Source organism: Pan paniscus, chromosome 7, assembly GCF_029289425.2.
Source record: "Pan paniscus chromosome 7, NHGRI_mPanPan1-v2.0_pri, whole genome shotgun sequence".
Classification (NCBI taxonomy): Eukaryota; Metazoa; Chordata; class Mammalia; order Primates; family Hominidae; genus Pan; species Pan paniscus.
In genome coordinates, this window is record NC_073256.2 from 24,429,815 (window position 1) to 24,718,172 (window position 288,358).

At 46.2% G+C, this 288,358-nt stretch overlaps 2 protein-coding genes and 5 pseudogenes across 2 annotated transcripts; all 7 read left to right on the forward strand.

Annotated features, from left to right (window-relative positions):
• Positions 1–8,697: 8,697 nt before the first annotated feature.
• LOC129395842 (beta-defensin 131A-like) lies at positions 8,698–15,314 on the forward strand. Its single transcript, XM_055107262.2, has 2 exons — positions 8,698–9,126; positions 15,035–15,314. Exons 1-2 carry the CDS (start codon positions 9,069–9,071, stop codon positions 15,187–15,189), a joined length of 213 nt encoding a protein of 70 aa, XP_054963237.1. The 5' UTR covers positions 8,698–9,068; the 3' UTR covers positions 15,190–15,314.
• A 6,690-nt stretch (positions 15,315–22,004) lies between these two features.
• Positions 22,005–24,953, forward strand: LOC129398561 (putative gustatory receptor clone PTE01; annotated as a pseudogene).
• Positions 24,954–55,707: 30,754 nt separating this feature from the next.
• Positions 55,708–63,055, forward strand: LOC117981350 (putative gustatory receptor clone PTE01; annotated as a pseudogene).
• A 29,000-nt stretch (positions 63,056–92,055) lies between these two features.
• Positions 92,056–97,394, forward strand: LOC117981349 (olfactory receptor 51S1-like; annotated as a pseudogene).
• Positions 97,395–115,458: 18,064 nt separating this feature from the next.
• Positions 115,459–220,061, forward strand: LOC117978066 (dapper homolog 3-like; annotated as a pseudogene).
• LOC129398559 (small ribosomal subunit protein eS1-like) lies at positions 149,704–153,122 on the forward strand (annotated as a pseudogene).
• A 34,870-nt stretch (positions 220,062–254,931) lies between the features above and the next one.
• On the forward strand, positions 254,932–270,165 carry LOC100989933 (protein-lysine N-methyltransferase EEF2KMT-like). Its single transcript, XM_063607042.1, has 8 exons — positions 254,932–255,012; positions 255,162–255,224; positions 257,110–257,190; positions 258,797–258,898; positions 260,132–260,265; positions 260,348–261,590; positions 262,939–266,280; positions 268,415–270,165. The coding sequence occupies exons 1-6, from the start codon at positions 254,932–254,934 to the stop codon at positions 260,589–260,591; spliced, it is 705 nt and encodes a 234-aa protein (XP_063463112.1). The 3' UTR covers positions 260,592–261,590; positions 262,939–266,280; positions 268,415–270,165.
• The last annotated feature ends 18,193 nt before the right edge of the window (positions 270,166–288,358 follow it).

The window sequence follows — 288,358 nt, forward strand, 5'->3', positions numbered from 1 at the left end:
CATTTTCTTAATCCAGTCTATCACTGATGGACATTTGGGTTGGTTCCAAGTCTTGCTATTGTGAATAGTGCTGATATAAACATACGTGTGCATCAGCATGGCCTATTTTGCTGTTAATACTTGTGATTGTATTATTAAATTCTCATAGCGAGTTTTTCATATTGATCAGATCAATTTTGTTCTTTCTTAAAAGGGCTATTTTGTCTTTCAACTCATATAATTTTATTAGATTCTTAGATTCCTTGAATTTGGTTTCAACTTTCTCCTGAATCTCGATGATCTTCATTCTTATCCTGATTCTAAATTATATGTCTGTCATTTCAGCCCAGTTAAGAACCATTGGTGGGGAACTACTGGAGTCCCTTGAAAAAGCCAGAGAAGACACTCTGGCTTTTTGAGTTGCCAGAGTTCTTGTGCTGCTTCTTTTTAATCTGTGTAGACTGATGTTTCTTTAATCTTTGGTGTCGCTGTCTGTATTAATCTGTTCTCAAGCTGGTAATAAAGACATACCAGAGACTGTGTAGTTTATAAGGAAAAAGGTTTAATTTGCTCACAATTCCACATTGTTAGGCTGGGGAGGCCTAACTCTCATGGCAAATGAGGAGCAAAATTACGTCTTACATGGTGTCAGGCAAGAAAGCTTCTGCAGGGGAATTCCCATTTATAAAATCATCAGATCTCATGAGAGCTCACTCATGGGGTAACCACCCCCATGATTAAGTTATCTCCATCTGGTCCTGCCCTTGACACATGGGGATTTATTCAAGGTGACATTTGGGTGGGGACACAGAGCCAAACCATATCACTGTCCTTTGGATGCGGTGTTTGCTCTTATATTCTTTGACACATTTGACGGTTTGATTGTGGAATAAGGTGGGTTCCATTGACTGGCTTCATTTCTGGGAAACTTCTGGGGGCCAAGGCTCAGCTCATTACTCCTGGACTGTGTGCCCTAATCCTGGGAAGCTGGTACCAGTCTCCTGGCTTTGTTCTCTTGTCCCTTGAGGTGAGAAACCTGCTGCACTTGACATTGGACATTTTAAGTTCTAACTTAAAGTTCTAACTTAAGTTCTAACCACAAAAGCACAGACAATGCAAGCAAAAGTAGACAAATTCGATTATAATCGAAATAAAAAGCTTATGCACACCAAAGAAAACAATTAAAGAGACAATCTACAGATTGGGAGAAAATATTTTCAAGCCATACATCTGATAAGGGGTTAACAGAGAAAATTTATAAGGAACACAAACAACTCTACAGAAAGAAAACAAATAGACCAATTAAAAAATGGGCACGGGAGGTGAATAGACATTTCTCAAAAGAAGACATATAAATGACCAATAAACTTATGAAAAAGTGTTCAACATCACTAATCATTAGGGAAATGGAAATTAAAACCGGAGTGAGATATCACCTCACACCTGCTAGAATGCCTACTACCGAAAAGAGGAAATGTAACAGGTGTTGGAGAGGATGTGTAGAAAAGGGAACACTTGCACACTGTTGTAAGAATGTAAATTAGTGTAGCCATTATGGAAAACTTATAAGTTTCTCAACAAAAATAAAAATAAAATTACATCTGACCTAGCAATCTCACGGCTGGGTATTTACTGAAAAGACTTGAAATTTGTATATTGAAGAGATGACTGCATTTCCATGTTCATTGCAGCACTTTTTGCAATAGTCAAGTTTTGGAATCAATCTAAGTGTCTATCAACAGATAAATGGATAAAGAAAATATAGTATATATACACAGTAGAATACTATTCTACCTTAAAGAAAAGAAACTTTTTTATTTGCAGCAACAAAGATGGAATTGGAGAATATTATGCTAAGTGAAATAAGCCTGGCACAGAAAGACAAATATTACATGTTTCACTTATTTGTGGAATCTAAAACAATCAAACTCAAATAAGCAGAGAGTAGAACAGTGGTTACCAGAGGCTGGGGATGGTAAAGGGATGAGGATATCGTGGTCAAACAGTACAAAGCCTCAATTGGACAGGAGAATAAGGTTTCTTTAAGATATACTGCACAGCATGGTGAATATAGTAAAAAATGTATTATACATTTCAAAATTGCCAAGAGAATACATTTCAACCATTCTCAAGACAAAAAAATCATGATTTTAGGTGATTGGTGTGTTAATTACCATGATCTAATTATTCCACATAGAATTCATAAATCATAACATCACTTTGTACCCAATAAATAAGACAACTATAATTTATCAATTTATTGTTAGTAATTTGTTAATTAATAAGATAACAGGCAAAAGATTTGAGTACACATTTCACCAAAGAAAGTATGTGAATGGGCATAAACACATGAAAAGATTATCAGAATCGTTAGTCATTAGTGAAATGCAAATTAAAACCACAATGAGAAGCCACTTAACACACACTAGAATAACTATAATAAAAATGACCAGTGATAAAATATGTCCATGAAGATGTGGCTAAATGAGGGCCCTTTACAATGCTGATGGAAATATAAAATAGTATCACCGTTTTGGAAAATAGTTTGGCCTTTTCTTAAAACTGATAAATATGAATATATCATGCAATTTAATGACACTATTCTTAGGTTTCTATCCCATATATTAGTATATGGATAAACAAAATGTACCATATCTATATGGAGAAATAGTATTTCATAATAAAAAAGAACAAATACTAATACATCATACATCATGGATGAACTTCCACAACATTATGCTGCATGAAAAAAGCCAGTGAATGAGTTTACATATAACCCCCACACTCCCAGTCTTCAGAATAAAATGTGGCCCCAGCTGACCGCTTTTGTCTGTTACCTCAACACAGACCTTTAGCCAAAAGCACCCAGTTAAGCCTCATCCCACAGAAACTTGTGATAATCAGTTTGTTGTTTTAAGCCACTACATTTTGGAATACCTTGTTATGCAACAATAACTAATACACTACCCCTCTGAAATTTCTATATTGTGCTTATTCTCTTTCATAAAATGTGTTGAGTAACCACCTAGCTCAATCTGTAATCTCAATTATTCTTACGAAATAGGAATTATCACACTTTGGGAGGCCGAGGCGGGTGGATCATGAGATCAGGAGACCGAGACCATCCTGGCTAACAGGAGGAAACCCCATCTCTACTAAAGAATACCAAAAAAAATTAGCCGGGTGTGGTGGCGGGCGCCTGTAGTCCCAGCTACTCGGGAGGTTGAGGCAGGAGAATGGCGTGAACCTGGGAGGCGGAGCTTGCAGTGAGTCGAGATCGCGCCACTGCACTCCAGCCTGGGTGACAGAGCAAGACTCCGTCTCAAAAAAACAAAAAAAGAAATAGGAATTATCTATTCCTTCAGGATTGTACATAAAATCTTGCTAGTTCTAGCACCTTTTGGATGTAAAAGGATAGAACATTGACCACTTGTAAGTTTGTTTTGGTCAATATTATTCATTTGTATTTTCCTAAAAGTGTCCATTTCATTCACTTATTCAGGATAGACGGTTTAAAGGATTCTGTCATGATATCAAAGCTCTTCTCTATCTGTAGTTTATGTTCCTTTTCTTCCCTGTATTATTATTTTTTCTCTTTTTCTCATGATGTTTTCCTAAGACTCAACTAATATATGAAACTTCCCTTAAACTACCTAGTGGTCTTACTGAATAACTCTACAATGTTTCCTGCTTTGTTTTGTTTCTTATTTATGTGTGATATTATTTTTGTTTATTGCTTCCTATTTTGTTTCAGTTTTTTCTTCTTTTTATTTTGTTATTTATTTCGATTCTTCAGTTGAGCAGTATGCTGCTTTCATATTTTCATGAATTCTAGTAAATGTCTTGAAGACCATAAATGACGGTTTTTGTACCACTTTGGCTGCATTCCACAGGATTTCATTTATAGTGCTTTCCGTTTTTTCAGATCTGATTATTTTGTATTCATTTTTATGTATGCCTTAGCCCAAGTGTTATGTAGGAATGTGTTGTGTTTTAATATCTCTGTGTATGAATCTGGGAATATATCTTATTGTTATTGATTTCTGATATTAGCAACTTGCTGCAGGGAGCATGCCCTTTTCGATATCAATTTTATTTTAGAATTCATTCAATAATCATGGAAAGCCTCTCTGAGATGGTGACACAGGAACAAAGACTGAATGAAATAGGGGGACAGAGTTTCCATAGGAATATTTCAGAAAAGAATAATCCTTGCAATGGTAATAGTAAAAACAGAGGCTATGAGGTAGAAATTAGTTTGAAATGTTTATGGAAGAGCAAGAAAACTAATATGTGTGGAACAGAATGAAAAGAGGGAACAGTAGCAGGAAAAAAAAGATCGGAGAAATATTCAGCAACCAAATCAGGTAGGACATTATGTGCTATGTAAACAGACTGGATTTATTCTATGTAGTTTTTTTAAAAAACGTAATTAGATTTTCAATAAGGAAATAATTTGACGCAATTTGCATTTTAGAAACATATCTCTGGTGTCTGAACATAAATTAGAGTATGCAAAGCTCTCATAGAAACATAGAGACAAGTTAGAGGGCTCTCTCCAGAGACACTAGTGACTTGGACAATGGTGCAATGACAGAAGAAGTGAACAAAGGTTGGATTTAAGACACATTTTAGGCCGGGCCCAGTGGCTCACACCCATAATCCCAGCACTTTGGGAGGCCAAGGCAGGTGGATCATCTGAAGACAGGAGTTTGAGAACAGCTTAACCAACATGGCGAAACTCCATCTCTACAAAAAAAAAAAAAAAAATACAAAAATACAAAAATTAGCTGAGAATTGGTAGCTAGTACCTGTAATCCCAGTTACTCAGGAGGCTGAGACACAAGAATCGCTTGAACCTGGGAAGCAGAGGTTGCAGTGAGCAGAGATCACACCATTGCACTCCAGCCTAGGTGACAGGGTGAAACTCTGTCTCAAAAATTTTTAAAAATAAAAAATAAAAGAGATATTTTAAAGACAGAACTGGGCTTGCTAATGGGTTGTAATTATGAAATGAGAGAATCAAAGGTAAGCTCAGAGTTTGTGTTCGTTTTTGTTTTTTAACCTAAACAACTAGGTACATGAGCCCATCATTGAGAGAACAAGACTAAGGGGAGTGTGAGCATTAACAGAGAAAGTGGTATGAATCAAAAATTCATTTTGGATTTCTTGAGTTGCTTATTAGACATTCAAAATAGATGTCAAGTAAATAGTTGAATTTTTTTATTCTGAAGCTTATAGGGAACATCCAGGCCAGAGCTAATACTTCATTTACACAGAGAGAGACAGCAACCTTGTGCCAATATGCTTCTCATAGCTATGAAGAGAATCTATCTATAGACTTGATCAACTCAAGTGCAGAAAGAGAAAAAAAAAATTGCCTCCTAACAACTGATGGAGTGATTTGACTCATTTCGTTTGACCTTATGTCTATCATTTATTTTTGCCTTATTTTCTATCTTTTTCTCTTATTTTGCTAGTTGAACAAAGTTATTATCCATTTTTTACCTCTACTGGAAACTAGTCTATACTAAGATTCTCCTTTCAATTAACAACGTATTGAACTAAAGGTTTCACTCGCTCCATATAAGTTAAGCACACCTGCAACTCCAGTGCCACTTGGGTCAGGAGACCTAGCCAGAAATTGATTTGGAAATAGTAGAGAAGCCCCTTGGGACAATCTCATAACATTTACATAGTGAAAGTAGAAACACAAAACAATGCCCAACAATGAAAGGGTGATTACATAAATATATTATGAAATATCCATAATATGAAATATTATGCAGAAAGTAAAAATTACTCTTTTGGAGTATTTGAAAATAGTATAGGAAAATATTTACAATAAAGTAATACTTATTAAATAAATAAAGCTATAGGTGAATCACAAGAATAAGAGAGAGAGAAATTTAAGGGAAAGTAAATAAACTAAAATAGTAATGATCGTTTAAGTGATCAAGTAATTTCTTATATCTATTATCATGATAATCTTATTTTTTCCAATTTTACATGAAATAATATTTAGGAATCAATAAAAATAAAATATACATATAGGATATAGGCATATATGTGTTTGTCTACTCTTATACAGAGAAAAACTTGTGAGTGATTTAGCAAAAGTATATTCAATGGAAAGCTGAGGGAAAATGTCAGCCACGTGTGGGGTAAGAAGTGAATGAAAGATAAAATGGAAATGAAGCATAGAGACTATGATTTTCCTGAGGGGGAAAGGGAAAAACTAGGACATTCATTAAAAAAACAAACTAAATACAGGAAAGACAATTTTGTGTTTTGTTTTTAACATGGGAGGAACTTGAGGATATTGAAAGACTTAAAATAAGGAAAACAATGGATTTAGAAAGCTGGAAGCAGCCGGGCACATAGCTCACAGCTGTAATCCCAGCACTTTGGGAGGCAGAGGCAGGCAGATCACTTGAGGCCAAGAGTTCAAGACCAGCCTGGCCGACATGGTGAAACTTCATCTCTACCAAAACTACAAAAATTAGCTGGGTGTGGTGGCACACACCTGTAATCCCAGCTACGTGGGAGGCTGAGGCAGGAGATTCACTTGAACCTGGAGGTGGAGGTTGCAGTGAGCTGAGATCACGCCTCTGCCCTCCAGCCTGGGCAACAGAGTGAGACTCTGTCTCAAATAAATAAATAAATAAGAAAAAGAAAACCGGCATCAACAAGAAGAAAAATAGATAATTAATGCATCAAAGTCCCCAAAGCTGTCAGTACTGCTGAAGGCAGGGAAGGAAATTAAACAAGGAATACTTGATTATAAATTGTTTATTGAAAATCTGGTGCCTTCCTGGAGAGTTATGTGCAATAAAATGCTATAATTTCTAGGTCAAATTTAATTATCTAATGGTAAATTGCCTTCTTCCTTCTTCTACTGTGACAGCTTATATTTGATAGGTTGATAGCTATCTGATTTTCTTCTTGGTGTTCTTTTAAGGAAAGTCATTGGTCAGAGCACTTTATCTTTCTTCGCTGAAGCCCTCTGCAATCTAAGCCATCTTTCAATGCTCATCTGGTACCTACTGGTCCACCCCCAGCATGCAATGAACCTTCGTCTGACCCTTCTTTGATATCCCTGATTGCTAGCCCATGGATTGCACAATGTTCTTGGGCTTCCTGGACAGGATTCCAAGCCTGCCTCCTGGCTCCAAATCTCTTAGGTTGGTGCAAACGTAATTGGGATTTTGGCCATTGAAAGAAATGGCAAAAACCGCAATTACGTTTGCACCAACCTACGTCAGGCTGACAAACAAATGTTCATAGAAAATATCAAGCAGTGAAAATTATGCCCTTAGTGTTCCATAAAGGATTTCAGTTATTTGTTCTCATAAATTGTATTGCTTTGCAGTGTAAACTGTACTTCCAAAGCTTTTCCTCGTGATCAAGAAAGAAATAATTCTCAGAGAGGTGAGAAAAATTAGTAAATTCTGGATCCTTGATCAGAGATGCTAATGATCCTAGGCCATTCTGGCTTCAGTAAATGGAACATTCAGCAATAACCAGCACAATGACCCTAAGATCCCCCTTTGAGTTTCTAGGGTGCTGGCAGAGGCTTGTGTCCAGGCACCGCTGCCCCAGCAACTCAGGAGGAAGGACCTGAATGGAGGTTTAGGTAAAAACATCCCCAGAGCTTTCATGCCCCTCACTGGCCCTTCTTAGGCTAAGACTTGGGAAGTTTGCCTCTCCCAAGACCTCCCCATCCCTGACTCAAGATTTCATTTTCAAAGTCTCTAAAGTCAGGTAGGACCTGCTGAAATAATGTAACCACGTGTTCCATTCACTAACACTCTGAAGTATTATAGAAGTAGCACCAAGAAGAAGCCATGGCAGAAAGAGAACTTCCGTCTTGGTACTGAGAAAAGTTACTTCACCTGTAGTGAGACCATCTAGAAAGGAATGAAGGTCAAGTAAGACCAGGAATGTGCATGTACTTTGCAGTTTCTGAAGTTGATATTCTGCCAGACGTGGTGGCTCACCCCTGTAATCCCAGCACTTCGGGAGGCTGAGGCGGGTGGATCACTTGAGGCCAGGAGTTCGAGACCAGCCTGGCCAACATGGCAAGACCCTATTGCTACTAAAGATATAAAACTTAGCCAGGCATGGAGACGTGTGCCTGTAATCCCAGCTACTCGGGAGGCTGAGGCAGGAGAATCACTTGAAACCGGGAGGCAGAGGTTGCAGTGAGCCAAGATCGCACCACTGCACTCCAGCATGAGCAACAGTGTGAGACCCTGCCTCTAAATAAAAAATAAATAAATAAATAAAGTTTACTCATACCCTCTTTAAGCATTCCCTACGGCACCCAAAGTATTCTGGTGTTTATGTTCATTTCCTTAGTGCCTAAGAAGTAATTTGTGCCTCTTTGCCAGAAATATGCTAGTGTTGCATTGCCATTTCTTTGTATATATTATTTTCTTTCCGAAGTGTATTATAGGTTCCCTAAGGCCCACTCTTCTTTCTTTAATTTCTCTAAAATTACACATAACTGATGTGCAAACAATTTGTGTTAACTTAGATTTCAGTATAAAAATTAGATTATCTCATTCGATCGATTGGACAGAAAGATAATCAAATAAAAGTTTTTCTGTATCTCACTAGTCTGTTTATAATTTCATATTTAATTCCATAGCTTAAGCATGCTAACACACGGTGCCAAAATAGTAATAAATAGGCATGCTGTTGTATTACGTGCTTCTTCCTATTATCAGAAAAATAAAATGAATGCTTTTCCTCTATAACTGCTTCCTTAACTTTTACAGTTCCTCCAGAATGCATAAGACAATGCTGATATTTCAAGTCTCTCTCCTGCCTTTGCCATGGCTGTGCTTTCTACTACCTTTGCAGACATTCTGTTGACCTTTGATAAATGTACTTTAAATGACTGATAGTCGTGATGATTGCATGCTTTCTCCTGATATAAAATCTCCTTGAAACACAGAAATCTTCTTGCTCCTGAAAGGTTCAATAATCACTCAACAACTCACCTCTTCAGAGGACTGAATGTACACAGAAGTCCTCTTCATCTCAGCTACTGATTCCCTCTAACCTGCTTTACCTATTCAAACATGAGGGTCTTGTCTTTTGTCTTTGGAGTCCTTTCCTTGATGTTCACAGTTCCTCCAGGTAAGACAGAAACTTTTTTATTCCAAAGTTCTAAAAATATAAGTAAAAGAAAATGTAAGGTCTTTCAAGAGTCTGAAAATAAATTAGGCACGGGCAGATTTTACTGTACCATGAAGGCTGCTCAGAGGATTGAAGAGTTGATACTAAAGAAATAAATAAGGTGGTTCACTGCAGTGATTTAACCTATGATAAACTCACTTGAGGCCGGGCACAGTGGCTCATGTCTATAATCCCAGCATTTGGGGAGTTTGAGGTGGGTGAGCTCAGGAGTTCTAGACCAGCCCGGTGGGGGCAACAGGGTGAAACCCCATCTCTACAAAAAAAAAAAAATACAAAAACTTAGTCAGGTATAGTGGCGCATGCCTGTGGTTCTGGCTACTCAGGAAACGTAGGCAGGAGGATCGCTTGAGCCTGAGATGTCAAGGCTGCATTCAGCTTAGGTCATGCCACTGCACACCAGCCTGGGCAACAGAGTGAGACCCTGTTTCAAAAAATAATAATAATAGAAAATAAACTTACTTGAGAGTTGTGTTTGATCAAAAGATGGTGAGAGGATGCACACAGAACACAGGAAATTTAAAGAATTGGAAAAATGAAAAGCGAATGATGACTAGAAGAAGGGCTAGAGGTGACGAGGTGGATACTCCACCATAACGCTTGGTTCACAGGATAAATTCACCACTGATCCAGGCAAGGAGCTAGCTTCTGTGTTCCTTTAAAGTTGAAGAAAACTCATATGATATCATTTAATGTATATGGAAATTACTTTTTGTATGGTGAGAGTTAAGATTCCACCTTAATTTTTAACCACATAACTAGCCAATTATATATAAGCATATTTATTAAATAATCAATATGACTTTCCCTAATTAATTTTAAAATTCATCAATACCCCATAATAAAAACATATTAAACTGTGGTTTATACCCGAGATTTAGATTACTGGTTGACTTATTGATCATTTCTGAAGCACATTTTAATACTTCACGATTCAAGATTCCCTCATTTATATAATACTGCATGATTCAAGATTCCCTTATTTATATAATGATAAATAATTATGCCTTTCCTCCATGAATGTTAGTGGGTTTTTTTATATTTTTATTGATACACAATTTACCTAACATTCATTGCCTTAAAGTGTTCTATTCAGTGGTTATCAGTGTATTCTTAAAATTGTGCACCCCTCACCATTATCTAATTCCAGAATATGTTTATAAGCGCAAGAACAAATCTCTCCTCCTCCCAGTCCCTAGCAACCACTGATCTCATTTTTGTCTCTATGTATATTCCTATTCTGGACATTTACTATGAACAGAATAATAAATATGTGATCCTTCATGTCTGCCTTCTTTCATTTAGCATAATGTTTTCAAGATTAATCCATGTTGTGGCATATATTCGTACTTCATTCCTTCATTCATTGGTCATCAGTATATCCCACTTTAAGAATCCACTGATACTTACTAAATGGAACACTCTAAAGGAATGAATTTTATAGTAAATTCTATCTCAATAAAAATATAAAACACCAACATTCATGGAGGAAAAGTATCATTCTGTATAATTATATAAATGATGGAATCTTGAAATACATTTTAAAATATGCTCTGAGGTAATATGCGCCTCAGAAAAGATAAATAAGTCAATTGATAATCTAAATCTCAGGTATAAACCACAGTTTAATATGTATTTATTATAAAGTATTGGTGGATTTTAAAATTAATTTGGGAAAGTTAGATTGATTATCGGTGTTGGTAAAAAAAAAATTTCATCGTATGGATTATTTAGCATATGGTTGCTTATAACAGACTCTAATGATCCATTGTGTTTCTTTTATATCAGTTGTAATGTCTCCTGTTTTATTTCTGATTTTATTTATTTGGCATTCTCTCTTTTGTTCTTGGTTAGTCTAGCTAGCAGTTTATAAAGTCTGTTTATCTCTTCCAAAAGTCAATTTTTTGTTTCATTAATTCTTTGCATTTTTTAAATCTCAAATTCACTTAGTTCTGCTCTGATTTTTATTATTTCTTTCCTTCTCCTAAGTTTGGATTTCATTTTATCTTGTTTTTCTTGTTCCTTGAGGTGCATAGTAGCTTGTTCATAATCTTACTATGTTCTTGCAGTAGGCATTTATTGCTATAAAATTCTCTATTAGCACTGTCTTTGTTGTATTCCATAGGTTTTGATATGTTGTGTTTCCATTTGCATTTATTTCAAGAACATTTGTTATTTTCTTCTTAATTTTCTCATTGACTCAATGGTTGTTCAGAAGCATGTTGTTTAATTTCCGTGTTATCTGTATAGTTTCCAAAGTTCCTCCTAGTATTCATTTCTAGTTCTATTCTATTTTTGTCTAGAATATACTTGATATAATGTTGATTTTTCAAAATTTGTTGAAACTTGTTTTGTGTCTTAACATGTGGTCTAGCCTGGAGAATGTTCTATGTGATGAGGAGAAGAATGTGTACTCCACTGCTATTGCATGAAATATTCTGTAAATGTCTGTTAAGTCTATTTGGTCTGTGGTACAGATTAAATTCAATGATTATTTGTTAGCTTTCTACCTAGATGATCTGTTCAATGCTGAAAGTGGGGTATTGAAGCCCTCAGTTATCATGATGTTGAGGTGTATCTCTCTCTTTAGCTCTAATGACATATTTAATATATCTAAGTATTCCACTAGTGGGTACATATATATACATATTTGGAATTTTTTGTATCCTCTTGTTGAATTGGCCCTTTTATCATTATATGATGGCCTTCTTTGTCCCTTTTTATGTTTTTTCACTTAAAGTCAATTTTGTCCAATATAAATATAGATGTATTAGGCCATTCTTGCATTGCTATAGGGTTATCATAAGAAAGTACCACAGAATGGGTGCCTTAAATAACAAAAGTTCATTTTCTCACAGTTCTGGAAGTTATAAATCTGAGATCAAGATGTCAGCACATTTGGTTTCTCCTGAGGCCTGTCTTGGCTTGCAGCTGCTTGCCTTCTTGCCATGTCCTCTTATGGCATTTTTTCTGCGCACATGCATTCCTGGTGTCTCTTCCTCTTCTAATAAGGACATCAGCCATATTGCACGAGGGCCATACGCTGAGAGTCTCATTTTAGCTTTATCACTCCTTAAAAAAAAAAAAAAAAAACTTATCTTCAAATATGATTACATTCTGAGATACTGAAGATTGGGTCTTCAACATACAAATTTTGGAGGAACAATTGTTAGCCCATAATGATGAATTCATCAATAGACTGATATGATCAAGGAAAGAATCAGTGAGCTTAAAGAAGTTTAAATAGCAACTTCCAAAACTTAAAAGCAAAGAAAAAAGAATTAAAAAGAACAGAATATTTAATAAGCGTAGGCCAATTACAAAAGGAACAATATATGTGTAATGAAGTATCAGGAGGAGGAGAAAGAAAGGAATAGAAGAAATATTTGAAGAAATTCTGATTGAAATTTTCCCAGAATTGAAAATAAACAAAATGTACATATCTAGGAAGCTGAGAGAATACCATGCAAGATAAATACAAAAAATTTAAACATAGGCATATTATATTGAAACTGCCAAAAATCAAAGACAAAAAAAAATCTTAAAAGAAGCCAGGAGGGGAAAAAATCTTTTTCTATGGACAACCAAGGATAAGATTACATCAGACTTCTCTAAAACCACATAAGCAAAAAGAGAGGAAAGTGAAATATTTAAAATGTTAAAAAAGAGAAAAAAAACACTATCTTAAAACTCTCTACTTAGCAATATTATCTTTTTTTTTTTAGACAGAGTCTCACTTTGTCACCCAGGCTGGAGTGCAGTGACAGTGACCTTGGCTCACTGCAGCCTCTGCCTCCTGGGTCCAAGCAATCTCGTGCCTCAGCCAGCCACCACCACGCCTGGCTAATTTTGTATTTTTAGTAGAGACTGGGTTTCGCTAGGTTGGCCAGGCTGGTCTCGAACTCCTGACCTCAGGTGATCCGCCCGCCTTGGCCTCCCAAAGTGCCAGGATTAAAGGTGCAGGCCATCGCACCCAACCTACCCTTTAAATTAAGGTAAAAATCCATAATTTCCTTAGGTAAACAAAAATAGAGTTTGTCACCAGTAGTCCTACCTTACAATAAAAGTAAAAAGAAATTCTTCACTCATACTCAATGGTGAAAAACTACAAGCTTTTCTTCTAAGATCAGGAACAAGGCAAAAGTTCCCCTTCTTGCCACATTTATTTAACATGATACGAAAAGTTCTAGCAAGAACAATTAGGCAAGAAAAGGAAATAAATGGCATCCAAACTGTTGAGGGGTGGGAATGAGTAAAATTATCTATTTCCAAATGACATTTTTTTTGTAAAAAACCCTAAACTTCACTCCCCCAAAATTATTACAACTAATAACAAATTCAGTAAAGTTTCAGGATAGAAAATCAACATACAAATATCAGTTGTGTTTCTATAGCACTAACAACAAGCAACTGGAAAGCAAGTAAAGAAAATCCCATTCATAATAGCAAGAAAAAGATAAAATACTTAAGAATAAACTTAACCAAAAAGATGAAAGACTGGTACATTAAAAATTGCAGACATTCATGAAAGAAATTAAAGAAGACACAAATCAGTGGAAAGATATCCTATGTTCATGAATTGGAAGACATAATAATATCAAAATATCCATACTATTCAAAGCAATTTATAGATTATATACAATCCCTATCAAAATCCTAATGGCACTCTTGACAGAAATAGGAACAAGAATCTTAAAATTCATATAAAACCACAAAGGACCCAGAAGAGTCAAAACAATGAGCAAGAAAAACAAAGCTAGGGGCATCACATTTTCTAATTTCAAAACGTATTATAAAGATAGAGTAATCAAAACTGTGTGCTACTGGCATAAAGACAGACATATAGGCCACTGGAAGAGAATAGAGTGCCCAGAAATCAACCGACACTTATACAGTCAACTGGCCTTCAACAAACATGCGAAGAATATATAATGGGGAAAAGACGGTTTCTTCAATACATGGTACTGAGAAAACTGAATATTCACATGCAAAAGAATAAAATTGGGCCTGTATCTTATACTACACACAAAAAGCAACTCAAAATGAACTACACATTTAAACATAATTACCTGAGACTGTAAAACTTGTAGAGGAAAACATAAGGAGAAACTTTCATGATGTTGGTCATGGCAATTATTTTAACTTATAAATTGTAACAAAAGGATTTGGGAAGGACTGGTAGGTTTAAAGGGAATATTTATGGGAGATTATGGGTTATAGGCTCCTGTGCATATCTCAGTAACTTCCTCAGTAAAGGAGACATGGCCTTGAGGCCGAATACGCTGGGAAGCTGGAACTAAGACTCAACTCCTTCTGACCCCTTCTCTCAATTAAGGATTCTTTTTTCTCATTTCACCAAGAACAGAGAAGCAACCAAAGATAGCTTTTCCACTTTCCCACCACCATATCTCTTCACATAGTTTTATCGTTATCCATAATCTACCTTCTCTTCACTCTCTCATTCAAGGCCAACCCCTCCACTTACACTAGATTCCATCCCCAATGACTTTTTCAAGAATTTAACTCCAGAAGTTAAACATTATTTCCTGCATTATGAATCTCTACACCACCCCCAAGCAGGATAATTCATTTTAGGTAGAAATATGTGGTAATAGTTCTCATTGAAAATTCTATACATTTCCAGCTACTGCCTCATTTACTACTCTCTTTACAGAAGAAAGCATCGTTTGTCTTGATTCAGCATCTCCACTTTTTCTCTTGCATTCTTTTGCTGTTGTTTTGTTTTTCTGGGAAAGTTCTTTAATGTTTTTAATTTATTATAAAACATTTCAGACTTTAAAAATAAAAAGTAAGTATATTGTGTCATATAATTTGTCTTCTCCTCTTAAAGCCGGAAGCTTCATTTCTAATGATGAATGTCCTTCAGAATATTATCATTGCAGACTGAAGTGCAATGCTGATGAACATGCAATTAGACACTGTGCTGACTTCAGCATCTGCTGCAAACTGAAGATCATTGAAATTGACGGACAAAAGAAGTGGTGAAAATGCTAACTCCATCTTCTTCAGACTCCAGGAGCAAACACATGTCTTAAACTCTCTTATCTATGAATAATTAACATGATGGATGAAAATTATTATAATTGCATGTTTAGATGGTCAGGTGAAAATGAATATAAATTTTTTAAATGCTTACACTCTATTTTCATTTGTGCATTTTAACATTTACTCCCTTAATTTACATCCACAGCCACATTGTTGTTTCACCCATAGTACTATATCTGATGTGGGGAGTAAGAGCCAACCCCTTTTGCCCCCTGGCTCTGAGGAACACCATCGCAGTTGGGTAAGGCACCCACGGCGATGCCGTGAGTAACAGCCAGCCCTTCTTGCGCCCCTGGCTCTTAGGACCCCCATCGCACGGGGGTGAGGCGCCCTCCGCGATGCGGGGAGTAAGAGCCAGCCCCTCTTGCCCCCCTGGCTCTTAGGACCCCCATCGCACGGGGGTGAGGCGCCCACCGCGATGCGGGGAGTAAGAGCCAGTCCCTCTTGCCCCCCTGGTTTTTAGGATCCCCGGTGGCCTCACAGCCTGTTTATCATATTGTGAGTAATATCATCTCCGCTCTGGAGATTATGAACTGTTTCACAAACCGGTGTACACCCTGGGTATACAGAGATTGTACAGCCGTCTGTATTGGGAGTCATATCATCCTCTTCCTCCCTGAATATTAAGAACAGTATCACAGGGGTGTTTCTACTCCCTGGGATATCGGGTGTCATATCCTCCTCTCCCATGTTGCAATTAGAAACAATATCATTGGGGGTGTGTCCACCTTCTGTGATATTGAAAGTAATATCATACTCTTCCCTCCAGGATCATGGGAACAACATCCTTGGTGGTGTCCATGTTCTGCCACATATGTAGTCCTATCACCCACTCCGCCTTGGAATGTTATTAAGGACCATCTCACACAGGGGTGTACACTTCCTGCGATGTTGGGAGTAATAGCATTGTCTTCTTCCGTGAATATTAGGAGCAAAATCACCAGGTGGATGCACACCCAGTGCTATATTGGGAGAAACATCATACTCCACCCCCTGGAGATTATATTCTGATCAATATCACCGGCTCTGTGTACACCTACTGCGATATTGAACGTAATATCATGCTCTCTCCCTCCCTGGACATTAGGAGCAATATCACAGGTGGGTGTACACCCACTGAGGTATTAGGGCATAATATTAGTATGAATTATACCTCATTTATTATTAACATCAATATGAATGACGGATATTAATATTAATATTAAGAAATAATTGCTAATAAATAGTTTTCAGACTATTAATATTAATATGAATTATTAGAAGTTAATATTACTGTTTTCTAATGAATAAGATCAATATCAGTTATTAATATCCGGCATCATTAATCATTAATATTAATCATGTATTGTTATGGTTAGTATAACTATTTAACATTAATTATCATTATTATCGGTATTGATTTTAAAAATTATATTATGGGTTATTAGTATTGATAATTATTAATAATTGAGATTATTAATTGCGGTAAGTCGCATTGCGCCATTCCACCCCTCCCTCGGCAGCTCGTTTACGACCCAAAAAAGCTACACAAATGCCCCTGAGAGAGCAGCGGTAGACTGGGATAGATGAGGATGGGCACGTGGTGGAGAGGCGTGTTTTTGGGTACCAGCCCTTCACCTGCGTCGACCTTCTCAACTGGAAAAACAATACACTGCCCTATACCGAAAAGCCACAAGCCCTAATAGATTTGCTCCAAACTGTTATCCAGACCCACAACCACACCTGGGCTGATTGGCACCAGTTGCGCATGTTCCTCTTTAACAGCGAAGAAAGGCGGAGAGTCCTCCAAGCAGCAACTAAGTGGCTAGAGGAACATGCACCAGCTGATTATCAAAACCCCCAAGAGTATGGAAGGACCCAGTTGCCAGGAACGGACCCCCACTTGGACCCACATGAAAGAGAGGATATGCAAAGGCTAAACCGAGACAGGGAAACTCTCTTGGAAGGATTAATGAGGGGAGCTCAGAAGGCCACAAACGTTAACAAGGTCTCTGAGGTCATTCAGGGAAAAGAAGAAAGTCCAGCACAATCCTATGAGAGAGAATTGTGGGAAGCCTATCGTATGTATACTCCCTTTGATCCCGATAGCCCTGAAAATCAGCGCATGATTCCCATGGCTTTAGTCCATCAAAGCGCAGAAGACATGAGAAGAAAACTGCAGAAGCAGGCTGGGCTTGCAGGGATGAATCCATCCCAATTACTAGAAATAGCTAGCCAGGTGTTTGTAAACAGGGATGCAGTAAGCTGTAAGGAAAACGGCAAAGAGAACGGAGGTCAAGCCCGGCGACACGCCGACCTGTGTGTCAGATGCAGCAATCAGAGGGCTCCCCTCCCAAAGAGGCAAGGGAAGGGGGCCCCTGGGAAAGAAACTCACCTTGGCTGTAAGAGTTTGCAGCGTAACCAGTGTGCTTATTGTAAAGAAATAGGACAGTAGAAGAACAAATACCCTCAGCTCAAAAGAAAACAAGGTGACTCAGAGCAGGAGACCCCAGACAAGGAGGAAGGGGCCCTGCTGAACCTGGCAGAAGGCTTCTTGGACTGAGGGAGACCGGGCTCAAGCCTCCCAAAGAGCCTCTGGTCAGAATGACGGTCGGGGGTGGAGACATTCACTTTCTTGTAGATAGCGGTGCCGAACATTCGCTAGTAACCGCCCCGGTCGCCCCCTTATCCAAAAAGACTATTGACATCATCGGAGCCACGGGGGTTTCAGCAAAGCAAGCTTTCTGCTTGCGTTGGACTTGTAGTGTAGGAGGACATAAAGTCATTCATCAGTTTTGGTACATGCCTGACTGTCCCTTGACCTTTTCAGGAAGGGACTTGCTCAGCAAGCTGAAAGCCACTATCTCTTTGACAGAGCACGGCTCTTCGCTGCTAAAGTTACCCTGAACGGGAGTCATTATGACCCTTATTGTCCCCGAGATGAGGAATGGAGACTTTTCTTAACTGAGCCAGGCCAAGAGAGAAGAACAGCTCTGGCTAGCCAGTGGCCAAGAGTACGGGGAGAAGACAACCCTCCAGGATTGGCCAGTTAAGAATGGGGCCCTGCCAGTGAGGCAAAAACAGGAGCCGGTCCCCAGAGAAGCCCTTCAAGGTATCCAGGTCGGTCTCAAGCACGTAAGAACTTTTGGAATGATTGTTCCTTGTCTGTCTCCATGGAACACTCCCCTCCTGCCTGTTCCCAAGCCACGGACCAAGGACTACTGGCCGGTACAGGATTTGCGCTTGCTTCATCAAGCTACACTGACTTTACTTCCAACAGTACCTAACCCGTCCACATTGTTGTGGTTGCCGCCAGCTGAGGACAGCTGGTTCACCTGCTTGGACCTGAAAGACGCTTTCTTTCCTATCAGATTAGCCCCTGAGAGACAGAAGCTGTTTGCCTTTCAGCGGGCAGATCCGGAGTCAGGTGTCACTACTCAGTACACTTGGACCGGGCTTCCCCAAGGGTTCAAGAACTCCCCCAACATCTTCGGGGAGGCGTGGGATCGAGGCCTCCAGAAGTTTTCCAGCAGAGACCTAGGCTGCGTGCTGCTCCAGTAGGTTGATGACCTTCTGCTGGGACACCACACGGCAGTCGGGTGTGCCAAGGGAACAGATGCCCTACACCGGCACCTGGAGGACTGTGGGTAGAAGGTGTCCAAGAAGAAAGCTCAGATCTGCTGACAGCAGGTACGTTACTTGGGATTGACTATCCGCCAGGGGTCAGAACTCAGCCCGGGATCAGCCGGGATCAGAAAGAAAGCAGGTCATTTGCCATCTAGCGGAGCCTAAGATCTGAAGGCAGGTGAGAGAATTCTTAGGAGCTGTGGGGTTTTGTAGACTGTGGATCCCAAACTTTGCAGTATTAGCCAAGCCTTTGTATGCAGTCACAAAGGGGGTGGGGACAGGGAACCTTTGGAATGCGGATCCCAACAACAGCAAGTCTTTCATGAGTTAAAGGAAAAACTTCTGGCAGCCCCAGCCCTGGGGCTACCTGATCTGACAAAGCCTTTAACATTATATGCATAAGAGAGAAAAGATGGCAGCTGGACTTTGAACCCAAACTGTGGGGCCCCGGCCGAGGCCGGTGGCCTACCTCTCTCAACAACTAGACGGGGTTTCTAAAGGATGCCCCCCCTGTTAGAGGGCCTTGGCAGCAACTGCTCTGCTAGTACAAGAAGCAAATAAGCTGACTCTTGGGCAAAGCCTGAACATAAATGCCTCCCGTGCTGTGGTGACTTTAATGAGTACTAAAGGACATCATTTGCTAACGAATGCCAGACTCACCAAGTACCAAACTTTGCTCTGTAAAAATCCCCGTATAACCACTAAAGTTTGTAACACCCTACACCCCGCCACATTGCTGCCGGTATCAGAGAGCTCTGTCGAGCCTGATTGTGTAGAAATGTTGTACTCAATTGACTCTAGCAGGCCTGACCTCCGGGACCAGGCTTGGGCATCAGTAGACTGGGAACCATACGTGGATGGGAGTAGCTTCTTCAACCCCCAAGGAGACAGAGGTGCAGGGTATGCAGTGATAACCCTGGAAACTGTTGTTGAAGCCAGATCACTGCCCCAGGCCACATCAGCCCAGAAAGCTGAACTCATTGCTTTCATTGGGGCCTTAGAACTCAGTGAGGGTGAGACTGTCAACATTTACACTGATTCTCCGTATGTCTTTTTAACCCTTCAAGTGCATGGAGCGTGATAGAAAGAAAAGGACCTTTTGAACTCTGGGGGAAAAGACAGAAAATATCAACAAGAAATCTTTCAATGATTAGAAGCAGTATGGAAACCCCACAAGGTGGAAGTTAGGCATTGCAGAGGACACCAGCGAGCTTCCATCTTGCTGGATTTGGGGAATTCCTGCGCTGACTCAGAGGCTTGAAAAGCAGCATCTGTCCCTGTCTGGGCATCAGTGCACTCTCAAGCACCTGATCTTGGATCTGCTTTTTCTAAAGAAGAAAAGGACTTTCTCCAGGTAGAGGGAAGGACAAGTGATGGAGGAAGGATGGATTCACGTACCACTTGGGAGAGCAGCTGTGCCACAGCTGCTAGGAGCTGCAGTTATACTGGCTGTGCAAGAAACCACCCATCAAGGTCAGGAGTCACTGGAAAAGTTGTTAGGCCGGTATTGCTACATCTCGCCTTTGTCAGCCCTTGCCAAAACGGTGAGGCAGCGGTGTGTTACTTGCCGACAGCATGATGCGAGGCAAGGTCTAGCCGTTCCGCCCGGCATAGGAGCTTATGGAGCAGCCCCCTTTGAAGGTCTCCAGGTGGACTTCACAGAGATGTCAAAGTGTGGAGGTAACAAGGATGTACTAGTTCCTGGGCGTACCTACTCTGGGTGGGTGGAGGCCTATCCAACACGAACTGAGAAAGCTCATGAAGTAACCCCTGTGCTTCTTCATGATCTGATTCCTAGATTTCAACGGCCTTTAGGGATTGGCTCAGACAACGGGCCTGCGTTTTTGGCTGCCTTGATACAGAAGACGGCAAAGGTATTGGGGATCACACGGAAACTGCATGCTGCCTCCCGGCCTCAGAGTTCCGGAAAGGTGGAGCGGATGAATCGGACTATCAAAAATAGTACGATTGTCTTCCCCGCTGGATATTTAAAACAACACAGCAAGGGGCGTCAAACCAAATGCTAAATTTGAGGGAATGTTATCCTCTCCCCCACTCCCCCGGCCCTGGATATTAGAGACAATAACACAGGGGTGATGTACACCCACTGCTTTATTGGGAGTAATATCATCCTCTCCCTTCTTGGATATTAGGAACAATATCACACTGTGCGTGTAAGCCTGTCGCGAAATTCAATGGAATGTCATCCTGCGCCTCCCTGGATATGACGAACAATATCACGGGGGATGTACAACTTCTGAGATATTGGGAGTGATATCATCCTCTCCCCTCTGGAAGTTAGGGACAATATCACAGGGGTAGTGTACACCCTCTGGGATGTTGGGACTAATATCATCCTCCCGCCCACTGGATATTAAAAACCATAGCACAAGGGGCGTGTACACACACTTCGATATCGGTATGAATACCATCCTCTCCCTCTTTGGATATGCGGTGCCATATTTCAGGTGGGGTTTACACCACCTGCAATATTGGAAGTAATATGATTTTCTCCCCCCCTGGATATCAGAAACAATATCACAGGGCGTTGTGAACAACCCCTGAGATATTTGGAGTAATATCATCGTCTCCCCTCACGATTATTAAGAACAATATCGTAGGGGTGGGGGATGTACACCCACTTTCATATTTGATATCATCCTCTTCCCCCCTGGATATTAGGAACAATATCAGGAAGGGTTGTACAGACCCTGCAACCTTTGCTGTCATGGAATTATCTCTCCCCTAGATAATAGGAAAAAATGTCCCTGGGGATGTGAACAGCCCTGCGATATTGAGAGTAGTATCATCCTCTGCCCCGTTGCATATTGGGAACAACATCACGGGTGGGGTGTCCTGCCTCTGTGATATTGGGAGTAAAATTTTCCTCTCTTCCCCTGGACATTAGGAAGGGTATCAGAGGGGGAGGGTGTACATTCCCTGCGATATTCAATGTAATTTTATCCTCTCCCTCCCAGGGTATTCAGAACAATATTACAGGAGGGGTGTACACCCTCTGCGATATTGAGAGTCATATCATCCTCTTTCGCTCTGGATGTTACGAACAATATGATAGGGTTGTGTACACCCCCTGCGATATTGGGAGTAAGATCATCCTCTCCCCCCAGGAAATGACTAACAAGGTCACGGGGGGGTGTACTCCCCCTGCGATATTGGGAGTAATGTCGTCCTCCCCAACCCTGGATGTTAGCAATGAGATCACAGAGGGGCTGTACACACCCTGCGACATTGGAAGTAACATGATCCTCTCCCCACCTGGATACTGGGAAAGATACCACAGCGCGGGTATACGTTTCCTACACTGGTGGGAGTAATATCATTCTTTTCCTTTCTGGATATTAGGAAGAATATCACAGGGGTGCTGTACAATTACTTCCATATTGGGAGTAATATCATCCTCTATTTTCCTGGATATTGGGCACAAAAACACAAAAGGGTGTACAACCCCTGCGATATTGGGAGTAATAGCATACTCTCCTTCCCTGCATGTTAGAAAACAATATCATCAGGGCTGAACACCCCCCGCGATAATGGGAGTCATGGTTACTCTTTCACAGGCCATTTGGAACCATATCACAGGGGGTGTTTACAAACAGGGGTGGTGTACACCCCCTGTGAAATTGGGAGTAACATCATTCTCTCCACCTCCAGATACTAAGAACAATATCCCGGCGGGAGGTGGTACAGCCCCAGTGATATTGCGAATAATGTCATCCTCTCCTTCCCTGGATATTAGGAACAATATCACAGGCGGGTGTACACCTTCTGTGATATTGGAAGCAATATCATCCTCTCACCCGCGGGATATTAGAAAAAAATCACTCACGGTGTACACCCACTGTGATATGAGGAGTAATATCTTCCTAGGGTATTACGAATAATTTCACAGTCCGTACACACATGGTGTACACTCACTGTGATATTAGGAGTAATATCTACCTGCTAGATAACAAATAACATAGCAGGGTGTACACCCACTTTGATATTAGCTGTAATATTTTTCTAAGTTGTTACAAATAAGATCACATGGTGTACCAACATGGTGTACACTCACTGTGATATCAGGAGTCGTATCTCTGTGATATATTATGAATAATATCACAGGGTGCACACCCACTGTATTATTAGGAGTAAGATCTCTGTAGGATATTACAATTAAGATCACAGGGTGTAGAGCCACCGTGATATTAGGAGCAATATCTTTCTAGGATATTACAAATAATATCACAGGGTGTACGCCCACTCTACTGTCAGGAGCAATATCACCCTAGGATATCAAAAATCCCATCACAGGGTGTCCAATTTCCGCCTTCCAGGTTCTAAGGGATTCTCCAGCTTCAGCATCCCGAGTAGCTAGGGTTACCCGCCACCACGCCCGGCTATTTTTTTTTTTTTTTTTTTTCACTGGAGATGGGGTTTCACCACGTTGGCCAGGCTGGTCTGGAACTCCTAACCTCCGGTGATCCATCAGCCTCGGCCACCCAAAGTGCTGGGATTACAGGTGTGAGCCATGGTGCTGGGCCAAGAGTTATAGATTTTATTCATTTGGAAACACAGCTCCCATTTTTGAGTGTGCGTGTCCTTTTATGAAGAAATGATGTCAGAAAACCGAAAGATGATAACAAATATGAAAACTAACAGGCATGTGAAAAGGTCTTCCGATTGAGAATTATAAGGTTCGATTTCGTTTCCAGATAATGGGGTCCTAGCCTTTGTGTCGTCCTTTTACATATTCTACATCAATGGAAGTTGTAGCACCGTGTCAGAATAAAGTAGAGTGTATTTCACGGTTTCTTAATTTCTTTCAATTAGACTGAGATCTTTTTCTGAAAGAGAGAAGGACATTGTCATTGCATTGTATTTTTTCTGAAAAGAGTAGGCCATATTTTACTGAGATCACGGATTTGTTATATATGACGTTTTGGTCTTCTAATATTCTCCAGTGGATATTCTCTAAAGTAGTATGTACAGAAAGCCTTGAATAGCAAAAACGTAAATCACGTAATAATTCTGAGATTTTGGAATTGTCACAACTGAGAATCATTGCTGGCGGTGTATGGCCCACAAATGTGAAGATGTTCCTTGTGAATTGCTTGCATCTAGCATTAAGGGCTCGTTTTTATCTTTTATTTTTCCAATCCTCTTTCCTTCTCAAGGTGTCCAAGACACACAGGGCCACGGAATCTCACAGGTGTCTGAGAATTCCTCCTCCTGGGACTCTCAGAGGATCCAGAACTGCAGCCAGTCCTCGCTTTGCTGTCCCTGTCCCTGTCCATGTATCTGGTCACGGTGCTGAGGAACCTGCTAAGCATCCCGACTGTCAGCTCTGACTCCCCCCTCCACACCCCCACGTAACTCTTCCTCTCCAACCTGTGCTGGGCTGACATGGGTTTCACCTCGGCCACGGTTCCCAAGATGATTGTGGACATGCAGTCACATAGCAAAGTCATCTCTCATGCGGGCTGCCTGACACAGATGTATTTCTTGGTCATTTTTGCATGTATAGAAGGCATGCTCCTGACATTGATGGCCTATGACTGCTTTGTAGCCATCTGTCGCCCTCTGCACTATCCAGTCATCGTGAATCCTCACCTCTGTGTCTTCTTCATTTTGGTGTCCTTTTTCCTTAGCCTGTTGGATTCCCAGCTGCATAGTTGGATTGGGTTACAATTCACCATTATCAAGACTGTGGAAATCTCTCATTTTGTCTGTGACCCCTCTCAACTTCTCAAACTTGCTTGTTCTGACAGCGTCATCAATAGCATTTTCATATATTTCGATAGTACTATGTTTGGTTTTCTTCCCATTTCAGGGATCCTTTTGTCTTACTATAAAATTGTCCCCTCCATTCTAAGGATTTCATCGTCAGATGGGAAGTATAAAGCTTTCTTCACCTGTGGCTCTCACCTAGCAGTTGTTTGCTGATTTTATGGAACAGGCATTGGCGTGTACCTGGCTTCAGCTGTGTCACCACCCCCCAGGAATGGTGTGGTGGCGTCAGTGATGTAGGCTGTGGTCACCCCCATGCTGAACCTTTTCATCTACAGCCTGAGAAACAGGGACATACAAAGTGCCCTGCGGAGGCTGCGCAGCAGAATAGTGGAATCTCATGATCTGTTCCATCCTTTTTCTTGTGTGGGTGAGAAAGGGCAACCACATTAAATCTCTACATCTGCAAATCCTGCCCCTTAGTCACATTATTTTTGTGGCTTGATGGATTTTATTCCTTTCTGCATTTCCTTTGTGAATATTGCTTTCTTCGTTATGCCTTTAACTGGAATGGGTGAGGATTCTGGGATCCTTGGTTTAGCAGAAACCTCATGACAGAATCCTCTATACCTAGGCGGCCTCTATTACTTTCTGAGCAATAACACTGTCATCCAGGTGGAATCACTACCATCTTTTTATATACACGAAGTCCTCACTTCGTTTTGGAATTCCCTGAAAACTGACTTTATGGAAACAATGTACAGGAGGTCCTCCAACAGCATTGGCTGTTCAAAGTCGTGTAGTTATACTGTGGAAGAAACATAAGTGGTTTCACTATACATAATTTTGCTTCAAGGTGAAGTTTCCAAGAGACTTTCAAAGATGTTAAGTGAGGACATACTGTATATCAAATTCATGTCCTCTTCCACAGTTCATGTGGAATTTCTTTATAAACTGCTTCCAGAGAATCTATTTAGGCAGGTTCTGTGTAGAGATCCATGTCGCCGTTCCTCAATCTTGGCTTTGAGTCAAATCACCTGGGGAGCTTAGAAATGATGAGGCCTGGGTCTCAATACCTGAAATTCTCATTTCCTTGCATCTGTGTGAGTATGTGGATTTTTTTTTTTTTTAAAGCACCAGAGGTGATTCCAATGATGAAGTTTTTAGAGGCATCAAGCTCCAATGAGTAAGAACAGAAATTAATTGTAATATGATTTCTTCAATTATTATCTTCAAATGCATTGTCCATCAACACCATACAAATGTTCATTATGCTGTTTTTTCTTACCATTTCGCATTTTCAATTTATTTACTTTCCTTTTTTTTGAGTCAGAGTTTCACTCTTGTTGCCCAGGCTGAAGTTCAATGGCACGGTCTCGGCTCACTGCAACCTCTGCCTCCCGTATTCAAGAAATTCTCCTGACTCAGCCTTCCAAGGAGCGGGGATTACAGGCATGCGCTACCATTCCTAATTTTTTTTTTTTTTTTTGTATTGTTAATAGAGACAGTTTTTCTCCATTTTGGTCAGACTTGTCCAGAACTCCCGACCTCAGATGATCCGCCAGCTTCCGCCTCCCAAAGTGCTGGGATTACAGGCATGAGTGACCGTGCCCAGCCACCACTTAGCATTTACATTTTACAATTGTTGAAGTTATAGATTTATACACACATTTATTGCTGCTTTGTATACACTTGCATATACATAAGATGGGAAATAGAAAAGAATAAAATGGGCACAGTATCCCTGAAGTTTCACATTCCGAGACATTTTAAAAATATTTGCTCTTCAGAAATTTGTTTCAATGAAGAAACTGTGGTATACACATCCAATGAAGTATTATTCAGCCTAAAGAGGAAGAAACTCCTCTCCGCTGCCAAAAAAATGGATGTAGGAAGAAAAAAGGAAACCTTGGCCAGGTGTGGTGGCTCAGGCCTGTAATCCCAGCACTCTGGGAGGCCGAGTCGCATGGATCACCTGAGTCCAGGAGTTCGAGACCCGCCTGGCCAACATGGTGAAACCCCATCTCTATGGAAAACACAAACAATGAGCCGGGCGTGGTGACGCTTGCCTCTAGTCTCAGCTACTCGGAGGGCTGAGGCCCAAGAAAAGCTTGAACTCGGGAGGCGGTGCTTGTAGTGAGCCCGGATTGTGCCTGTGTACTCCAACCTGGGCAACAGAAAGAGACTCCATCACACAACTACACACAAAAGGAATCTCAGGAGGGTGGAGAGTATAAAGGTGGCTAGCAGACGCTAGGAAGAAAAGGGGTGGGATGGGGAATGAAGATAAGTGGATAATTAGGTCCCGAAATACAGAAAGATGGAATAAGTGAGTTCTAGTGTTTGATAGTACAGTATGAAACTTTTAGTTCACAAGAATTGCTTGCATATTTCCAGATGCTTTGGTAAGAAACTTCCTAACTTTCTCATTATGATGGTTTTTAAGCTCTTCTCTTTCTGCTCTTGAAATCATGCTGGTTTTTTGTTTTTTGTTTTGAGATGGAGTTGCGCTCTTGTTGCCCAGGCTGGAGTGTCATGGTGCAATCTTGGCTCACCGCAATCTCTGCCTCCTGGGTTCAAGCGATTCTCCTGCCTCCACCTCCCGAGTAGCTGGGATTACAGGCATGCGCCAGCACGCCCAGCTAATGTTGTATTTCTAGTAGAGACGGGGGTTTCTCCCTGTCTGTCAGGCTGGTCTTCAACTCCTCACCTCAGGTGATTCGCCCGCCTCGGCCTCCCAAAGTGCTGGGATTACAAGCCTGAGCGACCGCGACCAGCCCATGCTGTATCCTTATCTGTTGTCTGTTGTTGTTTGTTTGTTTTGGAGCCCAGAAATAACTTCTCACCTATATGTTCACATGATTTTTCACATGAGTGCTAAGAAAGCTCATTGGTGGAAAAGCAGCCTTTTCAAGAAATGATGTTGCAGAAACTTGAGTTCTACATGCAGAAGAATGAAGGTGGACTCTATGTCACACCAGGTGCAAAAATTAACACAAACTGGAACAGAGACCTCACCCCAAGCGCTAAAAGTATGATACACCTAAAAGAAAACACTGGCCACGCTTTCATGACAGCAGATTGGGCAATGTTCCCTGGGATATGACACCAAAAGCATAGGCAACAAAAGAAAATTAGATTCCTTGGATTACATCTAAATGACAGACACTTTTGTGCAGCAAAAAACACTGCAAACTGAGGGAAAAGATTACCCATGGATTAGGAAAAATATTTGCAAAGCATATATCTGAAAACAGGCTGATATCCATCATATGTAAAGAACAGCTAGAACTAAACAACAAGAAACCCAAAGCATCCCATCAACAATGGTCAGAAGACTCGAGTAGACGTGTCCCTAAAGAAGATATCGCAATGGCCAATAAGCATCTAAAATGATGTTCAAAATCACTCATCATAGGGAAGCACAAATCAAACCAAGAATGTGATACCACACATTAGGATGGATATGATAAACAAACAGGCATTGGTGAGACTAGAGGGAAGTAGGAATGCTCGAATCTGATCGGAGGGAATGTAAAACCGTGAAGGAACGGGGAAAATAGTATGGCGTGTACTGGAAAAATTAGAAACAGAATGATCAGATGTTCCCACAGTTGCATTTGTGGGTACCTACCAAAAAGAATTAGAAGCCAGGAGTGGAAGACAGATTTGTGTACACCCATATTCATAGCAGCATTATTCACAACAGCCAAAATGTGGAAGCAACCCAAGGGTTCGTGGACAGATGAATGAAAAAGCACACTGCAGTTCCTTCATACAATGGAAGACTATTCAGCCTTCAAAAGGCAGGCATTTCTGGCCGGTGCGGTGGCTCACGCCTGTAATCGCAGCGTCTTGGAAGACCGAGATGGGCGGATCACCTGAGGTCGGGAATTCAAGACCAGCCTGGCCATCTTGGGGAAACCCTGTCTCTACTTACAATGCAAAAAATGAGACGAGCGTGGTGGCGTGTGCCTATATTCCCAACTACTCGGGAGGCTGAGGCACAAGAATAGCTGGAACCCGGGAGGCGGAGGTTGCAGTGAGCCCAGATTGTGCCACTGCACTCCAGCCTGTGCGACAGAGTGAGACTCCATGGAAACACAAAACAAAACAAGGTCAAACGAACAAACAAAAAACAAAAAAAAAAACCAGACAGGCACTTCTGACGCAGGCCACAACATGGATGAACCTTGAAGACATTATCGTCAGTGAAATAAATAAATCCCAAAAGGATAAACAGGTCCACGTTCAGTGGCTCATCCCTGTAACCCCAGCACTTTGGGAGGTTGAGCCAGGCGGATCACTTCAGGTCAGGAGTTCGAGACCAGCCTGGCCAATATGGTGAAAGCTCGTCTCTATTAAAAATCCAAAAATTAGCTGGGCGTGCTGGCGCACGCCTGTAATCCCAGCTACTCGGGAGACTGAGACACAAGAATCGCTTGAACCTACGATGTGGCGATTGCAGTGAGGTGACATCACGCCACTGCACTCCAGCCTGGGTGACAGAGAAAGACTCTGTCTCCAAAACAAAAAAAAAATAAACACGGTATGATTCCACTTTTCTATGAAGTGTCTAAAGTAGTTAAACTCATAGAGTTGCAAACTAGAAAGGTGGCCCCCAGGGGTGAGCGAGAGAGAGGAATGGAGAGGTTGGTGAATGGGTGGAATTTCCATTTTGAAAGATAAAACTGAGACGATGGCGGTGATGGTTGCTAAACAATGTGAATGTACTTAATGTCATTAAACTTTAAACTGAAAAAGAGTGGAAATTGTAAATGTTTATACTGGCCATTCTATATGAACTAATATATATTTATAATTTTTAATATTTTTACGTGGTATATTTTCCGATAATAAAAGATGAAAATTAAAGCAATTGGACCTTTAAAAAGAAAATAAAGAAGCGAAGAATACACACCAGCTTTCTCCTGATTAGAGGAAGAGCCCCAATGCTTCTATGGACACTCACTTTCCTCTTCTCCTGCTTGCAATATTATGAGGAAATCCTTAGAGGTTGGGGAACTTGGGCGACTTTGGCTAATGAGGAGCTCTGTGCCTTGAGACCCCCATGCCACAGAATGGTAAATAGTCATTCTGTGCCTCCAGCCCTGCAGTGTGAGGTTCCAGTCCTGTGGGCTCCACTCCCGTCACCTGTATCAGGAGACTCACGTCTCACCGTGTCTTCTTGCCAGCCTTGAGGACGGACTCTGAGCCTCCATAGTGCACCACACAGAGAGGACAGTGGACCTGTTCTCCGTGGTCATGGCCCAGCAGAGGGGAAGGGCAGTTCAGTGAGTGTAGGGAAAAGAAAGAGAGATCAGACTCTTACTATGTCTACGTAGAAAGGAAAGACATAAGAGACTCCATTTGGAGAAAGACCTGTACTTTCAACAATTGCTTTGCTGAGATGTTGTTAATCTGTAGCTTTGCCCCAGCCACTTTGACCCAACCTGAAGCTCACAAAAACATGTGTTGCATGAAATCAAGGTTTAAGGGATCTAGGGCTGTGCAGGACGTGCCTTGTTAACAAGCAGTACACTTGGTAAAAGTCATCGCCATTCTCTAGTCTCAATAAACCAGGGGCGCGATACACTGTGGAAAGCCGCAAGGAGCCCTGCCCTTGAAAGCGGCATATTGTCCAAGGTTTCTCCCCATGTGATAGTCTGAAAAGTGGCCTCGTGGGAGGAGAAAGACCTGACTGTCCCCGAGCCCGAGCCCCGTAAAGGGTCTGTGCTGAGGTGGATTAGTCAAAGAGGAAAGCCTCTTGCAGTTGAGAGAGAGGAAGGCCACTGTCTCCCGCCTGCCCCTGGGAACTGAAAGTCTCGGTATAAAACCCGATTGTACATTTGTTCAATTCTGAGACGGGGGAAAAACCGCCCTATAGTGGGAGGTGAGACAGGTTTGCAGCAATGCTGCCTTGTTATTCTTTACTCCACTGAGATGTTTGGGTGGAGAGAAACATAAATCTGACTTACGTACACGTCCAGTCATAGTACCTTCCCGTGAACTTCATTATGACATAGATTCTATTGCTCACATGTTGGTTGCTGACCTTCTCCTTATTATCACCCTCCCCTCCTACTACATTCCTTTTTGCTAAAATAATAAAAATAATAATCAGTAAAAACTGAGGGAACTCAGAGGCCGGTGCAATTGCAGATCCTTGGTATGCTGAATGCCAGTCCCCTGGGCTCACTGTTGTTTATACTTTGTCTCTGTGTCTTATTTCTTTCCTCAGTCTCTCATTCCACCCGACTAGAAATACTCACAGGTGTGGAGGCGCAGGCCACCCATTCAAGTGAGTGCTGAGGGACGGTCGGGAGCCTTGTTTGGTTTCCTCATCCTCAGGACAAACAGGAGAGTGCGGTGGGCAGATGGGAGGAGACCAATGTGCAAACTGTCCGGTCAGCAGACTGTGGAGCTTCTGTTCTTGGTTGTGCTGGGGGTCTCAGAAATCTTATACAAAATTTTGCTCTCCTCCCCCACTGGTTGTCCTTTTCATAGACATCTCACCCATGATAGCAGGGAATCAGTCCCTCTAAACTATTCCCTAACAACAACAAAAAGATTATGAAGGTGATGATGAGGATAAAGAGGATGATGACAGACACCATGGCATCATGAACCCTTACTGAGGGCCTCCTAAAGGCCAGGCTCTGAGCTCTGTGCTCTATGCAGCTTGTTTCATTTCATCTGCATAGTCTCCACATTATTGGTGCACATTTCAGGATGATTTTACAGACTAGAAAAGGAGCAACGCCTTTTCATATAACTCGTACTAGATCATGAAGTCAAAAAGGGTGAAGTCCAATTAGAACCAGGCAATCTAGGTCCAGACACATGGCATTTGGCCAGTCCTCTCCCTTCAACCAACCTGCCCTCTCAAATCCTCGTCACTCAGGCGGATGCCCCTGCTCACTGTGCCCTTCCCTTTGGGGGTTCCTTGGAGACCACAGCTAGACCAATGGGTGCCACAATCACTGTGTCAAGTGTGGAAAGGGCAGCTGAGATCACATCGACGATTCCAGAAAGAATTGGCACAGGATCATTCGGGACGCATCACTCCCTTGCCCTTGTTCCTGGCTTTCCGTACAGCTCTCGACTTCCTCAAAGGAGTCATCAGTTCGGAGTTTGGCTTCCATTCCTATTGAGGAAGCTGGAAAGCGTTTCAAAAATGCTCCTCCGATGTGCCTGTGGTTAAGACCTCTGAGCTCTGCTTAAAACTTTTGGAAGCTGGGAGCGGTGGCTCACGCCTGTAATCCCAGCGCTTTGGGAGGCTGAGGCAGGCGAATCACAAGGTCAGGAATTCGAGACCAGCCTGGCCAACATGGTGAAACTACGTCTCTACTCAAAATAGAAAAAAATGAGCCAGACGTAGTCGGGGGCGCCTGTCATCTCAGCTACTTGGCAGGCTGAGGCAGGAGAATAGCTTGAACCTGGGATGCAGAGGTTGCGGTGAGCCGAGATCACTCCACTGCACTCCAGCCTGGGCAACGGAACGAGACACCATCTCAAAACATCAAAAAGAAAAACAAAAGCCAAAAAAAACCACAACTTTTTGAAAGTTGGAAGACCAGGAAGTATAGTACCCGGGACTTCGAGTCTGGCCATGAATTTTGAATACCACCCTTTCTACTTCTCTGTATGGCAAAGGGTGAGATGTCCATCCTCTGAGACTCAGCACTCTCATCTGACTTGATTTCCAGTTGATCCGATGGAAGTGAGTGATGATTAAGCTGATCGTGGGTGCCCGCTACGTGATCCCTAGGTGACGGATGCGTAAAGTAAAGGCAAAGTGAATTTTAGATACATTCCTTAAGATTTTCAGCTTCAACTCCACACAATTCAACGGAAATATCCCGTGACCTGAAGTTCTGCTTTCCCTGCATTCCAGACATGACATTTTATTTTGTCCTTCTCTCAGTAAGGACTGAGTACTGGGAGAGGAACAAGTGATTCTCTTTGGTTTCTGATTCCCCAGAGCCTATATCGTGCTTGGCACACAGGAGACAGCAAAAGTCAAATATATGTGAAGGATTGAATTGACACTTCCTTGCTTCACCAAAATTGGCTGTCATCAGCGTGACTTTGACTTACTTGATTCTTTTTTTTTTTTTTTTTTTTTTTTTTTAACACGGAGTTTTGCTCTCGTTGCCCAGGCTGGCGTGCAGTGGTGTGATTTCGGCTCACCGTAGTCTCTGCCTCCCAGGTTCAAGCCATTCTCCCGCCTCAGCCTCCCGAGTAGCTGGGACTATAGGTGCGCGCCGCCATACCGGGCAACGTTTTTGTATTTTTAGTAGAAGCGGGGTTTCACCATGTTGGCCAGGATGGTCTTGATCTCCTGACCCCGTGATCCGCCCTCCTCGGCCTCCCAAAGTGCTTGGATTACCGGCGTGAGCCACCGCATCCGGCCAAACTTTCTGATGAAAACTCTAAGTCCACCGAAGCTAAGGACAGGAGTTAGAGCTTCCATGAATTTTAAAACAAGACCCACCGATTTGAGTAAGCAATTACTCTCTCCAAGGAGAAAAGTCCGAAAACACAATGATGAAATCACTAGGACCTAACTGGCATGTAGAACTATTTTCTGCTTATGAGCTATCAACTTTCATTTCATTTCCAGATGGCATGGTCTCAGCTGTTATACAGTGTTTACAAATGTTGTAAATCAAGGGAATTTGTATCAATCTAGTAGAATAAATAAAATATTTGAGTTCTTAATTTCCTTTAATTAGGATAACCTTTTTCTTAAAGTGAAGACAATGGTTTTATTACATCTTTTCCTTCGGAAAAGATAGGCTGTATTTTCTAGCAATTACGAATTTGTTATATATGATGATCTGGTTCTTGGAACGTTCTTGAAGCTAGTGTCTCTAAGGCAGGTGTTTATAGCAAGATGTGAATAACACAGCAATCGATGTTGAAAGCATTATAAGGCAATTGAGTTTGTCAGAACTACAAAATATTGCTGAGTGTGGATTGCTCTGAAATCTGAAAACATTACTTGTGAATTGCTTCTATCCAAAATGCAGACACAATGCTGGGTATTGGTTTACTTGTTTCCGATTTTTCAACCCTCTCTTCCAGGCAAAAGAGGGTTGTATCCAAACGATACAGACCCACAGAGTCGAACAGATGTCTCTATATTCCTCCTCCTCGAACTCTCAGAGGATACTGAACTGCAGCCGGTTGTCGCTGGGCTGTTCCTGTCCATGTGCCTGGTCACGGTGCTGGGGAACCTGCTCATCATCCTGGCCATCAGCCCTGACTCCCACCTCCACACCCCCATGTACTTCTTCCTCTCCAACCTGTCCTTGCCTGACATCGGTTTCACCTCCACCACCGTCCCCAAGATGATAGTGGACATCCAGTCTCACAGCAGAGTCATCTCCTATGCAGGCTGCCTGACTCAGATGTCTCTCTTTGCCATTTTTGGAGGCATGGAAGAGAGACATGCTCCTGAGTGTGATGGCCTATGGCCGGTTTGTAGCCATCTGTCACCCTCCATATAGTTCAGCCATCTTGAACCCATGTTTCTGTGGCTTCGTAAATTTGTTGTCCTTGTTTTTTTTTCTTTTTTTTCCCCCTCAGGCTTTTAGACTCCCAGCTGCACAACTTGATTGCCTTACAAATGACCTGCTTCAAGGATGTGGAAATTCCTAATTTCTTCTGGGAACCTTCTCAACTCCCCCATCTTGCATGTTGTGACACCTTCACCAGGAACATCAACCTGTATTTCCCTGCTGCCGTATTTGGTTTTCTTCCCATCTCGGGGAGCCTTTTCTCTTACTGTAAAATTGTTTCCTCCATTCTGAGGGTTTCCTCATCAGGTGGGAAGTAGAAACCTTCTCCACCTGTGGGTCTCACCTGTCAGTTGTTTGCTGATTTTATGGAAGAGGCGTTGGAGGGTACCTCGGTTCAGATGTGTCATCTTCCCCGAGAAAAGGCGCAGTGGCCTCAGTGATGTACACGGTGGTCACTCCCATGCTGAACGCCTTCATCTACAGCCTGAGAAACAGGGATATTAAAAGTGTCCGGCGGCGGCAGCACGGCTGCACAGTCTCATCTCAATATCTTCTTATCTGTTCCATTCCTTTTGTAGGGTGGGTTAAAGAAGGCAGCAAGGTCAAATAAGAATGATATCACAGGGTGAATACCCACTGTGACATTACGAGTGATACCTCCCTAGGATGTAAAAAATACTGTCACAGAGTACACACACATGGGTTACACCCGCGGTGATATTAGAAGCACTATCTCCCTTAAATATAATGAAAAAATCACAGGGTGTGCACACTGTGTGATATGACGAGTCATATTTACCCTGGATATCACGACTCATATCAAGGGTGTACACACACCGCGTACACGCACTGTAATATCAGGAGTTGCATCTCCCTAGGATATTACGAAGAATATCACAGGGTATACATACACTATGTGTGAACATCCACTGTGATATTTGAAGTCATATCTCTCCATGAGATTACAAATAATATCAAAGTGTGTACACCCCTGTGACATATGAGGAGTAACATCCTTCTAGGGTATTGCAGATAACATCACAAGGTGTACACCTTCTGTGACCTTTTGCACACACTTTGTGCCATTCAAGGAAACATCTCCCTAGGATATTACGAATAATGACACAGGCAGTTGACACACATGCTGTACATCTCCTGTGCCATCAGGAGTAATATTCCCCTAGGATATTATGAATAATATCACAGCAGGTGTACACATATGGTGTTCACCCCATGTGACATTAGGAGGAAAATGCCCCTAGGATATTAGGAATAGTATCACAGGCGTTGAATACGCATGATATACACCCCCGGTGACATTGAAAGTAACATCCCTCTAGGATATTACGAATAATATCACAGGGAGTACACCCCGTGTGACATTAGGAGTAACATCCCCCGAGGATATAACGAATAATATCAGGGGGCATACATACATTGTCACCTTAGTGGTAACATCTCTTTAGGATATTACCAATAATATCACAGGATGTCCACTGACCGTGATATTAGGAGTCCCATTTTCCTAGGATGTTATGGATAATATCACAGGAGGTGTTCACACACAATATGTACACCATGTGTGTACACCCAATGTGATATGTGAAGTCATATGTCCCTAGGATCTTACGAATATTATCAAAGGGTGTACACCCCATGTGACATTTAAAGTAACATCCCTTTTGGATATTCCGAATGCTATCACAGGCTGTGATATTAGGAGTGTGATATTAGCAGTAACCTCTTCCTAGGATAACCCATGTGATATTAGGAGTAGCCCCTTCCTAGGATATTACGAATAACATCACAGGGTGTACAACCCTGTGACTTTAAAAGTAAAACCCCCCTAGAATATTACAATAATATAACAGGGTGTACAACCCCTGTGACATTACGAGTAACATCTCCCTAGGATATTTCAAATGATGTCACTGGGGTCACACCCTCTGTGATATTAGCAGCAACATCTTTCTAGGAGGTTACGAATGATATCACAAGGTGTGCACTCACTGTGATATTAGAAAGAATATCTCCCTATGATATTATGAAAAATAGCACAGGTTGTACCCTCTGTGGGATAGTAGAAGTAATGTTTACCATGGACATTACAAATAATATCACAGAATGTACACACATGGAGTACACCCACTGTGATATTAGGAGTTATATCTCTCTAAGATATTACAAATAATATCCCAGTGGGTGTAGCCCATGTGTGAACACCCACTGTGATCATTAAAGTAATATCTCTCTATAAGATTACAAATAATATCGAAGGCTCTACACCCCCTGTGACATTAGGAGTAACATCCCCCTACAATATTGGGAGCAATATCAAACGGTGTACACCCCTGTAACGTTAGGGGTAACATCCCTCCCAGAATATTACTCATAATATCACAAGGTGTACACACATTGTGACATTAGTAGTAATATCCAGCTAGCGTATTTTCAATAATATCACAGAAGGAGCACACCTGTGACATTAAGAGTGACATCGCCCTAGAATAGTAAGAATACTATCACAGGGTGTACACCTCCTGTGATATTAGGAGAATCATCTCACCAGAATATTACGAATAATGTCACAGGGTGTTATCTTCTGTGACATTAGGAGTATAGACCCCTGGGAAATTATGAATACTATCACAGGGTGTACACCCCTGTGACATTAGGAGTAACATCCTTCTAGAATATCATGAATAATATCACAATGTGTACACCCCCTGTGTCATTAACAGTACAAATCCCCTAGGATATTATGAAATAGAACACAGGGAGCACACACCGAGTGACATTAGAAGTCACATCCCCCAAGGATATAACGAATAATATCAGAGAATGTACATGCATTGGGACATAAGTAGTCACATCTCTTTCGGATAATACGAACAGTATCAAAGGGTGTACACGCATGGTGAAATTAGTAGTGAACTCCCGCTGGGATATTACGAATTTTATGACAGGGTCTACACGCCCTGTGACAATAGTAGTCACGTATTACTAGAATATGACGAAGAATATTAAAGTGTGTACAGGACCTGTGATTTAGGAGGAATATTTCTATAGAAGATTACACGTAATATCACTGGGTGTACACCCCGTGTAACGTTAGGAGTCACATCACACAAAACTATAACGAATACTTTCACAAGGTGAGCAACATCTGTGATAATAAAAGTAACATTTCCCTGGAGTATGAGGATAATATCACAGAGCGTACATCCTCGGTGATATGAGGAGTGACATCTTATGAGGGTAATACGTGTAATTTGACAAGGTGCAAAAACCCTGTGACATAAGGAGTGACATCCCTTCAGGATATTCCGAATCATGCCAAAGGGAAAATACTCCATGTGACAATAAAATCAACCTCCCGTTAGGAGATTAAGAATAATAGCACAATAGGTACACACATTGTGACATTATTATTAACGTTTCGCAAGGGTATTGCGAATAATATCAGAGTGTGTAGAGGCGTGTGACATCAGGATTCACATTTGGCTACAATATCACGAATAATCTCACAGGCTGTATACCCACTGGGATTAAACAGTGGCATCGTGCTAGAATATGGAAAATAATGTCCCAGGGTGTTAACCAAGTGTGGCAGTAGAGGAAATACAGGGGCAGAAAGGGAGGAATATCACCCCCTCTCCCCACCCTGGATATTAGGAGCCAAATCGAAGTGGGGCCAGGGCGCCTACCGGCGGGGGCGGAGTAAAATCACCCGCCTTTCCACCCGGATATGACGTTCCACATCACAGGCAGAAGAGCTCCACCCTCGATGCGGGGAGCAATATCACCCCGCTCTCGCCCCTGCATATGATGACCCACCTCGGATGGGGGCGGACGCCCCCGCGATCCGGGGAGTAACATCAGTCCCCACTCCCCCCATGGATATGACGATACACATTGCAGGGGGGCGGACGACCATCCCAAGCCGGGAGTAATATCACCACCCTCTCCCAACCACGATATGACGATCCAGTTCGAAGGGGGGCGAGGCGCCCCCCGCGATGCGGGGAGTAAAGAGCCAGCCCCTCTCGCCCCCCTGGCTCTTAGGACCCCCATCGCAGGGGGGCGAGGCGCCCCCCGCGATGCGGGGAGTAAAGAGCCAGCCCCTCTCGCCCCCCTGGCTCTTAGGACCCCCATCGCAGGGGGGCGAGGCGCCCCCCGCGATGCGGGGAGTAAAGAGCCAGCCCCTCTCGCCCCCCTGGCTCTTAGGACCCCCATCGCAGGGGGGCGAGGCGCCCCCCGCGATGCGGGGAGTAAAGAGCCAGCCCCTCTCGCCCCCCTGGCTCTTAGGACCCCCATCGCAGGGGGGCGAGGCGCCCCCCGCGATGCGGGGAGTAAAGAGCCAGCCCCTCTCGCCCCCCTGGCTCTTAGGACCCCCATCGCAGGGGGGCGAGGCGCCCCCCGCGATGCGGGGAGTAAAGAGCCAGCCCCTCTCGCCCCCCTGGCTCTTAGGACCCCCATCGCAGGGGGGCGAGGCGCCCCCCGCGATGCGGGGAGTAAAGAGCCAGCCCCTCTCGCCCCCCTGGCTCTTAGGACCCCCATCGCAGGGGGGCGAGGCGCCCCCCGCGATGCGGGGAGTAAAGAGCCAGCCCCTCTCGCCCCCCTGGCTCTTAGGACCCCCATCGCAGGGGGGCGAGGCGCCCCCCGCGATGCGGGGAGTAAAGAGCCAGCCCCTCTCGCCCCCCTGGCTCTTAGGACCCCCATCGCAGGGGGGCGAGGCGCCCCCCGCGATGCGGGGAGTAAAGAGCCAGCCCCTCTCGCCCCCCTGGCTCTTAGGACCCCCATCGCAGGGGGGCGAGGCGCCCCCCGCGATGCGGGGAGTAAAGAGCCAGCCCCTCTCGCCCCCCTGGCTCTTAGGACCCCCATCGCAGGGGGGCGAGGCGCCCCCCGCGATGCGGGGAGTAAAGAGCCAGCCCCTCTCGCCCCCTGGCTCTTAGGACCCCCATCGCAGGGGGGCGAGGCGCCCCCCGCGATGCGGGGAGTAAAGAGCCAGCCCCTCTCGCCCCCCTGGCTCTTAGGACCCCCATCGCAGGGGGGCGAGGCGCCCCCGCGATGCGGGGAGTAAAGAGCCAGCCCCTCTCGCCCCCTGGCTCTTAGGACCCCCATCGCAGGGGGGCGAGGCGCCCCCCGCGATGCGGGGAGTAAAGAGCCAGCCCCTCTCGCCCCCCTGGCTCTTAGGACCCCCATCGCAGGGGGGCGAGGCGCCCCCCGCGATGCGGGGAGTAAAGAGCCAGCCCCTCTCGCCCCCCTGGCTCTTAGGACCCCCATCGCAGGGGGGCGAGGCGCCCCCCGCGATGCGGGGAGTAAAGAGCCAGCCCCTCTCGCCCCCCTGGCTCTTAGGACCCCCATCGCAGGGGGGCGAGGCGCCCCCCGCGATGCGGGGAGTAAAGAGCCAGCCCCTCTCGCCCCCCTGGCTCTTAGGACCCCCATCGCAGGGGGGCGAGGCGCCCCCCGCGATGCGGGGAGTAAAGAGCCAGCCCCTCTCGCCCCCCTGGCTCTTAGGACCCCCATCGCAGGGGGGCGAGGCGCCCCCCGCGATGCGGGGAGTAAAGAGCCAGCCCCTCTCGCCCCCCTGGCTCTTAGGACCCCCATCGCAGGGGGGCGAGGCGCCCCCCGCGATGCGGGGAGTAAAGAGCCAGCCCCTCTCGCCCCCCTGGCTCTTAGGACCCCCATCGCAGGGGGGCGAGGCGCCCCCCGCGATGCGGGGAGTAAAGAGCCAGCCCCTCTCGCCCCCCTGGCTCTTAGGACCCCCATCGCAGGGGGGCGAGGCGCCCCCCGCGATGCGGGGAGTAAAGAGCCAGCCCCTCTCGCCCCCCTGGCTCTTAGGACCCCCATCGCAGGGGGGCGAGGCGCCCCCCGCGATGCGGGGAGTAAAGAGCCAGCCCCTCTCGCCCCCCTGGCTCTTAGGACCCCCATCGCAGGGGGGCGAGGCGCCCCCCGCGATGCGGGGAGTAAAGAGCCAGCCCCTCTCGCCCCCCTGGCTCTTAGGACCCCCATCGCAGGGGGGCGAGGCGCCCCCCGCGATGCGGGGAGTAAAGAGCCAGCCCCTCTCGCCCCCCTGGCTCTTAGGACCCCCATCGCAGGGGGGCGAGGCGCCCCCCGCGATGCGGGGAGTAAAGAGCCAGCCCCTCTCGCCCCCTGGCTCTTAGGACCCCCATCGCAGGGGGGCGAGGCGCCCCCCGCGATGCGGGGAGTAAAGAGCCAGCCCCTCTCGCCCCCCTGGCTCTTAGGACCCCCATCGCAGGGGGGCGAGGCGCCCCCCGCGATGCGGGGAGTAAAGAGCCAGCCCCTCTCGCCCCCCTGGCTCTTAGGACCCCCATCGCAGGGGGGCGAGGCGCCCCCCGCGATGCGGGGAGTAAAGAGCCAGCCCCTCTCGCCCCCCTGGCTCTTAGGACCCCCATCGCAGGGGGCGAGGCGCCCCGCGATGCGGGGAGTAAAGAGCCAGCCCCTCTCGCCCCCTGGCTCTTAGGACCCCCATCGCAGGGGGCGAGGCGCCCCCGCGATGCGGGGAGTAAAGAGCCAGCCCCTCTCGCCCCCCTGGCTCTTAGGACCCCCATCGCAGGGGGCGAGGCGCCCCCCGCGATGCGGGGAGTAAAGAGCCAGCCCCTCTCGCCCCCTGGCTCTTAGGACCCCCATCGCAGGGGGCGAGGCGCCCCCCGCGATGCGGGGAGTAAAGAGCCAGCCCCTCTCGCCCCCTGGCTCTTAGGACCCCCATCGCAGGGGGCGAGGCGCCCCCGCGATGCGGGAGTAAAGAGCCAGCCCCTCTCGCCCCCTGGCTCTTAGGACCCCCATCGCAGGGGGCGAGGCGCCCCCGCGATGCGGGGAGTAAAGAGCCAGCCCCTCTCGCCCCCTGGCTCTTAGGACCCCCATCGCAGGGGGCGAGGCGCCCCCGCGATGCGGAGTAAAGAGCCAGCCCCTCTCGCCCCCTGGCTCTTAGGACCCCCATCGCAGGGGGGCGAGGCGCCCCCCGCGATGCGGGGAGTAAAGAGCCAGCCCCTCTCGCCCCCTGGCTCTTAGGACCCCCCATCGCAGGGGGCGAGGCGCCCCCCGCGATGCGGGGAGTAAAGAGCCAGCCCCTCTCGCCCCCTGGCTCTTAGGACCCCCATCGCAGGGGGCGGGCGCCCCCCGCGATGCGGGGAGTAAAGAGCCAGCCCCTCTCGCCCCCTGGCTCTTAGGACCCCCATCGCAGGGGGGCGAGGCGCCCCCCGCGATGCGGGGAGTAAAGAGCCAGCCCCTCTCGCCCCCTGGCTCTTAGGACCCCCATCGCAGGGGGCGAGGCGCCCCCCGCGATGCGGGGAGTAAAGAGCCAGCCCCTCTCGCCCCCTGGCTCTTAGGACCCCCATCGCAGGGGGGCGAGGCGCCCCCCGCGATGCGGGGAGTAAAGAGCCAGCCCCTCTCGCCCCCTGGCTCTTAGGACCCCCATCGCAGGGGGGCGAGGCGCCCCCGCGATGCGGGGAGTAAAGAGCCAGCCCCTCTCGCCCCCTGGCTCTTAGGACCCCCATCGCAGGGGGGCGAGGCGCCCCCGCGATGCGGGGAGTAAAGAGCCAGCCCCTCTCGCCCCCTGGCTTAGGACCCCCATCGCAGGGGGCGAGGCGCCCCGCGATGCGGGGAGTAAAGAGCCAGCCCCTCTCGCCCCCTGGCTCTTAGGACCCCCATCGCAGGGGGCGAGGCGCCCCCGCGATGCGGGGAGTAAAGAGCCAGCCCCTCTCGCCCCCTGGCTCTTAGGACCCCCATCGCGGGGCGAGGCGCCCCCGCGATGCGGGGAGTAAAGAGCCAGCCCCTCTCGCCCCCTGGCTCTTAGGACCCCCATCGCAGGGGGGCGAGGCGCCCCCGCGATGCGGGGAGTAAAGAGCCAGCCCCTCTCGCCCCCTGGCTCTTAGGACCCCCATCGCAGGGGGCGAGGCGCCCCGCGATGCGGAGTAAAGAGCCAGCCCCTCTCGCCCCCTGGCTCTTAGGACCCCCATCGCAGGGGGCGAGGCGCCCCCCGCGATGCGGGGAGTAAAGAGCCAGCCCCTCTCGCCCCCCTGGCTCTTAGGACCCCCATCGCAGGGGGCGAGGCGCCCCCGCGATGCGGGGAGTAAAGAGCCAGCCCCTCTCGCCCCCTGGCTCTTAGGACCCCCATCGCAGGGGGCGGCGCCCCCGCGATGCGGGGAGTAAAGAGCCAGCCCCTCTCGCCCCCTGGCTCTTGGGACCCCCATCGCAGGGGGCGAGGCGCCCCCGCGATGCGGGGAGTAAAGAGCCAGCCCCTCTCGCCCCCTGGCTCTTAGGACCCCCATCGCAGGGGGCGAGGCGCCCCGCGATGCGGGGAGTAAAGAGCCAGCCCCTCTCGCCCCCTGGCTCTTAGGACCCCCATCGCAGGGGGCGAGGCGCCCCCCGCGATGCGGGGAGTAAAGAGCCAGCCCCTCTCGCCCCCCTGGCTCTTAGGACCCCCATCGCAGGGGGCGAGGCGCCCCCCGCGATGCGGGGAGTAAAGAGCCAGCCCCTCTCGCCCCCTGGCTCTTAGGACCCCCATCGCAGGGGGCGAGGCGCCCCCCGCGATGCGGGGAGTAAAGAGCCAGCCCCTCTCGCCCCCTGGCTCTTAGGACCCCCATCGCAGGGGGCGAGGCGCCCCCGCGATGCGGGGAGTAAAGAGCCAGCCCCTCTCGCCCCCCTGGCTCTTAGGACCCCCATCGCAGGGGGCGAGGCGCCCCCGCGATGCGGGGAGTAAAGAGCCAGCCCCTCTCGCCCCTGGCTCTTAGGACCCCCATCGCAGGGGGCGAGGCGCCCCCGCGATGCGGGGAGTAAAGAGCCAGCCCCTCTCGCCCCCTGGCTCTTAGGACCCCCATCGCAGGGGGCGAGGCGCCCCGCGATGCGGGGAGTAAAGAGCCAGCCCCTCTCGCCCCCTGGCTCTTAGGACCCCCATCGCAGGGGGCGAGGCGCCCGCGATGCGGGGAGTAAAGAGCCAGCCCCTCTCGCCCCCTGGCTCTTAGGACCCCCATCGCAGGGGGGCGAGGCGCCCGCGATGCGGGAGTAAAAGCCAGCCCCTCTCGCCCCCTGGCTCTTAGGACCCCCATCGCAGGGGGCGAGGCGCCCCCGCGATGCGGGGAGTAAAGAGCCAGCCCCTCTCGCCCCCTGGCTCTTAGGACCCCCATCGCAGGGGGGCGAGGCGCCCCCCGCGATGCGGGGAGTAAAGAGCCAGCCCCTCTCGCCCCCTGGCTCTTAGGACCCCCATCGCAGGGGGGCGAGGCGCCCCCGCGATGCGGGGAGTAAAGAGCCAGCCCCTCTCGCCCCCTGGCTCTTAGGACCCCCATCGCAGGGGGGCGAGGCGCCCCCGCGATGCGGGGAGTAAAGAGCCAGCCCCTCTCGCCCCCTGGCTCTTAGGACCCCCATCGCAGGGGGCGAGGCGCCCCCGCGATGCGGGAGTAAAGAGCCAGCCCCTCTCGCCCCCTGGCTCTTAGGACCCCCATCGCAGGGGGGCGAGGCGCCCCCCGCGATGCGGGGAGTAAAGAGCCAGCCCCTCTCGCCCCCTGGCTCTTAGGACCCCCATCGCAGGGGGCGAGGCGCCCCGCGATGCGGGGAGTAAAGAGCCAGCCCCTCTCGCCCCCTGGCTCTTAGGACCCCCATCGCAGGGGGGCGCCCCCGCGATGCGGGGAGTAAAGAGCCAGCCCCTCTCGCCCCCTGGCTCTTAGGACCCCCATCGCAGGGGGGCGAGGCGCCCCCGCGATGCGGGGAGTAAAGAGCCAGCCCCTCTCGCCCCCTGGCTCTTAGGACCCCCATCGCAGGGGGGCGAGGCGCCCCGCGATGCGGGGAGTAAAGAGCCAGCCCCTCTCGCCCCCTGGCTCTAGGACCCCCATCGCAGGGGGGGCGCGCCCCCCGCGATGCGGGGAGTAAAGAGCCAGCCCCTCGCCCCCCTGGCTTTAGGACCCCCATCGCAGGGGGCGAGGCGCCCCCCGCGATGCGGGGAGTAAAGAGCCAGCCCCTCTCGCCCCCCTGGCTCTTAGGACCCCCCATCGCAGGGGGCGAGGCGCCCCGCGATGCGGGGAGTAAAGAGCCAGCCCCTCTCGCCCCCTGGCTCTTAGGACCCCCATCGCAGGGGGCGAGGCGCCCCCGCGATGCGGGGAGTAAAGAGCCAGCCCCTCTCGCCCCCCTGGCTCTTAGGACCCCCATCGCAGGGGGCGAGGCGCCCCCGCGATGCGGGAGTAAAGAGCCAGCCCCTCTCGCCCCCTGGCTTAGGACCCCCATCGCAGGGGGCGAGGGCGCCCCGCGATGCGGGGAAAGAGCCAGCCCCTCTCGCCCCCCGGCTCTTAGGACCCCCATCGCAGGGGGCGAGGCGCCCCCGCGATGCGGGGAGTAAAGAGCCAGCCCCTCTCGCCCCCTGGCTCTTAGGACCCCCATCGCAGGGGGGCGAGGCGCCCCCGCGATGCGGGGAGTAAAGAGCCAGCCCCTCTCGCCCCCTGGCTCTTAGGACCCCCATCGCAGGGGGCGAGGCGCCCCCCGCGATGCGGGGAGTAAAGAGCCAGCCCCTCTCGCCCCCTGGCTCTTGGGACCCCCATCGCAGGGGGCGAGGCGCCCCCGCGATGCGGGGAGTAAAGAGCCAGCCCCTCTCGCCCCCCTGGCTCTTAGGACCCCCATCGCAGGGGGCGAGGCGCCCCCGCGATGCGGGGAGTAAAGAGCCAGCCCCTCTCGCCCCCTGGCTTAGGACCCCCATCGCAGGGGGGCGAGGCGCCCCCGCGATGCGGGGAGTAAAGAGCCAGCCCCTCTCGCCCCCTGGCTCTTAGGACCCCCATCGCAGGGGGCGAGGCGCCCCCGCGATGCGGGGAGTAAAGAGCCAGCCCCTCTCGCCCCCTGGCTCTTAGGACCCCCATCGCAGGGGGCGAGGCGCCCCCGCGATGCGGAGTAAAGAGCCAGCCCCTCTCGCCCCCCTGGCTCTTAGGACCCCCATCGCAGGGGGCGAGGCGCCCCCGCGATGCGGGGAGTAAAGAGCCAGCCCCTCTCGCCCCCTGGCTCTTAGGACCCCCATCGCAGGGGGGCGAGGCGCCCCCCGCGATGCGGGGAGTAAAGAGCCAGCCCCTCTCGCCCCCTGGCTCTTAGGACCCCCATCGCAGGGGGGCGGCGCCCCCGCGATGCGGGGAGTAAAGAGCCAGCCCCTCTCGCCCCCTGGCTCTTAGGACCCCCATCGCAGGGGGCGAGGCGCCCCCGCGATGCGGGGAGTAAAGAGCCAGCCCCTCTCCCCCCTGGCTCTTAGGACCCCCATCGCAGGGGGCGAGGCGCCCCCGCGATGCGGGGAGTAAAGAGCCAGCCCCTCTCGCCCCCCTGGCTCTTAGGACCCCCATCGCAGGGCGAGGCGCCCCCGCGATGCGGGAGTAAAGAGCCAGCCCCTCTCGCCCCCCTGGCTCTTAGGACCCCCATCGCAGGGGGGCGAGGCGCCCCCGCGATGCGGGGAGTAAAGAGCCAGCCCCTCTCGCCCCCCTGGCTCTTAGGACCCCCATCGCAGGGGGCGCGCCCCGCGATGCGGGAGTAAAGAGCCAGCCCCTCTCGCCCCCTGGCTCTTAGGACCCCCATCGCAGGGGGCGAGGCGCCCCCCGCGATGCGGGGAGTAAAGAGCCAGCCCCTCTCGCCCCCCTGGCTCTTAGGACCCCCATCGCAGGGGGCGAGGCGCCCCCCGCGATGCGGGGAGTAAAGAGCCAGCCCCTCTCGCCCCCCTGGCTCTTAGGACCCCCATCGCAGGGGGCGAGGCGCCCCCGCGATGCGGGGAGTAAAGAGCCAGCCCCTCTCGCCCCCCTGGCTCTTAGGACCCCCATCGCAGGGGGGCGAGCGCCCCCGCGATGCGGGGAGTAAAGAGCCAGCCCCTCTCGCCCCCTGGCTCTTAGGACCCCCATCGCAGGGGGCGAGGCGCCCCCCGCGATGCGGGGAGTAAAGAGCCAGCCCCTCTCGCCCCCTGGCTCTTAGGACCCCCATCGCAGGGGGCGAGGCGCCCCCCGCGATGCGGGGAGTAAAGAGCCAGCCCCTCTCGCCCCCTGGCTCTTAGGACCCCCATCGCAGGGGGCGAGGCGCCCCCCGCGATGCGGGGAGTAAAGAGCCAGCCCCTCTCGCCCCCCTGGCTCTTAGGACCCCCATCGCAGGGGGCGAGGCGCCCCCGCGATGCGGGGAGTAAGAGCCAGCCCCTCTCGCCCCCTGGCTCTTAGGACCCCCATCGCAGGGGGCGAGGCGCCCCCGCGATGCGGGGAGTAAAGAGCCAGCCCCTCTCGCCCCCTGGCTCTTAGGACCCCCATCGCAGGGGCGAGGCGCCCCCGCGATGCGGGGAGTAAAGAGCCAGCCCCTCGCCCCCCTGGCTCTTAGGACCCCCATCGCAGGGGGCGAGGCGCCCCGCGATGCGGGGAGTAAAGAGCCAGCCCCCTCCCCCCCTGGCTCTTAGGACCCCCATCGCAGGGGGCGAGGCGCCCCCGCGATGCGGGGAGTAAAGAGCCAGCCCCTCTCGCCCCCTGGCTCTTAGGACCCCCATCGCAGGGGGCGAGGCGCCCCCGCGATGCGGGGAGTAAAGAGCCAGCCCCTCTCGCCCCCTGGCTCTTAGGACCCCCATCGCAGGGGGCGGCGCCCCCCGCGATGCGGGGAGTAAAGAGCCAGCCCCTCTCGCCCCCTGGCTCTTAGGACCCCCATCGCAGGGGGGCGAGGCGCCCCCGCGATGCGGGGAGTAAAGAGCCAGCCCCTCTCGCCCCCTGGCTCTTAGGACCCCCATCGCAGGGGGGCGAGGCGCCCCCCGCGATGCGGGGAGTAAAGAGCCAGCCCCTCTCGCCCCCTGGCTCTTAGGACCCCCATCGCAGGGGGCGAGGCGCCCCCCGCGATGCGGGGAGTAAAGAGCCAGCCCCTCTCGCCCCCCTGGCTCTTAGGACCCCCATCGCAGGGGGGCGAGGCGCCCCCCGCGATGCGGGGAGTAAAGAGCCAGCCCCTCTCGCCCCCCTGGCTCTTAGGACCCCCATCGCAGGGGGGCGAGGCGCCCCCGCGATGCGGGGAGTAAAGAGCCAGCCCCTCTCGCCCCCCTGGCTCTTAGGACCCCCATCGCAGGGGGGCGAGGCGCCCCCCGCGATGCGGGGAGTAAAGAGCCAGCCCCTCTCGCCCCCCTGGCTCTTAGGACCCCCATCGCAGGGGGGCGAGGCGCCCCCCGCGATGCGGGGAGTAAAGAGCCAGCCCCTCTCGCCCCCCTGGCTCTTAGGACCCCCATCGCAGGGGGCGAGGCGCCCCCCGCGATGCGGGGAGTAAAGAGCCAGCCCCTCTCGCCCCCCTGGCTCTTAGGACCCCCATCGCAGGGGGGCGAGGCGCCCCCCGCGATGCGGGGAGTAAAGAGCCAGCCCCTCTCGCCCCCCTGGCTCTTAGGACCCCCATCGCAGGGGGCGAGGCGCCCCCCGCGATGCGGGGAGTAAAGAGCCAGCCCCTCTCGCCCCCCTGGCTCTTAGGACCCCCATCGCAGGGGGCGAGGCGCCCCCGCGATGCGGGGAGTAAAGAGCCAGCCCCTCTCGCCCCCCTGGCTCTTAGGACCCCCATCGCAGGGGGGCGAGGCGCCCCCCGCGATGCGGGGAGTAAAGAGCCAGCCCCTCTCGCCCCCCTGGCTCTTAGGACCCCCATCGCAGGGGGCGAGGCGCCCCCCGCGATGCGGGGAGTAAAGAGCCAGCCCCTCTCGCCCCCTGGCTCTTAGGACCCCCATCGCAGGGGGCGAGGCCCCCGCGATGCGGGGAGTAAAGAGCCAGCCCCTCTCGCCCCCCTGGCTCTTAGGACCCCCATCGCAGGGGGGCGAGGCGCCCCCCGCGATGCGGGGAGTAAAGAGCCAGCCCCTCTCGCCCCCCTGGCTCTTAGGACCCCCATCGCAGGGGGGCGAGGCGCCCCCCGCGATGCGGGGAGTAAAGAGCCAGCCCCTCTCGCCCCCCTGGCTCTTAGGACCCCCATCGCAGGGGGGCGAGGCGCCCCCCGCGATGCGGGGAGTAAAGAGCCAGCCCCTCTCGCCCCCCTGGCTCTTAGGACCCCCATCGCAGGGGGGCGAGGCGCCCCCCGCGATGCGGGGAGTAAAGAGCCAGCCCCTCTCGCCCCCCTGGCTCTTAGGACCCCCATCGCAGGGGGGCGAGGCGCCCCCCGCGATGCGGGGAGTAAAGAGCCAGCCCCTCTCGCCCCCCTGGCTCTTAGGACCCCCATCGCAGGGGGGCGAGGCGCCCCGCGATGCGGGGAGTAAAGAGCCAGCCCCTCTCGCCCCCCTGGCTCTTAGGACCCCCATCGCAGGGGGGCGAGGCGCCCCCCGCGATGCGGGGAGTAAAGAGCCAGCCCCTCTCGCCCCCCTGGCTCTTAGGACCCCCATCGCAGGGGGGCGAGGCGCCCCCCGCGATGCGGGGAGTAAAGAGCCAGCCCCTCTCGCCCCCCTGGCTCTTAGGACCCCCATCGCAGGGGGGCGAGGCGCCCCCCGCGATGCGGGGAGTAAAGAGCCAGCCCCTCTCGCCCCCCTGGCTCTTAGGACCCCCATCGCAGGGGGGCGAGGCGCCCCCCGCGATGCGGGGAGTAAAGAGCCAGCCCCTCTCGCCCCCCTGGCTCTTAGGACCCCCATCGCAGGGGGGCGAGGCGCCCCCCGCGATGCGGGGAGTAAAGAGCCAGCCCCTCTCGCCCCCTGGCTCTTAGGACCCCCATCGCAGGGGGGCGAGGCGCCCCCCGCGATGCGGGGAGTAAAGAGCCAGCCCCTCTCGCCCCCCTGGCTCTTAGGACCCCCATCGCAGGGGGCGAGGCGCCCCCGCGATGCGGGGAGTAAAGAGCCAGCCCCTCTCGCCCCCCTGGCTCTTAGGACCCCCATCGCAGGGGGGCGAGGCGCCCCCCGCGATGCGGGGAGTAAAGAGCCAGCCCCTCGCCCCCCTGGCTCTTAGGACCCCCATCGCAGGGGGGCGAGGCGCCCCCCGCGATGCGGGGAGTAAAGAGCCAGCCCCTCTCGCCCCCCTGGCTCTTAGGACCCCCATCGCAGGGGGGCGAGGCGCCCCCCGCGATGCGGGGAGTAAAGAGCCAGCCCCTCTCGCCCCCCTGGCTCTTAGGACCCCCATCGCAGGGGGGCGAGGCGCCCCCCGCGATGCGGGGAGTAAAGAGCCAGCCCCTCTCGCCCCCCTGGCTCTTAGGACCCCCATCGCAGGGGGGCGAGGCGCCCCCCGCGATGCGGGGAGTAAAGAGCCAGCCCCTCTCGCCCCCCTGGCTCTTAGGATCCGCGGTGGACTCACTGCCTGTTTGTCTTATTGTGGTTAATATCATCTCCCCCTCTGCAGATTATGAGCTGTTTCACAGACCTATGTACACCCTCGGTGTACAGAAGTTGTACACCCGTCTGTTTTGGGAGTCATATCATCCTCTTCCTCCCTGAATATTAGGAACAGTATCACAGGGGTGTTTCTACTCCCTGGAATATCGGGTGTCATGTTCTCGTCTCCCACGTTGCAGTTAGAATCAGTGTCATCGACGGCGTGTCCAACTGCTGTGATATTGCAAGTAATATTATCCTCTCCCCTCCGGGATTATGGGAACAATATCCTTGGGGGTGTCCACTTTCTGCCATATATGTGGTCATATCACTCCCTCCGCCTTGGAATATTTTTAAGGGCCATCTCACACCGTGATGTACACTTCCTGCGATGTTGGTTGTAATAGCATTGTCTTCTTCGGTGAATACTAGGAGCACAATCACCGGGTAGATGCACACCCAGTGCTATATTGGGAGTAACATTATAGTCCACCCCCTGGAGATTATATTCCGATCAATATCACCGGCTCTGTGTACACCTACTGCGATATTGAACTCAATATCATGCTCTCTCCCTCCCTGGACATTAGGAGCAATATCGCAGGTGGGTTTACACCCACTGAGGTATTAGGGCGTAATATTAGTATGAATTATTCCTCACTTATTATTAACATGAATATGAATGACTGATATTAATATTTATATTAAGAAATAATTGCTAATAAAAAGTTTTCAGAATATTAATATTAATTATTAGGATCTAATATTACTGTTTTCTAATAAATAAGTCATTATCAGTTATTAATATCAGGCGTCATTAATCATTAATATTAATTATGTATTGTTATCATTAGTATAACTATTTAACATTAGTAATTATCGCTATTGATTTCAAAAATTATATTATGGGTTATTAATATTGATAATTATTAGTGTCAATTAATAACTGAGATTATTAATTGCGGTAAGTCGCCTTGCACCATTGCACCCCTCCCTCGGCAGCTCGTTTATGACCCTAAATGGGGACACAAATGCCCCTGAGAGAGCAGCGGTAGACTGGGATAGATAAGGATGGTCACTTGGTGGAGAGGCGTGTTTTTCGGTACCAGCTCTTCACCTGAGTCGACCTTCTCAACTGGAGAAACAATACACCGCCCTATACCGAAAAGCCACAAGCTCTAATTGATTTGCTCCAACCTGTTATCCACACCCACAACCCCACCTGGGCTGATTGGCACCAGTTGCTCATGTTCCTCTTTAACAGCGAAGAAAAGCGGAGAGTCCTCCAAGCAGCAACTAAGTGGCTACAGGAACATGCAACCAGCTGATTATCAAAACCCCCAACAGTATGGAAGGACCCAGTTGCCAGGAACCGACCCCCAGTTGGACCCACATGAAAGAGAGGATATGCAAAGGATAAACCGAGACCGGGAAGCTCTCCTGGAAGGATTAATGAGGGGAGCTCAGAAGGCCACAAACGTTAACAAGCTCTCTGAGGTTATTCAGGGAAATGAAGAAATTCCAGCACAATTGTACGAGAGAGAATTGTGGGAGGCCTATTGTATGTATACTCCCTTTGATCCCGATAGCCCTGAAAATCAGCCCGTGATTCCCATGGTTTTAGGCCGTCAAAGAGCAGAAGACAGGAGAAGAAAACTGTGGAAACAGGCTGGGCTTGCGGGGATGAATCCATCCCAATTACTAGAAATAGCTAGCCAGGTGTTTGTAAACAGGGATGCAGTAAGCTGTAAGGAAAACGTCAAAGAGAATGGAGGTCAGGCCCGGCGATACGCCGACCTGTTTGTCAGCTGCAGCAATCAGAGGGGACCCCCAAAGAGGCAAGGGAAGGGGGGCCCTGGGAAAGAAACTCAGCTTGGCTGTCAGAGTTTGCAGCGTATCCAGTGTGCTGATTGTAAAGAAATAGGACAGTGGAAGAACAAATGCCCTGAGCTCAAAAGAAAACAAGGTGACTCAGAGAAGGAGGCCCCGGACAAGGAGGAGGGGGCCCTGTGCAACCTGGCAGAAGGCTTCTTAGACTGAGGGAGACCGGGTTCAAGCGTCCCCATTGAGCCTCTGGTCAGAATGACAGTCGGGGGTGGAGACATTGACTTTCTTGTAGATAGCGGTGCTGAACCTTCGCTAGTAACCGCCCCGGTCGCCCCCTTATCCAAGAAGACTACTGACGTCATCGGAGCCATGGGGGTTTCAGCAAAGCAAGCTTTCTGCTTGCCTCGGACTTGTAGTGTAGGAGGACATAAAGTCATCCATCAGTTTTGGTACATGCCTGACTGTACCTTGATCTTTTCGGGAAGCGACTTGCTCAGCAAGCTGAGAGCCATTATCTCTCTGACAGAGCACGGCTCTTCGCTGCTAATGTTACCCGGAACGGGAGTTACTATGACCCTTATTGTCCCCCGAGATGAGGAATGGAGACTTTTCTTAACTGAGCCAGGCCAAGAGAGAAGACCAGCTCTGGCTAAGCGGTGGCCAAGGGTGCGGCAGAAGACAACCCTCCGGGATTGGCCAGTTAAGACTGGGGCCCAGCCGGTGAGGCTGAAATCAGGAGCCAGTCCCCAGAGAAGCCCTTCAATGTATCCAGGTCCGTCTCAAGCACCTAAGAACTTTTGGAATGATTGTTCCTTGTCTGTCTCCATGAACACTCCCCTCCTGCCTGTTCCCAAGCCACGGACCGAGGACTACCGGCCGGTAGAGGATTGGCGCTTGCTTCATCAAGGTACACTGACTTTACATACAACACTACCTAACCCATCCACATAGTTTGGGTTGCTGCCAGCTGAGGACAGCTGGTTCACCTGCTTGGACCTGAAAGACACTTTATTTCCTATCAGATTAGCCCCTGAGAGGCAGAAGCTGTTTGCCTTTCAGTGGGCAGATCCGGAGTCAGGTGTCACTACTCAGTACACTTGGACCGGGCTTCCCCAAGAGTTCAAGAACTCCCCCAACATCTTCGAGGAGGCGTGGACTCGAGACCTCCAGAAGTTTCCCAGCAGGGACCTAGGCTGCGTGCTGCTCCAGTAGGTTGACGACCTTCTGCTGGGACACCACACGGCAGTCGGGTGTGCCAAGGGAACAGATGCCCTACACCGGCACCTGCAGTACTGTGGGTAGAAGGTGTCCAGGAAGAAAGTTCAGATCTGCTGACAGCAGGTACGTTACTTGGGAATGACTATCCGACAGGGGTCGAAACGCAGCCGGGGATCAGAAAGAAAGCAGGTCATTTGCCATCTAGCGGAGCCTAAGATCTGAAGGCAGGTGAGAGAATTCTTAGCAGCTGTGGGGTTTTGTAGACTGTGGATCCCAAACTTTGCAGTATTAGCCAAGCCTTTGTATGAGGTCACAAAGGGGGCGGGGACCGGGAACCTTTGGAATGCGGATCCCAACAACAGCAAGTCTTTCATGAGTTAAAGAAAAAAGTTCTGGCAGCGCCAGCCCTGGGGCTAGCCGATCTGACAAAGCCTTTTCCATTGTATGCATCAGAGAAAGAAAAGATGGCAGCTGGACTTGAACCCAAACTGGCGGAGGCCGGTGGCCTACCTCTCTAAACAACTAGACGGGGTTTCTGAAGGATGGCCCCCCTGTTGCAAGGCCTTGGCAGGAACTGCCCTGCCAGTACAAGAAGCAAATAAACTGACTCTTGGGCAAAGCCTGAACATAAAGGCGTCCCGTGCTGTGGTGACTTTAATGAACACTAAAGGACATCACTGGCTAACGAATGCCAGACTCACCAAGTACTAAACTGCTCTGCAAAAATCCCCGTACAACCATTGAAGTTTGCAACACCCTACACCCCACCACCTTGCTCCCGGTATCAGAGAGCCCTGTCGAGCCTGATTGTGTAGAAGTGTTGGACTCAATTGACTCTAGCAGACCTGACCTCTGGGACCAGGCTTGGGCATCAGTAGACTGGGAACTATACGTGGATGGGAGCAGCTTCTTCAACCCCCAAGGAGAGAGAGGCGCAGGGTATGCAGTGATAACCCTGGACACTGTTGTTGAAGCCAGATCTTTGCCCCAGGCCACTTCAGCCCAGAAAGCTGAACTCATTGCTTTCATTGGGGCCTTAGAACTCAGTGAGGGTGAGACTGTCAACACTTACACTGATTCTCGGTTTGTCTTTTTAACCCTTCAAGTGCATGGAGCATGATAGAAAGAAAAGGACCTATTGAACTCTGGGGGAAAAGACAGAAAATACCAGCAAGAAATCTTGCAATGATTAGGAGCAGTATGGAAACCCCACAAGGTGGCAGTTATGCATTGCAGAGGACACCAGCGAGCTTCCCTCTTGCTGGGTTTGGGGAATTCCCGCGCTGACTCAGAGGCTTGAAAAGCAGCATCTGCCCCCTTCTGGGCATCAGTGCTCCCTCAAGCACCTGATCTTGGACCTGCTTCTTCTAAAGAAGAAGAGGACTTTCTCCAGGTAGAGGGAAGGACAAGTGATGGAGGAAGGATGGACTCGGTTACCAGATGGTAGAGTAGCTGTGCCACAGCTGCTAGGAGCTGGAGTTGTACTGGCTGTGCAAGAAACCACCCATCGAGGTCAGGAGTCACTGGAAAAGTTGTTAGGCCGGTATTTTTACATCTCGCCTTTGTCAGCCCTTGCCAAAACGGTGAGGCAGCGGTGTGTTACCTGCCGACAGCATGATGTGAGGCAAGGTCCAGCCGTTCCGCCCGGCATATGAGCTTGTGGAGCAGCCCCCTTTGAAGGTCTCCAGGTGGACTTCACAGAGATGTCAAAGTGTGGAGGTAACAAGGATGTACTAGTTCCCGGGCATACCTACTCTGGGTGGGTGGAGGCCTATCCAACACGAACTGAGAAAGCTCGTGAAGTAACCCCTGTGCTTCTTCGTGATCTGATTCCTAGATTTCGACGGTCTTTAGGGATCGGCCCAGACAACGGGCCTCCGTTTTTGGCTGCCTTGGTACAGAAGACGGCAAAGGTATTGGGGATCACACGGAAACTGCATGCGGCCTCCCGGCCTCAGAATTCCGGAAAGGTGGAGAGGATGAATCGGACTATCAAAAATAGTACTATTGTCTTCCCCGATGGATATTTAAAACAAAACCACATGGGGCGTCAAACCACCTGCTAAATTTGAGGGAATGTTATCCTCTCCCCAGCTCCCTCGGCCCCGGATATTACAGACAATAACACAGGGGTGATGTACACCCACTGCTTTATTGGGAGTAATATCATCCTCTCCCTTCTTGGATATTAGGAACAATATCACACTGTGCGTGTAGGCCTGTCGCGAAATTCAATGCAATGTCATCCTGTGCCTCCCTGGATATGACGAACAATATCACGGGGGATGTACAACTTCTGAGATATTGGGAGTGATATTATCCTCTCCCCTCTGGAAGTTGGGGTCAATATCACAGGGGTAGTGTACACCCTCTGGGATGTTGGGACTAATATCATCCTCCCTCCCACTGGATACTAAAAACCATATCACAAGGGGCGTGCACACACACTTCGATATTGGTATGAATACCATCCTCTCCCTCTTTGGATATTTGGTGCCATATTTCAGGTGGGGTATACACCACCTACAATATTGGCAGTAAGATGATTTTCTCCCCGCCCCCCCACCGGATATCAGAAACAATATCACAGGCATTGTGAACAACCCCTGCGATATTTGGAGTAATATCACCGTCTCCCCTCATGATTATTAAGAACAATATCGTAGGGGTGGGGGATGTACACCCCCTTTCATATTTGATATCATCCTCTTCCCCCCTGGTTATTAGGAACAATATCAGGAAGGGATGTACAGACCCTGCGACCTTTGTTGTCATAGAATTGTCTCTCCCCTAGATATTAGGAAAAAATGTCACTGGGGATGTGAACAGCCCTGCGATATTGAGAGTAGTATCATCCTCTGCCCCCTTGCATATTGGGAGCAACATCACAGGTGGGGTGTACTGCCTCTGTGATATTGGGAGTGAAATTTTCCTCTCTTCCCCTGGACATTACGAAGGGTATCAGAGGGGGAGGGTTACATTCCCTGCGATATTCAACGTAACCTTATCCTCTCCCTCCCAGGGTATTCAGAACAATATTACAGGAGGGGAGTACACCCTCTGCGATATTGAGAGTCATGTCATCCTCTCTCCCTGTGGATATTAGGAAGAGTGTCACAGGGCTCTGGAAACCCCCTGCGGTACTGGGAGTAATGTCATCCTCTCTCTCTCTGAATACAGGAAGATTTTCACAGGGGTGTGTACACCCCCTGTGATATTGGGAGTAAGATCATCCTCTCCACCCAGGAAATGACTAACAAGGTCACGGGGGAGTGTACTCCCCCTGCGATATTGGGAGTAATGTCGTCGTCCCCAAACCTGGATGTTAGCAACGAGATCACAGAGGGGCTGTACACACCCTGCCACATTGGATGTAATATGATCCTCTCCCCACCTGGATACTGAGAAAGATACCACAGCGCAGGTATACGTTTCCTACACAGTTGTGAGTAATATCATTCTTTTCCTTTCTGGATATTAGGAAGAATATCACAGGGGTGCTGTACAATTACTTCCATATTGGGATTAATATCCTCTATTTTGCTGGACATTGGGCACAAAAACACAAAAGGGTGTACAACCCCTGCGATATTGGGAGTAATAGTATACTCTCCATCCTTGGATGTTAGAAAACAATATCATCAGGGCTGAACACCCCCCGCGATAATGGGAGTCATGTTTACTCTTTCACAGGCCATTTGGAACAACATCACAGGGGACGTTTACAAACAGGGGTGGTGTACATCCCCTGTGATATTGGGAGTAACATCATTCTCTCCACCTCCAGATATTAAGAACAATATCCCGGCGGGAGGTGGTACACCCCCAGTGATATTGCGAATAATGCCATCCTCTCATTCCCTGGATATTAGGAACAATATCACTGACGGGTGTACACCTTCTGTGATATCGGAAGCAATATCATCCTCTTCCCCCCGGATATTAGAAAAAAATATCACTCACAGTGTACACCCACTATGGTATGAGGATTAATACATTCCTAGGGTATTACGAATAATTTCACAGTCTGTACACACTTGATGTACACTCACTGTGATATTAGGAGTAATATCTACCTAGGAGATAACAAATAACATCGCAGGGTATACACCCACTTTGATATTAGCTGTAATATTTTTCTAAGTTGTTACAAATAGGATCACAGGGTGTACCAACATGGTGTACACTCACTGTGATATCAGGAGTCGTATCTCTGTAATATATTATGAATAATATCACAGGGTGCACACCCACTGTATTATTAGGAGTAAGATCTCTGTAGGATATTACAACTAAGATCACAGGGTGTAGAGCCACCGTGATATTAGGAGCAATATCTTTCTAGGATATTACAAATAATATCACAGGGTGTACGTCCACTCTGCTGTCATAGCTAGGGTTACCCGCCACCACGGCCGGCTAATTTTTTTTTTTTTTATTTTCACTGGAGACGGGGTTTCACCACGTTGGCCAGGCTGGTCTGGAACTCCTGACCTCAGGTGATCCATCAGCCTCGGCCACCCAAAGTGCTGGGATTACAGGTGTGGGCCATGGTGCTGGGCCAGGAGTTATAGATTCAATTCATTTGGAAACCCAGCTCCCATCTTTGAGTGTGCATGTACTTTTATGAAGAAATAATGTCAGAAAACCGAAGGATGATTATAAATATGAAAAGTAACAGGCATGTGAAAAGGTCTTCCGATTGAGAACTATGAGTTTTGATTTCGTTTTCAGATAATGGGGTCCTAGCTCTTGTGTCATTCTTTTACATATTCTACATCAATGGAAGTTGTAGCACCGTGTCAGAATAAAGTAGAGAGTATTTCAAGTCTTCTTAATTTCTTTCAATTAGACAGAGATATTTTTCTAAAAGAGAGAAGGACATTGTCATTGCATTGTATTTTTTCTGAAAAGAGTAGGCCGTATTTTACTGAGATCACAGATTTGTTATATATGACGTTTTGGTCTTCTAATATTCTTCCGTGGATTTTCTCTAAAGTAGTATGTACAGAAAGCCTCTAATAGCTAAAAAGTAAATCACGTAATAATTCTGAGATTTTTGGAATTGTCACAACTGAGAAACATTGCTGGCGGTGTATGGTCCACAAGTGTGAAGTTGTTCCTTGTGAATTGCTCGCATCCAGCATTAAGGGCTGGTTTTTATCTTTTATGTTTCCAATCCTCTTTCCTTCTCCAGGTGTCCAAGACACACAGGGCCACGGAATCTCACAGGTGTCTGAGAATTCCTCCTCCTGGGACTCTCAGAGGATCCAGAACTGCAGCCGGTCCTCGCTTTGCTTTCCCTGTCCCTGTCCATGTATCTGGTGATGGTGCTGAGGAACCTGCTCAGCATCCTGGCTGTCAGCTCTGACTCCCCCCTCCACATCCCCACGTAATTCTTCCTCTCCAACCTGTGCTGGGCTGACATGGGTTTCACCTCGGCCACGGTTCCCAAGGTGATTGTGGACATGCAGTCGCATAGCAGAGTCATCTCTCATGCGGGCTGCCTGACGCAGATGTCTTTCTTGGTCCTTTTTGCATGTATAGCAGGCATGCTCCTGACTGTGATGGCCTATGACTGCTTTGTAGCCATCTGTCGCCCTCTGCACTCCCCAGTCATCGTGAATCCTCACCTCTGTGTCTTCTTCGTTTTGGTGTCCTTTTTCCTTAGCCTGTTGGATTCCCAGCTGCACAGTTGGATTGTGTTACAATTCACCATCATCAAGAATGTGGAAATCTCTCATTTTGTCTGTGACCCCTCTCAACTTCTCAACATTGCCTGTTCTGACAGCGTCATCAATAGCATATTTATATATTTTGATAATACTATGTTTGGTTTTCTTCCCATTTCAGGGATCCTTTTGTCTTACTATAAAATTGGCCCCTCCATTCTAAGGATTTCATCATCAGATGGGAAGTATAAAGCCTTTTTCACCTGTGGCTCTCACCTAGCAACTGTTTGCTGGTTTTATGGAACAGGCATTGGTGTGTACCTGACTTCAGCTGTGTCACCACCCCCCAGGAATGGTGTGGTGGCATCAGTGATGTAGGCTGTGGTCACCCCCATGCTGAACATTTTCATCTACAGCCTGAGAAACAGGGACATACAAAGTGCCCTGCGGAGGCTGCACAGCAGAACAGTGGAATCTCATGATCTGTTCCATCCTTTTTCTTGTGTGGGTGAGAAAGGGCAAACACATTAAATCTCTACATCTGCAAATCCTGCCCCTTAGTCACGTTATTTTTGTGGCTTGATGTCGTTTATTCCTTTCCGCATTTCCTTTGTGAATATTGCTTTCTTAATTATGCCTTTAACTGGAATGGGTGAGGATTCTGGGATCCTTGGTTTAGCAGAAACCTCATGACAGAATCCTCTATACCTAGGCGGCCTCTTTTAGTTTCTGAGCAATAATCCTGTCATCCAGGTGGAATCACAACCATCTTTTTATATACACGAAGTCCTCACTTCGTTTTGGAATTCCCTGAAAACTGACTTTATGGAAACAATGTACAGGAGGTCCTCCAACAGCATTGGCTGTTTAAAGTTGTGTAGTTATACTGTTGAAGAAAAATAAGTGGTTTCACTATACATAATTTTGCTTCAAGGTGAAGTTTCCAAGAGACTTTCAAAGATGTTAAGTGAAGATATACTCTATATCAAATTCATGTCCTCTTCCACAGTTCATGTGGAATTTCTTTATAAACTGCTTCTAGAGAATCTATTTAGGCAGGTTCTGTGTAGAGATCCATGTCGTCGTTCCTTAATCTTGGCTTTGAGTCAAATCACCTGGGGAGCTTAGAAATGATGAGGCCTGGGTCTCAATACCTGAGATTCTCATTTCCTTGCACCTGTGTGAGTGTGTGGATTTTTTTTTTTTCTTTTAAAGCACCAGAGGTGGTTCCAATGACGAAGTTCTTAGAGGCATCAAGCTCCAATAAGTAAAAACAGAAATTAAATGTAATATGATTTCTTCAAATATTATCTTCAAATGCATTTTCCATCAACACCATACAAATGTTTATTATGCTGTTTTTTCTTACCATTTTGCATTTTCTATTTCTTTCTTTTCCTTTTTTTTTTTTTTGAGTCAGAGTTTCACTCTTCTTGCCCAGGCTGGAGTTCAATGGCACGGTCTCGGTTCACAGCAACATCTGCCTCCCGTATTAAAACAATTCTCTTGTCTCAGCCTTCCAAGTAGCTGGGATTACAGGCATGCGCTACCACGCCTGGCTAATTTTTTTTTTTTTTTTTTTTGTATTGTTAACAGAGACAGTGTTTCTCCATTTTGGTCAGGCTGGTCTTGAACTCCCGACCTCAGATTATCCACCCGCTTCCGCCTCCCAAAGTGCTGGGATTACAGGCATGAGCGACTGCGCCCAGCCACCACTTAGCATTTACATTTTACATTTGTGGAAGTTGTAGATTTATACACACATTGATTGCTTCTTTGTTATACACTTGCATGTAGATACGATGGGAAATAGAAAAGAATGAAATGGGCACAGTATCCCTGAAGTTTCACATTCCGAGACATTTTAAAAATATTTGTTTTTCAGAAATTTTTTTCAATGAAGAAACTGTGGTATACACACCCAATGAAGTATTACTCAGCCTAAAAAGGAAGCAACTCCTCTCTGCTGCAGACAAAATGGATGAGATTGCAGGTCTGTCTATTAAATGAAAGAAGGCCGGAACAGAATGACAAATATTTCATGTCCTCACTTCTACGTAGGAAGAAAAAAGGAAACATTGGCCCGGTGTGGTGGCTCAGGCCTGTAATCCCAGCACTCTGGGAAGCGGAGTCGCACGGATCACTTGAGTCCAGCAGTTCGAGACCCGCCTGGCCAACATGGTGAAACCCTGTCTCTACGGAAAACACAAACAATAAGCCGGGCGTGGTGACGCGTGCCTCTAGTCTCAGCTTCTCCGAGGGCTGAGGCCCAAGAAAAGATTGAACTTGGGAGGCGGAGATTGCAGTGAGCCTGGATTGTGCCTGTATACTCCAACCTGGGCAACAAAAAGAGACTCCATCCCACACATACCTACACACAAAAGGAATCTCAGGAAGGTGGAGAGTATAAAGGTGGTTAGCAGACGCTAGGAAGAAAAGGGGTGGGATAGGGAATGAAGACAAGTGGATAATTGGGTCTCAAAATACAGAAAGATGGAATAAGTGAGTTCTAGTGTTTGATAGTACAGTATGAAAATTTTAGTTCACAAGAATTGCTTGCATATTTCCAGATGCTTTGGTAAGAAGCTTCCTAACTTTCTCATTATGATGGTTTTTAAGCTCTTCTCTTTCTGCTCTTGAAATCATGCTGGTTTTTTGTTTTTTGTTTTTTGCTTTGAGATGGAGTTTCGCTCTTGTTGCCCAGACTGGAGTGTCATGGTGTAATCTTGGCTCACCGCAACCTCTGCCTCCTGGGTTCAAGCGATTCTCCTGCCTCCACCTCCCGAGTAGTTGGGATTACAGGCCTGCGCCAGCACGCCCTGTTAATGTTGTATTTCTAGTAGAGACGGGGGTTTCTCCCTGTCGGTCAGGCTGGTCTTCAACTCCTGACCTCTGGTGATCCGCCCGCCTCGGCCTCCCAAAGTGCTGGGATTACAGGGGTGAGCGACCGCGCCCGGCCCATGCTGTATCCTTATCTTTTGTCCGTTGTTGTTTTTTTTTTTGCTATGGAGCCCAGAAAGAACTTCTCACCTATATGTTCACATGATTTTTCACATGAGTGCTAAGAAAGCTCATTGGTGGAAAAGCAGCCTTTTCAAGAAATGGTGTTGGAGAAACTTGATTTCCACATGCAGAAGAATGAAGGTGGACCCTATGTCACACCAGGTGCAAAAATTAACACAAACTGGATCAAAGACCTCACCCCAAGCGCTAAAAGTATGATACGCCTAAAAGAAAACATTGGCCACACTTTCATGATATCAAATTGGGCAATGTTCTCTGGGATATGACACCAAAAGCATAGGCAACAGAAGTAAATTAGATTCCTTGGATTACATCTAAATGACAGACACTTTTGTGCAGCAAAAAACACTTTTAACTGAATGAAAAGATAACCCATGGATTAGGAAAAATATTTGCAAAGCATGTATCTGAAAAGAGGCTGATATCCGTCATATATAAAGAACAGCTAGAGCTAAACAACAAGAAACCCAAAGCATCCCATCAACAATGGTCAGAAGACTCGAGTAGACGTGTCCCTAAAGAAGATATCGTAATGGCCAATAAGCATCTAAAATGATGTTCAAAATCACTCATCATAGGAAAGCGCAAATCAAACCAGGAATGTGATACCACACATTAGGATGGATATGATAAACAAACAGGGATTGGTGAGACTAGAGGGAAGTAGGAATGCTCGAATCTGATCGGAGGGAATGTAAAATCGTGAAGGAACGGGGAAAATAGTATGGCGTGTACTGGAAAAATTAGAAACAGAATGATCAGATGTTCCCGCAGTTGCATTTGTGGGTACCTACCAAAAAGAATTAGAAGCCAGGAGTGGAAGACAGATTTGTGTACACCCATATTCATAGCAGCATTATTCACAACAGCCAAAATGTGGAAGCAACCCAAGGGTTCGTGGACAGATGAATGAAAAAGCACACTGCAGTTCCTTCATACAATGGAAGACTATTCAGCCTTCAAAAGGCAGGCATTTCTGGCCGGTGCGGTGGCTCACGCCTGTAATCGCAGCGTCTTGGAAGACCGAGGTGGGCGGATCACCTGAGGTCAGGAATTCAAGACCAGCCTGGCCATCTTGGTGAAACCCTGTCTCTACTGAAAATGCAAAAAATGAGACAAGCTTGGTGGCGTGTGCCTATATTCCCAACTACTCGGGAGGCTGAGGCACAAGAATAGCTGGAACCCGGGAGGCGGAGGTTGCAGTGAGCCCAGATTGTGCCACTGCACTCCAGCCTGTGCGACAGAGTGAGACTCCATGGAAACACAAAACAAAACAAAGTCAAACGAACAAACAAAAAACAACAAAAAAAACCAGACAGGCACTTCTGACGCAGGCCGCAACATGGATGAACCTTGAGGACATTATCGTCAGTGAAATAAATAAATCCCAAAAGGATAAACAGGCCCAGGCTCAGTGGCTCGCACCTGTAACCCCAGCACTTAGGGAGGCTGAGCCAGGCAGATCACTTCAGGTCAGGAGATCGAGACCAGCCTGGCCAATATGGTGAAAGCTCGTCTCTATTAAAAATATAAAAATTAGCTGGGCGTGGTGGCGCACGCCTGTAATCCCAGCTACTCAGGAGACTGAGACACAAGAATCGCTTGAACCCGCGATGTGGAGGTTGTAGTCAGCCCAGACCACGCCACTGCACTCCAGCCTGGGTGACAGAGAAAGACTCTGTCTCCAAAACAAAAAAAATTAAACACGGTATGATTCCACTTATCTATCAATTGTCAAGAGTAGTTAAACTCATAGAGTTGCAAACTAGAAAGGTGGCCCCCAGGGGTGGGTGAGAGACAGGAATGGAGAGCTTGGTGAATGGGTGGAATTTCCATTTTGAAAGATAAAACTGTTCCGGAGACGATGGCGGTGATGGTTGCTAAACAATGTGAACATGCTTAATGTCATTAAACTGTGAACTGAAAAAGAGTGGAAATTGTAAATGTTTATACTGGCCGTTCTCTATGAACTAATATGTATTTATAATCTTTAATATTTATACGTGGTATGTTTTCCCATAATACAAGATGGAAATTGAAGCAGTTGGATGTTTAAAAAGAAAAGAAAGAAGCGAAGAATACCCACCAGCTTTCTCCTGATTAGAGGAAGAGCCCCAAAGCTTCTATAGACATTCACTTTTCTTCTTTTTGCAATATTATGAGGAAATCCTTAGAGGTTGGGGAACTTGGGCAACTTTGGCTAATGAGGAGCTCTGTGCCTTGAGCCCCCCAGGCCACAGAATAGTCAATAGTAGGTCTGTGCCTCCAGCCCTGCAGTGTGAGGTTGCAGTCCTGTGGACTGCACTCCCGTCACCTTTATCAGGGGTCTGATGTCTCACCCTGTCTTCTTGCCAGCCTTAAGGATGGAGTCGGAGCCTCCATGGTGCACCACGCAGGGAGGACAGTGGATCTGTTCTCTGTGGTCATGCCCCAGCAGAGGGGAGGGACAGTTCAGTGAATGTAGGCAAAAGAAAGTGAGATCAGACACTTACTGTGTCTATGTAGAAAGGAAAGACATAAGAGACTCCATTTTGAAAAAGACCTGTACTTTCAATAATTGCTTTGCTGAGATGTTGTTAATCCATAGCTTTGCCCCAGTCACTTTGAACCAACCACTTTGACCCAACCTGAAGCTCACAAAAGCATGTGTTGTATGAAATCAATGTTTAAGGGATCTAGGGCTGTGCAGGACGTGCCTTGCTAACAAGATGTTTCCAAGCAGTATACTTGGTAAAAGTCATCGCGATTCTCTAGTCTCAATAAACCAGGAGCAAGATACACTGTGGAAAGCCGCAGGGACCTCTGCCCTTGAAAGAGGCTTATTGTCCAAGGATTCTCCCCATGTGATAGTCTGAAAAGTGGCCTCATGGGATTAGAAAGACCTGACCGTCCCCAAGCCCGACCCCCGTGAAGGGTCTGTGCTGAGGGGGATTAGTCAAATAGGAAAGCCTCTTGCAATTGAGAGAGAGGAAGGCCTCTGTCTCCTGCCTGCCGCTGGGAACTGAATGTATCGATATAAAACCCGATTGTACATTTGCTCAATTCTGAGATGGGAGAAAAACGGCCCTATGTTGAGAGGTGAGACGTGTTTACAGCAATGCTGCCTTTTTATTCTTACTCCACTGAGATGTTTGGGTGGAGAGAAACAGAAATCTGGCTTAAGTACACGTCCAGTCATAGTACCTTCCCTTGAACTTCATTATGACATAGATTCTATTGCTCACATGTTCGTTGCTGACCTTCCCCTTATTATCACCCTGCCCTCCTACTACATTCCTTTTTGCTAAAATAATAAAAATAATAATCAATAAAAACTGAGGGAACTCAGAGGCCGGTGCCGGTGCAGATACTTGGTATGCTGAGCGCCAGTCCCCTGGGCTCACTGTTGTTTCTCTATACTTTGTCTATGTGTCTTATTTCTTTTCTCAGTCTCTCATCCCGCCCAACTAGAAATACCCACAGGTGTGGAGGGGCAGGCCACTCCTTCAAGTGAGTGCTGAGGGACGGTCGGGAGCCTTGTTTGTTTCCTCATCCTCAGGACAAACAAGAGAGTGCGGTGGGCAGATGGGAGGAGACCAATATGCAACTCTCTGCTCAGCAGACTGTGGAGTTTCTGTTCTTTGTTGCGCTGGGGGTCTCAGAAATCTTATTCAAAATTTTGCTTTCCTCCCCCACTAGTTGTCCTTCTCATAGACATCTCACCCATGATAGCAGGGAATCAGTCCCTCTAAACTATTCCCTAAGAACAACAAAGAGATTATGAAGGTGATGATGAGGATAAAGAGGATGACAACAGACACCATGGCATCATGAACCCTTACTGAGGGCTTCCTAAAGGCCAGGCTCTGAGCTCTGTGCTCTATGCAGCTTGTTTCATTTCAACTGTGTAGTCTCCACGTTATTAGTGCACATTTCAGGATGATTTTACAGACTAGAAAAGGTGCAATGGATTTTCATGTAGCTTGTACCAGATCACGAAGTCAAAAAAGGCGAAGTCCAATTTGAACCAGTCAGTCTACGTCCAGACACATGGCATTTGGCCAGTCCTCTCCCTGTATCCAACCTGCCCTCTCAAATCCTTGTCACTCAGGCCGATGCCCCTGCTCACTGTGCCCTTCCCTTTGGGGGTTCCTTGGAGACCACAGCTAGACCAGTGGGTGCCACAATCACTGTGTCATGTATAGAAAGAGCAGCTGAGATCACATCAAGGATTCCAGAAAGAATTGGCACAGGATCATTCGGGATGCATCTCTCCCTTGCCCCTGTTCCTGGCTTTCCTTACAGCTCTCGAACTTCCTCAAAGGAGTCATCAATTCGGAGTTTGGCTTCCATTCCTACTAAGGAAGCTGGAAAATATTTCAAAAATGCTCCTCTGATGTGCCTGTGGTTAAGACCTCTGAGCTCTGCTTAAAACTTTTTGAAGCTGGGCGCGTGGCTCACGCCTGTAATCCCAGCCCTTTGGGAGGCTTAGGCAGGCGAATCACAAGGTCAGGAATTCGAGACCAGCCTCGCCAACATGGTGAAACCCTGTCTTTACTAAAAATACAAAAAAAAAAAAAAAAAAAATTGCCAGGCATGGTGGCCTATGCCTGTAATCCCAGCTACTTGGCAGGCTGAGGCAGAAGACTCCTTTAAAGCCGAGAGACAGAGGTTGCAGTGAACCGAGATCACGTCACTGCACTCCAGCCTGGGCAACAGAGCAAGACTCTGTCACAAAAAAATAAGTAAATAAAAATTACGAAAAAAAGTGCTTGGATGGGCTTGGCAAACTTTAGCCATTAGCTCACGTACCACTTTGGAAGGGCATACCTTCAGTCACTTCACCCTTTAATCTCTTTGCTCTAGACTAAAGTTCTGAGAAGAAGTCTAATCGGCTGAGTTGTGTCCATGTGGGCAGTGCAGGAAAGGATGCAGTGGGAGGCGGCTCCAGGGACGTCTTTGTCCTCCATCACGGGGGAGCAGGCACCTGGATTATCCACCCTAAGAAATCTGGACAAAGGAAAAGAGGTTCTCTGAGGAAGGAGACATACAGCCCAAGGAGCTAACCAAGAGGCAAATAGTCATCCTGTCTTGTCATTTTCTTTTACACTGTGTGTACATTATCTTACACTTATCACTTTGTTTTCTTTCTCTCCTTTAATTGCACCCTGCTGCCAAAAGTTAAAATAAAATGAAAGTATTGAGATAGCTCAGTAACTGACTTTTGGTCAATTGCCTTTTCCTATAGTGAACAGCTGCCCAAACGATTGTCTCTGTCACTGGGCAGATTTGCAAGCGTTTGCAGGATCACTCTCTATCCCCCAACACAGGGCTGTGTTACAGCACAATTTAGTTCAGTGTTTTGCTCTCTGCAACAGGGAGGTTCTCATCCATTACAGGATGCAGTAAAAACAGGGGTACCATAAGCAACCACCTCTTTCCTCAACGGTGTGATGAAAGCAAAAGCCAAGTAGCTCCATGTATCCAACTTAAAAATATAAAAATTACACCTGTGGGCTGCAGTTGGAGCTATGGCGGTGCCAGCTGTCACTGGGCCTAGCCCGAGGTGTGGACCTGGGGTCTCCCCAGAAGGGTTGGAGGGGGAGGCTCACGGAGCGTTGGTGGAAGGCGCACAGGATGCTAAAGCTTTACAACAGCCTCTCGGAAGGGGAGGCGGTGGGACTTCCCGCGGGGCCTGACCCGCTGGACCCTACCGATCTGAACGGGGCGCACTTCGACCCGGAAGTTTACGTAGACAAGCTGCCTAGAGAGTGCCCTCTTGCCCAGCTGATGGACAGTGAGGCGGACATGGTGCAGCAGATCCGGGCTCTAGACAGCGACATGCAAACCCTGGTCTATGAGAACTACTATAAGTTCATCCCAGCCACAGAAATTGACAAATAGCATAAAACTGTATGAGGAATTGCAGGAAACCCAGAATTTCCCAGATAACCTTGTAAAAGAAGAACGAAGTTGGAAGACTCACAAAAAATATATATATTATATATATATATATATGTATAAAGTTGTATTTTCATTCTGTTGTAAAAGTTTAGTAATGTCTATTGTGATTTTTCATTTAACACCTGAAAAGATATTTTTAGTTTTCCAAATGTGTGCTTGTGTTTAGCTATCTTCTTGCTGTTGACTTCTAATTTTGTTTCATTATAGTCGGGAAAATGTGGTCTGGACAATGTCAATCGTATAGTGGATTTTGTTGAGACTTCTTTATGGCCTAATATGTGGCCAGTTTTTTTGTTTTTGTTTTTGTTTTTTTTTTGGCAAATTTGCCACATGTGCTTAAAAGGAATGTGGATTATTTGTTATTTTAGGAGAGTTTTTATTTCTCAATAGATAATGTTCTCAGTGTAATTAAAATCTAGCTTTAATTAACAATATGCTAGATCTCTCAAACCTTAGGATGTTAGTCAGTGTAACAATAGACTGCTGCTGAGACGAATAAACCCTGAACTCTCAGTGGGTTGGCACCTATAGCATAGTCTGGTGCAGGGCAGGGGTTCTCCTTGGGCGCCCTTGTCCAACAGTGATTCAGAGATTCTTGAGGTTTCCATCTTTTAATTCTGCCATCTCAGAGATTATCACTTGTAGCCATATGGATAGGGAGAGAGGGAACATAGCTCACACTTGCCTTTGATAACTTTGGCCCAGAAGTGATTTCTTACATTCCTATTGGTGGAAATGCAGTCACATGGTTCCAAACTAACTGCAAGTGAGGCTGGGAAATGTAGTCTTTCTGCATGTCCAGGACGAGGAGTGGTGTGAACACAGCATTGTCTTTGACACACTAAGCATGTGCTGAAGAGTTCTTACTCTCATAGGAGGTTTGTCTGTCCTGTGTAACTTTCTCAGTTTTTGCTTAGATAGTTTCAGGCAATGTTGTTTGGTGCATTCAGCTTGATGATTATGTCCTCTTGGCAAAGTAGTCAAAATTCCCATCAGTTTGAATGAAAGTGTTTTACAGATAGGTCAGGAAATGTTAATACTTTAAAAGGCCCTTCTATTCCTACACTGTACAGATAAGAACAACAGAGTCCTAGAGAGAGGAGGTCAGGGGTCTCACTCATGAGTGGCAGAATTGAAACCAACATGGCAGTAACTTTGCCTTTCCCCCATCATGTTGTTCTCCCTCTATCTTCACTCTGCTGATTTCTTCACTTGCTCCATACAGACCTCCCAGTGCCAAGTGTATAAGTGTGTCCGAAATTGGTGGGTTCTTCGTCTCACTGACTTCAAGAATGAAGCCACAGACCCTCCTGGTGAGTGTTACAGTTCTTAAAGCTGGCGTGTCTGGAGTTTGTTCCTTCTGATGTTCGCATGTGTTCGAAGTTTCTTCCTTCTGGTGGGGTTCGTGGTCTCGCTGGCTCAGGAGTGAAGCTGCAGATCTTCTCAGTGAGTGTTACAGCTCATAAAGGCAGTGTGGACCCAAAGAGTGAGCAGCAACCAGATTTATTGCAAAGAGCAAAAGAACAAAGCTTCCACAGTGTGGAAGGGGACCCCAGCGGGTTGCCACTGCTGGCTCTGGCAGCCTGTTTTTATTCTCTTACTTGGCCCCACCCACATCCTACTGATTGGTCCATTTTACAGAGAGCCTGAGTGGTCTGTTTTGACAGAGTGCTGATTGGTGCGTTTACAATCCCTGAGCTAGACACAAAGACACCCCACGTCCCCACTAGATTAGCTAGATACAGAGTGTCCACACAAAGGTTCTCCAAGTCCCCGCCCTAGTAGCTAGATACAGAGTGTCGATTGGTGCATTCACAAACCCTGAGCTAGACACTGGGTGCTGATTGGTGTGTTTACAAAACTTGAGCTAGATACACAGTGCCAATTGGTGTATTTACAATCCCTTAGCTAGACATAAAGGTTCTACAAGTCCCCACCAGACTCAGGAGCCCAGCTGGCTTCACCCAGTGGATCACACACAGGAGCCGCAGGTGGAGCTGCCTGACAGTCCCTCTCCATGCGCCCAACCTCTTCAGCCCTTGGGTGGTCGATGGGACTGGGCGCCGTGGAGCAGGGGGCAGTGCTCATTGGGGAGGCTCGTGCTGCACAGAAGTCCACACAGGGGGGAAGGCTAAGAAATGGTGGGCTGCAGGTCCTGAGTCCTGCCCCGTGGGGAGGCAGCTAAGGCCCGTCGAGAAGTCGAGCACAGCAGCTGCTGGCCCAGGTGCTAAGCCCCTCACTGCCTGGGCTGGCAAGGCCGGCCGGCAGCTCCTAGTGCAGGGCCGCCAAGCCCATGCCCACCTGGAACTTCAGCCGACAGGCAAGCAGCATGCATAGCCCCAGTTCTGGCTCACGCCTCTCCCTCCACACCTCCCTGTAAGCTGAGGGAGCCAGCTCCAACCTTGGCCAGCCAAGACAGGGGCTCCCACCGTGCAGCTGCGGGCTGAAGGGCTCCTCAAGTGCCGCCAAAGTGGGAGCCCAGGCAGAGGAGGCCCCGAGAGTGAGCGAGGGATGTGAGGGCTGCCAGCATGCTGTCACCTCTCATAAGGAGTGATTAATCTGAGCTTCTCCAGAAAGTCCATTCCTGGTAGGCACTGGGAATAAGAAATCTCAGAGTATAAAAAAAAAATCAAGTGGTAGCACTATTGTGAATGACTCCCAAATTAGATCCTTTACCTTTTTTTTTTTCATGAAGCACAGTTGCCCAAAACACGCTTAGCCTGAGATGAAGCACATATTAGAGAAAGGTTCTCTCTATAGCATTATGTATTACTCGAATGAGCATTAAAAAGAGGAGACGGGACATGCTCTCTCTAGCTATTATTACCTCCACTATAGAGTTGGCATACACAAGCTCATTATTCCATTATGTTTTATTCCACAAAATAACTTTAATGTTGAAGCTTAAATTGAATTCGTTAAAACATCTTTGTCTCCAGCATAATGTTCCCCAAGTGTCTCCTTGGTGCCTGAATTTTCTCCAGAATTATAGTGCTGAAGCTATGGAAATGGTGAAATTATATGCAATCTGCAAAACAATGTGGCTATAACGTGGTAATTGGCCTTCCACATAATTAAAGGAACATTTCCTCATCAGAGCTGTTCCATCAGAGACCCAAAGGCTATCGTTGTACAAATCACCCACTTAGGAAAAGCTTTATTCCCAGTAGCCTCTAAAAATCTGGTTATGCAAACAGATTTGCTTATTCAGTAACATTAATGGCTTCTCATAGTTAAAAAGTCATCAATGTGTTTGACCTAAAATCTGTTTCCTCCGTGACCAAGTACCATTTTTATTTTGACAGTTAGGAGCCTTTTGACTCTTTCACAGCTGGCATGAAGGCACAGGGAGGGAAATCTCAAAAACCAACAACCTGTGTATTCCCAGACTGTTAATCAATAGAAAATCACTTCAACTGGATTAGGGTCTTGTACCTGGCAGAAACGCTCTTATGGACATTGGAATTGGATTTTTACACTTGATATGACACCTCCTTGAGTCAGATCAGATTCGTGTTTGATAGACTCTTGACAAAAAATTGCTCCAGGGTCTGTGCGGTCACTAAGGCCTTTTTGTTGTTGTTGTTGTTTTAAAAGCAGCATTAAATGTTTTCATGAAGACCTTCCCAGCAGAGATTTTATTGGGAATATGGTCTTTAGCTCTGGTCCTGAATAACTCACACTGAGGAAACCTCTAACAAGTGTTTTATTGGAAGATGTCTGATGGATGGTTGGTTTTAATAACAAATCTCTTCCCTTTTTCTGTCCCCTGTGTTCTATTCTCCTTTCTCTACACATTATTCTGGGAGGATTCACCTATTCCCAAAGTCCTTTCCTCTTTATTTCCATTCCAGAGCTCTCTGTATAACTCCAGGCTGATGAATCCAACGGCCCAGTTGTTATCTCCACTTGGCTGTCTTTCTTGCATTGACCTCATCTTACCTTGCCTCTCCTGATTTCCTCTTCTGCCTGGGCTCACCACGTCAGATTCACACCACCATCCACCCAGCTTCCAAAACACCTGGGCCTCCTCCTTCATTCCTCCCTCTTTCTCAGTCCAGTTAGTCTACTGTCTCCTCTCCATCCTCACTGCCACAGCCTTGGTCCAGCCAACCATCTTGTCTCACTTGGTGTATTGCAGCCCCCTACCTGGTCCACTCACCTCCCACTCTCCTCCAGCCAGACTGCTCTTTTTATAGCACAAAGTGGATCATTACTCCCCTGCTTAAAAACATCTACTGTCTCCCTTTGTCTGCAGGATAAACACGACAAAGAGCCTTTAAGATTTGGCTCCAACTTACCTCTATATTGGTCACTTTTTATAATTATATGAACATCTCTCAGCTCCTCACCCTCTCACGTCTCGATTTTTGCACATGCTCTTCCCTCTGCTGGGAATGATCTTCCACACCTCTCCTATCAACCTGGCTAGTTCCTACCATTTTCTAGTCTTCAGCTGAGGAGTCCTGTGGTGGAGAAGGATTTCTCACCACCTGATAGAGATTGCATGCCCACCCACCTCCGGGCATTTATTTATTTATTTATTTATTTTGACGGAGTCTGGCTCTGACCATGCAGGCTGGAGTGCAGTGGCGCGATCTTGGCTCACTGCAATCTCCGCCTCCAGGGTTCAAGCAATTCTCCCACCTCAGCCTTCTGAGTATCTGGAATTACAGGTGCCCGCCACCACATCAGGGTAATTTTTTTGTATTTTTGGTAAAGACAGGATTTCACCATGTTGGCCAGGCTGTTTTCAAACTCCTGGCCTCAAGTGATCCACCCACCTTGGCCTCCCGAATTGCTGGGATTACAGGCAAGAACAACTGCACCTGGCCAATCGAGTGCCCCTTCTATTTGCTCCCATTGCCCCAGGCATACTGTCACCATAACTCTTACCATTCTGAGTTGAAAATGTTTTTCTTTTTGCTTTTTATTTCTCTCATTAAATGCAAAGCTCATTGAAAAGAGGACAGTGGTTGTTCACTGTTGTACTCCTAACCTTTGACTCAGTGTCCTGAGGTTGGCTCTAGATCTGTGCACACATGTTCAGACATTGGAGCACATCTTGTCTAGCACCTCTTTTGAGGTGGCTTAGAGAAAAGTCAGTAGGTACTTCCCCAAGGATGAAACAGAAGCTTCACCTAAACCAGTTCTTCAACTTCAGCCTGCAATAGAATCCTCTGAGAGCTTGTTAAAAATACAGTCTCCTAGAGCCCACTCTTCAAGAGTCGGTGAGTTGCTTCATCATCAAAATATATACAGAATTCAGGCAGTCTTCAGCGCCAGCCTGGTCTGAGCCTCTGTGGACTCCCACCTGCAGAATCTCCCTGCTGGTCTCCTTGCTTCTGCTCTTACCTTCTTATTACCCATTCAAGTAGCCAGGGTGATACTTGTAAAAAAAATTTTTAATTTGTTTGAGATGAAGTCTCACTCTGTTACCCAGGCTGGAGTGCAGTGGTGCTATCTCAGCTCGCTGCAGCTCTACCTCCTGGTCTCAAGCCATCCTCCCACCTCAGCTTCCTGGGTAACTGGGACCACAGACATACACCGCCACACCCGGCTATTTTATGTATTTTTTGTAAAGACACGGTCTTACTATGTTGCCCAGGCTAGTCTTGAACTTCTGTGTGCACCCACCTCAGCCTCCTGCATTTTTAGGAGGCCTCTCTTCTAGAGATTTTGATGCAGAAGGCCTGGGTGCCTCATGTCTCCTCCCATCTCTCTCTGTCTTTCTGTCTCTGTCTTTCTCTCTCTTTCTCTTTGCCTTATAGCTGCCCTGGGGACTAGACTCTGCCTTAGGCATCCCTCTGACTCTTGTTTGCTTTTACACTGAGGCTGCTTTAAGTTGCACCTTGATCTGAAGCCTTGGGCTTCTGTTCCTATTCCTTGCTTTTGTTGGAAGGGCCGTGCAGATTCTTGACAAATTGCAAAGGTGCCCACGAGCTTCGAAGTCCCCAAGAACCAAACCAGATGACAAACAAAGATGCAGCCCACAGCTGGGGAGACAGATTTCATGTCCACACTGAGACTCCAAGATGCTGAACTGAAATCCACCCTGGAACCTGTTTTCTCTCTCATTTAAGCTCAATGTCACCTGGGGGCTTGCAGGGCAGGGCTGGTGACCATTCACAAGGCAAAGATGCTTTGAGATGACAACTGAGAATGGTGTGGTGGTTGACAGATGGCATGTCAGAGCAGAGACTAACATGGAAAGAGAAACTCAGCCCTTGGGGGGAATGTGTGATGCTGGCAGCCACGCAGAGGGCTTTTCCTGCGAGCTCTTGCACAGATGCAAACAGCCAGGAGGTTTTGCTTTCTGAGCCTGAGTGGAAGCATGTTCCTCCCTGCACATTGCCGCTCTGCAGCAAATGTTTATTCCTGTTGCATTAATTAAAAGTGCTTACCAGGCCGGGCACGGTGGCTCAAGTCTGTAATCCCAGCACTTTGGGAGGCCGAGGCAGGCAGATCACAAGGCCAGGAGATTGAGACCATCCTGATTCACACGGTGAAACCCCATCTCTACTAAAAATAAAAAAAAATAGCCGGGCATGGTGGCGGGCGCCTGTAGTCCCAGGTACTTGGGAGGCTGAGGCAGGAGAATGGAATGAACCCAGGAGGGAGGGCTTGCAGTGAGCCGAGATTGTGCCACTGCACTCCAGCCTGGATGACAGAACAAGACTCCGTCTCAAAAAAACAAAGTGCTTACCGAAGGGGTTTGAGGGCAGTGGTGACAGTGTGAATTATGGCTTTGCCGGCTGCCAGTGGAGCCAGCCGGTCTGCGCAGCCGTGCAAGGGTGTTTTGAAAAGTGGCTCAGCCGGCCAGGAGTGACTGGCTGTAAATATTGCTGCCACAACATCTCGTAGCCTGATTGGGGCCGTGTTTGCAGAACCCCTAAACCACTACACTTGTTCAGGCGTAAAAATAAGCTTACTTTTTTGTTTTGTTTTGTTTTGTTTTATGAGATGGAGTCTTGTTCTGCCACCAGGTTGGAATGCAGTGGCATGATCTTGGCCCAATGCTACCTCTGCCTCCTACGTTCAAGTGATTCTCCTGCCTCAGGCTCCCGAGTAGCTGGGACTACAGGGGTATGCCATCATGGCCAGCTAATTTTTGAATTTTTAGTACAGACGGGGCTTCACCATGTTGGCCAGGATGGTGCGATCTCTTGACCTCGTGATCTGCCCGCCTTGGCTTCCCAAAGTGCTAGGATTACAGGCGTGAGCCACCGTGCTTGGTCAAACATAAACTTACTTTCTTACCTCTTCTGCTGAACTCTATTTGCTTATTTTCTCAATTTCTGCTGAACTCTATTTTGCTTCTTATTTCTGGATAAAACTCTTCTTTATCCAGAAGAGCTTCTAGCAACAAAGTTACCCAATGCCCTTCCCTAGTCTCTCCTTGCAACTGGCGGGGGGTGGGGTTGGGGGGGGCGGGGAGGGGTTGTTAGCAGGAAATCCTTGACAGAACCAATTTACATGACTGTTTGGAGGACTCTCGCTAGCCCCAGGAGGTGTTTGCATTTTTAAATTGGTTAGTAGTGTCAGAATGTTTCATGAGTAAGAGCACAGCCTCTAAGTTGGATACCCTGAATTTAAATCTCAACATGGCCAATTTGCATATAACCAGAGGATGGATTTGGAGACCCAATGGGTCTACCATGACATGAACTTGCACCAACATTCACCTGACCTCCAAAATGCCTATTCTGACTGGTAGACCCTAGTCTCAGCCTAGTGCCAGTTCAGAGCCTGTGTCCAGTGATCCTGCACAGGTCCCATTAGTTCCTTTTCTCCCATTCAGTCATCCTGGTAAAAGGCTGTGTATTCCCTTGGGGGCAGGCTGGGAGAAAGATTGACAGTATTAATTTGTGGCAGTGGAGCAGAGTCCTTTCTGGAGGGAACCTGGCTTCCCATTCAGACAAGGGACTCCGGGTCTGTGAACTGGCTTATGTCTGGAAATTGACTGGGGACTGTGACTCTGTTTTCATGATTCAGATTAGACTTCTGCTCACCTGACCTAGAACTCTTCTGCAAACACAGATCCAGTAAAAATGTGCAGGCTTCTTATCTATTTCACTTCTAGGAAAACCAGGATCAGCAGACACCATAGGTCTCTGAGAGTCAGGCTATTCTGGTTGCAGCTTTGACTCTGCTGTGTTTTATGGTAACTGCATCCACCTTGCCTTTGGGGATTGAGTGCTCTGATCACTTGGCCCCAGCCCCTGTAGTGTGCCTATGTCACTTACCCTCTTTATACCTCAGTTTACTCCTCTATAAAATGGGCATCCTTATTGCACCCACCCCCAGGGCTGCTGTGAGGTATAGATGGATTAGCATATGGAAAGTAATAGAAGAGGGTCTCAAAGCCCATGTGTCGTTATCAGAATTATTTCGTGACAGGGAAGAGCTGGAGGAGAGAGGAAGGTGCTGAGCAGACCCATGTGCTCTCCCACCAGTGTTTCCTGAGCACCTACCATGTGCTGCCCACTGTGAGAGCTGTTAGGGTTGAAATAGGGAGCACAGCAGGGTAGGGGCTGCCATCAGGAGCTTAGTGGGGAGACCATTGTGCAACATGGTTCCAGAGCTTGGGGTGGGGAAGCTCAGGGAGTACAGGTGGCTAGGATTCTGGGCAGAATCATGGAAAGGACACAGCCTCCCCAGCCTCTCCTGCCTACACTGCCTCCCTGGCCTCCTCTGCTTCCCTGGCCTCTCCTGCCTTCCTGGCTTCCCCTTCTGCCCTGGCCTCCCCAGTCTCCCCTGTCTCTCCTGCTTTTGAGGTGGGCCAGGAGCTGCTGGTGCTCACTTAGCCTGTCCTGGACTCTTGGTGTAGCCCTTCAATGTCCAGAAAATACCCCCGGGTTCAGCTCATCACACAACCTAGGAAGGAGCTCCACACTGACACTAAGGATGCATCCTGGGCTCATTCATCAGGGCATGCCTCCAAAATATTTCTCCAGGTCTCCTGCCCCTGCACGGCTCGGTCCCAGGCAACCTGTCCGCCCACCACTCCTCTCTCACCTTGCCCACCACGCTCCAGTCCCACAGTCCTCTTTCTGCTTCTTTCTCAGCCTCTGGGCTTTTGCACACGCTGTTCCCTCTGCCTGAACACCCTCCACTGGGCTGAGAACAACTTTCTGAGTCCTCTCTCAGCTGTTGCTTCCTTTGGAACAGCCGCTGCTGCTGTCCCTCTCCCAGCTCCAAGACCTGCTGAGCCTCCTGTCTTTTTCCGTTCCCATGCCCCCAGCACTTCTTCTTGGCCTCCTTTTGTCCAATTAACAATGTCCATTCTCAATGCCTTCTCAGCCAGCGCTGAGCCCCACTGGGTGAAGGCAATGCCTGTCATGTTCACCACAATATCCCCTCCCCTAGCACCACGCCTGGTCCACAGTGATGCTCAAAAAAGATCTGTTGGTAGGCAATACGAAGGTGCATTCATGTCATCCTGCAGGCGGAATTCTCCACGAGTTTTGAGCAGCCTCGGTTTTCCCACCACCTCCAAATCATGCAAGACACAGGGTAAGAGCAAAGACAAGGTGGCTGTGGCCGATGTCCACCCTCTCGGGGCGTCCTTTCTCTTCTCTCCTCCTTGGGCAGGGAGACCATCGGGCTGCAACCTGGCTGGGGCGGGGAGGAGGTGCAGGGCCTGGCCAGAGCGGGCCTGGCCACGGGCAAGGGACAGCGACCTCCTGGGCCAGGACAGTTGAGAGCGGCGCAGGTCCGGGACCGGCGTGGCGGCGGTGCGCGTGAGCGGCCAGCAGAGGGCGCCAGAGAGCCAGGAGCGGCCCGCGGAGGAGCCCGCGCTGGCCCCGATGCCCAGGTCCGCCCCGCGCGGACCCACCGAGCCCGCGCTCAGACGCCCCAGATCCACCGAGAGGCCGCTTGCTCCGGGTCCTTCTTCTTCCCCAAGTGCAGGCAGAGCCCGCGGAGTCATGGCCAGGCCTTCCGGCAGCTCCGACGCGACTGGCAAGTCCCGAGGCACGGATGGCCTGCCCAGGAGGGAGGAGGACGACGTGCTTCCCGAAGAGAAGAGGCTGCGGCTGTTGCTGGAGGGGGAAGCGCACAGCCCCAGGACTGCGAGGACGGGGAGGACGCGCCGCGGCCGGGCAGGGAGGAGACCGGCACCCAGACAGGTGGCGACGGCAGAGGAGTAAGTGACGCGGGCCCGGGGGTCCGGGGGTGCAGCCGGCGCGGGGGTGCCGGCGACGCTGAGTAGGGGCGGCAGGAGGCTCCGTGGCCGGCCCCGGGTTGAAGTTGGGAGGGCGCCCTTCATTCTGAACCCATTTAGGCAGCACGGGCAGCCCTCCTCGCCGTGGGCTGCATCAGAGCCCCCCCTGCCCAGTCTTGGGGTTGCTCCCGGATGCTGTCTGGGAGGCTTGCTCGAGGTGACATCCTCATCTCTCCGTCTACGTTACTGCATTCAGAGCTTGGGTCACCTGGACACTGAACTCAGGTGAATTTTCTCTGAGATTCCGAGAGAAGGAGGACAGTTTTTCGAAGGTTTTCCAGGGCCGATCACGGAAAGGATGAGAAGAGAGAGGTCCTGGTCGGGGACACAATTACGGTGGCAGTGTAACGCTGGGAAACTATTGCATAAAGTCCCTCTCACTCCCTCTACCTCCCTCTTTTACGTGGACTCTGCCAAAGACCAGGATACCAGAATGCAGTGCAGTGACCAAACGTAGTGGGACCTTGGAAACGCGAGTCTTAAGCCAGGTGGCTGGGGTTTGCATCCTGGTTCTGCCCCTCCTTAGCTGGCTGACATGGCACAAGCCACTTACCCTCTCTGAGCCTTACTGTCTTCAGTGGCAAATGGATCTGTCAACAGGCCCCATTGCCTGGGGTTGTTACTGCTGAGATTAAGGGAAGCTCGTCCATAGAAGCACTTAGCGTTGTTCCTGGCACATAGTGTATGGTGGATAAATGGGACTTAGGACTAACACTCATGTCTTGGTGTGTTTCTGCAGTGATGTTTTGTTCTGGGGTGCATCACAAGAGACAAGGTTCTTGGCCGGGCATGGTGGCTCAAGCCAATAATCCCAGCACTTTGAGAGGCCGAACGGGGAGGATTGATTGTGCTCAGGAGTTTAAGACCAGCCTGGGCAACATGGTGAAGCCTCCTATCTACCAAAAAAAAAAAAAAAAAAAAAAAAAGCCAGGTATGGTGGTGTGTGCCTGTAGTCCCAAGTACTTTGGAGGCTGAGGTGGGAGGATTGCTAGAGCCTGGAAGGTCGGGCTGCAGTGAGCTGTGATCATGCCACTGCACTCCAGCCAAGGTAACAAAGTGAGACCATTTCAAGGAAAAGAGAGAGAGAGAGACAGACAGACCCACAAGAGTCTTAAGCCAGAATCTTCATGTTAAAATGCTTTCTGGAGGCTAAAAGGATGATATGTTGATAATGAAATATTTAAAAGTCAGAAACCCCACTGAATTTTTTGGTCCACAGAGGGAAATGGGAATCGCATCACCTGAAGGATGATGGAGGAACTGAACAGAAACCATTCTTGTTTCCTGAATCTGAATATGGCACCGTCTTTTCGCGGTGTCTGTATCTGCTCAGTCCGGCGGCCCCTCGAAAAGAGGGAATCTTGATTTTCAAACTTAAAAGTTGGCCCAAAGCCTACTGCTGCCCACAATGCCCTCCAGACACATTCCTCTTCCGTTTTAGTTTCTATGGGAATACTCTCTTTGAAGAACCCATGAAGCAGTGTCAGGCTGGTGTGAGGATCAGCAGTGATTTCTTTGAGGAGGAGAGCCCGTTTCTTCACTCACAGGCCATGTCTGAGTGGATCAAGAAGAACAGAGTGCCCTTTTATGAGATTTTGTCTGCGTAGACCATTAGCTTGGTAAAAATGCCAAAACCATCCTCGTTCTTTAATAGCAGATTATTTTGGACTTTTCTCTGCAAGAAGCAGCATGGGCATTCAGATGCTTTTAAGGATAAAATGTTCTTTCTCATCACCAGGCCTGGTGCTCTGGATGGCTGAGGTTTTAACGTGACTGGATGTCCCTTGGAGTGGCTTCCAGGCTGTGCTCTTGTGGTTGGGTGGCAAGGGGTTGCTTTATTCGGTGGTGCCTAGAGGATGTTTTAGAAGGCAAATTGGGCCCCCAGGAGCCCCTGAGTGCCAAGTCCTGCTGCAGGGCATGTGTTTATGGTGGGGATGTGGGGGGGTGGGGGGTGGGGGGCATTGATTTCCTGCCAATATCAGAAGTTTCACAGGCTTCTTGTGTATCCACAAACACCCACCCAATTGAGAAGGCCTAGAAAACCTGGCCCTCCCCAAGCCTTTATTGACCACTTGTGAATGATCCCAGGGTGTGTCTGACCCACAGCTCTTCCTGGAGGGAGAGAAAAGTCTCTTCTAGTTATTTGGTTATGAACCTCAACCATTTGCTGAGCCTTCCCCAAGACCAGGTACCTTGGCAGAGATTTCTGGGTTGTCAGGCAGAACCGAGCATTCAAGTGTGATAACTCACTGGAGTCCCTGAAATCCCTGATGGATGCACCAGGTAAAAGCATCCAGGGTTGAAACCAGATCAGGAAGGTTATTGTCAGCCTGGGGCTCCTGTAGAGGTGCATCCACGTTGCAGAGATTTTCCCTCTTTCTGAGGAGAAACCTGGGTTTCTCAGCTTTGGCACAGTCACAACATTTGGGGTGAGACCATTCGTGGTGGTGGTGGGGGGGCTGTCCGGTGTATTGTAGGATGGTTAGCAGCATCTGTGGTCTCCATCCTCTAGGTGCCATTCTACCCTCCCAGCTATGGCTACCCCAGATGTCTCCAGACGGTTTCAAATGCTGTGGGGCAAGGGAGTGGTACGTGAGCAAAACCACCGCAGTTGAGAGCCATTGGTCTACACTTGTGGAAATGTTTGAGGGTGAGAGTGTCGAGCTTGGGTCCCTGCTGTACCCTTTATGAGCGATGCGGTCTTGGAAAATTAATAGTACTCCAGGGGCCTCAGTTTTCTCATCTCTAAAATGGAGATAAATGAGATACACTTTCATAGGAAGGTTATATGGGATTTACTGAGATAATAAGACAGTACATGAAAAATGCTGGGCATAGCATTTATTTATTTTTATGTCTTTTAAAGATGGAGTCTTACTCTGTTGCCCAGGCTGGAGTGCAGTGGCATGATCTCCGCTCACTGCTACCTCCACCTCCTGGGCTCAAGTGATTCTCCTGCCTCAGCCTCCCGAGTAAGTGGGATTACAGGTGCCCACCGCCACACCTGGCTAATTTTTGTATTTTTAGTAGAGATGGGGTTTCACCATGTTGGCCAGGCTGGTCTCAAACTCCTGACCTAAGGTGATCCACCTGCCTCAGCCTCCCAAGGTGCTGAGATCACAGGTGAGCCACCACGCTGAGCTGGGCATAGCATTGCAGCACAGTCAAAGCACAAAATACGTGGGCAATATCTTTTTACATTTGGCTTGTCTAGACTCCATCCTCCATCCCCTCATGCACTGGTGTGGTGCAGACCAGAATATCACCCACCTAGACTGCAGAGTGGATTTGGGAGGCATCTTGGCTTTCTGCACAAGACTTGCCTGTTCCCCACCACATCCCCCTGGTTCTCAGGGTCCAGGATTCCAGGAGGCAGGGATGTGGGCAGGCACGGTAGGTGGCTCACCCAGTTCCATCCCACGCTGGGGACCTGCAGAGCTGGCTGTCTGAGACAGGGTGTTTGGACCAACATCTGAGTTTCTGAATTTCCATTTGAGCACAGCTGGGCTACACAGGCTGAAGCTCTCTCTGCGGAGATATAGATATATCCCTGGTGACGATCTTTCAAGCTGACATGAAGACATGGCCACCCACTGGAATGTCATGTGTCTGCTGTGGCGCTCTTGTAATTTGTGAGGCAAGCTCCTGAGGAATGCAGTGCATAAGTGGGAAATGGTGGGAAGTTCTCCCATCACCCCCTGGACGAAAGTGCTGCCTGCGCAGGTTGGTGGACGGTCCTCTGAGCAGGAAGAAGACATGAAGCACATTCCTGTTAGCTATGACAGAGAGGGGCAGGGTACACACTGGGCATTTCGAGCCCCTCCAGAGAAGCAAGTCTTACTATGCTGGGAGTACTTGTGGAGTGGGGGCTGTGTTGCCCTGGGCTTTAATTATTTCAGGAACATTTAACCGCAGGGCAAGCAGGCTGGATCTTGATATGTGTTTCTCAGTTGGAAAGACTTTGGACCATAGGGAGATGTCTTCTCAATTCTTTTAATTTCATTAAGTTGGTCATTTTTCTTCTTGTGGCCTCTGGAATGTGACACAGAACTCAAGGGACAGGAAGGAGATGAGTTGGAAGCTGGGACAGGGGTCCCTGTCAGGGATGCTGGTGACTCACGTGACGGTGTTGATGTGTGGAGTCCGGTGCCTGGTTTGGGGAATGTTGGTGGGATATGTTCCAAAGGATTGTCGGACCTATCAGGTACTGGAGATGAATGGTCAAGTCTGATCTCAGGGCTAACAGTGTCTGGAAAGGACAGGAAGTTGATGTTGGACTCATTGACTGAGGTTGCTGGGGACCCAGGGGGCAATGTGTGCCAGGACAGATAGTTCTGGGCCTGGGAAGGCAGATTTGGGCTGGAGACCTGGGCTTGGGAGGCATCCCAGGTGGACAGTGGTTGAGGCTGTGGAAATGACCGTGATTGCCTGGGTGAGAGTGGAGAAAGTCAAGATGGGGGTTTTGCTTTAAAGCCTGGGGAGCCCACCTCCCAGGTTCAAGCGATTCTCCTGCCTCAGCCTCCCAAGTAGCTGGGAATGCAGGTGCGTGCCACCATGCCTGACTAACTTTTGTATTTTTAGTAGAGATGAGGTTTGGCCAGGCTGGTCTCAAACTCCTGACCTCAAGTGATCGGCCCACCTTGGCCTCCGAAAGTGCTGGGATTACAGGCATGAGCCACCATGCCTGACCATTTTTAAATATTAATTTTTATGCAATATTTTCAAACACATTTTACTGTACATTGGAAAAGTCAAGCATGATTTGAAAACTTTATCAAAATCCAATCAAATATCAATTAACCATTTAATTGTGGATAAGTAAGGAGATTATTTTGACCAAAACATGTTAGAACAATTACCACTTATAGAAATAATCTATGTTTTAATGTTTTAGTTGAATTAAACAGTCTTTTATATTCTGTCCAGGCACAGTGGCTAACACCTGTAATCCCAGCACTTTGGGAGGCCGAGGCTGGTGGATCACCTAAGGTCAGGAGTTCGAGACCAGCCTGGCCAACATGGCGAAACTGTCTCTACTAAAAATACAGAAATTAGCCAGGTGTGATGGCACACACCTGTAATCCCAGCTACTTGGGAGGCTGAGGCAGGGGAATCGTTTGCACCTGGGAGACAGAGGTTGCAGTCAGCCGAGATCGCACCACTGTACTTCAGCCAGCCTGGGTGACAGAGCGAGACTCTGTTTCAAAAATAAATAAATAAATAAAATAGAATTCTGAATTTTATTTTTAATAATTATTTTAGTTAAGAGAATGTCTTTTTTTTGGAGTTGTTGAATTTATTGAATTGGCAAAAATTATGTACAAGAGGGTATACAAACTGACGTGATTGAAGTATGTATACATTACGGAAATGGCTAAATCAAGCTAAATAACACTTCACAATTCAAGATTCCCTCATTTATCTAATACTTCATGATTCAAGATTCCCTTATTTATATAATTATAAATAATTATGCCTTTCCTCCATGAATGTTAGTGGGTTTTTTATATTTTTACTGAGATACAATTTACCATAAAATTCATTGCCTTTAAGTGTTCTATTCAGTGGTTATCGGTGTATTCTTAAAATTGTGCACCCCTCACCATTATCTAATTCCAGAATATGTTTATAACCGCAAGAAGAAATCTCTCCTCCTCCCAGTCCTTAGCTACCACTGATCTAATTTTTGTCTCTATGTATATTCCTATTCTGGACATTTACTATGAACAGAATAATAAATATATGACCTTCATGTCTGCCTTCTTTCATTTAGCATAATGTTTTCAAGATTCATCCATGTTGTGGCATATATTCGTACTTCATTCCTTCATTCAGTGGTCATCAGTGTATACCACTTTAAGAATCCACTGATACTCACTAAATGGAACACTCTAAAGGAATGAATTTTATATTAAATTCTATCTCAATAAAAATATAAAACACCAACATTCACGGAGGAAAAGTATAATTCTGTATAATTATATAAATGATGGAATCTTGAAATAAATTTTTAAATGTGCTTTGAGGTAATATGCCCCTCAGAAAAGATAAATAAGTCAATTGATAATCTAAATCTCAGGTATAAACCACAGTTTAATATGTATTTATTATAAAGTATTGGTGGATTTTAAAATTAATTTGGGAAAGTTAGATTGATTATTGGTGTTGGTAAAAAAAAATTCATTGTATGGATTATTTAGCATATGGTTGCTTATAAAAGGCTCTAATGATCCATTGTGTTTCTTTTATATCAGTTGTAATGTCTCCTGTTTTATTTTTGATTTTATTTATTTGGCATTCTCTCTTTTGTTCCTGGTTAGTCTAGCTAGCAGTTTATAAAGTCTGTTTATCTCTTCCAAAATTCAACTTTTTGTTTCATTAATTCTTTGCATTTTTTAAATCTCGAATTCGCTGAGTTCTGCTCTGATTTTTATTATTTCTTTCCTTCTCCTAAGATTGGATTTCATTTTTTCTTGATTTTCTTGTTCCAGGTGCATAGTAGCTTGTTTGTAATCTTACTATGTTCTTGCAGTAGGCATTTATTGCATAAAATTCTCTCTTAGCACTGTCTTTGTTGTATTCCATAGGTTTTGGTATGTTGTGATTCCATTTGCATTTATTTCAAGAACATTTGTTATTTTCTTCTTAATTTTCTTATTGACTCAATGGTTGTTCAGAAGCATGTTGTTTAATTTCCATGTTATCTGTATAGTTTCCAAAGTACTTCCTAGTATTCATTTCTAGTTCTATTCTATTTTTGTCTAGAATATACTTGATAAAATGTTGATTTTTCAAAATTTGTTGAAGCTTGTTTTGTGTCTTAACATATGGTCTAGCCTGGAGAATGTTCTATGTGATGAGGAGAAGAATGTGTACTCCACTGCTATTGCATGAAATGTTCTGTAAATGTCTGTTAAGTCTATTTGGTCTGTGGTACAGATGAAATTCGATGATTATTTGTTAGCTTTCTACCTAGATGATCTGTTCAATGCTGAAAGTGGGTATTGAAGCCCTCAGTTATCATGATGTTGAGGTGTATCTCTCTCTTTACCTCTAATGACATTTTTAATATATCTAAATATTCCACTATTGGGTACATATATATACATATTTGGAATTTTTATATCCTCTTGCTGAATTGGCCCTTTTATCATTATATGATGGACTTCTTTGTCTCTTTTTATGTTTTTTCACTTAAAGTCAATTTTGTCCAATATAAATATAGATGTATTAGGCCATTCTTGCATTGCTCTAGGGTTATCATAAGAAAGTACCACAGAACGGGTGCCTTAAATAACAAAAGTTCATTTTCTCACAGTTCTGGAAGTTATAAGTCTAAGATCAAGATGTCAGCACATTTGGTTTCTCCTGAGGCCTGTCTTGGCTTGCAGCTGCTTGCCTTCTTGCCATGTCCTCTTATGGCATTTTTTCTGTGCACATGCATTCCTGGTGTCTCTTCCTCTTCTAATAAGGACATCAGCCATATTGCACGAGGGCCATACCCTGGGAGTCTCATTTTAGCTTTATCACTCCTTAAAAAAAAAAAAATACTTATCTTCAAATATGATTACATTCTGAGATACTAAAGATTGGGACTTCAACATACCAATTTTGGAGCAACACTGCTTAGCCCATAACGATGAATTCATCAATAGACTGATATGATCAAGGAAAGAATCAGTGAGCTTAAATAAGTTTAAATAGCAACTTCCAAAACTTAAAAGCAAAGAAAAAAGAATTAAAAAGAACAGAATATTTAATAAGCGTAGGCCAATTGCAAAAGGAAAAATATATGTGTAATGAAGTATCAGGAGGAGGAGAAAGAAAGGAATAGAAGAAATATTTGAAGAAATTCTGACTGAGATTTTCCCAAAATTGAAAATAAACAAAGTCTACATATCTAGGAAGCTGAGAGGATACCAAGCAAGACAAATACAAAAAATTTAAACATAGGCATATTATATTGAAACTGCCAAAAATCAAAGACAAAAAGAAAATCTTAAAAGAAGCCAGGAGGGGAAAAAATCTTTATCTATGGAAAACCAAGGATAAGAATTACATCAGACTTCTGTTAAACCACATAAGCAAAAAGAGAGGAAAGTGAAATATTTAAAATTTAAAAAAAAAAAAGAACACTATCTTAAAACTCTCTACCTAGCAAAATTATCTTTTATTTTTTAGACAGAGTCTCACTTTGTCACCCAAGCTGGAGTGCAGTGGCAGTGACCTTGGCTCACTGCAGCCTCCGCCTCCTGGGTCCAAGCAATCTCGTGCTTCAGCCAGCCACCACCACGCCTGGCTAATTTTGTATTTTTAGTAGAGACTGGGTTTCGCTAGGTTGGCCAGGCTGGTCTCGAACTCCTGACCTCAGGTGATCCACCCGCCTTGGCCTCCCAAAGTGCCAGGATTAAAGGTGCAGGCCACCGCACCCAGCCTACCCTTTAAATTAAAGTAAAAATACATAATTTTCTTAGGTAAACAAAAATAGAGTTTGTCACCAGTAGTCCGACCTTACAATAAAAGTAAAAAGAAATTCTTCACTCATACTCAATGGTGAAAAACTACAAGCTTTTCTTCTAAGATCAGGAACAAGGCAAAAGTTCCCCTTCTTGCCACATTTATTTAACATGATACGAAAAGTTCTAGCAAGAACAATTAGGCAAGAAAAGGAAATAAATGGCATCCAAACTGTTGGGGGGTGGGAATGAGTAAAATTATCTCTTTCCAAATGACATAATTTTTTTGTAAAAAACCCTAAACTTCACTCCCCCAAAATTATTACAACTAATAACAAATTCAGTAAAGTTTCAGGATAGAAAATCAAGATACAAATATCAGTTGTGTTTCTATAGCATTAACAACAAGCAACTGGAAAGCAAGTAAAGAAAATCCCATTCATAATAGCAAGAAAAGGATAAGATACTTAAGAATAAACTTAACCAAAAAGATGAAAGACTGGTACATTAAAAATTGCAGACATTCATGAAAGAAATTAAAGAAGACACAAATCATTGGAAAGATATCCTATGTTCATGAATTGGAAGACATAATAATATCAAAATATCCATATTATTCAAAGCAATTCATAGATTATATACAATCCCTATCAAAATCCTAATGGCACTCTTGACAGAAATGGAAAAAACAATCTTAAAATTCATATAAAGCCACAAAGGACCCAGAAGAGTCAAAACAATGAGCAAGAAAAACAAAGCTAGGGGCATCACATTTTCTAATTTCAAAATGTATTATAAAGATAGAGTAAACAAAACTGTGTGCTGCTGGCATAAAGACAGACATATAGGCCACTGGAAGAGAATAGAGGGCCCAGAAATCAACCGACACTTATACAGTCAACTGGCCTTCAACAAACGTGCGAAGAATATATAATGGGGAAAAGATGGTTTCCTCAATACATGGTACTGAGAAAACTGAATATTCACATGCAAAAGAATAAAACTGGGCCGGTATCTTACACTACACACAAAAAGCAACTCAAAATGAACTACACATTTAAACATAATTACCTGAGACTGTAAAACTTATAGAAGAAAACATAAGGAGAAACTTTCATGATGTTGGTCATGGCAATTATTTTAACTTATAAATTGTAACAAAAGGATTTGGGAAGGACTGGTAGGTTTAAAGGGAATATTTATGGGAGATTATGGGTTATAGGCTCCTGTGCATATCTCAGTAACTTCCTCAGTAAAGGAGACATGGCCTTGAGCCCGAATACGCTGGGAAGCTGGAACTAAGACTCAACTCCTTCTGACCCCTTCTCTCAATTAAGGATTCTTTTTTCTCATTTCACCAAGAACAGAGAAGCAACCAAAGATAGCTTTTCTATTTTTCCACCACCATATCTCTTCACATAATTTTATCTTTATCCATAATCTACCTTCTCTTCACTCTCTCATTCAAGGCCAACCCCTCCACTTACACTAGATTCCACCCCAATGACTTTTTCAAGAATTTAACTCCAGAAGTTAAACATTATTTCCTGCATTATGAATCTCTACACCACCCCCAAGCAGGATAATTCATTTTAGGTAGAAATATGTGGTAATAATTCTCATTTAAAATTCTGTACATTTCCAGCTACTGCCTCATTTACTACTCTCTTTATAGAAGAAAGCATCGTTTGTCTTTATTCAGCATCTCCACTTTTTCTCTTGCATTCTTTTGCTGTTGTTTTTGTTTTTCTGGGAAAGTTCTTTAATGTTTTTAATTTATTGTGGAACATTTCAGACATTTAAAAATAAAAAGTAAGTAATATTGTGTCATATAACTTGTCTTCTCTTCTTAAAGCCGGAAGCTTCATTTCTAATGATGAATGTCCTTCAGAATATTATCATTGCAGACTGAAGTGCAATGCTGATGAACATGCAATTAGACACTGTGCTGATTTCAGCATCTGCTGCAAACTGAAGATCATCGAAATTGATGGACAAAAGAAGTGGTGAAAATGCTAACTCCATCTTCTTCAGACTCCAGGAGCAAAAACATGTCTTAAACTCTCTTATCTATGAATAATTAACATGATGGATGAAAATTATTATAATTGCATGTTTAGATGGTCAGGTGAAAATGAATATAAATTTTATAAATGCTTACACTCTATTTTCATTTGTGCATTTTAACATTAACTCCCTTAATTTACATCCACAGCCACATTGTTGTTTCACCCATAGTACTATATCCGATGCGGGGAGTAAGAGCCAGTCCCTTTTGCCCCCCTGGCTCTTAGGACACCCATCGCAGGTGGATGAGGCACCCACCGCGATGCCATGAGTAAGAGCCAGCCCTTCTTGCCCCCCTGGCTCTTAGGACTCCCATCGCACGGGGGTGAGGCGACGCCGCGATGCGGTGAGTAAGAGCCAGCCCCTCTTGCTTCCCTGGCTCTTGGGACCCCCATCGCACGGGGGTGAGGCACCCCCCCGATGCGGGGAGTAAGAGCCAGTCCCTCTTGTCCCCCTGGTTTTTAGGATCCCCGGTGGCCTCACAGCCTATTTATCATATTGTGAGTAATATCATCTCCCGCTCTGGAGATTATGAACTGTTTCACAAACCGGTGTACACCCTGGGTATACAGAGATTGTACAGCCGTCTGTATTGGGAGTCATATCATCCTCTTCCTCCCTGAATATTAAGAACAGTATCACAGGGGTGTTTCTACTCCCTGGGATATCGGGTGTCATATCCTCCTCTCCCATGTTGCAATTAGAAACAGTATCATTGGGGGTGTGTCCACCTTCTGTGATATTGTAAGTAATATCATACTCTTCCCTTCAGGATCATGGGAACAATATCTTTGGCGGTATCCACGTTCTGCCACATATGTAGTCCTATCACCCACTCCGCCTTGGAATGTTATTAAGGACCATCTCACACAGGGGTGTACACTTCCTGCGATGTTGGTTGTAATACCATTGTCTTCTTCCGTGAATATTAGGAGCAAAATCCCCGGGTGGATGCACACCCAGTGCTATATTGGGAGTAACATCATACTCCACCCCCTGGAGATTATATTCCGATCAATATCACCGGCGGGGTGTACACCTACTGCGATATTGAACGTCATATCATGCTCTCTCCCTCCCTGGACATTAGGAGCAATATCACAGGTGGGTGTACACCCACTGAGGTATTAGTGCGTAATATTAGTATGAATTACACCTCATTTATTATTAACATGAATATGAATGACCGATAGTAATATTAATATTAAGAAATAATTGCTAATAAAAAGTTTTCAGACTATTAATATTAATATGAATTATTAGAAGTTAATATTTCTGTTTTCTAATGAATAAGATCAATATCAGTTATTAATATCAGGCATCATTAATCATTCATATTTATCATGTATTGTTATGGTTAGTATAACTATTTAACATTAATTATCATTATTATCGGTATTGATTTTAAAAATTATATTATGGGTTATTAGTATTGATAATTATTAGTGTCAATTAATAATTGAGATTATTAATTGTGGTAAGTCGCATTGCGCCATTCCACCCCTCCCTCGGCAGCTCGTTTACGACCCAAAAAGGGGACAAAAATTCCCCTGAGGGAGCAGCGGTAGACTGGGATAGATGAGGATGGTCACGTGGTGGAGAGGTGTGTTTTTGGGTACCAGCCCCTCACCTGCGTCGACCTTCTCAACTGGAAAAACAATACACTGCCCTATACCGAAAAGCCACAAGCCCTAATTGATTTGCTCCAAACCGTTATCCAGACCCACAACCACACCTGGGCTGATTGGCACCAGTTGTTCATGTTCCTCTTTAACAGCGAAGAAAGGCGGAGAGTCCTCCAAGCAGCAACTAAGTGGCTACAGGAACATGCACCAGCTGATTATCAAAACCCCCAAGAGTATGGAAGGACCCAGTTGCCAGGAACCGACCCCCACTTGGACCCACATGAAAGAGAGGATATGCAAAGGCTAAACCGAGACAGGGAAACTCTCTTGGAAGGATTAATGAGGGGAGCTCAGAAGGCCACAAACGTTAACAAGGTCTCTGAGGTCATTCAGGGAAAAGAAGAAAGTCCAGCACAATTCTACGAGAGAGAATTGTGTGAGGCCTATCGTATGTATACTCCCTTTGATCCCGATAGCCCTGAAAATCAGCGCATGATTCCCATGGCTTTAGTCCATCAAAGCGCAGAAGACATGAGAAGAAAACTGCAGAAGCAGGCTGGGTTGCAGGGATGAATCCATCCCAATTACTAGAAATAGCTAGCCAGGTGTTTGTAAACAGGGATGCAGTAAGCCATAAGGAAAACGGCAAAGAGAATGGAGGTCAAGCCCGGTGACACGCCGACCTGTGTGTCAGCTGCAGCAATCAGAGGCCCCCCCCACCCCCAAAGAGGCAAGGGAAGGGGGGCCCTGGGAAAGAAACTCAGCTTGGCTGTCAGAGTTTGCAGCGTAACCAGTGTGCTTATTGTAAAGAAATAGGACAGTGGAAGAACAAATGCCCTCAGCTGAAAAGAAAACAAGGTGACTCAGAGCAGGACGCCCCGGACAAGGAAGAGGGGGCCCTGCTAAACCTGGCAGAAGGGTTCTTGGACTGAGGGAGACTGGGCTCAAGCGTCCCCAAAGAGCCTCCGGTCAGAATGACAGTCGGGGTTGGAGATATTCACTTTCTTGTAGATAGCGGTGCTGAACATTCGCTAGTAACTGCCCCGGTTTCCCCCTTATCCAAAAAGACCATTGACGTCATCGGAGCCACGGGGGTTTCAGCAAAGCAAGCTTTCTACTTGCCTCGGATTTGTACTGTAGGAGGACATAAAGTCATTCATCAGTTTTGGTACATGCCTGACTGTCCCTTGAACTTTTCCTTAAGAGACTTGCTCAGCAAGCTGAGAACCACTATCTGTTTGAGAGAACACGGCTCTTCGTTGCTAAGGTTACCCAGAACGGGTGTCATTATGACCGTTATGGTCCCCTGAGAGGAGGAATGGAGACTTTTCTGAGCTGAGCCGGGCCAAGAGAGAAGATCAGCTATGGCTAAGCGGTGGCCAAGAGTGCGGCAGAAGACAACCCTCCGGGATTGGCCAGTTAAGACTGGGGCCCAGCCGGTGAGGCAAAAACAGGAGCTGGTCCCCAGAGAAGCACTTCAAGGTATCCAGGTCGGTCTCAAGCACCTAAGAACTTTTGGAATGATTGTTCCTTGTCAGTCTCCATGGAACACTCCCCTCCTGCCTGTTCCCAAGCCAGGGACCAAGGACTACCGGCCGGTACAGGATTTGCGCTTGCTTCATCAAGCTACACTGACTTTACATACAACAGTACCTAACCCGTCCACATTGTTGGGGTTGCCACCAGTTGAGGACAGCTGGTTCACCTGCTTGGACCTGAAAGACGCTTTCTTTCCTATCACATTAGCCCCTGAGAGGCAGAAGCTGTTTGCCTTTCAGTGGGAAGTTCCGGAGTCAGGTGTCACTACTCAGTACACTTGGACCGAGCTTCCCCAAGGGTTCAAGAACTCCCCCACCATCTTCGGGGAGGCGTGGGCTCGAGACCTCCAGAAGTTTCCCAGCAGAGACCTAGGCTGCGTGTTGCTCCAGTAGGTTGATGACCTTCTGCTGGGACACCCCATGGCAGTCGGGTGTGCCAAGGGAAAAGATGCCCTACACCAGCACCTGGAGGACTGTGGGTAGAAGGTGTCCAAGAAGAAAGCTCAGATCTGCTGACAGCAGGTACGTTACTTGGGATTTACTATTCCACAGGGGTCGGAACGCAGCCCGGGATCAGAAAGAAAGCAGGTCATTTGCCATCTAGCGGAGCCTAAGAGCAGAAGGCAGGTGAGATAATTCTTAGGAGCTGTAGGGTTTTGTAGACTAAGGATCCCAAACTTTGCATTATTAGCCAAGACTTTGTATGAGGTCACCAAGGGGGCGGGGACAGGGAACCTTTGGAATGCGGATCCCAACAACAGCAAGTCTTTCATGAGTTAAAGGAAAATCTTCTGGCTGCCCCAGCCCTGGGGCTACCCGATGTGACAAAGCCTTTTCCATTGTATGCATCAGAGAGAGAAAAGATGGCAGCTGGACTTTGAACCCAAACTGTGGGGCCCCGGCTGAGGACGGTGGCCTACCTCTCTCAACAACTAGATGGGGTTTCTAAAGGATGGCCCCCCTGTTGGAAGGCCTTGGCAACATCTGCCCTGCCAGTACAAGAAGCAAATAAGCTGACTCTTGGGCAAAACCTGAACATAAAGGCCTCCCGTGCTGTGGTGACTTTAATGAATACTAAAGGACATCATTGGCTAACGAATGCTAGACTCACCAAATACCAAACTGCTCTGCGAAAATCCCTGTATAACCATTGAAGTTTGCAACACCCTACACCCCGCCACCTTGCTGCCGGTATCAGAGAGGCCTGTCGAGCCTGATTGTGTAGAAGTGTTGGACTCAATTGACTCTAGCAGACCTGACCTCCAGGACCAGTCTTGGGCATCAGTAGACTGGGAACTATACGTGGATGGGAGCAGCTTCTTCAACCCCCAAGGAGAGAGAGGTGCAGGGTATGCAGTGATAACCCTGGACACTGTTGTTGAAGCCAGATCATTGCCCCAGGCCACTTCAGCCCAGAAAGCTGAACTCATTGCTTTCATTCGGGCCTTAGAACTCAGTGAGGGTGAGACTGTCAACATTTACACTGATTCTCGGTATGTCTTTTTAACCCTTCAAGTACATGGAACGTGACAGAAAGAAAAGGGCCTATTGAACTCTGGGGGAAAAGACAGAAAATACCAACAAGAAATCTTGCAATGATTAGAAGCAGTATGGAAACCCCACAAGGTGTCAGTTACCCATTGCAGAGGTCAGCAGCGAGCTTCCAGCTTGCTGGGTTTGGGGAATTCCCGCGCTGACTCAGAGGCTTGAAAAGCAGCATCTGCCCCCTTCTGGGCATCAGTGCTCCCTCAAGCACCTGATCTTGGACCTACTTCTTTTAAGAAGAAGAGGAATTTCTCCAGGTAGACGGAAGAATAATTGATGGAGGAAGGATGGATTCGGTTACCAGATGGGAGAGTAGCTGTGCCACAGCTGCTAGGAGCTGCAGTTGTACTGGCTGTGCAAGAAACCACCCATCGAGGTCAGGAGTCACTGGAAAAGTTGTTAGGCCGGTATTTCTACATCTCGCCTTTGTCAGCCCTTGCCATAACGGTGAGGCAGCCGTGTGTTACCTGCCGACAGCACGATGCGAGGCAAGGTCCAGCCGTTCATCCCGGCATACGAGCTTATGGAGCAGCCCTTTTTGAAGGTCTCCAGGTGGAGTTCACAGAGGTGCCAAAGTGTGGAGGTAACAAATATGTACTAGTTCTTGGGCGTACCTACTCTGGGTGGGTGGAGGCCTATCCAACACGAACTGAGAAAGCTCGTGAAGTAACCCCTGTGCTTCTTCGAGATGTGATGCCTAGATATTGACCGCCCTTACGGATGGGCTCAGGCAACGGGCCTGCGTTTTTGGCTGCCTTGATACAGAAGACAGCAAAGGCATTGGGGATCACACGGAAACTACATGCCGCCTCCCGGCCTCAGCGTTCTGGAAAGGTGGAGCGGATGAATCGGACTATCAAAAACAGTACTATTGTCTTCCCCGCTGGATATTTAAAACAACACCACATGGGGCGTAAAACCACCTGATAAATTTGAGGGAATGTTATCCTCTCCCCAGCTCCCCCGGCCCCGGATATTAGAGATAATAACACAGGGGTGTTGTACACCCACTGCTTTATTGGGAGTAATATCATCCTCTCCCTTCTTGGATATTAGGAACAATATCACACTGTGAGTGTACGCCTGTCGTGAAATTCAATGGAATGTCATCCTGCGCCTCCCTAGATACGACGAACAATATCACGAGGGATGTACAACTTCTGAGATACTGGGAGTGATACCACCCTCTCCCCTCTGGAAGTTAGGGTCAATATCACAGGGGTAGTGTACAGCCTCTGGGATGTTGGGACTAATCATCGTCCCGCCCACTGGATATTAAAAACCATATCACAAGGGGCGTGTACACACACTTCGATATTGCTATGAATACCATCCTCTCCCTCTTTGGATATTCGGTGCCATATTTCAGGTGGGGTTTACACCACCTGCAATATTGGAAGTAATATGATTTTCTCCCCCGCTGGATATCAGAAACAATATCACAGGGGGTTGTGAACAACCCCTGCGATATTTGGAGTAATATCACCGTCTCCCCTCACAATCATTAAGAACAATATCGTAGGGGTGGGGGATGTACACCCCCTTTCATATTTGATATCATCCTCTTCCCCCTGGCTATTAGGAACAATATCAGGAAGGGATGTACAGACCCTGCGACCTTTGTTATCATAGAATTGTCTCTGCCCTAGACATTAGGAAAAAATGTCACTGGGGATGTGAACAGCCCTGCGATATTGAGAGTGGTATCATCCTCTGCCCCTATTCATATTGGGAACAACATCACGGGTGGGATGTACTCCCTCTGTGATATTGGGAGTGAAATTTTCCTCTCTTCCCCTGGACATTAGGAAGGGTATCAGAGGGTGTGGGTGTACATTCCCTGCAATATTCAACGTAACCTTATCCTCTCCCTCCCAGGGTATTCAGAACAATATTACAGGAGGGGTGTACACCCTCTGCGATATTGAGAGTCATATCATCCTCTTTCGCTCTGGATGTTAGGAACAATATCACAGGGTTGTGTACACCCCCTGCGATATTGGGAGTCATATCATCCTCTCTCCCTGTGGATATTAGGAAGAGTATCACAGAGGTGTGGAAACCATCTGCGGTACTGGGAGTAATATCATCCTCTCTCTCTCTGAATATAGGAAGATTTTCACAAGAGTGTGTACACTCCCTGCTATATTGGGAGTAAGATCATCCTCTCCACCCAGGAAATGACTAACAAGGTCACGGAGGGGTGTACTCCCCCTGCTATAATGGGAGTAATGTCGTCCTCCCCAAACCTGGATGTTAGCAACGAGATCACAGAGGGGGTGTACACACTCTGCGACATTGGAAGTAATATGATCCTCTCCCCACCTGGGTACTGGGAAAGATACCACAGCGCGGGTATATGTTTCCTTTGCTATTGGGAATAATATCATTCTTTTCCTTTCTGGATATTAGGAAGACTATAACAGGGGTGCTGTACAATTACTTCGATATTGGGAATAATATCATCCTCTATTTTCCTGGATATTGGGCACAAAAACACAAAAGGGTGTACAACCCCTGCGATATTGGGACTAATAGCACACTCTCCTTCCCTGGATGTTAGAAAACAATATCATCAGGGCTGAACACCCCCCGCGATAATGGGAGTCATGGTTACTCTTTCACAGGCCATTTGGAACCATATCACAGGGGGTGTTTACAAACAGGGGTGGTTTACACCCCGTGTGATATTGGGAGTCACATCATTCTCTCCACCTCCGGATATTAAGAACAATATCCTGGCGGGAGCTGGTACACCCCCAGTGATATTGCGGATAATGTCATCCTCTCCTTCCCTGGAAATTAGGAAAAATATCAAAGGGGGGTGTACACCTTCTGTGATATTGGAAGCAATATCATCCTCTCCCACGCTGGATATAAGAAAAAATTATCACGGTGTACACCCACTGTGATATGAGGAGTAATATCTTCCTAGGGTGTTACGAATCATTTCACAGTCTGTACACACATGGTGTACACTCCCTGTGATATTAGGAGTAATATCTACCTAGGAGATAACAAATAACATCACAGGGTGTACACCCACTTTGATAATAGCTGTAATATTTTTCTAAGTTGTTACAAATAAGATCACAGGTTGTACCAACATGGTGTACACTCACTGTGATATCAGGAGTCGTATCTCTGTAATATATTATGAATAATATCACAGGGTGCACACCCACTGTATTATTAGGAGTAAGCTCTCTGTAGGATATTACAACTAAGATCACAGGGTGTAGAGCCACCGTGATATTAGGAGCAATATCTTTCTAGGATATTACAAATAATATCACAGGGTGTACATCCACTCTGCTGTCATAGCTAGGGTTACCCGCCACCACGCCCGGCTAATTTTCTTTTTATTTTCACTGGAGACGGGGTTTCACCACGTTGGCCAGGCTGGTCTGGAACTCCTGACCTCAGGTGATCCATCAGCCTCGGCCGCCCAAAGTGCTGGGATTACAGGTGTGAGCCATGGTGCTGGGCCAGGAGTTATAGATTCTATTCATTTGGAAACCCAGCTCCCATTTTTGAGTGTGCATGTACTTTTATGAAGAAATGATGTCAGAAAACCGAAGGATGATAATAAATATGAAAAGTAACAGGCATGTGAAAAGGTCTTCCGATTGAGAACTATAAGTTTCGATTTCGTTTTCAGATAATGGGGTCCTAGCTCTTGTGTCGTCCTTTTACATATTCTACATCAATGGAAGTTGTAGCACCGTGTCAGAATAAAGTAGAGTGTATTTCACGTCTTCTTAATTTCTTTGAATTAGACTGAGATATTTTTCTAAAAGAGAGAAGGACATTTTCATTGCATTGTATTTTTTCTGAAAAGAGTAGGCCGTATTTTACTGAGATCACGGATTTGTTATATCTAACCTTTTTGTCTTCTAATATTCTTCAGTGGATTTTCTCTGAAGTAGTATGTAGAGAAAGCCTCGTATAGCAAAAAAGTAAGTCACGTAATAATTCTGAGATTTTTGGAATTGTCACAACTGAGAAACATTGCTGGCGGTGTATGGTCCGCAAGTGTGAAGATGTTCCTTGTGAATTGCTTGCATCCAGCATTAAGGGCTCGTTTTTATCTTTTATTTTTCCAATCCTCTTTCCTTCTCAAGGTGTCCAAGACACACAGAGGCACGAAATCTCACAGGTGTCTGAGAATTCCTCCTCCTGGGACTCTCAGAGGATCCAGAACTGCAGCCGGTCCTCGCTTTGCTGTCCCTGTCCCTGTCCATGTAAATGGTGATGGTGCTGAGGAACCTGCTCAGCATCCTGGCTGTCAGCTCTGACTCCCCCCTCCGCACCCCCATGTACTTCTTCCTCTCCATCCTGTGCTGGGCTGACATCGGTTTCACCTCGGCCACGGTTCCCAAGATGATTGTGGACATGCATTCGCATAGCTGAGTCATCTCTCATGCGGGCTGCCTGACACAGATGTCTTTCTTGGTCCTTTTTGCATGTATAGCAGGCATGCTCCTGACTGTGATGGCCTATGACTGCTTTGTAGCCATCTGTCGCCCTCTGCACTACCCAGTCATCGTGAATCCTCACCTCTGTGTCTTCTTCGTTTTGGTGTCCTTTTTCCTTAGCCTGTTGGATTCCCAGCTGCACAGTTGGTTGGGTTACAACTGACCAGCATCAAGAATGTGGAAATCTCTCATTTTGTCTGTGACCCCTCTCAATTTCTCAACCTTGCCTGTTCTAACAGCGTTATCAATAGCATATTTATATATTTTGATAATACTGTGTTTGGTTTTCTTCCCATTTCAGGGATCCTTTTGTCTTACTATAAAATTGGCCCCTCCTTTCTAAGGATTTCATCGTGAGATGGGAAGTATAAAGCCTTTTTCACCTGTGGCTCTCACCTAGCAGCTGTTTGCTGATTTTATGGAACAGGCATTGGTGTGTACCTGACTTCAGCTGTGTCACCACCCCCCAGGAATGGTGTGGTGGCATCAGTGATGTAGGCTGTGGTCACCCCCATGCTGAACCTTTTCATCTACAACCTGAGAAACAGGGACATACAAAGTGCCCTGCGGAGGCTGCACAGCAGAACAGTCGAATCTCATGATCTGTTCCATCCTTTTTCTTGTGTGGGTGAGAAAGGGCAACCACATTAAATCTCTACATCTGCAAATCCTGCCCCTTAGTCACATTATTTTTGTGGCTTGATGGCTTTTATTCCGTTCCGCATTTCCTTTGTGAATATTGCTTTCTTCGTTGTGCCTTTAACTGGAATGGGTGAGGATTCTGGAGTCCTTGGTTTAGCAGAAACCTCATGACAGAATCCTCTATACCTAGGTGGCCTCTTTTAGTTTCTGAGCAATAATCCTGTCATCCAGGTGGAATCACCACCATCTTTTTATATACACGAAGTCCTCACTTCGTTTTGGAATTCCCTGAAAACTGACTTTATGGAAACAATGTACAGGAGGTCCTCCAACAGCATTGGCTGTTCAAAGTCGTGTAGTTTTACTGTTGATGAAAAATAAGTGGTTTCTCTATACATAATTTTGCTTCAAGGTGAAGTTTCCAAGAGACTTTCAAAGATGTTAAGTGAGGACATACTGTACATCAAGTCCATATCCTCTTCCACAGTTCATGTGGAATTTGTTTATAAACTTCTTCTAGAGAATCTATTTAGGCAGGTTCTGTGTAGAGATCCATGTCGCCGTTCCTCAATCTTGGCTTTGAGTCAAATCACCTGGGGCACTTACAAATGATGAGGCCTGGGTCTCAATACCTGAGATTCTGATTTCCTTGCACCTGTGTGAGTGTGTGGATTTTTTTTTTTTTCTTTTAAAGCACCAGAGGTGGTTCCAATGACGAAGTTCTTAGTGGCATCAACCTCTAATAAGTAAGAACAGAAATTAATTGTAATATGATTTCTTCAAATATTATCTTCAAATGCATTGTCCATCAACACCATACAAATGTTTATTATGCTGTTTTTTCTTACCATTTTGCATTTTCTATTTCTTTCTTTTCCTTTTTTTTTGAGTCAGAGTTTCACTCTTGTGGCCCAGGCTGGAGTTCAATGGCACGGTCTCGGCTCACTGCACCCTCTGCCTCCCGTATTCAAACAATTCTCTTGTCTCAGCCTTCCAAGTAGCTGAGATTACAGGCATGCGCTACTATGCCTGGCTAATTTTTTTTTTTTTTTGTACCGTTAATAGAGACAGTGTTTCTCCATTTTGGTCAGGCTGGTCTTGAACTCCCGACCTCAGGTAATCCGCCCGCTTCCACCTCTCAAAGTGCTGGGATTACAGGCACGAGCGACCGTGCCCAGCCACCACTTAGCATTTACATTTTACATTTGTGGAAGATGTAGATTTATACACACATTGATTGCTGCTTTGTTATACACTTGCATATACATAAGACGGGAAAAAGAAAAGAATAAAATGGGCACAGTATCCCTGAAGTTACACATTCCGAGACATTTTAAAAATATTTGTTTTTCAGAAATTTTTTTCAATGAAGAAACTGTGGTATACACACCCAATGAAGTATTACTCAGCCTAAAAAGGAAGAAACTCCTCTCCGCTGCAGACAAAATGGATGAGATTGCAGGCCTGTCTATTAAATGAAAGAAACCCGGCACAGAATGACATATATTTCATGTCCTCACTTCTACGTAGGAAGAAAAAAGGAAACATTGGCCAGGTGTGGTGGCTCAGGCCTGTAATCCCAGCACTCTGGGAAGCGGAGTCGCACGGCTCACTTGAGTCCAGCAGTTGGAGACCCGCCTGGCCAACATGGTGAAACCCTGTCTCTACGGAAAACACAAACAATAAGCCCGGCGTGGTGACGCGTGCCTCTAGTCTCAGCTTCTCCGAGGGCTGAGGCCCAAGAAGCGCTTGAACTCGGGAGGGGGAGATGGCAGTGAGCCTGGATTGTGCCTGTATACTCCAACCTGGGCAACAAAAAGAGACTCCATCCCACACACACCTACACACAAAAGGAATCTCAGGAAGGTGGAGAGTATAAAGGTGGTTAGCAGACGCTAGGAAGAAAAGGGGTGGGATAGGGAATGAAGACAAGTGGATAATTGGGTCCCAAAATACAGAAGGATGGAATAAGTGAGTGCTAGTGTTTGATAGTACAATATGAAAATTTTAGTTCACAAGAATTGCTTGCATATTTCCAGATGCTTTGGTAAGAAGCTTCCTAACTTTCTCATTATGATGGTTTTTAAGCTCTTCTCTTTCTGCTCTTGAAATCATGCTGGTTTTTTGTTTTTTGCTTTGAGATGGAGTTTCGCTCTTGTTGCCCAGACTGGAGTGTCATGGTGTAATCTTGGCTCACTGCAACCTCTGCCTCCTGGGTTCAAGCGATTCTCCTGCCTCCACCTCCGGAGTAGCTGGGATTACAGGCATGCGCCAGCACGCCCAATTAATGTTGTATTTCTAGTAGAGACGGGGGTTTCTCCCTGTCGGTCAGGCTGGTCTTCAACTCCTGACCTCTGGTGATCCGCCCGCCTCGTCCTCCCAAAGTGCTGGGATTACAGGGGTGAGCGACCGCGCCCGGCCCATGCTGTATCCTTATCTTTTCTCTGTTGTTTTTTTTTTTTTTTTTTTGCTATGGAGCCCAGAAGGAACTTCTCACCTATATGTTCACATGATTTTTCACATGAGTGCTAAGAAAGTTCATTGGTGGAAAAGCTGCCTTTTCAAGAAATGGTGTTGGAGAAACTTGATTTCCACATGCAGAAGAATGAAGGTGGACCCTATGTCACACCAGGTGCAAAAATTAACACAGACTGGATCAAAGACCTCACCCCAAGCGCTAAAAGTATGATATGCCTAAAAGAAAACATAGGCCACACTTTCATGACATCAAATTGGGCAATGTTCTCTGGGATATGACACCAAAAGGATAGGCAAGAGAAGTAAATTAGATGCCTTGGATTACATCTAAATGACAGACACTTTTTTGCAGCAAAAACACTGTTAACTGAATGAAAAGATAACCCATGGATTAGGAAAAATATTTGCAAAGCATATATCTGAAAAGAGGCTGATATCCGTCATATATAAAGAACAGCTAGAACTAAACAACAAGAAACCCAAAGCATCCCATCAACAATGGTCAGAAGACTCGAGTAGACGTGTCCCTAAAGAAGATATCGTAATGGCCAATAAGCATCTAAAATGATGTTCAAAATCGCTCATCATAGGGAAGCGCAAATCAAACCAAGAATGTGATACCACACATTAGGATGGGTATGATAAACAAACAGGGATTGGTGAGACTAGAGGGAAGTAGGAATGCTCGAATCTAATCGGAGGGAACGTAAAACCATGAAGGAACGGGGAAAATAGTATGGCGTGTACTGGAAAAATTAGAAACAGAATGATCAGATGTTCCCACAGTTGCATTTGTGGGTACCTACCAAAAAGAATTAGAAGCCAGGAGTGGAAGACAGATTTGTGTACACCCATATTCATAGCAGCATTATTCACAACAGCCAAAATGTGGAAGCAACCCAAGGGTTCGTGGACAGATGAATGAAAAAGCACACTGCAGTTCCTTCATACAATGGAAGACTATTCAGCCATCAAAAGGTAGGCACTTCTGGCCGGTGGGGTGGCTCACGCCTGTAATCGCAGCGTCTTGGAAGACCGAGGTGGGCGGATCACCTGAGATCAGGAATTCAAGACCAGCCTGGCCATCTTGGTGAAACCCTGTCTCTACTGAAAATGAAAAAAATTAGGTAAGCGTGGTGGTGTGAGCCTATAGTCCCAGCTACTAGAGAGGCTGAGGCACAAGAATCGCTGGAACCCGAGAAGAGGAGGCTGCAGTGAGCCCAGATTGTGCCACTGCACTCCAGCCTGTGCGACAGAGTGAGACTCCATGGAAACACAAAACAAAACAAAGTCAAACGAACAAACAAAAAACAAAAAAAAACAGACAGGCACTTCTGACGCAGGCCGCAACATGTATGAACCTTGAGGACATTATCATCAATGAAATAAATAAATCCCAAAAGGATAAACAGGCCTAGGCTCAGTGGCTCGCACCTGTAACCCCAGCACTTAGGGAGGCTGAGCCAGGTGGATCACTTCAGGTCAGGAGTTCGAGACCAGCCTGGCCAGTATGGTGAAAGCTCGTCTCTATTAAAAATACAAAAATTAGCTGGGCGTGATAGCGCATGCCTGTAATCCCAGCTACTCGGGAGACTGAGACACAAGAATCGCTTGAACCCACAATGTGGAGGTTGCAGTCAGCCCAGACCATGCCACTGCACTCCAGCCTGGGTGACAAAGACTCTGTCTCCAAAACAAAAAATTAAACACGGTATGATTCCACTTATCTATCAATTGTCTAGAGTAGTTAAACTCATAGAGTTGCAAACTAGAAAGGTGGCCCCCAGGTGTGGGCGAGGGAAAGGAATGGAGAGCTTGGTGAATGGGTGGAATTTCCATTTTGAAAGATAAAACTGTTCCGGAGACGATGGCGGTGATGGTTGTTAAACAATGTGAACATACTTAATGTCGTTAAACTGTAAGCTGAAAAGGAGTGGGAATTGTAAATGTTTATACTGGCCGTTCTCTATGAACAAATATGTATTTATAATTTTTGATATTTATACGTGGTATATTTTCCCATAATAGAAGACGGAAATTGCAGCAGTTGGATGTTTAAAAAAAAAACAGAAAGAAGCGAAGAATACACACCAGCTTTCTCCTGATTAGAGGAAGAGCCCCAAAGCTTCTATAGGCACTCACTTTTCTCTTCTTCTTCTTGCAATATAATGAGGAAATCCTTAGAGGTTGGGGAACTTGGGCGACTTTGGCTAATGAGGAGCTCTGTGCCTTGAGCCCCCCAGGTCACAGAACAGTAAATAGTAGGTCTGTGCCTCCCGCCCTGCAGTGTGAGGTTGCAGTCCTGTGGACTGCACTCCTGTCACCTTTATCAGCGGTCTGATGTCTCACCCTGTTTTCTTGCCAGCCTTGAGGATGGAGTCTGAGCCTCCATGGTGCACCACGCCGGGAGGACAGTGGACATGTTCTCTGTGGTCATGGCCCAGCAGAGGGAAAGGGCAGTTCAGTGAATGTAGGCAAAAGAAAGTGAGATCAGACACTTACTGTGTCTATGTAGAAAGGAAAGACATAAGAGACTCCATTTTGAAAAAGACCTGTACTTTCAATAATTGCTTTGCTGAGATGTTGTTAATCCATAGCTTTGCCCCAGTCACTTTGAACCAACCACTTTGACCCAACCTGAAGCTCACAAAAGCATGTGTTGTATGAAATCAATGTTTAAGGGATCTAGGGCTGTGCAGGACATGCCTTGTTAACAAGATGTTTCCAAGTAGTATACTTGGTAAAAGTCATCGCCATTCTCTAGTATCAATAAACCAGGGGCAAGATACACTGTGGAAAGTCGCAGGAACTTCTGCCCTTGAAAGAGGCTTATTGTCCAGGGTTTCTCCCCATGTGATAGTCTAAGTGGCCTCATGGGATGAGAAAGACCTGACCGTCCCCAAGCCCGACCCTCGTAAAGGGTCTGTGCTGAGGTGGATTAGTCAAATAGGAAAGCCTCTTGCAATTGAGAGAGAGGAAGGCCACTGTCTCCTGCCTGCCGCTGGGAACTGAATGTATCGATATAAAACTCGATTGTACATTTGTTCAATTCTGAGATGGGAGAAAAACCGCCCTATGGTGAGAGGCGAGACGTGTTTGCAGCAATGTTGCCTTTTTATTCTTACTCCACTGAGATGTTTGGGTGGAGAGAAACAGAAATCTGGCTTAAGTACACGTCCAGTCATAGTACCTTCCCTTGAACTTCATTATGACATAGATTCTATTGCTCACATGTTCGTTGCTGACCTTCCCCTTATTATCACCCTGCCCTCCTACTACATTCCTTTTTGCTAAAATAAAGAAATATTAATCAATAAAAACTGAGGGAACTCAGAGGCCGGTGCCAGTGCAGATCCTTGGTATGCTGAGCGCCGGTCCCCTGGGCTCACTGTTGTTTCTCTATACTTTGTCTCTGTGTCTTATTTCTTTTCTCAGTCTCTCGTCCCACACGACTAGAAATACCCACAGGTGTGGAGGGGGAGGCCACCCCTTCAAGTGAATGCTGAGGGGCGGTCGGGAGCCTTGTTTGTTTCCTCATCCTCACGACAAACAGGAGAGTGCGGTGGGTAGATGGGAGGAGACCAATATGCAACTCTCTGCTCAGCAGACTGTGGAGTTTCTGTTCTTGGTTGCGAAAATGCTCCTCTGATGTGCCTGTGGTTAAGACCTCTGAGCTCTGCTTAAAACTTTTTGAAGCTGGGCGCGTGGCTCACGCCTGTAATCCCAGCCCCTTGGGAGGCTTAGGCAGGCGAATCACAAGGTCAGGAGTTCGAGACCAGCCTGGCCAACATGGTGAAACCCTGTCTTTACTAAAAATACAACAACAACAAAAAATTGCCAGGCATGGTGGCGTATGCCTGTAATCCCAGCTACTGGGGAGGCTGAGGCAGAAGACTCCTTTAAAGCCGAGAGACAGAGGTTGCAGTGAACCGAGATCACGTCACTGCACTCCAGCCTGGGCAACAGAGCAAGACTCTGTCACAAAAAAATAAATAAAAATTACGAAGAAAAGTTCTTGGATGGGCTTGGCAAACTCTAGCCATTAGCTCACGTACCAGTTTGGAAGGGCATACCTTCAGTCACTTCACCCTTTAATCTCTTTGCTCAAGACTAAAGTTCTGAGAGGAAGTCTAATCGGCTACGTTGTGTCCATGTGGGCAGTGCAGGAAAGGATGCAGTGGGAGGTGGCTCCAGGGACGTCTTTGGCCTCCATCATGGGGGAGCAGGCGCCTGGATTATCCACCCTAAGAAATCTGGACAAAGGAAAACGAGGTTCTCTGAGGAAGGAGACATAGAGCCCAAGGAGCTAACGAAGAGACAAGTAGTCATCCTGTCTTGTCATTTTGTTTTACACATGTAAGTACATTATCTTACACTTATCACTTTGTTTTCTTTCTCTCCTTTAATTGCACCCTGTTGTCAAAAGTTAAAATAAAATGAAAGTATTGAGATAGCTCAGTAAGTGGCTTTTTGTCAATTGCCTTTTCGTATAGTGAACAGCTGCCCAAACGATTGTCTCTGTCACTGTGCAAATTTGCAACCGTTTGCAGGATCACTCCCAATCCCCCATCACAGGGCTGTGTTACAGCACAATTTAGTTCAGTGTTTTGCTCTCTGCAACAGGAAGGTTCTCATCCATTACAGGATGCAATAAAAACAGGGGTACCATAAGCAACCACCTCTTTCCTCAACTATGTGATGAAAGCAAAAGCCAAGTAGCTCCATGTATCCAACTTAAAAATATAAAAATTACACCTGTGGGCTGCAGTTGGAGCTATGGCGGCGGCAGCTGTCCCTGGGCCTATCCCGAGGTGTGGACCTGGGGACTCCCCAGAAGGGCTGGATGTGGAGGCTCACGGAGCGTCGGCGGAAGACGCACAGGATTCTAAAGCTTTACAACAGTCTCTCGGAAGGGGAGGCGGTGGGACTTCCCGCGGGGCCTTTCCCGCTGGACCCTATCCATCTGAACGGGGCGCACTTCGACCCGGAAGTTTACGTAGACAAGCTGCCTAGAGAGTGCCCTCTTGCCCAGCTTATGGACAGTGAGGCGGACATGGTGCAGTAGATCCGGGCTCTAGAGAGCGACATGCAAACCCTGGTCTATGAGAACTACTATAAGTTCATCCCAGCCACAGAAATTGACAAACAGCATAAAACTATATGAGGAATTGCAGGAAACCCAGAATTTCCCAGATAACCTTGTAAAAGAAGAACAAAGTTGGAAGACTCACAAAAAAAATATGATATATATATACATAAACATATAAATATGTACCATAAAATATAAAAAATATATAAATATATATAAACATACTATATATATGCATATATATATAAATTTGTGATTTCGTTCTGTTGTAAATGTTTAGTAATTTCTATTGTGATTTTTCATTTAACTCATGAAAGGATATTTTTAATTTTCCAAATATGTGCTTGTGCTTAGCTATCTTCTTGCTGTTGACTTCTAATTTTGTTGCATTATGGTCGGGAAAATGTGGTCTGGACAATGTCAATCGTATAGTGGATTTTGTTGAGACTTCTTTATGGCCTAATATGTGGCCAGTTTTTTGTTTTTGGCAAATTTGCCACATGTGGTTACAAGGAATGTGGATTATTTGTTTTTTCAGGAGAGTTTTTATTTTTCAATAGATAAGGTTCTCAGTGTAATTAAAATCTAGCTTTAATTAACAATATGCTAGATCTCTCAAACCTTAGGATGTTAGTCGGTGTAACAATAGACTGCTGCTGAGATGAATAAACCCTGAACTCTCAGTGGGTTGGCACCCATAGCATAGTCTGGTGCAGGGCAGGGGTTCTCCTTGGGGGCCCTTGTCCAACAGTGATTCAGAGATTCTGGAGGTTTCCATCTATTAATTCTGCCATCTCAGAGTTTTTCACTTGTAGCCATATGGATAGGGAGAGAGGGAACATAGCTCACACTTGCCTTTGATAACCTTGGCCCAGAAGCGATTTGTTACATTCGTATTGGTGGGAATGCAGTCACATGGTTCCAAACTAACTGCAAGTGAGGCTGGGAAATGTAGTCTTTCTGCATGTCCAGGAAGAGGAATGGTGTGAACACAGCATTGTCTTTGACACACTAAGCACGTGCTGAAGAGTTCTTACTCTCATAGGAGGTTTGTCTGTCCTGTGTAACTTTCTCAGTTTTTGCTTAGATAGTTTCAGGCAATGTTGTTTGGTGCATTCAGCTTGATGATTATTATGTCCTCTTGGCAATGTAGTCAAGATTCCCATCAGTTTGAATGAAAGTGTTTTACAGATAGGTCAGGAAATGTTAATACTTTAAAAGGCCCTTATATTCCTCCGCTCTACAGATAAGATCAACAGAGTCCTACAGAGAGGAAGTCATGGGTCTCACTCATGAGTGGCAGAATTGAAACCAACATGGCAGTAACTTTGCTTTCCCCCATCATGCTGTTCTCCCTCTATCTTCACTCTGCTGATTTCTTCACTTGCTCCATACAGACCTCCCAGTGCCAAGTGTATAAGTGTGTCCGAAATTGGTGGGTTCTTCATCTCACTGACTTCAAGAATGAAGCCGCAGACCCTCCTGGTGAGTGTACAGTTCTTAAAGGGGGCGTGTCTGGAGTTTGTTTCTTCTGATGTTCACATGTGTTCGAAGTTTCTTCCTTCTGGTGGGGTTCGTGGTCTCGCTGGCTCAGGAGTGAAGCTGCAGACCTTCTCAGTGAGTGTTACAGCTCATAAAGGCAGTGTGGACCCAAAGAGTGAGCAGCAACCAGATTTATTGCAAAGAGCAAAAGAACAAAGCTTCCACAGTGTGGAAGGGGACCCCAGCGGGTTGCCACTACTGGCTCTGGCAGCTTGTTTTTATTCTCTTACTTGGCCCCACCCACATCCTGCTGATTGGTCCATTTTACAGAGAGCCTGAGTGGTCTGTTTTGACAGAGTGCTGATTGGTGCGTTTACAATCCCTGAGCTAGACACAAAGACACCCCACGTCCCCACTAGATTAGCTAGATACAGAGTGTCCACACAAAGGTTCTCCAAGTCCCCGCCCTAGTAGCTAGATACAGAGTGTCAATTGGTGCATTCACAAACCCTGAGCTAGACAGAGGGTGCTGATTGGTGTGTTTACAAACCTTGAGCTAGATACAGAGTGCCGATTGGTGTATTTACCATCGCTTAGCTAGACATAAATGTTCTACAAGTCACCACCAGACTCAGGAGCACAGCTGGCTTCACCCAGTGGATCACACACAGGAGCCGCAGGTGGAGCTGCCTGCCAGTCCCTCTCCGTGCGCCCACACTCTTCATCCCTTGGGTGGTCGATGGGACTGGGTGCCGTGGAGCAGGGGGCGGTGCATGTCGGGGAGGCTCGTGCCGTACAGGAGTCCACGGAGGGGGGAGGCTAAGGAATGGTGGGCTGCAGGTCCTGAGCCCTGCCCCGTGGGGAGGCAGCTAAGACCCGGCGAGAAGTCGAGCACAGCAGCTGCTGGCCCAGGTGCTAAGCCCCTCACTGCCTGGGACGGCAAGGCCGGCCAGCAGCTCCTAGTGCAGGGCCGCCAAGCCCATGCCCACCTGGAACTTCAGCCGACAGGCAAGCAGCATGCATAGCCCCAGTTCTGGCTCACGCCTCTCCCTCCACACCTCCCTGCAAGCTGAGGGAGCCAGCTCCAACCTTGGCTAGCCAATACAGGGGCTCCCACCGTACAGCCGCGGGCTGAAGGACTCCTCAAGTGCCGCCAAAGTGAGAGCCCAGGCGGAGGAGGCACTGAGAGCGAGCGAGGGCTGTGAAGGCTGCCAGCATGCTGTCACCTCTCATAAGGAGTGACTAATCTGAGCTTCTCCAGAAAGTCCATTCCTGGTAGGCACTGGGAATAAGAAATCTCAGAGTATAAAAAAAAAAATCAAGTGGTAGCACTTTTGTGAATGGCTCCCAAATTAGATCATTTACCTTTTGTTTTTCATGAAGCACAGTTGCCCAAAACACGCTTAGCCTGAGATGAAGCACATATTAGAGAAAGGTTCTCTCTATAGCATTATGTATTACTCGAATGAGCATTAAAAAGAGGAGATGGGACATGCTCTCTCTAGCTATTATTACCTGCACTATAGAGTTGACATACACAAGCTCATTATTGCATTATGTTTTATTCAACAAAGTAACTTTAATGTTGAAGCTTAAATTGAATTCGCTAAAACATCTTTGTCTCCAGCATACTGTGCCTCAAGTGTCTTCTTGGTGCCTGAATTTTCTCCAGAATTATAGTGCTGAAGCTATGGAAATGGTGAAATTATATGCAATCTGCAAAACAGTGTGGCTATAACGTGGTAATTGGCCTTCCACATAATTAAAGGAACATTTCCTCATCAGAGCTGTTCCATCAGAGACCCAAAGGCTATCGTTGTACAAATCACCCACTTAGGAAAACCTTTATTCCCAGTAGCCTCTAAAAATCTGGTTATGCAAACAGATTTGCTTATTCAGTAACATTAATGGCTTCTCATAGTTAAAAAGTCATCAATGTGTTTGACCTATAATCTGTTTCCTCCGTGACCAAGTGCCATTTTTATTTTGACAGTTAGGAGCCTTTTGACTCTTTCACAGCTGGCATGAAGGCACAGGGAGGGAAATCTCAAAAACAAACAACCTGTGTATTCCCAGACTGTTAATCAATAGAAAATCACTTCAACTGGATTAGGGTCTTGTACCTGGCAGAAACGCTCTTATGGACATTGGAATTGGATTTTTACACTTGATATGACACCTCCTTGAGTCAGATCAGATTCGTGTTTGATAGACTCTTGACGAAAAATTGCTCCAGGATCTGTGCGGTAGCTAAAGCCTTTTTGTTGTTGTTGCTGTTTTAAAAGCAGCATTAAATATTTTCATGAAGACCTTCCCACCAGTGATTTTATTGGGAATATGGTCTTTAGCTCTGGTCCTGAATAACTCACACTGAGGAAACCTCTAACAAGTGTTTTATTGGAAGATGTCTGATGGATGGTTGGTTTTAATAACAAATCTCTTCCCTTTTTCTGTCCCCTGTGTTCTATTCTCCTTTCTCTACACATTATTCTGGGAGGATTCACCTATTCCCAAAGTCCTTTCCTCTTTATTTCCATTCCAGAGCTCTGTGTATAACTCCAGGCTGATGAATCCAACGGCCCAGTTGTTATCTCCACTTGGCTGTCTTTCTTGCATTGGCCTCATCTTACCTTGCCTCTCCTGATTTCCTCTTCTGCCTGGGCTCACCACGTCAGATTCACACCACCATCCACCCAGCTTCCAAATCACCTGGGCCTCCTCCTTCATTCCTCCCTCTTTCTCAGTCAAGTTAGTCTACTGTCTCCTCTCCATGCTCACTGCCACAGCCTTGGTCCAGCCAACCATCTTGTCTCACTTGGTGTATTGCAGCCGCCTATCTGGTCTACTCACCTCCCACTCTCCTCCAGCCAGACTGCTCTTTTTATAGCACAAAGTGGATCATTACTCCCCTGCTTAAAAACATCTACTGTCTCCCTTTGTCTACAAGATAAACACGACAAAGAGCCTTTAAGATTTGGCTCCAACTTACCTCTATATTGGTCAGTTTTTATAATTATATGAACGTCTCTCAGCTCCTCACCCTCTCACGTCTCGATTTTTGCACATACTCTTCCCTCTGCTGGGAATGATCTTCCATACCTCTTCTATCGACCTGGCTAGTTCCCACCATTTTCTAGTCTCCATCTGAGGAGTCTTGTGGTGGAGAAGGATTTCTCACCACCTGATAGAGATTGCATGCCCACCCACCTCCGAGCTTTTATTTATTTATTTATTTTTTGACGGAGTCTCGCTCTGACCATGCAGGCTGGAGTGCAGTGGCGCGATCTTGGCTCACTGCAATCTCCGCCTCCAGGGTTCAAGCAATTCTCCCACCTCAGCCGTCTGACTATCTGGAATTACAGGTACCCGCCACCACATCTGGCTAATTTTTTTGTATTTTTAGTAAAGACAGGATTTCACCATGTTGGCCAGGCTGTTTTCGAACTCCTGGCCTCAAGTGATCCACCCACCTTGGCCTCCCGAAGTGCTGGGATTACAGGCATGAACAACTGCAACTGGCCAATCGGGTGCCCCTTCTATTTGCTCCCATTGCCCCCAGGCATACTGTCACCGTAACTCTTACCATTCTGAGTTGAAAATGTTTTGTTTTTTTTTTTTGCTTTTTATTTCTCTCATTAAATGCAAAGCTCATTGAAAAGAGGACAGTGGTTGTTCACTGTTGTACTCCTAACCTTTGACTCAGTGTCCTGAGGTTGGCTCTAGAGCTGTGCACACATGTTCAGACATTGGAGCACATCTTGTCTAGCACCTCTTTTGAGGTGGCTTAGAGAAAAGTCAGTAGGTACTTCCCCAAGGATGAAACAGAAGCTTCACCTAAACCAGTTCTTCAACTTCAGCCTGCAGTAGAATCCTCTGAGAGCTTGTTAAAAATACAGTCTCCTAGAGCCCACTCTTCAAGAGTCGGTGAGTTGCTTCATCATCAAAATATATACAGAATTCAGGCAGTCTTCAGCGCCAGCCTGGTCTGAGCCTCTGTGGACTCCCACCTGCAGAATCTCCCTGCTGGTCTCCTTGCTTCTGCTCTTACCTTCTTATTACCCATTCAAGTAGCCAGGGTGATCCTTTTTAAAAAAAAATTTTTAAATTTGTTTGACATGAAGTCTCACTCTGTTGCCCAGGCTGGAGTGCAGTGGTGCTATCTCAGCTCGCTGCAGCTCTACATCCTGGGCTCAAGCCATCCTCCCACCTCAGCCTCCTGGGTAACTGGGACCACAGACATCCACCACCACACCTGGCTAATTGTTGTATTTTTTGTAAACACACGGTCTTGCTATGTTGCCCAGGCTAGTCTTGAACTTCTGTGTGCACCCACCTCAGCCTCCTGCATTTTTAGGAGGCCTCTCTTGTAGGGATTTTGATGCAGAAGGCCTGGGTGCCTCATGTCTCCTCCCATTTCTCTCTGTCTTTCTGTGTCTGTCTCTCTGTCTCTGTATCTCTCTCTCTTTCTCTTTGCCTTATAGCTGTCCTGGGGACTAGACACTGCCTTAGGCATCCGTCTGACTCCTGTTCACTTTTACACTGAGGCTGCTTTAAGTTGCACCTTGATCTGAAGCCTTGGGCTTCTGTTCGTAATCCTTGCTTTTGTTGGAAGGGCCGTGCAGCTTCTTGACAAATTGCAAAGGTGCCCACGAGTTTCCAACTCCCCAAGAACCAAACCAGATGACAAACAAAGATGCAGCCCACAGCTGGGGAGACAGATTTCATGTCCACACAGAGACTCCAAGATGCTGAACTGAAATCCACCCTGAAACCTGTTTTCTCTCTCATTTAAGTTCAATGTCACCTGGGGGCTTGCAGGGCAGGGCTGGTGACCATTCACAGGGAAAGATGCTTTGAAATGGCAACTGAGAATGGTGTGGTGGTTGACAGATGGCACGTCAGAGCATAGATTAACACAGAAAGAGAAACTCACCCCTTTGGGGGAGTGTGTGAGGCTGGCGGCCACACAGAGGGCTTTTCCTGCGAGCTCTTGCATAGATGCAAACAGCCAGGAGGTTTTGCTTTCTGAGCCTGAGTGGAAGCATGTTCCTCCCTGCACATTGCCGCTCTGCAGCAAATGTTTATTCCTGTTGCATTGATTAAAAGTGCTTACCAGGCCGGGCGCGGTGGCTCAAGCCTGTAATCCCAGCACTCTGGGAGGCCAAGGCAGGCAGATCACAAAATCAGGAGATCGAGACCATCCTGGCTAACACGGTGAAACACCGTCTCTACGAAAAATACAAAAATTTAGCCGGGCATGGTGGTGGGCGCTTGTAGTCCCAGCTACTTGGGAGGCTGAGGCAGGAGAATGGCATGAACCCAGGAGGCGGGGCTTGCAGTGAGCCGAGATTGTGCCACTGCACTCCAGCCTGGATGACAGAGCAAGACTCCGTCTCAAAAAAACAAAGTGCTTACCGAAGGGGTTTGAGGGCAGTGGTGGCAGTGTGAATTATGGCTTTGCCGGCTGCCAGTGGAGCCAGCCGCTCTGCACAGCCGTGCAAGGGTGTTTTGAAAAGTGGCTCAGCCAGCCAGGAGTGACTGGGTGTAACTATTGCTGCCACAACATCTTGTAGCCTGATTGGGGCCGTGTTTGCACAACCCCTAAACCACTACACTTGTTCAGGCTTAAAAATAAGCTTACTTTTTTTTGTTTCTTTTGTTTTGTTTTATGAGATCGAGTCTTATTCTGTCACCAGGTTGGAATGCAGTGGCATGATCTCGGCCCACTGCAACCTCTACCTCCTGCGTTCAAGTGATTCTCCTGCCTCAGGCTCCCGAGTAGCTGGAACTACAGGCGTGTACCATCATGGCCAGCTAATTTTTGAATTTTTAGTACAGACAGGGCTTCACCATGTTGGCCAGGATGGTGTAATCTCTTGACCTCGTGATCCACCCGCCTTGGCTTCCCAGAGTGCTAGGATTACAGGCATGAGCCACCGTGCCTGGTCAAACATAAACTTACTTTCTTACCTCTTCTGCTGAACTCTATTTGCTTATTTTCTCAATTTCTGCTGAACTCTATTTTGCTTCTTTTTCCTGGATAAAGCTCTTCTTTATCCAGGGGGGTGGGTAGGAGGAAATCCTTGACAGGACCAATTTACATGACAGTTTGGAGGACTCTGGCTAGCCCCAGAAGGTGTTTGAATTTTTAAATTGGTTACTAGTGTCAGAATGTTTCATGAGTAAGAGCCCAGCCTCTATGTTGGATGCCCTGAATTTAAATCACAATATGGCCATTTTGTATATAACCAGAGGATGGATTTGGGGACCCAATGGATGTACCATGACATGAACTTGCACCAACATTCACCTGACCCCCAAAATGCCTATTCTGACTGGTAGGCCCTAGTCTCAGCCTAGTTCCAGTTCAGAGCCTGTGTCCAGTGATCCTGCACAGGTCTCATTAGTTCCTTTTCTCCTCTTCAGTCATCCTGGTAAAAGGCTGTGTATTCCCTTGGGGGCAGGCTGGGAGACAGATTGACAGTATAAATTTTTGGCAGTGGAGCAGAGTCCCTTCTGGAGGGAACCTGGCTTCCCATTTAGACAAGGGACTCCGGGTCTGTGAACTGGCTTATGTCTGGGAATTGACGGGGGACTGTGACTCTGTTTTTATGATTCAGATTAGACTTCCGCTCACCTGACCTAGAAGTCTTCTGCAAACACAGATCCAGTAAAAATGTGGCAGGCTTCTTATCTATTTCACTTCTAGGAATGCCATGATCAGCTGGCACCATAGGTCTCTGAGAGTCAGGCTATTCTGGTTGCAGCTTTGACTCTGCTGTGTTTTATGGTAACTGCATCCACCTTGCCTTTGGGGATTGAGTGCTCTGATCACTTGGCCCCAGCCCCTGTAGTGTGCCTATGTCACTTACCCTCTTTATACCTCAGTTTGCTCCTCCATAAAATGGGCATTCTCATTGCACTCACCCCCAGGGCTGCTGTGAGGTATAGATAGATTAGCATATGGAAAGTAATAGAAGAGGGTCTCAAAGCCCATGTGTCGTTATCAGAATTATTTCGTGACAGGGGAGAGCTGGAGGAGAGAGGAAGGTGCTGAGCAGACCCACTTGCTCTCCTACCAGTGTTTCCTGAGCACCTACTATGTGCTGCCCACTGTGAGAGCTGTTAGGGTTGAAATAGGGAGCACAGCAGGGTAGGGGGTGCCATCAGGAGCTCAGTGGGGAGACCATTGTGCAACATGGTTCCAGAGCTTGGGGTGGGGAAGCTCAGGGAGCACAGGGGCCTAGGATCCTGAACAGAATCATGGAAAGGACACAGCCTCCCCAGCCTCTCCTGCCTCCTCTTCCTCCCTGGCCTCCTCTGCTTCCCTGGCCTCTCCTGCCTTCCTGGCTTCCCCTTCCGCTCCGGCCTCCCCAGTCTCCCCTGTCTCTCCTGCTTTTGAGGTGGTCCAGGAGCTGCTGGTGCTCACTTAGCCTGTCCTGGACTCTGGGTGTAGCACTTCGATGTCCAAAAAATACCCCTGGGTTCAGCTCATCACACAACCAAGGAAGGAGCTCCACACTGACACTAAGGCTGCATCCTGGGCTCATTCATCAGGGCATGCCTCCAAAATATTTCTCCATGTCTCCTCCCTTTGCCCACCTGCATTGTCTCTGTGCCTCAGCCCCGGCTGGGGCCTGCAAAGATCCCCTATCTCCTTTGCCCCTGCACGGCTGGATCCCAGGCAATCTGTCCGCCCACCACACCTCTCTCACCTTGCCCACCACTCTCCAGCCCCACAGTCGTCTTTCTGCTTCTTTCCCAGCATCTGTGCTTTTGCACACGCTGTTCCCTCTGCCTGAACACCCTCCACTGGGCTGAGAACAACTCTCTGAGGCCTCTCTCAGCTGTTGCTTCCTTTGGAACAGCCGCTGCTGCTGTCCCTCTCCCAGCTCCAAGACCTGCTGAGCCTCCTGTCTTTCTCGGTTCCCATGCCCCCAGCACTTCTCCTTGGCCACCTTTTGACCAATTGACAATGTCCATTCTCAATGCCTTCTCACCCAGCGCTGAGCCCCACTGGGTGAAGGCAATGCCTGTCACGTTCACCACAATATCCCCTCCCCCATCATCACGACTGGTCCACAGTGATGCTCAAAAAGATCTGTTGGTAGGCAATACGAAGGTGCATTCATGTCATCCTGCAGGCGGAATTCTCCACGAGTTTTGAGCAGCCTCGGTTTTTCCACCACCTCCAAATCATGGAAGACACAGGGTAAGAGCTAAGACAAGGTGGCTGTGGCCGATGTCCACCCTCTCGGGGCGTCCCTTCTCTTCTCTCCTCCTTGAGCAAGGAGACCATCGTGGTGCAACCCGGTTGCCCCGGGAAGGAAGTGCAGGGCCTGGCCAGAGCGGGCCTGGCGACGGGCAAGGGACAGCGACCTCCTGGGCCAGGACAGGTGAGAGCAGCACAGGCCCAGGCCCGGCGTGGCGGCGGTGCGCGTGAGCGGCCAGCAGAGGGCGCCAGAGAGCCATGAGCGGCCCGCAGAAGAGCCCGCGCCGGCCCCGATGCCCAGCTCCGCGCCGCGCGGACCCACCGAGCCTGCGCTCAGACGCCCCAGCTCCACCGAGAGGCCTCTTGCGCCGGGTCCTTCTTCTTCCCCAAGTGCAGGCAGATCCCCTGGAGGCATGGCCAGGCCTTCCGGCAGCTCCGAAGCCACTGGCAAGTCCCGAGGCAGGGATGGCCGGCCCAGGAGGGAGGAGGACGACGTCCCTCCCTAGGAGAAGAGGCTGCGGCTGTTGCTGGAGGGGGAAGCGCACAGCCCCAGGACTGTGAGGACGAGGAGGACGCGCCGCGGCCGGGCAGAGAGGAGACCGGCACCCAGACAGGTGGCGACGGCAGAGGAGTAAGTGACGCGTGCGCTGGGGTCCGGGGGTGCCGGGGGCGCGGGGTTGCTGGGGACGCGGGGTAGGGGCGGCGGGAGGCTCCGTGGCCTGCCCCGGGTTGAAGTTGGGAGGGCGGCTTTCATTCTGAACCCATTTAGGCAGCACGGGCAGCCCTCCTCGCCGTGGGCGGCATCAGAGTCCCCCCTGCCCTGTCTTGGGGTTGCTCCCGGATGTTGTCTGGGAGTCTTGCTCATGGTGACATCCTCATCTCCCCGTGCACGTTACTGCATTCAGAGCTTGGGTCACCTGGACACTGAACTCAGGTGAATTTTCTCTGAGATCCCGGGAGAAGGAGGACAGTTCTCAAGAAGGTTTTCCAGGGCCGATCACGGAAAGGATGAGAAGGGAGAGGTCCTGGTCGGGGACACAATTACGGTGGCAGTGTAACACCAGGAAACTGTATTGCGTGAAGTCCCTCTCACTCCCTCTACCTCCCTCTTTTACGTGGACTCTGCAAAGACCAGGATACCAGAATGCAGTGCAGTGACCAAACGTAGTGGGACCTTGCGAACGCGAGTCTGGAGCCAGGCGGCTGGGGTTTGCATCCTGGTTCTGCCCCTCCTTAGCTGGCTGACATGGCACAAGCCACTTACCCTCTCTGAGCCTTACTGTCTTCAGTGGCAAAAGGATCTGTCAACAGGCCCCATTGCCTGGGGTTCTTACTGCTGAGATTAAGGGAAGCTCGTCCATAGAAGCACTTAGCGTTGTTCCTGGCACATAGTGTATGGTGGATAAATGGGACTTAGGACTAAAACTCATGCCTTGGTGTGTTTTTGCAGTGATGTTTTGTTCTGGGGTGCATCACAAGAGACAAGGTTCTTGGCCGGGCATGGTGGCTCAAGCCAATAATCCCAGCACTTTGAGAGGCCGAAAGGGGAGGATCTCTTGAGCCCAGGAGTTTAAGACCAGCCTGGGAACGGTGGTGAAGCCTCATATCTACCAAAAAAAAAAAAAAAAAAAAAAAAAGCCAGGTATGGTGGTGTGTGCCTGTAGTCCCAAGTACTTGGGAGGCTGAGGTGGGAAGATTGCTAGAGCCTGGAAGGTCGGGCTGCAGTGAACTGTGATCATGCCACTGCACTCCAGCCTGAGTGATAAAGTGAGACTCTGTTTCAAGGAAAAGAGAGAGAGAGAGACAGACAAACCCATAAGAGTCTTAAGCCAGAATCTTCATGTTAAAATGCTTTCTGGAGGCTAAAAGGATGATATGTTGATAATGAAATATTTAAAAGGCAGAAACCCCACTGAATTGTTTTGTCCACAGAGGGAAATGGGAATCGCATCACCTGAAGGATGATGGAGGAACTGAACAGAAACCATCCTTGTTTCCTGAATCTGAATATGGCACGCTCTTTTCACGGTGACTGTAGCTGCTCAGTCTGGCGGTCCCTTGAAAAGAGGGAATCTTGATTTTCAAACTTAAAAGTTGGCCCAAAACCCACTGCTGCCCACAATGCCTGCCAGACACATTCCTCTTCCCTTTTAGTTTCTATGGGAATACTCTCTTTGAAGAACCCATGAAGCAGTGTCAGGCTGGTGTGAGGATCAGCAGTGATTTCTTTGAGGAGGAGAGCCCGTTTCTTCACTCACAGGCCATGTCTGAGTGGATCAAGAAGAACAGAGTGCCCTTTTATGAGATTTTGTCTGCGTAGACCATTAGCTTGGTAAAAATGCCAAAACCATCCTCGTTCTTTAATAGCAGATTATTTTGGACTTTTCTCTGCAAGAAGCAGCATGGGCATTCAGATGCTTTTAAGGATAAAATGTTCTTTCTCATCACCAGGCCTGGTGCTCTGGATGGCTGAGGTTTTAACGTGACTGGATGTCCCTTGGAGTGGCTTCCAGGCTGTGCTCTTGTGGTTGGGTGGCAAGGGGTTGCTTTATTCGGTGGTGGCTAGAGGACGTTTTAGCAGGTAAATCGGGACCACAGGAGCCCCTGAGCGCCAAGTTCTGCTGCAGGGCATGTGTTTATGGTGGGGAGGTGAGGGGGTGGAGAGTGGGGGGCATTGATTTCCTGCCAATATCAGAAGTTTCACAGGCTTCTTGTGTATCCACAAACACCCACCCCATTGAGAAGGCCTAGAAAACCTGGCCCTCCCCAAGCCTTTATTGACCACTTGTGAATGATCCCAGGGTGTGTCTGACCCACAGCTCCTCCTGGAGGGAGAGAAAAGTCTCTCCTAGGTATTTGATTGTCAACCTCAACCACTTGCTGAGCCTTCCCCAAGACCAGGCATCTTGGCAGAGATTTCTGGGTTTTCAGGCAGAACCGAGCATTCGAGTGCAATAACTCAGTGGAGTCCCTGAAATCCCTGATGGATGCACCACGTAAAAGCATCCAGGGTTGAAACCAGATCAGGAAGGTTATTGTCAGCCTGGGGCTCCTGTAGAGGTGCATCCACGTTGCAGGGATTTTCCTTCTTGCTGAGGAGAAACCTGGGTTTCTCAGCTTTGGCACAGTCACAACATTTGGGGTGAGACCATTCGTGGTGGTGGTGGGGGGGCTGTCCTGTGTATTGTAGGATGGTTAGCAGCATCTGTGGTCTCCATCCTCTAGGTGCCATTCTACCCTCCCAGCTATGGCTACCCCAGATGTCTCCACATGGTTTCAAATGCTGTGGGGCAGGGGAATGGTACGTGAGCAAAACCACCCCAGTTGAGAGCCATTGGTCTACACTTGTGGAAATGTTTGAGGGTGAGACTGTCGAGCTTGGGTTCCTGCTGTACCCTTTATGAGTAATGCGGTCTTGGAAAATTAATACTACTCCAGGGACCTCAGTTTTCTCGTCTATAAAATGGAGATAAATGAGATACACTTTGATAGGAAGTTTATATGGGATTTACTGAGATAATAAGACAGTACATGGAAAATACTGAGCATAGCATTTATTTATTTTAATTTTTTTTTTAAGACAGAGTCTTACTCTGTTGCCCAGGCTGGAGTGCAGTGGCATCATCTCCACTCACTGCAACCTCCACCTCCCGGGCTCAAATGATTCTCCAGCCTCAGGCTCCCGAGTAACTGGGACTACAGGCGTGCGCCATCATGCCCATCTAGTTTTGAATTTTTAGGGGAGATGGGACTTCACCATGTTGGGCAGGATAGTCCGATCTTTTGACTTCGTGATCTGCCCGCCTCAGCCTTCCCAAGTGCTGGGATTACAGGCGTGAGCCACCGTGCCTGGTCAAACATAAACTTACTTTCTTACCTCTTCTGCTGAACTCCATTTGCTTGTTTTCCCAAATGTCTTTATCCAGAAGAGCTTTTAGCAACAAAGTTAAGCAATGCCCTTCCCTAGTCTCTCTTTACAACTGGCTCTCAGCAGGGGGTGGGAGGAAATCCTTGACAGAACCAATTTACATGACAGTTTGGAGGACTTTGGCTAGCCCCAGAAGGTGTTTGAATTTTTAAATTGGTTACTAGTGTTAGAATGTTTCATGAGTAAGAGCCCAGCCTCTATGTTGGATGCCCTGAATTTAAATCACAATATGGCCATTTTGTATATAACCAGAGGATGGATTTGGGGACCCAATGGATGTACCATGACATGAACTTGCACCAACATTCACCTGACCCCCAAAATGCCTATTCTGACTGGTAGGCCCTAGTCTCAGCCTAGTTCCAGTTCAGAGCCTGTGTCCAGTGATCCTGCACAGGTCTCATTAGTTCCTTTTCTCCTCTTCAGTCATCCTGGTAAAAGGCTGTGTATTCCCTTGGGGGCAGGCTGGGAGACAGATTGACAGTATAAATTTTTGGCAGTAGAGCCCAGTCCTTTCTGGAGGGAAACTGGCTTCCCATTTAGACAAGGGACTCCGGGTCTGTGAACTGGCTTATGTCTGGGAATTGACGGGGGACTGTGACTCTGTTTTTATGATTCAGATTAGACTTCCGCTCACCTGACCTAGAACTCTTCTGCAAACACAGATCCAGTAAAAATGTGGCAGGCTTCTTATCTATTTCACTTCTAGGAATGCCATGATCAGCTGGCACCATAGGTCTCTGAGAGTCAGGCTATTCTGGTTGCAGCTTTGACTCTGCTGTGTTTTATGGTAACTGCATCCACCTTGCCTTTGGGGATTGAGTGCTCTGATCACTTGGCCCCAGCCCCTGTAGTGTGCCTATGTCACTTACCCTCTTTATACCTCAGTTTGCTCCTCCATAAAATGGGCATCCTCATTGCACCCACCCCCAGGGCTGCTGTGAGGTATAGATAGATTAGCATATGGAAAGTAATAGAAGAGGGTCTCAAAGCCCATGTGTCGTTATCAGAATTATTTCGTGACAGGGGAGAGCTGGAGGAGAGAGGAAGGTGCTGAGCAGACCCACTTGCTCTCCTACCAGTGTTTCCTGAGCACCTACTATGTGCTGCCCACTGTGAGAGCTGTTAGGGTTGAAATAGGGAGCACAGCAGGGTAGGGGGTGCCATCAGGAGCTCAGTGGGGAGACCATTGTGCAACATGGTTCCAGAGCTTGGGGTGGGGAAGCTCAGGGAGCACAGGGGCCTAGGATCCTGAACAGAATCATGGAAAGGACACAGCCTCCCCAGCCTCTCCTGCCTCCTCTTCCTCCCTGGCCTCCTCTGCTTCCCTGGCCTCTCCTGCCTTCCTGGCTTCCCCTTCCGCTCCGGCCTCCCCAGTCTCCCCTGTCTCTCCTGCTTTTGAGGTGGTCCAGGAGCTGCTGGTGCTCACTTAGCCTGTCCTGGACTCTGGGTGTAGCACTTCGATGTCCAGAAAATACACCCGGGTTCAGCTCATCACACAACCTAGGAAGGAGCTCCACACTGACACTAAGGGTTCATCCTGGGCTCATTCATCAGGGCATGCCTCCAAAATATTTCTCCATGTCTCCTCCCTTTGCCCACCTGCATTGTATCTGTGCCTCAGCCCCGGCTGGGGGCCTGCAACGATCCCCTATCTCCTTTGCCCCTGCACGGCTGGGTCCCAGGCAATCTGTCCGCCTACCACGCCTCTCGCCCCTTGCCCACCACGCTCCAGCCCCACAGTTCTCTTTCTGCTTCTTTCCCAGCCTCTGGGCTTTTGCACACGCTGTTCCCTGTGCCTGAACACCCTCCACTGGGCTGAGAACAACTCTCTGAGGCCTCTCACAGCTGTTGCTTCCTTTGGAACAGCCGCTGCTGCTGTCCCTCTCACAGCTCCAAGACCTGCTGAGCCTCCTGTCTTTTTCAGTTCCCATGACCCCAGCACTTCTCCTTGGCCTCCTTTTGACCAATTGACAATGTCCATTCTCAATGCCTTCTCACCCAGCGCTGAGCCCCACTGGGTGAAGGGAATGCCTGTCATGTTCACCACAATATCCCCTCCCCCATCACCACGACTGGTCCACAGTGATGCTCAAAAAAGATCTGTTGATAGGCCATGCGAAGGTGCATTCATGTCATCCTGCAGGCGGAATTCTCCACGAGTTTTGAGCAGCCTCGGTTTTCCCACCACCACCAAACCATGGAAGACACAGGGTAAGAGCTAAGACAAGGTGGCTGTGGCCGATGTCCACCCTCTCTGGGCGTCCCTTCTCTTCTCTCCTCCTTGGGAAGGGAGACCGTCGGGGTGCAACCTGGTTGGGGCGGGGAGGAGGTGCAGGGCCTGGCCAGAGCGGACATGGCCACTGGCAGGGGACCGCGACTGCTTGGTCCAGGGCAGGTGAGCGCAGCGCAGGCCAGGGCCCGGCGTGTCTGCGGTGCGCTCGAGAGGCCAGCAGAGGGCGCCAGAGAGCCACGAGCGGCCCGCGGACGAACCCGCGCCGGCCCCGATGCCCAGCTTCGCGCGGCGCGGACCCAACGAGCCCGCGCTCAGACCCCCCACCTCCGCCGACAGGCCACTCGCGCCGGGTCCTTCCTCTTCCCCAGGTGCAGGCCGAGCCCCCGGAGCCATGGCCAGCCCTTCGGGCAGATCTGAAGCCACTGGCAAGCCCCGAGGCAGGGATGGCGGAGGACGACGTCCCTCCTGAAGAGAAGAGGCTGCGGCTGTTGCTGGAGGGGGAATCGCACAGCCCGAGGACTGCGAGGACGGGGAGGACGCGCCGCGGCCAGGCAGGAAGGAGACCGGGACCCAGACAGGTGGCGACGGCAGAGGAGTAAGTGACGCGGGCGCGGGGGTCCGGGGATGCCGGTGTCGCGGGGTAGGGTCGGCGGGAGGCTCCGTGGCCGGCCCCGGGTTGAAGTTGGTAATTGAGCGGCAACTCCAGCGGGCGCGGAGTGACAGCTCATGACGGCGTCCGAGACGCCAGCTGCCCCTTCTCGGCTGTGTGGCTTCGACTTCCTAATTCTCCCACGACGTCGCTGGCCAGGAGACGCGCTGGACTCTGCGGCTAGCCAAAAGGGGAGGGGGAGCCCCGCTTCCTGGGGGCCCCTAGCAGGGGAAGGGGCGGGGGTTGCGCTGAGCATCCTGTCTGGGGCATCTGTCTGGGACTTTGTCGGTGCCTCTCACCTGGCGAGGGGCCTGTGGTGGGGGTAGGGGGGAAGTCCCTGGCGCCAGGCTTGGCCAAGTCCTGTTCTGCTGGGCTGCGGGCTGGCGGCGCTCGCCCAGCTCCTCACCTGTCCCGCATCTTCCTGTTTCTCTTCCCTTTCTGGTTGGGCAGCCAGAGTTGAGAGGAGGCAGATGGCTTCCATCCCAGAAATCGCTCTCCTTTTTCCGTCCCTACAGAGAGAGACAGAGAGGCAAAGTTCCTTGCATCCCCCGGGGCGCTGTCTCTGTGAGCTCCCGGTGTCCTGCACACGTGAGCCCCTGAGTCACCGGGCCTGTGTGTGTGCGGGATGGGGCTCCGTGGCCATCCTGGCCTCCTGGGGTTCACTTTCTGCTTTCCTACGCCAAGTCTTCCTGTGTGGTTTTGCTGGCCTTCCACTGGGGAGGCACGTGTGTTTGGAGGGCAGATGAGGGCCCACTGGAGAGCTGTACCCCTCAGTGAGGGCCGCCACCTTGATGGTTTTTGATGGATAATGGGGTTGACCTCTTTGTTCCTTCCACATGTTTTTATGTTTGACCATTTGCTCAGCTGAGCTTGTCTTAATAATTGGATTCGTCGTTAATGAGCCCCACATAGGCGAGAGGGCGGCCTTCATTCTGAACCCATTTAGGCAGCACTGGCAGCCCTCCTTGCCGTGGGCTGCATCAGAGCCCCCCCCCCCCGCCCAGTCTTGGGGTTGCTCCCGGATGCTGTCTGGGAGGCTTGCTCATGGTGACATCCTCATCTCCCCGTGCACGTTACCGCATTTAGAGGTTGGGTCACCTGGACCCTGAAATCAGGCGAATTTTCTCTGAGATCCCGGGAGAAGGATGATAGTTCTTTGGAAGGTTTTCCAGGGCCGATGACGGAAAGGATGAGAAGGCAGAGGTCCTGGTTGGGGACACAATTACGGTGGCAGTGTAACGCCGGGAAACTTTATTGCGTGAAGTCCCTCTCACTCCCTCTACCTCCCTCTTTTACGTGGACTCTGCCAAAGACCAGGATACCAGAATGCAGTGGAGTGACCAAACGTAGTGGGACCTTGGGAATGCGAATCTGGAGCCAGGTGGCTGGGATTTGCATCCTGGTTCTGCCCCTCCTTAGCTGGCTGACATGGCACAAGCCACTTACCCTCTCTGAGCCTTACTGTCTTCAGTGGCAAATGGATCTGTCAACAGGCCCCGTTGCCTGGGGTTGTTACTGCTGAGATTAAGGGATTCTTGTCCATAGAAGCACTTAGCGTTGTGCCTGGCACATAGTGTATGGTGGATAAATGGGACTTAGGACTAACACTCATGCCTTTGTGTGTTTTTGCAGTGATGTTTTGTTCTGGGGTGCATCACAAGAGACAAGGTTCTTGGCTGGGCATGGTGGCTCAAGCCAATAATCCCAGCACTTTGAGAGGCCAAAAGAGGAGGATCTCTTGAGCCCAGGAGTTTAAGACCAGCTGGGCAACATGGTGAAGCCTCATATCTAAAAAAATTAAAAAAAGCCAGGTATGGTGGTGTGTGACTGTAGTCCCAAGTACTTGGGAGGCTGAGGTGGGAGGATTGCTAGAGCCTGGAAGGTTGGGCTGCAGTGAGCTGTGATCATGCCGCTGCACTCCAACCTAGGTGACAAAGTGAGACCGTTTCAAGGAAAAGAGAGAGAGAGAGACCCACAAGAGTCTTAAGCCAGAAGCTCGATGTTAAAATGCTTTCTGGAGGCTAAAAGGATGATATGTTGATAATGAAATATTTAAAAGGCAGACACCCTACTGAATTTTTTGGTCCACAAAGGGAAATGGGAATCGCATGACCTGAAGGATGATGGAGGAACTGAACAGAAACCATCCTTGTTTCCTGAATCTGAACATGGCACCCTCTTTTCACGGTGCCTGTATCTGCTCAGTCCGGCGGCCCCTCGTAAAGAGGGAATCTTGATTTTCAAACTTAAAATTTGGCCCAAAGCCCACTGCTGCCCACAATGCCTGCCAGACCCATTCCTCTTCCCTTTTAGTTTCTATGGGAATACTCTCTTTGAAGAACCCATGAAGCAGTGTCAGGCTGGTGTGAGAATCAGCAGTGATTTCTTTGAGGAGGAGAGCCCGTTTCTTCACTCACAGGCCATGTCTGAGTGGATCAAGAAGAACAGAGTGCCCTTTTATGAGATTTTGTCTGCGTAGACCATTAGCTTGGTAAAAATGTCAAAACCATCCTCGTTCTTTAATAGCAGATTATTTTGGACTTTTCTCTGTAAGAAGCAGCATGGGCATTCAGATGCTTTTAAGGATAAAATGTTCTTTCTCATCACCAGGCCTGGTGCTCTGGATCCCTGAGGTTTTAATGTGATTGGATGTCCCTTGGAGTGGCTCCCAGGCTGTGATCTCGTGGTTGGGTGGCAAGTGGTTGCTTTATTCGGTGGTGGCTAGAGGATGTTTTACCAGGTAAAAAGGGGACCCCAGGAGCCCCTGAGTGCCAAGTCCTGCTGCAGGGCATGTGTTTATGGTGGGGAGGTGTGGTAGTGGAGGGTGGGGGGCATTGATTTCCTGCCAATATCAGAAGTTTCACAGGCTTCTTGTGTATCCACAAACACCCACCCCATTGAGAAGGCCTAGAAAACCTGGCCCTCCCCAAGCCTTTATTGATGGCTTGTGAATGATCCCAGGGTGTGTCTGACCCATAGCTCCTCCTGGAGGGAGAGAAAAGTCTCTCCTGGGTATTTGGTTGTCAACCTCAACCACTTGCTGAGCCTTCCCCAAGACCAGGCATCTTGGCAGAGATTTCTGGGTTGTCAGGCAGAACCGAGCATTCAAGGGTCATAACTCACTGGAGTCCCTGAAATCCCTGATGGACGCACCAGGTAAAAGCATCCAGGGTTGAAACCAGATCAGGAAGGTTATTGTCAGCCTGGGGCTCCTGTAGAGGTGCATCCACGTTGCAGGGATTTTCCTTCTTGCTGAGGAGAAACCTGGGTTTCTCAGCTTTGGCACAGTCACAACACTTGGGGTGAGGCCATTGGTGGTGGTGGTGGGGGGGGCGTCCTGTGTATTGTAGGATGGTTAGCAGCATCTGTGGTCTCCATCCTCTAGGTGCCATTCTGCCCTCCCAGCTATGGCTACTCCAGATGTCTCCAGATGGTTTCAAATGCTGTGGGGCAAGGGAGTGGTACGTGAGCAAAACCACCCCAGTTGAGAGCCATTGGTCTACACTTGTGGAAATGTTTGAGGGTGAGACTGTCGAGCTTGGGTTCCTGCTGTACCCTTTATGAGCAATGAGGTCTTGGAAAATTAATAGTACTCCAGGGGCTTCAGTTTTCTCATCTATAAAATGGAGATAAATGAGATACACTTTAATAGGAAGGTTATATGGGATTTACTGAGATAATAAGACTGTACATGGAAAATACTGGGCATAGCATTTATTTATTTTTATTTTTTTTAAGACAGGGTCTTACCTTGTTGCCCAGGCTGGAGTGCAGTGGCATGATCTCCACTCACTGCAACCTCCACCTCCTGGGCTCAAGTGATTCTCCTGCCTCAGCCTCCAGAGTAGCTGGGATTACAGTTGCCCACCACCACACCCAGCTAATTTTTGTATTTTTAGTAGAGATGGGTTTTCACCATGTTGGGCAGGCTGATCTCAAACTTCTGACTGAAGGTGATCCGCCTGCCTCAGCCTCCCAAGGTGCTGAGATCACAGGTGTGAGCCACCACACTGGGCTGGGCATAGCATTGTAACACAGACAAAGCACAAAATACTTGGGCCATATCTTTCTACATTTGGCTTGTCTAGACTCCATCCTCCATCCGGTCATGCACTGGTGTGGTGCAGACCAGAATATCCCCACCTAGACTGCACAGTGGATTTGGGTGGCATCTTGGCTTTCTGCACAAGACTTGCCTGTTCCCCACCACATCCCCCTGGTTCTCAGGGTCCAGGATTCCAGGAGGCCGGGATGTGGGCAGACAGGTCAGGTGGCCCACCCAGTTCACTCCCACGCTGGGGACCTGCAGAGCTAGCTCCCTGAGACAGGGTGTTTGGACCAACATCTGGGTTTCTGGATTTCCATGTGAGCACAGCTGGACTACACAGGCTGAAGCTCTCTCTGCGGAGATATAGATATTTCCCTGACGATGATCTTTCTAGCTGACATGAAGACGTGGCCACCCACTGGAACCTGTTGTGTCTGCTGTGGCGCTCTTGTAATTTGTGAGGCAGGCTTCTGAGGAATGCAGTGCATAAGTGGGAAATGGTAGGAAGTTCTCCCATCCCCCCCTGGCCGAAAGTGCTGCCTGCGTAGGTTGGTGGACGGTCCTTTGAGCAGGAAGAAGACACGGAGCACATTCCTGTTAGCTACGACAGAGAGGGGCAGGTTACACACTGGACATTTCAAGCCACTGCAGTGAAGCAAGTCTTACTGTGCTGGGAGTACTTGTGGAGTGGGGGCTGTGTTGCCCTGGGCTTTAATTATTTCAGGAACATTTAACTGCAGGGCCAGCATGCTGGATCTTGATATGTGTTTCTCAGTTGGAAAGATTTTGGACCATAGAGAAATGTCTTCGCGATTCTTTTAATTTCATTAAGGTGGTCATTTTTCTTCTTGTGGTCTCTGGAATGTGACACAGAACTCAAGGGACAGGAAGGAGATGAGTTGGAGGCTGGGGCAGCGGTCCCTGCCAGGGATGCTGGTGACTCACGTGACGGTGTTGATGTGTGGAGTCCGGTGCCTGGTTTGGGGAATGTTGGTGGGATATGTTCCAAAGGACTGACGGACCTATCAGGTACTGGAGGTGGATGGTCAAGTCTGATCTCAAGGCTGACAGTGTAAGGAAGGACAGGAAGTTGGCGTTGGACTCATTGGCTGAGGTTGCTGGGGACCCAGGGGGCAATGTGTGCCAGGACAGACGGGTCTGGGTCTAGGAAGGCAGGTTTGGGCTGGAGACCTGAGCTTGGGAGGCATCCCAGGTAGACAGTGGTTGAGGCTGTGGAAATGACCGCGATTGCCTGGGATGAGAGTGGAGGCAGACAAGATGGGGGTTTTGCTTTAAGCCTGGGGAGCCCACCTCCCAGGTTCAAGCGATTCTCCTGCCTCAGCCTCCCAATTAGCTGGGAATGCAGGTGCGTGCCACCATGCCTGACTAACTTTTGTATTTTTAGTAGAGATGAGGTTTGGCCAGGCTGGTCTCAAACTCCTGACCTCAAGTGATCGGCCCACCTTGGCCTCCCAAAGTGCTGGATTACAGGCATGAGCCACCATGCCTGACCATTTTTAAATATTAATTTTTATGCAATATTTTCAAAACACATTTTACTGTACATTGGAAAAGTCAATCATGATTTGAAAACTTTATCAAAATCCAATCAAATATCAATTAACCATTTAATTGTGGATAAGCAAGGAGACTGTTTTGACCAAAACATGTTAGAACAATTACCACTTATAGAAATAATCTGTGTTTTAATGTTTTAATTGAATTAAACAATCTTTTACATTCTGTCCAGGCGCAGTGGCTCACACCTGTAATCCCGCACTTTGGGAGGCCGAGGCTGGAGGATCACCTAAGGTCAGGAGTTCGAGACCACCCTGGTCAACATGGCAGAACTGTCTCTACTAAAAATACAGAAATTAGCCAGGTGTGATGGCACACACCTGTAATCCCAGCTACTTGGGAGGCTGAGGCAGGAGAATCGTTTGCACCTGGGAGACAGAGGTTGCAGTCAGCCGAGATCGCACCACTGTACTTCAGCCAGCCTGGGTTACAGAGCGAGACTCTGTTTCAAAAATAAATAAATAAATAAAATAGAATTCTGAATTTTATTTTTAATAATTATTTTTGTAAAGAGAATGTCTTGTTTTTTGGAGTTGTTTAATTTATTGAATTGGCAAAAATTGTGTATAAAATGGTATACAACATGATGTGATTGAAGTATGTATACATTATGAAATGGCTAAATCAAGCTAAATAACATATCACCTCCCAGACTTATTTTTTTGTGGTGAGAACACTTAAACAATCTACTCTCTTAGTGATTTCCAAGTGTATGATATGTTGTTATTAACTATAGGTAACATGTTGTCCCATGGACCTCCTGCACTTATTCTTCTTCTCTAAAAATGATATTCTGTGTCCTTTGGCATCTGCCCACTTCCCCACCCTGGCAACCATCATTCTACTCTGCTTCTGTGAATTCATCTTTTTTCTTTTCTTTTTCTTTCTTTCTTTTTTTTTTTTTTTTTTTTTTGAGAAAATCTCATTCTGTTGCCCAGGCTGTAGTGAAGGGGTATGATCTTGGCTCACTGCAGCCTTGACCTCCCAAGCTCAATCAATCCTCCCACCTTGGCCTCCTGGGTATCTGGGAGTACAGGCATGCACCACCACGCTCCACTAATTTTTGTATTTTTTTGTAGAGTTGGGGTCTTGCTATGTTATGCAGGCTGGTCTCGAACTCCTGGGCTCAAGCAATCTGCCGGCCTCAGCCTCCCAAAGTGCTGGGATTACAGACATGAGCCACCATGCCTGGCCGAGTTCAACTTTTTTAGATTCCACATATAAGTGAGATCATGTGGTATTTGTCGTTCTGTGACTGACTTATTTCACTGAACATAATATCCTCCAGGCTCATCCATGTTGTCTCAAATGGCAGGATTTCCTTCTTTTTGAAGGCTGAATAGTATTCCATCATGTACACACACCACATTGTTGCTGGAAGTTTAATGGAGGCCAGTTGGGGGAGGAGGGGGAAAAGATTCACTCTAAGTCTAGATGCTCCCGCACCCACCCAGGATGTGTGCAAGGAAGTGCAGGATGCTCCTGGTCTTGCAAACTGTGGTTTGTGGGACTCCAAAGCCCCTCTCCTTCCACGATGCTTTCTGTCCTGTTATCACATTTCCTTGGAGGAGAACCCAGCCTTGGTGGAGAGCCCTGCTCTGGCTTTGTCCCTCGGCATGAGATGGCAAAGGATGTTTTCGCTGGGAGACCCTCACGTCTGAACACTGGGGGCTGTTTGCCTTCTCCATTCCTCCTTCAAGTATCTGAGCAGCTCCTGTGTGCCAGCTGCTGGTCTACAAGATGGATGGGTCCTTGGAGATCACCCTGTAGCAGAGGAGGCAGGCTGTAGCCCACAGGCCAGAACCAGCCCCCTGCCTGTTCACACAAATAAAGTTTTATTGGAACACAGCCACACCCATTTCAGTGCCTATTGTCTGTGGCTGCTTTCCTGCTACAATGGAGAGTTGAATATTTGGGACAGAGACCTATGGCCTGCAAAGCTGAACTATTTACCATCTGGCCCTTGAGAGAAAGGAAAAAAATGCTGATCCTTGTACACTGACAGTCTTAGGTTAAGAGGACTTTGTACCACTCTGACATCCCAGGCGGCCATGAGTCCAGCCACCCTTGAAATGTACACAAGTCTGGGCTGAGTTTGCAGCAGGTGAGTCCCAATTTTGCAGGTCTTTGGTATCAGGGGCACAACCCAGGATTTTGAGTGGGGTTTCTTCCCCATTGTGGCTGGGCACTGGGCAAGGGTGCTTTCTGATTTTTGTATGGGGAAGAGAAAGGAGGGAGGAAATGGCAACTTGTTGCCCTGTTCTAACATTTTCCTAAGATGGCTCTCCAGGCAAGGGCTTGGGATCTCACCTTGCACAGCTTACAAAACCCAGTGAGGCCAACTGTCTTGGCGCTGCCACTCTGAGGGATGGAGCCCCCAAATTACTAGGAAGGGAGATAAAAGAATGGTTTCTGCAAGCACAAGAAGTGGCGTTATTGAAATTAACATTTCCCCCAAGTTTTACAATGTCTAGGCATGCATATTTAAGTGTCTGTCTCAAAAGCTCATGCTAATAACGAGATGGTGCATTTCATTTCCTTTTTTTTTCTCTGAACAACATGCAGCTTCCTGCACAGCCCACCTTACGGGCAACTGCGCTGAGATGACAGTCCTCCTGACTGCCAGCACAGATCCCCAGGGCCTCTGAGGGCCCTGTATTCTGGGGGCAGCCTTTCACCTTCTATTTGGCCCCAGCTGGAAGGGGGCAGGTTACCCACAGCCCACCACAGGTCTCTGGTCTTAGCTTCTCTAGGGAGTCTGGCTCTTTCTGACCCTCTAGACCTCACCAGCTGAGGATCAGAGCTCCGGGACAGGACAGGACAGGAGCCAGGGCCAGGGGGCATTGGGGGGTGGTTTGAGAGTGCAGCTCTGGAGGGGGGCAGGGTGGGCCCAGGAAAAGCTGCTCAGGGGAGACTGCAAAGAGATGGCAGAGTTAGGACAAGAGGGTCGGGCATGGTGGCTCACACCTGTAATCCCAGCGCTTTGGGAGGCCGAGGTGGGTGGATCACCTGAGGCCAGGAGTTTGAGACCAGACTGGCCAACATGGTGAAAACCTGTCTCTACTAAAAATACAATAATTAGCCGGACATGGTGACACCTATAATCCCAGCTACTCGGGAAGCTGAGCCACGAGAATTGCTTGAACCCGGTAGGTGGAGGTTGCAGTGAGCTGAGATTGTGCCACTGTACTCCAGCCTGGGCAACAGAGCAAGATTCCATCTCAAAAAAAAAAAAAAATAGGACAGGAGGAGGAGGGAAGAGAAGGGAGATGTGGGGCAGCGGCCAGGACCTTAAAGGCACAGAAGAGGAAGCTTGGATTTCCAATTCCAAAGGACATGAAGAAAAGTCACACACCTTTATTTAACCTGCTCCAGGTGAGGCTGGGCTTTGTGTATTTTCCTTGTTTTCCTTTTCCTTGTGTTCAGGCTGTTGTAGAAACAGGTACACAGGGGCTCCATGTGGTTCCCTGTTCTGGTGGCCTTCAGGAAGCATGGGGCGCCCTGGTTTCCTTGGCTTCGTGTCCCCCTTTCCTCCTGCCACCCCTGACTCTGCCCCCCACCTTATCCCTCAGACCATCCTCCTGGAAGGGCCTGGCCAGGGCTTGTGTCCTTGCTAGTCTCTGGGGAGGAAGACTCTGTGGCTTGAAAGCTTGTCGGCTTAAGTTGCAAGGTGTAGGTGCCTGGGAGGGCATGTGCACGGCCCTCTTGACTGATCCATTCATGTTTTTCTTTTATGACTCTGTTCTATGTTGTCCTGATGGAGGGGTAAGCCCCTGCCTTCTGCCTTTCCTGCCTTGGACTCTTGCAATTGGGCCAGATGAGAGGGTCCATGTGGTCTGAGAATTCAAGCAATGCAGGCCAGGCATGGTGGCTCACACCTGTAATCCCAACACTTTTGGAGGCCAAGGCGGGCAGGCCAGGAGTTTGAGACCAGGTGGCCAAAATAGTGAAACCCTGTCTCTACAAAAAATACAAAAGTTAGCCGGGCTTGGTGGTGCGCACCTGTAATCCTAGTTATTTGGGAGGCTGAGGCAAGAGAATCATTTGAACCCAGAAGGAGCAGGTTGTGGTGAGGAGGAGGTTGCAGTGAGGAGGAGGTTGAAGTGAGCCGAGATTGTGTCCCTGGACTCCAGCCTGGGCAATAGAGCGAGACTATGTCTCCAAAAAAAAAAAAAAAAAAAAAAAATCGTATAGAAAACAAAAAGCAAACCTACCTCTTGATTTCCTTTTCTTGATCTTGCTTCTCAGAGGTAACACTGGGAATGGTTGAGGTATACCTCTCCACACCTTTTTCTTTGATTTCTTTTTATTTTTTATTCTACGTTCTGAGATACATGTGCAGAATGTGCAGGTTTGTTACATAGATATGCATGTGCCATGGTGGTTTGCTGCACCTATCAACCCATCATCTAGGTTTTAAGCCCCGCATGCATTAGGTATTTGACCTAACGCTCTCCCTCCCCTTGTCCCCCACCCACGATGGGCTCCGGTTTGTGATGTTCCCCTCCCTGTGTCCATGTATTCTCATTGTTCAACTCCCACTTATGAGTGAGAACACACCGTGTTTGGTTTTCTGTTTCTGTCCACACCTTTTTCCTCTGTGCACGCAAGCACATGTATTTGCACATAAGTGTTTATTGTAATCTTTTTAAAAAAGTAAAAATGGAATAATGCTATATTTATTCTTTGGAAAGCCTGCTTTTCAGGCAGCATGTCTTTGACATTGTCTCACGTTGGAACCTGGGTACCACCTTCTTCTCCCAGCAGTTATTCTGACGTGTGGATGCACCTTGCTTCGTTTAACCAGCCCTGCACTGATACGTCTTTGGATGGTTTCCGCCTTTTCCCAGTCACAGACGGTGTTCTGATGAATTTCCTCACACACATCACTTGGTGCTCTGTGCCTGCAATTCTGTGAGATGTTCCTGGAGGTGGGCTGTCTAGGTCAGAGGGGGATCTGTGCTCAATTTGCATCCTGTGCAAAATTCCATCCGGTCATCCAGCTCCCCAAGGGCTCACATGGTACTGTCCTCTGTAGACATCATCTTCTGCAGATGATGGCATGGCAGCCCCTCTTTCTTTTACTCACACCAGTTTGCACCCTGGTGTCCTGGGGGTTCCAGCCCCTACCCACGTGTCTGCCTCCACCCCACAGTGCCCTCAGCCCCTGCTAACAGGGACTCTGGCTTCTGAGCTCTGGCAGACTGCCTCACTCTGGAGAATTTTGCTTTCTCAAACATTCCTGGCAATGTTACTGCAAATCTCGAGGCCTGCATTTGCCTTCTTCAGACCTCAGTTTCCTCAAAAGTAAAATGGGGATAATGTGATGCTACTGTCTCCATCCTAGAGCTGCCATGAGGGTTCAGTGAGATCACTGTTGAGAGCACGTTCACAGCACCGGCCTTGAGCGCAGTCAGCACGTGTGGGGCAGGGCTGTTGCTGATACGTGGTTGACTGTCATTGCTAGACTGTGGCTTTACCAGGGTCAATGTCTTTAGTGCTGAGCCCAGAGCCAACCCTAGTACCTGCTGTGTTTATAGAGTGATTGAGTGTCAGGGTCAGAGACTGGGGCAATGGCAGCAGAAACAGAGAAAAGAAGTTGGGCTTCTAATAGTTCCTGCACCAGTGGCCCTTGAGAAGAAGCCTTCTTGCCAAGGTCTGGGGCTGTGCTGTGTGTTCTAGGCCTGAGACTGGAAGCTAGGCCTGGCTACAGTCCTAGCTGAGCTGGGGAAGTGCAGGTCAGCATCCTGCTTCATTAGGACACCTCCAAGCCCAGCTTAGACGTGGATTCCAGGTGACCCCCTGTTTACTCTGAGCCCAGACAGAGGACAGGGAAGTGTGCAAGGGTGGGGACCCTCATCACAGCCCTTGACTCTGTAAGGCATATGGGTTTGTGCACGTGTGTGAGCACGGCCGTGTCTTCTCTGTGAGTTTCAAGCTCGAGGTTGTTTTTATGCAGGGTTAGGCTTGCCAGGTAAAATACAGGAGATCCAATTAAACCTGAATTTCTCATCAACCTTTTTTTTTTTTTTTTTTTGGTGCAAATATATCCCATGCAATATTTGGGACCTGCTTACCCTAAGAAATGATTTGTTGTTTATCTGAAATTCAAGTTTAACTGGCATCCTGTCTTTTCAGTTGCTACGTATGAGAGTTCCGTGTGGGGGTTATCAGTGTGCATTTGTTAGTTCCCGTGTGAAGGACTCTCTCCAAGTGTCTGTAGGTGCCAGGATGGAGATGGACAGAGAAGGTCCTCTTGGGCTGCTTTAGTGGCACCTAGAGGCTGTGGAGTTGGACACTTCAGCCCCAGGGGCCTGGGCAGCACTGTCTAGCACGTGCCTGCCGCTGTCTTCTCCACGGGGGCTGACTTCCCTGCCATCTCTCTCCAAATACGGTGGCAAGAGCTATCCCACCTGTCCCCATCTGGAGTTCGGCGTCCCAGCCAGACAAGATGGCAAACAGTGTGCAGATGGTTGCAAAGCTTTCCCCAGCTCCTTCTGCAAGGGGCCTGCAGATGAAAGGGAAGCCCTCATTCTCACCGCCTCCCCCTTCCAGAAAACCCAGGCAACAGCCACCTCTGAATGCTGCTTTAGAAGCTTCTCCCTCCTGGTGATTAAACCACCCCAAACAAATAAAGCACTGCATTTCCACCATAGGCTCGTTCACATGCACACAGCCAGTTGTCTTGGATCCGCCTGTGTGCCTGATTCATCAGGGTGAGGGGTTCTCCTCTGAGGTGCTTGCAAAGAGCTGCCTAATTTTCATGTGAAAGACTCTCTGTAGAAACCAGGCCCAGCTTTGGAAGAAAGCCCTTTCTCCCCCTTTAGCAAATTCGGCATCATTTTTTTTTTTTTTCTTTTTTGAGACGGAGATTCACTTTTGTTGCCCAGGCTGGAGTGCAATGGTGCAATCTCAGTTCACTGCAGTCTCTGCCTCCTTGGTTCAAGCGATTCTCCTGCCTCAGCCTCCTGAGTAGCTGGGACTACAGGCACCCACAACCACACCCAGCTAATTTTTTTTTTTTTTTGTATTTTTAGTAGAGAGGGAGTTTCACCATGTTGGCCAGGTTGGTCTTGAACTCCTGACCTCAGGTGATCCACCTCGGCCTCCCAAAGTGCTGGGATTACAGGCATGAGCCACCACGCCTGGGTGGAATTCTGTGTCATTCTGGATACTTATCATGACTTCAAGCATCCAGGACTCTGTCCTGGGTATCCTGAGCCTGAGGGTGTATGTGTGTCCAGCTGGCTTGGAGGTTGTCTACAGACAGGTTGAACTTGGCCTCTGAGTGCATGGCAGCCTCATGTGGGAAATACCACCAAGGAGCCTCATGGTGTGCTTTTAGGAGATAGTTTCTATTTAGTCATTGCTGAATCTGTTACAGACAGGGTCTCGATTTCTTGCAAGTCCTGTATGAGGTCGGTGCTGTGATTATCCACATTTTCACTTGCTCTCTCTGGCCTCTTTCAGGCTCTTGCATTTCCTTTGTTCTTTTCCTGCCACAGGGTCTTTTCACATCCTGCTCTTTCTGCCTGGAAAAATTTTCCCTCTCCCTGCCTCTTCACCTGGTCACGGTGTCATCTGACAGTGGAGTCACTACATCCTCAGGGACGTCTCGCCACACTGACTCAGTCACAGCAACCCCCTGTTATCTGCTTTCATGACACCAGGTGCCTCTCTGTGGTAGACACTAGCTCAGCTATGGCTTCCTATTTCTGTGCGTGTCATCCTTCCCCTTCAAGACTGTGGTCACCATAAGGGCCAGGGACATGCCTGTTCTGATTCTTATTTGTGTCTCTGGTGTTTAGTATATGCTCACCTAGAATTTGATTAATGAATGACAACATACCCATTTTACAGATGAGAAAGTTGAGGCTTGGGAACATTATGTAACTTGCTCGGTATTAGATAGTGATGGTTTGTAGCCATCTGGCCGGTCGCTGAGTGCACACTCTTAACCACTTCACTGTGGTTCTTCTCTCATGGTAGCTCTCCAACAGCAGGAGTGAGAGACAACTTTAGGACAGGTGTAACTAGAATCTCAGGGCTTATTGTAGAAGGTGTTGTCAGGAACATACTTGCCTATGGGCCTTCTTACTGTATTGCATAAAATACCCAGTTTTTCTGACTCACCCTTAGTAAAGACCTTAGCAATATTTGAAGCACAGTTGTCAGTAGGAAAGGGTGGATGTTTATACTTTTTTAAAAAGGAGTCTATATCATATTTATCTTGTGGTCTACCATGCCCCCCGATCTTCTTCAGCTTCAGTTATGCAAAATTCACACTTGTTCTCTTGACTGCCTCTCTCTTACCTGTTCAGTTTCTTTTCTGTGTTCGAGATTGCTTAGAATTTTTCCCCGTTACTACAGCCTGCTTCCCAACTGCATCCCCCACCCAGCTTGTTCTGGATTTTGTCAACAACAGTTCCAGCGTTTAGTGAGGGCTGGATTGAAGGAAAGCCTTGGAAAAGGCTGTGTGAGGAAAGGTGAAGATACCTAATGTGCAGGGAGTCATCAGGGTTAATTCAAAGGCTGGAAGAAGGGCTGACCTGGAGGACTGGAAATGTCTTTGAGCTGAAGGTCATGTGCAGGTGGAACGAAGAGGGTGAGCATTTTGGGGTGAACTGCAAGTATTTGATAATATCCCTGTCCCCATTGTTGGGGAAGTCTTGATAAGCATCCTCAATGTGATGGAGGGATTAAGGAACCCCTGGTTCTACCTGCCCAGCATGACAGTAATATGACACAGCCAAGTTATTGATTATTGGTTGCCCAGCTGTCATCAGCTCAACATCTTCTGTTAGTTATAGCTGCAATTTGCATTAGTTATCAATGCCAGTTTTGACTTTCCTAGTCAATAAAGTGTTCTGAGAGTGGTGACTAAGGCTGAGCACTACCTATAATCATGAGTATTACAGAGGCAAGCCCCCTTGCCCACCTACCTGCAGGTGATGAGACACCCTAGGGAAATCACTCAATTCTTTGGAGGACCCTGAATAAATGCCCAAGTCCATCTGTTCATCTGTCCATCCATCCATCCACCCTTCCTTCCTTCCATCCGTCCATCCATCCATCCATCCATCCAGACATGCATACATCCAACCACCCACCCATCTATCTACCCACCCACCCATCTACCCATCCAACCCACTGTCTTATGCACCCAGCTATCATCCACCTACCCACCCACCAACCCATCTATCCATCTGCTCACCCATGCATCTATCCACCCATTCACTCATCTAACCATCTATCCACCCACCCATCCATCCATTTATCCCTTCAACCCCTCACCCACTCATCCATTTCTCCACCCACTCAGGCATCCCTTCACTGACTCAACAATCCATTCATTCGTCCACCTGCCCGCCCACCCATTATCCATCCATCCACCTATGTATCCATCCATCTGTTGTCCTTCTGTTCATTTATGCCACAAAGACTCGTTAACCACCTGCTGGATTCTGGGGAGGTACCTGCTTTAGTAATTGAGAACATGATCTCTGGAATATGATTCCCTGGGCTCAAACTGAGCTGCCTCCTAGTTAGCTGCTTGGGTAAATTATAGAAACTGTGCTTTGACTTTCTTATCTGAAAATTGGCTATTAATAGCTTCTACTTTTTCAGATATAGTGAGGATTAAATAAGATGTCACATTAAAAGTGCATCATCGGCACTCAATAGAGATTAGGTTTTACCATTCATTATTATTCTTGGCAGATGCTGCAGATAACGTGGAGAGCATATGAAAGACACATGTTTGAACAAATAGTGACATACAGGTGCTACGTTCTGCAGTAGGGGAAGGTCAGAGAGCCATGGAGAGGGCCTAGCCCAATCCTGGAGCCTCAGAAAAATGTTCCCCGTTGAATTCCTGTTTTAGCTGAGACTTGTGGGATGGATAATAGTTGGAGATCCCAGACAGGATGTGACCGAGTTAGCCAGGGAAAAATTGGGTCCTGGCACCCATGGCAGAATTGATTGATCAGTTCTTCTGTCTCCTGTGTTTGGAAGTCCACTAGGTCTGGGAATGTCAAGTTGGGGGAGGGTGCTGACAATGATCATGACCTTCACCTGTCCTCACATGTCCTCTGTGTATCTGCAAAGCCTCTGCCTCAGTCTCCTCTTTTGGAAAGTGGGATTGGAAACCACATCTGCTTCTCTCCCAGGACTGCTAGGAAGACAAGATTAGATGGCAGGTGAGAGCTCTTTGAAAATGAAAACATTCTACTATTTGAGAGCAAAGTGTTCTTCTTTGCCTGTGATGTTTCCTAATCTGTGAAATCATACTGGACCTCGAAGCTGTCTATTAAAAAAATAGCAAAGTGGCTGGGCATGGCGGCTCATGCCTATAGTAGTTCTAGCACTTTGAGAGGCTGAGGGGGGTGGATCATTTGAGGCCAGGAGTTCGATACCAGCCTGGCCAATATGCGAAACCACATCTCTACTAAAAATACAAAAATTAGCCAGGTGTGGTGGCATCTGTCTGTAGTCCCAGCTGCTCGGGAGGCTGAGGCACAAGAATCATTTGAGCTCAGGAAGCAGAGGTTGCCGTGAGCCAAAATTGCACCACTGCACTCCAGCCTGGGAAACAGAGTGAGGCTCTGTCTGAAAAAAGAAAAAAAAAAAGCAAAGTTAACACTTCCTCCATCTCTCCCCTGGGGGAGGCAATTTGTCAAAGATTGTTGTTGGATTTTACACACGGGGAAATCTAAGGAAAGTGTGGAAATCAGACCAAGACTCCAGACTCTGGTCTCTCTGTTTGCAGGGTCTTAAAACGGGGAGCCACTTTGGGTTCTTTCTACAAGATTGCTTATATAAAAACAAACAAACAAACAAAAAACTCAAAAAAAAAAAAAAAGCCCTGACCTAAATATTCACAAGGGACCTTAGGCAATATCTGCAAACAAAAGTGAGTGAGGAGTGGAATCTGTCGTCTTTACAACTAAGACAGCTCCAGAGTTGAAGCAAGTGGAAATATCTAGAGACAGAGATTTCGGCAGGTTTTGCCACTTACAAGCTATGAGAACCTGGGCAGGTTTACATCTCTGAGCTTCTGTGACCTTGTAAAATAGGCTGCATTGCGCTAAACTTGCAGGAGGAATCCCAGCATCCTCCTGTGCACAAGGCTGGTTTCTTCCCATCCTTTTCCTTGTTCTGCCTCTCTCCTCCTCTCCGAGAGATGAATACATTTGGAGCCAATAGGGGCCTATGTTTGCAAAAGCTCGCAGGTGATTATCATGCAGCCAGCCTGGCTCTGGCACTGAGTTCTTGGACACTTCTGGAGGCGCATTTACTAGTGAGGAAGGTCACTGTGTGTGAAAGGCATGCTTCATCTTCCATTCCTTTCTTCCATGAAGCAAGATGCGTGGGTCGACTGAGCTGGGAGAGTCCACGGTGTCAGCCTCCCCGACGCTTCCCTCCCTCCTTATTCCTTGTGTGTGTACTTTCTCTTGATTTCCTGTACTCTGCACCAAGCCAGGAGATGGTAAGATCTCAAAAAAATCATTTTTTTGGGAAATGGGATCAAGACGGTTTTTGTTTGCTTGCTTGTTTGTTTGAGACAGGGTCTGTCGCCCAGGCTGAAGTGCAATGGCGTGACCTTGGCTCACTGCAGCCTTGATCTTCTGGGCTCGGGTCATCCTCCCACTTCAACCTCCTGAATAGGTGGAACTGCAGGTGCACACCACCATGCCTGACTAATTTGTCTATTTTTTGTAGAGATGAGGTTTCACCATGTTGCCTAGGCTGGTCTCAAACTGCTGGGCTCAAGCAGTCCTCCATCCACCTCGGCCTCCCAAAGTGCTGAGATTACAGGCATGAGCTGTTGTGCCTGGCCAAGGTTTTTTTTTTTTTATTGTTATTACGAAAACTTTTCAACATAAAAGTAGAGACACCAGTTTAATGAGCTATCATATACCCATCACATAGATTTAAAAACTATTAACATTTGCAATATTTACTCCATTTGTTTTTCTGAAGTATTTACAAAATAGTTTACAGTAGTTATGTAATTGCATCCTGATATTCACCCCTACGTAATTTACTTTCCCTCTAAAAACATGAGGGCATTTTTTATATGATCATTGTCATACCTAATCAAATTAGCAGTAATTCCTTAATATCCTCTAAGATCAAGTTTACATTCAGATGTCTTGTCCTCAAAATGTCAATTGTGATTATTTTTTTCTTTGACCAAAGAAAATAAGATCTCAAGATGTAATGACAGAGATTCCATGTTAGCCCTGATGTCTAAGCTCTGTGGTCCATTGTGGCTTTACTTGAAAGTCTGAGGCTAGGCGTGGTGGCTCACATCTGTAATCCCAGCACTGTGGGAGGTCAAGGTAGGCGGATCATGAGGTCAAGAGATCAAGACCATCCTGACCAACATGGTGAAACTCTGTCTCTATTAAAAATACAAAAATTAGCCAGGTGTGGTGGCGGGTGCCTATAGTCCCAGCTACTCGGGAGGCTGAGGCAGGAGAATCACTTGAACCTGGGAGGCGGAAGTTGCAGTGAGCTGAGATTGCACCACTGGACGCCAGCCTGGGTGGAAAGAACGAGACTCTGGAAAAAAAAGTCTGTCACTGTGGTCTCATAATAAAAGGACACTCCATTTCCTATCTGGCCCCTGCTCCTTAATGTTAGCCCCATCCTGTGGGGAGGAGGGAGTGACTTTCAGCGCAGGTTCAAACATTCCCAGGGCTGGCTCTGATCTCACTAAAGCCCATCGTCATGAATGAATGCTTCCCTGGCAGGTTATTCTAAGTATTGTAAATAGTGCACGTGGACTGTCCTCATGATGCCTGGAATGGTAGTGAATATTTATAGGTTTCCTTTAGTGCCTTTTTTTTTTTTAGTGTTTTCTATAGTTCCATGTATCTACAACCCTTAGGAACATCAGAATCATGTGTGTGGGGGTGCTTATTAAATAAAACAGTTCCTGGAGCTCACTCCCAGTGACTGCCAGTCTGATGATTAGGGTCTCAGCTAGGACCTAGGTTTGCAAAATCTCCCAGCTGATCCCATGCAGCCAGCCTGGCTCTGTCTCTGGCGCTGGGAGCTGTGTTGGGAACTAGTCTTTGGTGCTATTCTGCTGATACTTCAAGTTGGGCTCTTTGACTCCGTCTTGTATTGTCATCACTTATATTCAGGTCTGTTCTTCCCCTGGATTGTAAACTCCTTGAAGTCTGGGTCATCTCAGCTCATGAGCTGAGCTTTCAGTGGGTGCTCAGTGGAACAGGTGCTGAATGGAGTCAGGCTGTAGGGAGGCCAGCGTGTGTTGGTAAGTGAGAGACAAAAATCATTTTAAAAAGAATCTTTTTGCCCTTCAATTGTGTTTGCCATGAGTTAATGTGATTTACTCTAGTGGAAGCCAGTGCAGCTTAAGTGGAGGTCTTGCCCTGAAATGGAGCCAGGTTATGGATCAGCAGAGCTGCCAAAAGCATTTTGGGGGAAATGTTTCTGTGTCACCCTCAGTTGATTGAACTCAAGTTTTCACTCCCGTTTAACACCACGTGGGGGCCATTCTGACTTCTGCGGAGTGGGTATGATCAGATCTTCTGTAAAAGTGTAAGTGAGGGGGCTGGGCACGGTGGCTCACACCTGTAATCTTAGCACTAGGGAGGCTGAGGTAGGTGGATCACTTGAGGCCGAGAATTTGAGACAAGCCTGGACTACATGATGAAACCTCATCTCTACTAAAAATACAAAAATTAGCCAGGCATGATGGTGCATGCCTGTAATGCCAGCTATTCAGGAGGCCGAGGCAGGAGAGTCACTTGAACCTGGGAGGTGGAGGTTGCAGTGAGCTGAGGTTGCACCACTGCACAGCATTCCAGCCTGGGTGACAGAGCGAGACTCTGTCTCAAAAAAAAAAAAAAAAAAAAGTGTATGTGAGAAAACTGGAATTGAGCTTGGGGATGTTGGGGGATGGAGGTACTTCATTTACTGAACAACAAAAACCATAGGATACCAATGCTGGAGGAAGAAGCATCATCCTCAGTTTCTACTAACTCAACCACGCATGAGATGGGGATTTGGTGTCCGAGAGAAAAGCTTCTTTTTGGGTCTTGAACCTTGATCACACCATTTCTGAATTCCTCATACACATATAATCAGGTGCTATGAGTGGTACTGATTGGATAATCTTTCTGTCGTTTCCTGTGCTAGGAAGGAAAGTACATGTACAGCCAACTTCCTTGAGGGTTCGTTCTTTTGCATCAGGGTGTCTCAAACTGCTGCCCTTAAAACACCTGTAAGAGAAGCATCCAGGGGGCTTGCTCGGTCTGCATGCAGGCCCTTTAGAATCAGAGTCAGAATCCCTGGGGCTGGAGCCACAAAATGACATGACATTTCAACGAGTTTGTCATCATGTGAGAGAGAATAGGTGAGTATTTGGATACCTATAATACAAAGTAGATTCAAAAAGAATGACTTGATTATTTTAAATGTTGTGTTTTTAAAAATTTAATACAGAAAAGGCTGGGCATGGTGGCTCATGCCTGTAATCTTAGCACTTTGGGAGGCCAAGGCCGGTGGATCATTTGAGGTCAGGAGTTCAAGACCAGCCTGGCCAACAAGGTGAAACCCCATCTCTACTAAAAATATAAAAATTAGCCAGGCAGTAGTGGTGCTTGCCTGTAATCCCAGCTACGTGGGAGGCTGAGGAAGGAGAATTGCTTAAGCCTGGGAGGCAGAGATTTGGTGAGCTGAGATCGTACCACTGCACTCCAATGTGGATGACGATTGTTTAACCACCACCAACATGGGTTCTGAGTCCAACTATTAATATGAAGATGACATCCATTGTGGTCTTGTACATTTTGTTGCCTTTCTGGGGTGAAGGACATTGGTGACCATTTGTTTCCTCTGGAGCGGTCGATTGGTCATGAACTTCCTGGTCCAGATAGTTGCTGTGTCATTCATCATGGTGGTTGATCCTCAGGTAGTTAGGGAGGAAAATAAACAAGAAGTTCTATATTTAAAACCACGTTTCAATTTTAGACCTGATTAATTGAGTAAATAAAGGGCATTAGCACTTCTACTTCCTACAGTCCTTCCCTTTACCTCTGGAAACTAGTGATTTCTAGGTTGTTTTATGTTGTTAAGGTTGGCCACCTTTTCTTTCTGTTCTGCAATCATAGTCCTATTTTTAAATGGATTCACCTCTCATCACTAGCCTTTTGTCATGGTCATTCAATTCACAAGTTGCTTATTTTTTAATTTCTTGGCTGACTAAATTTTATTATGAAGACTTTTTTTAAAAAAAAGCTCAGAAATACTGCATTCTTTAAGTTCTTGAACTTGTGATAGTGTCTATTGCCTATTTTGATTGGACAATAATTTAGCTGGCTATAAAATTCTTGGATTATACTCTATTTCCCTTAGAAATTATAGGCACCCATCCACTGACATTTCATTATTGTGCTTTCTTTTTTTTTTTTTTTTTTTTTTTTTTTTTTGACATGGAGTCTTGCTCTGTCACCCAGGCTTGAGTGCAGTGGTGCGATCTTGGCTCACTGCAAGCTCTGCCTGCCGGGTTCACACCATTCTCCTGCCTCAGCCTCCCGAGTAGCTGGGACTACAGGTGTCTACCTCCATGCCTGGCTAACTTTTTTGTATTTTTAGTAGAGATGGGGTTTTACTATGTTAGCCAGGATGGTCTCGATCTCCTGACCTCGTGATCCACTGGCCTTGGCCTCCCAAAGTGCTAGGATTACAGGTGTGAGCCACTGTATGAGCCCAGCCTCATTGTGCTTTGTACTGACCCCCTCTCCCTGGCCTCTTCCAGCTTGTCGTCTTCTCTCCCAGTAGTTTCTTCATGAAGAGGCCATGTGCTATATTCCATAAGATATTTCACACTCAAAGAAGACTTCTTTTATACTCTTGTGATAATTTTTCTGGGAATCACTGTCTTGATTTATAGGGAGTATTTATAATAAATACAGTAAAAGAGAAACACAGAACATATTTTGAGATATCAGAGAAGGGAGAAAGCAATTCTATTAATATTTGGGGTTAGCAGGGAAGGCTTAGTTAAGAGGTAACATTTGAACTAAGCCTTGAAATAAGGGAAGGAGTTGGCCATCCAGTAATGGGGAGAGAGTAGAAGGAAGACATGATGGTTAACGGTATGTATCAATTTGACTGGGTTGTGGGGTGCCCAGATATTTGGCTACACATTATTCTGGGTGTGTCTCTGAGGTATTCTGGATGAGGATAACATTTAATTGGTAGACCGAATAAAGCAGATTGTCCTCCCCAATATGGGTGAGCCTCATCCAATCCACTGAAGGCCTGAACAAAACAAAAAGGTAGAGTCACAGAGAATTTGCTCTTTTTACCTGATTATATTTGAGCTGGGACATCAGTCTTCTCCTGACTTTAGATGTGGACTCGAGTTGGAACAATATCATTGGCTGTCTTGGGTCCGCAGCTTGCTGGCTGCAGACTCCAGGACTCCTTAACCTCCATAACCATGTGAGCCATCCCTTACAACAAATCAATCTGTCTCTATGTGTATAGCTCTAACTCTATCTCTCTGCTCTTTCTCTGGAGAACTTAGAGTAATACACAAGGTTACATTAGAGAAGAGGATGACCCAACGAAAAGCGTGGAGGCAGAAAACTGCAAAGAGGGTTTGGGAAGACGGGGGTCCTGATGGGGAGTTTGGGTTTCACTGTGTGTAGCATGGAGAATCCTTGAAAATATTCAAGAGGTGAAAATTGTATTTGTGGAAGAACACCAGGAGTATGTGAAAAGAAAAACACTCACTCCATTTTAACTCCACTGAAGGGGGCATCAAAGGGATGCACTGGGGACATGGATTGGAGGGTAGTTGAGGCCATATCTGGAGGATCCTTACTTCTAGGCTGAGTCTGAAGTTATCTTTCTGGGGAGTGGGAGATTACAAATCTTTGAGCTCCACTCAAGAGATGGTTTTGCTAACAATGGCACGGCGACGGTGGTGGTGGTGGTGGTGGTGGTGGGAAACTGTTATCATGAATTCTAATTGGGCTTCTGTTATTCTAGCTGAGAAAGTTGGGGAATGGACTTTCAGTAGAATAATACAGATCTGGGAATCAACTGCATGGAGGAGGTAGTTATAGGTGATGAGATGGCTCAGGGACAAAGTTTGGTAGAAGGAGAAAAGATACTAGGCTGCTACAAAAATAATTGCTATTTTTGCCATTACTTTTAATGGCAAAATCCGCAATTACTTTTGCACCAACCTAATAGGATGCAAACTTCGGAGCCATCTGCATCAGAGGGATTGATGAAGATCAACAAAGTTTGGGAACACAGGAAAGGAGCGGGGAGGGTAATGACTTGAGGGCATAGCAGGGATAATCAAGGTTTTTCTTATTAGCATGTGGAGACTTAAGCAAGATTATATGTTAATCGCCTGGCACATACATGGTGCAAAATATTTATGAGTGAAATGACAAGTGAAGGTGGTGAGTCATGGGAGTTCCAAGGGAACGGGTGATAAAGGGAGGTCTCAAATGAGGCACAAGTGGGGAAGGTAGCTTGGGAAAAGAGAAGGATGTTTCTCCTTATAAGATGGGAAAGGCAGAGGAAGAGGGTCAAGATACAGTGATCTAGGGGTGAGATGGAAGTGAGTTGAGAGAACTCAACTCTGGGCTCTGAAACCCCTAGGGCTGGGTTTGGGGGGCTTTGAGATATGGAAGAGGTTTAAAGTCAATTGTTATAGCAAATATGGTTTGGAATTTATTTGTGATGCTTAAAAATATTGCTGAACAGAAGTGAAGTCTTTCCTAGAGTTGGACGGTGAGATTATTTAGTGGAACTACGAGATCACTGTTGTGATTCTTTCCAGTATCATTCAGCAGCCCTTGGTCAGTTGCGAGGCAAGTCATCAATGGGGTATGGAGATTTTCCAGGTGGGTGTGGTTGAAGGCAGGGAAGAACGAGATTAGGAGCACATTACAAGAGGAAGGTGACTGTAAGGTCCAGGCTGAGCAGGAAGGTAAAGCAAGAAGGAAACATGAGGTTGTGAAGAGAAGTTTAGAGGGATGAGGAGGCAGGAGAGGTGAACAGTTGCAGGATGTAGCTGGAGTGGCGATGTTAGATCTTGGGGCCAGAGAGCTTTACAATGAGTATGAAGATCAAAGGCCATTAGAATCAAGCGATAAAGAGCCACTGTTTGATGTTGGGATATGAGGATGCTGCAGGTGGATGTCTGCACATTGATGGTGAGAACATGGTCACCCTGGCCCTGCTGGGTCTTTGCTAAAGAGACTGTGCTCTGTTCTTGGGGCCGTTTTCATCACCTGATTAGAGCAGTGTTCCCCAAATGGTGTTCTTTGGACCATCTGTATAAAATGTTCATAGGTCAAGGATAAAATGGAAAAACAGAGACAATGTCACAGAAATGTGCCCATGGGTGAAAGACCACCAGCTGTCCTTTATGGAGGATTTTTCTTTATTCTAAAAATGTATATATTCTATTCTATTAAAACATTTTTGTATTTGCATTTTTTTCTCTTTTATGAAATTTGTAATGTATCCAATTCTCCTGTCTCCATGCATTGCAGTGTGGTGGGGGAAGGGATGTGGCTAGTACTGGCCAAGAGGCTGGGGGCAGAAGTGCAGTGTTAGACTTCTAGCTTGGAGCATTTAATTCTTAGTACAAGGCTCTCTAGCATTCTTCTCCCTCTGTTCCCTGCTTGGTGATACTCGAGATATTGCAACCCCCATTAGCCTTACTCTTAGGGCAAGTTTGATGGGAAACAGAGCACCCCACACCTCCCTGCAGATGTAGCATGAGTAAGAAAAACAACTTCTGATGTTTGAAGTTACCAAGATTTAGGAGTTGTTTGTTATTGCAGCAAAACCTCACCTATTCTGACCAATCATGGTGGAAATTCCGTGTGTGTGTGTGTGTGTGTGTGTGTGTGTTTGTGTGTGTAACTGGTAGTTTAAAAAATTTCCTTCTTACCAAAAAGAAAAAGAAAATAGCAACCTTATGTTGGTTCTCAAATTAAAAAAAATTTTTTACCCATTTATAAAATAGAAAAATCTGAGAATCTGTAGCTTAGAGAACTACTGTGTGGGATGTCTTTAAAGACCAGGTTATTTTATCAGCTCCTAACACCCCTTAATAGAGGCTTAGCCAAGACTTGGACTATTTCAGTCTTTCCCATTCCACATTCCATGGACTCTTGAAGAGACATTGATAAAACGGTGCAGCCATGAACCACCCTAACTCAATCCTAGTGGCAGAACCTGCCTTTTACTGCAGAATGAGCTGCTTGCTACAGTGATACTTCAACCCCTTAGATATATCCTGTACTAATTATATTAAAACACGACCAATGCTTTTGCTTTGTTGTCCCCCAAATTAAACACATTAATCATGAGAACCCAGAGAATTGGATTTAGTGTAACTGATTCCAAACTGTCAGTAAGAACATAATTAAGTTATATTTTTCTCCAACTCAAATAAAAGAAAATTGACAATAAAATGCTGATCAGTATGTGTAGCTCAGGATGTAGAGCCTGCTTTGAGATGCAGAAGTGTTTGCTTTTTTTAGATCTATATTCTTGAGTAAAGAAAAAAATCCATCTCTCTTTCCTAGAAGGGAAGAGTTTCAGAACTGGGCTTGGCAACAGCCTGACTATCAGAGGCTGAATTAAACAAATAGGTACCTCCCTGGAGTGAATGGTGGGTTTCTCCAGTTCGGGAAACCGTGCTTTTATGTTGGAGTTTGCTTTCTGTCTTGGTCTCCGGATATGTGTATCTGTGGGTGGATGTCTGCATGCAAATGGCAATGTATACCTGTGTGGGTGTGTACAAAATTCCCATGTGAATCTCAGCTTTCTGGGGACTTCCGGGTCTTGAGCCCAGCAGATGCCATTTGAAGAAAAATCACTTGAAAATGAGATAGAAAGAATGGAAACTAAATCCTAGCTCTAAAGGCACCAGGCTGATTAAAAATAAATAAATAAATAAAACAACTTTGGATCTTCTTTGTTTTGGACTCTACCTACCACCTAATGACATTTCTGTTTCCTATGAGATGATTAGAATGAAAGAGATCCTGAGCACAAAAGAGCAGATACTGTGTGATAGTGTGTGTGTCAGGGTGTTAGCTGTGACACTGCTGGCATTTTGGCTCAGCAGTTTCTCTGTTTTATGTGTGGGGGTTCCCTGTGCATTTCATGATGTTGAGCGGCATCCCTGGATCCCTGGACTCACTGGATGCAGTAACACAACTCCCCCCAAGTAGAGACAAACCCCAGTGTCTCTAGATATTGCCTAATGTCCCCAGGGGACAAAATAGCCCCATCTGAGAACTGCTGCTTTCATAAAGTACAATGTCAGGTGAAATAGGTGGAGGCTGTTTGTAGTCAGGGGTTAGTAGAGATGGAAAAGACCCCAGGAATATCCTGGAAGGGGCTGTAATATTTTGTTTCCTGAATTGGGTGTCAGTAATATGGAGATGTTCAGTTTTTTGTTGTTGTTGTTGTTGTTTTGAGGCAGGATCTTGCTCTGTCACCGAGGCTGGAGCACAGTGGCACCGTCATGGCCCACTGCAGCCTCTGCCTCCTGGGCTCCAGCAGTCCTCCCACCTCAGCCCTCCTGAGTAGCTGGAACTACAGGCATGTGCCACCACTGTTGCCGAATTTTTGTATTTATTTATTATTTGTAGAGAGGGGTGTATCACTGTGTTGCCCAGGCTGGTCTTGAGCTCCTGGGCTCAAGCAATCTGCTCACCTCAGCCTCCCAAAGTGCTGGGATGACAGGCATGAGCCACTGCGTCTGGCCAGTATGTTCAGTTTGTAAGAAAAGTACTGTGTTGACCTCTTCTATGTGCACAATTCTTTAAGTAATAATTCAATAAATCATTTAGAAAAATTGGTCATAATAGGAGTGATTTGTAGAGTGATTGGCATGAAAGCTGATCACCTTAATTTGAACTACTCTGAAATGAGCACCAGGGGTCACCAAGAGGACCCTTTCAAGGTGTCATAGCCAAGGAGAGGAGTGTGTTGTGTACATCTCTGCATAAAGGATTTACTGGTTACATGGAAGGATGAAGCCTCCTTCTGAGGACAGAGGCAGCAAAGCAAGTGGAAGCTCAAAGCATTGAGCTTTCTAAGTGGAGTTTGCTAAAATCTTGTGGATGACTCATGCTCTTAACATACACCCATGTACATATTGTCCATATAAACATTAATTCTGTAACAAGGCCCACACTTAAGGGTTTTTTTTTTTCTTTTGTGACAGTCTTGCTTTATTGCCCTGGCTAGAGTACAGTGGCATAATCGTGACTCACTGCAACCTCCGCCTCCTGGGTTCAAGCAATGCTTGTGCCTCAGCCCCCCGAGTAGCAGGGACTACAGGTGCACAACACCATGCCTGGCTAATTTTTGTATTTTTAGTAGAGACAGGGTTTCACCATGTTGGCCAGGCTGGTCTCAAACTCCTGGCCTCAAGTGATCTGCGCACCTTAGCCTCCTAAAGTGTTGGGATTACAGGTGTGAGCCACTGCACCTGGGCCCACACATAAGGTTTGAGTTGAGATAGAGAAACTCTGGCAGGACTGAGGAATCGGGCCACAGTCTCTGGGAAATATGCACAATTTCTGGAATCTTCTCTACTTCCAGAGTTCCCACTTTCTATCTGTCTCCTATTTATTCAACAAACTTGTATGGAACCACAGTGTGTCTAGAACTTGCCAGGTATGGAGGATAAAAAGATGACTGAGATCGGACATGGTGGCTCATGCCTGTAATCCCAGCACTTTGGGAGGCCAAGGCAGGCGGATCACTTGAGGGCAGGAGTTTGAGCACAGCCTGGCCAACATGATGAAACGTCTCTACTAAAAATACAAAAATTAGCCAGGCATGGTGGCATGCAAATGTAGTCCCATCTACTTGGGAAGCTGAGGCAGGAGAATCGCTTGAACCCAGGAGGCAGATGTTGCAGTGAGCTGAGATCACACCGCTGCATTCCAGCCTGGGAGACAGAGCGAGATTCCATGTCAAAAAAAAAGATGACTGAGATACAGACTCCATCAGGGTTGACTCTAACACAAACTAGGTAAGAGCCCAAGTTCTGGCTGGGCAAGGACCTTGATCGGCCTCATCCTGCAGTGTCTACTAGAATGAAGAACACTTTTTTCTTTACCCATGAAAATGTTCTGTGCTTCGTACCTACAATACAATTTGTGTTAATTCTGCAAAACTTGCCGCATAACTCTGCCTGTATTCTTAGCATTCTTCTTTTGAGAGATTTCTCAACACATCATCTTTGGACTATGTGGAATTGGAAGTTTACTTAGACTCAAAAACAAGTACAGGAAAGTTAGTTCTTAGTCAAGAGTTAGGTTTTCAAAGACAGTGGATGAAATAAAAAATCTAGTACAGTCAAGATTATACGTGCAAATCCCCTCACCATTCATGAAGTTTAGCAGTCAGTCTTACCGTGGCTCACCAGGTCCAATCCATACTTTTTCCTCCATGATTGGAGCAGAGGGTGATTCTTTTTTATGAGCAACGGATGAAGTCATTTAGAGACCATTTGCCGTAGGAGCCCTGTGTACTAGAGACCAATCAATGTGCCCTCGTGGCTCCATTTCTGCCTCTCTCCCTCTTTGTTCTTGCCAAGTACCGATAGTTCATTTTCCATAGATTAAAAGAGCCCAGGTTGGGCCTATACTTAGAAGTACAATTGCTGGGTCATTTGGTAACTCCATGTAGAATTGTTTGGGAAGCTGTTAAACTGTTTCTCACAGTGGCTACACCATTTTAATTCCTACCAGCAGTGTATGAAAGTTCTAGTTTCTCTGCATCCTCACCAATACTTGTTATTTTCTGTATTTTTTTTTGAGACAAAGTCCAGCCCAGGCTGGAGTGCGGTGGCACAATCTCAGCTCACTGCAACCTCTGCCTCCCAGATTCAAGTTACTCTCCTGCCTCAGCCTCCTGAGTAGCTGGTATTATAGTCACCTGCCACCATGCTGGGCTAATTTTTGTATTTTTTTAGTAGAGACAGGGTTTCACCATGTTGGCCAGGCTGGTCTCAAACTCCTGGCCTCAGGTGATCCACCAGCCTCAGTCTCCCAAAGTGCTGGTATTACAGGCATTAGCCACCGCACCAGGCCAATTTTCTCTATCTTCGATTCTAGCCATCCTTATGGGTATGAAGTGGTATCTCATTGTGGTTTTGATTTTTGTTTCCCTGATGAAGAATTTCGTTGAGCATCTTTTCATGTGCTTGTTGGCCACTTGTATGTCTTCCTTGGAGATGTGCCATATTTTCATATTCAAAAATGAAAGCACAGGTCCACACAAAAATTTGTACATGAATAATTACAGTAGCATCACTCCTAATAACACAAAGAGGGAATTAATCCAAATGCCCATCACCAGATGAAGAGAGACACCGATTGTTGTCTACACACATGGTGGAATATTATTTGATCACAAAAAGGAGGAATGTACATATGCTACAGCGTGGATAAACCTTCAAAACAGATGAAAGATCACATTCTACATGATTTCATTCAGATGGAAATCTATAGAAATAGGAAGTCGATTAGTGGTTGCTTAGGGCTGGTAGGGGCATGGGAGGATGGGGGTGTTAGCTAAAGGGTATGAGGTTTTTTGAGGTCATGAAATGTTCTAAAATTGACTGTTAATGTTTGCATATATCTCTGAATATATTAAAAACCATTGAAATGTAAAAAATGCAAAGAAAAAACAGCCCAAGTTGCAATTTTATTCAACACTTGATTGCTTTAAAAATAGATTCCAGGCTGGGCATGGTGGCTCACACCTGAAATCCCAGTGCTTTGGGAGGCTGCAGTGGGAGGATTGCTTGAGGCCAGGAGTTCCAGGCCAGCCTTGGCAACATGGGAAGACCCTGTCTGTACAAAAAAAGAAAAAATAAATATCAGCTGGGTACAGTGGCTCACACCTGTAATCCCAGCACTTTGGGAGGCTGAGGCAGGCAGATCACCTGACATCAGTTCAAGACGAGCTTGGCCAACATGGTGAAATCCCGTCTCTACCAAAACTATAAAATTTAGCCTTTTGGTACTCTGAGCAGCACCATGGCGGTTGTTAAGAACAAGTGCCTTATGAAAGGTGGCAAAAAGGGAGTGAAGAAGAAAGTAGTTGGTCCATTCTCTAAGAAAGATCAGTATGATGTGAAAGCACCTGCTATGTTCAATATAAGAAATATTGGAAAGACTTGGTCACCAGGACCCAAGGAACCCAAATTGCATCTGATGGTCTCAAGTTTCTAGTGTTTGAAATGAGTCTTGCTGATTCACAGAATGATGAAGTTGCATTTAGAAAATTCAAGCTGATTACTGAAGATGTTCAGGACAAAAACTGCCTGACTAACTTCAATGGCATGGGTCTTACCTGTGACAAAATATGTTCCAAGGTTGAAAAATGTTCAACAATAATTGAAGCTCATGTTGATGTCAAGACTACCGATGGTTACTTCTTTCTTCTGTTTTGTGTTGGTTTTACTAAAAAACACAACAATCAGATACTGAAGACCTCTTATGCTCAGCACCAACAGTCTGCCAAATCCAGAAGAAGATGATGGAAATCATGACCTGAGAGGTGCAGACAAATGACTTGAAAGAAGTGGTTAATAAATTGATTCCAGACAACATTGGAAAAGATGTAGAAAAGGCTTGCCAATCTATCCTCTCCATGATGTCTTCATTAGAAAAGTAAAAATGCTGGAGAACCCTGGATTTGAAAGGAATGGAGCTTCGTGGTGACGGTAGTAATTCTGGAAAACCCACTAGGGACGAGATACATGCTAAAGTTGAATGAGCTGATGGATATGAACCATCAGTCCAAGAATCTGTTTAAAGTTCAGACTTAAAACAGTAGCAAATAAGAAGTCCTATTTGTGAAAAACAAACAAGAAACAACAATGAAAGAGCAAAATTAGCCTGGTGTGGTGGTGTATGCCTGTAATCCTAGCTACTCAGGAGGCTGAGGCATGAGAATTACTTGAACCCGGGAGACAGAGGTTGCAGTGAACCAAGATTGCACCATTGCACTCCAGCCTGGGCAACACAGTGAGACTCTACAAAAAGAAGAAAAAAAAATAAGTATCCGGACTTGGTGGCATGCGCCTGTAGTCTCAGCTACTCTGAAGGCTGAGATGGGAGGATGGCTTGAGGCCAGGAGTAATTTGAGGCTGCAGTGAGCTATGATTGTGACACTGCACTCCAGCCTGGACTTGAGAGCAAGACCCTGTCTCTTATACATACATACACACACACACACACACACACACACACACACGTATACACACACATACATACATACCCAGGCTCTACCTCTAGTGATTTTGACTCAGTAGGGTGGGGTATCCCCTAGGGATCCTGCTGTTCAGCCTGGTCTGGGATCCACTTTTCATTGGGAACTGAGACACTGGCTGTGAGCCTTTCTGTCCTGAGATGTAGAGGTCATGGGGATGCAGGTTCAAGCTTAAGGAGACCTGACTGTGTGTTAGGTATTGTGTTGAACATCATCTCTTACTCTTACAGCAACATCCGTAGAAGGTTGATGATGTGTCCCTGCTCTACAGATGAGGAACTGAACTTTCAGAGGAGTTTAGCTTGTTCAAAACTTATTCTTCCTATTGGAAACTTTGTACCCTTTGACCAGTGTCTCCTATCCCCTCCCTTTCCTTCACCCCATCCCCGGATAACCACTGTCCTACTCTCTATTTCTGTGAGTTCTACTTCTTTAGATTCCACATATAAGTAAAATCATGCAGTATTTGTCTTTCTGTGCCTGGCTTATTTCACTTAACACAATGTCTTTCAAGTTCATCTATGTTGTTGAAAATGACAGGATTTCTTTCTTTTTTAAGGGTTAATAGTATTCCGTTGTGTGTATATAGTACATTTGCTTTATCCTTTCATCCACTAATGGACACTTAGGTTGATTCTATATCTTGGGTATTGTGAATAATGCTGCAGTGAACATAGGAATGTAGGGATCCCTTCGACATATTGATTTTGATTTTTTTTTGGTCTATATCCAGAAGTTGGGTTGCTGGATTATATGCTTTGAAATCTATAGCACAGTAGCGTGACTATAGTAAATAATAATGTATCTTTCAAAATAACTAAGTGGGTACATTTCAAATGTCGCATCATGAAAATTGTCAGTAAATTAGGGGATGGACGTGTTAGTTTGATCTAATCATCCCACATTGTATACACATATCAAAACATCACATACATGTGTACAATTTTGATTTGTCAATTAAAATAACGTTAGTTAAAAAAAATAAGTAACTTGTTCAAAGCCCCAGTTGGGATTGATGCAGCTGGGACATGCACCAAGGCTGTTGCTCTCAGGCCCACAGAGTCCTTGGTCCACGAATGTTGAAGCCCTACCTGAGATTTCAACTGAGATCAGTGCAGGGATTCAATGTCTCAGAATCATCCCATCCTCCAGGGCCCACAAGTCCATGACCGCTGCCTCTACCCCTGACCCTACTGACCAGAAATGTGGCCCCTGCTTTCATTTCCGGGAGCATACAACACTTACACCAAGCATTGATGGGTTTTGTTGACTTCATTTGAGATGTGGGGTCGTGGAGAGGGTCCCATGATCCTTGCTTGGTGTTGGCCAACTCATTGACTTCTCTCCTTTGACTTCACCCTTCCCTTTTCTACTCACCTCCTCTGTCATGGATTGCTCTGGGAATTCTGAGCCCTGGTTCCTTTATTTTGCTGATAACCTTCACTCATGTCTGCAACGAATCCCAAAAGTGTGTAGTTGAGCTGACTGCAAGGTGCTTGACACGCAAGAGATTCCACAAATGGGATTCGGCCTCTGGAAAGTGGTGGTAGTTCCAGATTTATGTGGATGTTACTTTATTTTTCCCTATAAAATCTATTCTTTAAACTCTCAAGCTCTTGGGTCCTGGCTGCAGTCCTTTGCTGGTGGTAGTGGGCTGGGTACTGCCACCGGGGAGAAAGGCTACCCACTTAGAGAAAGGGAAACTGGTTCTCTTTTAGAGGCAGAGGGAGGTTCCCAGTGTCAGTTTGTTTGGAGGCAAAATGGCTGTTGTATTAAAATTGCCCAAACTTGGGCTGGTGCCTTGTGTGTTTAGAGCTCAAAGCCACGATTGTTTTCTTTTTTTTTTTTTTTTTTTTTTTTTTTTGGTGGTTGGTTTTCCATCCTTTTGCTTGACAGGTTTCTGCTAATAGCTTCAACCTCAAGAGTCCCATTATACAGACACTAATAGCACCTACTATGTGTCAGTCTGTAGTGCCTACTATGTGTCAGGCATTGGAGATAATATAATGATGAACAAGATACACATGGCATTTGGAAAAGAGAGTCTACTTCCCACTCTCAGCCCACCCCAAAGAGAGGCCAGAATTGGGCGTCCAAAGATCTCAGATGCCCTTGCATCACCTCCCTGAAGAGGGCGGGTGAAGCTTTGGTGTCTGAAGAGACTTTGGCTGGACAATCCCCCAGGTTTGGAAGGATGGGAAGGAGCTGCCATCCGTGTTGAAGGTGAGTAGGGGGGAGTGGCTGGATATCAGAGGAAGCCAAGATGAAGAGAAGGTTTTTGTGAGTTCCTATGCATAGTGGAGACCTGTTATAGTGAGGGTCCCTGGGGCTGAGCCTGTGGGTCAGTGGAATGATGCTGTGAGTAGGGTCTTGCTATAGCAGGTGGCCCAAAGAATGTTGATGGATCATGAGCAGCTGGAAGAATGGAGAGTTCAGGGGATGTAGTTCCTACCTGGCTTTCCAACAGTGTGTAAGCCCAGAATTCTTACATAAGCCCATGGAGAAGGGAAAGGAATGCTGGTAACGACAAGATTGAATTCTCCACCTGCCAGGCATCCAGGGACTCAGAGCAGATTTAAGTGAAGTTACAGAAATAGGAATGTGACATTTCCTACATCTGGGTGTGCTGGAGCAAATGTATTCCCTCTCTGGTTTGTGGGGAAGGAGAATGCTAACAGACAAGACTCCAGGTTTTCGCTCTTAAACCTGGTGCCTAGAAATGCATTTTCTACTGGATGCAGACAGAAGCTCCATATAGACATATCCATCGCTGCATCTCTCATGCCTTGTTTCTCCCTAATTTTCCCTTTTTAACCCACAGAGGAAGAAAGTTCCAGCATCACTTCTGGCCTCTCAAGAGTGAGTTAGGTGGCCAGGTGGGGTTATTCATGCCTGTAATCTCATAATGAAGGGGTGGCCTGCCCCTCCACACCTGTGGGTATTTCTTGTCGGGTGGGATGAGAGACAGAAAAGAAATCAGACACAGAGACAAAGTATAGAGAAACAACAGTGAGCCCAGGGGACCGGCGCTTAGCATACCAAGGACCTGCACTGGCACCGTTCTCTGAGTTCCCTCAGTTTTTTATTGATTATTATCTTCATTATTTCAGCAAAAAGGAATGTAGTAGGAGGGCAGGGTGATAATAAGGAGAAGGTCAGCAACAAACATGTGAGCAATAGAATCTATGTCATAATGAAGTTCAAGGGAAGGTACTATGACTGGACATGCACGTAGGCCAGATTTCTGTTTCTCTCCACCCAAACATCTCAGTGGAGTAAAGAATAACAAGGCAGCATTGCTGTAAACATGTCTCGCCTCCCACAATAGGGCGGTTTTTCTCCCATCTCAGAATTGAACAAATGTACAATCGGGTTTTATACCGAGACATTCAGTTCCCAGGGGGCAGGCATGAGACAGTGGCCTTCCTCTATCTCAACGGCAAGAGTCTTTCCTCTTTGACTAATCCACCTCAGCACAGACACTTTATGGGTGTCGAGCTGGGGGACCGTCAGGTCTTTCTCATCCCATGAGGCCATATTTCAGACTATCACATGGGGAGAAACCATGGACAATACCCAGCTTTCAAGGGCAGAGGTCCCTGCGGCTTTCCACAGTGCATTGCGCCCCTGGTTTATTGAGACGAGAGAATGGTGATGACTTTTACAAAGTATACTGCTTCCAAATATTTGGTTAACAAGGCACGTCCTGCACAGCCCTACATGCCTTAAACCTTGATTTCATACAACACATGTTTTTGTGAGCTCCAGATTGGGTCAAAGTGGTTGGGGCAAAGTGGCTGGGGAAAGCTACAGATTAACAACATCTCAGCAAAGCAACTGTTTAAAGTACAGGTCTTTTTCAAAATGGAGTCTCTTATGGCTTCCCTTTCCATGTAGACACAGTAACAGTCTGATCTCTCTTTTCCCTACATATCCTCCTTTTCGTTTTGACAAAACCACCACCATCATCATGGCCCCTTCTCGCTGGTCGCTGTCTCTCTGGAGCTGCTGGATACACCTGTAGACTAAAAATAGAAAGGACAGACATACAAGGATTAATACAAAATTTGCAATAGTGGAATTTCCGGTGGTTTTAACCCAAGTGACGGGGGCAAGAGGACGGTGTGGGTGCTGCGGCACCCGGGCAGTCTCCCACCTCCTTTGTGTCTTAGTTGCTGTTTCTCATAGTTTTCTGTCTTTCTCCTCACCTGCTGACTCGCGCCTTTTATCTCTTTGTTTCCCTTCTCTTACGGTCTCTCTCTCTCTTTTACACTATTTCTCTCCCCAATCTCTTTCTGTGTCTCTCTCTGATCTCTGTCTCTTTTTCTTTCCCTTCCTCTCCCTGGCTCTCCACATGTGCCGTTTCCTTGGTGGATTGTAACTTCATTTGTTCTTCTGATATCACCATTTTGTTCACCCTGCGATTCAGTGATGCTCGATTGCGGGTTTTCTGTCTCTGCAGAGGCACTTTCATTTGCATCTCTGATGGTTTCATTGTAGAACTTCAAATGTCTAGTGGGTATCCAAACAGGAAGCTGATTTTCTCCTGGTGAAACACAAGCAAAACCTCTCCCCCATGTTATCACCTTACCTATTTCCCATGTTTTGTTTTTGTTGTCTTTCCACCAAATCAGTTTTCCCTCATGTGGGCTATTCTTTTTACCAGTAAAATGTTCTGCAGAAGTAGTGGTCTGATTTCTATGTATGCCTAGAAAATCTAAATTATAGAGTGTTTCATTAAGTTGCATCTGGGGAGTGCTATACTCCTTACTGTCTTTTTCCGTTTTTTGTTTAACCAATTGAGTTTTGAGTGTTCTAAGCAGGACAGGTAAGATCTGCGTCTGGCACAGTCAGCCAGGTCTCCTTACCCTGTGCTTCCCTTTCTGCCTGTGACTGAATGGGCATGTCAGGGTCTAGTAGGGGATCCAGGAGGAGGAAGCCTCATTAACTTGTATTCTGCAGCAATTGATGGCCACCCAACTTGAACAGTGGGGGCTTATCATCTCATGTACTAAGACCAGAGATAGCTGATGCCAAGGTTGGCTAAATTAGTAGCTTGAGATTTTAGGTTTTTCATTTGAGGTTTCTATGCTGCTATTGTCTTCTGCTCTTGGTCACAGAGGCTGCCACAATCCGCATGTCAAGTCCTCATATGACAATATCCAGAGACAGCAAGGAAGAGGTACAGTGTATTCCTGCATGTTTCTTTAAAAAAAATGTTTTTGATAGAGAATAATTGTACACATTTATGGGGTCCATGTGAGATTCTGGTACATGCGTGCAATGTGTAATGATCAAATCAGGGTTTTTGGGATATTAACCACCTCAAACATTGATCATTTCTTTGTGTTGGGAATATTTCAAATCTTATTGCTATTTAGAAATACACAATAATTCTATTTATCAGGATATAAAATCTATGTACACAAATCAGTAACAGTGCTATACACCAACATCTACCAGGCTGAGAATCAAATCAAACCCTTTTATAATAGCTGTAAAAATAAAATACTTAGGAATATACCTAACCAAGGAGGTGAAAGACCCCTACAAGGAAAACTACAAAACACTGTTGAAAGAAATCACAGATGACAAAAACAAATGGAAACACATTCCATGCTCATGGATGGGTAGACTCAATATTGTGAAAATGACCATACTGCCAAAAGCAGTCTACAAATTCAATGCAATTCCTATCAATGTATCATCATCATTCTTTATAGAACTAGAAAAAAAATGCCAAAATTCATTTGGAACTAAAAAAGAGTCTGCAAAGCCAAAGCAAAACTAAGCAAAAAGAACCAATCTAGAGGCATCACATTACCCAACTTCAAACTATATTACAAAGCTATAGTCACCAAAACTGCATGGTGCTGGTATAAAAATAGGCACATGACCAGTGGGACAGAGTAGAGAACCTAGAAATAAAGCCAAATACTTAACAGCCAACTGATCTCCGACAAAGTAAACAAAACCAAAGTAAGAAAAGTACACCCTATACATCAAATAGTGCTGGGATAATTGGCAAGCCACATGTAAAAGAATAAAACTGGATCCTTATCTCTCACCTTATACAAAAATCAACACAAGATGGATCAAAGACTTAAATCTAAGGTCTGAAACCATAAAAATTCTAGAAGATAACATTGGAAAATGCTTCTACACATTGGCTTAGGCAAAGAGTTTATGACCAAGAACCCAAAAGCAAATGCAACAGAAACACAGATAAATAGATGGGACTTTAATTAAACTAAAAGCCTCCTGCACAGCATAGAAAATAATCAGCAGAGTAAACAGATCACCCACAGAGTGGGAGAAAATTTTCACAAACTGCATCTGACAAAGGACTAATGTGCAGAATCTACAGGGAACTCTAATCAGCAAGAAAAAAAGAATCTCATCAAAAAGTGTGCCAAGGACATGAATAGACAGTTCTCAAAAGAAGATATACAAATGGCCAACAAACATATGAAAAAATGCTCAACATCACTAATTGCCAGGGAAATGCAAATCAAAACCACAATGCAATACCACGTGTAAAATATACAAAAAGAGGGCCAAGTGCAGTGGCTCACACCTGTAATCCTAGCACTTTGGGAGGCCAAGGTGGGCGGATCTCGAGGTCAGGAGTTTGAGACCAGCCTGACCAACATGGTGAAACCCAGTCTCTACTGAAAATACAAAAATTAGCCGAGCATGGTGGCAGTTGTCTGTAATCCCAGCTACTCAGGAGGCTGAGGCAGGAGAATTTCTTGAACCCGGGAGGCAGAGGTTGCAGTCAGCTGATATGGCACCACTGTACTCCAGCCTGGGCGACAGAGCGAGACTCCATCTCAAAAAAGCAAAAAACAAAACAAAACAAAAAAAACAAAAGTTGATGTTGGCATGGATGTGGTGAAAGACAACGCTTTTACACTTATGGTGGGACTGTAAGCTAGTACCACCACTATGGAAAGCAGTATGGAGATTCCTTAAAGAACTAGAAATACATCTACCATTTGATCCAGCAATCCCACTGCTAGGTATCTACCCACAGGAAAAGAAGTCATTATATGAAAAAGATACATTTGCACACATGTTTACAGCAGCAGAATTCACAGTTGCAAAACTATAGAACCAGCCCAAATGTCCATCAATCAATTAGTGGATAAAGAAAATTTGTTATATATATGTATACTATAGAATACTACTTAGCCTTAAAAAGGAATAAAATAATGGCATGCATAGCAACCTGGATGGATTTGACCATTATTCTAAATGAAGTAACTCAGGAATGGAAAACCAAACATTGCATGTTCTCACTCGTAAGTGGGAGCTAAGCTATGATGATGCGAAGGCACAAGAATGAAACAGTGGACTTTGGGGGCTCAATGGGAAGGTGGGAGGGAGTGAGAGAGAAAAGACTATACATTGGGTAAGCTGCTTTGGTGATGGGTGTGCCAAAATTTCAGAGATCACCACTAAGGAACTTATCATGTAACCAAATACCATCTGTTCCCTAAAAACTATTGAAATTAAAAAAAGAAATACACAACAAATTGTTGTAGTCACTTTCTGTGATAATAAACACTAGACCTTATTCCTTCTATTATATATTTTTATACTCATTAATCAACCTCTTTTCAAACCCCTCCTCTTCCCAGCCTCTATTAACTATCATTCTACTCTTTATCTCTATGATATCAATTTTATATAGCTCCAGGGCACACAAGTCCATAACTGTGGTCTCTATCCCTGACCCTACTGACCTGAAACATGGCCCCCACTTTGATTTCCAGGAACATAAACCGCTCATATAAGTGAGAACATGCAATAGTTTTCTTTCTGTGCATGCCCTAGTTTACCTAACATTATGACGTTTAATTTCATCCATTTAGCTGAAAATGGCAGGATTTCATTCTTTTTTAAGGCTGAATACTATTCTGTTGTGCGTATATTCCCATTTTCTTTATCCATTCATCCATTGATTGACACTCAGATTGATTCCATATCTTGGCTATTGTAAATAGTGCTGCAGTAAATATGGAGGTACAGATATCCCGTTGATACACTGATATCCTTTTTTTTGGATGTATACCCAGGAGTGGGATTGCTGGATCATGTGGTAGATTTGTTCTTAGTTTTTTTGAGAAATCTCTGTACTTTTTTTCATAATGGCTGTACTAATTTACATTCCCACCAACAATATACAATAATTTTCTTTTCTTCACATGCTTGCCAGCATTTGTTGTGCTTCGTCTTTTTAATAATAGCCATTCTAACAAGTGTGAGATGATATCTTATTGTGGTTTTGATTTGCATTTCCGTGATGATTAGTGATGTTGAATATTTTTTCATAAACTTGGTGATTTGTATATCTTCTTTTGAGAAATATCTGTTTGTTTTTTGAAAGTTTCTTTTGCTGTGCAGAAGCTCTTTCATTTAATTAGATCCCATTTGTCAATTTTTGCTTTTGTGGCAATTGCGTTTGGCATCTTTACCATGAACTCTTTGCCCATCACTATGTACTGGAGGCTATTGCCTAGGTTGTCTTCCAGCGTTTTTATAGTTATGGGTTTTAAATTTAAGTCTTTAAGCCATCTTGAGTTAATTTTTGTGTATGGTGTAAGGGAGGGGTGTTGTCTTTTCACTCTGTTGATTGTTTTCTTTGATATGCAGAAGGTATTTAGTTTAATATAATCCCATTTGTCTGTTTTTGTTTCTTGTACTTTTTAAGTGTTAGCCATACAATCTTTGTTCTCAACATTTTCTCCTGTGTTTACTTCCAGTAGTTTTATAGTTGTGGCTGTTACATTTACGTCTTTAATTGATTTTGAGTTTATTTTTGTAAGTGATGAGAGATAAGGGTCTAGTTTTATTCTTTTGTGTTTGGATATCTAGTTTTCCTGGCACCATTTAATGAAGAGGGTATCCTTTATTCAATGTATGTTCTTGACAGCTTTCTTGAAAATCAGTTAGCTGTAAATATGTGGATTCGTTTCTGGATTGCTTAGTCTGTTTCCTTTGTTTTTGTGTCGTTTTTAATACCAATACACGCTGTTTTGGTTACTATTGCTTTGCAGTACATATATATATATATATACTTTTTTTTTTTTTTTGAGACGGAGTCTTGCTCTGTCGCCCAGGCTGGAGTGCAGTGGCACGATCTTGGCTCACTGCAAGCTCTGCCTCCGCCTCCAGGGTTCACGCCATTCTCCTGCCTCAGCCTCCCGAGTAGCTGGGACTAAAGGCACCCACCACCACACCTGGTAATTTTTTTTTTTTTTTTTTTTTTTTTAGTAGGGACAGGGTTTCACCGTGTTAGCCAGGATGTTCTCGATCTCCTGATCTTGTGATCCACCTGCTTCAGCCTCTCAAAGTGCTGGGATTACAGGCATGAGCCACCGTGCCCGGCCGCTTTGCAGTATATTTTTAAATCAGGTAGTGTGAGGCTTCTAGCTTTGTTCTTTTTGCTCAGTATTGCTTTGGCTATTTGGGGTCTTCTGTGGTTCCATATGAATTTCAGGGTTTTTTTTTTTCCTGTTTCTGTGAAGAATATAATTGATAGGGATTATACTGAATCTCTAAACTGCTTCGAGTAGCATGGTCATTTTAACAGTATTAGTTATTCCAACCCACGAGCATGAGATGCCTTTCCATATCTTCCTGTCCTTCTCAATTTATTTTATCAATATTTTGTGGTTTTCACTGCAGAGGTTTTTTGTTTTTTTTTTCCCCCTCCTTGGTTAAGTTTATTCCTGGGTATTTTATTTTTGTAGCTATTGTAAATAGAATTTCTTCCTTGATTTCTATTTTAGCTAGTTTGTTACTGGTATATAGAGACATTACTGATTTTTGTAGGTTGATTTTATGACCTGAAGCTTTACTGAATTATACGTCTGCTTTTTAAATTTTTTTATTTTTTATTTTTTATTTTTTGAAATAGAGTCTCACTCTGTTGCCCAGGCTGGAGTGTAGTGGTGCAATCTTGGCTCAGTGCAACCTCCACCTCTCGGGTTCAAGCGATTATCCTGCTTCAGCCTCCCAAGTAGCTGGGATTACAGGCACCTACCACCATGCCTTGCTAATTGTATTTTTTGTAGAGACAGGGTTTCACCATGTTGGCCAGGCTGGTCTCAAACTCCCAACCTCAGGTGATTCGCCCACCTTGGCCTCCAAATGTGCTGGGATTACAGGCATGAGCTACCATGCCCAGCCTAATTTACCCATTTTAAGAGTTTTTTGGTGGAGTCTTTAGGTTTTTCTGTTTAAAAGTATAAGATTATGTCATCTGCAAAGTGAGACAATTTGACTTCCTCTTGTCCATTTTGGATGCCTTTTATTTCTTTATCTTGTCTGATCACTTTGGCTTGGATGTCCCATACTGTGTTGAATAAGAGTGCTGAAAGTGGGCATCCTTGTCTTATTCCAGTTCTTAGAGGAAAGGCTTTTCAGTTTTTCCCAGTGAGTAGGATGTTAGCTGTAAATTAGTCATATATGCTTTTCTTATGTTGAAATGTTCCTTCTATGCATAACTTGTTGAGAGTTTTCATCATGAAGGAATGGTAAGTTTTACTGAGTGATTTTTCTGCATCTGCTGAGATGATCAGATAGTTTTTGCCTTTAATCTTGTTGATGTGATGTATCACATGCATTGATTTCCGGATGTTGAGCCATCTTTGCATTCCTGGGATAAATCCCACTTGATCATGGTATATTATCTTTTTCATTCATCATTAGATTTGGCTTGGTAGTATTATGCTGAGAATTTTTGCATCTGTGTTCATTAGGAATATTGGCCTGTAGTTTTCTCTTTTTGTTGTGTCCTTGTCTTGATTGGATATCAGGGTAATGCTGGCCTTATACAATGAGTTAGGAAGAATTCCCTCCTCTTCAATTTTTGAGAATAGTTTGAGAAGAATTAGTGTTGTTTTTCTTTATAAATTGCGTAGAAATCAGCATAAAAGCCTAGTCTAGGGCTTTTCTCTTTGGGGAGACTTTTTGTTACTGATTCAAACCTGCTATTCATTTTGGCTCAGTTCAGGTTTTCTGTTTCTTCCTAGTTCAATCTTGGTAGGCTGTGTATTTCTGGGAATTTATCCCTTTCCTCTAGGTTTTCCAATTTGTTAGCATATGGTTGTTCCTAATAGCCTCTAATGATCCTTTTTATTTCTTTGGTAACAGATGTAATGTTTCCTTTTTCATTTCTGATTGTATTTACTTGGGTCTCTCTTTTTTTTTTTTTTTCTTTTGGTTAGCCTCACTAGTGGTTTATCAATTTCGTTTAACTTTTCAAAAAACCAACTTTTATCTTGTTGATTCTTTGCATTTCTTTTTTGTCTCCATTGCATTTGGTTCTGCTATGTAATTTATTATCTTTTCTTTCTACTAATTGTGTGTTTGGTTTGTTCTTGCTTTTTGAGTTCCCTGAGTTTCATCATTAGGTTGTTTATTTGAAATCTTTCTACTTTTTTGGTGTAGGCATTTATTGCTATAAACTTGCCTCCTAGTAGTGCTTTTGCTGTATCCCATAGGTTTTGCATGATGTGTTTCTATTTTCTGTTTAAAAGAAAAATTTGATGTCCATCTTAGTTTCTTCATTGATCCAATGATCATTCAATAGCATGTTTAATGTCCATGTATTTGTACAGTTTCCAAATTTCTTCTTCTTCTTGATTTCAAGTTTTATTCCATTGTGGTCTGAGAAGATACTTGATATGATTTTAATTTTTAAAATTTTGTTGAGCCTTGTTTTGTGTCCTAACATATGGTCTATCCTGGAGAATGTTCCATGTGTTGATGAGATGATTGTATATTCTGCTGCTGCTGGATGAAATATTCTGAAAATATCTGTTAGGTCCATTTGGTCTAAAGTGCATCTTAAATCTAATGTTTCTTTTTTGATTTTATGTCTAGATGAACTGTCCAATGCTGAGAGTAGGATATTGAAGTTCTCAACTATCATTGTATTGGATTCTGTCTCTCCCTGTAGATTTAATATTTGCTATGTGTGTCTGGATGTGCTTTTGTTGGTTGCATGCCTATTTAGAATTGTTATAATTTCTTGCTGAATGGATCCCTCTATTACCATATAATGACCTTCTTTGTCCTTTTTACAGTTTTTACTTAAAGTCTGTTTTATCTGATGTAAGTTTAGCTACTCCTGGTTACTTTTGATTTCTGTTTATGTGGTATATCTTTTTCAATCCCTTCACTTTCAGTCTGTGTGTGTCTTTACAAGTGAAATGAGTTTCTTGTAAACGTTGTTGGGTCATTTTTTATCCATTAAGCCTGTCTCTATCTTTTAGGTAGTTAACTTAACACATATTTGAATTTATTATTGATAGGTGAGGACTTATTCCTGTCATTTTGTTCATTGTTTTCTGGTTATTTTGTATATCCTTTTGATATGGTTTGGCTGTGTCCCCACTCAGATCTCATCTTGAATTCCCATGTGTTGTGGGAGGGATCCAGTGGGAAGTAGTTGAATCATGGAGGCAGGTATTTCCCATGCTATTCTTTTGATAGTGAATAAGTCTCGTGAGATCTGATGGTTTTAAAAGGAGTAGTTTCCCTGCTCAATCTCTCTCTTTGCCTGCTGCCATCCCTGTAAGATGTGACTTTCCTCTCCTTGACTTCTGCAATGATTTTGAAGCCTCCCCAGCAATGTAGAAGTGTAAGTCCATTAAACCTCTTTCTTTTGTAAATTTCCCAGTCTTGAATGTGTCTTTATCAGCTGTGTGAAAATGGACTAATACAGTAAATTAGTACCAGAAGTGGGGTGTGGCTAAAAGATACCTGAATATGTGGAAGTGACTTTGGAACTGGGAAACAGGCAGAGGTTGGAACAGTTTGGAGGGCTCAGAAGGAGACAGGAAAATGTGGGAAAATTTGGAAGAGATTTCCTAGAAACTTGCCCAAAATGCTGATGGTTATATGGACAATAAAGTCTAGGCTTAGGTTGTCTCAGACGGAAATGAGGAACTTGTCAGGAACTGGCACATTGGTGACTCCTGTTATGTTTTAGCAAAGAGACTGGTGGATTTTTGCCCCTGCTGTAGAGATTTGTGGAATTTTGAACTTCAGAGAGATGATTTAGGGTATCTGGTAGAAGAAATTTCTAAGCAGCAAAGCATTCAGGAGATGACTTGGGTGCTGTTAAAGGCCCTCAGTTTTATAAGGGAAGCAGAGCATGAAAGTTTGGAAAATTTGCAGCCTGAACATGGAATAGAAAAGAAAATCCCATTTTCTCAAGAAAAATTCGATCTGGCTGCAGAAGTTTGTTTAGGTAACAAGGAGTCAAATGTGAATCCCCAAGACAATGGGGAAAATGTCTTCAGGGCATGTCACAGATCTTCATGGCAGCCCCTCCCATCAAAGGCCCAGAGGCCTGGGAAGAAAAGATGGTTTTGTGTGCTGGACCCAGGGCCCCCCTGCTGTGAGCAGCCTAGGGTGCCTGAGTCCTAGCCACTCCAGCTGCAGCTAAAAGGTGCCAAGGTACAATGTGGGCTGTGGCTTCAGAGGGTGCAAGTCCCAAGCCTTAGCAGCTTCCACATAGTGTTGAGGCTATGGGTGCACAGAAGTCAAAAATTGAGGTTTGGGAACCACTACCTAGATATCAGAAGATGTATGGAAATGTCTAGACGTCCAGGCAGGAGTTTGCTGCAGGGGCAGGGCACTCATGGAGAACCTCTACTGGGGCAGTGCAGAAGGGAAATGTGGGGTCGGAGCTCCCACATACAGTCCCTACTGCAGCGCCACCTAGTGGAGCTTTGAGAAGAGGGCCACCATCCTCCAGACCCCAGAATGGTAGATTCACTGACAGTTTGCACTGTGTGCCTGGAAAAGCTGCAGACACTCAATGCCAACCCATGAAAGGAGCCAGGAGGGGGTTTATACCCTACAAAGCCACAGGAGTGGAGCTGTGGCCTTTTTTCTCCCAAGGCCATGGGAGCCCACTTCTTACATCAGCATGACCTGCATGTGAGACATGGAGTCAAAGGAGATCATTTTGGAGCTTTGAGATTTGACTGCCCCACTGGATTTTGGGCTTGCATGGCGCCTGTAGCCCCTTTGTTTTGGCAATTTTCTCCCATTTGGAATGACTGTGTTTACCCAATGCCTATACCCCCATTGTATTAGGAAGTAACTAACTTGTTTTTGATTTTATATGCTCATAGGTGGAAGGGATTTGGCTTGTCTCACATGAGACTTTGGACAGTGGACTTTTGAGTTAATGCTGAACTTAGTTAAGAGTTTGGGGGACTGTTGGGAAGGCATGATTGGTTTTGAAATATGAGGATATGAGACTTGGGAAGGGCCAGGGGCAGAATGATATGGTTTGGTTTTGTCCCCACCAAAATCTCATCTTGAATTCCCACATGTTGTGGGAGGGACCTGTTGGGAAGCAATTTAGTCATGGGGGCAGGTCTTTCCCATGCTGTTCTCATGATAGTGAATACGTCTCACAAGTTCTGATTGTTTTAAAAAAGGCAGTTTCCCTGCAGAAGCTCTCTCTTTGCCTGCTACCATCCATGCGAGACATGACTTGCTTCTTCTTGCCTTCCAACGTGATTGTGAGGTTTCCTCAGCTACGTGGAAGTGTAAGTCCATTAAACCTCTTTCTTTCGTAAATTGCCCAGTCTCAGTCAGGTATGTCTTTATCAGCAGTGTGGAAACAGACTAATACACCTTTATTCCTATTTTCTCTCTTTAGTGGTGTTGTTTGAATCCTTTCTTCTTTGTGTGTCTGCTCTACCAGTGAGTTTTATACTTTCATGTGTTTTCATGATGGTAGATATTGTTCTTTTTCTTCCCAATGTAGGACTCCCTTAAGCATTTCTTGTATGACCACAACAAACAAGACCCAAACAAACAGTTTTTACTTATCTGAGAAATACTTTTTTCTCTTTTATTTATTTATGTATTTATTTTTAGCAATGGAGTCTCACTCTGTCACCCAGGCTGGAGTACAGTGGCATGATCATAGCTCACTGCAGCCTTGAACTCTTGGGCTCAAATGATCCTCTTGCCTCAGCCTTATGAGTCTCTGGAATTACAGATGTGAGCCACTGTGCCAGGCTCCTTCATTTGTGAAGGATAGCTTTGCTGGGTATAGTATTTTTGGCTTACTTTTTTTTTTTTTTTTTTTTTTTAACTTGCAGTATACATCCCCTTTTCTCGTAGCCTGTAAGTTTTCTGCTAAGAAATCCCGTTAGTCTGATGGGGATTCTCTTATAAGTGACTTGATGCTTTTCTCTTGCTGTTTTTAGCATTTTCTCTTTGTCTTTTGACAATTTTACCATAATGTGCCTTGGAGAAGACCTTTTTGAGTTGTATTTATTTGGTAATCTTTCAGCTTCCTGTATTTGAAGCTTTCAGGAAGTTTTCAGTTATTATTTTATTAAATAGGTTTTCTATGCCTTTACCCATCTCATCTCCATCCAGAACTCCCAGAATTTCAGCTTTTGGTCACATATGTGTCCTATATGTCATGTAGCCTTGCTTCATTCTTTTTTCTTTCTTTTTGTCTGACTGGATTATTTTAAAAGACTAGTCTTCAGGTTCAGAAATTCTTTGTTTTGCTTGATCTAGTCTATTGTTAAAGCTGTCAATTATCTTTTGTATTTCTTTCAATGATTTATTCTCTTCCAGGATTTGTGTTTGTTTCTGTGTTATGCTGTCTATCTCTGTTGAATTTCTCATTCAGATCATGAATTGTTTTCCTGATTTTTTTTGTATTCATTATCTGTGTTCTCTTGTATCTCCCTGAGTTTCTTCAATAACATTATTCTGAATTTTTTTCAGGCATTTCATAGATTTTCTTTTTACTGGAATCTGTAGCTGGAGAATTATTGTGCTTCTTTGGAGATGTTATGTTTCCTTTTTCATATTTCCTGCATCCTTATGTGACTATCTGTGCCTCTGACATAACAGTCACTGCTTCCAATTTTATGGATTGGCTTTTATATGGGAAAGACCTTTTCTTATAGCTGTATCTACAATGTTCATTGGATATCACAGTTTGGCTTTGATTCTGGGTGGGTACAGTGGTATAATCTGCATATGATTTCTTCAGCTGTAATTGGATGAGTGGTGTCTGTGAGTCACTCAGTGGCTTAGACTGTAGTTTTTGTTTGGTTTTGTTTTGTGTGTGTGTGTGTGTGGTTGTTGAGATGGAGTCTAGCTCTGTCACCAGGCTGGAGTTCAGTGATGCAATCTCAGCTCACTGCAACCTCTGCCTCCTGGGTTCAAATGATTCTCCTGCCTCAGCTTCCTGAGTAGCTGGGACTACAGGCACGTGCAACCATCCAGCTATTTTTTGTATTTTTAGTAGAGACGGGGTGTCACCATGTTGGCCAGGCTGGTCTCAAACTCCTGACCTCGTGATCTACCCACCTCGGCCTCTCAAAGTGCTGGGATTACAGGCATGAGCCACCACACCTGGCCAGACTGCAGTTGTTATTGGAAGATGTGGTGAGGCTTTGCTGAGGATGGGGATGCCAGGAAGTCTTGTCCTTCAGCCTCAGTGGTAGTGGTGGTGGACCAGGTTTGTAAATACTAGGGACTATGGACAGTATATATGGGCACTGATGGTAGCCTGTCTGCGTGGGCCAATCCCTGGGCCTCCAGGTGGCTTCTTTGGTTGCTGGCAGTGGCAGCACTGGGCCAGTTGGGCAGGTGAACCACTGGGCTCCTGGGTGGTGTGTGTGGCAGGCTGATCTCTAGTTCTCCAGGTGACCTGTGCAGGTTCTGGTGGTGGGTAGGCAGGTGTTTCCTCAGGCCTCTCAGTAGTAAGGGTGAGCACTAGCTCTGGAGGCAGGTGAGTCAATCTCCAGGCCCCCGGATGGTACATTCAGGCACCAGCATATTCCTATGCATTTCTAGATAAAAGTATTTTTCAGAAAACCTGAGCATATGTCCTATTAACACAACTTGTCCTCATCAACTCTGCATGAGAAGAAGGGAGAATTCCCTCAGTAGAACATTCAGAATGGAATCACAGACTTGTTTTGAGCCAGTCACTGGTAAGGGGGGATAGGCTAAAATGATAAGCTCAGAATCTAAACCTTAGACTAGGGAATGGCAAACTTTTTCCATAAAGAGGCAAACAGTAATATTTTAGGCTTTTGGTCTAGATAACCTCTGTTGCAGTGACCCGGTGGTGCCATTGTAGCCTAAAAGCATATGTAGAGAATGCATAAATGAATGGACCTGGTTTTATTCCAATAAAACTTAATTTATACAAACAGTCAGAGGGCCGGATTTGGCCCTTGGTCTATAGTTTGCCAACCCTGTTTAGACCAGTCACAATTTATTCCCTGGGGCTGGGCCAAATTTTTCTTAAAAAAAAAAAAAGCAACCTACTGTCAGAATAAAATAGGGTTTCTATTTAAAAAGAAGAAGAGGCTGGGTGTGGTGGCTCATGTCTATAATCCTAGCACTTTGGGAGGGTGAGGCAAGAGGAGTGCTTGAGGCCAGGAGTTTGAAACCAACTTGGGCAATATAGTGAGACCCTGTCTCTGCAAAGAATAAAAAAATTAGCCAGGCACGGTGGCACATGTCTGTAGTCTTAGCTACATAGGAGGCTGAAGGGGAAGATCACTTGAGCTCAGGATTTTGAGGTTACAGTGATCTCTGACTGTACCACTTGTACTCTAGCCTAGGCAAAGAGGGAGAACCCAAAAACAAAACAAAATTTAAAAAAAGGTTGGTTGGGGTGGGTTGGAGAAGAAAGTATTTCTGAATTTCTGGGTAGGTTACTGGTAGTATCAGGCCAAACTAGCTCTACAGTCATATTCATTATAAATAAAGGCAACTAGAAGATCTCCACCTAGCTATTAAAATTGGTTAAAATGTACAGAGATAAAGGACAGTGACCCTTGTATCAGTTAGTTGTTGTCACAAAATGCTGCATAACAAGTCACTCCAAATATCAGTGGCTTAATACAACAATCGTTTATTTTCATGGACCTATGGATCAGCTGAGGATTGGTTAATCTGGCATGAGCATGTCTCGGAAGCTCGACTTCGCTCTTGGTGTCTCTTATCTTCTGCTGGAAGCAGCAGTCTGGCCTGGGCTTGTTCTCATGGTGATAGCAGGAGTGAGCGAGCACAAATGAATGCACACTTTCCAAGTTTTTGGTCATGCAGGTTAATATTCCAGTGGCCAAAGCTAGACACATGACTAAGCCCAACATTAGGGGCTGGAGAAATATACTCCGATTCTTCGGTGGGAAGAACTGCAGAGACAAATGGCAGAGTCTTGGATACAGGGAGGACATGGATCCATTAATGTACCTAAATCAATCGCAACCCTCTAACCACCAATACAATTAAGTATTTGTTGAATGCACTTGTGCCTGAATGCTTCTGGCTGCAGCCCAGGCAATGGGGGCCTGACTGGGGAGGGACCATAGCAGGGACTCGATGTCCTGCAGGTCTGCATGTAATTGTGTACGGCCGACTCCACATTGGTCATGGCTGACTTGCTTTGTCCGGCATCCCCAAGGGGCAACAATTGGCTGATTTTATTTCTAAACAATTTTGACAAAGTTGTTTTCAGGAGCCCAGGAAGCAAATCAGTTGTGGATTTGAATTTTGCAGGGGGTCAGAATTGTTGAATATATATATAGTCTTTTACATGTTGATAATTATTTCCATACCACAAAAAGGCCGGCTATTAGGAGGCTGCTGTTCAATTCCTTTGCCCCGTGAACTCATGAGCTGTAGCTATGTGGGGGGCACTCAGTTGTTAGAGCTGTTTCCTTTCATAACAACATCAGCCAACATTCTAAATAAATGCAGGAAATTAAATAGTCTTCCCCAGACAGGTACTTTGCCCTTCTAAAGTGAATTACACATTGTAAAATAAAACACAGTCACATTAAAAAAACAAAAGGTCTTTGTGTCAGGTTGGTCTGGCTTCAGCAAAGATAATATTTTCCTCCAGAGTAGAAGATCCTTGGAATCCACGGTATTGCATATGGCAGCCCCACATCTTGTTTCCTTTTCTTTTTTTGTTTTTAACTAAAAGAGTTGTCAATTTTATTTTCACATTTCCCAATACAAATGAAAACTGCATCTTTTTTGGTCCCACTTCTCCCCTCCAAAACTATTCTCTTTGATGCGGCAAGGGGGCAAGTCTTCCTTATGCTGTTAAGAAAAGCCAGCATCACAGCGGCATGATCTCCTGGTGAAGGGAGCAGGTAAATATAAAACTCATACAGGCCGGGCGCAGTGGCTCACGCCTGTAATCCCAGCACTTTGGGAGGCTGAGGCAAGCGGGTCACGAGGTCAGGAGATTGAGACCATCCTGGCCAACATGGTGAAACCCTGTCTCTACTAAAATAAAAAAAATTAGCCAGGCACGGTGCGCATGCCTGTAGTCCCACACTACTCAGGAGGCTGAGGCAGGGGAATCACTTGAAACCAGGAAGTGGAGGTTTCAGTGAGCTGAGATCATGCCACTGCCTTCCAGCCTGGGTGACAGAGGAAGACTCTGTCTCAAAAACAAAACAAAGCAAAAAAACACACAACAATAACACCAAAAAAGCAACACTGATGTAATGAGCCCTCCCCTCTATCCTTATCTGTCTGGTCGAGTCATTCTGGGCTGACTGGGCACCATCATGAGATGGGCAGGAGGTCTCATCATTGGGCACCCAGGCATCACAGGCATGTGGCCTCCCATGGGCGGCCTCATTCCAGGAGCAGGTCCCACTGGCATCATCCCAGGAGGAGGAGGGCCCATCATTGGCATCATGGGAGGGCCCCCCATATGGGTGCTGCCATCATACTGAGATGTGCGAGAAGTGTCAAATACACATTAGATTGTGAAGCCTTAATATAAAAAGAAAGCAAAATATTCTGTTAATGTTAAAATATTTTATATATGTAGACCTGGTATTTTGGATAGATTTGTTTAAATCTGTGATATTATTCCAATTACCTTCACTTCTTTTGTTTTACTTTTTAAAATGTGGTTACTACAAAATGCAAAAGTAAATATGTGGCTTGCATCATATTTCATCACATTTAGCGTGGACCCTGAGGATCTAGGGGAGTTATGAGCCTTAAGTTGAGGGTGACCCAGGTCAACGTGAATTGCTCTGAAAGAGAAGCAAAGGGCATAAAGAGAACGTATAAATGGAGAGAGGGAGCTCGGTCTTACAGGGTGAGGAAAGGCTTTCTTTCTTACACAGTCTGGCACTTCTTCTAAAGCTTAAACACAGAGCTCTATGACCCAGCACTTCCACTCCAGTTTATGAAAGAAATGAAAGTATATGTCCGTGCAGAAACTTGTACACAAATGCACATAGCAGCATTATTCATAACAGCGCCAAAGTGAAAACAACTCAAGTGCTTGTCTACTGATGAGTGGAGAAATAGAACATGGTTTGACTATGCAATGGAATATTATTCAGTCATCAAAGGGAATGAAGTACTAACACGTGTTACAACACGGATGAACTATGAGAATATTAAGCTAAGTGGAAGAAACCAGTCACAAAAGGTCACATATTCTAAGATGTCATTTAAATGAAATGTCCAGAACACGCAAATCTATGAAGACAGAAACCCTGTCTCTACTAAAAATACAAAATTAGATGGGCATGGTGGCACATCTCTGTAATCCCAGCTACTCGGGAGGCAGGAGAATTGCTTGAACCCGGGAGGCGGAGGTTGCAGTGAGCCGAGATTGTGCCACTGCACTCCAGCCTGTGACAGAGACTCTATCTCAAAAAAAGTAGATTGTCAGGGCTTAGTGGGAGGAGGAAATGGCAGGACCCTGCTCATGGATACAGGGTTTCTTTTTGGGGTGATGAAAATGTTTTAAAATTGATCATGATGGTGGTTGCCGAGCTCTGTGAATGCACTGAAACCACTGATTTGTTCACTTTAAATGGGCAAATGATACGGTACCTGAATTATATTTTAATAGTTATATTAAAAAAGTAAAATCTTCTTGAAGAGATGACACTTAAGGAGAGGCCTAGGGGGTGGGATGAGTTCACTATGTGGAGAAATGAGGAACAGCATTTCCGGGTGAGGAACAGCGTAGTGAAGTCCCTGAGGTTGACAGGCATAGAGCAGATTTAAGGGACTATTTTTTGAGACGGACTTTCACTCTTGACGCCCAGGCTGGAGTGGAGTGGTGTGATCTTGGCTCACTGCAACTTCTGCCTCCTGAGTTCAAGCGATTTTCCTGCCTCAGTCTCCCGAGTAGCTGGGATTACAGGCGTCCTCTACCACACCTGGCTAATTTTTGGATGTTTAGTAGAGATGGAGTTTCACCATGTTGACCAGGCTGGTCTCGAACTCCTGATGCCAGGTGATCCACCAGCCTCAGCTTCCCAAAGTGCTGGGATTACAGGTGTGAGCCACTGCGCTCAGCCAGATTTAAGGGACTTTCAAGAAGTTTGTGTGGCTGAAGCCTGCAGGGCAAGCGAAAGAATCAGGAAATGAGGCTGGAGAAAGAGAGGGGCTAGGTCATGGAGGGTCTCACATTAGTGTGTGGAAACTTCATACGAGTGGTCCCACCTTGGGCATCCCACGTAACTACTCTGTGTCCCAGCTTCCCCACTCGTGAAATCAAGGGTGATGTAGGGATGGACTGAGATAGAGTGTGCTAAGTAAAGGTGAGCTTTGGTCATTGTTTTTTGTTTGTTTGTTTTGAGATGGAGTCTCACTCTGTCGCCCAGGCTGGAGTTCAGTGGCACTATCTCGGCTGACTGCAACCTCCGCCTCCCGGGTTCACGCCATTCTCCTGCCGCATCCTCCCGAGTTGCTGGGACTACAGGCGCCCGCCACCACGCCTGGCTAATTTTTTAAATATTTTTAGTAGAGACGGGGTTTCACCGTGTTAGCGAGAACGGTCTGGATATCCTAACGTCGTGATCCGCTCGCCTCGGCCTCCCAAAGTGCTGGGATTACAGGCGTGAGCCCCCGTGCCCGGCTGAGCTTTTATCATTGTTAACCCATAGAGCAGTGGGAGCCATTGAAAGTGAGTGATCTATCTGTTTGGATGCACCTTCTGAAGTGATTGCTTTGGTCCCTGTGAGGAGTGCAGATTGTCACAGGGCCAGGGGAAGACAGAGGCCAGTGAGGAGGCATTTGCAGTCAAACAGCTGGAGGTGATCGTGGCTTGGTTTATGGTGGTGTCAGGAGAGTGGCTGAGCAGTGAACGGATATGAAAAGATTTAGGAGGAAAACCCACGTGACTTGGTCACTGAATGTGGGTTAGGTGGGCTGGAGGGAAGGTAAGAAAGAATGAGAAGAAAAACATACTCAAGTGGGCCCTCCAGCCTAAGGTTACTTGAGGTCCCTTTGTGAAGAGGAATGTTTGTGTTTATGATGAAAATGTCTAGACTTTCAAAGGCCATTTGCAGTATTTTTTTTTTTAACAGCCAAAAACTCCTCCTTCCCTGTGCCCTAAACTTATGAATTTTTTTTTTTGCCCTAATTTATCACAGAGGGATGGATGTTCATTTGCTTTAATGAGAAATGCAGAATGCCAATAAGAAAGCATATTAAATTAATCTGGATTGCTGGGAGGGAGTTAAATCTGTTTAGATGTGCACCAGTGTTACTACAATAGTTTGGTCTAAACCCATTTCTGGCCTGCGGCTGCAGGAGGTTGACTCCCAGCTTGCTTTCATTTGAAAGATCCCAGCAACAAGCACACTTGGCATTTCCAGCCAAACCCACTTTGTGCAGCGAAGGAAAAGTTGAGGAGTGCCTCTGTTGTTTTCCCCTACATCATTTGGCAGAAATGTGGCTGGGAGTTTCATTGCTGATTTTTTCAGTTTTAGTATTGCTGTGGAAAGCCTGTACTAACCCTCAGCCATGTTATTAATCCACAGCTCCAGTCTGGGCTGTGATTTGTTTTTCCTTTGAGTGACACAACCTTATTTTCCATTAAGACTCAATGCAAATAGACACTCATGCACCATCACCATCACTCCCCCTGATTGGCGGAGGGAAGTCAATGGAGTGATTCTAGTTTGTTGTTCATATCGGAAGTTTTTATTTATTTTGAGACGGAATCTCTCTCTGTCACCAGGCTAGAGTGCAGTGGCGCGATCTCAGCTCACTGCAACCTCTGACTCCCTGGTTCAAGCGATTCTCCTGCCTCAGCCTCCCGAGTAGCTGGGCTTACAGGCATGTACCACCACGCCCGGCTAATTTTTTGTATTTTTAGTAGAGACGGGGTTTCACCGTGTTAGCCAGGACGATCTTGATCTCCTGACCTCGTGATCCGTCCTCCTCGGCCTCCCAAAGTGCCAGGATTACAGGTGTGAGCCACTGCGCCTGGCCTGGAGTTGTTTTTAAAAGCACATTTCTCTCAAATTAACTCCGAGGTGTCCCACTGTGACTTGGGCAAAGGTTTGGATTTTCTGGAGGTGGAAAGTCAAACTTCAAATAGAATTTGGAGGCTGCCACTGTGGCTCATGCCTGTAATCCCAGTACTGTGGGACGCTGAGGTGGGTGGATCATTTGAGGCCAGAAGGTCGAGACCAACCTGGGCCACATGAAAAGGCCTCGTTTATACTAAAAATACAAAAATTAACTAGGCGTGGTGGTACATGCCTGTAACCCCAGCTACTTAGGAGGCTGAGGCAGGAGTTATCGCTTGAACCTGGGAGGCAGAGATGTCCTGTGTCCAAACCCCATGCGGCGTGTCAGCTGGCTGAAGATAAAATCGGTCACGCAGTGTTGGGATTGGGGTTGCTGTTATCATACCTCATCCCCACCCCTGCTAGGCATCCACAAATAGTCATCTTCAACGAGACGTCCCTCCTGCCCCTGGCTGCCTTATTTCATCTGCACCCAACCATACCCATTGCTTGTCAGTGGGTCTCAACCTTGGCTGCACCTTGGAATCTCCTGGGGAGATGAGACAATACCAAGGCTCTCTCTCACTTAGCATGATGTTTCCAAGGTCCATCCACATGTAGTAGGCACCAATATTTCCATTGTATGGATACAGCACATTTTGTTTATTCATTCATAAACCGAATGACCATCTTTGTTGTTGCTACCTTTTGGTTATTATATATATTACATGATTCCATTTATGTGAAAGGTCCAGAATAGGCAAATCTGTAGAGGCAGAAAGCAGGTAAGTGGTTGCCAGGAACTGGGGGAAAGGGGAGGGGATGGAGAGTGCTTGATGGATACAGGGTTATTTTTTTGGGGGGCGGGGGGTGTTAATGAAAATGTTTTGGAACTAGACAGAGATGATGATTGCTTAACATTGTGAAGGTATTTAATGATACTGAAGTGTATGATTTCATACAGGGACTTTTATGTTATGTGTATTTGGCCTCATTAAAAAAATAGTGCTTGGAGCAATGGCTCATGCCTGTAGTCCCAGCACTTTGGGAGGCCAAGGCGGGCAGATCACCTGAGGCTGGGAGTTGGAGACCTGCCTGGCCAACATGGTGAAACCCTATCTCTATTAAAAATACGTAAATTATCCCTTCACATCTTTGGGGGGTAACTTTTACAGTGCAGTCTAACAACCAGCTACCTCAAAATACACTGGGATCCCTCGTAACCAGTTAGCTCCCCCATCTCCAACTCTGACCCGCCAAGTCAGAATCTTGTGGGTGGGGCCGAGAACTGTACATACTGAAACAGACAGTAACCTGGGAACTATTTCTGAACACCCCTATGTTTCCCCTTTCACATTTGGACCCCTTTGTGTGCTGACCACTGGGCTGTTTCACGTGGACATAACATAAAAAAGACAGGCCAGGTGCAGAGGCTCATGCCTGTAATCCCAGCACTTTGCGAAGCCGAGGTGGGCGAATCACTTGAGGCCAGGAGTTCAAGATCTGCCTGACCAACATGACAAAACCCCATCTCTACCAAAAATATGAAATTAGTTGGGTGTGATGATGTACAACTTTGATCCCAGCTACTCAGGAGGCTGAGGCTGGAGAATCCCTTGAGCCCAGGAGGCAGAGACTGCAGTGAGCCAAGATCGCACCACTACACTCCATCCAGCCTGGGTGACAGTGAGACTCTTAAAAAAAAAAAGACAGAGATGGTCCTTCCTTTATGGAGCTCTCAGTAAAATAAGAAAGCTCACGATGTTCTGGCATTTGTCAGAAATATATTTGGTATATGTAGCTGGGTTCACATGCTTGACATGCCTATTGAAAGCTTCTGAGTAGGAAGAGAACAATCATCACAGCATCACAGCCTGGCATAATTGTCTCCCAGGACAGGTCTCCCTGGGGAGACAACTCTGAAATCAGAGCTCAAATCCAGCTTCTACATTTCGCTCAGTAATATACATGATGTAGGACAGTTTTTATATTAGTTATTGCTGTGCAAAAATATTACTGCAAACTTTGTGGCTTGAGACAGCATACAGTTACCACTGCACGGTTTCTGTGGATTAGAAATCCAGGTGTGACTCAGCTGAGTTCAGTGCAAGGCTGTGGCCATAGTGTCAGCCAGGGCTCAGTTCTCATCTGGAGGCTTGACTGGTGATTGATGTGCTTCCAGGCTCATCTCGTTGTTGGCAGCATTCAGTTCCTTGCAGGCTGCTGGACTCAGGGCCCCAGGTTCTTGCTGCCGTCAGCTTCTTGCCACATGGGCCTCTCCATCTGGCCGCTCATGACATGGCAGCTCACATCTTCAAAGCCAACAAGACAGACAGCCTCCTAGCAAGACAACTTATCATCCTATCTATCTAACATAATCACTACATCCTGTCACCTCTGCCATATTCTCTTGGTTATAAGAAAGTCATAGGTCCCTTTGTCAGATGAGTAGATTGCAAAAATTTTCTCCCATTCTGTAGGTTGCCTCTTCACTCTAATGGTAGTTTCTTTTGCTGTGCAGAAGCTCTTGAGTTTAATTAGATCCCATTTGTCAATTTTGGCTTTTATTGCCATTGCTTTTGGTGATTTAGACATGAAGTCCTTGCCCATGCCTATGTCCTGAATGGTATTGCTGAGGTTTTCTTCTAGGGTTTTTATAGTTTTAGGTCTAACATTTAAGTCTTTAATCCATCTTGAATTAATTTTAGTATAAGGGGTAAGAAAGGGATCCAGTTTCAGTTTTCTTCATATGGGTAGCCAGTTTTCCCAGCACCATTTATTAAATAGGGAATCCTTTCCCCATTTCTTGTTTTTGCCAGGTTTGTTAAAGATCAGATAGCTGTAGATGTGTGGCATTATTTCTGAGGGCTCTGTTCTGTTCCATTTGTCTATATCTCTGTTTTTGTACCAGTACCATGTTGTTTGGTTACTGTAGTCTTGTAGTATAGTTTAAAGTTAGGTAGCGTGATGCCTCCAGCTTTGTTCTTTTGGCTTAGGATTGACTTGGCAATGCTGGCTCTTTTTTGACTCCATATGAACTTTAAAGTAGTTTTTTCCAATTCTGTGAAGAAAGTCATTTGTAACTTGATGGGGATGGCATTGAATCTATAAATTACCTTGGGCAGTATGGCCATTTTCACGATACTGATTCTTCCTACCCATGAGCATGGAATGTTCTTCCCATGGAATGTTCTTCCATTTGGTTGTATCCTCTTTTACTTCATTAAGCAGTGGTTTGTAGTTCTCCTTGAAGAGGTCCTTCATGTCCCTGGTAAGTTAGATTCCTAAGTACTTTATTCTGTTTGAAGCAATTGTGAATGGAGTTCACTCATGATTTGGCTCTCTGTTTGTCTGTTATTGGTGTATAAGAATGCTTGTGATTTTTGCACATTGATTTTGTATCCTGAAACTTTGCTGAATTTTGGTATTTTTAGTAGAGATGGGGTTTGCTGAATGCAGCCCCCAGTCACGTACTCCCTGCTTGGTCAATCGATCATGACCCTCTCATGTGGACTCCCTTAGAGTTGTGAGCCCTTAAAAGGGACAGGAGTTGCTCACTTGGGGAGCTGGGTTGTTAGAGACATGCGCCACCATGCCCAGCTAATTTTTTTATTTTTAGTAGAGACGGGGTTTCACCATGTTGGTTGGCCAGAATAGTCTCGATCCCTTGACCTCATGATCTGCCCACCTCAGCCTCCCAAAGTGCTGGGATTACAGGCGTAAGACACTGCACCCAGCCCAGAGAAGGTTTTTCCTACTTGCTTCACAGCCTCCTGCATCCTACCCCAGCACCAGGCACTCACCACTGGTGGGCTGCGCTCATCTGTGATCATCTCTCCCCAGGCCTGCTGTTCCTCAAGAAAGGAAGTTGTAATGGGCAGAATTCTAAGACAGCCCCCAAGAGACCCACTCCCTTATATCTGCTCCCTGTATCATCTCCTCTTCTTGAGTGTGTGCAGAGCTTGTGATTTGGCCAAGAGGAAGGAATTTTGCAAATGTGATTATGGTCACAGTTGCTTTGTTAAGCACATTTGTTCAGCTGACTTTGAGTTCATCCAAAGCAGGATGATCTTAGTGGGCCAGACCTAATCAGGTGAATCTTTTAAAGGTGAAGTTTCAGAGATTCAACCCATAGCCTCCAAGGAGACACAAATGGCCATGCTGTGAGCTGTCTTTGGAGGTGGCAGCTCTAGGAGTTGAGGGCCTTCATTCAACAATTGGAAGAAATTGAATTCAGTCCACAAACTGAATAAGCTTTGAAGAGGATACTGAGCATCCCATGAGACCCCAGCTCCAGCTGACACTCTGGTTGCAGTATTGTGACCCTGAATAGAGGACCCAGTTAAACCCTGCCCAGACCCTTCGTGGTGTTTTAAGCTGCTCAGTTTGCACTGGTAAATCCACCAACAGGAAAGTAATATAGAAGTTAAATGGGCTGGACGTGGTGGCTCATGCCTGTAATCCCAACCCTTTGGGAGGCTAAGGTGGGTGGATCACAAGATCAAGAGATGGAGACCATCCTGGCCAACATGGTAAAACGCCATCCTACTAAAAACACAAAAATTAGCCAGGCGTGGTGGCACACACCTGTAATCCCAGCTACTCAGGAGGCTGAGGCAGTAGAATCACTTGAACCCAAGAGGCGGAGGTTGCAGTGACCCAGGACCATGCCACTGCACTCCAACCTGGGCAACAGAGAGAGACTCCATCTCAAAAAAAAATATATATATATATTTAAACGAATACTTTTGACCATTGATGGAAGTTACTTTCATTCCCTCTTACTTAATCATCTTTATCTTAGCCCTGAAAGAGGGATGCTTTAACCCCATTTGTAACAAGTGAGTCTGAGGCTCAGGAAAGTGATAGAATTTAGCAAAGTCCACCTTGCTACCTGGTGGCCCCAGCTAGAACTCAGACCCAGATCCATATACCTAAAGTCATTACAACATCAACTAAAATTTTGCCCCTCTCTCGATGCCTTCCTCTTTAGAAGCCTGTTGCTTCAGGGATAGATCCCAACCCAGTGTTACAAGGTACTGAACTCTGATTTTCACAAAATATAATAACTGCCCCCCAAAATTAATAATAGTATTTTTGAGCTGGGCACGGTGGTTCATACCTGTAATCCCAGCACTTTGGGAGGCTGAGGTGGGCGGATGATGAGGTCAAGAGATCGAGAGCATCCTGGACAACATGGTGAAACCCCATCTCTACTAAAAATACAAAAAATAGCTGGGAGTGGTAGCAGGCGTCTGTAATCCCAGCTACTCAGGAGGCTGAGGCAGGAGAATCGCTTGAACGCAGGAGGCAGAGTTTGCAGTGAGCTGAGATTGCACCTCTGCACTACAGCCTGGCAACAGAGCAAGACTCTGTCTCAAAAAAAAAAAAAAAAAAAAACCAAGAAAAACTATTTTTGAGTCCTTATGTGTCAACCACTGGGCTATCCCAACACCAATAGATACTATGATTATGATTAGTTTTTCCATTTTATTGATGAGGAAGCCAACACATAGAAAGGTAAAGGAACTTGCCAAAGGTGACGGTCACACAGCCAAAGAGCTGTAGAAGCAGCACAGGAATCCCAGCAAACTCACAGCCAAGCTCTGCTTTTCACCTTCACATCATACTGTCCTCAGACTAAAACCCTAACTCTGACCTTCCCAATCAAAAATCATACTCAAGGCTGGGCACGGCGGCTCACGCCTGTCATCTCACCACTTTGGGAGGCCGAGGCAGGTGGATCACCTGAGGTCTGGAGTTCCAGACCAGCCAGGCCAACATGGTGAAACCCCATCCCTACTAAAAATACAAAACTTAGCCAGGTGTAGTGCTGGTTGTCTGGAGTCCCAGCACTTTGGGAGGCTGAGGCACGAAAATCACTTGAACCCAGGAGGCAGAATTTGCTGTGATCCATGATCATGCCACTGCACTCCAGCCTGGGCAAGAGAGTGAGACTCTGTCTCAAAACAAAACAAACAAACAAAAAAATTGCGCTTAATAATAGCTTGGAAGTGCACATATCTTCTGTGAAGTTTGATGGACTACAATTAGCTTCAAAACACAAATAAGTAACTGCATTTAAATGAGACCTTCTGTGTAATATCTAGGGAAAGTCAATGTAGATATTCATATTTTGGTTCCTCTTCCAGGCACAGAGAAGTTGCCCATGACTCTGTGATCTGTTTTGTCCAATGAACCATGAGCAGCAGCAACTTGAGTCACCTCCAGGTGGAAGTGTTAAGAGGCTCTGTGATCCACCATATTCCCTTTCCCCTGAAGTGGTGATCAAGGATACATGCAGAGATGGGGCTTTTGTCAGCCTGGATCCCTGAGTGAACACAATGAACAGACCACCCCACAATGCCCTAACACAGCCCAGACATGCAACGTGACCAAGAATAAGCCTCACTGTGGCCAGGCATGGTGGCTCATGTCTGTCATGCCAGCACTTTGGGACGCCAAGGCGGGTGGATCATTTGAGGTCAGGAGTTCAAGACCAACCTGGCTAACATGGTGAAATCCTGTCTCTACTAAGTATAAAAATTAGCCAGACAGTGGTGGCATGGGCCTGTAATCCCAGCTACTCAGGAGGCAGGAGAATCACTTGAGTCTGGGAGGCAGAGGTTGCAGTGAGCTGAGATTGCACCACTGCACTCTAGTCTGGGTGACAGAGTGAGACCCTGTCTCAAAAACAAACAAACAAATACCTCACTGCATGAGGCCACTGAGATTTGGGGATTGTTGTTACAGCACCAGAACGCAAATCATCCTGACCGCTAGGGTGTCCTAACTAGGGTTTCTTACCAAAAGCAAAGGCATTTTTAAAGTTCGTGACATTTAAACAAAAGAGCAAATACCAATATCTACCACTTTGTCAGGCTAATAAACCCAAACAAAGCCAACAGCCAGAAGTTAAAATAAACAGATCATTAAGTTGAAAATAGAACTGTCAAAACAGGCACAATTGACTTCATTTAGTGATTGCAAAGAACATCAGGCAAGACACAGGTATGGTCATCATAACATTTATCACATGCTTAATTGCACATGTTTGACTAAGAAAAACACAAAGTATTTAAGCTCATCCGTAGTTCAAAGTGCCTATCCGTGTATTTATCTATTCATCCTGATTCATTTATTGAGCAACTCTTTTGTGCCAGGCACTGTGGTGTGTTGCAGGAATTCAGGGAGCCCAAAAGGAGGGACCAGCTGAAGCCATGACAGAAGAATGTGGATTATGAAGATTTTATGGACATTTATTAGTTCCACAAATTAATACTTTTGTAATTTATAATGCCTGCCTTTACTGCAATCTCTATACATAAATTGTAAAGATTTCATGGACACTTATCACTTCCCCAATCAATACCCTTGTGATTTCCTATGCCTGTCATTACTTTAATCTCTTAATCCTGTCAGTCAAGAAGGATGTATATCATCTCAGGACCTGTAATAATTGCGTTAAGTACACAAATTGTACAGCATGTGTTTGAGCAATATGAAATGTGGGCACCCTGAAAAAAGAACAGAATGACAGCAATTGTTCAGGGAATAAGAGAGATAACCTTAAACTCTGACTGCCAGTGAGCTGGGCAGAACAGAACCATATTTCTCTTCTTTCAAAAGCAAATGGGAGAAATATCGTTGAATTCCTTTTCTCAGCATGGAACGTCCCTGAGAAAGAGAATGCCCACCTAGGGGTAGGTCTCTGAACTGGCCCTCAAGGGCATACCTGTCTCTTATGGTCGAGATTGCAGAGCTGAAATAAACTCCAATCTCCCATAGCACTCCCAGGCTTATTACGAAGAGAAAATTCCCGCCTAATAAACGTTGGTCAGACGGGTTGATCTCAAAACCCTGTCTCCTGATAAGATGTTATCAATGACAATGGTGCCAAAACTTTATTAGCAATTTTAATTTCACTTCCATCCTGTGGTCCTGTGATCTCACCCTGTCTCCACTTGCCTTGTGATATTCTATTACCCTGTTAAGTACTTGATGTCTGTCACCCACACCTATTCGTATACTCCCTCCCCTTTTGAAACTCCCTAATAAAAACTTGCTGGTTTTTGTGGCTTGTGGGGCATCACGGACCCTACCAATGTGTGATGTCTCCCCCAGATCCTACCAATGTGTGATGTCTCCCCCGGATGCCCAGCTTTAAAAGTTCTCTCTTTTGTACTCTGTCCTTTTATTTCTCAAGCCAGTCGACGCTTAGGAAAATAGAAAAGAACCTACCTGATTATCAGGGCAGGTCCCCCGATAGTGTTGGGTGGTGGTAATGCAATGATGAAGATGGCAGGCATGCCTCTGCCCTCCAGGAGTTTCTAGGATACAGAGGGGGACAAACAAAAAATAAATAAATCCATGAAAGAAGTATAGGTGGAACCTGCCCCCAATATTTCAATGTAGGTTCTTTCTATTTTCCATAAGTGTCAGCCAGCTGAGAAATAAAGAGAGACACTACAAAGAGAGGAATTTTACAGCTGGGCTGCTGTGGGTGACATTACACTTCAGTAGGACCATGATGCCCCCTGAGTCTCAGATGAGCAAGTTTTTATTAAGGGCTTCAAAAGGAAAGGGGGTGTAAGAACAGGGAGTATGTACAAAGGTCACATGCTTCAAAGGGTAAAAAGCAGAACTACTACTAAGGGTCTAACAAAGATCACGTGCTTCTGAGGGAACAGGACAAAGGGCAAAAGCAGAACTACTGATAAGTGTCCAGCAAAGATCACAAAGCAAAGGGCAAAAGCAGAACCACTGATAACGGTCTATGTTCATTCACGCATGTATTGTCTTGATAAACATCTTAAACAACAGAAAACAGGGTTCAAGAGCAGAGAACCAGGCTGACCACAGATATATCAGGGTGGAGTTTTTCTCCACCCTAGTAAGCCTTTGGGTACTGCAGGAGACCAGGGCGTATCTCAGTCCTTATCTCAACCGCATAAGACAGACATTCCCAGTGCGGCCATTTATAGACCTTCCCCCAGGAATGCATTCCTTTCCCAGGGTATTACTATTAATATTCCTTGCTAGGAAAAGAATTTAGCGATATCTCTCCTACTTGCACATCCGTTTATAGACTCTCTGCAAGAAGAAACATATGGCTCTTTTTGCCCAACCCTGCAGGCAGTCAGACCTTACGGTTGTCTTCCTTTGTTCCCTAAAAATTGCTGTTATTCTTTTCTTTTTCAAGGTGCACTGATTCATATTGTTGAAACACACATGTTTTACAATCCATTTGTACAGTTAACACAATTATCACAGTGGTCCTGAGGTGATGTACATCCTTAGCTTATGAATATAACAGAATTAAGAGATTAAAGACAGGCATAAGAAATTATAAAAGTATTATTTGGGAACTGATAAATGTCCATGAAATCTTCACCATTTATGTTCCTCTGCCATGGCTCCAGCCAGTCCCTCTCCATTTGGGGTACCTGACTTCCCACAACAAGAAACAATAAGAGGTTAAGGTGGAGAAGAGCAGGGAAGTCCACTTTATAAAGGGGTCAGGGAAGAGCTGTCTGTGGAAGCACCATTTTAGCTGACACCTAAAGGATGGTCTAATTTGGGGAGGTGCAGAGGAAAATCATACCAGGCTGAAGCAGCAAGTGCAAAGGCCCTGTTGTGGAAAAAGGTTTGAAAGTCCAAGAAAACAAAAGGAGGCCATGGTGGCTGAAATAGGGTAGGCCAAGGGCAGGATATAGGAGAGGGCTGGAGAGGTGGCAGGAACAGGCAGAAGACTCGGGGTCTCGATTTTATTCTATGTACCATGGGCAGGAAAGGCAGGGATGAGACTCAATGGATGCCTTAAGATTACTGAAGCTGCCAGGTAGGAAATGGATTGCTGAGCATGGAGAGCAGGTGCAGAGTACCAGTTAAGACCAGTTAGGAGGCTGCTGTAGCCCAGCTGAGATAGTGGTGTCCTAGGCAAAGATAATGACAGTGAAGCTACAGAGAGTGGACAAGTTGGATAAAGTTTAGAATCACAGGACTTAGAGAGTGGCCAAGTTGGATAAAGTTTAGAATCACAGGACTTGCTGACTGGAGAAGAGGGCAAAAGCAGAGTTAGCACAACACATGAGTCATGACCACCTTGAGCAGCTCAGCAGGGGATGGTGCCATTTACAGAACAGAGATGGCACAGACAGAGCCCATGGAGAAGGAGGAGGAAAAAGAGAGTTTGGCTTTGGTTTTTTTTTTTTTTAAGACAGGGTCTCTGGCTGTGTCACCCAGGCTGGAGTGCATTGATGCAATCATAGCTCTTTGCAGCCTCAAACTCCTGGGCTCAAGTGATCCTCCTGCCTCAGACTGCCATGTAGCATGACTGCAGATCCTACAGATGCACATCACCATGCCTAGCTTTTTTTTTTTTTTTTTTTTTTTTTTTTTGTAGATAGGGAGTCTCACTGTGTTTTCCAGGCTGGCTTCAAACTCCTGGCCTCAAGTAATCCTCCCACCTCAGCCTCCCATAACACTGGGATTACAGCCATCACCTACCACTCCAAGTCATGAGTTTGGCTTTGGATGTAACAAGGTTGAGGTGTTGATGAGTTGACAAGTGGAAAAAACAAGAAAGAAGTTGAGTGTTTAAGACTGCTGTTTGAAGGAGAAGTCTAGCCTCAAGACAAAAGTTCAGGACTCATTAGCTGAGGAATGGCACTGAAAATTATGTAAATCGATGAGCTCAGCTAGCAAGCAAGTCCAGAGAGAGCAGAAAGTCCAGAGAGAGCAGCACTGGGCTATGCACCTGGCCTAATGCCACCCCACTCCTCCCAATCCCTGTGTTATGCTGGAGAGGGTTCAGCCTCTGGTGAGTTTCACCAAACCCCCACATCTCTTTCTTCTGAGACCTTCTCTAAAATCCCCTCTTTTATACTTAGTGAAATGGGATTCTCTTTTTCCCATCCAGCTTAAGCAAAAACTTTTGACTATGAGAAGAATGAGGATGCATTTAATATCTGTTTTGCATGGATAATTCCATCAAAGATTTCTCATTATTCATGCCTGGCAGTCTCATTTTCTTCTTTTGCCTCTAAGAACACAGTCATAGCCTTAATTACTGACGTTTTCACTCTTCTAATACCAGCGATTTCCCCCATCTCGGTTCTCAGGAAGTTCTGTTCACAGAATTATCTCCTGAATCCTCACCTGGAGATAGAAATTGTTCTCTGTGGCCATTTCTTCCCCCTCTAATTCTTATCAAAAAACTCAGTGATTTCTGTGCATCAAATATTAAACTCAAGCTTAACAGATCATGATATTCTGGCTTGTCTCTCTCTCTGGCCTGTGGGTTAACAGGTTTGCAACCTTTGCAGAGAAGACACCAAATTCTCAGGAGGCCAGAGTTTCCAAGGGTACTGGTCACTCTTGCTCTCTTTCTCCTGCTCAAAATTCAGCACTAGAGAGTGTTACACCATTGCACCTGCAGAGGGGTTCATCTGACTCTAGGGACTACAGAGCAGAGAGATGGACAAACTAACAGGCATTCAGAAAACGATTACCACAATGGGGAAGAAAATGACCAATTTTTTTGACCAAATAAGCAATGGTCAAAAAAAAAAATCTAGAGGCCAGCTGCAGTGGCTCACACGTGTAATCCCAGCACTTTGGGAGGCCGAGGCAGGTGGATCACTTGAGATCAGGAGTTCGAGACCAGCCTGGGCAACATACTGAAATCACATCTCTACTAAAAATACAAAAGTTAGCCAGGTGTGGTGGCGGGCACCTGTAATCCCAGCATTTTGGGAGGCTGAGGTGGGTGGATCACCTGACGTCAGGAGTTTGAAACAGCCTGGCCAACATGGTGAAACCCTATTTCTATTAAAAAATACAAAAGTTAGCCAGGTGTGGTGGCAGGTGCCTGTAATCTCAGCTACTTGGGAGGCTGAGGCACGAGAATTGCTTGGACCCAGGAGGCAGAGGTTGTGGCAAGCAAAGATTGCACCACTGCACTCCAGCCTGGGCAACAGTGAGACTTTGTCAAAAAAAAAAAAAAAAAAAGCAACCTAGAGATGTCCATCCAGGCTGAAGAGAATATTCCAGAGCAGAGGTTGGGACACTATGGCCCATGGGCCAAATCTGACCTGCCTGCACATGAGTTTGTCAATAAAGTTTTATTGAAACACAGCCATGCACATTTGCTACATATTGTCTATGGCTGCTGGATTTGGCTGTTCTCTCATGCTATAAAGAAATACCTGAGACTGGGTAATATATAAAGAAAAGAGGTTTAATTGGCTCACAGTTTTGTAGGCTGTACAGGCAGCATGACACTGACATCTGCTGAGCTTCTGTGGAGGCTTCAGGAAACTTACAATGATGGGAGAAGATGAAGCGGGAGCAAGAGAGTGAAGAGGGAGGTGCTACACACTCGTAAACAACCAGATCTTGCAAGAACTCACTCACTATTGCAAGGACAGGACCAAAGGGATGATGCTAAATTATTCATGAGAAATCCATCCCCATGATCCAATCTCTTCCCACCAGGCCCCACCTCTAACACTGGGGATTACATTGCAACATGAGATTTGGTTGGGGACACATATTCAACCTATATCAGCTGCTTTCATGCTATGGGTGGCAGAGTTGAGTAACTACTACAAGAGACTGTATGGCCCACGAATTCTAAAATATTTACTATCTGATGCTTTCAAGGAAAAGTTTGCAAACCTTGCTCTTGAAAAAGAAGAGAAGGAAGAGGAAAGGAGGAAGGCAGGAAGGAGCAGAGAGGGACACGGGGCTGTATTCAAACATCTGTTGTTAAGAAAGCGAAATTCAATTTATTTGGCATGGTCCAAGTTATCAAACTAGGAGCACTCCATTGAAGTTTCAGGACAAACGCTGTGCTGAATAAAAGGATGAACCCATCTGTAATGCCTAACCTTGGTTTTATTAACTTTGTTCTTAGACTTTCCTTTTCTTTTAATCACTTAGCCTTGTTTCTACCTGAATTGACTTTCTTTTAGCTAAGAGAGCTAGACAGACTTTATCTTGGCTTTTTCACTGGCAGCCCCTTCCTCAAGGACTTAACTTGTGCAGGCTGACTCTTAGCACATCTAAGAGTGCAATTAACTGATAAGATACTGTGGCGAGCAATATCCGCAGTTTCTAGGAATTTGTCCGATTGATAATGCCTAAAGCCCCACGTCTATCACTTTGTAATAGTCTTAAAGCCCTTAGACCTAGAACTGTTTACTTTCCTGTAACAATTTATCCTTTTAACTTTTTTGCCTACTTTACTTCTGTAAAATTGTTTTAACTAGACCCGTTTCCCCTTTCTAAACTGAAGTATAAAAGAAAATCTAGCCCCTTCTTCGGGGCCAAGAGAACTTTAAGAGCCATTTCTTGGCCGCCAGCTAAATAAGCAGACTCTTAATTCATGTCAAAGTGTGGCATTTTCTCTACCTCGCTCAAGTACAACATTTGGAGGCCCGAGCGAGAAACGTCACCAGGAGAGAGCCGGGCTCACTCCGGGCTCCCCCAGAAGGACGGCCGACTTATGGGGGCGGGGTGCCACCTGAAAAAAATTTTTCACGTCCCCGAAAGGTGACCATCTTCCAGAGGAGAGCGGATCGACTACCGTGTGGGTGCCCATAAAAATTCCACCTCTGAGTCCTCGACTTCTGACCCTGAGGTCAGGTAGGTCAGATTAGACTTCAGTTCTAGTAAGAGGGAAGCGGCCCTGATGAGGGCGTCCCTCTTTTGACTCTGCCCGTTTCTCTAGGACGCTAGAAGGTAGAGCCCTGGTTTTCTGTTAGGCACCTCTGTGTCTCTTTCTAGGAGGGAAGTGGCCCTGACAGGGGCCCTCCCTTGACTCAGTCCACATCCCAGGATGCTGGAGGACTGAGTCCTGGATTCTGGCAGACCTGTCACTCTCTCTCTCTCTTTTTCTATCTCTCATCTTTCTCTTGTTCAAGTTTCTTGAAGACTCTCCAAGAAAGAGAAAAAAAGAACTGTTATATACTCTGTGAATAATGAATGAATGAGGGAGGACAAGGGCTTGCGCTTGTCCTGCAGTTTGTAGCTCCACCGCGAAAGCTACGGAGTTCAAGTGGGCCCTCACCGGCGGTTCCGTGGCGACCTCATAAGGCTTAAGGCAGCATCAGGCATAGCTCGATCTGAGCCGGAAGTTTATACCGGCCTGCCAATGCTAAGAGGAGCCCAAGTCCCCTCAGGGGGAGCGGCCAGGCAGGCATCTGACTGATCCCATCACAGGACCCCCTCCCCTTGTCTGTCTAAAAAAAAGAAAAGAAAAGAAAAGGAAGAAACTGTCATAACTGTTTACATGCCCTAAAGTCAATTGTTTGTTTTCTGTTGATTGTTCTGTTCAGTGTCTATTGTCTTGTTAGTAGTTGTGAAAGTTTTCATGTCAAGACGTTGATATTGCCCAAGACGTCTAAGTAAAAACTTCTTCAAAGTCCTTAGTGCTGATTTTTTGTCACAGGAAGTTAAATTTCTCATCAATCATTTAGGCTGGCCACCACAGTCCTGTCTTTTCTGCCAGAACAAAGTCAAGTGTTGTTTAAGAACAAGTGTGAAAAACATTGGCCTGGTTAAGATTTCTAGCACCATGAAAGTTGTAAGTATTTAGATCGTCATACTCCACGTACAAGTGATTAGACCTCCTCTAAACTAAACCAGTAGTGAGTTCAAAACAGCCACCCTGCAGATTTCCTTGCTCACCTCTTTTGTCATTCTGTAACTTTTCCTGTGCCCTTAAGTAGAATACTGTGTAAAGAAACGTATGCCCGTACTGCTTTACTTCATTTATATTCTTACTCTGTTCCTCTGTGGCTACTCTCCCATCTTAAAAATGATCCGAGTACTTCTTTTCCACCTCGTCCCTGCCCCCTACCCTGCACATCTCATTTTCCGGTGCAACAGCAAGTTCAGCATCTCCAGGACTTGGCTCTGCTCTCAATCCTTAAACCCTTAAAGGAAAAAGCTAAGTTTAAGCTATTTGCCTTTAAGTCATAAAGACACCAAAAGTATTTAAAGTACAGATCTAGAAGAAGAAGAACGCCTAGGTCAAACTGATCCAGATCTCAGGCTGGCTCTAGTCCTCCTCCCTCAATCTTAAAGCTACAGTAAAGTAGCAAGTAGTATTAGCTGTTGTAGATTTCCTGCTCTTTCTAGTCATGTTGATGCTGTTCTTTCAATACTCCAGTCCCCCAAGAAATAAGTTTCTCTATCCGTGCAAAGTTTAATATCTATGCTCAAATCTTACTAAATTGCCTTCAAAAAAAAAAAAAAAGAAAGAAACACTTCCTCCCAGCCTTATATAAGTTAAAGCCCTCTCCAATGTATGCTGCAGAATTTTCCTCTCAGTTCCTCAGAGGATTATAAAGTCCGCCTTAAAAAAGGCAAGCTCCAGACACTGTGCAAAATAAAATGGCCGAAGTTTAAAGTCAAGTGGCCCCCTAAAGGGTCATTGAACCTCACAATTGTTCAAGCTGTGTGGCAGGTTGTTACCGAAACTCCTAGCCACCCTGATCAGTTTCCCCACGTTGATCAATAGCTAAGTTTAGTCAGGAGCCCCCTGCATGACTCCGTTCATGCGCCATTCATAATTCTACCTCCAAGCTCCTCCTAAGCCAGACCGCGTTTTCGCCTCGTCCCTCAGCTGGTTTGGCTTCCCCTGTACCGCCTCCCTCTGAAGAAGAGGGGGTCTCCCTCACCCAGTCCCACCGCCTTACAACCAGCCTTCTCCCTTAAAGTTATCCCATGTCTCCTCGACGACGTCCCCTGTAGGCTCGCCACCCATTGCCTCTTAATAGCGACAGCGGCAGGAAGAAATAACCCCTCTACTACCACTGAGAGAGGCACAAGTCCCTCCAGGTGACGAGCGCTCAGCCCCCTTCTTAGTTTGTGTCCCTTTTTCTACTTCTGACTTATATAATTAGAAAACCCATAATCCTCCCTTCTCTGAAAAGCCCCAGGCTTTGACCTCTCTGATAGAGTCTGTACTCCGGACCCACCCGCCCACCTAAGATGATTGCCAACAGCTGCTTTTAACCCTTTTCACCTGTGAAAACAACGAACGTATCCGAAAAGAAGCCAAAAAGTACTTCCTCACATCAGCCAATGGACCGGAAGAAGAAGCTAGAGACCTCCTTGAGGAGGTCTTTCCCTCTACCCGGCCTAACTGGCACCCAAATTCCTCAAGTAGAAAGGGAGCTTCAGACGATTTTCACTGGTATCTCCTCGCAAGTATTAAAAGAGCCGCTCAGAAACCCATAAACTTGTCTAAGACGACCGACGTTTTCCAAAGGCCCGATAAGTCACCAAGAACGTTTTTAGAGCGCCTCCAGGAGGCTTATCGGATTTACACCCCTTTTGACCCGGCAGCTCCCAAAAATAGCAGTGTTTTTAATTTAGCATTTGTGGCACAGGCAGCTCCGGATATTAAAAAGAAACTCCAAAAACTAGAAAAATTTGCTAGAATAAATATCAGTCAGCTTTTAGAAATAGCCTAAAAAGTTTTTGACAATCAAAAGTTTAAAAAACAAAAACAACACAGGCAGCTGAAAAGGCCGCCGATAAAGCATTCAAAAGACAAACAAAAATCTTAGTGGCGGCTATCCAAGAAGTACAGAATGAAATAGCCCATTAATTTAGCATTAACTGAAGCCTCTACTTTAGCCCCCCCTAATATCTCCATAAACGCCAAGGAGTTGCTAAAGACGTATTTACTCAGATTCTAAGACCCTAAAGCCTCCCAGTGGCCTATTTATCTAAGAGGCTAGATCCTGTGGCCTGTGGATGACCAAGTTGTCTGCGAGCCGTAGCGGCTACAGCAAGCCTAGTCCAGGAAGATGATAAGTTAACTCTAAGCCAAAATTGAACCCTTACAGCTCCTCACGCTGTAAAGACCTTACTACGAAGTGCTTCTGGCAAATAGATGTCAAATGCTCGCATCTTGCAGTATCGAAGTTTACTCTTAGATCAGCCTCGTTTGACTTTCTCTCCCACAAAGTGTTTCAATCCAGCTACACTACTTCCTGACCCAGACTGCACTATTCCTGCTCATGACTGTCAAGAACTGTTAGAAACTATCGAAACTGGCCGATCTGATCTTCAAGCTGTGCCCCTAGAAAAGGCAGATGCCGCCGTGTTCACAGACAGTAGCAGCTTCCTCAAGCAGGAAGTATGAAAAGCCAGTGCAGCTGTTACCACGGAGACACATGTGTTGTAAGCTCAAGCTTTACCAGCGAACACCTCAGCACAAAAGGCTGAATTGATCGCCCTCACTCAGGCTCTCAGATAAAGTAGAATAAACGTATTAACATTTACACTGACAGCAAGTACGCCTTTGCTACTCTGCATGTACATAAAGCCATCTACCAGGAAAGCAGGCTACTCACCTCAGCAGGTAGCTGTGATCCACTGCAAAGGACATCAAAAAGAAAACACGGCCGTTGCCCATAGTAACCAGAAAGCTGATTCAGTAGCTCAGGTCGCAGCGAGACTTTCAGTCGCGCCTCTAAACTTGCTGCCCACAGTCTCCTTTCCACAGCCAGATCTGCCTGACAATCCCGTATACTCAACAACAAAAAAACTGGCTTCAGATCTCAGAGCCAATAAAAATCAGGAAAGTTAGTAGATTCTTCCTGACTCTAGAATCTTCATACCCTGAACTCTTAAAGAAACTTTAATCAGTCACCTACAGTCTACCACCCACCTAAAAAGAGCAAAGCTACCTCAGCTCCTCCGGAGCCATTTTAAGATCCCCCATCTTCAAAGCCTAACAGATTAAGCAGCTCTCCAGTGCACAACCTGCGCCCAAGTAAATGCCAAACAAAGTCCTAAACCCAGCCCAGGCCACTGTCTCTGAAAAAACTCGCCAAGAAAAAAGTAAGACATTGACTTTAGAGAAGTCAAACCACACCAGGCTAAGTACAAATACCTTCTAGTACTAGTAGACACCTTCTCCAGATAGACTAAGGCATTTGCTACCGAAAATGAAACCACCAACACAGTAGTTGAGTTTTTACTCAATGAAATCATCCCTCAATATAGGCTGCCTGCTGCCATAAAGTCTGATAATAGAGCAGCCTTCTCCTCGCCTATAGCTCAGTCAGTGAGTAAGGCGTTAAACATTCAACAGAAGCTCCATTGTGCCTATCAACCCCAGAGCTCCAGGCAAGTAGAACGCATGAACCACACCCTAAAAAACACGCTTATAAAATTGATCTTAAAAACTAGTGTAAAGTAAGTTTCCTTCCTTTAGCCCTACACAAAGTAAGGTGCACCACTTACCAGGCTAACTTCTCACCTTTCGAAATCATGTTTAAGAAGGCGCTGCCTATCTTGCCTAAGCTAAGAGATGCCAAATTAGCAGAAATATCACAAACTAATTGATTACAGTACCTATAGTCTCTCCAACAGGTACAAGATATCATCCTGCCACATGTTCGAGGAGCCCATCCCAATCCAATTCCTGACCAAAGGCCTGCCATTCGTTCCAGCCAGGAGACCTAGTGTTTGTTAAAAAGTTCCAAAAAGAAAGACTCACTCCTGCTTAGAAAAGACCTCACACCGTCATCCTCACGACGCCAATGGCTCTGAAAGTAGATGGCATTCCTGCTTACATTCATCACTCCCGCATCAAAAAGGCCAACAGAGCCCAACTAAAAACATAAGTCCCCAGGCCTAAGTCAGGCCCCTTAAAACTGCACCTAAGTCAGGTGAAGCCATTAGATTCATTCTTTTTACTAACTCACTTATTTGTTTTTGCCCCTTACGTCCTCTGTGCCTTCCTACTCCTTTCTCCTCACCTCTTTCACAACAGGACGTGTATTTGCAAACACCACTTAGAAGGCCAGTACCTCCAAGTCTCCTTTGCAGTTGATTTATGTGTACTGTTCCCAAAGCCAGCCCATACCCTCGAAAAGCAACACAATCTGCCAGTCCCAGGAGCAGGAAATGTCGACCTTGCAGCAACATTCAGACACTCCAAGAGCCAAACTAAGTGTAGAAGCTCTAAAAGTGCAGAAAAAAGACTCCAAAATATTGGCTTTTGCCTCTGTCCTAGAAATCACCCTGACGCTAGCTGTCAAGATACTTAACAGTTTTTGTCCTGATTAGACATGTGTAACTTTAGCCACCTACTCTAGAAGATCAACCAGATCTTCAACTCTTTCCATAAGTCCTGCTTCTCACCTAAATTATGTACTAGAAAAAATTGTAATCCTCTTACTATAACTGTCCATGACCTTAATTCAACTCAATAGTATCATGGCATGTCATCAAGATTAAGATTTTATATCCCAGGATTTAATGTTAAGACTATGTTCACCATCCAAAAAAACCCTAGTCTCATAAAGCCCACCCAAGCCAATCAGGCCTTTAACTGATCTAAGTAACCCTCTGTTCCAGAAACACCCTGACAAAGTTGACTTAACTGTTCCTCCACCATTCTTAGTCATAAAAGATACACTCCAGAAAGTGCAAGAAAATCTAGATAAGCACCAACAAGAACAAGAAAATAACATCCCCTAGTATCAAAGCATGTTCAACTAGAACCCAGAGCTAACTATTCTAATTACTAAGTTAGCCAGACCCCCTCCCCATCCTATTAAATCTAACTTTTGGACCTTGTATATTAGTTTCTTAATTTTGTAAAACAACACATAGCTTCTATCAACCTTATGTATCTTAAGACTCAATATAACCCCCTTGTTATAACTGAAGAATCAACGATTTGATTCCCCAAAAACACAAGAGAGGAATATAATGCCCAACCTTGTTTTTACTAACCCTGTTCTTAGACTCTCCCTTTCTTTTAATCACCTAGCCTTGTTTCCACCTGAATTGACTCTCCCTTAGTTAAGAGAGCCAGACAGAATCCATCTTGGCTCTTTCACTGGCAGCCCCTTCCTCAAGGACTTAATTTGTGCAAGCTGACTCCCAGCACATGAAAGAATGCAGTTAACTGATAAGATATTGTGGCGAGCAAATATCCGCAGTTCCCAGGAATTCGTTCAATTGCTAACGCCCAAAGCCCCGCGTCTATCACCTCATAATAGTCTTAATGCCCCTAGACCTAGAATTCTATACTTTCCTTAACAATTTATCCTTTTAACTTTTTTGCCTACTTCTGTAAAATTGTTTTAACTAGACCCCCCTCCCCTTTTTAAACCAAAGTATAAAAGAAAATCTAGCCCCTTCTTCGAGGCCGAGAGAACTTTAAACGTTAGCCATTTCTTAGCCGCTGGTTAAATAACAGACTTTTAATTCGTCTCAAAGTGTGGCATTTTCTCTAACTCGCTCAAGTACAACACATCCAGCAGGCACGTAATCCACTCCAAAATGCTGTCCTGGGGTAGTGAAGATGATGTTGCTGGAAATATCCTGAAATGGCATGCGGATGAGTACCCCCAGAGGCTTACATGTTGAGCTAAGTACTTTGCTGATGAAGGGTACAAGTTGAAGGGGTTTTGAAAAGCAGAGTGAGGTTCCTCAGAAGGCTGTTGCTACAGAAAGCCAGGAGGAGAAATTACATGGCCAGATAGAGTGGCATGACCATTGGATAAGGGCTTTTTGTTTGATGGTTTTTGAGATGGAGTTTTACTCTTGTTGCCCAGACTGCAGTGCAATGGCACGATCTCAGCTCACCGCAACCTACGCCTCCCAGGTTCAAGCGATTCTCCTGCCTCAGCCTCCCTAGTAGCTGGGATTACAGGCTTGTGCCACCACGACCGGCTAATTGTGTATTTTTTGTAGAGATGGGGTTTCTCCACGTTGGTCAGACTGGTTTTGAACTCCCGACCTCAGGTGATCCGCCTGCCTTGGCCTCCCAAAGTGTTGGGATTACAGGCGTGAGCCACGACGCCCAGCCTGGATGAGGGTCTTTAGCAAAGATGGAAGTTTTGGTACCTTGCAGTTTAATCTCTTCATTTATGTCCTCCTGAAATCTTCAGGAATAGCACTATTTTGTCAATACTTCTGGGGTCGTACTTAGGGGGACTTAAAGGAGATGTGATGTGGCAGCCTTTGGCTCAAGGGAGTATCATACTAGCTCACAGAGATCTGGGTACATGCCAGTTGAACCAACTCTTCTGAGGATATGATAGATCCTGGGAGGCCACTCTGATCCTGCCAAACTTGAGGCCAGATGAGTCTTTGAAAAACATGGTTTGGCTTAACACCAGCACTTAATCTAACACCCACTATGAATCTTGCTGAACTGAAGCTATACAAATACCTTTTCAAAAGATTTTTTTTTTTTCATTCCAGATCCTTCTTAGAAATTCCTAAGGCTCAATGTTGTGTGGAAGATTCTGAGAAAGAAAGTAGTTTCCGATCTTTGGGATTCCCCTGAGATGGTCCAATCTGCAAAAAGTTCATTGCCATTTCCATCAAGGACACTGAGAACAAGAGTCTTATCTGGATTGTATCCTGGGAATTCAGAAGCTTCAGCAGGTGGGAAATGCACCCTCCACAGGCTCACACCCTTGTGGGCTGTTTCAGTTACCTATTGCACCTAAAATTAGAAACTTTAAAAACCACCACAAGTCATTATTGCTCAGGACCCTGTGAGTTGCATGGGGACTTCCTGGCTGGTTTAACCTGGGCTCATTTGTGTGGCTACCTGCAGCTGGAGGGCCAGCTGGGCGGAACATCCAGGACGGCCTCATGCATGTGCCTGGCAGTTGGTGCTGGTTGTCAGCCGGGGAACCTTGTTTTCCTTCATGTGGCCCCTCGCCCTCCAGAGCCCCTCTCCAAATGGCCCTTTAAGCAGGATAGCCAAGGTTTGCTTGGTGCCAGCATCCAAGAGGGCAAAAATATGGAAACTACGAGAGGGCTCTCAAGGCCTAAGACTATATGCACCCCAAAAGTCTGAGGTCTCAGTTAATTCAGAAAGTTTATTTTGCCAAGGTTGAGGAAACATGCCTGTGACACAGCCTCAGGAGGTTCTGACAACATGTGCTTAAGGTGGTAGGGATACAGCTTGGTTTGATACATTTTAGAGAGACATGAGACATCAATCAATATGTGTAAGATGTACATTGGTTCAGTCTGGAAAGGCAGGACAACTCCAGGTGAAGGTGAAGGTGAGACAAGGGGAAGGGGCTTCCTGGTCATAGGTAGTTAAGAGACAAATGGTTGCATTCTTCTGAGTTCCTGATTAGCCTCTCCAAATGAGGCAATCAGATATACATTTATCTCAGTGAGCAAAGGGGTGACTGAATAGAATGGGAGGCAGGTTTCCCCTAAGCAGTTCCCAGCCTGACTTTTCTCTTTAGCTTAGTAACTTTGTTTTAGGTTGGGGGACAGAGTCTCGCTCTGTTGCCCAGGCTGGAGTGCAGTGGTACGATCTCGGCTCACTGCAACCTCTAACTCCAGGGTTCAAGTAATTTCCATGCCTCAGCCTCCCAAGTAGTTGGGATTACAGGCGCCTGCCACCACGCCTGACTAATTTTCATACTTTTTAGTAGAGACGGGGATTTGTCATGTTGACCAGGCTGGTCTTGAACTCCTGAGCTCAGGTGATCTGCCCGCCTCAGCTTCCCAAAGTGCTGGGAACTCCTGACCTCAGGTGATCCACCTGCCTCAGCTTCCCAAAGTGCTGGGATTACAGGCGTGAGCCACTGAGCCCAGCCTAGCTTAGTGATCTTGTGGTCCCAAGGTTTATTTTCCTTTCATGGCTAGAAGTTGGTCACCATCACTTTGGCAGCATTCCACCGGCCCAAGCAAGTCATAGGCAGCCCAGATTCATGTAGAGGAATATAAACTCTACCTCTTAAGGGAAAGATTGGTTCAATTACACTGCACGAGTATTTGCAGAAAGTTGTACCCATCTTTGGAAACTACCACACACACACACACACACACACACACACACACCTTTACATGCAACCCTCCCTTGAGGTGCATCTACTTCTAGGCAGAACCAAAACTTGACAGTACTCGACAGAAGAAAAGTAGTGTCCTAAATGCCAGTTCTCTTCTTACTCAACTTCAGCCTCATTATAAGCAAATTCTAACAGTTTATGTGTCTTGAGAAACATTTTAATTAATCTTTGGAATTTAAGAATTTGAATTCATAGCAGTAGCCTGTGCATAGGAAATACGCATATTGTAAGTTTTTCCTTTCTGATAAATCATGCTGAGGGAACCACAATGTAACTTTTTTTTTTTATTATTATTATTTTTTGAGACGGAGTCTCACTCTATTGCCCAGGCTGGAGGGCAGTGGCATGATCTCAGCTCATTGCAACCTCCGCCTCCCAGGTTCAAGTGATACTCCTGCCTCAGCCTCCTGAGTAGCTGGGATTACAGGTGCACAAGACAGGGTTTCACCATGTTGGTCAGGTTGGTCTGTAACTCCTGACCTCTGATCTGCCCACCTCAGCCTCCCAAAGTGCTGGGATTATAGGCGTGAGCCACCCGTTCACGTATAATGTAATTGTATATTGAAAGTTTCTCTTTTTTAAAAAAATAATTAACAGGTTTAAGAGAATGTATTTCCTGATGTATTCCTTTCACTGCAGACATCTATTGCCTTTTCAGTCTAGCAGCCCTCCCCTCTATAGAAACTCACACTTCCTACTCCAGTCACGTGGCTCTCATGGGGGCTACCATGTTCTCACATGACTCCACCCCTCTGGCCTCAGTTGATTGGTCTAGGGATGAGCATCTGGCCTAAATTGGCCAATCAGAATTCTTCCCTTGAATATTTGTCCAAACTGGAACTACACCAAGTTAATCATTCTCTGTGATGACAGGAACTGTGTGTAGTAAGAAATACAGGAGCTTTTGTGGCCACATTTCTCACCTTATGGAGAAAAGGCTTGAGTAAGAAGAAATTAAGCCAGTATGCAGACAAAGCTAGAGACAGAGATGGAGAGAGAGATCTTGTGGTAAGCCCCTTAGTTTTTATCATTCTAGTACATGCTTGCTACTGCATACAACCAAGACTTTCACCTGAGGGTTTTCTCAAAGTCAGGCATGGAGTATGTCAGAAAAGCCACAGAAGCCGGGTGCAGTGGCTCACTCCTGTAATCCCAACACTGAGAGGCCAAGGCAGGTGGATCATGAGGTCAGGAGTTAGAGACCAGCCTGACCAACATGGCAAATCCCCGTCTCTACAAAAAATAAAAAAATTAGCAGGGCATGGTGGCAGGTGACTGTAATCTCAGCTACTCAAGAAACTGAGGCAAGAGAATTGTTTGAACCTGGGAGGCAGATGTCGCAGTGAGCCGAGATCATGCCATTGCAGTCCAGCCTGGGTGACAGAGCAAGACTATATCTCAAAAAAAAAAAAAAAAAAAAAAAAAAAAGAAGAAGAAGAAGAAGAAAGCAAAGCCAGAGACTTGATGCCCTGGGACCAGTCCTCAGCCAGTGACGGATGGGAGCCAGGCTATAAATGCTTCAATATCTTTGCCCCCTGGATGGAACAACTTTGAAATGTATTCCACATCACCTCCCAGAGGTCCCCAGTGGGGTCAAATCCTAGTTGCCTGGAGTGGCAAGATGCTCACTGAAGCCCCTTGTGTGGCCTCCTGCCTTTCCATGAATCACTTCCTCACTCCCCTATTGGTGTTCCCTGGAATCATCTCCTAAATAATCCACTTGCAATCCTGTCCCTCTTTCAGGATCTGCTTGGGGTTGGGGTTGGGGAGTGCAGACAAAAACATGATCCCTTTTCCACTCCACACTAGTAAGATGAGTTTCTGTCACTGGCAACCAAGAGATCTGACTATTACCTCCTTCTGAGATAATTCCTAAAATGTATTTGGGAATTTCCCCACCTCCAACCCACTGCCTATGTCATCAATATGTAGATTTCTTAACAAAGTTTAATGGTATTCTTTGATCAACCTCAAGTTTCACAAAACACACTGCACTTTCATAAGGGCGCCCCATGACTGACAGATCAGCCGTTCAAAAGAAGGGAAGTGTCAGAGATGGCTCTGCTAGACTCACGTGTTTTTCAGTAGAATCCCGGTCAGGGTGGTGTGGTCGGGAGATGCTTCTGGAGCTCTGGGACCCACAAGCCTACGTGTCCCATGGTGGAGTATTAGGACAACTTGAAAACATAGTGGCAGGAGGAGGCTTCCTCTCTCCCCTGCAGTTCATCTTTCAACACACCCAATGTGCTCAATAGATATTGGTTAAATGAATAATGGGGCCAGGCATGGTGGCTCACGCCTGTAATCCCAGCACTTTGGGAGGCTGAGGCAGGTGGATCACCTGAGGTCAGGAGTTCAAGACCAGCCTGGCCATAGAGGAAGGAGAAGCACTGGAACCTGGGAGGCAGAGTTTACAGCACGCTGAGATGGCACCACTGCACTCCAGCCTGGGTGACAGAGCGAGACCCAAACAAAAAAAAATAATGGATTTATTCCTTCCAAACTGCAACTCATCAAAAGAAGACCAACACGCATCACAATGTTGTGGCCATAATCACCACAGTGACAATAATAAATATAATCAACTCTCGAGCCAGCCACCCCCACTAAACCTAGTGGATCACATCTGGTGTTTCACTTTGGGGATGTTTTAGTGGTCATGGTAGATTGTCGCCTGACTGCTGGCTGTTTCTACCATGTTTCAGGAATATAGAGATGTGTACAGATGACCCCTAAAATTAATTAGTATGCAATTCTCAAAGAGACAAACTGTACCCCAAAAGCTACTGGAATGAAAAAAAAAAAGTTTTAATTCTCAAAGAGACAAACTAGATAGTAAAAGCATTTATGTTCCCTTGGAGAATCTTCCCACCAAGGACTCAAAGTTTTCTCCAGACCAGGGAATGCCTGGGGCATTGGACGTTCCCAATTCTGGTATCACCTCCCATTCTCCTTTAGGTCCAGTTTTCTCAGAGGAGCATACATTGGTTATTGCCACCAAGGGTATCCAAGGACACAACCTGAAGATAATAGTGCTTTATTGTCTCTCAGTCACCTTTCCCTCCCACTTGGTGGAAGCAGAGCCAAGTCCAATTTATCCAATTACAAAATAGCAACATTGGCATCATGAGATCAGCTAACAAAACTTTCAGAGGCAATCTATCTTCCTACCAAAAGTAACCAACATCTGTGGAGCACTTACCATGACTAAGGGTCAACATAAGTGGTTTTCATGCTGAATGCATCAGGACGGACTAGGTTATGCTGCAGTAACAAATTAACCCCAGAGACTCAGCAGCTTAGCAACCAAGGTTGATTTCCTACATTCCATGTCCACAATGGGTTGGCTGGGTATGGTGTGCTCCATATGGCCACTCAAAGACCTAGAATCATGGAAATTCTACCATCTTAATGCAGGGATTCTCCCATAGTTACTGCACCAGGAGATGAGAGAATAAGATAGTTATTCCCAAGCCCTCAAAAGCTGTAGACTAGAGGTGATGTCAGTGACTCCCACTTATAGAGCATTGGAACCTAGCATGGATCCATCTAACTACAGGGGGTCTGGGGAATACGGGGAGCACATGGAAATCCCATGAGCAGTAACCATTCCTGCCAGCATGCATTATTTCAGCTGAACCTCACAACCCCATGGAATATAGAACAGAGACTTGGGGAGTTATGGGACCTGCCCCAAGGCGTCATAGATAATGAGTTGCAGAGCTGAGATATGACCCTCGGCCTGGCAGGATTCAAACCACTATGCTGCATACTCATCATAAAATTCTATGAAATTCCTCATACAGCAAAACACCACACCAAGTAAAAAGAAAGCCAAGTTGTGCAAATACAAAATAGAACTCCTCTGACACTTCACCTCCTCACCCACCCTACCCCCACCGAAAGAATCAACCTATGCAAATAACTGGAATGAAATTCACAGGCAATTCCAGCAGGGGAAATGGGGTTATCTCATCTGGGTCTCACATCCAACCTCGTCAAGACAAGACCTTCCCTAAACTTCACCTGAACACCTGGACACACTGTCATGTCTTGCCGCTTCCTGTTACTGGAAATGCAATGATGGTGTCTTTATACAATTTATAGGTCTTTCTATAAGTGCCAAGATAAATGTCATCTCTGTACCTGCATATCATTCAGAGGTAGGCAAGCTTCTATGTAAAGTACTAGATAGTAAATATTATAAGCTTTGCAGGACTCATGTGATCTCCATCCTATACATTTTTTTGTTTTTGTTTTTGTTATACAATTTTTTTTTCTTTTTAGATAAGGTCTAAAAAGAAAATAAAACTTATCCATGTTGTGATATGGATGAACGTTAAAAACATGCTGAGTGAAAGAAGCAGACATGAAAGGTCATCTATTGTAGAATTCCATTTACATGCAATGTTCAGACTAAGCCAATCGACAGAGATAGAAAGTAGATGAGAGGTTTCCAGGGGCTGCAGGAGGAGGTATGCAGAGTGACTGCTGAATGGATATGAGGTTTCCAATTGACGTGTTGAAAAAGCCCTGAAACTAGGTAGTGGTGATAATTGCATAACATGATAAATGTACAAAATGTCACTGAATTGTACACTTTCAGATGCACAAAATGGTAAATGTTGCATATATTATACCACAATTTTATTCATTTATTTTAAAGATAGAGTTTCACTCCATCACCCAGGCTGCAGTGCAATGGCACAATCATAGCTCACTGCTGTCTTTACCTCCTGGGCTCAAGCAATCCTCCCAGCTAGTCTTCCAAGTAGCTGGGACTACAGGTGAATACTACCACACCCAGCTTTTTAAATTTTTTTATAGAGTTGCATTCTCACTATATTGCCCAGACTGGCCCAAACTCCTGGCTTCAAGTGATTCTCTCATCTTAGCCTCCCAAAGTGCTGGGATAACAGGTGTAAGCCATCAGGCCAGGCAATTTTTAATTCTTACGCAAAATTTTCAACTAATAAATTCCTAGGATTAAAAAAATGTCGATCAACATGGGTATTAGAGGAAAAAATAATTTTAAACAAGAGAAAAAATTAAATGAGATGATGTATATGTATACAGTGCCTGGCCTCATGATCACTGAGTCCACTGCAACTTTTTTTTTTTTTTTTCCATACAGGGTCTCACTCTGTCACCCAGACTGAGTACAGTGGCATAATCATGGCTTACTGCAGCCTCAGCTTCCTGGGCACAAGTGATCCTCCCACCTCAGCCTCTCAAGTAGGTGGGACTACATGTGCACACAACCACACCTAGCTATTTTTGTTGTTGTGTTCTTGTTGTTGTTGTTGTATTTTTTGGTAGTGGCAGGGTCTCACCATGTTGCCCAGGCTGGCAACTTGAACTCCTGGGCTCGAGCGATCCTCCCACCTCAGCTTCCCAAAGTGCTGGGATTACAGGTGTGAGCCACCATGCCCATCCTGTTGTAGCTATTTTAATAGTGCTGGTGAACAATAATATGCTCTCCCTCTAAAAACAGGACATACTAAGCCAAGGAAAGCACCAATCTAGTTTGTTCTCCCCAGATCTTCAAAATGCTGGAATTAGTATAAGGGTCCAAAATATTTCATGTGGTTTGATTTTTTTTTTTTTTTTTTTTTTTTTTTTTGGAGATGCAGTCTCGTTCCATCATCCAGGTTGGAATGCAGTGGTGCGATCTCAGCTCACTGCAACCTCCGCCTCCCGGGTTCAAGCAATTCTCCTGCCTCAGCTTCCCGAGTAGCTGGGATTACAGACATGTACCACCACGCCTGGCTAATTTTTGCATTTTTAGTAGAGACGGGGTTTCTCCATGTTGCCCAGGATGGTCTTGAACTCCTAGGCTCAAGAAATCTACCCACCTCAGCCTCCCAAAATGCTGAGATTACAGGCATGAGCCACCGTGTCTGATCTCTAACTTTTCATTATGGAAATTTCCCATATGCACAAAAGACAGGGAGAGAATTACACCATGTACCCCCATGCACCCATCATCCCACTGCAAGAACTTGTCAACATTTCGCCAATCTCATTCCAGTTCCTACTTTTCTTTTCCTTCTTGCTATTTTAGGATATTTTAAAGCAAATTCCAGACATTTCATTTCACCCGTATCCATAACACACCAGGGTGCATTCTTGATGTAAGGATGTTGTTTTGTTTTATAATCCCCATGCCATTGCCACAGTTAATAGATTTAACATGAAGAAACTAAGATTCTTGCAGGTGGAGAAAAGATCTAATTACCACCTTAAAGCCTCTCCTACTAGCGCTTCTCAGATCTGAACGTGTATGCAAATCAGCTGGGCATCCTGTTAAAATGCAGATTCTGGCCCAGGAGAGCCTTCCGGGTGAGCCCTGAGAGTCTTCAATTCCAAAAGCTCCCAGGTGACACAATGCTGCAGGTCCATGAATCACACAAGAGGAAGGGTCGGCCAAACACCCACAACAACTGGGTGCAAAGTCCTGACCGTTCCTGACTGCAGGGCCTTCAGCGAACGGGGAGGCTGGGGACCATTTGAGAAAGAAGGGAGGTTTTTTGTATCAGCTTCAGGCCTTGTAGAACTGCCAGGGAATAACAGACACAATGTCAGCAAAGTCTAACCAACAGCACGAGTGCATTCATATTCCACAACCAATGCAGCAAAGATCCATGAAATGGGTGGCTTCAAACAATATCTGGGCCGGGTGCCGTGGCTCACACCTAAATAATCTCAGCATCTTGGGAGGCTGAGGTAGGTGGATCACTTGAGGCCAGGAATTCAAGACCAGCCTGGCCAATATGGCAAAACCTCGTCTCTACTAAAAATACAAAAATTAGCCATGCATGGTGGCAGGCACCTGTAGTCCCCACTTCTTGGGAGGCTGAGGCAAGAGAATGGCTTGAGCCTGGGAGGTGGAGGTTGCAGTGAACTGAGATCATGCCACTGTACTCCAGACTGGGCAACAGAGCAAGGCTCTGTCTAAAAAAAAAAAAAAAATTATCTGGATGCCAGAAGTTCAAAATCAATCAAATGTCAGCAGGAGCATGCTCCTTCAGAGGTTCTAGGGGAGAATCCATTCCTTGTGTCTTCCAGCTTGTAGAGGCTACTAGAATTCCTCAACTTGTGGCTGCATGATCCAATCTCTGCTCTGTGATCACCTTGCCTCCTCCTCTTCTGTCTGGGTCTTCTCCTCTGGAGAAAGAGTGTCAGGCCTCTGAGCCCAAGCTAAGCCATCATATCCCCTGTGACCTTCATGTACACATCCAGATGGCTGGTTCCTGCCTACCTGATGACATTATCTTGTGAAATTCCTTCTCCTTGCTCATCTCCTTGCTCTCCTTGCTCAAAAGCCCCCCTACTGAGCACCTTGTGACCCCCACTCCTGCCTGCCAGAGAACAACCCCACTTTTTCGTTTACCTACCCAAATCTTATAAAATGGCCCCACTCCTATCTCCCTTCACTGACTCTCTTTTTGGACTCAGCCCACCTGCACCCAGGTGAAATAAACAGCTTTATTGCTCACACAAAGCCTGTTTGGTGGTCTCTTCACATGGATGCATGTGAAATTTGGTGCCGTGACTCAGATCAGGGGACCTCCCTTGGGAGATCAATCCCCTCTCCTCCTGCTTTTTGCTCTATGAGAAAGATCCACCTACGACCTCAGGTCCTCAGACTGACCAGCCCAAGAAACAGCTCACCAATTTCAAATCTGGTAAGTGGCTTCTTTTTACTCTCTTCTCCAACCTCCCTCACTATCCCTCAACCTCTTTCTCCTTTCAATCTTGGCACCACACTTCAATCTCTTCCTTCTCTTAATTTCAATTCCTTTCGTTTTCTGGTAGAGACAAAGGAGACACGTTTTATCCGTGGACCCAAAACTCTGGCACTGCTCACAGACTAGGGAAGGCAGCCTTCCCTTGGTGTTTAATCATTGCAGGGACGCCTCTCTGATTATTCACCCAGGTTTCAGAGGTGTCAGACCATGCAGGGATGCCTGCCTTGGTCCTTCACCCTTAACAGCAAGTCCTGCTTTTCTGGGGGAGAAGCAAGAACCCCTCCACCCCTTCTCCTTCACCCTTAGCAGCAAGTCCCACTTTTCTGGGGGAGGGGCAGGAACCCTGACCTCTTATCTCTGCACCCCAATCCCTTATTTCCATGCCCTGACCTCTTATCTCTGTGCCCTGATCCCTTATTTGCATGCCCTGCCCTCTTATCTTTGTGCCCCGATCCCTTATTTCCACAACCTGACCTCTTATCTCTGCACCCCAACCCTTTATTTCTGTGCCCTGACCCCTTTCCCGCTTTTCTGGAAGGCAAGAACCCCCCACCCCTTCTCTCCATGTCTCTACTCTCTCTTTTCTCTGGGCTTGCCTCCTTCACTATGGGCAAGCTTCTGCCCTCCATTCCCCTTTCTTCTCCCTTAGCCTGTGTTCTTCAAAACCTAAAACATCTTCAACTCACACATGACCTGAAACCTAAATGCCTTATTTTCTTCTACAATGCCGCTTGACCCCAATACAAAATCAACAGTGGTTCCAAATAGCCAGAAAATGGCACTTTCAATTTTTCCATCTGACAAGATCTAGATAATTCTTGTCGTAAGATGGGCAAACGGTGTGAGGTGCCTGACATCCAGGCATTCTTTTACACATCGGTCCCTCCCTAGTCTCTGTTCGCAGTGCAACTCGTCCCAAAGCTTCCTTCTTTCCCTCCCACCTGTCCCCTCAGTCCCAACCCCAAGTGTTGCTGAGTCTTTCTAATCTTCCTTTTCTACAGACCCATCTGACCTTTCCCCTCCTTGCCAGGCTGAGCTAGGTCCCAATTCTTCCTCAGCCTCTGCTCCTCCACCCTGTAATCATTTTATCACCTCCCCTCCTCACATCAGGTCCGGCTTACAGTTTCATTCCATGACTAGCCCTCCCCCACCTGCCCAGCAATTTATTCTTAAAAAGCTGGCTGGAGCTAAAGGCATAGTCAAGGTTAATGCTCCTTTTTCTTTATCCCAAATCAGAGAGCGTTTAGGCTCTTTTTCATCAAATATAAAAATCCAACCCAGTTCATGGCTCGTTTGGCAGCAACCCTGAGATGCTTTACAGCCCTAGACCCTAAAATGTCAAAAGGCCGTCTTATTCTCAATATACATTTTATTACCCAATCTGCTCCCGACATTAAATAAAACTCCAAACATTACATTCCGGCCCTCAAACCCCACAACAGGACCTAATTAACTCGCCTTCAAGGTGTACAATAATAGAGTAGAGGCAGCCAAGTAGCAACATATTTCTCAGTTGCAATTCCTTGCCTCAACTGTGAGACAAACCCCAGCCACATCTCCAGCACACAAGAACTTCCAAACGCCTAAAGCGCAGTGGCCAGGCATTCCTCCAGAACCGCCTACCCCAGGAGCTTGCTACAAGTGCCAGAAATCTGGCCACCAGACCAAGGAATGCCTGCAGTCCGGGATTCCTCCTAAGCCATGTCCCAACTGTGCAGGACCCCACTAGAAATCGGACTGTTCAACTCACCTGGCAGCCACTCCCATAGCCCCTGGAATTTCAGCCCAAGGATCTCTGACTGACTCCTTCCCAGATCTTCTTGGCTTAGCAGCTGAAGACTGACACTGCCAGATCGATCGCCTCGGAAGCCTACAGGACCATCACAGAGGCTCTAGGTAACTCTCACAGTGGAGGGTAAGTCCATCCCCTTCTTAATCAATACAGAGGCTACCCACTCCACATTACCTTCTTTTCAAGGGCCTGTTTCCCTTGCCTCCATAACTGTTGTGGGTATTGACAGCCAGGCTTCTAAACCTCTTAAAACTCCCCAACTCTGGTGCCAACTTAGACAACACTCTTTTAAGCACTCCTTGTGAGTTATCCCCACCTGCCCAGTTCCCTTATTAGGCCGAGACACTTCAACTAAATTATCTGCTTCCCTGACTATTCCTGGACTATAGATACATCTCATTTTCACCCACCTTAACCCACAAGTAGAAGATACCTCTACTCCCTCCTTGGCGACCTATCATGCACCCCTTACCATCTCATTAAAACCTAATCACCCTTACCCCACTCAATGCCAATATCCCATCCCACAGCATGCTTTGAAAGGATTAAAGCCTGTTATCACTCGCCTGCTACACCATGGCCTTTTAAAGCCTATAAGCTCTCCTTACAATTCCCCCATTTTACCTGTCCTAAAACCAGACAAGCCTTACAAGTTAGTTCAGGATCTATGCCTTATCAACCAAATTGTTTTGCCTATCCACCCCAAGGTGCCAAACACATATACTCTCCTATCCTCAATTCCTCCTTCCACAACCCATTATTCTGTTCTGGATCTCAAACTTGCTTTCTTTACTATTCCTTTGCACCCCTCACCCCAGCCACTCTTCACTTTCACTTGGACTGACCCTGACACTCATCAGGCTCAGCAAATTACCTCGACTGTACTGCCGCAAAGCTTCACAGACAGCCCTCATTACTTCAGTCGAGCCCAAATTTCTTCCTTATCTGTTACCTATCTCAGCATAATTCTCATAAAAACACACGTGCTCTCCCTGCCGATCGTGTGTGACTCATCTCTGAAGCCCCAACCCCTTCTACAAAACAACAACTCCTTTCCTTCCTGGGCATGGTTGGATACTTTCACCTTTAGATATCTGGTTTTGCCATCCTAACAAAACCATTATATAAACTCACAAAATGAAACCTAGCTGACCCCCTAGATCCTAAATCCTTTCCCTACTCCTCTTTCTGTTCCTTGAAGACAGCTTTAAAGACTGCCCCCACCCTAGTCGCTTCCCTGACCGGGAAGCGAGGTAATTGACGGACAGTCGAGGCAGCCCCTTAGGCGGCTTAGGCCTGCCCTGTGGAGCATCCCTGCGGGGGACTCCGGCCAGCTTGAGCGACGCGGATCCTGAGAGCTGTCCCGGGTAGGCAACTGACCCGGTGGAATGCCTCGTCAGAGAAGTGTGTGGTAGGCCCCCGTGGAAGATCAACACAGCGGCTGAACATCGGGAAGGAACAGGCACTTGGAGTCCGGACATTTGAAACTTGGTAAGACTGGTCTTTGGAACTTGCCCACTCCATTTGAGTGGAGCGTGGCCTGATCACCCACAGCGTGCCTGTACTGGCACTTTGGTTTTGTTTTTCACTTGACTTGAATTGCTTGATACTTTGGTTTTGGTTTGACCTGGCTTGGATTTCTGGATACTCTGATTTTGGTTTAGATTCTGGTTTGGTGAAAACTGAAAAAGTGTGTGTATGCCCTTTTTACCCATTCTTTGTTCTGTGGTGTGCGTGTGGTGTGAGCTTGGTGTTTTGTCTCGAGGAAACATGGATCAGACACAAAGTAAGCCTACTCCGCTAGGAACTATGTTGAAAAATTTTAAGAAAGGATTTAATGGAGACTATGGGGTTACTATGACACCAGGAAAACTTAGAACTTCTTGTGAAATAGACTGGCCACCATTAGAAGTAGGGTGGCCATCAGAAGGAAGCCTGGACAGGTCCCTTGTTTCTAAGGTATGGCACAAGGTAACTGGTAAGTCAGGACACTCAGACCAGTTTCCATACATAGACACTTGGTTACAGCTGATGCTAAACCCCCCACAGTGGCTAAGAGGGCAGGCAGCAGCAGTGCTAGTAGCGAAGGGACAGGTAGCCAAGGAAGGATCCCACTGCACTCCCCCAGGGAAATCAACTCCTGAAGTTCTGTTCGACCCAACATCAGAAGATCCATTGCAGGAGATGGCACCAGTGATCCCAGTGGTGCCCTCCCCTTACCAGGGAGAGAGGTTCCCCACTTTTGCATCCACAGTGCTTGTGCCTCCACAAGACAAACATATCCCTAGGCCACCCAGAGTAGACAAGAGAGGAGGTGAGGAATCGGGAGAAACCCCTCCCTTGGCAGCCGTTTAAGACCCAAAACGGGGATCCAAATGCCCCTGAGAGAGCAGCGGTATACTGGGATAGATGAGGATGGTCACGTGGTAGAGAGGCGTGTTTCTGTGTACCAGCCCTTCACCTCTGCCCACCTTCTCAACTGGAAAAACAATATCCCGTCCTATACCAAAAAGCCACAAGCTTTGATTGATTTGCTCCAAGCTGTTATCCAGACCCACAACCCCACTTGGGCTGATTGCCACCAGTTGCTCATGTTCCTCTTTAACAGCGAAGAAAGGCGGACAGTCCTCCAAGCAGCAACTAGGTGGCTAGAGGAACAAGCACCGGCTGATTACCAAAACCCCCAAGAGTATTTAAGGACCCAGTTACTGGGAACCGACCCCCAGTAGGACCCAAATGAAAGAGAGGATATGCAAAGGCTAAACCGATACAGGGAAGCTCTCTTGGAAGGATTAAAGGGCAGAGCCCAGGAGGCCACAAACGTTAACAAGGTCTCTGAGGTCATTCAGAGAAAAGAAGAAAATCCAGTACAATTCTATGAGAGACTGTGTGAGGCCTATGGTATGTATACTCCCTTTGATCCTGATAGCCCTGAAAATCAACGCATGATTAACATGGTTTTAGTCCGTCAAAGCGCAGAAGACATTAGAAGAAAACTGCAGAAACAGGCTGGGTTTGCAGGGATGAACACATCACAGTTATTAGAAATAGCTAACCAGGTGTTTGTAAACAGGGATGCAGTAAGACGTAAGGAAAGCCGCAGAGAGAATGAACGTCAGGCCCAGCAAGACACCCACCTGTTAGTGGCAGCAATCAGAGGGGTCCCCCCAAAGAGGCAAGGGAAGGGGGGCCCTGGGAAAGAAACTTAGCCTGGCTGTCAAAGCTTGCAGCATAGTCAGTGTGCTTATTGTAAAGAAATGGGACATTGGAAAAACAAATGACCTCAGCTCAAAAGAAAACAAGGTGACTCGGAGCAAGAGACTCCGGACAAGGAGAAATGGCCCCTGCTCAACCTGGCAGAAGGGTTATTGGACTGAGGGGGACCGGGCTCAAGGAACCCCAAAGAGCCTATGGTCACGATGACAGTTAGGGGTAAAGACATTGATTTTCTTGTAGATACCGGTGCTAAACATTCAGTAGTAACCGCCCTGGTCGCCCCCTTATCCAAAAAGATTATTGACATCATCGGAGCCACGGGAGTTTCAGCAAAACAAGCTTTCTGCTTGCCTCGGACTTGTACTGTAGGAGGACATAAAGTCATTCATCAGTTTTTGTCCACACCTGCCTGTCCCTTGCCCTTGTTGGGAAGGAACTTGCTTAGCAAACTGAGAGCCACTATCTCTTTGACACAGCATGGCTCTTTGCTGCTTAAGTTACCCGGAAAGGGAGTCATTATGACCCTTATGGTCCCCTGAGGGGAGGAATGGAGACTTTTCTTAACTGAGTCAGGCCAAGAGATAAGACCAGCTCTGGCTAAGCGGTGGCCAAGAGTGTGGGTGGAAGACAACCCTCCAGGGTTGGCAGTCAACCAAGCCCCCGTACTTATAGAAGTTAAGCCTAGGGCCCAGCCGGTTAGGCAAAAACAGGAGCCGGTCCCCAGAGAAGCTCTTGAAGGTATCCAGGTCCATCTCAAGCACCTAAGAACTTTTGGAGTTAGAGTTCCTTGTCAGTCTCCATGGAACACTCCCCTCCTGCCTGTTCCCAAGCCTAGGACCAACGACTACAGGCCGGTACAGGATTTGCACTTGGTTAATCAGGCTACAGTGACTTTACATCCAGCAGTATCTAACCCGTACACATTGCTGGGGTTGCTGCCAGCTGAGGACAGCTGGTTCACCTGCTTGGACCTGAAAGATGCTTTCTTTAGCATCAGATTAGCCCTTGAGAGCCAGAATCTGTTTGCCTTTTAGTGGGAAGATCCGGAGTCAGGTGTCACTACTCAGTACACTTGGACCCGGCTTCCCCAAGGGTTCAAGAACTCCCCCACCATCTTTGGGGAGGCATTGGCTGGAGACCTCCAGAAGTTTCGCACCGGAGACCTAGACTGCGTGTTGCTCCAGTACGTTGATGACCTTTTGCTGGGACACCCCACGGCAGTTGGGTGCGCCAAAGGAACAGATGCTCTACTCCGGCACGTGGAGGACTGCGGGTATAAGGTGTCCAAGAAAAAAGCTCAGATCTACCGACAGCCGGTACGTTACTTAGGTTTTACTATCCGACAGGGGGAGAGCAGCCTAGGATGAGAAAGAAAGCAGGTCATTTGCAATCTACCGGAGCCTTAAGACCAGAAGGCAGGTGAGAGAATTCTTAAGGGCTGTGAGGTTTTGCAGACTGTAGATCCCAAACTTTGCAGTATTAGCCAAGCCTTTGTATGAGGTCACAAACGTGGGGGGGGGAACAGGAAACTTTTGAATGGGGATCCCAGCAACAGCAAGCCTTTCATGAGTTAAAGGAAAAACTTATGTTCAGCCCCAGCCCTGGGGCTACCCGATCTAAGAAAGCCTTTTCCATTGTATGTGTCAGAGAGAGAAAAGATGGCAGTTGGCGTTTTAACCCAAACTGTGGGGCCCTGGCCGAGGCCGGTGGCCTACCTCTCTAAACAACCAGACGGGGTTTCTAAAGGATGGTCCCCGTGTTTAAGGGCCTTGACAGCAGCTGCCCTGCTAGTACAAGAAGCAGATAAGCTGACTCTTGGACAAAACTGGAACATAAAGGCCCCCCATGCTGTGGTGACTTTAATGAGTACTAAAGGACATCATTGGCTAATGAATGTTAGACTAACTAAGTACCAAAGTTTGCTCTGTGAAAATCCCCATATAACCACTGAAGTTTGTAACACCCTGAACCCCGCCACCTTGCTCCCAGTATCAGAGAGCCCTGTCGAGCATGACTGTGTAGAATTGTTGGACTCAGTTTACTCTAGCAGACCTAACCTCCAGGACAAGCCTTAAGCATCAGTAGACTGGGAACTATACGTGGATGGGAGCAGCTTCATCAACCCACAAGGAGAGAGATGTTGAAGATATGCAGTGGTAACTCTGGACACTGTTGCTGTAGGCAGATCGTTTCCCCAGGACACTTCAGCTCAGAAAGCTGAACTCATTGCTTTAATTCGGGCCTTAGAACTCAGTGAATCTTAGTGAAGCTAAGAATGTCAACATTTACACTGAATCTCAATATGCCTTTTTCACCCTTCAAGTGCATGGAGGATTATATAAAGAAAAGGACCTATTGAACTCTGGGGGAAAAGATATAAAACATCAAGAACAAATCTTGCAATTATTACAAGCAGTATGGAAACCCCACAAGGTGGCAGTTATGCATTGCAGAGGACACCAGCGAGCTTCCACCTTGGTGGGTTTAGGGAATTCCCGCGCTGACTTAGAGGCTCGAAAAGCAGCATCTGCCCCCTTCTGGGCATCACTCACAGCCCCCCCTGCTCCCTCAAGCACCTGATCTTATACCTACTTATTCTAAAGAAGAAAAGGACTTTCTCCAGGCTGAGAGAGCACAAGTGATGGAGGAAGGATGAATTCGGTTACTGGATGGGAGAGTAGCTGTGCCACAGCTGCTAGGAGCTGCAGTTGTACTGGCTGTGCATGAAATCACCCATCGAGGTCAGGAATGACTTGAAAAGTTGTTAGACTGGTATTTCTACATCTCGCATTTGTCAGCCCTTGCCAAAACGGTGACGCAGTGGTGTGTTACCTGCCAACAGCATAATGCGAGGCAATGTCCAGCCGTTCCACCCGGCATACAAGCTTACGGAGCAGGCCCCTTTGAAGATCTCCAGGTGGACTTCACAGAGATGCCAAAGTGTAGAGGTAACAAGTATTTACTAGTTCTTGGGTGTACCTACTCTGGGTGGGTGGAGGCTTATCCAACACGAACTGAGAAAGCTCGTGAAGTAACTCGTGTGCTTCTTCGAGATCTTATTCCTAGATTTGGACTGCCCTTACGGATCAGCTAACGGGCCGGCATTTGTGGCTGACTTAGTACAGAAGGCGGCAAAGATATTAGGGATCACATGTAAACTGCATGCTGCCTACTGGCCTCAGAGTTCTGGAAAGGTGGAGTGAATGAATCGAACTTTCAAAATAGTTTACAGAAAGTATGTCAGGAAACAGGATTAAAATGGATACAGGCTCTCCCTATGGTATTATTTAAAATTAGATGTACCCCTTCTAAAAGAACAGGATATTCCCCTTATGTAATATTATATCATAGGCCCCCTCCTATATTGCGGGGACTTCCAGGCACTCCCTGAGAGTTAGGTGGAATTGAGTTACAGCGACAGCTACAGGTTTTAGGAAAAATTACACAAACAATCTCAGCCTGGGTAAATGAGAGATGCCCTGTTAGCTTATTTTCCCCAGTTCACCCTTTCTCCCCAGGTGATCGAGTGTGGATCAAGGACTGGAATGTAGCCTCTTTGTGTCCACGGTGCAAAGGACCCCAGCCTGTCGTCCTGACCACTCCCACCGCTGTGAAGGTAGAAGGAATCCGAGCCTGGATCCACCACAGCCATGTAAAACCTGCAGCCCCTGAAACCTGGGAGGCAAGACCAAGCCCAGACAACCCTTGCAGAGTGACCCTGAAGAAGACGACAAGCCCTGCTCCAGTCACACCCGGAAGCTGACTGGTCCAAGCATGGCCAAAGCATGAGGAAGCTGATCGTTAGATTCATTTTTCTTAAATTTGGGACTTATACATTAAGGGCTTCAACTGACCTTACTCAAAATGGGGACTGTTCCCAGTGTATTCATCAGGTCACCGAAGTAGGACAGCAAATTAAAACAATCTTTCCGTTCTATAGTTATTATGAATGTATGGAAACATTAAAAGAAACTTGTTTGTATAATGCCACTCAGTACAAGGTATGTAGCCCAAGAAATGACCGACCTGATGTGTGTTATAACCCATCTGAGCCCCCTGCAACCGCCGTTTTTGAAATAAGAACTGGCCTTTTCCTAGGTGATACAAGTAAAATAATAACTAGAACAGAAGAAAAAGAAATCCCCAAGCAAATAACTTTAAGATTTGATGCTTGTGCAGCCATTAACAGTAAAAAGCTAGAAATAGGATGTGGTTCTCTTAACTGAGAAAGGAGCTAAAGAGTAGAAAATAAATATGTTTGTCATGAGTCAGGGGTTTGTAAAAATTGTGCCTATTGGCCATGTGTTATTTAGGCTACTTAAAAAAAGAACAAAAAGACTCGGTTTATCTTTAGAGGGGAGAAGCCAACCCCTCCTGTGCTGCCGGTCACTGTAACCCACTAGAACTAATAATTACCAATCCCCTAGATCCCCTTCGGAAAAAGGGAGAAAGTGTAACCCTGGGGATCAATAGGACAGGGTTAAACCCTCAAGTTGCCATTTTAATTAGAGGGGAGGTCCACAAGTGCTCTCTCAAACCAGTATTTCAAACCTTTTATGAGGAGCTGAATCTGCCAGCACCAGAACTTCTGAAAAAGACAAAAAATTTGTTTCTCCAATTAGCAGAAAATGTAATTTTCTTACTTAATGTTACTTCTTGTTATGTACGCGGAGGAAGCACTATCGGAGACAGATGGCCTTGGGAAGCCCGAGAGTTGGTGCCTTCTGATCCAGCTCCTGGCATAATCCCAGTTCAGAAGGCCCAAGCTAGCAACTTCTAGGTCCTAAAAACCTCAATTATTAGACAATACTGTATAGCTAGAGAAGGGAAAGACTTTATCATCCCTGTAGGAAAGCTTAATTGTATAGGATAGAAGTTGGATAACAGCACAACAAAGACAATTACTTAGTAGGGCCTAAACCACACTGAAAAGAATCCATTCAGTAAATTTTCTAAATTAAAAACTGCTTAGGCTCATCCAGAATCTCATCAGGACTGGACGGTTCCCGCTGGACTATACTAGATATGTAGGCACAGAGCCTACATTCTGTTACCTAATAAATGGGCAGGCAGTTGTGTTGTTGGCACTATTAAGCCGTCCTTTTTCTTATTACCCATAAAAACGGGTGAGCTCCTAGGTTTCCCTGTCTACGCCTCCCAAGAAAAGAAAGGCATAGTTATAGGAAACTGGAAAGATAATGAGTGGCCCCCTGAAAGGATCATACAGAATTATGGGCCTGCCACATGGGCACAAGAAGGCTCATGGGGATACCGAACCCCCATCTACATGCTCAATTGAATCATACGGTTGCAGTCCGTCTAAGAAATAATTACTAATGAAACTGGCAGAGCTTTGACTGTTTTAGCTTGGCAAGAAACCCAAATGAGGAATGCTATCTATCAGAATAGACAGGCCTTAGACTACTTGCTAGTAGCTGAAGGAGTTTGTGGAAAATTTAACTTAACCAATTGCTGCCTACAAATAAATGATCAAGGACAGGTGGTTAAAAACATAGTCAGGGACATGACAAAGGTTGCACATGTGCCTGTACAGGTTTGGCACGAGTTTAATCCTGAGTCTTTATTTGAAAAATGGTTTCCAGCTATAGGAAGATTTAAAACCCTCATTGTAGGTGTACTGCTAGTGATAGGAACTTGCTTACTGCTCCCCTGTGTATTACCCTTGCTTTTTCAAATGATAAAAGATTTTGTTGCTACTTTGGTTCATCAGAAAACTTCAGCACACGTGTATTATATAAATCACTATCGCTCTATCTCACAGAGACACTCAAAAAGTAAAGATGAGAGTGAGAACTCCCACTAAAAAGTGAAAATGCTCAAAGGGGGGAAATATGGTATGAGACCACCACGTCTCCTGTTGTCCTTCCCAGTTTCTCCCCAACCTCCCCTTTTCCCTAGTTTATAAGACAGCAAAAAAGGGAGAAAGCAAAAAGCTGGAAAAAACAGAAGTAAAATAAAGACTTAGACGACTTTGGCGCCACCACCTGGCCCTGGTGGTTAAAATAACAATAATATTAGCCCCTGACCAAAACTACTGGTGTTATCTGTAAATCCCAGACATTGTATGAGAAAGCACTGTAAAAACTTTTTGTTCTGTTAGCTGATGTATGTAGCCCCCAGTCACGTTCCTCACGCTTACTTGATCTATTATGACTTTTTCACGTAGAACCCTTAGAGTTGTCAGCCCTTAAAAGGGCTAGGAATTTCTTTTTCAGGGAGCTCGGCTCTTAAGACATGAGTCTGCTGACGCTCCCGGCCAAAAAAAAATCTTCCTTCTTTAATCCGGTGTCTGAGGAGTTTTGTCTGGAACTCGTCCTGCTACACTAGCTCTCCGTGACTCATCCCAACCCTTTTCATTACACACAGCCGAACTGCAGCGCTGTGCAGATGGAATTCTTACACAAGGACGAGGATCGCGCTTCCTGTAGCCTTTTTGTCCAAACAACTTGACCTTACTGTTTTAGGTTGGCCGTTGTGTCTCCGTGCAGCAGCTGCTGCCACCCTAATACTTTTAAAGGCCCTTAAAATCACAAACTATGCTCAACTCACTCTCTACAGCTCTCATAATTTCCAAAATGTATTTCCTTCCTCACACCTGCCACATATACATTCTGCTCCCCGGCTCCTTCTGCTGTACTCACTCTTTGTTGAGTCTCCCATAATTACCATTGTTCCTGGCCCGGACTTCAATCCGGCCTCTCCCATTATTCTTGATACCACACCTGACCCTCATGACTGCATCTCTCTGATCCACCTGACGTTCACCCCATTTCCCCACATTATGTTCTTCCCTGTTTCTCACCCTGACCACACTTAGTTTATTGATGGCAGTTCCACCAGGCCTAATTGCCACACACCAGCAAAAGCAGGCTATGCTATAGTACAAGCCACTAGCCCGCCTCTTAGAACCTCTCATTTCCTTTCCATCGTGGAAATCTATCCTCAAGGAAATAACTTCTCAGTGTTCCATCTGCTATTCTACTACTCCTCAGGGATTCTTCAGGCCCCCTCCCTTCCCGACACATCAAGCTCAGGGATTTGCCCCCACCCAGGACTGGCAAATTAGCTTTACTCAACGTGCCCCGAGCCAGGAACCTAAAATACCTCTTGGTCTAGGTAGACACTTTCTCTGGATAGGTAGAGGCCTTTCCCACAGGGTCTAAGAAGGCCACCACGGTCATTTCTTCCCTTCTGTCAGACATAATTTCTCAGTTTGGCCTTCCCACCTCTATACAGTCCGATAGCAGACCGGCCTTTATTAATCAAGTCAGCCAAGCATTTTTTCAGGCTCTTAGTATTCAGTGAAACCTTTTTATCGCTTACAGTCCTCAATCTTCAGGAAAGGTAGAACAGACTAATGGTCTTTTAAAAACACACCTTACCAAGCTCAGCCACCAACTTAAAAAGGACTGGACAATACTTTTACCACTTTCCTTTCTTAGAATTCAAGCCTGTCCTCGGAATGCTACAAGGTACAGCCCATTTGTTGCGGGAAGTCAGGGATCCCAAACGGAGGGACCGGCTGAAGCCATGGCAGAAGAACGTGGATTGTGAAGATTTTATGGATATTTATTAGTTCCCCAAATTAATGCTGTTGTAATTTCTTGTGCCTGTCTTTACTGCAATCTCTAATCATAAATTGTAAAGATTTCATGGACACGTATCACTTCCCCAATCAATATCCTTGTGATTTCCTATGCCTGTCTTTGCTTTAATCTCTTAATCCTGTCAGCCGAGAAGGATGTATATCATCTCAGGACCCTGTAATAATTGCGTTAACTACACAAATTGTACAGCATGTGTGTTTGAGCAATATGAAATGTGGGCACCCTGAAAAAAGAACAGGATAACAGCAATTTTTCAGGGAATAAGAGAGATAACCTTAAACTCTGACCGCCGGTGAGCCGGGCAGAACAGAGCCATATTTCTCTTCTTTCAAAAGCAAATGGGAGAAATATTCCTTTTCTCAGCATGGAACGTCCCTGAGAAAGAGAATGCGCACCTAGGGGTAGGTCTCTGAACTGGCCCCCCCGGGGCGTACCTGTCTCTTATGGTTGAGATTGCAGAGGTGAAATAAACTCCAGTCTCCCATAGCGCTCCCAGGCTTATTAGGAAGAGGAAATTGCCGCCTAATAAACTTTGGTCAGACCGGTTGATCTCAAAACCCTGTCTGCTTATAAGATGTTATCAATGACAATGGTGCCAAAACTTCATTAGCAATTTTAATTTCACTTCGGTCCTCTGGTCCTGTGATCTCGCCCTGTCTCCACTTGCCTTGTGATATTCTATTACCCTGTTAATTACTTGATGTCTGTCACCCACACCTATTCGTATACTCCCTCCCCTTTTGAAACTCCCTAATAAAAACTTGCTGGTTTTTGTGGCTTGTGGGGCATCACGGATCCTACCAATGTGTGATGTCTCCCCCAGACGCCCAGCTTTAAAATTTCTCTTTTGTACTCTGTCCTTTTATTTCTCAAGCCAGTCGGCGCTTAGGAAAATAGAAAAGAACCTACGTGATTATCGGGGCAGGTCCCCCGATACCCATTGGATCTTCTGTATAGACGCTCCTTTTTATTAGGCCCCAGTCTCATTCCACACACAAGACAAACTTGGACTGTGCCCCAAAAAACTTGTCATCCCTACTATCTTCTGTCTGATCATACTCCTATTCACTGTTCTCAACTACTCATATATGCCCTGCTCTTGTTTACACTGGTGGTTTACACTGTTTCTGCAAGCCATCACAGCTGATATCTCCTAATGCTATCCCCAAACCACCACTCTTAACTCTTAAATAAATAATTTTTGCTGGCAAGGCTATGCTGAACCTCCTTAGGCACTCTCTAATTAGATATCCTAGGTCCTCCCAATTCTTAGTCCTTTAATACCTGTTTTTCTCCTTCTCTTATTCCGTTTTTCAATTCATAAAAAACTGTATCCAGGCCATCACCATAATTCTAAATGACAAATGTTTCTTCTAACAACCCCACAATATCAGCCCTTACCACAAAATCTTCTTTCAGCTTAATCTCTCCTACTCTAGGTTCCCATGCCACCCCAATCCCGCTCGAAGCAGCCCTGAGAAACATCGCCCATTGTCTCTCCATCCCACCCCCCAAAAATTTTCACCATCCCAATACTTTACCACTATTTCATTTTATTTTTCTTATTAATATAAGAAGACAGGAACGTCAGGCCTCTGAGCCCAAGGTAAGCCATCATATCCCCTGTGACCTGCATGTACACATCCAGATGGCCGGTTCCTGCCTTAACTGATGACATTCCACCACAAAATAAATGAAAATGTCCTGTTCCTGCCTTAACTGATGACATTATCTTGTGAAATTCCTTATCCTTGCTCATCCTGGCTCAAAAGCTCCCCTACTGAGCACCTTGTGACCCCCACTCCTGCCTGCCAGAGAACCCCCCTTTTTCCTTTACCTACCCAAATCCTATAAAATAGCCCCATCCCTATCTCCCTTCACTGACTCTTTTTGGACTCAGCCCACCTGCACCCAGGTAAAATAAACAGCCTTATTGCTCACAAAAAGCCTGTTTTGTGTTCTATTCACACGGAGGCGCATGAAAAAGAGTGTCCTTTTTTTTTTTTTTTTTTTTTTTGAGACGGAGTTTCACTCTTGTTGCCCAGGCTGGAGTGCAATGTCATGATCTCAGCTCACTGCCACCTCCTCCTCCTGGGTTCAAGCAACTCTCTTGCTTCAGCCTCCCCAGTAGCTGGGATTGCAGCCATGCGCAACCATGCCCGGCTAATTTTGTATTTTTAGTAGAGATGGGGTTTCTCCATGTTGGTCAGGCTGGTCTCAAACTCCTGACCTGAGGTGATCCACCCGCCTCGGCCTCCCAAAGTGCTGGGATTACAGGCATGAGCCACTGCGCCCAGACAAAAGTGTCCTCTTATAAGGACACTTGTCTTTAGATGTGCAGCCTACCTAAATTACTCCAGGAGAATCTCAAGATCCTTAACTTAATTACATCTGCAGAGACCGTTTTTCCAAATAATGCCACCTCCACAGATTCTAGGCACAAGGATCTGGATATATCTTGTGCAAAGCCACCATTCAGCTCACTACACTAGAAAGAGGAAAAACAACGAAGTAACAAAAGGCGCAGAAGAAAGAACAGATGCAGCTTGTGTGGCAGTGGCCATTAAGGCAGGCTGGGGTAAAACTGTGTTAACAGAACCCCCAGATGGAACTCAAGTGTGGCCGTCTACTCCCAGCTACTCACAGAGAACGTTTCTGTTCCAACAGCAGAGTAAGAGAAGGGGTGGAAAAAGAGATAGCCCATTCTCTGTTGGCCTAATTCCTAAGGAATTGTGCCTCTGCCTTCGGGTCATTCTCAAGTCTTGTTCAAGGATAAAATGATTTATTGATGGCCGTAATTAAAAAGCAATGCCAACAGAAGCAGCCTCAGCATTTTTCATTTGTACTTACACATGAGCAGGAGCAGTTTAGGGAAACGGGTGTCTTCAGGTTCTGTTTTCTCCATCTAGAAAAGGGCTGCCTTCGTGGAATGCTGGTCCTGGGGAGACGCTTCATTTCTACAGCAGGAATTGATAGAGTTTTAAATTCCGATTGGTACACGGAGCTACCCGTCCTCATTTCAAGCACTTCTGGTTTGTTCTGGGTTCAGTGGGTGAGCAATGAGTAGAACTCTGGGGAGGAGGATTGGGAGTGAGCGTGGTTTTGATCCCCAGAGGGAGCTGTTTTTCCATCAATGTCTTGACTGTGATTCAGAATGGGCTTCTCCACTCAAGATGGGAGTACTGGGCTGATTTAAGGCAGGTGATTGACTTGATTTGGTGGCTACTTTTATACTAGCTGGTTAACGAGCTATTTTCTTTATTAGTTTCAGGCATGTGAGCTTAATGAAGCATTGGACGTCCCAAATTACAAGGAAAATACAGATATAGCTTATGTGGTAGGTTCAAAGGAGTTAGTGAACAAACACAGTAGGGCCACAAATTATTGTTAAAGACATGAATGCATGAAAGTGTATCTATGTCCAAATGGACTCTCCGCAACCATACTGTTCCACCTGAAAATTAGTAGATCGAAATTCAGCAAATGCTTGGACAGGGGATACTCTCAGAAGTATTCTGACTCAATAGCATGGTTTCTTTTCATATCACTAAAGTAATTTCTCCTCAAATTGACTCTGGACTAAATCTTATGATACCTACTTGTTCCGATTGTACTTAGCCACCTGCAAATAAGGTGGGGGCAGTGGTAAGAGGAGCTGTTGAATGAAATTAAACATTTGTTGGATGCCTACTGAAGATAAAGCCCTATGCTTTGTGCCAGGGAGATTCCAGAGTAAACGAGGCACAGACCTACTCTCAGGAAGCTTTTGCAAACTAATGGAGAAAACACATCTGCAGGCAATGACTTATGGTATAAGAGGAAATGGGGCCAGGTACAGTGATTCACACCTTTAATCCCAGCACTTTGGGAGGCCGAGGTAGGTGGATCAATTGAGATCAGGAGTTCAAGACCAGCCTGGCCAACATGGCCAGACCCTGTCTCTACTAAAAGTAAAAAAAAAAAAAAAAAAAAAAATGAGCCAGGTTTGATGGCGTGCACCTTCAATCCCAGCTACGTGGGAGGCTGAGGCACAAGAATCACTTAAACCTGGGAGGTGGAGACTGTAGTGAGCCGAGATCCCACCACTGCACTCCAGCCTAGAAGACAGAGCGAGACTCTGTCAAAAAAAAAAAAAAAAGGAAATAAGACTGGTGTTGAATGGGAAATCTAAGCAGGATGGAGTGACAGAAGAGCGCCCACTTGCCCAGCTCCAATAACACTTTTGACAGCCATGACAATATTGCAGGGACACCCATTCCTCATGGTACCTGAAGTCCCATGAAGGCTTGAGTCTGGAGGCTGGTTCAGTCTTGACTTTAAGATAAGGGGATACAAGGAATGATTTTCATCTATCCCAAGCCAATAGTCCAGCCAAAAATCTAGGTCTGAGATGATGAGTAAAAGCAAGTCATCAACCATGTCAGCCATTTCATCATCATCATCATCATCATCATCATCCTCATCATCATCAAAAACAAAAGACAGACCTGTAACCGTCTTGTGTGCCTGGCTCTCATCTTAGTTCAAAATATAGAATTAAATTCTATGGCCAGCAAACAATAACCAAAATAGCTCTCATCACTCTTGTCTGCCACCATGTAAGACATTCCTTTTGCCTTCCACCATGATTTCGAGACTTCTTCAGCCACATGGAACTGTGAGCCCATTAAACCTCTTTTTCTTTATAAATTACCCAGTCTTGAGTAACAAAATAGTGGTTTGTCCACAACATCAATGAACGATGCTGTTACTTGTTCCAAACACTTATCATTTAAGAGGTTTGGATAAACAACAACCTAAAATAAATAAGCACTAAGCAAACTCAGGGCTACATAATCCCTTTGGTGAGGTAACTGACAATGGGTACAACTGGGACACTTTACTGTTAAATCACCTCTATCTACATGTGCCCAAGCAGTGAGATACTTGGTTTTAATCCTAAAAAATCATGGTGCACATTTACTCCTGCCTTCCAACTGGGCTCTAACGTCACCTCCTCAGAGAAGCCCTCTTTTCTGTGCTTCCACTCTGCTTTTTTTCAGCATTTAGTAGAGCATCAGTCACCATCCATATCTGGGAACAATGATTGTAAGAAACAGAAACCCATTTGTATGAGCTTGAGGACAAGGAGCACACCTTATCTCTAACAGGCAAACTCATGGGCAGAAGAAACAAATGAGCGGCCATGAGAGAATGGAAAATGCAGTTACAGAAACCAAAATTCCTCTTTCTTGCTCTCAGAAGCCCATGGTCTCTTTTTTTTTTTTTTTTTTTTTGAGACATAGTCTCGCTCTGTCACCCAGGCTGCTGTGCAGTGGTGTCATCTCAGTTCACTGCAAGCTCCACCTCCTGGGGATCACGCCATTCTCCCACCTCAGCCTCCCAATTAGCTGGGGCTACAGGCACCCGCCACCACACTCAGCTAATTTTTTTATTTTTAGTAGAGATAGGGTTTCACCGTGTGAGCCAGGATGGTCTCGATCTCCTGACCTCGTGATCCGACCATCCTGGCCTCCCAAAGTGCTGGGATTACAGGCGTGAACCACCGCACCCAGAAGCCCATGGCCTTTCTTATCAGCCCTGTGGACTTTCTTATCTCTTCTTCTCACTCACAACCAATTTTCCCTTTTTGCTGGTGGCCCATCATGGCAGCCAGCAGAGCCCGCCACCAGCTGATCAGTCAGTTACTGGATATCTTGGAGAGGGAGGGAGGGAGGGAGGGAGGGAGGGAGGGAGGGAGGGAGGGAGGGAGGGAGGTGGAGAGAGAGAGAGAGAGAATGACAATTGATCTTCTGGCCAACCATTTCAGTATAGGGAGGGGAATTACCATGGTACAAATATGGCGCCAAGACCTGCTTTCCAGCATGGCCAGTGAGTAGGGAAATTGAGGGAAGGTACCTGTAAACACAGCAGACATCTCAGAACATGCTCTCTGTTCTTAGTTCTCTCTCCTACCTTCTCCTAGATTGCAAATATCACAAGACAGTCTAGGATAGTACCTGGCTCAAAATATTTGAGAAAGAGAAAAACGAAGGCATAGGATCAAACTGTGGACTTCATGGTTTCCTAAATTCACTCTGCAAGTTTTTGGGTTTTTTGTTTATTGAGACAGAGTCTCACTCGGCTGCCCAGGCTGGCGTGCAATGGCATAATCTTGGCTCACTGCAACCTCCACCTCCCAGGTTCAAGCAAATCCCCTGCCTCAGCCTCCTGAGTAGCTGGGATTAAAGGCATGCACAGCTACACCAGTTAATTTTTGTATTTTTAGTAGAGACCGGGTTTCAGCATGTTGGCCAGGCTGGTCTCGAACTCTTGACCTCCTGATTCACCCACCTCGGCTGCCCAAAGTGCTGGGATTACAGGTGTGAGCCACCACACCTGGCCGACTCTGCAAGTATTTAAGTGAATGAATGTCAGTCCCTGAGAATCAGAATTTCTTCTGATTTAACGGCATTAAATCTCCGTTAGGTTTAATCATGGTCAGCAGGTGTGGGGTGTCCTGGGTTTGGGATCAGTGGGATGAGGAACAAGCAGGTTCTCCAAACCACCACGCAGGGAGGGGAGGTGTTAACTAGGCCAAAGATAATGGGTGGGGTACGTTCCTGGGTTTCAAACAGCTTATGCCAGGCCTAAACACGGACACTGAGGAAGAAACTGTGTTAAGCAAATTGATGACACAATGGAGGGGGTCAAAAAGTTTAATATTGCTAAGAAGAATACAAATATTGATCATGCAATATGTTATGGTTATCACGCCATCTCCTGCTACACGCCAGGTTTCCTTTACCATGAGATAGAAGAGATTTGTGGATCTGACTTTACCCTGCAAATTGTAAGGTCCCTGAGACTGGGCTTATGACATTCATGTTTTATAAATGTGGCATAAAGCCTCACGCTGGCTGCCATGTGGCCCAATGCCAGTTCGATGCTACATTCAAAGAACCATCATTCCAGCATGCAAGCATACTTAAAGGGAATCGAAATGTTTACCGCCGTCCCTCAAGACAAACACCAAAGAGAAATTATTTTCAAAATGCATAGCAACACTTCTTAAAATCTTATTTTCCCATCTCTTTCTCTCTCTCTACCACATTCCCAGGAGTTTCCCAGGAACAAAACTATCATAAAGACCCAGGAGCAAAATGATTAATGACTTCACTATATCTGATTCTGATTTAGTTGGTTTAGAGTGGTGTCCGGGCTTACGTATTTTTTAAAATCTTGCTGGGCACAGTGGCACACATCTATAGTCTCAGCTACTCAGGAGGCTGAGTCAGAAGAATCACTTGAGCCCAGGAGTTTGAGTTCAGCCTGGGCAACATAGCAAGACCCTGTCTCTGAAAAAAAAAAAAAAAAAGCAAAAACAAATCTCTTTCAGCTGCAGTCAGGTTTGAAAACTAGTTGATCAAAAACTTGTGGTAGCCATCCTTCACAATGGACCTTTATATTCCCACTTCCTGGTGTTATTCATTGTGGAATCTGTCTTAGCTAGTCCTCAATTGGGTCTGGTATCCAGGCCCCACCTTGAGAGGCTAGTTCCACCTCCTACCCCACACATGGTTTTACACTTACTTTCAACACTGGCCTAAAAATGTAAAATGTATTTGTTTTGACCTTGTTTCCAGTGAAACAACTATTCTAAACATTCATCTAGGATGGTTAGGGAAATTTGAACACCGGCTAAATATTAGAAGATATTTGCTTCAAAATAACCCAGATTGGTAATGAGATGATGGCAGCTGAGGCTGGTGATAGGCACAGAGGGCTTCATTATCAAATAGAAACAAGGGGAAAAAACAGAATTTTTCTGTAATACAAATGTAAGGTAAACACGAAAATGTGTTGAGTGCATAAAAAGAATCTATGGTCTCACAGGCATTAGATTATAATTTGAACATCAAAAATAAAAGTGACGGCCAGGTGCAGTGGCTGATACCTGTAATCCCGGCACTTTGGGAGACAGATGTGAGTGGATCACTTGAGCCCAGGAGTTTGAGACCAGCCTGAGCAACATACTGAGACCCCCATCTCTAAAATAAATAAATATAAATAAAAGTGACTAGAATTGATTATAGAACATCAACTCAATTTGAGTCTATAAAGATTACTGGTGGAGGGGGGCAATGGGGAGAAGGAGGAAGAGAATATATTTGTGACCTAGATTATTTTACTTAGTTTTGAGAGAATCTTCGGGTCTCCAGGGCCTTCTAGCCCAGTATTTATGTTTATTATTTATTATTTATTTTTTATTTTTTTAGATGGAGCCTCACTCTGCCACCAGACTGGAGTGCAGTGGTGCGATCTCGGGCCACTGCAACTTCCGCCTCCCAGGTTCAATCTATTCTCCTGTCTCAGCCCCCCAAGTAGCTGGAACTACAGGTACCTGCCACTTCACCCAGATAATTTTTTGTTTTTTTTTTTTGAGACAGAGTCTGGCTCTGTTGCCCAGGCTGGAGTGCAGTGGTGCAATCTCGGCTCACTGCAAGCTCCTCCTCGAGGTTCATGCCGTTTTCCTCCCTCAGCCTCCCAAGTAGTTGGGACTACAGGCACCTGCCACCACGCCCGGCTAATTTTTTTGTGTTTTTAGTAAAGACAGGGTTTCACCGTGTTAGCCAGGATGGTCTCGACCTCCTGACCTCGTGATCTGCCCACGTCGGACTCCCAAAGTGCTGGGATTACAGGCATGAGCCACTGTGCCCGGCCGCGCCCAGCTAATTTTTGTATTTTTTGTAGAGATGGTGTTTCACCATGTTGATCCAGGCTGGTCTCAAACTCCTGACCTCAGGTGATCCGCCCGCCTTGGCATCCCAAAATACAAGGATTACAGGCATGAGTCACTACACCCTGCCTATTTTCCTTAGTTTTCAGAGAATGTTGTTGTCTCCTGGGTGTTCTAGCCCAGTATATCTCACACTTTGCTGCATCGAGGACCTTGTTGAAATGCAGGTTCTCATCTGGGAGGCTCAGTGGGCCGGCAAATCTGCACTGGTTTAGGAAGCTCACCCTGAGTATCAAGCTTCAGTGAGGACCAGGCAGACCCCTGCCTACCAAACCCCTCTCAGCTGGCCTTAACTCTGGCTCTCTCCAGCCAGGGTTCCTCCCCTCAAAATAGGAGCTATTTTCAAAAAGTCTCTTGGAAAAAGCCCTGTTTTAAAATTGGGGTGTTCAGGATTGGCCATCTGCTCACCATGGGGTTTTAAGACCTTTGCCCAGACCCCTGCAACCAACTTAGAACTGACATCTTTACTTTTGAAGGCCCCACTCCACACCATATTAAATTCATTAAAATCAACCCCCATTACAGGCATATCTCAGGCATCACGCCCTCAGAACGGAGTTGCAGCTGATCCCTTGACAGTGTTGTAAAGCATTAAACATGCATTCATTTCAGTCTTGCAGTTTGCACATTTAGGAGCCAATTGTCTTAGGTCTAAAGCATTCATATCGAAGCATTTTTGTGGGCCCCAGACACTATGCTTCCCAGCCTTAATAGCCTCTGCAATGCTGGTTCCTACTGGCCCACTCCTGGGTTCTGGCCGGCTAGCCCGCGCCACCTCACTGCTCCCCCATTCAAGTGTGGCTTAAATGTGTGGTTTCCAAACTCATCTACACTTTAGGGTCACCTGGGATTTTTTTTTAAATCTTCCAAAACCCAGGCCACACCCAAGAACAATTAAACCTCAACCTCTGGAATGGGACATAGCATCCGTTTTTTGTTTTGTTTTGTTTTTGAGACAGGGCCTCGCTCTGTTACCGAGGCTGGAGTGCAGTGGCACAATCATAGCTCACTACAGGCTCCAACTCCTGGGCTCAAGAAACCCTCCCACTTCAACCTCCACGGTAGCTGGGATCACAGGCGGGCACCCCCACGCCTGGCTAATTTTTAAATTTTAATAGAGACAGTATCTCCCTATGTTCTCCAGGCTAGTCTCAAACTCCTGGGCTCAAGAGATACTCCCGCCTCAGCCTCCCAAACTGCTGGGATTATAGGCAACAGCCACCATGCCTGGACATCAGCATCTGTATTTTTTGAAGCACAGACGAGTTTGGGAACTACCGCGCTAGACTGAGCTCGGTTTCCTAGCCCTGTCTGATCGTAGGATTCGGTTGGGCTGCTTCTGAAAACGGAGCTCCCCAGGCTCCTTCCCAGGTAATTCTGATTCATTAGGTCTGGGATGGGCCCCGGAATGTGCATTTTTATGAGATCCCTCTGGGTGAATCAGGCTAAAGCCAGTTTGGGATCTGAGACCTTGGAGATCATTCCCCAGCTTCCCTCCTAACCCAGTTCCCGGCTTGGCCCACCTCACCCAGGCTGTGTCACGTCTGACTTCTCAGATTACACCGGAGAGGGAAGCCCCAGCCATCACAATGTGAGAACATTTTACAATGACCAGGATATGCCAAATACATTTTAAGACTCATTCAGGATTAACGTTCACCTTAAACTTGACAGACTCTGAGAACGGGCTGGCCACGTGCTGTGCACAACCCTTAGTGCTCTTCTGTGACTAATATTTGGATAATTGATTGTTGGAAGCTCAGGAAGCCTCTCTCTCTCAGAGGGGTTGAAGTTAACTTCTTTATTTCTGAGGTAGGGAAGAAAATAAGGATGTTCTGCCTTTTGCTAGACTGAATACTGTCCTCCAAAAATTCACATTCACCAGGCATCCCAGAATGTGACCTTATTAGAAAACAGGGGCAGGGCATGGTGGCTCATGCTTGTAATCTTAGCACTTTGGGAGGCTGAGGCAGGAGGATCACTTGAGGTCAGGAGATCGAGACCTGCCTGGCTAGCATGGCAAAACCCTGTCTCTACTAAAAACACAAAAATTAGCTAGGCATGTTGGCATGCACCTGTAATCCCAGCTACTTCACAGGCTGAGGCTGAAGAATCACTTGAACCCAGGAGGCAGAGTTGAAGCGAGTTGAGATTGTGTCACTGAACTCCAGCCTGGGCAACAGAGCAAGACTCCATCACAAAAAAAAAAAAGAAAAGAAAATAGGGTCACTGCAGATCTAATTGCAAAGAGGTCATATTGGAATAGCGTGGACCTGAAATCGAGTAATAATGGCATCCTCATGGGAAGAGAAGAAGAGACAGAGACACACAGGGGAGGCCACATGAGAATGAAGGAAGAGAATGGAATGATGTGGCCACAAGCCAAGGAATGCCTGCAACCACCAGAAGCCAGAAGAGGCAAGGAAGGATTCATCCCTAGAGCCTTCAGAGGGAGCACAGCCCTGCCTGTTTCAGACATCAAGCTTCTGGAAGTGGAGAGAATGACTTTCTGTTGACCTGAGCCACCCATTTGGGGAACTTTGTTAGAACAGACACAGCCAGGTCATGTGCTCCTGGATGCATCTCAGGCATTAATAAGCACTGTCCTGGCCAGTCAGGGTTGCTCACCCCTGTAATCCCAGCACTTTGGGAGGCTGAGGTGTGTAGATCACCTGAGGTCAGGAGTTCGAGACCAGCCTGACCAACATGGAGAAACCCCATCTCTACTAAAAATACAAAAATTAGCTGGGTGTGGTGTTGTGCACCTGTAATCCCAGCTACTTGGGAGGCTGAGGCAAGAGAACCACTTGAACCCTGGAGGCAGAGGTTGCAGTGAGCTGAGACTGCGCCATTGCCCTCCAGCCTGGGCAACAAGAGCGAAATTCCGTCCCCCCAAAAAAAAAAAATAAATAAGTACTGTCTTGACTGTGGTCATGAAAAATATTTGATTAAGGGTTAGCTAGAAAGCCTGACCCTTTCACAGACGGAGGGAAGGGCCAAAAGAAAATAGATTGTTTGCAGTGGGGCAAGAAGGATAAGAATCCTATGGAAAAAAAAAAAAGAGGGATTTGTTTAGTGAGCGCTGGGGAGAGGCATTTGTTTTCTTGCTTAAAAAAGAAACACAGGTTGGGTGCGGTGGCTAAAGCCTTAATCCCAGCACTCTGGGAGGCCAAGGTGGGTGGATCACCTAAGGTCAGGAGTTCGAGACCAGCCTGGCCAACACTGTGAAGCCCCATCTCTACTAAAAAGACAAAAACAAAAGAAAGGAAGAAATTAGCCAGGCTTGGTGGCAAGCGCCTGTAATCTCAGCTACTCGGGTGGCTGAGGCAGAGAATCACTTGAACCTGGGAGGCAGAGGTTGCAGTAAGCCAAGATGGCATCGTTGCACTCCAGCCTAGGCAACAAGAGTGAAACTCTGTCTCAAACAAAAAAAGAAAGAAAGAAAGAAAGAAAGAAAGAAAGAAAGAAAGAAAGAAAGAAAGAAAGAAAGAAAACCATAGTTTTAAGTCCACTCAGTGGAGTTTAAAAATACATTCTCGTTGCACAGTGCTTTTGGAATCTTTTCTAAACTTCTGTTGCACATGATCTAATTTGATCTTCATAGCAACTCCCTGAGGTGGATAGCGCAGGCCTTTCTGAACACCTATTTTCTAGTTTGCATTAAAAGAACGGAATTGGCTGGGACCAGTGGCTCATGCCTATAATCCCAACACTTTGCGATACAAAAGGGAAGTGCTCAGAAGTGAAGAATGTGGTCCCTTTAAATGATATGAAAGTGAGGAAGGGAAGTACTAGGTAGAGGAGGGTGTGGTCCCTGGCTAGGGCTCCACCCCAGGGCCTGTGTCCAGGGACCTAGGTGAGGACAGGCATTTTTGTTTTCCTGCCCAGATGTTGCATTTCCCAAGACCACCCCGGCTGCCACACCCCCATTCTATGCCTATAAAAACCCTGAGACCCTAGCAGGCAGACACACAGGCGGCTGGACTTCGAGAGGAGCACATCACTGGAGGAACACAAGGGTGCTGGACGTCAAGAGGAACGCACCAATGGTCACTGGCACACCGCAGGCCACTGACTGGCAGACCAACGCAGAGTTTGGCTGGGACATTCGGAGAAGAGTCCGGCCACTCACCCGACTCCAGGGGTAAACCATCTCCCTTCTGGCTCCCCCATCTGCTGAGAGATACTTCCACTCAATAAAACCTTGCACTCTCACGCCTGTAATCCCTGCACTTTGGGAAGCCTACGCGGGCAGATCACGAGGTCAGGAGATCCAGACCATCCTGGCTAACACAGTGAAACCCCATCTCTACTAAAAATACAAAAAAAATTAGCCAGGCGTGGTGGCGGGTGCCTGTAGTCCCAGCTACTTGGGAGGCTGAGGCAGGAGAATGGCGTGAACCCAGGAGTCGGAGCTTGCAGTGAGCTGAGATTGCACCACTTTTGGTACACCAAGGCAAGAACCCCGGGACAAAGAGAGCCCTCTGTCCTTGCAATAAGGCGGGGGTCTAATTGAGCCGACTAACACAAGCTACCTACAGACAGCTAAACTAAAAGAGCTCCCTGTAACACACGCCCACTGGGGCTTCAACTATAAACATTCACCCCTGGACACTGCCATGGGGCTCCCTGCCTGTCTGCATGCTCTCCTAGAGGTTTGAGCAGCGGGGCACTGAATAAATGAACCACATCCGCATCGCATGCCCTTCGCGGGGGACAACAGAACTTTTCCCATTTCATCTGAGAGGCCAAGGCGGGAGGATCGCTTGAGCCCATGAGTTTGAGACCAGCCTACACAACATAGCAAGACACCATCTCTACAAAAAAAATAAGTAAACAAAAAAAAAAGCATTAAAAATTAGCCAGCTGTGGTGGCACACACCTGTAGTCTCAGCTACTCAGGAGGCTGATGTGGAAGGATTGATTGAGCCCAGGAGATTGAGGCTACAGTGAGCCAAGATTGAACCACTCCACTCCAGCCTGGGCGACAGAGTGACACCCTGTTTCGACAACAACAAAAAGAATGGAACAAAATAACTTCTCAAATAGCTAGCAGAGGCAGATCTGGTTCTCAAATGCAGGTTTTCCAGGTTTCAATTCTTGTTTCTAGCAGTATTATGGAGAAACATGATCACTAATACATGAAGGAGAGGAGGTTTCAAGTTCTGATGAAAAGATGGTAAAGAGAGAAGTTAGTTGACTAGGAGTGACTAGGAATAGGAAGAAAACGCATGACACTACTTAGAGGAAAGAAGAAAAATAAGCATAGAGGTGACTGAGCAGACAGAAAGGACTTGGAAGAAGTGTGTTTGGCCCTGTCTCTAAATTTTTTCCCTTGCATTAGTAACTTCCCTGATGACTTGGATGAATCTTCTCTTCCAGGGTACCTAGTGTTCCCTTTCTGTCCACTTCTCCTTTCCCAGGGCCCATACAGTCTGGGAAAGCATGCTCTGCAGGCTTCTCATATCTTTCCTTCCTTAATCAGCCCCTAGCATCTCTACATAACCCATATACACCTGGAGTTCCACATGTCCCAGTCTTTGCACTGCAGTGAATTCAAAGAATGGTAGACTCTAGCTGGGCGCAGGGGCTCACACCTGTAATCCCAGCACTTTGGGAGGCTGAGGCAGGTGGATCACTTGAGCCCAGGAGTTCAAGACCAGGCCTGGCCAACATGGTGAAACCCCATCTCTACTAAAAATACAAAAATTACCTTGGCTTGGTGGTACATGCCCAGTAGTCTCAGCTTCTGGGGAGGCTGAGGCAGAAGAATTGCTGGAACCCAGGAGGCAGAGGTTGCAGTGAGCTGAGATCGTGCCACTGCACTCCAGCAGCCTGGGCAACAGAGCCCAGTCTCAAAAAAACACAAAGACAAAACTAAACCAAAACAAAAACCAAAAAACAAAAAACGCGCACATACAAAAAAACAAAGGTAGACTCCAATAGGAAAAATTCACTCAAAAGCAACTCAAATAATTATTCAGTCAACCCAGTTCTATCTCAGTTCTTTATTATATATATATAAACTTATTTTGTCCAGATTCCCTAGTTTTCTTTTTCTTATCTTTTTTGTTTTCTTTTGAGACAGGACCTCACTCTGTCACCCAGGCTGGAGTATAGTGGCACAATCATGGCTCACTGCAGCCTCAGCCTCCTGGGCTGAAGTAGTTCTCCCACCTCAGCCTCCCAAGTAACTGGGACTACAGGTGCATGCCACCATGCTCAGCAACTTTTTGTATTTTTTGTAGAAACAGGGTCTCACTATGTGGGCCAGGCTGGTCTTGAACTCCTGGACTCAAGAAGTCCACCTGCCTCAACCTCCCAAAGTGCCAAGATTACAAGCATGAGCCACTGCATCTGGCTGATTCCTTAGTTTTCTTTTTCTCTTTGCCCATTGCCTGGATTCCATAAGCAGAAGGAAAACCCAGGGGCTGACTTTGTAGGCAAGACTCTTTCCTCTTCAAAACGTAAATTGGCTCAAGTGGTACCAAAACTGAAACATGTTTATAACTTAACATCTTTTCTTCCTACCCCTTCAATCTCTTGAGCAATGAGAAAAGGCACTGGGCTCTTTATTTGTGTAGGGAAAAGAAAGAGAGATCAGACTGTCACTGTGTCTATGTAGAAAGGGAAGACATAAGAGACTCCATTTTGAAAAAGATCTGTACTTTAAACAATTGCTTTGCAGAGATGCTGTTCATTTGTAGCTTTGCCCCAGCCACTTTGCCCCAACCACTCTGACCCAACTTGGGGTTCACAAAAACATGTGTTGTATAAAATCAAGGTTTAAGGGATCTAGGGCTGTGCAGGACGTGCCTTGTTAACCAAATGTTTACAAGCAGTATACTTGGTAAAACTCATTGCCATTCTTTAGTCTCAATAAACCAGGGGCACAATACACTGTGGAAAGCCGCAGGGACCTCTGCCCTTGAAAGCAGGGTATTCTCCAAGGTTTCTCCCCATGTGATAGTCAGAAATATGGCCTCGTGGGATGAGAAAGACCTGACTGTCCCCCAGCCCGATAACTGTAAAGGGTCTGTGCTGAGGTGAATTAGTAAAAGAGGAAAGCCTCTTGCAGTTGAGATGGAGGAAGGCCACTGTCTCCTGCCTGCCCCTGGGAAATCAAAGTCTCGGTGTAAAACCTGATTGTACATTTGTTCAAGTCTGAGATAGGAGAAAAGCTGCCCTGTGACGGGAGGCAAGACATGTTTGCAGCAATGCTGCCTTGTTATTCTTTACTCCACTGAGATGTCTGGGTGGAGAGAAACATAAATCTGGCTTATGTACACGTCCAGGCATAGTACCTTCCCTTGAACTTAATTATGATATAGATTCTTTGGCTCACATGTTTTTTGTTGACCTCCTTATTATCACCCTGCTCTCCTAGTATATTCCTTTTTGCTGCAATAATGAAAATCATAATCAATAAAAACTGAGGGAACTCAGAGGCTGCTGCCTGTGCATGTCCTTCATGTGCTGAGTGCCGGTCCCATTGATCCACTGTTGTTTCTCTATACTTTGTCTCTGTGTCTTATTTCTTGTCTCCGTCTCTCATCCCACCCGACTAGAAATACCCACAGGTGTGGAGGGGCAGGCCACCCCTTCATCTGGAGCCCAGTGTGGGGCCCTTCTCTAGGGTGAAGGTACGCTAAGAACGTGAGCATTGAGGACAGCCGACGACAGATTCCCGAGTACGTCCACAGTCAGCCTTGTGGTTAGCTTGTGCGCTGGGAGGAATCCAGGGTAACAATGGGGCAAACTGAAAGTAAATATGCTTCTTATCTCAGCTTCATTAAAATTCTCTTAAGAAGAGGGGGAGTTAAAGCTTCTACAGAAAATCTAGTTATGCTATTTCAAACAATAGAACAATTCCGCCCATGGTTTCCAAAACAGGGAACTTTAGATTTAAAAGATTGGGAAAAAATTGGCAAAGAACTAAAACAAGCAATTAGGGAAGGTAAAATTATCCCACTTACAGTATGGAATGATTGGGCCATTATTAAAGCAACTTTAGAACCATTTCAAATAGAAGAAGATAGCGTTTCAGTCTTTGATGCCCCTGAAAGCTGCGTAATAGATTGTGAAGAAGAGGCAGCAACAGAGTTTAAGAAAGGGATGGAAAGTTCACATTGTAAAAATGCAGTAGAGCCTGTACTGGCTTGGTCAATGCAGAATGTTGACTATAATCAATTACAGGAGTTAATATATCCTGAATCATCAAAATTGGGGGAAGGAGGTTCAGAATTATTTGGGCCATCAGAGTTTAGACCACGATGGCCACCAACTCCTTCTCCCGCGGTTCAGATGCCTGTGATGTCACAATCTCAAATGCCAATCCAGGCACAGTATCCGCAATACCAGCCAGTAGAAAATAAAACCCAACCATCGGTAGTGTATCAACACCAGCCGCCAGCCGAATTTCAGTATCCGCCGTCTCCAGAGGTTCAGTATGGATCTCAGGCAGTGCGTCCTGTGCCAAATAGCCAGGCACTGTATCAACAACCCACGGCGATGGCGTTTGATCTTACAGTACCATCTAGTGGACAAGATAGTGCACTGCATGAGACCATTGCTATAGCCAGAAAACAGGGAGATCTTGAGGCATGGCAATATCCGGTAATGTTACAACCCATGCCAGCCGGGAAAGGGAGTCAAGAAGGAACGTCTGTCTGAACTGAGACTAGATATGAATCTTTCACCATAAAAATGTTAAAAGATATGAAGGAAGGAGTTAAACAATATGGACCTAACTCTCCTTATATGAGAACATTATTAGATTCCAATGCTCAAGGAAATAGACTTATTCCTTATGATTGGGAAATTTTGGCTAAATCTTCCCTTTCACCCTCTCCGTATCTACAGTTTAAAACCTGGTGGATTGATGGGGTACAAGAACAGGTATGAAAAAATCAGGCTACTAATCCTGTTGCTTATATAGATGCAGACAAATTGCTAGGAACAGGTCCAAATTGGGGCACTATTAACCAACAATCAGTAATGAAAATGAGGCTATTGAACAACTAAGGGCTATTTGCCTCAGGGCCTGGGAAAAGATTCAGGACCCAGGAACCTTCTGCCCTTCTTTTAATTCAATCAGACAAGGCTCTAAGGAGACATATCCAGACTTTTTGGCAAAGTTGCAAGATGCAGCTCAAAAATCCATTGCAGATAATAACGCAGATATTTATTTCTACAATAAAGTTATTGTAGAAATAATGGCTTATCAAAATGCAAATCCAGAGTGTCAATAAGCCATAAAGCCATTAAGAGGAAAGGTTTCAGCAGGAGTTGATGTAATTACAGAATATGTGAAGGCTTGTGATGGGATTGGAGGAGCTATGCATAAGGCAATGCTATTGGCTCAAGCAATTACAGGGGTTGCTTTAGGAGGACAAGTTAAAACATTTGGGGGGAAATGTTATAATTGTGGTCAAATCGGTCATCTAAAAAAGAATTGCCCAGGCTTAAATAAACAGAGCAAAAAAAAAAAAAAGAGCCACCTGGCCTGTGTCCAAGATGTGGAAAAGGAAAACATTGGGCTAAGGAATGTTGTTCTAAATTTGATAAAAATGGACAACCATTTTCGGGAAATGGGAAGAGGGGCCAGCCCCAGTCCCCGCAACAAAGTGGGGCATTCCCGATTCAGCCATTTGTTCCTCAGGGTTTTCAGGGACAACAACCCCCACAGTAAATACCACCATTTCAGGAAATCAGCCAATTACAACAATAGGACAATTATCCCCTGCCACAGCAGGCAGTGCTGCAGTAGATTTATGTTCTACTCAAATGATTTCTTTACTCCCTGGAGAGCCCCCGCAAAAGATTCCTACAGGGGTATATGGCCCGCTGCCAGAAGGGACGGTAGGGCTTATTTTAGGAAGATCTAGTCTAAATTTGAAAGGAGTCCAAATTCATACTGGGGTAATTGACTCAGATTATAAAGGGGAAATTCAGTTAGTGATCAGCTCTACTGTTCCCTGGAGTGCCAATCCAGGTGATAGAATTGCTCAATTACTGCTCTTGCCTTATATTAAAATTGGGGATAGCAAAACAGAAAGAACAGGAGGGTTTAGAAGTACCAACACTGCTGGAAAAGCTGTTTATTGGGCTAGTCAGCTCTCAGAGAATAGATCTGTGTGTACAGTTACTATTCAGGGAAAACAGTTTGAAGGATTAGTGGATACTGGGGCTGATGTTTCTATCATTGCCTTAAATCAATGGCCAAAAAATCGGCCTAAACAAAAGCCTGTTACAGGACTTGTTGGTGTGGGCACTGCCTCAGAAGTGTATCAAAGTGCCAGGATTTTACATTGTCTAGGACCTGATAATCAAGAGAGTACAGTTCAGCCTATGATTACATCTATTCCAATTAATTTATGGGGCCGAGACTTATTAGAACAGTGACATGCAGAGATTACTATTCCAATCTCTCTATACAGCCCCACGATGTCAAAAAATCATGACTAAAATGGGATAGCTCCCTGGCAAAGGACTAGGGAAAAATGGAGAAGGCATTAAAGTTCCAACTGAGGCTAAGGGAAATCCAGAAAGAAAAGGACTAGGTTATCCTTTTTAGGGGTGGCCACTGTAGAGCCTCCAAAACCCATTCCATTAACTTGGAAAACAGAAAAGCCTGTATGGGTAAATCAGTGGCCACTACCAAAACAAAAGCTGGAGGCTTTACACTTATTGGCAAAAGAACAATTAGAAAAGTAACATATTGAGCCTTCATTTTTGCCTTGGAATTCTCCTGTGTTTGTAATTCAGAAAAAATCAGGGAGATGTCGCATGCTAACTGATTTAAGAGCTGTTAATGCAGTAATTCAACCCATGGGGGCTCTCCAACCTGGGCTGCCCTCTCCAGCCATGATCCCCAAAGATTGGCCTTTAATTATAATTGATCTGAAGGACTGCTTTTTTACCATTCCTCTGGCAAAACAGGATTTTGAAAAATTTGCTTTTACTATACCAGCCATAAATAATAAAGAACCAGCCACTAGATTTCAGTGGAAAGTGTTGCCTCAGGGAATGCTTAATAGTCCAACTATTTGTCAGACTTTTGTAGCTCAAGTTCTTCAATCAGTTAGAGACAAGTTTTCAGACTGTTATATCATTCATTATGTTGATGATATTTTGTGTGCTGCAGAAACAAGAGACAAATTAATTGACTGTTACACATTTCTGCAGACAGAGGTTGCAAACACAGGCCTGACAATAGCATCTGATAAGATTCAGACCTCCACTCCTTTTCATTATTTGGGAATGCAGGTAGAGGAGAGAAAAATTAAACCACAAAAAGTAGAAATAAGAAAAGACACATTAAGAACATTAAATGACTTTCAAAAATTGCTAGGAGATATTAATTGGATTCGGCCAACTCTAGGCATCCCTACTTATGCCATGTCAAATGTGTTCTCTATCTTGAGAGGGGATCCAGACTTAAATAGTAAAAGAATATTAACTCCAGAGGCAACTAAAGAAATAGAATTAGTTGAAGAAAAAATTCAGTCAGCAAAAGTAAATAGAACAGATTACTTTTCTACTACTACTGTCAGTGCCACCAGTAAATTTACTTATCATATGATAAGTGGAATGTCACTCGGGTCACAAATGAATAATTTACAGAATTCTTCCTATCAAAGATCATTAAAATTTAGGCCTAAAGGGAAACCATGCACCAAGGAAATTCCAAAAGAATCAAAAGACCCAGAAGTCTTAGTTTGGGAAGAATGTGTGGCTGATACTGCAGTGATACTACAAAACAATAAATTTCAAACTATTATAGACTAGGCCCCTTGAGGCCAATTATATTATGACTGTATGGGCCAGACCCACTCATGATCACAGGCTCCATCTCTCTGGCCCACTAATCCGGCCTATGATAGTGATTTAACTAAAAGGCTAGACCAGGTTTATAGAAGGCTAGAATCACCCTATCCATGGAAATGGGGGGAAAAGAGGATTTCATCACCCCAACCAAAGTTAGTTAGTCCTGTTGTTGGTCCTGAACACCCAGAATTATCGAAGCTCACTGTGGCGTCGTACCACATTAGAATTTGGTCTGGAAATCAAGTTATGGGAACAAGAAATCATAAGCCATATTATACTATTAACCTAAATTCCAATCTGAAAATTCCTTTGCAAAGTTGTGTAAAACCCCCTTATATGCTAGTTGTAGGAAACATAGCTATTAAACCAGATTCCCAAACTACAACCAGTGAGAATTGCAGATTGTTTACTTGCATTGATTCAACTTTTGATTGGCAGAATGGTATTCTGTGAGTAAGGGCAAGAGAAGGCGTGTGGATCCCTGTGTCCATGGATCGACCGTGGGAGGCTTCTCCATCTGTACATATCTTAAGTATTAAAAGGAGTTCTAACTAGATCTAAAAGATTCATTTTTACTTTCATTGCAGTGATCATGGGTCTTATTGCAGTCACAGCCACTGCTGCGCCTGCTGGAATTGCTTTACACTCCTCTGTTCAAACTGCAGAATATGTGAATAATTGGCAAAACAATTCCTCAAAATTGTGGAATTCTGAGACTCAAACAGATCAAAAATTGGCAAATCAAATTAATGATCTTAGACAAACTGTTATTTGGATGGGAGATAGGCTCATGAGCTTGGAATATCTTTTTCAGTTACAGTGTGACTGGAATACGTCAGATTTTTGTATTACACCTCGAGCCTATCATGAATCTGAACATCACTGGGACATGGTTAGACATCATCTACAAGGAAGAGAAGATAATCTTACTTTAGATATTTCTAAATTGAAAGAACAAATTTTTGAAACATCAAAAGCCCAGTTAAATCTGGTGTCAGAAACAGAGGCAATGGTAAAAGCTGTTGATAGCCTCACAAATCTTAACCCTGTCACTTGGGTTAAAACCACTGGAAATTCCACTATTGCAAATTTTGTATTAATTCTTGTATGTCTGTCCTCTCTATTGTTAGTCTACAGGTGTATCCAGCAGCTCCAGAGAGACAGCGACCAGTGAGAAGGGGTCATGATGACCATGGCGGTTTTGTCAAAAAGAAAAGGGGGAAATTAGGGAAAAGAGAGAGATCAGACTGTCACTGTGTCTATGTAGAAAGGGAAGACATAAGAGACTCCATTTTGAAAAAGATCTGTACTTTAACAATTGCTTTGCTGAGATGTTGTTCATTTGTAGCTTTCCCCAGCCACTTTGCCCCAACTTGGAGTTCACAAAAACCTGTGTTGTATAAAATCAAGGTTTAAGGGATCTAGGGCTGTGCAGGACGTGCCTTGTTAACAAAATGTTTACAAGCAGTATACTTGGTAAAACTCATTGCCATTCTCTAGTCTCAATAAACCAGAGGCACAATGCACCTGCTTGCCCCTGGCAACTGAATGTCTTGGTGTAAAACCCGATTGTACATTTGTTCAAGTCTGAGCTAGGAGAAAAGCTGCCCTGTGGCGGGAGGCGAGACATGTTGCAGTAATGCTGCCTTGTTATTCTTTACTCCACTGAGATGTTTGGGTGGAGAGAAACATAAATCTGGCCTACGTGCACGTCCAGTCATAGTACCTTCCCTTGAACTTAATTATGATACAGATTCGTTTACTCACATGTTTTTTGTTGACCTTCTCCTTATTATCACCCTGCTCTCCTATTACATTCCTTTTTGCTGAAATAATGAAAATCATAATCAATAAAAACTGAGAGAACTCAGAGGCCAGTGCCCATGCAGGTCCTGGTGTGCTGAGTGCCAGTCCCCTGGACCCACTGTTGTTTCCCTATACTTTGTCTTTGTGTCTTATTTCTTTTCTCCGTCTCTCATCCCACCCGACTAGAAATACCCACAGGTGTGGAGGGGCAGGCCACCCCTTCAATTTGGTGACACATAGCCTGTGGCCTCAAAGAACACTGACACTCCGGTAACATCCATTCGAAGAGCTTTATCCCCTCCCCTCCTTTATCCCGAAGGTCTCTGGGTCAGAGATCACTGAGTCATTCACAACATGATGTTTAACACCGAGATGCTCTGGAATTGCTCCTTCAAGACAACTCAGAAGAAGACCCAGTGCTGAGACAATCGTGTTCTCTCTCTCTCTCTGGATCACCGCCCAGAGACAAGGACTGCCAGAGACCCTGGCTTCCCCAGCTGCTGCCTCCCATTCCTGCGCCTGTGGGATGAGAGTTCGAAGCTGTGTGACCTTGACCAAGTTGCTTACCCTCTCTAAGCATATGTATCCCTAAATATGAAATAGGGATGATGGTGATGTGTTTATTTCACAGATTTCATAGAAGGATTAAATGAGAGATGCATCAAAAGCAGTGGGCACAGGGTCAATGCTTAGCGAGCTTTCTCTTTTCTTATCAGTAGACACGTCTCCATGAGGACAGAGACTGGCTTCATCTCGACTGTAGCCTCAGGGCTGGCCACTGTGTCTGCACCCAGCAGGACTTCAGTAAATATCTGTTTAGACACTAACCACAGACTTAGGCATAAAAGCCCTTTGGAAGAAAGTTGACCATTTCATGCACCTTCAGACTATGAAGAGCAATGATGACAACTTTAGCTCGAGAGGGTCTCAGTGCCCATTCATCACCACCGTGAAAAGGCAGAAAGCAGAGCTGTGTGTTTAACTCCCAGCCCCAAAACCTGTTGGCTTTGCTTTATCACTATGAGCTTCCAATGCCATCCCTTTAGAATGGGACCTCTCTCTTCTTCCCCAAGGCACCAGCCTTCACCCCAGACCTCTCCTTATTAGCTGGTTCCTCCTGTCTGTACTCTGAGCCCATGCTGTGCTTTTCAGATAGCAACATGGGAGAATACTGCAGCCCAGAATGCAGGCTGCAGAGTTAGATCCCCAGAACATGGCAATGACCCAATGACTCAAAAGTTACTACACATTTTCTAGAAATTCCTGCATAAACTGCCCTTTAATCTGCATGCAATTAAAAGTGGGTATAAATGTGATTGCAAACTCTCTGCCGCTACTCTCTGCCTCCAGGGTAGCTCTGCCCTACAGGAGCAGTCACACGGATGCAATACTGCCTCTTCAATAAAGCTGTTTTCTTCTAAACCTCCGGCTTGCCCTTGAATTCTTTCCTGGGTAAAGACAAGAACCCTCACATGCTATTGAGAGGTGACAGCATGCTGGCAGCCCTCGAGCTCTCTCTCGGCGCCTCCTCTGCCTGGGCTCCCACTTTGGTAGCACTTGAGGAGCCCTTCAGCCCACCGCTGCACTGTGGGAGCCCCTTCCTGGGCTGGCCGAAGCTGGAGCCGGCTCCCTCAGCTTGCGGGGAGGTGTAGAGGGAGAGGCACGGGCAGGAACCGGGGCTAGGCACAGCGCTTGCGGGCCAGCATGAGTTCCGGGTGGGCATGGGCTTACGGGGCCCCGCACTCGGAGTGGCCTGCCGGCTGCACTGGGTCCGGGCAGTGGGGGGCTTAGCACCTGGGCCAGAAGCTGCTTTGCTCAATTTCTCATCAGGCCTTAGCTACTTCCCTGCAAGGCAGGGCTCAGGACATGCAGCCCGCCATGCCTGAGCCTCCCCCCAACCCGCTGTGGGCTCCTGCATGGCCTGAGCCTCCCCGATGAGTGCCGAGCCTCCCCTTTGAGCACCGCCCCCTGCTCCAGAGCACCCAGTCCCATTGAGCACCCAAGGGCTGAGGAGTGCCAGCACAGGACATGGGACTGGCAGGCAGCTCCACCTGTGGCCCCCGTGTGGGATCCACTTGGTGAAGCCAGCTGGGCTCCTGAGTCTGGTGAGGACTTTGAGAACCTTTATGTCTAGCTAAGGGATTGTAAATACACCAATTGGCACTCTGTATCTAGCTCAATGTTTGTAAACAAACCAATCAGCACCCTGTGTCTAGCTCAGGGTTTGTGAATGCACCAATCGACACTCTGTATCTAGCTAATCTAGTAGAGACTTGGAAAACTTTTGTGTCTAGCTCAGGGATTGTAAATGCACCAATCAGCACCCTGTCAAAACAGACCAATCTGCTCTCTGTAAAACAGACCAATCGGCTCTCTGTAAAATGGACCAATCAGCAGGATGTGGGTGGGGCCAGATAAGGGAATAAAAGCAGGCTGCCCCAGCCAGCAGTGGCAACCCACTGGGGTCCCTTTCCACACTGTGGAAGCTTTGTTCTTTTGCTCTTTGCAATAAATCTTGCTGCTGCTCACTCTTTGGGTCCACACTGCCTTTATGAGCTGTAACACTCACCTCGAAGGTGTGCAGCTTCACTCCTGAAGCCAGCGAGACTATGAACCCACGGGAGGAACAAACAACTCCAGACACGCCACTTTAAGAGCTGTAACACTCACCTTGAAGGTCTGCAGCTTCACTCTTGAAGCCAGCGAGACCACAAAACCACCAGAAGGAAGAAACTCTGAACACATCCGAGCATCAGAAGGAACAAACTCTGGACACGCCGCCTTTAAGAACTGTGACACTCACCGGGAGGGTCCGCGGCTTCATTCTTGAAGTCAGTGAGACCAAGAACCCATCAGTTCTGGACACACTATGCTCCACTTCGGGGCTCCCCTGCCCTGCGTCAACTGCTCTCAGGCCTGGGTGGCAGAGAGAGAGACCCTATCTTAAAAAAAAGAAAGAAATGTAAGGTTAAGTGCTGCCCCCAAGCCTGAGTGGCTGATCATTATACAGAGTACACGAAGATCACCAAAAAAGTCACCACAGAGGCCCCCCGCCACTGGTTCTTATTTGCCCATATCAAAAAATATGCAAGCCTGTTCATACAAAGACACATACAGATGCTCGTAGCAAAATTATTCATAATTGTCAAAAGGTGGCAACAATACAAATGCCTATCAACAACAGACGAATGGGCAAACAAGTACAGTCTACCCGTGTGATGGAACATTAATCAGCCAAAATATGGAATGAAGGGCTGATTCATGCTACAACCTGGATACACCTTGAAACCATTAGGCTAAGTGAGAGAAGCCAGACAAATATTAGATGATTTTATATATATATATATATATATATATATATATATATATATATATATATATATGAAAATCCAAAGAAACAGAAAGTAGATTAATGGTTGCCAGGAGCCAGGGGTGGGGATAGTCAGGGGGAAATAAAGGGTGACTGCTAATGGATACAGGGTTTCTTCTGGGGTAATTAAAATTTCTAAAATTGATGGTGATGATGGCTGCAGAACTCTGTGAATATATTAAAAACCACTCAATTATACACTTTATTTATTTACTTAGAGACAGGGTCTGGCTCTGTTGCCCAGGCTGGAGTGCAGTGGTGCAATCTCATCTCACTGCACCCTCCACCTCCCAGGCTCAAACCATCCTCCCACTTCAGCCTCCTGAGTAGCTGGGACTACAGACACACACCACCATGCCCAGCTAATTTTTTTGTATTTTTGGTCGAGACAGGGTTTTGCCATGTTGCTCGGGCTCATCTCAAACTCTTGGGTTCAAGTGATCCTCCCACTTCAGCCTCCCAAAGCACTGCGATTACAAGTGTGAGCCACCATGCCCGGCCAAATAATACTCTTTAAATGGGTAAATTGTATTGTATGTAAATTATCTTTCAATAAAGCTGTTATTAAAAAGCAGCTTTAAGGGCCAGACATAATGGCCATGCCTGTAATCCCAGCATTTTGAGAGGCCAAGGCAGGAGGATCACTTGATCCCAGGAGTTCAAGACCAGCCTAGACAACATGGCAAAACCTGGTCTCTACAAAAAATTTAAAAATTAGGCTTGGCATGGTGGCTCACGCCTGTAATCCCAGCACTTTGGGAGGCTGAGGTAGGTGGATCACTTGAGGTCAGGAGTTCAAGACCAGGCTGGCCAACATGGTGAAACCCTGTCACTACTAAAAATATTTTTTAAAAATTAGCCAGGCATGGTGGTGGGTGCCGAGCCTGAGGCAGAAGAATCGCTTGAAGTCGAGAGGTGGAGGTTGCAGTGAGCCGAGATTACGCCACTGCACTCCAACCTGCTGGGCGACAGAGAGAAACTCCATTTCAAAAAAAAAAAAAATTAAAAATTAAAAATTAGCCATCGGTAGTGGCTCGTGTTTGTAGTCCCAGCTACTCAGGAGGCTAAAGTGGGAGGATTGCTTGAGCCCAGGAGGTTGAGGCTGCAGTGAGCCAAGATTGTGTCACTGCACTCTGGCCTCAGCAACAGAACAAGAAATTGTTTCACAATTTTAAAAACAATTAAAAAACAAGCCTAAAGAAAACACAAAAACCAATGCTAACTGTGAGACATAAATGAGGTGGTCTATTTTTTGTTAACTACCAACTAACAATTCATGGCAGAAACAAAGTTTAAATGATGCTATAGATGGGCGCTGTGGCTCACGCCAGTAATCACAACATTTTGGGAGGGTGAGGCGGGTGGATCACCTGAAGTCAGGAGTTTGAGACCAGCCCGGTCAACATGGTGAAACCCCGTCTCTACCGAAAATACAAAAATTAGCCGGGCGTGGTGGCGGGTGCCTATAATCCCAGCTACTCGGGAGGCTGAGGCAGGAGAATCGCTTGAACCCCGGGGGGCGGAGGTTGCAGTGAGCCAAGATCGCACCATTGCACTCCAGCCTGGGCGACAGAGCGAAACTACGTCTCAAAAAATAAATAAATAATTAAATAAATGATGCTATAAACCTCATGTGAGGGAAGACTGCCCCAGGTACAGCTTGAAGAACCCTTGCTGTGAACAGGAGCCAAATGCGATAATTATGTTTGCAACTTGCTTCATGTTAGCTTGTTGCAACTCCAGAGTGTAACAGGTATGAGAAAACTCATGGCGTTACTGTTTAATGTTGGTGGAAATATTCACATTAAAATATAACAGTTTATCACCTAAGGTATATTTTATCCCTCAAGTGGCCTGGAACACTGTGATTATTGCACACCAATCGCACTCCCATAGCTAAGGCCTTGCCAAGGAGAAATTCCACAGTCACCTGGCCTATTTGTAAACCTGGTTTGTGACGTTTTGTAACAGGATATCTTGACAGTAGCATGAGGACATTTAACGAGACAAGAACATTCCCCACTGACCAACCAGATGGTTTGAGGGAACAGGATGCTGTGCTCAGTTTAATCTTCTGCGGAACCGACCATTAGGCAGAAAATCCTTTGGGTCAATGCCTCTCACTGAATCCACTTCTCAGATTCCTGTCCACCTGCCTGCTTTGCAGTGCAGAGTAAAGTGGGCCTTCCTTGACTCTCTTCAGGGACCAACGTGCTTGAGGCCATCATGAAGACATTCATTTTTTTTTTTTTTTTTGAGAGTCTCGCTCTGTCACCCAGGCTGGAATGCAGTGATGTGATCTCAGCTCCCCACTGCAACCTCTGCCTCCCAAGTTCAAGTGATTCTCCTGCCTCAGCCTCCTGAGTAGCTGGGATTGCAGGCACGCATCACCAGGCCCAGCTAATTTTTCTATTTTTTGTAGAGACAGGGTTTCACCATGTTGGCCATGCTGGTGTCGAACTCCTGACTTCAAGTGATCCACCTGCCTCGACCTCCCAAAGTGCTGGTATTACAGGTGTGAGGCAACGTGCCTGGCAGAGGGCTTTCATTCTTGATGGACTGCTCCATAGCCTCAGAGACAGTCCGACTGGTTTCTTCAACCAGAGCAGAGCAGACAGGCAATTTCTGTATCCCCCAGGCCAAATATTAGACCAGCTCTTCAATGTACAGAGAGCATCACATTTCTTAGATGCTAGAATACCTGTTGGTCTAAAATATAAATAAATAGTATTGTAGCCAGCCACAGTGGCTCACACCTATAATTCCAGAGCTTTGTGGGGCTGAGGCAGGAGGTTCATTTGAGGTCAAGAGTTCGAGACCAGCCTGGGCAACACAGCGAGACAGCCCCACCCCCACCTGCCATATCTATAAAAATTAAAATAATTAGCTGGTCATAGTAGTGTGGGCCTGTAGTCCCAACTACTTGGGAAGCTGATCTGGGTGGATCGCTTGAGCCCAGGAATTTGAGGCTGCAGTGGGCTATGACTGCATCACTGTACTCCAGCTAGACCTTGTCTCAAAAAAAAAAAAAAAAAGTGTTGCAATTGACATTATCATTTGAAAAGAGGGACAGACAAGAAAGGTATTTGCCATTTACCAAGCAATTACCCAGAATCCTCATCCCATCCTACACCCACCCTTCCCCTAAAAGTGTATGTATATGTATTTATACCATAAAAAATACATCTATTTGGCTCTGGAACCAGATTGCTTGGGTTCAATTTCCTGATCTAGCATTTGCTCCTGATGACTCAGTGCAGAAAAGCTCTGTAACTCAGTTTCCCCAGCTGTAAAATGGGGAATGGCGCCTTTACTGGGCTGTCATGAGGGTAAAGGAGGTAACATGTATTTATAAAGCATTCAGAACAATTCATGATACATAGTAAGCTCTATATATTTGAACTTATTATTACTGTCAGTACGATTATCATCATCCTGCTGTTTCCAATGGGTATGCTTTCTACATTCTCTTTCTTAAAGACCTTTAATTCCTTGGTATTCTCTCCACCACCACAGAGAGCAGTGTCCTTGTAGTTTAAATTTTCAAAGACTTCATGGATCCAATAAGCATGGCATTAACTAAGGGACAGTTTTCTTTCAGTAGATTGGAATCTAAAATGGCTTTTTTATTGTTATTATTGGCCAGGCTGGTCTCGAACTCCAAACTTCAAGTGATCCCCCCCACCTCACCCTCCCAAAGTGTGCTGAGATTACAGGCATGAGCCACCACGCCCGGCCCTCATGCTATTCTTTTATAAGGACACCAGTCATTGCATCTGCCCCCTCACCAGCAGCCGCCAATCCAGGATGACTCATCGTTACTTGATTACATCTAGAAAGACCCTATTTCCAAATAAGGTCACATTCCTGGGTACCGAGGATTAAGATTTCAAATTTCTTCCCTGACTCAACTTTTTTTTGAGTCAGCGCCTCACCCTGTCACCCAGGCTGGAGTACAGTTATGTGATTATAGCTCACTGCAGCCTCAAACTCCTGGGCTCAAGGGATCCCCTGACCTCAGCCTTCCAAGTGGCTGAGACTACAGGTGCACACCATCATGTCCAACTAAGTTTTCTGTTTTTTTGTGGTTTTTTTTTTTGTACAGGTTAGGTCTCACTCTGTTGACCAGGCTGGTCTGACCTCAAGCGATTCTCTTGCCTTAGCCTCCCAAGGCACTGGGATTACAGGCATTATCCCATGCCTGGCCCTCTTTCTACATCTCAATCATTGTATCATTAGCCTGAGCTGCCCATATTCCTTATTCTGCGCATCCCTGACCAATCTCCTCCTTTAACATAACTTCCATCTCGATATCATGGGGCCTGCTGGGCACTGCAAACAGCCTAAGGAAAGTGGAAACTTTACTTAACCTTAAATCCTATTACAAAGTCCACATTGAACGTAATTTATTTTTGAATTATAAAAATGTTCTGTAAGTTGAAACATGACCTATAAAGGTCTCTACACCCTGAAGCAACGTTTTAGAAAGAAATCAATTGGTCCTTTTCTGCAGAAACCATTAACCATAGGAGAGATAAAGGAAAAACTTCAATGTACTGATTGAACTTCCATGCCCATAGCTTAACTTCTAAAAGGCAACCATTCCATACTGTTAAACTGCCTTAGGTTGTTATTGCTGTTATTAAAGAGACCCTCAAAGCCAGAAGTTGAATCTTGACTGTAGTTCTTGCATGTACACGCACACTCTTGCAACTGAAACCACTCAGATTGTCCTAATGCTGCTACCCATAGCAACACCACCTGGAATTTTATGTTTGTTTTTAAGCATCAGTCGTAATCTTCACGTGCACCCGAACACGCCGCACCTGTGACTGCCACGTGACATTAAAAAAATCCCTTCAGTGAGGCCGGGCATGGTGGCTCACGCCTGTAATCCCAGCCCTTTGGGAGGCCAAGGCTGGTTGATCATGATGTCAAGAGATTGAGACCATCGTGGCCAACATGGTAAAACCCTGCCTCTACTAAAAATACAAAAATTAGCTGGGCGTGGTGACGCGTGCCTGTAGTCCCAGCTACTTGAGAGGCTGAGGCAGGAGAATCGCTTGAGCCCGGGAGGCAGAGGTTGCAGTGAGCTGAGATCGTGCCACTGCACTCCAGCCTGGCAACAGAGGGAGACTGTCTGAAACAAAAAAATCCCTTCAGTGCCTTGATCCTTCCAGATTCAGATCCAAGAGAGATGACATTTGTCCCTCACCAGAGACTGCACACCAAGATAAAGGTTTCTTCTAGCCAGGCGCGGTGGCTCATGCCTGTAATCCCAGCATTTTGGGAGGCAGAGGCGGGTGGATCACCTGAGGTCAGGAATTTGAGACCAGCCTGGCCAACGTGTTCAAACCCTGTCTCTACTAAAAATACAAAAGTGGCCCAGCATGGTGGCTCACGCCTGTAATCCCAGCTACTCGGGAGGCTGAGGCAGGAGAATTGCTTGAACCTGGGAGGTGGAGGTTGCAGTGAGCCGAGATCGCGCCATTGCACTCCAGCCTGGGCAACAAGAGAGCAAAACTCCGTCTCCAAAAAAGAAGAAAAAAAGATTTCTTCTGTGTGCATGGCTCAGCTCTGCGGTCCGCTAGCGTCCTTCCTCAATCTGCTTCCAATCTGTGGAATCAGGAAAGACTGAACAAACCTAGATTAATATTTTAGTATAACATAATACAGTGTTACTTACTATGGCATTGACCGTATATGCCCTTTTGCTACTCGGAGGAAAGACAATTAATAGCTATTATGTGAGTTAATAAAATAAGCCCAGGATTTATGAGTGTAACTAACCTGTTCCCATTGATTTTCCGTCTCCTGCAGGCAGAGAGCTGATCAAAACAGCAAAAGCAAAGCAGTGCCCCTGGCCCAGTTCTGAAGCCAAACTTCCTTAATCACCCAGACCCATCCCTGGTTAGGACTTGCTGTGGATCCTCAGGTGACTCCATCTCAGGATACAGGGACTCAGAGGGTGTATGCAACATCTCAGAGCCAGAAATCGTTGATTCTTTCTAAAAACACAGCCATAACCACATCCCACCCTCTTGATTTAAATTAAAGTGTTTGGGGGAATAAAAGATGAACCTTTTTTTTTCTTTGTCAGATCTTGCGCTCATTTGGTTCTGGTGTGGAACAACAGCTATAAGAGAACAAGTGTATTCAATTAGAATTAATTCCCCTCTCATTCTCATAGCTGAGCAGGGCTCAAGTGTCTCTCATCTGAAAGAGATAATAAGATTTTATCTGTCTCCTCATCTACCTTCTGCAAGTATACTTAACAAATTAGCTCTCGGGACTCTTCCAAATGGAGTTTTATGAGGGATACTGAAATCTGAACTGTGTTGCTAACTGCCCTGCCTTTCAACTCAAGACACAATAACTTTGAACTAAAATAATTATGTTTTTGTTGTTTTCCACTCTGTCCCCACGTCTATATCACCACCACTCCCAATCCCACTCCGCAGGAGCTAACTCCTCCTTCCTGTCCCTGCAAGATCAAAACTCCTCCTGCAAGCCCCGCTAGCTGTCTGCTCACCTTCATGGCAGATATCGCTATTGTACTTTTATACTCATTTGTGTGATAAATACTTCAATGTCCTCTTCTTCCACGAGCCCCTGAGCCCCTGGAGGACATGGACCACACCTAGTTTTTCTCACCGTTACATCTCCGTTGTCAGGCACATGGTAGGCGCTTAATAAGTATTTGGTGAACGAATGGCTTGTTTGGTGACAGTCCAAAGGCTGGGGGACAGAGGTAAAGCTCCCTCCTTTCGGGCCCCAGACGGGTGGCGCTGATGGAGAGGAGGCTAGGATAAGCCCTCCAGGACCAAAGCACACACCCGTAAGGCCCCTGCTAAAAAGACCTTCCTGAAGGAGGAACTGCGAGAGTGCCTACGTTAGCCCAAGGCCTGACCCGACAATCCCAGGGACTCTCGCCCTAACTGGCCCCGCCTCCCGGGCCCCAAACCCGTACTCGGCCCCGCCCGAAGCTCCGGATCCTGGGGCCCGCCCCTGGCCCCGCGTCGGAAGACCATGGGCTCGCTCCTGGGCCTGCTTCAAACCCTCCGCAGGTAACGCCTCCCGAACTTGAGCCACATTCCTATCCCCTCCTCAAACCCTTCCACGTTTCCCACACCCTGGACCCCTCGCTCCGTCTCGGCCCCGCCCCAAGCCCAGCTAGGTCTCGGCCCCTGAGCCCAGCCCCGACCGGCCTCCCAGTCCCTGGGTCCCTCCCGACACCGGCCCCTCCCTAAGCTCCGCCTCCCAGGGCCCGCCTCCTGAGCGCAGCCCGCAGCCCGGACTCGGCCCCGCCTCCCGGACCCTGGGCCCCTCCCCACGTCGGCCCGTCCTAAGCTCCGCCTCCCAAAGTCCGCGCACCGCCTGGCCATGTGCCACGACACACTCAACGCCCCGCCCCGGCCCCGCCTCCTGAGCCCTTCTCTAGGTCTTGCCTTAGCCCCGCCCTAAGACCTGTCTCCTGGGCTCTGCTCTGAGTCCCGCCTCCTGAACCCAATGGCGTTTATCCCCGCCCTAATGCCCGCCTCCAGGACTCTCATCCTGCCCCCACGCAAGGCACCGCCTCCAGGACGCCACCAACGTGGACGCTTCCGAAGCCCAGCTTCCAGGATCGCCCTATCCTGGCCCCGCCCCAGGACCCGCCAAGTTGGACTCTACCCAGGACCTGCCCCAATGAGGCTTATCCTGGCCCTACCGCAGGCCTCGCCCTCATGACGCTCATCCTGGCCCCACCCCAGGCCCCGCCCTCCTAACGCTCATCTTGGCCTCGCCCTAGAGTCCGCCCCCAGGACACTCCTCCTGACCCTACCCCCAGACCCCGCCCCCTCTCTACTCCCGCGCACTGCCCTGGGCCCGCCCCCTCTTCAGTCCAGGTCGGCCTTCCGCTCGGTCTCCCGGCAACACTGCGGCCCCGCCCGCGTCATGGCCCCCGAGGAGAACACGGGGATCGAACTCTTGCTGCAGAGTTTCGAGCGCCGCTTCCTGGCGGTGCCCACACTGTGCTCCTTACCCTGGCAGGTGGGCGGCGGGGCGAGCGGAGAGGCCCGCGGGGCTCGCGGGAGTCCAGGGACAGACGGGATGGGTCTCCGTGCTGAAACCCCCGGCGCTCCGGCTACGTGAGTTCCTGGGCTCTCCCCAGTCAGGGCCGCGAGACCCGGTCCCCGTCCCTGGGGCCTGGCCAGAGTCGCTCACACCCCTCTTGCCCCGCGAGCTGGCGGCGGAAGCTGGGGGCGTCTCCACCGCCTTGGGGGACAGACGCGCGCTCGGTGTGGGGTACAGTTCACGATCATTTTCACGACTTTTTAAAGGCAGTAATCGTTCTGGTCACTGGGATACAGCTGCCCTTGCCCATTCTAAAAAGTCAGCGCCCTCAGGCCCGCGGGTAACCACCTCTTCCTGAGCGTGGTGATCAGGTCACAGGCTGTCCCTCGTGCCTCAAGTGTTCTCATCTGTATGTCGAGCAATGCACAGAATCGGCTCATGCGCTGAGGCTTTCACGCCTGTGATGGAAGAGACAGAGAAGGGGGTGGCCTCTCCTCTCCCTGGGGACCTGCCATTCTCCGCACAGGCGCATGGCAGGCAGCAGCCTCCCTTCTGCTAGCAGAGGGGCTTAATGCACCCTGCTCCATTTGTAATTCATGTGCAGTGAGCTCACTGGGATGAGTCAGTTTGGATATATATTCCTCCCTGGGTCTGCCCCATTTTATGGGGTGTTGCTTAATCATTTGCGTTATTCCATTGACATTAAATATTTAGCACTCAGAGATCATTTCTGGTCAGGAGAAATTTGTGCATTTTTAACCCAAAATAGAAACCTTCATAAAAGCATCATAGGTCTCCATTCAATATTGACTATAATTGTTCACATGCCCACGCTGAATGCTAACTTGGGCTCACCCTCAACACCCACGAGGTGGGTACTATTATTAACACTCACATTTGACCAGAGGGATTGTTTGATTAGGGTAAAGTAGTTGAGAGTTCAGACCCAGGAGACAGCCTGCCTGCTTCGAATCCTGGCCCAATCCCTTGCCCTGTGTGACCTTGGGCAAGTGACTGCATCTCTCTGTGCTGTTGTTTTCTTATTAATAAAATGGGGGATATAATGATACCTACCTCTTAGGGTTGTTGTCAGCGTTGAGTACAAAAGCCTGTGGATCAGTGCCTGGCTCATGGTAAATGCATGTCGGTGTTAGCTAGTGTTTTTTTCAGTCTCAAAATGTTTAATAAATGCCTTCCGTGAGCCAGGCACCATGGATCAGCAGTACCCATGATAGATGAGACTCTGCTTGCATGGGAGAGCCAGAGAATAAATAAATAAATGAATAAACAAGAAAAGGCCAGATGAGAGTGGCTTTAAAGCCAATAAAACAGGGAAATGGTGAATGGAGCAACTGGGGAGAATAGTCACCAAAGTTGGGGAATCAGGGAAGCCTTCCCCAAAGAAGTGGCATTTGAACTGGGGCCTGAGTGGTGAAGCGGCCAGCCATGGGAAGGGCTTGGGGAACAGGATATGCAAAGGCCCTGTGGTGGAAACAAGCCAGCTGTGGTTGAGGAACAACAGCAAGGCAGCCAGTGTGGCTGGAGTGGAGTGAGCAGGGTGGGCAGGGGTGAGGGAGAACAGGCCAGAGAGATGGATTAGCACCAGGCCTTGTAGGGCCTTTTATGGCATGGAAGGAGCTTTGAAGAAATGAAGTGCCTTGCCATGTGTCACATACCAGCCAAGACAGTCTGCCTAACTCGGGAGCCAAAGCTCGCTGCTGGGCTTCAGGCCCCTGTAAGAGGACAATGTAACCCAGGCTGGTATGGGCACATTCTGCATTTCCACTTAAACTCAGATGGCAAGCCCATCAAACCTTGGTGCCATGGCTGCCCTGGTAATTCCTGGCTGACCAGTCCAACCAGGCAGCTGGCCCATGACCCGGGTGGCCGCTAATGCGGCCAAGAGTCAGCCTTCTTCCTGTGACTTATCCAGGTGCACCCTGCGACATCTGAAGGTCAGGCTTTCAACCGCTGTGGCTTCCACTTCCAAGTGGCTCCACGTCCCCAGGGAGGGATCACATAGCGCTTTGCCAACACATTCTATTGCATGTTTAATGTTCCTGTGAATGCGCCCTTGAGATTTCTCTCTCTCCCCTCCACACAGAGCTTAGAAGCAAAGTTAAGAGACTCATCAGATTCTGAGCTGCTGCGGGATATTTTGCAGAAAGTAAGAATCCCAGAGTCCCTGGGACTCATGACCCTGCCTCCTGAATCTCTCCGGAAGACCTGAGAGAAGAAGCACAGGTGTGCTTGTACCCTTTAAAAACACCCCTGTTCAAAGAACAAAACCATTGAGTCAGCACTGCAGGTGGGTGTCAGCACCTCCGACATATCCTGCGCTTTCGTTTTCTAAGACTTAGACAAAGACATCAGAATATACAAAAATCTGCAAGAGGGGGGAAATCTAGGGAATGTTTTTTAAACCATCCTCAGCAAAAACAGAGATGACAGGTGCAAAACAGCTTCTAGCATTTGGTAGATGCTCAGAGACTTTCTTTTTTGCATTCATGAGGCCTGTCTTGCCCATTCCTGTCTCTTCTAGACCTAAATGGGCCCTTGCTTTGCCCAGGGTGGGGTTTGGACTCAAGTGCATCTGCATGCAGGTGAGAGCCAGGATCACCACCCGGCCCAGCCACAGGCTGACCTTGGCCTCGAGGGCCAAGTGCAGATCACCCTGCATCCTGGGTCTTCACCTTCGAAGGGCCATGGGCCCTTCTGAAAAGACAAAGCAATAGACTCCCTCCCAGAAAGAAGTGCACCAGAATACATTTTCCATACAAACTCAGGGGAGGCAGACATCCTCCACCCCCACCCACCCAGCCCATCCTAGGAGCCCCGGTGAAGAATTCCTGTGCTAGAGGTGAACCAACATTATCCACGTGGAAAAGATGCAGCCACAGCAGGGAGGACTTTCGGGGCAATACAGTAGGTCAGGGCTTTGAGCATGGAGATACCTGAAGTTATCTTGCACCCTGCTCTGAGTTTCCCCCTGAGCCTCACTCTCGTAGGTGGTGAAGCATGAGATGTAGGGAGAGCTGCTTTGAAACCCAGCACAAGGCTGGGTGCACTGGCTCATGCCTGTAATCCCAGGACTTTGGGAGGCTGAGGTGGACGGATCACCTAAGGTCAGGAGTTCAAGACCAGCCTAGCCAACATGGCAAAAACCCATCTCTACTAAAAATAAAAAAATTAGCTGGGCGTGGTGGTGCACGCCTATGGTCCCAGCTACTTGGGAGGCCGAGGCAGGAGAATCACTTGAATCCAGGAGGCGGAGACTGCGGTGAGCCAAGATCAGGCCACTGCACTCCAGCCTGGGCAACAGAGCGAGACTCTGTGTCAGAAAAAATGAAAAACCAGCACCAGCATGAAGAGCCTGTGTATTGTGTGGGGTACTTTGCTGCCCTTGGGCAGAATCTGCATTCCCCCCAGCCAGCAGGCGCTGCGGACTGTCTCCTCCCTCTCCCTCCAGGCTCCTGTTTTCCCACCGTCCCCACTCGTGCTGCACCAGTCCCTCTGCCCTCCTTTCCAAGTGCCAGCCCGTGGCCACCTCAGAGCTTGCACAGGCTGTTCCCACTGCCTGGAACTTGCTCATCCTGCACTTGGCTTCTCTTGGCTTTAGCTGGAGTGTCACCCTGAGCGTCCCCTCCCCTCCATCCTGTCCCCAGGGACACACGCTCCCAGAGAGCAGTTGTGGAGTGGGCCTTCCCGCCTCTTCCATAGAGCCAGACAGTTGGTGACTGTCCTTACTGCAAACCCTGGTTCACACTGGCTCCCCTGGGAGGGAGGTGGTTTGGGCCCACATGCCCTGTGTTCCTGCTCAGAATGGGCATTAGAAATGCTGCCATAGCCTGTGCCACTGCAGTGGAAGCATTTTTAGGAAACGGCTTATATCTTAAGACAAACTTCAGATGCGTGGGGCCAGAACGCTGGGTCCATCTGCATCTTTGCTGAGGGATCGGGTAACCTGGAGTTTGCCCTCTGCTGTGTTGGCTTGAAGCTCATAGGAGACTTAAGACGGGCTCTCGAGCAACCAACATTGTCCTTTGCTGTAGACTGTGAAGCATCCTGTGTGTGTGAAGCACCCACCGTCAGTCAAGTATGCCTGGTGCTTTCTCTCAGAACTCATCAAAAAGGTCAGTTATGGGCAGTGTCCGCCCAGTAGCCGGACAGCATAGCCACCTGCGTGCTGGAGCCCCCGTCGTTCCCAGGCCCTGGGCCTACTTTGCAAACCCCAGCATGGCAGGGCCCTCCCCAGGCAACTGGCTGCAGATGTGTGTGACCCATGGGAGACAGTGCAGGGCGGGAAGAAGGGGAGGCCAGCGTCTCTCCCTCACTCTGCCTCCTGGGGTTTCCACAGCAGCTGCTTCTCTGGGGCCCCAGCTCCTAGCATACTGATTCTCATTCCTACCAGGCTGGTGTAGCCCACAGCACTGGAACCCTCACTCACACCCTCTGTCCTGCCCGCCGAAGGGTTTGGAGTTTCCTGCTCTTGTCCGTCTCTGGGTTGCCCCACGGGCCCCTGTTGGAAGATTTAGCTCTTGCCATACCTTTGGAACTAGTTCCTCTGGTGAATTCTCTGCATTGATCCTGCTGGAATGAGCTCTTTCCTCACTGATACAGGGTGGATTTTATTTTTTACTTATTTATTTATTTATTTATTTATTTTTTGAGACAGAGTCTCACTGTGTTGCCCAGGCTGGATTACCGTGGCACAATCTCGGTCCCTGAAACCTCTGCCTCCTGGGTTCAAGCAGTTCTCGTGCCTAGCCTTCTAAGAAGCTGGGACTACAGGCACACGCCACCATGTCTGGCTAGTTTTTGTATTTTTAGTAGAGACAGAGTTTCACCATGTTGGCCAGGCTCGTCTCGAACTCCTGACCTCAGGTGATCCGCCTGCCTCAGCCTCCCAAAGTGCTGGGATTACAGGCATGAGCCACCGCACCTGGCCTAGGATGGATTTTAAAGATGGGCCCAAACATGCAGGGTTTGACATGAGGATGTCGAGAGGCCATTCCTTAGTAGGCAGTAGCAGACCTGCTGAGTGAAAGGGCCACACTTTTAACAAATAAACAATCCCCTGCTTCTCCAATACCTGCTTTCTCCCTAGTCCTCCCCAAAAGGGTGCATCTCTGGTCACCAGCAGGTCTGTCCTGTGCCACTAGGAGAGAGCAGCAGTCACCCAGTGTACCCTGCTGCTGCCCTGAGCATCGTAGGACGGGGCCAGCTGTGGAGAAGCAGCCTGCTGACAGCCACAGCCTGCAGCATGGGCCGCCCTCACAGTTCTGCCTGGGCTCACTTAAAATCACCTTTTGTTTTCCTCCTCTCTGTGTTTGATCCAAACACAGAGCTCTCTGTCATGGTCATGTGGCAGCTCTCACGGAATCCTTGTCTCCTGTCCTAGACTACACCTAACCCTACCCTCTCAACACCTCTTGTTGAAGGCCCTCCCGTCCAGGTTTCCCTACCAAGTGGAATTATTTCTTTTTAGAGACAAGGTCTCTGTTGCCCAGGCTGTCCTCGAACTCCTGGGCTCAAGCAGTCCTCCCATGTCAGCCTCTAGCGTAGCTGGGGCTATTCAGCACACAACACCATGCCCAACAAAGTGAATATTTTATATGCAAGCTGGCCGGTATTACACCATTCCATCCCAAATCTCCCCTGCAAACTTGGTGAAAATCATCTGGCCATTTTTACAGATTAGAACGAAAGCAAACAAGCTCTCGCTCTGTCTGCCCCCAGCACGAGGCTGTCCACATGGAGCCTTTGGACGAGCTGTACGAGGCGCTGGTGGAGACCCTGATGGCCAAGGAGTCCACCCAGGGCCACCGGAGCTATTTGTTGGTATGAGAAGGGCACCCTCCTCCCCCTCACAGCCCAGATACCCTTCCTGCACAGACAAAGTGAAAACTTGGGTGTGGGTTCAAATCCTGACTCACCCATTCTGCAGTCTTAGACAGGAGGTCCGTTAACCTTCTTTAGCCTCAGTTTCCCTGTCTGTAAATCAAGCACTTCAACAACAATAGCATGTCTCGTGGGGTTGTTGGGCATTTGTCCAATAGGTAACACACACTACCTGCTTCACAAGGACGTGGTGCCCAGTCCTCAAAGAATACTTGACAGAGCCAGGCGCAGTGGCTCACACCTGTAATCCCAGCACTTTGGGAGGCTGAGGCGGGTGGATCCGAGGTCAGGAGTTCGAGACCAGCCTGGCCAATATGGTGAAACCGTGTCTCTACTAAAAATACAAAAATTGGGCTGGGCTTGGTGGCTCATGCCTGTAATCCCAGCACTTTGGGAGGCTGAGGTGGGTGGATCACCTGAGGTCAGGAGTTTGAGACCAGCCTGGCCAACATGGTGCAACTCCATCTTTACTAAAAATACAAAAATTAGCGGGGTGTGGCAGTGGGCACCTGTAATCCCAGCTACACGGGAAGCTGAGGCAGGAGAATCTCTTGAACCCGGGAGGTGGGGGTTGTAGTGAGCCGAGATCGTGCCATTGCACTACAGCCTGGGCAACAAGAACGAAACTCTGTCTCAAAAAAAAGTACAAAAATTAGCCGGACATGGTGGCGCACGCCTGTAGTCGCAGCTACTTGGGCAGCTGAGGCAGGAGAATTGCTTGAACCCAGGAGGTGGAGGTTGCAGTGAGCCAAGATCATGCCACTGATTCCAGCCTGGGTGACAGAGCTCAAAAAAAAAATAAGATAAAACATAGATACAGAAAACCACAAAGGAAAAACATAGCATACTGAATCATCACAAGGCAGCCACCCCTTCATAGCCACACCTGGCCCCTGGCCACCACTGACCTGTGCTCCATCACCAGAATTCTGTCGTCTCAGGAATGTTGGATAAATGGAATCCTGTGTGGCCTGAGATGAGTGTCTTTCACGCCGCATGACACCCTTGAGGCCCGTGCAAGCTGTTGGCATGTCAACAGTTAGCTGCTTCTCATTGCTGAGTGGCAATTGGTCCTGTCATGGTTTATTTGGCCATGTGGTGGATGGCTATTTGTCTTCTAAGCCACTTGCCTTCTGATTGCTGGACTGACTCTCTCGCCCTCTCTTGGTGCAGCCCTTGGGAGGCTCGGTCACACTCTCCGAAAACATGGCCATCATCTCCCACGGCACCACAGGCCTGGTCACATGGGATGCCGCCCTCTATGTTGCAGAATGGGCCATTGAGAACCCGGCAGCCTTCACTCACAGGTGACCTTGGGGCTCAGGGCAGGGCACCAAGGCAGGCTTACCCTGGTGCAGTCGCAGACACGGTCCCCTTTCCTCTCACTAGGTCTGTCTTAGAGCTTGGCAGTGGCACTGGCCTCACAGACCTGGCCATCTGCAAGATATGCCACCCCCGGGCATACATCTTCAGGGACTGTCACAGCCCGGTCCTCGAGCAGCTCCAAGGAAATGTCCTTCTCAATGGCCTCTCATTAGAGGCAGACATCAATGCCAACTTACACAGCCCTAGGTTGACAATGGCCCAGCTGGACTGGGACGTAGTGACGGTCCATCAGCGCTCTGCCTTCTAGCTAGATGTTGTCATTGCAGCAGGTAATGCCCAGCCCTGAGCACCCTATGCAGGCGGTATCCTTGCAGCTCTACCCAGCTCTTGGCTCTGGGAAAAGGGAACAATGGACGCTGTAGAGCATGGACATGATGGGGCTTCCAGAAGAGTTACTCTGGGCCTCCAGGGTGACATCACAGGACAGGGGTGCCTCTTAAGGTGACCTTCAAGCCACAGCCCTCTTGTTGGAGACAGGCATACTCCCGTTACAGTCGTCACCACATGGCTCTGTCCCAGAGCCATGCCCTGTGTCCTTCAGAGACCACAGGAGGAAAACAACCACTTCTGGGATGAGGCCAGGGCCCTTGAGAGAAGGTGGTGTTTGGGTGGGCCACTGAAAACCCCTCACCCCTGCCAGCACACTCGGTCCCCTCTCTGGTGGAACAGAGCTCTGCCTGTGGTCCTGGGTCCCAGCCCTGAAACCCACAGGTCCAGCGGTGGCCAGGGACACAGGCCCACCCCTGCAAGCCAGCAGACCAATCGGCAGACACCTGAAACACGAAGTTCACGGCAGGGTCGGGCTTTGTGTCATTCAAAGCCCCCTAGATAAGCCGAGAACCAGAGCTGGTTTTTTAAGGAACACCAGTGAGTCTGGAGATTTTTTTCTTTTGCTTCGGTCTTTTGCAGCTTTCTCTACTAAGGGTTCTCCTTTTTCACCCAAGTAATTGCCTTTCCATCTAATGGCACAAATGGTCAAGCGGCATCTAATAGTCTCATATGACCGCTGCCTCTCTGGCCTCGCCCTGCTGCTGAGGTCAGCATGAACTGGAACTTTCCACTTGTCCCTTTCAGTAACCTGAAGCTTTCACCGTAAAAGTGCTGTATTGCCCAGAAGCCATCGTGTCGCTGGTCAGGGTCCTCCGGAGGCTGGATGCCTGCCAGGAACACAAGCGGGCTCCTGAGGTCTACGTGGCCTTTACCGTCTGGAACCCAGAGTCGTGCCAGCTGTTCACCACTGAGCTGGGTGAGCCCCCACGCCCACCCAGTCCTGCATGGTCCCCGAGCTGTCCCTGCAGGACTCCAGTGGAAGTGAAAGAACTGGGCGCCGGGGAAAAGCTAGGATGCCCCACACTCCCACACCATGCGGGGAACTCAGGCAGAGGCCGGTGAGCAAGGTGGGCTTGGGGCGTGGGGGGCTTGCGGCAGGAGGAGGGCAGCTCAGCACAGGGAGGAAGGGTCTGAGCCCAGCAGCCCTACTATGTGCTTCAGAGCAGGGTTCCCTAAGCCCTTGGGCCTTGGTTTCCTCATCTATAAAATGGAGGTGGTGGGAAGGGCAGTTGCAGTCAGGGCTGGACACAGCTGTGACCTGCAGGTTGCTGGAGCACAGGCTGTACAGGCGGATCCTCCACGCCACTGTCCTGAGCACCCAGTTGATGGAAGACGAGCAGGGTGACTATAGAGAAGGGAAACTGGCCCCATAGTGGGCCAGCCACTGTCCTCAGACCTGACATTTGTCAGCCCCCAGCACCTGTGAGGGTGTGCTGTCATTGTCCCGTCTCACCGACAAAGACAGTAGGACACACAGAGGCCAAGCGACCCCCGACCCCCTCCCAAAGCCACTGCCCTCCCACACCTGGGCAACAGTGGCCCCAACCCCAGGCCCAGCCCTCCTGCAGGAAGGAAGAGGACTGAATGGAGGGTGTGGCAGGCTGAAAGGACGTGGCCTCCTGAAACCCCTTGGTAAAGGGCCTCTGGGGCCACCTGGCAGGGAGGGGCTGGCACAACAGGAAGTAGCCTCCTCCCGGGAGTTAAGCCAGAGCCCAAGTCCTGTCCCCAAGTGGCCTCCAGAGCCACCTTTTCAGAAAAAAGTACATCATGCCCACGCCTGTTCCCCCTGCTTAAGGCCCTGCCTCCTCCCTGAGCCTCCTGCTGGCCTCTCACCTAGAAGCGGGGGTAGTCCTCGGCCCTCCAGCCAGGGGGTGCAGACCTGGATGTGCTGGAAATGCTTCTGGTGGATGAGACGGCTGTAATACTCCCTCAGAGGCCCTTTGCCTTCACAGAGAAGAGCAGACACTGCCATGGACCCGTCTCTGTCCCTGCCATGTGGCCCCAGGCCCAAGACACTCCCCCAGGAGGGATCCTTTTCCCAGAAGCTCCACCCCTCGGCAGCTCCAGTCAGGCCCCGTCTGGGCCCTTCCAGAAGCAACCCAGGAGCCCCGAGACCTGCAGGGGTGTGTGCACCCTGACCCCTGATGCATAGCCCTACAGCTGCAGCCAGCTGGCCTCGGGCTGCAGACATGGCGGGGTAAGCACTGGCCTGGCACCTGACCGCCCACTGGGTGGACCCAGCCTTCTGTCTGTGTTGTTCACAGGGGACACGAGGACTCCCCCTGCCCTGCCGCAGCCCCCAGAGCACATGGTGTGGGTTCCAAGCCGCCCCTGCCCTGCCACAGCCTCCAGAGCACATGGCGCGCTTTCCAAACCACTCCTGGGAGCCTAGAGGCCAAAGGAGGGAGGAGAGCAGGACCAGCAGCTGGCCCAGACCCCGCCTCTTCCTACACCGCTTCCGCTTTTCTCCCTCCTCACTGAGTCATCTTGAAAGGGCTCAGCAGCAGTAACTGTGGGACAGGGGCTCTTCCATTTGAAAAATTAAAAGAGGCTTGGTTAAGGCACCAATGACATGGCTGGGCACAGTGGTTCATATTTATAATGTCAGCATATTGGGAGGCCAAGGCGGGTGGATCACTTGAGGTCAGGAGTTCAAGACCAGCCTGGCCAACGTGGTGAAACCCTGTTTCTACTAAAAATACAAAAATAAGCTGGGTGTGGTGGGCACCTGTAGTCCCAGCTACTCGGGAGGCTGAGGCATGAGAATTGCTTGAATGTGAGAGGCGGAGGTTGCAGTGAGCTGAGATCGCACCACTGCACCCCAACCTGGGTGACAGAGACTTTGTCTCAAAAAAAAAAAAAAAAGACACCAATGACGTAACAACAAAAAAAAAGATGCTTGGAAACTACTGAAAAAGTAGAAAGCTTGGTATCTACAGATTCACATCTGGGCTCCCTGCCCTGCTGTGAAACCCTCTGAGCCTCAGTTTCCCGCATGTAAAGCAGTATAAGACCCTATGGCAGAGAGCTACATTGAGGATTAAGGAGACAAGATCATGGGAAGCACAGGGTGAAGGCTGCGTGCCCCTCCCCCTCTGCCATCCCCCAACCAAACAGACACCCAGGGTCCCAGGCAGTACCTGCTATCACACAGACAAGAGAATGAAGGTTGTGTCCGTGAAGAGTCAGTTGTTCAAACTCTGTGTTTAAAAAAAGAAACAATTCTACATGGAATTTCTGATAGAATTTTTTTTTTTTTTTTTTTTTTTTCTGACAGACTCTCGCTCTTTCACCCAGGCTGGAGCATGATCTCAGCTCACTGCAACCTCTGCCTCCCGGGTTCAAGTAATTCTCGTGCATCAGCCTCCTAAGTAGCTGGAATTACAGGTGCCCACCACCATACCTAGCTAATTTTTGTATTTTTAGTAGAGACAGTTTTCGCCGTGTTGGCCAGGTTGGTCTTGAACTCCTGACCTCAGGTGATCTGCCTGCCTCAGCCTCCCAGAGTTCTAGGATTACAGGTGTGAGCCACCATCCCCATTCAGAAAAAAATTTTTAGATAAACAATAGCCAGAGTCACCTGGTCAGGTGGAGAAAGTGCACTGCCCTGGCAGGGAGGCCCCCAGCCTCTGTGAGATACTCTCCTGGAGGGGGCATTTCAGCCTGAGGGCCTGGTCACTCAATGACCCAAATGGGGATTCAGGGAGGCCCACCTCCACCACCCCTACTGTCCCCAGGCTGCCCCACCCAGTAGCCCGGGACAGTAACATGTTGCAGGCCAGGCAAGCAGCTCACAGCTCAGTGGCCCCGACAAGCCCAGAGCTCCTCACCACAGCCACACACCTACTTTCTAAAGCTGCCAGCAAGATAGAGAAGTCTTTGTCCTCTATGAGAAGAGAATTGAATGTCAGGGGCCTGTTTCTAGACAGCACTCTTCCAGCTCACACACCCTCCCCTTCTCATTGAGACCGTGGCGGGATGGGGGCATCCAGGACTGGCAGGGGTAAGGAGAACACAGGTTGGCCAGGTGCCTGTCACACCAGCCCCAAGCGCCCCAGGGGTCGTGCAGACCTGTCCAGGTGTGCTGCTGACCAGCAGGGCTGGCCGCTCATGGAGACGCATCACCAGCCTGCTCCCAGCATCCTGCTCCGTGAAGGCCGACTGCTCCATGGCTGGGTCCTCAGGTTCTGAGCTGAAGAAGGAGAAAAAAACCCTGTGAGAGGCCACAGAGCAGGCCCAGGACCCAGAACGGGCATCTCCTGCCGTGGCAAGGCCTGCAGGCTCCCAAAGGTTGGGGTGCCCAGCTGCATCAGCAGCACCAGGCCACCCCTGCCAATCGAGGCCTGGGCTTGCTTCCTCTAATATTGTTGCTGGGTGCTAAGGTTACAACAGCAAACAAGACTGACTCATTCCTTTTCTCCACGGGACTTACTGTGTTATCATCCCCTGGACTCAAGATGAGGGTGCTAGGACGCCCTCCCACACCACCCCAGCTTACCCAGGGGCACACCTCAGGGTATGTGGACCTGCACAAAAGTCCCTTCCTTAGCCCCATGAGACACCCCAGGGGACACACAGGTCCACAGATCCTGCCACAGGCCTGGGAACCCATTGGCAGGAGAGTAAGACAGTGCAGGGGTCCACAAACATTTCTTAAGGGGCCAGAGAGTAAATACTTCAGGCTTTGAGGGCCACAGGTTCTCTTTTGCAAAACGCAATTCTGCTATTGTAGCTCAAAGGCGGCTATAGACAACTCAGAAGTTAATGAGTGCGTTGTGTCCCAGTGAAACTTGATTTACAAAAGCAGGAGACTGGCCTGTAGCCTTAGTTTGCCAACCCCTGGATGAGTGGGTTCCCAGGTCTGCAGTGAGAAGGGGAGAGGCCAGGGCAGTGGCGAGCAGGAGAGAAGGCAGCTGAGGGTGGGAGGCCTACCAGGCCCTGAACAGAGAGTGCGTGCTGCCCAGCTTCATGAAGAGCCGGTGCTGCAGGTCCAGAGGTGCCTCTTTAAAGAAAGATGCCGGCTTGTCGTAGACGGTCACAGCCCTGCAGTGAAATCATGGCAGGGCTATTGCATTAGTCCAGCGTGGAGGCTACTTTCTGCTCAAACCACTCATTTGGGTCCCGTGCCCAATGTCACCCATCCTCAGCAAAACAACCTTTATTTCCTTCTTCCTGGTTTCCAGAAAGTTCCCCTAAAGCCCTGAGGAATCACCGAATGAAGGGGGCTTTTTACAAACAGGAAACTTAAGTGGAGTGCCAATACACAACATGGATTGCACCAGGCTAGGTCTAAGATAAAACCAGACTGTGGACAACAGACCAGATAAGACCCACATGGCTCTGCACTGCCTGGGTCTCTTATTGTGTGGAGGAATGTCTAAGTCTGTTGCTCCTGTGGGTGCAGCTAAAGCACGAACCAGGAGTCTTCATCCTTAGAAAGCAGTTAGACAGACATCTGAGAACCAATCCCAAACTGCAGCCTTCCAAAGAACCTTCTGGAACCTTCTGAAATGCAACTTATTACTGCCAGAGGGTCTTTGATGAGAGTCTACTCTCCACCATTTGTCTTCAAAGAGAATACCCACATATTCTCTTTCCGTGGAAAGGTAAGTTATTGGAGTTTATGTAGTCTGGTATATTAATTGAGAGCTTTACTTCAAAGAATGTCACGTTTACGGTTCAGTCTCACAGACTGGGTTAAAAAGGCAGTGTTGACTATTGAGTTGTAAATTACTATGATGATCATTATTATTGAAGCAAGCTGGGAGAAATGAGCATTATCTTACAATATCTGCATTTTAGTGAACCTGAAGGAAGAGTGTATTTGCTGGAATTACAGAAGCCTGAGAACCACAGGGGAATTCTCACTGCAGGGTATTCAGGGTCAAAAGCTGATTCTATTTTGCATGCTCAATCCTTCGACAATTTATTTTTATTTCTTTATTTTTTGAGACAGGGTCTCACTCTGTCGCCCAGGCTGGAAGGCCTTGGTGCAATCTCAGCTCACTGCAACCTCGCCTCCCAGATTCAAGTGATTCTCCTGCCTCAGCCTCCCACGTGACTGGGATTACAGGTGCTCGCCACCATGCCTGGCTGATTCTTGTACTTTTAGTAGAGACGGGGTTTTGCCATGTTGCCCAGGCTGGTCTTGAACTCCTGACCTCAAGTGATCCGCCTGCCTCAGTGCCTAAAGTGCTAGGATTATAGGCGTGAGCCACTGCACCTGGCCTAATTTAACAGAATTTAACTGAGCAAAGAATGATTCACAAATCAGACTCAAAAATTAGACACAGAATCAAAATAGGTTCAGAGCAGCTCTGCGCTACTGCGTAGTCAGAGAAAATTGCTGAAGAGAAAAAGGAAAATGATGTACAGAAAAGGCAGTGAGGTAGAGAAGCAGCCAGTTTGGTTACACCTCAGCATTTACCTTATTTGAATGTGGTTTGAACAGTTGGCGGCCTGTGATCAGCCAAAACTCTCTGATTGGTATATGAATACGAATATTTCACTACCCATTCTTCTGAGCATCTAGGTGTTTTCTATTCACACATTCATTAGGTGTCAGGTCTGTAAAGCAAAAATAAAATTCTAAGGCCCCCCCCAACCATCTGAATAGACTTCCCCCTCAGCCAAGACTGTTTTAAAATTTAACCTGAGAGACTATTTCAGGCATTGCCGGGAAGTCGGGGTCAAATATGCCTCATGATACCTGTCAGGCATTAATATCAACGCAGACTTTAAGTCTGATAAGAAACATTTTACAATCTCATTTCTAAATGCACTTCCTAAAGTGAGGTATTGTTCACTTGGAATATTCCACTGTGATTTTAAATCATCTTTAGTAAGATTTTGACAGTTTTGTAAGCGTTTGCTGCTTCCAGGGACTCATATTTATCCATGTAAATGTAGGCATAGCTGGAAGGTGGAGTGTATTCAGCTCTTCCGAAATTAAGGGTTTCATTTTACATTGAATCTTGCCTTTGGCTCTCAGATCCCCTTGATCAACTTTGTCAACGATTTTCCCTACTAAGCATGTGAGAAAAAGAAACAAAGGTGACAGAATACAAAAATTCCTGCGAATTTCCAAAAGCCAAAGTTCACACTCCACTGCAATTTTGCCATTTACTGCCAGTTCCTGTCTGACCCAATCAGACATCTGAGGTCTCTAACTGGATCCAGGCTAGTTAATTCTTGGATCCAATCTGATCCTGGACCCAGTCCAGTTTCTGTCACAACTTCTGAATACAGTTTGGATAAACAATTTGCTCAAACAAACTCAGATAGCTCAAATCATAAATCAGCGGGGCTTCAGAATCTGAGAGAGAATTGAGCAGTAATCCCCAGTTGTGAGACAGCAATGGACACAGTCGGCAGGCGAGTACTGAAACTCCCTCTGCAAAAATTCTAACAGTGAGAAAATTTAACCACCCCACATCTTGCCTGTACCCTTCAAACTGCCCTTCATTCTTCCTGGGCATGGGCCAAGCTAACTTTGGGAGACTTTTAGTTTATAGTTTAAATGATAATAGCTCTTCTCCAAAGCTCAACCACATTTGTAAAGCTGATGACAGACCACCAGGGTAAGAGAATGGGAGGAGCCTGATTTCTGCTAAGGTGTAGACATAAATGATTACCTGCCATTATTCTGGAGGTCACAAGACATGGAACTTCCCCAGTGACTCCTGCAAATCACATCACTATTGTAGAACCCATGATCAGCCTTTTCGGATGTCTTATCAGGTTTTTGCTTGTCTGCTGACTGATGGCTCCACCCAGACCTGCCAACCACTCCCGCGGCCCCATCCAGAAGTGGCTCAGCGTGCATGAGGACCATCTCCAACATCCCTGTGATTGTACCCCCAACCAACCAGCAGCAAGAACCTATTGCATAGTCACCTCCCCTCTCTTTCCCCAACTATCATTGAAAAAGTCTGGCTTCCAAATTTTCGGGGAGACTGATTTGGGTAATAATAAAACTCCAGTCTTCTGTTCAGCCAGCTCTGCATTAATTAAGCTCTTTCTCTATTGCAATTTTCCTGTCTTGATAAATTGTCTCTATCTGGGCAGGGGGCAAAATGAACCCTTAGGGTGGTTACAGTACCTTGCTGGGTCACTCGATATTCCTGGAGGGTCACGGGAAGCGCTATGTGAATCCCACTTCTGATATTGTAAGATTCTTTCCAGGGCCTGAAAGCTTAAGGGGGTGAGCAACTCTTCCCTTCTCAGGCCCAGCCCCAAGGCACAAGGCCGCTTGCATCAGCAGAGTGTGTGAGCAGATGCACCAGCAAGATAGCAAAAGCAGGAAGAGAGCCAGCCGGAAGACAAGTACCTCTGAAGATGGAGAAAGAGGCCATCTGGGTACAACGTTGCAGTTACGTCAGACCAGGACACTTCCTGTTTACAGGAGACTATAAAACCTTTGCCCCATCCTCACTTGGGGCTGACACCGTTTTAGGCCTCAGCCCGCCAGCACCTAGGCGCTCATTAAAACAGCATGTTGCTCCACACTGTCATGTTGTCTGTTGGCGCGCTCTCGAGGTTCAAACCGATACAAGAACCTTACAATACCATCTGATAAAAGAAAAACTTTAGACAAATTAAATTTGACAGAGTTTAATTGAGCAAAAAACAACCGGAGAATCAGGTACCCCTAGAACCAGAGTAGGTTCAGAGCAACGCCTAGTTTTTAAAAAAATGTTTAACATTTATGAAAATTCTTCAACTTTAGCCTTCAAAATTTATAATGAACTGTTACTTCAGTTACCATCTTTATAAACTTTGAAGAGGTCTTTACTTTTTAAAATTTCTTTATTTATCCTTACATAACATGCTCTTCTGATTTAAGTGTAGCTTTTTACCATCTCCTGCATCTTTTGTTTCCATTAAGTTGGTTTTGGTTTGCATTTTTCATGGTGATGACTTTCCTGAAATGTGTGATGACCTCTTGATACGGAAGGCAGAAAGAAATTATTTAGGCAGATAGTGATGGTAAGAGAGTCCTCGACAAGGCTCCCCTTCTGACAAAAAGCAGCCCAAGAAATTGTTCTTTTCTAACAAAGAGCAGCCTGAAGAAATCGAGCTGCAAATATATACAAGCAAGCTGGAAGCTTGCACGGGTGAATGACGGCAGCTGTGCCACGAGGAAAAGGCTACCTGGGGCCAGGCATGTTCAACATGGAGGCTCCATCCTCTCTTTTCTTTGTCACCATGTGTACAGTAAAGAAACAGGCAACATGGCACTCGCCAGGTAGAGAACCATCTGCATAATAAAAGATTAGGGTGGGCAGCCACCTTTTCACACCCAGTAAAATGGCACACCTGGTCCAACCAATCTTTCATGCCATATGTAAAACGGACACCACCTTCTCAAGCTCATCTATAAAACGCTCTGCATTTCACCATGGAAGTGGAAACCCATTCAGGACCCCTCTCTCTGCAGCAGAGAGAGCTCTTCTCTTTCTGTCGCCTATTAAACTTCCGCCTTAAGCTCACTCTTGGTGTATCTGTGTACTAGTTTTTCATGGCCGTGAGACAACAAATCTCGGGTATTTACCCCAGAATATGATGCCGCTTCACTTTGACCATCTATTCATATTTTAGAGAAAAACCTAAACAAGCAAGGCTGGGTTTGTTGAAGGCTGGCTTCACAGAAGGCTCACCAGTTAGCCAGCCTTCTTCCTGAGGGACTTCCAATGGCTGTACTCTTCGGCTTCTCCAGAAAGGAGCATGGGAGCAGTCCATGAGAGGTTGAAGACCTGCCATTCAGTGTGTGGATCTTCCCTCATTTCCCATCCTCTCTTCTCCTGGTCTATACTGGGACTGCTATCCCTGAGCTCAGAGCCTTGGGACTGAAACTGTCCTGAGTGTGAACCTCCTGACTCCCATGTGAGTAGCTGGGTGAACGGAATTTGAATCCACTCAGTTTGCAGCCCGTTGCCTCATCTGTCTGCTCACAGAATATAGTGGCTTCAAGCTTTGAGCCCTGTAGGTGATCTTCAGAGCAAGACAAACCAGTTTCATCAGCTGTGCCTCATACAGGCCACTGGCCTTAACTTCTTCTGTCCTGTTAGGTCAGTCACCCCTGTCTGTCCTCTTCCTGTCTTCTAAGGATTTTATTGAAGTCTTTTGTCACCGATGGCTGGGGTCCCCCGCCCCTGGGCAATGGACTGGTACTAGTCAGTGGCCTGTTAGGATCCAGGTGGTACAGTAGGAGGTGAGCAGCTGGTGAGCAAGTGAAACTTCATCTGTAGTTACAGCCGCTCTTCATTGCTCACATTACTGCCTGAACACTGCCTCCCATCAGATCAGCAGCAGCATTAGATTCGCATAGGAGCACAAACTCTATTGTAAATTACACATGTGAGGGATCTAGGTTGCAAGCTTCTTATGAGAATCTAATGCCTGTGATCTGAGGTGGAGCCGAGGCTGTGATGCTAGCGCTGGGGAGTGGCTGCAAATACAGATTAACATTAGCAGAGAGGATTTACAGCACAGAGACCAAATAAATCAACTGCTTGCAAACTCGTATCAAAACCCTATCAGTGAGTGGCAAGTGACAACCTGCATCTGGTGGCAGGCTTTATAGTGGAAAGTGAGTTGATGTGCTTCAGTTGCACAGTTGCATTTGGTGCCCTTAAAAGTATGTTTAACATGCTGGGAGGCTGAGGTGGGCGGATCACAAGGTCAGGAGTTCAAGACCAGCCTGGCCAACATAGTGAAACCCTGTCTCTACTAAAAATACAAAAAATTTGCTGGGCATGGTAGTGCAAGCCTGTAGTCCCAGCTACTCGGGAGGCTGAGGCAGAAGAATCGCTTGAACCTGGGAGGCGGAGCTTGCAGTGAGCCGAGATCATGCCATTGCACTCCAGCCTGGGCAACAAGAGCAAGACCCCATCACACACACACACACACACACACACACACACACACACACACACACACAAAGGGCATTTGAGACAATTTCAAATCTCCATACATTCCAGATTAAAGTCAAGGCCGAATATCTTGAAATTGCCACAAAAGCACTGAAAAGCCTGCTTCCATTTCCAACACCCTGTCTTTGTGAAGCAGGATTTTTTGCAGTGACAGCGACCAAAATGAGATTATGGAGTAGACTGGACATAAGCGGCACACTTCGGGTGTCACTGTCTCCCAGTAGCCCCAGATGGGACCGTCTAGTTGCAAGAAAACAAGTTCAGGGCTCCCAGTTGATTCTACAGTGGGAGAGTTGTGTAATTATTTCATTATATATTGCAATGTAATAATAATAGAAATAAAGTTCACAATAATTGTAAAGTGCTAGAATCATCCTGAAACCATCTTCTCCTCCCCCACCCTGGTAAGTGGAAAAATTGTCTTCCATGAAACTGGTTCCTGGTGCCAAAAAAGTTGGGGCCCACTGCCTTATGGGATCATCTCCAGTTCTCTTTGCCTCTGTGGATTAATAAATTTTAATTCTGCTATCTCCATTTTAGTGGAGTTTTTGAAATAAAGATGTTAAACATATCTGGTCATTTTATTTTTAATTGGAAGTCCCACATTAATACCTGTTACCCTTAAAAATGAAGGGCTCAGTTTTCAAATGTAAAAAATTTCTCTCGAGGTCTGTGTCTTCATTGTGCCACTAGAGGGTGCTGCGACATCTGCAAGATGAAAGGCCTGGCCAGGGCAGATCCATGTTTTAAAGCCTTTTCTCTCATATGGACAAAAAAATACCAGCTTAGATATGGTCATTGTGTTTTTTAGGAAATTTTTTTTTATTATTAGAAGTAGAACACTTTTTAATAATATCTTTGGAGTCTGAACCATGAATGAATATTCTTACAAATATTTACTAGATAGGAAATCTTAGCTGAGTCACTTTACTTTTCTAAGCCTGAATTCTCTCATCTGTAATAAGATAAAATAGAATATATGTCATGTTTTGTAGGAGTGAAGTATTTATTACCTCCCTCGCAGGGACACAGAGTGCGTGTACAAAAAAATGCTAAAAATGACAACTTCATTAGAATAAAGACGCTTTTAAGATGATCACTTCAAAGGTCAAGGTAATTTCTGGCACAATTTTGTTTAAAAATAAATTATTGGCTGGGCACGGTGGCTTATGCCTGTAATCCCAGCACTTTGGGAGGCCGAGGTGGGCGGATCACCTGAGGTCAGGAGTTTGAGACCAGCCTGGCCAATATGGTGAAACCCCATCTCTACTAAAAATAGAAGAATTAGCCGGGCATGGTAGTGTGCGCCTGTAGTCCCAACTACTCACAGGGAGGCTGAGGCAGGAGAATCACTTGAACCCGGGAGGCGGAGGTTGCAGTGAGCCGAGATCACGCCACTGCACTCCAGCCTGGGTGACAGGGTGAGACTCCATCTAAAAAAAAAAAAAAAAAAAAAATTATTTCTTCTCAGTCTCATGCATATTTCACTTGCATGGTAAAAAAGTTTAAAAAAAAATAAGGTGAAATAATGACTACATTTTTTTAAAAATTGAATATGGTTTTATGTGGATGTGCTCTGGAGTCTGTGAAGTGTTCTATTGTAAATGACTCACGCGAACTTGATCCCTACAAATGGAATAAAATCTTGTACACTCATTAGGTCACACCATAAACATTTCTGGGGGTGTCTGGTCAGGTCACACTAATTTCTCCTTCTATAGGAATTACCTGTGATCCTCAGAGACTACATATGTAACATCTGCATTTTTACCATGAGACAGTCTTAAGGTCTAGCTATTTCATTCTTCCTTAAGTTCCATTAAAACCATAGTATCCTTGAGGTGAAAAAAAAATGAAAGAGAAAGAAAGAAAGAGAGAGAGAGAAATGATGGTATCCTTACAATAAAGTCCTTAACCTGCTCACCTTAGCTTAATTTGGATTCTATTATTTAAAACCAAATGAACTTTAAATAATGGAACAAACTATTAATAATAATTTATTTTAACAGCACCACAATTTCTTTTAGAGATGGAATTGGTTTTGCCTGAGAAAAATACCTTGAAAAGTAGCTTAGAGTTTATGGTAAAATCCCTAAGGAATAACTTGGCAAGAGAGAGAGAACTCCTACAAAAGAAAAGAGTGGGAATTTGAAAGTGGGGAAGGGCAACACAGTTTATGTGTTTGTATGTACTTGGGTTCCGCATCTGGAGCAGGGTATAGAACCAGACTAAATTCCACATCTGGATCTGGAAGGATTGGGCAGTATGAATATGTACATTCATCCCATATATATGGAATTTTGATAGGACAGTGTGTGTATATATATAGATAGATATGAATATAGATATAGATCAATATCTACAAGCTACGCCAATGCAAGAAAAATGAAAGGTGGACCTAGAGATGACCAAAGATTACTATAAACCAACTTCCTCTCCCAAACCTGGAGAGAATTGGAGGGATTTAGAGCTATGACTACACACATGTGGTGTAGACTTAAATCGGTTTTACTTTGATTTCAAAAGATAAGCTACTTCTGACATTGGAATTACACTTCTAGGACAAATTTAAATAAATCAATTTTCTGGTTTGAAAACATCAGCTGCTGGCTGGGCATGGCTCATGCCTGTAATGCCAGCACTTTGGGAGGCCGAGGCAGGCAGATTACCTAAGGTCACGAGTTCGAGACCAACCTGGCTAACATGGTGAAACCCCATTTCTACTAAAAATGCAAAAAAATAGCAGGATGTGGTGGCGGGTGCCTGTAATCCCAGCTACTTGGGAGGCTGAGGCAGAAGAATCACTTGAACCTGGGAGGCAGAGGTTGTAGTGAGCCGAGATCGTGCCATTGCACTCTGGCTTGGGCAACAAGAGTGAAACTCCGTCTCAAACAAAACAAAACAAAACAAAAACAAAAATACCCATCAGCTGCTGATGATTTATAGCCACACCATAATTTCATCTAGTTCAATTTTGTTTCTAAATGCTTCAGTTAAATTTAAGTCTTTAGCAATGATCTCACATCTCTAATTGACCAAACCAACTATCTTCTTTCAGCACATGTTTACTGAGCACCTTCTAGGCACTGAATTTGAGGCTAAATGTTATTTCCATTCATGGATATTAACATCTAGCTGGAGAAATAGACTATCTACTGCAACAACAGTAAGTAATTTCACATTGTGATAAGTGCTGTACAAGAAGCAAATAGGACATATATATGTATATATGGTTTTTTTGAGATGGAGTCTTGCTTTGTCACCCAGGATGGAGTGCAGTGGCACGATCTTGGCTCACTGCAACCTCCGCCTCCTGGGTTCCAGCGATTCTCCTGCCTCAGCCTCCCAAGTAGCTGGGATTACAGGTGCCTGCCACCACGACCAGCTAATTTTTGTATTTTTAGTAGAGATGGGGTTTCAGCATGTTGGTCAGGCTGGTCTCGAACTTCTGACTTCAGGTGATCCACCCACCACGGCATCCCAAAGTGCTGGGATTACAGGCATGAGCCACTGCACCCGGCCTAGGATGTAAATTTAAAGAACAGGGCTGGGTGACCTATTTTAAATGGAGTGGTCGAGGAAAACATCTTTGACAAGCACAAGATGAGACCAGGCACGGAAGGAGCATTGCAGATGGAAAGACAGGATGAGTGAAGGCTCTGAGGTGGGAAAGGTCTTGAGATATTTGAAAGCCAGAAGGTCACCTAAGTCAGAGGGGAAGAGTAATCTGGTGATGAGTTGGGAGATGAAGCCCTTACCAGAAATCTTTCCATTCTAATGAGCAATTAGATCACCCCTTTAGGCATGGTAGTAGACACATGCTTTTGTTTTGTTTGTCTATCTTTAAAGCACTGTTTCTGCCAGTCATAAACTTTGCTCTAGACATTACTTCCTCCCTATGTCTCCTAGAACACAGGGTCAGGCCTGAAAGAGTTGATTTTATGGAAAATTTGATACCTATCTTTTGTACCAAATGGACTTTTATTTGGCTGTATCCTGAAATGCGTAAGAAAATTGCTACCACAAAACCATATGCACTTATTCTGCTGAGGTTGCAAGATGAAATATGTTCCAACATGTCCTTATTCCTTTTCTGCTTCCAGAAGCCACATGTGAAAACTGACCTCCTTGTGTTTTAGACACACCTCATATCGCCTGGAAACACTAAACATGAGAACAATCACACCATGGCATTCTCTGTTTTCCACGAGACAGAGAGAAATTACTAGATGCAACTGAAGTCTTTGCTACAAAAGGGAAATTAAAGGGATCCTCTATGTACGACAATAACTCATTGATGGAAAGGATGTTATTTGCCTTTTACAGCAATTTTATAACAGTTGGCTTACAGAAAAGCAATGACATTAAGAATCTCAAGTTACTAAAAGGAAACCTTATTCTTTGTGTGGGAATGTTATCACCACTTCCTCAATGCCTTACTGGAATTTTTACTCTCTGATATATTGTAGTGGAAAAAGGGATTTTAGATAGTAATCAAGAATTCTGGGTCTGCTCCAAGATATGTGATTTTAGGCAAGTCTTCATTATTTCTGAGCTGCATTTTTTCCATCCATATAATGAAAGGTGCAAATTAAATGTTTTCTGAGATTTCCTCCAGTTCTAAATTTGACAATACTATGGAAAAGCAGGGTGAAGCAGTAAATAGAGAGTTAAGATTGGATTCAGCAGAGCTCGTTCTGAGTTTCCGCTTTGATCACTTAGTGGTCATTTGAGAAAGACTCTTAACCTTTCTAACCTCAGTTTCCTCATCTCTAAAACAGACTGGCAAAATTAGTGCACAATTTCATTACAGACAATTGAGGTCAAAGGAGATGTCAGCTGTGAAACTTTTCAAACTGTAAAAGGTCAGTATAAATGTGAGTTTTATTACACATTTAATGATGATGATAAAAATTAAAATGAGGAATAGTGATAAGGTTTGGATCTGTGTCCCCATCAAATCTCATGTCAAACGGTAATCCCCGGTGTTAGAGGTGGGGCCTGGTGGGAGGTGACTGGATCATGGGGGTGGACTCCTTATGAATGGTTTAGCACCACTCCCCTTGGTACTGTTCTCTTGGAAGTGAGCGAATTCTCATGAGATCTGGTTGTTTAAAAGTGTGTAGCACCTGCCTCCTCGCCCTCTTCCTCCTGCTCTGGCCATGTAAAATGAACCTGCTGCTGCTTTGCTCTCCGCCATGATTGAAAGTTACCTGAGGCCTCTCCAGCCATGCTTCCTGTACAGCCTGCAGAACCATGAGCAAATTAAATCTCTTTTCTTTATAAATTACCCAGCCTCAGGTATTTCTTTGTAGCAATGCAAGAATGGATTAATACAAATACCAATCAACATTTACTTGTTATTCTAAAGGCTTTGCATATGTGGTCTTTTAATCTTCACAACAATCCTATAGGATAGTATGATTACTATCACCATGTTCCAGAGGAAGAAACCGAGAAACTGAGGAACACTCAGTCACTGGCAAAAAGGCCACACCCTTAGTGGCCGGAAGAGCAAAGCAGTTGACTGCAAGTCCCAGCTTGGCTTCTTGATCAGCTCTAATCCTAAAAACCAGATGCAAAGGGACATTATAGACTTGATTTGACCATGGATGCTGATTAGCTCCACTCCTATGGTTTCTTCAGTTATATCCTAAATGGAAAAACATACACTTTTTTTTTTTGGTAAAGTTATCCCAAATAACTCATCTATTCACAACCCTGCAGCCTGCAGCATAGTATATACTTAAATTTTTCCTAAATGTTATATGCTGAAAGAAATCAGAATGACCGCCAAACAAAGCTCCTATTCAAAGAGATAATTCTGGAGGGAAATGCAGCAAGCTTAGACATACAGCTTCAAAATCTAAGAAAACCAAAAACCAAACTCAAACAAACAAACCAAAAAAACCCAAAAATCCCAGACAAGTGCCCAAGTTGAAGTTTTTGTATGTACATCTTTAACCTCTGTGAAGCCATCCTACTCTCCTCTCTCCTCACCGCTACCCTACTCCAGGGAAGCACTTAGGAAAAAATGTTTGTGTCAATCCAATTCAAGCCTCCTGCACAAAATCTGTGCTAATGACAGGCATGATTCTATGGTAGAATCTCAAAAGCAGCACACAACAATTTAATTAGCTCTAAGTCAATAAATCTGCATGAACACAGCAGGTCAGTAAACCATAAGTCTCTCTAGCAATTATCAACCAAAAGGTTATTCATGTAGAACCATGATGCCCAACATTTGACAATACCCAACATGGAACATTTATGATTTTCTAAGACTGACATTCGATGCACCGAAATTAATTCTGCTAGAACCCTTGATTTAGAAAGAAACAAATAGATACCACACAGAGGAAAACTCCAGCTGACCAATGGGCAAAGAATAGGCAATTCACAAAATAATTTCAGAGGCATTTTGTTAAGTTTTTTCTCAAAAAAGCAACTGCATGAATATTTTACACAGAAAAATATTAATCCTAGTGGGAGTGGATCGAACTTGTGTTACTCATATATAAATTATATATAACTACTCATCATATAATTCCCCTACTTGAATAACTACCTACCTTAAGCAGACCTTGGAATCTGCCCCCAAATCTCATTTATGATTCGAAATGCTGCTTTGGGTTAAGAGGTGATGGAAGTGCTCTGATTTCAGAATTTGTGAGTTTTGATCAAAGAATCTAATGAGATAAGCCAGATAAACATGCATCCCAGGCTCTCAGATTCACGGTCATCAAGACACACACACCACTCCCAGACATGCAGTAGACTCACAGCAATTCAAATCCAACAAAGCTAGCCCAATGCTTGAGGACTTTACCCGTCACGAGTCAACATTGGATTTCTCCCTGCAAGGTCAATAAAATAACCCCACATTTTCAAGAGTGGTAGGCTAGTGGAATGTTGTTTTTCCTGTGCTCTCATCAGATTACTTTTACTGACCAATCCTTTTAAGGCCTTCACTGTCGAGTCCTGCTGACTTTGCTAATCAGAATAGATTATGTTTGGCTTTGAGTGATGGAAAACTCAAAATTACATTTTCTCAAACAAACTAGCAGTCAGAGCTTAAGTAGGTGTCAAGGGGCTGCTGCGATGTTCCAACATGACCCAGAGCCCTTCCATCTTGTTCCTGGGCAGGGCCTGGAAGCAGCCTCATGGTCTAGCCTGGGAAAAGCCACGTTCCAGGCAACGGGATGGAGGAAAAGATGAGGAAGTGGGAAAGGGCACACACATACACTATCTTTAGAAAAAAATGTCTCTGTGAGGGTTTGGAAATGTATCCATGAACCCCTGGACATTCCATCAAGAAATGGGGAATATGCCCCTTCCACTCAAACCTGGGCAGCCCTTCAGAATGTGGCAGAAGTGAAGCTGCATGATTCATCAGGTAGGTAGGAAATGAAACCTTTGCCATCTCTCTTAGGATACTCATACTGGGACCCTTCAGCCATCCTGTAAGAAGTCTGACCACCATGAGGTCTCTACAAGGAAAAGATATAGCAGAAGAGAGATGGGAAGGGAGGAAGCTTTCCAAAATATATTAGGGGACAAATAGCAGTCTCCACCCCAATATATGCAGCCGTGCAGCAGTTTTCACCAATGTTCAAGTTCTTTGTGTGTGCTTTAATAAATCACAAAGTTAAATTCCAGAAGACGCACAACTATCAAGCTTTACAGATACCTACATAGATACTGAGCACTAACCCCAGTAACATTTGCTTTAGGCAGAAATTACTCTTACAATGTTTCTTTTTTGCCCAATACTTTCCAGATCTCTTTTTTCGAGAATCATTTCTATAAAAGTAATGTGTAAATCACGTAAAACCTCCAAATAGTATAGAACTCTGCAAAATGAAAAACAAGATTATTTTCCTTCTATACCCCCATAAAACCTCAGTTCCCTTTACCTACAGAGAACTGTTATTGACAGTTTCTTGTGAATCCTTTCAGAAATTTCATTCGATGACCGACTACATATGGATGTCTCTAAAAAAACCAAACAACTAATGTGGTATACCGTAAATACTGCTATAAGCCTTCTCTCTTTTTCTATATAAAACATATTTTGGAAATCTTTCCATATTCGCAGGTATAGATAAAAATCCTTTGATTCATATGCAAAAGTTATGCATGTTTAAACTGCAAAATTTAATAAGTTTTGACTTCTGGATAACACTCATAAAACTATGACCACAGTCAAGACTGAACACCTCCACCCCCTCCAAATGTTTTCTCACGCCCTTCCTCCTGCCCCACTGCCTAAGCCAGGCAATTGCTGGCTGATCTGCTTTCTGTCACTTGAGATCGGTTTGCAATTCCTAGCATTTTATGTAAATGTGATCATACACTAAGCATTCTTTGTTTTTTGCTTAACATCTTTCACTCAGCCTAGTTATTTTGGGATTAATTCATGTTGTTGCATGCACCAGTAGTTTGTTTCATATTTTTTCTTACTAGAATTCCATTATATGAATACACCACAAGTTGTTTGTTCATTTACTTGGTGATAAACATTTGGCTTGTTTCCAGTTTACTTATGATATATAAAACTGCAAGAAACATTTGTATGTAAGTCTTTATATGAGCATATGTTTTCATTTTTTTTTTTGTCGCTAAATAACAAGAAATTGAGTGATCGGGTCATATGAGAGAAGGATATTCAATTTTTAAAGAACTTGTTAAACTGTTTTCTAAATTGGTTGTACCATTTTACCTTCTCACTGGCAGTGGATGAGAGTCCCACTTCCTCCCTATCCTTACCTTATTGATATATCCTGTCCTTGGTATGTTCAGACTTTTAAATTTTAAACATTCTAATAACTATGTGGTCCGAAATCACCTTAATTTTCATTTCCCAAATGACTAATTATGCTGAGAATCAGCTCACTTGCTCATCTGCCATTTATATAGCTTCTTTGGTAAAGTGTCCATTCAAATCTGGGCCCATTTTCAAACTGCATTATTTGTTTTCTAATAATGTGTTCTAGAGGTTCTTTATATAATCTAAATGCTATGTTTTTGAACTACTGTATATAATTTTCATTATCTTAACACCATTCTTCAAAGACCAGAAAGTATTTCTGATGATGCACAATTTATCAGCTTTTCACTTATGGGTTGTATATCTAAGAAATCTTTGCCTAACCCAAGCTCACAAAAATTTTCTTGCATGTTCTCTTCTAGGAATTTTACAGTTTTTGTTTTACATTTACTTGTCATTCCAAGTAGGCCTCATTCATTTTGAGTTAATATTTGTATATATTGTGATGTATGAAACAAGATTTTTTAAAATAAAAATATATAATTTTTCCAACACCATTTATTAAAAAGACTATCCTTTCTCCACTAAATAGCCTTTGCACCTTTGTTAAAAAACAAATGACTGTATGTGTGTGGGCCTATTTCTGGACCCTGTTCTTTTCCATTTATCTGTCTATTTTTATGCCAATACGGCATGGTTTTGACAACTCTAGCTTTAACATTTACCTTGAAGTCAGGTAATGTAAGTCTTCCAACTATGTTATTTTTCAAAGGTGTTGGCTATTTAAGATAACTTATATTTCCTTATAAAGTATGTAATAATCTGGTACATTTTAAGAAAAATTTCTACAGACTGCATTGACTCTTTAGATCAGTTTTGAGAGAACTGGCCAGGCGCGGTGGCTCAGGCCTGTAATCCCAGCACTTCGGGAGGCCAAGATGGGTGGATCACTTGAAGTCAGGAGTTTGAGACCAGCCTGGCCAACATGGTGCAACTCCATCTCTACTAAAAATATAAAAATTAGCTGGGCATGGGGGTGTGCACCTGTAATCTCAGCTACTTAGGAGACTGAGGCAGGAGAATTGCTTGAACCTGGGAGGTGGATGTTGCAGTGAGCCGAGATTGCTCCACTGCACTCCAGCCTGGAGCGACAGAGACAGACTCTGTCTCAAAAAAAAAAAATTTTTTTGAGAGAATTGACATTATAATATTATTGAGTCTTCTGATCTACCAACAATGTATATATCTCCATTTATTTAGATATTTAATTTCTCTTAGGAATATTTCGATATTTTCAGTTTACTGGTCCTGTACATCTTCTGACAGATGAATCCCAAAGTATTTGACATTTTTGTCAAATGTCAAGTGACCTTTTTTTATTTCAATCTCCAATTGTTGTTAGTACATAAGATTGTAACTGATTTTTTATAGTGACCTTTTATCTTGCAACCTTGCTAAATGCACATAGTAGTTCTAATAGTTTTTTGGTAGATTTTTTTCGCATTTTTAACAAGATGTCATTAGTGAATTGAGAGTTTATTTTTTTCTTTCAAATCTAAATGTCTTTTATTGTATTTATTTTTCCTTATCACACTGATTAGTACCTTCAGGACAATGATGAAGAGAAGTGATAACATAAATCTTTGTCTTGTTCCTATTCTCAGGGACAAAGCAGTCAGCCTTTTGCCATTAAGTAGGGGTGAGTCTATGTTTTTCTTATCTGATAAAGGTAAATCCTTTATCTGGTGGATGAAGTGCCCTTCTATTCCAAGTTTGTTGAGAGTTTTTATCAGGAATAGATGCTGGATTTGTCAAATGCTTTTATTGCATCAATTGAGATGATAGTATGATTCTTACTTTTTAAATTGTTGATATATTTACTTACATTGATCAGTTTTAAAATGTTAAACTAACTTTCCATTCCTGGGAGGGGAAACTCACTTAGTCATGATCTACTATCCTTTTTGTATATTATTGGATTCAGTTTAATAAAGTTTTGATAAGAATTTTTGCATCTATGTTTATGAGGGACATTGGTTAGTAGTTTCCTTTTCGAGTCATGTTGTTGTCTGGTAGCAGGTAATGCTGGCCTCATAGGATGAGTTAAGAAGGAGTTCTATCTCTTTCCTTTTCTGGGAGAGTTTGTGTACAACTGGTGTCATTGCTTCTTAAACATTTGGTAAAATTCACCAGTGAAGCCATGTAGGCCTGAACTTTTTTGTTTTTTGTTTTTTGAGGAAGGTTTTTAATGGCAACTTCAATGTCTTTAATAGAGAGCTATTCATATTATTTATTTTGTGAGTGGACTTTGCTCATTTGTGTCTTTCAAGAAATGTGTACATTTAAGTTGTTGAATGTTTATTAGCATGAAAGCATGAAGTTTTTAGAACATTCTGGTTTTTTTGTTGTTGGTTTTTTTTTTTCTTTTGAGGCAGAGTCTCGCTCTGTCTCCCAGGCTGGAGTGCAGTGGCATGATCTCGGCTCACTGCAACCTCCACCTCCTGGGTTCAAGTGATTCTCCCACCTCAGTCTCCTGAGTAGCTGGGACCACAGGCATGCAACACCATGCCCAGCTAATTTTTGTATTTTCACTAGAGACAGGATTTCACCATATTGGCCAGGCTGGTCTTGAATTCCTGAGCTCAAGTGATTCACCCACCTCAGAATCCCAAAGTGCTGGGATTACAGGCATGAGCCACCACACCCAGCCAGAACATTCTTTTATTATCCCTTTAGGATGTATAGAATCCATAGTGATGTTACCTCTCTTATTCTTGACATTAGTAGTTTGTGTCTTTTCTCTTATTTCCTAATAAGACTGGCTACAGATGCTCATTTTAATTTTTCTCCTTAACAAAACAGCTTTTGGTTTTATTGATTTTTCCTCATTGTTTTATTGTTTTCTATCTCATTGATTTATATTCTTCATTATTGCCTTCTGCTTACTTTCGGTTTACTTTGCTTTTCTTTTACTTCTTTCTTCAAACAGAGGCTGAAGATATTGAGTAAGATGTTTCTTCATTTCTAATATAGATGTTTGGTGCTATGAAATTTCCCCTAAACACTGTTTTAACTGAATCTCATAAATTTTCTTTTTCAAATATTTACTATATCTTTTTGGGATATTTTAATTGTATTACTTGGTTTCCAAATGCTTGGGGATTTTCTAAATATCTTTTATTTATATCTAATTTATTTCCATTGTGATCAGAGACCATTCTTTGTAGGATTTTAATCTTTTCATATTCATTGAAACATAATTGATGGCCCAGAATATGATCTATCTTGGTAAAATTTCCCTGTACACCTTGAAAGAAATCAAAAGCTTTCTCTCCAAAATGTTGAGGATTATTAAGTTAGAAAGACGGAAAGCTCAGGGCAGCAGTATGCCTCAGCATCTGTGTGCCTGGCAGCAGGACAGCAACCCTTCCTTACCGGAGATGGCAGTTGTTTGTCAGCCCAGAGAAGGTACCAGCAGGCACCAGAAGAATCAGGGAACAGATTTTACCACCTTCCCACATTTTCCCACCTTTTCCACAAGACTGTAACTGCTTTCTTCTTTGTCTTATAACTGTACAGGACACAGCGCTCTTTGTTAAAATACTATTTAAGCAAGGCCTCTTGTATCTACCAAGCTAGGGACAGGGGTTACAAACATGTCCAGGGCAGAGTTCCTTCCCTCGAGGAGTTCACAATATGTGTGAGAGACATGTACACTCACAGTGGCCATGCAAAGTGATAAGTGGCTTTTGAAAAGGTAATGTGTACACTGCTATGGACCCTGAGCAAGGGCAGAATGACAGACAAAGCAGAAGATTCCAGAAAACCTCCAAAATAATGGGACCTTTGACTCAGCCCAGAAGGACCTCCTCTTAGCAAGTCTCCTAGAGGTCAATCTGTTTAGAGCTGCTGTCTGTTACATTTTCTTTGGTCCCTTTACCTAATGTCTCCTTCAGCTCCCTTAGCCTTGGCAAAAGGCAGGGGAAGAGGAGAAAAGCATTTCCATCAATGGAGTCATTTTGCGTCACAGGGCACTACATGTGCTGATGTGGCTAGAACGGTCCTTGTAAAAATAGCCTGAGCAGCTAATATCCAGTCAGCTAAACGGACCCCATTGCCATTTAGTATCCATACTTGTTTCAGTAAAGTCTGAAACCAAGTACAACATATGAAGTCCACAGCCTCCATGTGTGTACACCAACGCCTTCCTTCCACAAAACAGGTACTCAATGATCATTTGCTGCTTGGAATTCATATCATCAGCTGAGCTTAATCAAACAAAATCACCGTTCAGAGACTACTAACCCATGAGGCTATGAAGTAAGTCCACTGATTTTTGTTCATCACCTAAGCTTCCATAATGGAAATTAATGAAATTGAATTTTAAATGAATGAATTTAAAATGAATGAAATGGACATTAATGAAATTATCTCCTTTGGGAAGTTTCACCCAATATAAGCTGCAACTTTGGGAATAAAATGGCAAAGATAACAAAATAGCTGTATTGGTTGTATTAAAGTGGGCAGAGGAATGAAAAAGAAACAGGCTGATTACGGAAGGAGACAGTGCTGATCTTGTGCCTGTACCAGAGAGGGCATCCTCCCTGGCAAAAAAGGAAGGGAGAGAGGCTGAGAGCTCTCTATGCCTTGAGTGGATAAAGGCGGCACAGATTCTCTTAAGTGGCTCCAGAACTAAGCAGCAAGTGAAGGGGCTGAGATTGGGACCAGTTGCAGCCAAAGGGCTCTTCATCACTGCCAGCTGCCACACAAGTGGCCACTTCTGGAAACAGGCACCTGATCAGGAACTCCCTTCCTGCAACCTACTTCTCTTTTGCACATTGAGGAAGTATTCACTGGGCACCCATCATGTCTTGGGCGTTTTGCTTTGCTTGAGGGACATGCCCTTGAACTGGAGTTCCCCTTAGCCTACTTCTGGATTAATGTGAATTTCCTCTATTCAGTACATCCAAAACAACATATGGACATGAAATGGATAGTAGGAATAAGAATATAGCTGCTATAGGCCAGGCGTGGTGGCTCATGCATGTAATCCCAGCACTTTGGAAGGCCAAGGCAGGTGGATTACTTGAAGTCAGGAGTTCAAGACCAGCCTGGCCAACATAGCGAAACTCTGTCTCTACTAAAAATACAAAAGTTAGTCAAGCATGGAGGCGTCTGCCTGTAATACCAGCTACTCGGGAGGTTGAAGCAGGAGAATCACTTGAACTCGGGAGGCGGGGGTTGCCAAGATCATGCCACTGCACTCCAGCCTGGGTGACAGACCTAGGATCCATTTCAAAAAAAAAAAAAAGAATACAGCTGCCATTAAACTTGGTTTGTTTGCACTGAAATGCATTTACTGATCTCATGGATGGTGGCTATATCAGTCCATTTTCACACTGCTGACAAAGACACACCTGAGACTGGGAAGAAAAAGATGCTTAATTGGACTTATAATTCTACATGGCTGGGGGGGCCCCAGAATCATGGCAGGAGGAGAAAGGCACTTCTTACATGGTAGTGGCAAGAGAAAAATGAGGAAGAAGCAAAAGCAGAAACCCCTGATAAACCCATCAGATCTCGTGACACTTAATCACTACCTCGAGAATAGCACAGGAAAGACCAACTCCCATGATTCAATTACCTCCCCCTGGGTCCCTCCCGCACACATGGGAATTCTGGGAGATACAACTCAAGTTGACATTTGGGTGGGGACACAGCCAAACCATATCAGTGGCTTTTATAAGAAGTAAAAGGAAGGCTTTAAACTTAAAAATAATTTACTAATAAAATATAATTTTATTAATTTTGCAATTGGGGTTCCATTGCTAAATAGTTTGAAAACCACTGATCTATGCAAACTTCCTACCCCATGTAGGAATCTTCTTCCAACGGACTTTATCAGTGGTCATTGCTCTTGTTCCTCCAGTGACAATGTAGCCCTTCTATTTGCAGAGGTTCTTATAGAAAATTTTTCTTTTTGCCTTTGTTTCTTCATGTGTGGATTATTGCCATCCTGCCACTCATTGTGGTTTCCATGGAATCTTGTGGAGGCATCTGTTTATATATTTTTTTGGCTCACACATCTGTTATTACAAAAGCTCCTCTACTTTTATGATCTAATTAGGCTCTGCAAAGAAAACAACCAAAAAACTTAGTGGCTTAAAAGTAAAGCAATATATTATATCTCATTATTTCATAAGTTAACTAGTTAAGTTTTCCTGATGGTCTTGCCTGGGATCATTGGAGCAACTGCATTTAGTTGGCTGATGAGCTGGGGGCATAGCTGGGGTTCCTTGGTTCTCCTCTATTTGATCTTTCCTTTGGTAGTCTGAGCTTCTTTGTAGCATAATGACCTCAGAGTAGTTGGACTATGTACATGGCAGCTGGCTTCCAAGAGGGAGAAAGAAGAAACTATCAATCTTAAGACCTGGGCTCGAAAGTTCCAGAGTATCGTTTCTGTTATATTCTTTTAGGGGGAGAAATCAAAGCAAGTAAAGCAAGTTAAAAGATCTGGCCAGGTTCAAGGGGAAAGGAAATAGACTTCATTTCTTAATGGAAGAAATGGCGCATGCAACCAGTGGTAGAAGGAATTGCTGGTGAACATGTTTGCCTACCACCAGCCATACCTAAAAATTTGTAAATAAGCCAATTTCCCCCACGTAGGTTCTTACGGCTACAAGAGGCTTGTGATTGTGGTTCCTCACTGCATTATCATCCAATAGGACAGTGAATTGTTCTTCTAAGAGCTTTACAATCAGAGTCTTTTCCTCCTTGATATTGTAAGTTCCACTTGGCATCTGTTTCCAAACCAGATTGATTTTCACTATAACAAAAATATTTTGGGTAGGTATCCCCACTTCAGGATGAGTGCCACTTGTGTTGTGAGGAGTTTTCTAGCAAGCAATTTATAGATGCAGGTTGGCCACCCAACTGAGGTGGCAAATGGAAGCCGGATTGCAGCCTTGTTCTAATCACTAAGCCTTGTTCCCCTGTATGGGACGGAGTCTACCAACAGAGAACCGCTGCCCCATCTGTGTTGGACATGTCACCACTGACTTTTGCTTGTTATGGATGTGTCACCACTCACTTTTGCTTGTGATGGACATGTCACCAGTGACTTTTGCATTATGCAGATCTGAAAAGACCTGGGCACCTACAAGTGTGGCTGGCCACCCTAGTGCCTGGCTACTTTTACCATGCTGAAGTTTTGGATAATCTTCCAGGCTTCTTCTTCATTAAATTTTGCCACGCTCACTGTGGTTTTTTGTTCTGTTTTTTTTTTTTTTTTTTTTTTTCCATTTTGGTAGTTATTCTTTCTCATCTTTTGCTAAAGATGATTAGAGCAGCAGTTTTTACACATTGCTTTGTCATACTGAATTATTCCTACGAGCCAAAGAGAAACGTCTTACACATATCATTTTCTTAAAATTTTTTCTAATACCATATTTCTACTTTTGTTTCATTTGTGATTGTCTGCTTCTTCAATCTAGTATTTTTTTACAAGCTTTATTGTTTTTGCATTTATTTGAGACACTGGAGTAAATGTTCATAAAGTACCTCAAAACTAAGTGTAAACATAGCAAATACACACTAGAATAATGGCTAATGCCTCGGGCAAAAGTATATTCGAACTAAAAGGATGGTGCATAATTGTTACTGCATGTCTTGTTAGCAGACGGAGTTGATATGCTTTTGCTCTGGAAAATAGCTTTGCTCCTGTGATGGCTTGTAAGTTACAAGTTTTTAAGTATGAGAATTTCCATCTATAACTAGAAAGCTTTGGAGAATAGTCAGGTTTTAGGTGACACCACAAGGTATGAGTCACTGTTATATAAGCAGTAATTGTTTGCATTTAGAGTGCTTAAGCAGGCATGCTTACAGCCAATTTTTAAAGTTATTGTGTTTTTGCAAAAATAACAGTTTAGCAGTCTTGAGAACCTTAGTCAACATAGTTAAGCCACCCCAGTCAGATGACAG

Coding starts and splice junctions, on each gene's coding strand:
- LOC129395842 (XM_055107262.2), top strand. CDS start 9,069: ATGAGGGTCTTGTCTTTTGTCTTTGGAGTCCTTTCCTTGATGTTCACA. Junction 9,127..15,034: donor GATGTTCACAGTTCCTCCAG/GTAAGACAGAAA, acceptor CTCCTCTTAAAG/CCGGAAGCTTCATTTCTAAT.
- LOC100989933 (XM_063607042.1), top strand. CDS start 254,932: ATGACCCGGGTGGCCGCTAATGCGGCCAAGAGTCAGCCTTCTTCCTGT. Junction 255,013..255,161: donor GCACCCTGCGACATCTGAAG/GTCAGGCTTTCA, acceptor CCCTCCACACAG/AGCTTAGAAGCAAAGTTAAG. Junction 260,266..260,347: donor CCGGCAGCCTTCACTCACAG/GTGACCTTGGGG, acceptor TCCTCTCACTAG/GTCTGTCTTAGAGCTTGGCA.